This window comes from Watersipora subatra, chromosome 9 (genome assembly GCF_963576615.1).
Source record: "Watersipora subatra chromosome 9, tzWatSuba1.1, whole genome shotgun sequence".
In the NCBI taxonomy this organism is placed as follows: Eukaryota; Metazoa; Bryozoa; class Gymnolaemata; order Cheilostomatida; family Watersiporidae; genus Watersipora; species Watersipora subatra.
Window position 1 is genome coordinate 12,280,092 of NC_088716.1, and position 253,587 is coordinate 12,533,678.

At 36.2% G+C, this 253,587-nt stretch overlaps 8 protein-coding genes, 1 long non-coding RNA gene and 1 other non-coding gene across 11 annotated transcripts; 2 read left to right on the top strand and 8 right to left on the bottom strand.

Moving 5' to 3' along the window:
• Positions 1-14,695: 14,695 nt before the first annotated feature.
• LOC137404787 (oncoprotein-induced transcript 3 protein-like) lies at positions 14,696-18,776 on the bottom strand. Its single transcript, XM_068091018.1, has 3 exons — positions 18,449-18,776; positions 17,422-17,601; positions 14,696-14,949 (listed from the first exon to the last, which is right to left on the bottom strand). Exons 1-3 carry the CDS (start codon positions 18,774-18,776, stop codon positions 14,696-14,698), a joined length of 762 nt encoding a protein of 253 aa, XP_067947119.1.
• Positions 18,777-20,870: 2,094 nt separating this feature from the next.
• LOC137404333 (oncoprotein-induced transcript 3 protein-like) lies at positions 20,871-34,274 on the bottom strand. Its single transcript, XM_068090527.1, has 6 exons — positions 34,219-34,274; positions 31,237-31,393; positions 28,721-28,910; positions 24,056-24,377; positions 21,928-22,107; positions 20,871-21,134 (listed from the first exon to the last, which is right to left on the bottom strand). Exons 4-6 carry the CDS (start codon positions 24,333-24,335, stop codon positions 20,872-20,874), a joined length of 723 nt encoding a protein of 240 aa, XP_067946628.1. The 5' UTR covers positions 24,336-24,377; positions 28,721-28,910; positions 31,237-31,393; positions 34,219-34,274; the 3' UTR covers position 20,871.
• A 396-nt stretch (positions 34,275-34,670) lies between these two features.
• LOC137404666 (activated CDC42 kinase 1-like) lies at positions 34,671-83,837 on the top strand. The gene is made up of 20 exons (XM_068090889.1): positions 34,671-34,821; positions 38,016-38,091; positions 40,595-40,724; positions 42,402-42,534; positions 42,908-43,069; positions 47,165-47,314; positions 48,891-49,076; positions 49,774-49,865; positions 53,262-53,388; positions 54,951-55,071; positions 56,079-56,202; positions 58,996-59,181; positions 61,407-61,550; positions 64,824-65,014; positions 72,266-72,366; positions 73,282-73,469; positions 77,923-78,334; positions 79,727-79,913; positions 81,457-81,671; positions 83,152-83,837. The coding sequence occupies exons 3-20, from the start codon at positions 40,636-40,638 to the stop codon at positions 83,365-83,367; spliced, it is 3,024 nt and encodes a 1,007-aa protein (XP_067946990.1). The 5' UTR covers positions 34,671-34,821; positions 38,016-38,091; positions 40,595-40,635; the 3' UTR covers positions 83,368-83,837.
• Positions 64,908-79,831, bottom strand: LOC137404667 (uncharacterized). The gene is made up of 3 exons (XR_010979729.1): positions 79,696-79,831; positions 69,870-69,941; positions 64,908-65,003 (listed from the first exon to the last, which is right to left on the bottom strand). It is a non-coding gene; the product is annotated as an uncharacterized lncRNA (long non-coding RNA).
• On the bottom strand, positions 83,774-115,931 carry LOC137404665 (EF-hand calcium-binding domain-containing protein 6-like). Its single transcript, XM_068090888.1, has 26 exons — positions 115,774-115,931; positions 114,729-114,826; positions 113,217-113,440; positions 112,448-112,657; positions 111,660-111,772; positions 110,521-110,618; positions 109,876-110,024; positions 108,412-108,643; positions 107,240-107,400; positions 105,982-106,024; positions 105,456-105,613; positions 103,712-103,879; positions 102,006-102,177; positions 101,428-101,503; positions 100,534-100,715; positions 99,979-100,197; positions 99,339-99,574; positions 97,852-98,082; positions 97,077-97,232; positions 96,479-96,674; positions 90,293-90,487; positions 89,273-89,534; positions 88,728-88,846; positions 87,360-87,585; positions 86,531-86,712; positions 83,774-84,069 (listed from the first exon to the last, which is right to left on the bottom strand). Exons 1-26 carry the CDS (start codon positions 115,922-115,924, stop codon positions 83,788-83,790), a joined length of 4,539 nt encoding a protein of 1,512 aa, XP_067946989.1. The 5' UTR covers positions 115,925-115,931; the 3' UTR covers positions 83,774-83,787.
• Positions 115,932-118,123: 2,192 nt separating this feature from the next.
• Positions 118,124-155,392, bottom strand: LOC137404670 (GMP synthase [glutamine-hydrolyzing]-like). 2 transcript variants are annotated; one of them, XM_068090897.1, is made up of 17 exons: positions 155,373-155,392; positions 152,602-152,716; positions 151,151-151,242; positions 149,656-149,762; positions 146,792-147,004; positions 145,807-146,000; positions 141,324-141,489; positions 138,469-138,620; positions 136,204-136,377; positions 135,539-135,644; positions 133,652-133,767; positions 130,626-130,747; positions 126,827-126,964; positions 125,519-125,633; positions 122,047-122,235; positions 120,790-120,901; positions 118,124-119,017 (listed from the first exon to the last, which is right to left on the bottom strand). In XM_068090897.1, the coding sequence occupies exons 2-16, from the start codon at positions 152,698-152,700 to the stop codon at positions 120,800-120,802; spliced, it is 2,085 nt and encodes a 694-aa protein (XP_067946998.1). In that variant the 5' UTR covers positions 152,701-152,716; positions 155,373-155,392; the 3' UTR covers positions 118,124-119,017; positions 120,790-120,799. The 2 variants fall into 2 exon arrangements, with proteins under 2 accessions (XP_067946998.1, XP_067946997.1); XM_068090896.1 differs by having other exon boundaries at positions 120,761-120,901.
• Positions 155,393-159,117: 3,725 nt separating this feature from the next.
• LOC137404788 (lebercilin-like) lies at positions 159,118-184,315 on the bottom strand. The gene is made up of 12 exons (XM_068091020.1): positions 183,960-184,315; positions 182,767-182,882; positions 181,012-181,190; positions 179,105-179,297; positions 177,754-177,891; positions 175,262-175,561; positions 174,560-174,690; positions 172,344-172,407; positions 171,185-171,297; positions 168,374-168,480; positions 167,679-167,711; positions 159,118-159,462 (listed from the first exon to the last, which is right to left on the bottom strand). Exons 1-9 carry the CDS (start codon positions 184,264-184,266, stop codon positions 171,220-171,222), a joined length of 1,506 nt encoding a protein of 501 aa, XP_067947121.1. The 5' UTR covers positions 184,267-184,315; the 3' UTR covers positions 159,118-159,462; positions 167,679-167,711; positions 168,374-168,480; positions 171,185-171,219.
• On the top strand, positions 169,126-169,210 carry Trnai-uau (transfer RNA isoleucine (anticodon UAU)). The gene is given in 2 exon segments: positions 169,126-169,163; positions 169,175-169,210. It is a non-coding gene; the product is annotated as a tRNA-Ile (tRNA).
• A 31,452-nt stretch (positions 184,316-215,767) lies between the features above and the next one.
• On the bottom strand, positions 215,768-216,163 carry LOC137404790 (uncharacterized). Its single transcript, XM_068091021.1, has one exon. It carries the CDS (start codon positions 216,161-216,163, stop codon positions 215,768-215,770), a length of 396 nt encoding a protein of 131 aa, XP_067947122.1.
• Positions 216,164-244,876: 28,713 nt separating this feature from the next.
• LOC137404791 (E3 SUMO-protein ligase ZBED1-like) lies at positions 244,877-250,617 on the bottom strand. The gene is made up of 5 exons (XM_068091023.1): positions 250,570-250,617; positions 250,153-250,300; positions 249,711-249,868; positions 247,817-248,045; positions 244,877-245,160 (listed from the first exon to the last, which is right to left on the bottom strand). Exons 1-5 carry the CDS (start codon positions 250,615-250,617, stop codon positions 244,877-244,879), a joined length of 867 nt encoding a protein of 288 aa, XP_067947124.1.
• Positions 250,618-253,587: the final 2,970 nt, after the last annotated feature.

Sequence of the window (253,587 nt, forward strand, 5' to 3'; positions counted from 1 at the left end):
TATCTGTCTTTAACGTTAGAGAGAATATTCCGTTATTAATTTAGGTTTTCATTAAGCTTTTTACGCAATTTTATATAAGATTTGTTTCAATGTTATATGTAATAAAGTATTTGTCGTTAAGTTTTGAGCAATGAAACTAATTAAATACGTACAATGTGTTCTTATATTGGTTTTTAACATTTTTCGTAAAAATGCCCAAATGATGAAAGTCTAAGCAAAATAAATAAAAATAAAATGTAAAATTTCCTTTATTAATTCAATTTCTTACACGTAATTTAGGTTTTCATAAATTTTATATAAAATTTATTTAAATTCTATATGTAATTACTTGAAGGAACGAGCCTTTTGGAGCTATGGAACTAATTATATGGAGTGCAATATATTTTTATAAGAATATTTGCGTCAACATATGACGCTTTGACATACAAATAAAACTCTGAGATGGATCAACTTCTAACTTCGTATGTCAATGTTTAACTGTATTGCCTATGAAGCAGTCCTTGACTGTGACCTCTTACTCAATCGTCTTTAGTGAATGGAGGTAAGAAAGAATCTTATCAAGCACAAGTCTCCTTGGGTATAGATTTTTGGGTAGTTTTAGTATTAACACATTTCTTTGGCAGAAAACGTATATTTTTTAGGCCAGTGAAGCATATTATCATAATTCTCATGTCTGGCGCACAAACCTCCAACCCTGCTTTTTTATTTCATTTTTAATCAGTAAAACTACATGTTGATACGAATGCAAGGTGAGGGTATCTCGCGTGAGCGCTCGTGATCAAGGCGTGTGCAGTTATTCAAATATCAATCATTATTCTTTTGTATTTATTGACTAGCCTAGCTAGAGAGATGCGCATGTGATAGTTCCTTTCTGATGAAAGTTATCTCTTGGGAGAACATCTAACTTTCATTTAGTACGAGTGACTCAAAAAACTTTTAATATAACAAATAAGCTAATTGTTAGTACTGCGACTTATTCATGAGTTTTCAAAATGTCAAAAGAAAAAATTCTGCTTCAGGGCATTTCTTTTGCGTCTTGAAGAAAATGCCTCACAACAAACTTTGCACTTTTGACCCTTTGGCGAGCAAAACGCTTCTATTGCACGAGTTTTTAAAACATAGATGATTTTTTATATGTTGGCAAATGGTTTATTGTTCTTCAAGGCATTAATTTTGAGCGCCATGATAGACTTCCTCATGCAACAGAGGTTAGAAAACTCCCTAGTCAGAAATTTACTGACAACTCCAAATTTTGTCAGATAGCCCTATTTTGCTTTCCTAGAATGCATCAATCAGACTGGTATTTAAATGGTGTGCAATTGATTACTACTTCCTGTTACGATAAACGATTGGGGTGTACGCCACATGCCATAATCATACTAACAGAGCATGGTTCTATGTTAATGTTTGACCTTGCTCGTGTCAAACATGTATATAACATGTATATGGTTGCAAAGTACAAAAAGCCTGTGGCCTTCTCAAAAACACTTCAAACGCGTAGTTACAAAAATTTAAACTCAATTTTATAAAGAAAACTCAGGTGATGTATTAAAATGTATCAAATGACCCACATTTTATATCTGGTGGTATGCCATGCATATGCTTGCCTGTATTGTCAGACCATGCTCTGTGGGTGGTTTTGGTAGCTGAATTGATTGCTACGATCAAAGGCATAAAATTTGTAACATCTGTAGTCTCTAGTTTACCAGTTTAATTCTAGACTTCAAATGAACCACATGGGCTAACTTTAATCATATGAAGTCAGTTATAATGTACTTGCAATAGATGAACCAAAGGAGTCAAAAGATTGGCTTGTACATTTGAAATTATTTCTACTAGTACGCTAGCTGTTTCCTGCTATGAGAGATCATCCTATGTAATACGTATGCCCACAATCATTCCATGATCATGCAAGATGGTCCAGTAGCATAGTTGGTAGCACGCGCGGCAGCAGATCTTGATATCTGAGTTTAATTAAATTCTGTGAGAGGCAATTTTTTTTCTAAAGCTTCTAGAATTGCTTCGGACAGACAAACAGACAGACAAACAAACATGGCTCTTATTATAGTAAAAATGTATTCGATAGTTTTTGCATCAAGAAATATTGTCCTCAAACTGCTTTTACTATTTTTCTATATTTTTTGTATATTCATCTTATACTAGATGAATGCCCGCCTTTGTACAAATACTAGAATATTTACCTTAAATTTAAGTAACTTACCTAGAAAGCTAGATATTTACTATTTACTAAAAGCTAGATCTTTATTAAAATCTTTACTAAAACAATACCCGTGTTTGGACCAGCTTAACAATCGTTATGTATAACAGTCAACAGTGCCAGTTATTAACCCTAAGCAAGTGCGCTAAGCGTGAGTATTTTAACCAATGTAATAATTATTTGCTCAATTAATACATTGTATTCCGTGTAGCTTAATGGTTAAGTTTGCTGCCTCTATATTTCGAGGTTCTGAGGTCAAATCCAGTGCCGTGCAGATTTTTAATTGCTAGATTTTACTTGCCATAACTGGACACAGGGTTTAACAAAAAAACTAACGCTGAGATTTATAGATAAGCACTAGTACCATCGCACTCGCAGTCTCGTGTGTCATGAGAAATTGCCAGGCATGCTGATAAAGTGCAGAGAACGTGTCTCTGCACAACTACATTTGTATCGTTAAATACTGGAAGGCAGTTAAGTAGAGAGGGTATTAAAATTTTAGTCCATCAAGCCGAATATTATGAGTTCAAATCCTGTCGAAAGCAATGTTTTATCTTAAAGGTTGACTTGCAACAAAATTCACATTACAGTTATTTGATATGAAAAGATTCACCATGTCTTTCTCTGTTGTGTTGTAGGTGCAAAATATGTGGAAAGGTGATTACAAGCTCTTAAAAGCTAAAAAACGAACAGAAAATCGCAGCCACACGAGACCGCCGTAGTTTGGATTCTCTTTCCTAAACGGCTCAAATGTGACGTAGTTGTGAGAGATGGTTTCTGTTTACACTTTCATGCAACCTTATTCGTCGAAATATTTTCACAAATATATTTCACACATTCAATAAAACCATGTCTATTGTTCTTACGCCTCTGTTTTATCGTCATTGTAATGCTGTCACTTTTAGCAGTGATATCCTATAACTTACCGTAAAAATTCGTTTAATTTTTTAGCCTTAGCTTGAAGGAGTACATGTCATAGTCTGATAATCATGACAAGCCTGTTGGTCACTTGTTATAATCGAAAAGTACTGCAGAAATTATTTGCGAGGTATTGGGTCACATGATCAGATTACGACTTGCTGATTAGACCAGGCCGAAACAAAACTGTAAATTAGCGAGCATCTATATTTGATATGGGTCTTCGGTAAAACCCGAAGTGTTTGTCATAAACTAGTGCTACGATAAGTTTTACATTGAGCTTTTTATTGGCCTTTCAATTCACGTGAGAACATCACGTGACAAGACAATAACCAAATTTCATGGGTACGTCATCGAAATAAAGAGATTCCAATCTCTGGCGGCTTTTCGTTTTTGAGCTTTTAAGAGCGTGTAAACACATTTCCACATATTTGGCACCTACAACACAACAGAGTAAGACATGGTGAATCTTTTGATACCAAATAACTGTGATGTGAATTTTGTTGCAAGTAAACCTTTAAGATCTAATGCTGACTTAGGACACACAGACACACAGACAAACAGACGAACACGGCGCTTTTTACAGTAAAGATTGATGTCACTCTAGACCTCTTTTATAATCATCCAGCATGAGTTGGCAAAAACTCCCCAGCTACTTTCAGCCCCTGTCCATCTACTCTAAGAATATTTTGAATAACCTCTACAAATATGTAAAAGCATTAAAAAACTGCTTGTCATATTTCAAAATAATTTGAAATTTATAACAATAAAAGGAAGACAGTGCTGACATGTTTGTGTGTTTGTCCTTAATTTTGTTGTATGTCCTTAAAAATCAAGTTTTGTGACAGGCATGTCCTGCTGACCTCATTTTTCGACGATATTTTTTCTCTTGTAAATCATCACAAATGCCTAGACATTAATTAAACAGACCAAAACGTTAATATCTTACCAACTTGATGTAGAACTTTCCGAGTCACATGGTTCCTCACACGAATTCTTAAACTTCATGTATTTGTCTGGTAGTCCAAGAATTCTACCACACGTCACAATGATAAAGTCCTTCAGCCTCTCCATGTTCGTGCGACTGGCCGTCACATTCGACACGCAGTCCGCTTGTGCTCGGAAAACAGCTGCAAGCGCAGGTCTCAGTTGTCCTTTCATGCATTATTTACATGAAATAGTTCACGTCTTCTCACGACATCAAAAGTGGCAGCCGTTCGCTTTGTGTCAGCGAGCAGCTATGGGATTTGTCTTGTGAATAAGTAATAGGTAGTGTCTTTTATGCGCGGACTGTCTCGAGCTGGAATAATCAGGTTTGCTTAAATCTCACCATGGTTGAAGTTGATTCGTTATAGAATAACTACGGCTATTTAATACCCCCATGGTTTTAATCTCCTAGCAGTCAGATCTTTGAATAGGAAAGAGTTGACATGCCTTAACCTGTTCAGTTCAGAATAACTGAGGTGCTGATGGCTACAGGTGCTTATTCAATCGTATTTTATGCCTTGTTAGCCGCAAAGCGGCGTATGATTACTAGCTGTGAGAACTTTTCATTTTCATATTATTGTGACTATGGTTTGTGTCCTCTCTGTTATTTTTAGAATTTGTTATTTTTAATTTGTATTATTGTTGTTGCTAATTTTGTAAGCCATTATGTCCATGAGCTGAGAATGATAGGTCGAGTTCAATTCTCAGAAAAGCTACTATAACATTGATTCATTGTCGACTGTTAGTAGAGGAATAATGATGAGTATTATGGTCGTTATTTTAGCTCTTACAAAATCGTCGCATACTACGTATGCGATGATTTGGGTTTCAGGTTTAATGGTGAAAGTCAGTTTATCTTTTACAGGTGTTTTCATTTTTGCTATTATTTATAACTAGCTGTGCTACCCGGCGTTGCCCGAGTATTAAAAATCAGCTTATAAACAATGAGAGGTAATGAGAGTAGCCTGCCACTTGCTAATAACCTGGCACATTGCCAATGGATAATTTGAGTAAGCTTACTAATAAAAGCTACCAGCTTCTCGTGACTTTATGCTATCACCCTGCATAGTAACAGGAAGGTGTTGCATATTTGCTCCCAAAAAAAGACATATATTGCCTAAGAATCTATCAAACTTGTGTAGCTAGATTAGTAAGGCATCAGATTGACAAACCAGAGGGTCCGAGATCAAATCTTTTGCAATACAAATTCTTTATTCCAAGATTTTGATAGTATTAGCTGGAACGACACACCAACATTGAAATATATATATATATATATATATCTATATATATATATATATATATATATATATATATATATAGATAATAAAGCTGGGCTGCTTTTGGGCTGTTGGTATTAAAAGGGGAGCTTAACATTTTATAGAGTGTGAACTGACCCTCACAAAAATGGTTCGCTGTACAATGTAGACCTTTTCTGTCCGTGCCTCAAGAGGTACATACAGATGCTGATATTTCGCATTGACACGGGCGTTGGCAGCATGCGCCAACAAGTTTGGCATACGCTGCCAATAGAATAAAAACTAGGTCAAACATGTTTATGTTTGTTTGAAGCTTCGCTGACGTGTCTCAATGGCTATTTTTGGTAGCAATGAGGGCACGTTTTTTACACTTCTCAAAATTACCAAGGTAATAAGCCAAACATTCTGATGCTTTGTTTAACGACTAATACATTTAGAGAAAAGATGATTGTCAACGACCTTGAACTATTAATTTTATTGGCTAATAGACGACCATCGAATGCAGTGCTAAAATAGCACTTTAGTGTAGAGAATTGTAAATTCCAATTTGTTTAGCCATCAACACATCGCATGATGTCCTCTTGTTCAACATTCGTGTCCTTTTTAATCTTTTGCTGTATTTTGCACTCCAAGATCTTTAATCTTGGCAAAGATTAATTCTGTTTCAGTTTTTCACACCGAGTTTAATTTCAATGTCCGATCCTGACACTTCTTTGCTTTTGCCAGATTCTTGTTTTACTCTGGAATGTACTAGATATATATGAAATGATTCTGATTGGTCTTGTCAACCACACGTAATATCACACGCAGAGTTGCTTACTCCTTGCACACATTAATCCCTACGCAATGCCATTGTTCAGAGTTAGTTCTGCATAGCGGTTGCATCAGTCTACACTGCTTGCAAATTCATGACCACAGTTCGCAATAAATAATTGAGGTTTTCTGGTTTTCTAAACTTTCATTCACGAAATGCATCACGCCTAGGTAAGAAATTGTGTGTCTTCTGCCATACCACTGACAGCTCTAGCAATGTTTTATTTCATGGAAACAGTTTTATAGTCATTAGATGAGTATGTATGACCTTGATCTGTCAATGGTAACATTTCTGTCTCATTATTCAGTAATAATTCGATCTTAAGTAGCGACAAGTGTTTTATTTTCCATTTGAACTCTCCTAGGATATATCACAATTTGTGTCATTTCTCAAACTTTTCATTTGTGAAAGGGCTCAAACATACAGGTTTTGCTATATAATAACAGTAGTTGTGCCCGGGTATTAAAATTCAGCTTATAAACAATGAGAGGTAATGAGAGCTGTCTACCACTTGCTATTAGCCTGGCATATTGCCAACGGATAATTTGAGTAAGCTTACTAATAAGAGCTACTGCTTCTCATGATGTTACGCCTTTACTTTGTGTCGTGACCAATAGCGGTAGCATATTTGCTCCTATATAGTGAATCTGTCAAGCTCACATGGTTTAGTTACTACGCCGTCGGGCTGGTGAACGGGAGGTTTCGAGAACAAATCTTCTGCTTTACAGATTCTTTACTCTCAGATTTTAATGGCTATAGATAGACATATACAACGACGGACGACCGACATTAAAAAATATATAAAGAGATAATCATAGCAATGTCTTAACAGCAAAAGTCTTGTTGGACCTGTGAGAGAAAATCTAATTTAGGTCACGAAAATTGTAAGACACTTTCACTAAGTGAGCAAGTGATGGAGACCACCCAGTGTTCATTCTAAAAGTTAGAACAAAGAAGTGTGTGTTTTAAATTAGTTTGACAAAATCGCTTATATATACACACACACACGCATGGTAGCTGTCTTTAAAAGTAAAGTTGACTTTTCAAACCAAAGGACTCGATTAAAAAATAATTACTCCAACCTAAATAATTTAAAATAAAATATATAAAATGATAAAATATAATATAAACAAAATAACAAGATGCAAGTTTTTAAATCACACAATATTACCCATACTCTATTCTGCCACTATGTTTTCATGACACGCATGAAACACATCCTGCGGGTTTGGAGTTGTGCTCAAGTTGTGTTACCATGCGAATTAAGTGTTTATATTGGACATTCACATGGTGCGAATTGACTCCAGTGCCTTGTTAAAAAAAGGTAAGGAATTGTACGCTAAAAGTTAATAATTAGCGACACATGTATTAGTGGCGCAACTCGATCGAGAAATGATGACGGAAGTATTCAAAATGGTTAAAATTTGAACAGCTGGCGCGGTATGTTAATGTGCATCATTCACAAGTGTTGTTTTCTTTATTCGCAAGCATGATGGATTCAATAAAGTTTTGAATACTGCAAAACTTTATTAGCTTGCGGATTTATGCCGTTTCCATAATGTGGTTAACTTGCGAATTGGCTCAAATTTGCAAACCATGCGCATCATGGAAACATAGTGTGTGTGTGCGTGCGTGCGTGTGTGTGTGTGATATGTTCTCATTATAGAATTGCAATTTATTGTTTTTATTTTTATTGTTCATGTAAATTTCTAGTTAAAAGTACTTTTATAGCTACTAAGACCCTGGCAGTCTCCTGTGTCATGGGATATCCTCCGTCACACCAACATGATCCGTGTGCCAGTTGTATCGGTGTGCCGGTGTGCCATGTCGTATTTTCATATTCTATACACGAATGGCATGAATTTTACAAAGCAGAGAGAATAAGTGTATGCGCAACTATTCTGACATAAATGTACATGAAAGTGGATGATTAGTACAGCTGTTAGCAAGTCCCACAAAGCCGAATGCTGCAGGTTAGAATCTTACACGCTGCAATCTTTTTCCAACCTCAATCCGTGACTTCAGACAGATTGAAACAGATTGAGACAGACAGACAGACAGACTCTTACAATAGTAGCGATTCAAGCTCAACTTTAAAGATTCTTTTAGGTAATAAATGAACTAAGTAGTTTTCAGTTTTTTTTTGTATGAAAAAGTTTTTTTTACAGAAATTTGTAGACATGAGCAGGTTTTGAGAAGAGATTATTCTTGAATGCATAGACTACAGAGTATAGCCTATAGTGTAGGTATTCTTACCATTATGCTTGATACTACCACCTGTACCATTATGATGGCCATACATAAGATTTTAGTAGATTTTATCAGAAAGTATCAGTATTTTTTATGATTTGTGATTGTTTTTGGTGTTTGAGGTGGTCTGATTACCAGAATGCCTCAAGATTAAAATCGACAAAACCTAATCACGGCTAAAATGTTTTCAGTTAAAATACTTTTGGATAAAATGGTTAAAACATTTCGTTCAGGCATACTTTGGCTCGGTACATTTTGTTTTTGTGTGCCATAAGAGATTGTCATGTGTAATAACTATGTGCACAATTTTTCTATTATTATTTAATGCCAGTATCTTTTATTATGGCTATTACTCTGGAGTTCTGTGTGCCATGAGAGATTGTCATGTGTAATAACTATGTGCACAATTATTCTATTATTATTTAATGCCAGTATATTTTATTATGGCTAGTACTCTGGAGTTCTGTGTACCATGAGAGATTGTCATATGTAATAACTATGTGCACAATTATTCTATTATTATTTAATGCCAGTATCTTTTATTATTGCTAGTACTCTGGAGTTCTGTGTGTCATGAGAGACTGTCATGTGTAATAACTATGTGCACACTTATTCTATTATTATTTAATGCCAGTATATTTTATTATGGCTAGTACTCTGGAGTTCTGTGTATTTCAGATTGCGAGAACGCATAAAGTTTATGTGGGTTAGTTATTACTTCTGTTTGTCTCTTAACGAATTCTATTGTGCAACATCGGAAGTACAAAAGTTATTCATTGAATGACTTGCTGTGTGTATTAATTTTCTCAGGAGATTTGGCTAGAAAGGTCTCGTTTTATGCGTAGGCTAACCTTCATTCATAAATCAATGAACTTAACTCCGCCAACTTTTCTGTTTAATTGTAGCTAAAATGCGTTGAATGAATGAAAGAAATGTTTGCAAGCATTCAAAAAGCAGAGCCCACGGATTCAGAAGAACCTCGGCCATTGCCGTAGATTAGCACTGCAGCCTGGGTGCGAAATTTTTTCCCAAATAGGTTTACATACGGCAGTAAAAGTTTGGCTCCTGATTGGCTTTAGTAATTGAGTTTTAGTAATCAAAACCTACATTATTACATTAAAAGTCAATAGTCATAATTAGAGAGGAACACAAAATTCCAAAATTTCATTCCAAATGGTTTAAATTAATGAGTTTTAAATGAGCGCCTTTTACGTTTTAACAGCACTTTTTGAATGATAACATAGTTTTACTACGTCATTTAAAATTATGAGTTCCTTTCTAATTATAACTATTGATTTTCAATGTAATGATGTAGGTTTTGGTTACTAAAACTCAATTACTAAAACCAATCAGGAGCCAAGATTTTACTGCCGTATGTAAACCTGTTTGGGAAAAAAATTCGCAGCCTGGATATGAGATTATTTGGAGAGTTTTCTCATCCTACACCTGAGAAAACTCTGCCGTCTAGTACAATCGAATATAGAGTACCATCACAATGGAACAGTCTTCCAATAGACTTACGCAAAACCTCTGTATTTACTAGTTTTAGAGTTAATGTTAAAAGCCATTTGTTAAGCCTAAATTGATCCAGACTGGTTGTTTGAGTGTGCCAATTCCTGTGGGCCCAGCGCCTCGACTAGCTGCAGTGCTACTGCGTATGTGGGCCTCCTCATGCCTTGAAGGTTGACTCGCAACAAAATTCACATTACAGTTGTTTGATATCAAAGGTTCACCATGTCTTACTCTGCTGTGTTGTAGGTGCAAAATATGTGGAAATGTGATTAAAAGCTCTTAAAACTCAAAAACAAACAGTTAGTCGCAGCCAACACGAAAACGCCGTAGGCTGGAAGTGATGGTGTGGTGGTGTGTGTGATATGTTTTCAGAGTAATTTCAGAGTTACATGTCGATTCGACTGTTAATTTTTGAAATATTGCTAAAATAGTGAAGGCATTTCAAACTGCCCAAAAAATTGCTGCTGACAGGACATCAGCTTCTAATAACACACTTATTGAAATTCTTAGTAATGAAGGACTCAAAGCAGACAAAGGTTTTGGAAGGACAGTTCCAGATCTTATTATAGTAAAGATTGTATTACCTGCGCTTTTAATAAAAAGTTAATGGTATAAAATAATGTAAAGCTGTGTAATGCTTTAAAGCCTGGGTCCGAGGTAACTCAGTAAATTGTTTTCCCACCTGATCCCGAGTTTACGCAGATCCTAAACTCAACTAGGTAGTTTCACTTTTTGTTTCTGTATTTTTCATTTACGTAAGATTATGAAATTTTGGTCACTCTGTAGGTAATATGTTTTTAGTGTAATTGCCAAGTTTCAAATCAATTGTACTTCCGGTTTTTGAAATAGCACCAAAATACTGATGGCACTTTTAACCAACCGAGAAAGGAAAAATGGCTGCGGACATAATATTAGTTTCTAATGACATACTGATTAACATTCTTAATAATGAAATATCAAAATCAGACAAAGCTAGAAACCACGAGCACCAAGAGCTTTCCACTAAAACTAATCGTTTTCCATTCATCAGAAATGTACACTATCTATTGGATTTGGCGTCATACAATAATTCTTCAGTCACCTCTAAAACAATACTTTTTGAGAAAATGTGAAATAAGAACTATTCACTCTACTTGGTTTCAGCTTATTCTATTATTCTCTATAGCAGTGGTTCTTAACCTTTTTCAGTGTATTTCCCACTTTGACAAACCACACTTCGAGATTTCCCCCTCTCTAACAGCCAAAAATTGTGGTATTTTTGCCACTCTCAGATTGACAGAAGAGGCTTTTCAGATAGCATGTTGCCATACAGTCAAAATGAATCAATTATTATTTGAACTGTGATAGAAATTAGAAATCATATTTTATGGATAGTTTGTCATGATATACTTTTTATTTATGGAAAAATAAAGTTTAAGATAAACTCAACAATAGAGTAATTTAATGATCCAATAAGCTGCTTGATACATCACGATGCTTGGCTTCTGTATTAATACAGTTGCACCCACAATAAAAGCCTGTATCTGCACCATGTATGTGGTGAAAATACTGTACAACAGCTATATCCTTGAAATGTGTGTAATCAATACTCTCAATCTGAAGCTTGAGAATTTCCCACCTCAAATCTTCAAATTTCCCACTGGTGGGAAATTTCCCACTGGTTAAGAACCCCTGCTCTATAGGCTTAGTTCTTCAAAATGACATTCAGTTCAGAGTGCTTTCGCTTACGAAAACTTATTATGCGGTCTAGGATCAGGGTATCCGGTTGTACATATGTACCGAACTATGCTTGAAAGTGTTAAAAAAATATCAACATGGTTGCCAAAACAGCTAGTTGAACTAGTTGGCTTCAAGAACGTAACTTCGGTTCATAGCTCATGTAAATAATCATGAAAGAAGAATATGACAGTTAAAATAATATAATAGGCAGCATCTTTATTATTTCATAAAACTATTCATAGCAGCATCACAGATAGAAAGCCTCCACACTGAAATTACTGACTACATGCCGCAGAACGCGTGAAAGCAGGAATCTCTGATAGGACCACTGTACCGGTAGATGTAGTCTGCAGCCGATGAGCATCGAATGACCTTGTCATCGACCCTATGTTGCTTTCTACAAAACTCATAAACGTTGCATGTGTAGACAGATTGTTGTTTCTACGCCAACATTTGTCGGCATGCGATCTTCCGTCCAGTATGGAAAGTAAGTTCCACAACTGGTTGTGGGACAGCGGTTGAGCATTCGGGTACCTGTTTAATACATCAGACGGAGCTAAGACTATGTTGCACTGATTCTTAAAATAAGCAGGCATTTTAGTGGTACTACTCAACCAGCTTGCTAATGTAATTGGTTGTGTTTCCTTGAAATAAAGTGGCGTGGGAAATAAACTGGACCCTTTTGTTGAAAAACTAAAATTCTCATTTACAACATTATTACTCCTTGTAAGTTTAGTCAACAGCCATAAATTATATATTAAATTAATCCTCATTTTGTCCTGATTTCAAATATTTTAACCAAAAAGCTGTAAAATACCTTTGGATGATTTTTCTGCCTAAATTCTGAAGATTTCATTTTTTCAATAGATGGTTGAAAATAACAGTCTGTACAGATATGATCACATGACATGCGATAGGACAGATATCTGTACAGATATCAGCTAGCTAGCAATTTATTTTCAGTTTGAGCTGCCACTAAGAAAGGCTACATTGTTCAGTTCAGCCATATTTGATGTTGCATTAAAGATGCTAGTGGTCGAGTTAGTGGTGGGCCATGGGATTACTAGCTAATAAGCTGTTCAGTGTAGACTGTGTACAAACTGAAACTCAATATATGCAAACACTGCTAGCGCAGAGATTTGGCATCAACGTCTAGTACATGTAAATGACTCTACGCTGAAAAAACTGAGCAAAGGAAATATAGTCTGTGCTACAAGCTTACCTGCAATGAACATTTCTTTCTGTGAAGGCTGTGCTGAAGGGAGGATGACTCGTAAACCCTTCAAACCTGTGGGAGATATCAAGGCTACCCGCAAGCTAGAACTAGTACCTTTTGACGTTTGTAGTATGGAAACAGAATCAATTGGAGGTAGCAAATATTTTGTTACTTTTATAGACGATTTTTCTAGATGCTGTGCTGTGTATTTTCTTAGAAACAAATCTGAGGTACCTAAAAAGTTCAAAGAGTTTGAAGCATATACAGCCAACCAATCTGGAGAAACCATTCAAACACTGAGATCAGATAGAGGTGGTGAATACTTGTCTCAAGAATTTACTGACTACTTGAAATCTAAAGGTATTCATCATGAACTCACATCAGCTTACTCACCAGAACAAAATGGTGTTGCTGAGCAAATGAATAGAACTCTGTGTGAAGCAGCACGTTCAATGTTGTGCCATGCTAAATTGTCAAAGCGATACTGTGCTGAGGCCATTTCTACTGCTGCCTACGTTAGAAATCGGCTTCCCACTTCTTCACACAAGAATGATCTCACACCGTATGAGAAGTGGTATAAACGCAAACCCAACATAGACACTCTAAGGGTGTTTGGATGTATTGCTTATGCTCATGTTCCAGATCAACTGCGACAGAAACTTGACAAGAAGTGCCAGAAGCTCAGGTTTATAGGATACAGCAAACAGTCAAAGGCATACCGCCTGCTTGATGAATCGACTGGTAAAGTCACTACTAGGCGAGGCATGGTATCTGATGAAAAGAACTTTACAAACACCGTCAAACCATCATGTGACCAATATACAAAGCAGAAACCCATTGCTGTTGAACATTCAGTAAATGAACAGACAACTCCTAACTTCTCTGGGCAATGCATTGGTGAAGGGCAACAGCGACGCTTATCTGCTCACAAACGTAGAGCTCCGGTTCGCTATGGAGTTGATGAGTATGTAAGCCAGGCTCAACGTGTCAAAACTATGTGGGAGTGTTGAATATGTACGACCCTAGTTGTTGACATTGACCACAGTCATTATCTTGTATTCGTATATAGCCATTGTCAGACTCTTTGTTCATATTGACTCACTCATCTGTTATGTAATTCTTATGTAATAATCCTTTTACTCTCTTGTCTCACTTATGTAGTAAGTCAGTTGCTGTTTAGCTTTCAAATATACAAGAATAACATACATAGTTTCCAATGACACACTGATTGAAATTCCTGGTAATGAAGAATCAAAAACAGACAAAGCTAGAAAGATTCTTTTCAGCAACAAGAGCTTTCCACTAAAACTAATCGTTTTCTATTCATAAGAAATATACACTGTTTATCAGACTCAGTGTACTGCAATCATTATGTTTCTTCAGTTGCCTCTAAAACATTACTTTTTGAGAAAATGTGAAATAAGAACTATTCACTCTACTTGGTTTCAGCTTATTCTATTATTCTTTACAAGCTTAATTTTTTAAAATGACATTTATTCTAAGTGCTTTCACAGGTAAAGGAAAACTTATTATGCGGTCTAGGATCAGGGTACCTGCTTGTACGTATGTACAGGACTATGCTTGAAAGTGTTAAAAAGTATCAACATGTGTTGCAAGAACATGGTTGTCAACTAGTTGAACTAGTTGGCTTCAAGAACATAACTTCGGTTCATAGATTATGTAAAGAATTATGAAAGAAGAATGTGACAGTTAAAATAATATAATAGGCAGCATCTTTATTATTTCATAAAACTATTCATAGCAGCATCACAGATAGAAAGCCTCCATACTGAAATCACTGACTACATGCCACAGAAGGCGTGAAAGCAGGAATCTCTGATAGGACCACTGTACCGGTAGATGTAGTCTGCAGCCGATGAGCATCGAATGACCTTGACATCGACCCTGTGTTGCTTTCTACAAACTTCATAAACGTTGCGTGTGTAGGCAGAGATTGTTGTTTCTACTCCAACAGTTGTCGGCATGCGATCTTCCGTCCAGTATGGAAAGAAAGTTCCACAACTGGTTGTGGGACAGCGGTTGAGCATTTGGGTACCTGTTTAATACATTAGGAGGGGCTAAGGCTATGTAACACTGATTCGTAAAATATGCAGGCGTTGCAGTGGTACTATTCAACCAGCTTGCTAATGCAATTGGTTGTGTTTCACTGAAATAAAGTGGCGTGGGAAATAAACTGGACCTTTTTGTTAGAAAACTAAAATTCTCATTTACAACATTGTTGCTTCTTGTGAATTTAGTTAATAGCCATAAATTATATATTAAATTATTCATCATTTTATCTTGATTTCAAAAATGTTAGCCAAAAAGCTGTAAAATATTTTTATTAGTAGAAAATTTTTATTAGTAGAATAATTTTGTTGGCTAAATTCTGAAGATTTCATTTTTTTAATAGATGGTTGAAACTAACAGTCTGTACAGATATGATCACATGACATACGTTTTTATTTGCATGTTCTGATTCATATACATGTATATGGGAGCTTTAGTTTTCCAACAAAGCAGTATAGTTCAGAGATGGGAATTAGGTTTATACCTTGAAGATGAGGAGCTAAGGCTATGCTTGATCCTATTAAAGATGGCAGGCAGTATTACGTGCCTTAAAATCAAGGAGCTAAGGCTATGTTCAATGCTGTCAAAGATGACACATAGTATTTACTGGCTTGAAGATGAAGAGCTAAGGCTATGCTTACTGCTGTCAAAGATCGTAGGTATCATTATGTTTCTTAAAGACGAGGAGCTAAGGTTATATTTTTTTCATGCAAAAGACAATGGCTGTGTTCCTTTAAAAACCAAAATTGCAGCTATGCGAGTTATTAAAGAAGTTCAGGCTAAATGTGTCTCAACGTGATGAGCTAATGCTATATATTTTTGAGAACAAAGCTAAGGCTATCCATGCATCTCAAAACTCTGTGTAAGCATAATGAGTACTCCACTTGCCAAAACTGAACAAAAGTAAAGCTAAAGCAGAAAAAACAAGGCTATTTCCTTACAGGGCAAAGTTCATCTCTAATTATTTTCAATTCTCGTGTTGTCATTGTACAGCAAAACTAAGAAAAACAGAACAACAAATTGCATGTGAACACTTTTTAGCTGAGTTGTGCAAATGACTTGTTATAATAGTCATAGAAGATGAGTTCAACTATGCATTATATAAAATTACATGAAACAACTAATAGTAAAAATATAGACTGTGTGGGAAAAGTGAATTAATATGTAACAGATGAAAAGAAGATATATTATTACTTTTAAATTAACAGTATTTTCAGTCTTCTAAATTTTTGGGATTATATCTGAGAACGTATTTTACATATAATTTTCACCCATTGATCAATCTCTCTTAAATAGGATGTTATAAAGATCATTTGCGTGTGTATGGCAAGCACTGTGATCTTTGCTGCCATGTGTTGACAATTCCTTTTGGTCTCCCTAGTCGGTTAAAGCACTATATGAAATTATGTCAAAATAATTATATGTAAAAACCTAAATTATGTAGGAAAACAAAACTAATAAAGTAATAATTAGTAAAAAGAAGTTTTTAAAATCACTTGAGCTTAGAGACTCGTGTGCGGGAGGTAGAATAGTGTGGCAAAACAAGGCTCAGCAGTAGAGTGAATGGTGAAAATATGCAGTGTAACTTACTCCAAATTACACTAGACACATACTCTTACACAACCTACACTTGAACACGTTTCGTTTCATGTAATTATGTTTTTCAAATTATGTCATACAACAATAATAAAATAGGTATATATATACATTCACTATAAAATCTACATGGAGAGCTAGTAAGAAAAGAGTTTTTAAAAAATTCAGAGTTGCCTATACCATACACTAAACAAATATTGGACACAATTCTAATAGAGTTGCCTGCTTTTGCCTCCTCAGTACAATAAAAGGTGTATTATAGACGATATTCATAGATTTTTCTGCCTTACATAATACATTTCTATTTCATACAATAGAGTTGCCTGCCCTTTATAACAATGGAGTATTCTATGTACGTTATGTGACATTTGCTGATTTGGACACTTTTTATATTCAATAAATATTTTACACCATGCTTGCAGATTTGCTTGCTCGCCCCAATAAATAAGAATTCTCTCTAATAGACTTGGAGTTGCCTGCTCTTTATAATAAATGAGTACTTATTCCATATGACACTTTCAGAGTTTTATATTCTTTATAATAAGCATTCTATCGAATACATGTGAAATTGCTTACTCCTTATAATAATTACATATTCTATTCAATGCGTTTGGAGTTGCTTACTCTTGATAATAAATACATTAGATATGCTGTATTTGCTGATTCGCTCAAACAATATGCATCAACAATGTTTTCATATGATACTCACAAAGGTGTTTGCTCCAGACAGAAAATAAATATTCTATGCAATGAGCGTGTAGTTGCCTACTCTATTATACTATACATGCATTCACACACGCACGCACACACACACACAAACCTATATGGCAGAATTAAACAGCAACTGATTATCGAGACGTACCCGCTGCTCCCGTAAACCTGAACCATTTAAGAGCACTAGTCATGTCACAGGCATAGCCATTGTAGTTATAATCCTTTGGTAAATGGTTGTTGCCATCCTTTCTCCATGGTTGTGAAAAGTTAGTCGCATCTCTGCAGTTCTGGAGAGCTGGAGAAAGTGTTGTTGTAGGTGGTAGAATGGCTGCAATGAGAATAGTAATACCTTGAATGGTTTGGTTATAGTTCCTTTTGTGAAAACCTTTGGTGAAAGAGAGGTTTTGGTGAAGTCTGCGTAAACTTTTTGTACGTAATCATGAGATGACGAGCGTAAGATCATAAGATTGGATTTTCAGTCAGTGACATGAGTTTTATTTTCAATTTAAATTTTTTAAGGATATACGTATTACTATTTGTGTAACTTCTCAAATGTTAAATATGTAAAAACACTCAAACATGCAGGTCTTATTACATGTTTAACAAAATCATAACAATGTCTTAAGAGTAAAAACCTTAATGGAAATACACGTACATGTAATAAAAAATATGGAAATTTTGCTTAAGAGCTTCGATCCTACAATGAAAATATCTGTCATTCACACAAATAGCTTTAATAATACAGAATAATAAAAGATTTCATAGTAACTCCTTGTAAGATTTTACGAATTAGTGGCATGGCCAATTATCTGTCAGCTAGTGTGGCCTTCAGCACTATTTGTTACCACAGTAAACTGATTTGATTTATATAGGTCAGGTACCTAACTACAGATTATGCTGAAAACTTATTCCCAGGTTGTAAAAAATGCTTTTTCATTTAATATCTCAATGAAAATAAATAAATATTAACTTTATTTACACAGGTCAAGGCCATTTAAAGCAAAGTAGACTATGAGACAAATACTAAAATAAAAGTACAGTAAATTATGTGTATTGAAAGAAAGCTCTTTTTGCATAACTCTGATCTACATACCACGTGGGTGGTCAAAGAGTTGGCATGCTAGTAAACTTTTAAAGTAAGCATTTTCCGGATTATTCTGTAACTATCAACTTACTTGTGCTTGTCGTTGTTGGTGGAGTCTTACATCTAATGTAGTGTTTCTTTAGAGCATTGTAGCGCTTATCGAGCTGAGCAAGATCGCTTGTTTTCTTTTCTGCTGGCAGTGAAACTTTTGTACAGTTATATAACAGCTCTCTAAGGATCTGAATCTTTGTCTCTCTAATGTGTACTTCTTCTTTTTCACTTACAGGTGGTAAAGCTGCTGTCGCTGCCAAAAAGTAAACTATCAGCACACAATTAACCACGGTGCGCTCCATCATGGTGAGGATGAAATAAGACAACTTGGAAAGTTGCAGGGTCAAGAGGTCAAATAGGAGATGCATGGGAAATGACAACAGGCTGGCTTATCTCTGTTCAACTTATCTTACGAGAATGTATAGTTGACCAACTGTGGTTAGCTCTGAAAACTGACATGATTACCGGTAGCTATTACGGAGCTGTTTGCGCTGCTAGTTGGATCTTTCATTTCCTGTCTACTCTAAATGCACATCTACTCGCTTGTATTACAGCGCTGACTTTTTTTGCAATTATAGAGTTTAGCTCTAAAATAGACATTATCGTAGCCACTGAAACAACAAACCATGTATACAGTGATGATTGTTAGAATATACAACCATTTTAAACTCTGTTAAGCCAAAGTTTGCGAATACAACCAAGTTGGTTGTGTTCAGGTTCAAAACCAGGTGACTACAATATTGCAGTATTTCAAATAATTCTGAAAGTTTCCACAACCTATCGGTCTATATATTTTAAGAAAAATAATTAAATATTCCAAAAGTGTTAAAAATAAAAAATAAATTTTTAATTATGAACAAATGCTGGTTCTAAAAATTTATTGCAATGCGTGTATGAGCTTATATGAACTATTTCACAGTTGGCTGTAAATATACACACAGGCTATGGCTATGCTAATACCCCAAACCCGATGAATGAAAGCTAGTCTAAAATTAGTTACTAACCCAAAAACTTTTTTAATTCTGACATAATTTCTCCAAGCTGTGCTGACCATAAACATATATGGCAAAAACACCATAAAATGATATCTATACGAAGGAAATTTTTGTTACATATTATTTGTTTTGTATTGTTTGCTGATCTGCCCCTATACTATTGGTCACCCAGCTATACAGCAAGCTCTAAGTCGTATAACAGTAAGAAGAAAACTCCTGTTTACCTTTGCTGGTTTAGACTCTGACAAACATCAAACTTCAAATCAGTCAGAACATAATAAAGTTATGACTTGTTACTGAATTTTTAGAAATGTCATTACATAATTTATGATATATTATATTATATATATTATATAATATTTGAAACATTCAATTTATACATTCAATCAACTGTAATGTTATTGTATTATATTTTATATCATATTATATATATTTTATAATATAATATTATAATATATTATAGTATTTATTTAGCCCAAAATTTAACTTGCAGTAAGTGGCACTAACATTGATCTATGAGCTTAGAAGCAATCAGTTGAACTAGTACATGGGCTATCTACAATGGTCTTGTATTGATAAAATTGCCTTGACAAAATTGTGTTAATTGATATCTATTAAAGGTACATGTACATTATATACTCATTTCTTTAAAAAATTATGTTTATTATCAGTTTACATTAGAATGATAACCGGTTATGAGTTTGTTATGATTAACAAATGTCTCAGCTTTTAGGTGGGTCAGTTTAATTTAATTATAAAATACATGAAAATAAATTACACGAAAATATACCACTGTATGAAAAAATATAAAAATGCTTACTTCAAATGTTTACTAGCATGCCAACTCCTTGCCCACCCGCATGGTTTGTAGTGCTCAGCATTATGCAAAATAAGCTTCTTTTTCAATACACAAAATTTACTTTACATAAAACATTTGTTTTTGTCTCATGGTTTAATTTGCTCTGAATGGCCTTGACCTGAGTAAATAAAGTTACTACCTACAGTATATATAAGATTGTCATATATAATCATTTTGAAGATTTCAAATAAATGTTAAAGGCAAACCAGTACCCTAACTAAAAGGTTATCATTTAGAATCACAGCGACTTTTCAGCAACAGATCGACCGAAAGATGAGGAAACGTTATGGTCTCGTCCAGATACCAGAATAGCGTTTGGTCTGCATCTCTTGAAGTTGCGTGACTGTGCCTTATTTTATTATTAGTTTATTTTCAGTAATTTTTCTTATTTCAGAAAATTTTCAAAGCGTGTTTGCAGTTTAAAAACTGATTTGGTCAACTCAGAAGAAATTTGCTGAGTTATCTTTCATTCATCATAAAGCAGGGAAATAATGCTAAAAATAATGCTTCTTGTAGATTTTATTTCAGAATCTGAGGCAACATCTGCGTCAATCTATTAACAAGTAATCGTAGATATGAACTACCACAGAATCAGTGTTGGAGTTGTTATTACATGCCACAGAAAGTGTGAAAGCAATAATCTTTGTAAGGACCAATATACTTGTAGATGTAATCAGATCGTGAACATCGAATAACTTTAAGGTCAACTCGTTGCGTCTTCTGACAAAAATAAGCATTCAGCTCATGAGGATCATGTGTATAGGCGCTGATGGTTTTTTCAACTCCCACCATTCTCGGCATAGGATCTTCGGTCCAGTATGGAAAGTATGATCCACAACTCGTTGTCGGACATCGATTCAGCATTCGGCTTCCTGTCAATCCACAAAATCATAAATGTAATCATCTGCTGGTAACATGACGTTGTGCATAATTCATTACATATTTTCAAGTTACATGATAAACTGACCTCCCCTCATGTATGCATCTCAATATTTCCAAACATCAGACTTAGTAAAACTTAATAAACTTAGATATTATTAATAGCTTTGCTAAACGTCGACTTACAAATAATATTATGTTGACAAATGACGTAAACTTTGAGATTTTATTTGTCTTCATCTTTACTATAATAAGAGCAGTGTCAGTTTATCTGTCCAACGCCATGCTAAAAACGTTGAAAAAAATTGCATTGCGCAGGAATCAAACTCACAAAGCTCTGTTTATCATAGCACCACTCTAACCACTACACTACTCAACTACTATGCTGTTACATGGAATAATTGAGAAGATATTGATTACTCAAACTCTCACAATGCACGGGACTGCCAAGCTTACTACTATACATAGTAATTTCCAAAATGCAACATTTAAAATGTCTCAAAACATTGCATATAATAATTTAAAAAATTTGCAAAAATTGAAAATTAGCATTAATAAAAAAATATATAAATTATTTTAATATGAGATATTTCTAGCTTAAGTTAGAGCAATTAGCACTTGCAGATTGCAGTACTGCAAATCCATTCAATACGTTCATTCAATACAATGGCTGATCAAACCTCAACTACATAAAATAACTTGCGATAATGGATTGAGAAAATTACTTTAAACAAATGGCAATCAAGATCTTGGCAATATGAACCAGCGGAAATTACGAGAACGTACCAGCAGCGCCCGTAAATCTGAACCATTGAAGTTTGCTACTCAAGTCACAAGCATGGCCATTGTAGTTATCAATCTTGGGCTGACCGTTGTTACCATCCTTCCTCCAAGGTTGCTTTAGATTAGTAGCGGTCATGCAGTGACTCAGCGCAGCAGAGATGGTTGTTGTTGGTGGTAAAGTTGCTACAACGAACATAGTTAGAAAAGGAATGGTTTAGTTTTAGACACCATGTCACATATTGATGGATGCTAGCCCAAAACTGTATGTTATTGTATGTTTATATGCCATTATATTATCTTGCTTGCTGAGATCTAATAATAAGTTAATTTTACACAGTATATTTTTCAGTTACCAATCAATTGAGCAATGCAGAAAACTCCACAGAAATTATATTCCAGTTTTGCATGAGAACCTTGTAGGAAGGCAGGGCATCTGAACAGTTTGTCAAAACCGGTTGCTATATTTTCACAAATCCATGCTTTCACCAACCACATCATAAAATCTTTGAACATGTTGTGTTATTCCAAATTCGTTTGTTTTGCACTGTTACAAGTTTTAAAATGCTGTCCAAATCCAAGACTTTTATCTTTAAGGGAGAATCATTCTTGCAGCATAAACATACTCCACTTCTACACCAGTGGTATGAGAATTGTTATTAGCCATTGTTCGCCCGTTTGTTTGTCTGTTTGTTTCCGTTTGTTTGTCCGTTTGTTTGTCCGTTTGTTCGCCCATTTGTTCGTCGGTTTATTCAGTTCTCATTTATCTATTCTTTTTACTGAGATCTATACTAAGATTTGTGTATTACCACCATTTGTGTATTATCATGTTTTCCAGCTTACCACACTTTCACCCATCTCATCACAAAATCTTTGAACATAAATAAAATCATATTGTGTACTCATCAGTATGATCTCAAGTTACAAATAAACTACTACTGTTATTCAAACACTGGAAGGACTCAGTATTTTAATCTTTGAAATAACCACATTATAAACTTCAAGTTATTGAGAAACAACATTATTTGTCCATTCGTTCATCCGTTCGTTCATTCATTCGTTCGTCTGCTTGTTTGTCTATTCGTTCGTCTGCTTGTTTGTCTATTTGTTCGTCTGCTTGTTTGTCCATTTGTTCGTCTGCTTGTTTGTCCATTTGTTCGTCCGTTTGTTCATCTGTTTAATTGTCCGTCTGTCCATCAGTTTGTTTGTTCGTTTATTTAGTTCTCCTTCATCTATTCTTCTTACAGAAATCTATACTAAGATTTGTGTATTACCACCATTCATGTTTTCCAGCTGACTACACTTCTACTCATCTCATCACAAATTCCTTGAACATTTGCCCTGGAAAAAGCTGGCACATTTCATCATTTATGTTACAGGTTTCAAAATCCTGCATAAAGTATGAACAAAATATTAGTATATATCTTTCCACGCATGTGACAAACATCGTTTTATATTCCATGACATCTACATACTATATCCACCATCATATGTTTCAGTTTATAAACTTTCTGTTACTACCACCTACAATTCACTCTCTTGATTCCTCCGCAATACTATTAGATTACCAACTTTTAAAACAAGCTTGTTCTACTCACTCAACAATTCCTTATTTCCCTCTTCTCATTTTGGTTTTTGGCATGTAATGAAAAACATCATTTTTTTGATGATTTACCAATGCCAAGTAAAAGTTATACATAAGTACTAGGTAACATATGGTATCATAGTGTTGGTATCATCAGCTGTGTTCTACCTAGTCTAGTAGCAGAATATGATACATATGGTTGATGCCAGTAGTGATCTGTTTGGATCTTTGGATACAGTTCACATCAAAACCATGGTAAATACAATGCACCTGTTTTAGTTTAAGAATTTTCTCCCTTGACAAATCAATTCACCATACTTTTTATCACAAAAGCATTGCATGCTTTAGTTAACCCTGTTTTTTCCATGTTATTCCATTAACTCCAAATACACTTTACGGAAAATATTCTTTACTGTATCACACTCCGACCTCAGTAACAGGTAAAAAACATTACGGTAAATGGAGTCTAACTTTGCCATAAGGTGACATAATGCGACAAATCAGCAAAAGTTGAAAAAAATGCAAACTGGTGGACTTGTAAAATCTTACTAGGTTTTGGAGTCGTTCGAACATGGAATCTTCTACACTTGTTCAGTTCGCCAATGAGGTACTGTTTGTACTGCGCGAGGATGTCCAGTTGCGTTTCGAGTACACTTTCCCTTTTCACTTTTGTCTCATGGTCAGGGCATTGCGCGATGATCTGGATGTGCAGTTGTGCGACTTCGTTATTTAGTTTCGTGACCTGGTTTCGCGTTGCAGCACTGATTATAACTTCGCTAGAGACGGCTAACACCATTGTAACCAACGTGATTAACTGATGAACGGCCATGTTGTTAATGATGCCTTACTCTTTGGGAGGGTGAATATCAACCTACAGAAAGAAATGAAGATTACTGTTGTCTTTTTAGTCAAATAAATAAACGCTGTCAACACTTTTAGTCAAATAAATAAACGCTGTCAATTTTTCTCTTGTGGTACCACCCTTTTTGGTTACATGCTGTGTTAGGCTTGATGTTCTTTATAGGCATTAGTTTTGGAACATATTTGCATGGTTTTAAAACACACCTTCAGTAGGTGTTCCTTCCCAAAGAAAATGCTGCAATCTTCCATCTGCACAATCTCACACAAGGACTTGACACGATGGCGATGAGGCTAGATTGTAGCCCTGGTTATTTGATTAGCAATCACTATCTATCTATAAACTTAGAAGTTTTTTACTAAGTTGTAAAAAATCTTTGGACTATAGTCAAATATCAATGATGTGGGCAGTTTGATATATAGGTATTTTGATTTCCGGAGCATGGTTGGAGACCAGAATTTTTGTGTGACGTTTAATGAAGGATGCAATTATGTATATGACGTCCGCAACCAGCAAGACCTGGCCGCATCATGAGCTTGTACTACATCGGGTACAATTTTATTTTTATTCATATATTTATAATGTTAGTAAAACTAAAGAAATTGTAGCTAGAAAGGTGAAACCAAGTGATGATTAAAAATATTAAGGTAATGTTAACATGCCTTTGTTCTCGTCTGCAAGTATACACTAGTAAATCCTAAATCCTTTTGCTTGTGCATGAAATAATGAAGTTATCTCCACTATGTTTTTCATATGCTACGAGCACCAGCAAATTACTATCGCTGAATGATTCACATTGTACAGGCTTTCGCCGATGCTCGGCAAATATTGAGAAATGTAAGAACCCGTTAGTGTTATGTAAGATCTGTTAGCACAACCAAACAGCCTTTAAAGGTAACAGAAAAACATAATGATTGTTGGGTGTGTGCTCATTGTTGGTTGCTCATAAGTACAGATCAGAAAAAAGAAAGGGAACACGCAGCGAAAAGAAATGGAACTTTATTAAATTTGTAACTGGAAGGAGACAGGAAACTTTCAGTGTAATAATAACACGAATAGAAAATATTGCCGCATTACTTCTACGCAAATATAATATTGTAAACATAATATATTTTTGGATTGTTATTCAACAGATTGCTGTACACTGAGTCTGACAGAGTGTGTATGTTTGTTATGAATAGAAAAACAAATAGTTTTAGTGTGGAGCCCTCGTTGCTGAAAAGTTTTCAAGCTTTGTTTATTTCTGAGATTCCATTGGCATGATCTTCAATCAGTGTGTCAAATATTTTTGGCTTCGTTTGTTTTTGGATGCGTCCTGTGTAGAAACTAACTTTCTCGCATGAAAATTTGTATGTGGTTTTTTTTTATATTCCCCCAGGTTTTGGGCCCAAGAAATTTAGGGTCACTACCAGCAGGTGCATTAGGGATAAAAAAGACTTTTGTGTGGATGAACTAAATATGATTTCGTAATGAGATGACTAAAATGCTCACCAATATAATGCTTGAACTCAGAACACTCAGGACACTCTAACTAACTGAGATGATCAGTCACCTTTCAAAGCCTCCCACTAATTGTGCTAATCAGAGATAAAAATTGGTAATTTATATCTGTTTTATTTATTTGATTGTTGTATTTGCTTGAAAATTACTAGCAAAAAAGAACAAAAATTAGAAATTCAAGTTTCGTTTTTCACCTGGGCAACACTAGGTATGTCTGCTTGTATAGCTACATGTATATTCTATTTTACATATTACATGTATATGCTAAAAAATTTATTTTTAGTATTTCATAAACTGGCAGATATGACTCAATACACTTGAGCACAATGTGACTGCTTAACTTAAAGCACAACTCAACTTAAAGCACAACTTAACTTAAAGCACAACTCAACTTAAAGCACAACTTAACTTAAAGTACAACTTAACTTAAAGCACAACTCAACTTAAAGCACAACTCAACTTAAAGCGCAACTTAACTTAAGGCACAACTCAATTTAAAGCACAACTCAACTTGAAGCACAACTCAAATTAAAGCACAACTCAACTTAAAGCACAACTCAACTTAAAGCACAACTCAACTTAAAGCACAACTCAACTTAAAGCACAACTCAACTTAAAGCACAACTCAGCTTAAAGCACAACTCAAATTAAAGCACAACTCAACTTAAAGCACAACTCAAATTAAAGCACAACTCAACTTGAAGCACAACTCAACTTAAAGCACAACTTAACTTAAAGCACAACTCAACTTAAAGCACAACTCAAATTAAAGCACAACTCAACTTAAAGCACAACTTGAAAACTAATCAATCTTGATTCTAGTCAACATTAATGATAAATACATTTACCTCTTTTATCCCACCAAAACTGATGACCACTCATGGCTTGTTGGGGTCTTGTTAGATTTCTCATCATTAAACTAGCTCTGTGGCACATACTACAATCTCACTGATGTTAGTATTAACTAAATGGTTAATCTTCAAGTTTTGTAGGTTTTTGTGATTTTCCGATAAATTAAATTGAGCTACAGCACATTTAGGTGGCAATAATAGGTAATAATAATATTTAATAATAATTACGTATAGGTAAATGCAAATGCCTAATTGTGCACGAAAGCAATTCATGCTCAAGTGTGTAATGATTACGCACACAGGTCAAGTCTAATGGTTATGAATGATAATGCAAGTAGCAAAGGGTTAAAACTCTTAACATGTGTGATAATGCAAGTTGCAAGGGTTGACAACTCATAACATGAGTTTGAACCAGAGTACTCAAATGTACATCTCAGCTCATGTTAGACACAAATGCTTGATAAGTCTGGTACCAGCAGCATAATTACATTTCTGAAAACTCAGTTTCTATATTCATTTGAATTGCTTTTAACAAAGTTAATAGAAAAAAAGTTATATTTGCAAAGATACAGAATGACAATCATTCACACATGCACAATTATAACTGCCAAATAAGACTTATCCAGCTCTAGTTTTTCATATATTGCGTGTTCATTAACTTGGCATGTCTTTGAATAAATCGTTTTGTTTTACAAGATAATATTTATGAACTGGTGACTAGCAATGAAGGACTAGCATGAAAATCAAACCCAAGATTAGTTCCAGTGAAATAGTAATTTAAACTTGACCAGGTAACAAGTAGTAGTTTAGTTCCCGCAAAGTTTGCCTGTTTGTGTACACATGAACTTCAGTTCACCTTAGCTTGCTGAGCTGTTGATGAAATCATAAAAATGATTGCTCATCTTTCAATGTAGTGTATACTGTATACACATGTGGAGTCATTGGTTCATTATCATTTTTCATCTCATACATGTAAATTAATTTATTGGAGTTATCCTTTCCCTATTTGTAGGCACAACTCCAACCAATAAGTAACCTACTTCCATTACAATGGTAAGATAGAATTTGTAACTGTGTTTACTGAATGGTGACTGTTAAGACATTTAATGCACATATATGAATAGCAACTTGAGATTTTTTTACCACAACGTACAAAGCACCGGTTAAAAATGTTCACCGTAGATCTTACCTAAATGATTCATTTTGGATCATTTTAGCTATTTATTGTGAATAGAGATCACTCTTTTAATAAATATTATTTGGTAAAGTTTTCGAAAAGGTACTCACCACACAAAGATTGAGATCAAACACTTTATTGCTTGATTTGTAATCATGTTTACATCAAATTAATATTTTGAAAGAATCACTTTTCTGGATACACTTTTCGTATTAGTCTTAACTGGTAAGAGTGTGAGGGAAGCAGTGAAGTCTTTTAATTTCAAAATCACAAAATTTGTATTTCCCCAGATACTGTATGTATGCTGCATGCATTTGAGATTGGCAGATCAAACTGAATGGCACTTATTAAAAATAACAATCATTGTGCCATCAACTACATATTTACATAGAAACGTACTACAAATTGGTAAAGGGATACCAAAAGCAATACGTAATAAAAGGATACCTGCTTAGTCTACAGAAGTCGGAGGAAGGTAGTGAAAACACACATTAGTTCTTATTTATAATAGAGAAGTGATTACGAAGCCAAATGAATGTTTCAACAGGTAACTCAGAGAAGTTAGAAGAGAGATGTTCTCTCGATGCTTTATTTATGGTTCCAGTATTTGGGACTTGCTAAAAAAGAGCAGCACTTCATCCACCATCTGCTCTCCTTAGCGTAAAAACGAAACAAATACTACAATATGCTCACTCGCCGACTTTTTCACAGTTTAAGAGAAAGCGAGTGAGTGGTCTGAAAATCCTCAATTTTTTCAAACCATAGAATATGCGCAATATTATGCATGTAAGGCAACATTGTCACAAGATTACCGGCAAACAAATCACCAATTATGTTTGTCATTAACTGTGGTTCTCTTTCCTTTGCTCTGCTTGTTCCTAAACTGCCTGAAACTCCACCCTCTGTTGTGAGTCAGTAGATACAGACGAGCGAATCAGAATTTAAGAATCCAAAATATGTTTGAAAATGCTGCCAAGCATTGCCTTCGGTCTAGCAGCGATTCTCTCTGGATGATCCCTGAAGCAAAAATCAATTATTTGTTACCTGAGCTCAACATCTAATCTCTAGATGTGTGAGGAACCGCACGGACATATTCATCTCAATACAAACCAGACAAGTATTTTACATGTAATCTTCTAATTCTCTCTTTGCACCCAGCTGATTCAAGTGAAGACCATCATCTTAATTTTATGTTAGTAGGCTGGCGCCGAGGCCAGTCCCAAGCACCATGAGATATGATCATCATGTGTAATCATTATGTACACCATTATTCCATGATACTGCATCTAAATGGGATGATGCATTTAGTTCATGCACTACCTATGCATCTAGGTAGTGCGCAATAGATAGTGTATATTATACCCTACTTCTCTAGGTCTATGAGACCACGGATAGTGTCTCATAGTGTATACATCACCTTTCTAGGTTTATAAGACAATAAATAGCGTATATCATACACCAGCTTTCTAGGTCTATGAGCCAATAGATAGTTAATACCCTAGGACACTTATGCATTCGCGTCATCTAACTTTCACGGAGTCATCCTCTCGCGAAAATTTCATGAGCGAAACTAAACTATCATAACGAATGAGCGAAAACGCGAAATTAAATAGCTTTGTTCATTGATATCCACAATAAAATCGTCATATTAGAAATGCAGGTAACCTTTGTGTGTGGTTGGGCTCATTGGGCAATTTCTGCTAAACTTATAGCTAATACGCCGACTGAGCAGCGTGGCAAAGAAAATTGAGATAACAAGTTCTTTTAGAAAAGCAGGCCTGTATTCCCTGGTTGCAAATTGGGGCAGCTAATGTTAGGCGACTAGTTATGAGTATCTGGGGGCTTGGAGGGGCGGTATCAGTCCCCTCAACCGGTTTCTTTCATGTAGGGCCTCAACCGGGCATCTCACGTAGTTTTAAAAGATTTTATCGGAAAGTATATACATTTTTTCTATTATTTGAGATTCGTTTGTTTTAGGTGATGTGACTGCCAGGACGTTTTCAGATTAAAATAGGCTAAACTTGACCGCCATTGAAACGCTCAGAAAAAAGACATCTTTTTTCTTTTGAGCATTTCAACAAAGATCAATTTTGCCGATTTTATTTTAAGTTCATCCGAAGGTTTTTACGCTTTCGTTGGGCCATTGCCAAACGGATGTTTGGTAAACTTGACCTTTTGCAAACCTTTATAAAAGTCATTAACAAAAATATTTTGGCGATCATGATAATAATGACGCCCAAGAACTATTAAAAGTTAACGTTTATCTCTATGGCTTGGAATAAAGTGATATTCTACAGCGATAAAAACCGTTCCCGTAGCCGTTGGGCAAATAACTGTTTGAGCTAATGATGTTGAGATCGAGTTATCTAAAGCAGTTTATCATTGCGTGGGAACGGACCAAACAAATCCGTTCGAGTTAACCAAGTGTTCGTGATAAAATTTTACATTTTATCAGAGGGCGAATTCTCCGAGTTTGACTATACTTAGCCGCCAAAAACTCCTAAAAAGTTGGGGCGGCTCAGCCGGCCAGCCACCCCAGGGAATGCGGGCTTGTGGAAAAGCCAAGACGAATGAGGAAGATGATGATATTAGTTTAGTCACTGAATTTGTAACTGATGAGGATGAAGGTCTGGTAGGGAAAGTCATAAAATTGAATAATAATTATTGTAGCGATGAATTTTATTACCAACCATAAACAATAATAACCTTGAGCCATGGCCACCGCGTGCTATAAATACTTGAGATCTAATATTGATGCCACATCAGTCACGGCGGCAAGGACCTAGACGTCATTGATAGTCCAAGAAACAAATAGCAGCAAGCGATCAAGTTGCATTGTCAATCTTGCCCACACATTTCTTTCCGCGGTTCACAAATACAAACTAGTCCCAAATTGAAAAGATTTTTTACTAGTGAACTGGACCTGAGGAATCTAATTATGTTTGTTCTACTGCATTTATTTTCACATCACTATATTTTCGCACTCATCAGATCTGCCAAATTAAGTTGCAGCGAAATTTTACTTTGCATGCTACTCACAAAACTAAATACTAGCGTAATATAAGTGTCCTAGGGTAATTATACACGACTTCTCTAGGTCTAAAAGCCAACAAAATAATATTGAATAGAATTGGATAAAAATTTAATAGGTGTCCAGTAAATAGATCTTATTTCTTGAGACTAATTTCGGTGACAGGCAGAATGTCTACAAAACTTGCATCTTAAATATGTATGGTCTGTGATAATAAAGAAAATGAGTTTGTCATAAATGACAAAGAACACGAAAAGAACTAAGTACTAGGTGGTCCCACAACAACGATCACCACTGTATATTAAACAGCACCTCTTTAGGTCGATGAGCTGGTAGATATTGGATATTATACACTGCCTTTCCAGGTCTACAAGCCAGAGGTTCTTCCCTGTGCCAACATGACAGGAAGTCTTCCACTAAAGTTGCTGTTCCAGATGTACAATCGTCCAACTCGGTGAGAGAACAAAGGCTATACGAATCAATAAAAAGAGAAGATTACAAGGACTGATGAATATATGTTACGATTCACATAACATTATAGTTAGCGTGTAAATTAGATGTACCTAGATGCCATCATCTCATGTTCTAAACAGATATAATAGCGTCAACTACAGAATGATGCTTTTGGATTCCCATGATAAGAATGATCCAGGATCTTTACATACGATAAAACCTCTAATTGAACGCCACCTTTATATGACCACCACCTCTATTTGCACGCCACCTCTATTTGAACGCCACCTCTATTTGACCACCACTTCTATTTGACAGCCACTAGGAGAGAAGGGTTGAAAAATAAGGCGCCATGGCGGCGTTCAATGAGGTTTTACGATATATATATATATATATAGTTTTTTTAGTTTCAAAGTTTAGTATTTTGGCTTGGGGTACGTGAAAGTGTGCAATATACAAGTCACTATCAGTACTGATGAACCGTTAAAAACCTTAGATCTAGACTTTTAAGTAATTTACTGTTTGTAGGCTGTGTTACCTGAATGTATCCCTTTACAATAAACGCAGTCAGTGCAAGCTAACATGATTTTATTAGATTCGTTAATGAGACATCGATATGGCACTATTACATCAATCACACTACTAAGTGGCATGTAGGGGATAATTCTATGTTTATGGATATATTTTACATGCAATTTTTCTCAACATACAAAGTCACCTGCGAGGCAGCTAAATGTAAACAAGCCATTGTTGACAATCTTTCATCAGTGGATGAACTACCAACTATTACCCATAAATGTTCCAGCTAGCAAAAGATGGTGCTATATAGATTTACACAATGATTTTCCAATTGTCTGTCTTTAAAGGGTGGCTACGTCAGTATATGTTCAGCAAGAAGAATCCAGCTGAAGCTTTACTGGCTACTCGGGCAAAGAATGCAGTGCAGTACTGTTTTTTTATTATAAAAATAATTGTTATTGTGGGCTTTCAGAGTGCTCCACCTTCAGAAACGCAAAAGTGCAGTTGCAGTAAACAAAATTTACCTATGAGATCCAAGCTATGTAAATGTGTCCAACATCAACATACAGAAGACAAGACCCCGGCTATTAAAAGCATGTGCTCAAAAGAAAGAGTGAAACATCAGCTTGGAAATATACTAGACCCTTGCGCCATATAAGAATTTTTTAATTAGTGGCTCAGCCTGAAATCTGGCTGAGGAATCATGAATGAGCCAGGAAGTGGGATGGTCTCAAATGTGCGTCAAAGAAATGGTCAAGTGTGACACAACAGCACATGTAGCTCTTCCATTACTGATTATGATTTTATAATTGTGAACACCTGGCCCCTTGAAAAACAACATTGATGATCTCAATAGACAAGTTCTCCCCACAAATGTCACTGAATATCACATGTGTAAACATAACTTTACAATGTGAGCAAGACTCAACTACGGGAAAGAAGGTGACGAGGGTATTGGAATATGATAATAATTTAGTTAGTTTAACACACTTGAAAACCCCTAGAATAGTTAGTGACATATTAGCCAAACAACTTACCCATGACACCAGCATAGTACTGCCTGTGTGGCACTATTACGTGTATAGCAAAAATGGGTCACATATTTCAAACTACATTTTATAAACACCTACTGTATCAATTCTTGTGAACCACAGGTAGTGTAGAGCTTTGGATTAGTCTAATTACCTGCCGTAAACGTACCACTTGCGTTGGAAAGAAGTAAAATAAGTCCTGCTCATCATCTGAATGATCTGGCGATTAATCAAATTCTTCAGTGACCTGATTTCAACTTTTGAAGTATGGATGGGAAGAAAAAGCATTACATCCACCCAGACTGGCCAAAATGACCAGACCTTTAAATTCTGACTTATAATGCAAAACGAGCTATAACTGTCTACATCGTTTTTGATAACACCATATATTCGGAGTGTTAAAAAGAGGAGGAAAAATCAAACCTACAGAATTAAAGCTATATATGCTAAGACAACAGCAGTTGGGTTAGTGAAGATTTTTCAAATTATGTAATTAAGAATCCGATCAATCAAATCAACAGTCACGTGTAACTTCATTTTTTAATTTCTGTAAGCAAAACAACAAAGATGTTGTTAGCCAGTACCAAGCTGCAACGATCGCACATAAACCTCGCCTTGGCCACCAGCCTTCCCCACGACCAAACTATACGCAAGCCAATTCAGCAGCCTCGCTGCTACACGATGCCCTGACCGCCACACGCAAATTTCCTGTCAGCAAAGGCACAGCAACCCACTCAGGCCTGCCAGCTCTCACACAGGGAAAGGGCGTGAAACTCACGCAATCCTACCAAAGTAAAAATAAAAATGCGTAAGATTTTTGCCCAATTTTATATATACCAATATTTATATATTTTATATCCACAATTTTATATGTATCAATATCATTGATACATCAATTGCCCCAAAACCAAATCTCAAGCATTGCCCCACTCTTCAAGACCTCAAGAGTGGGGCAATGAGTGAGCTGAGCTAGTGGGTTCAGGCCGGCCAACCCAAGAGTCACTCTTGGGTTGGCAGGCCTGAACCCATTAGCTCAGTTCACCCAATCTTCGGACTGATTTACTCCCGCATATATATAGCGAGATCTATTAGATAGTCCTCTGGCTTTGCATGGCAGCCAGCAATTAAAAAGCCCCGGCATTCCACGAAAGCCATCTCTTGTGTCGCTGGCAAATGTCAGAAAAGTCACATAATATCAGATATTATATCCAACATAATACAGATATTCACACAATATCCTATAATTTCATCAATGTTAGGTGTACGTTTCAAGCATAAATACTGTGCTCACTTTAACTAGGAATGATGCAGCGCACTTGTAGTTCTCTGCAAAATAATTAACCAGCGAGCAATAGACCAGTTTTAAACGCCAACCGGCAAACATTGAGCTCTTCTGTCGGTAATTGATGGTGGTAATTCGATTCTGTCCTGTTGACGTAGGTATGACACATCAATGGCGATAGCCCTACTTTCACCGTTTGGATATTAGCCAATGTTTGAAGATATGCCAGAGCGTTTTTTAATGCGTATTTTAGAAGGCTAATTTTGCTAATTCTTTTTTAGTTTAAAGTTATTTATTACTAAAAAGTATTAACATAGCGTATTTTATTTAACTAAAACAATTTATAAGCAAAATTAAGTATTTCAAATCATAAAGTTCGAAACTAGAAAACTTTTGCTCTGCGCTTCAGCGCTCTAAAGCCCACCCACTACTTCAACTTATCTTAGAATTGTCTCCCTAATCTTCTTCAGAATCGTACAAAGGAAGTCGTCTTCTAGAATTGCCCTCATTGTTCTGAAAACAGTAGGATTTATTTAATTGCTAGTATTTTGAAATATAGCTGAATATATTATTTTAAGTGCTGCACCGGATACTACAAAGAAATGTTATACAGTAAGTGTCAGTGTATTACTTAGCTCGTTAAGTTAAGCTCGCACACACCAATCGCCTGTTAAAAGTTTCCTCAAATTGTTTTGTATATAGTTCATTTTGTTTTGTGTTAGCTTGTCAATGTTATCCACAAAATTCACATTTGTCAACCTAGTTTGACCCAAAACAGAATAGCGAGCTATGCCATCTTCAATGTAGAAGGCACACAAAATTGCAGAGCTTTTAGAGTTCAGACACACATGCTGTGGTCCTTTTTAGACGTAGTTTGCAAATAGTTTAGGATAAAAATCTGTTAGTGACAAACGGTCAGGGCAGCACATGCAATTTTTTAAACATGATTTATTTTTAAAGCCTTTACCAGGATATGAAAACGTTCAAGTCCTCAACTCAAACACATAGTTCGAATTACACTACAACAAAACATTTTACGGCTGTTTGTAGTTAGTAAAAATGATAAAAACATCTCATTGGCATAACCAGACTGCTTTTTTTTACTAAATATAGGGGAGTTTCTAGTCTGGCTTAAAAATGCACACTCGCCAATTATTGCATGTTGCATGCCTCACGCATGCATATAAGATCTACATGCGATTTGTAATATATGTATATATATGTAATTTATGTAATATATGTAATTTATATCAATGATATACAGCCCCAATTGGGCTGTATATCATTGTTTATATGTAGTATATATAATACATATTCAAATCTGGCCAATATGTCCTAAGGCATGCCATGGACAGAAAATTACAAACGTTTAAAATGAGTAACTAAAATTGCCTTATAGGTTAAAAGTAGTAGCAATATCTGGAAGTGTAATGTATGGTGCCGTTATATAATAAAATGCGTATTTGACTACTTTTATTGATCTAATTTAAAATGTTGGTTCAATATGCCAAGATGAGTCTGATAGGAGGGGTTAAAAGACATATAGTTGGAGAGATCTAAATATAGTTTAAAATAGAAATAAATAGTTTAGTCTATATCTAACGCATATGACTAAACTATTGTTTTTAAAAACTTTAAATCTAACTCATCCCTTCTCTCGATGTTATTTTTCTCTATACAATCCATAATACCATTCATGGCAGCTAGTTTGGACATACACCTGACATCCTCCTTTAAATGGTCTCTGACTTGTCTGTCAGGCCCTTAGTGTTGGGTGACCATGCCTGACTGGCATACTCGAGTAATGGTCAAACAATTGTACTGAAAGCAACTCTTTTGGTTGATGTATTGGCATTGAAAAGACATCTTTGGATTAGTCCCAGCACATTGTTGCTTTTCTTAGCAATTTTTAGAATATTTTGGTGCCATTTGAAATCACTGTATACAAACACCTAAGTATTTCAAACCATTAGCCTGAGGTATGTCAATTACATTCATAAAAAGTTTGAACTCTGGTATATGTTTGCTTACCTGTGGTCACATATATACTACACTATATGCACATATATATATATATATATATATATATATATATATATATATATATATATTAGACGTGGACAAACTTCTTTGTATTAAACATCATTTTCCACTGCGCAGTCTATTGCTGCAACATTAGTTCGTAGTGCCAGTTCTTTAGAATCACTAACGTCTATACCCAGTACGGTATTGTCTGCATGTAATTGACAGTTAGTGCCTCTTACACAGAGTGATAGGTCATTGATGTAAAGGATGAGCACAAGCCGGGCGTAAACTGTTTAAGGAGGTGACAGTTTTAGCAAATGAGACTTGAACTAGCAAAGGCATTGTTAACAAATACAAGCATGTTGGACCTAGTCTCAATGTGATCGAAAACATATGCCAAACAACTTATTGCGTAGACCTGCATGTGTGTTGTAAACAACAATAGAATAGTAATAGCATTATCTTATCCACGAGTTCATGATATGGCCTGGTTTGGCAACACTGATCAGCTAGCTATTCAAGATTTATAATATTGTTTCTTGGTTCAAAGTTGTATGCATAGTAGAGTGAAACATCTTCAATCAACCATTACAACATCAGCAATGATGACTGAAACAGATAACTGTATCGGAAGAATGGTTTATTACAACAGTTTACTAACTCAAACCTACATCATTGCTTTGTGGTAGAACGTAGCCACACTAGTAGCATAAAGTAATTATGATGTAGATATGTCTCAGCATTCTTGCGAGACTGATCTTTTTGCTGTAGTAAAATGTTGGTGGTAATAGATTTATTTTTTGATGATGATTAATTATAAATAATCTGACATAATGTGTTGGACATTCGAATGGGTGAACCGATTATTCTGGAATTATCATTATAGCATAGTTCACCACATTCCACAGTTCTCAATTAAATTTTAGGGAAGTTTTGCTTTGTTAGATGTTGACTTCACAATTCAACCATTATTTGTGTAAGAGGTTTATCGATATGTTACTGAAGTTCGTAGATGAACAATAACCAGTCTAATTCTAAGCCCTAGTTGGATTTTGAGGCAATCCAGTAATTTGTTAAGACGAAACATTGAATAAATTTTAGAACCTGGAAAATGCAGTTTTACGTAACAATTGGTTGTGAAAAACTGATCACTTTTGAAACGAAGACTTGGTGACTGATTAGCTCAACATAACAGCTAAGCTGGGCTTTTGTCAATTTTACTAGCTGCTAGGTGAATGCCTGGGGTAATAGAACAATTACCTACTGAATTTGAGTAATTTACTTGGAAAGCTAGATCTTTACTAACATCTTCACTAAAACAATGCTCGTGTTTTGGGCCAGTTTAACAATCGGTACACCTTAATGGTCAACTGCTAGTTATTAACCCCAAGCAAGCATTTTAAGCATGAGTATCTAAACCAATATAATGATTTTTCGCCCATGAATTCATTGTATTTCGTATAGTGTATTGGTTAAGTTTGCCACCTCTGAATCTGGAAGTCATGAAATCAAATCTAGTGCCATGTAGATTTTTCGTTGCTAAATTTTAATTGCTATAACTGGACACACGGATGGCTCAACAAAAAGACAAACATTGAGATTTATGCCATAAAGTCCGTTTTTTGAGCTGCTGTGTTCTCTTGATCGGTGTTTCCATTAGTCAACCAGCAAACAACAGTTATTCACAATATTAATAATACAGTAACAGCAGTCATAGTTACTATTGTTATGAAAGTAGTCTAACTTTGGTGTCGTCTCCTAATTTGAATCAGTCTTTGCAGGTATTTAACACGGGTCACGAAGAGTCTACATATAAGCCTGGGCATGATTACGTAAGGTCTCTTCTGCTGTTTTCAGGTGTGTTTGGTTTTTATTTCATAATGTTAAATTGTGAAAACTAGAGATTAAAAAGACGTAGAGGTTTTGGGCAATAATTATTTAATTCCTGCTAGATAATTTACAGTGAAATATGAATTAACTGTCCTTATTCAGCTTTAATATGTGTACAATAATAATATAATAACTTTAATAATAAACTTTAAACCATAACTGCCACGAACAACTTTTATCGTATTTACTAGGTAAATCAGACATGCTGATTCTGATTTTGTAATCAAAATAAAGATTAGGCCACTAACTTTCAGAGTAATAAAGGATTTTTTATAGCGTTTTAATATCGGTCTCGAAAACAACACGATCGGCATAACAAGCTCCGCCCATAAATACTTGACGTAACCTAGCTTTTTAGGAACAGAAGTTACGTAGAGATGTTTAGACCGATTTAGAATAATAGAGATGGGTGTTTTAAAATCTATTAATATCTGAATCCAGCTTTAAAAATAATATCAGTCTTTTCTGAAAGGTAGATAAGCTATTTAGCATTGCATATTTAAAAAGCGCGATAACAACGCTAGCTTGTGATAAAACCGCGCTTTTTGAGCTTATTTTTCTCGGCGTCCAGCCCATTTAAACGTCATGTAACAAGCTGCGAGCAATTTTAAATAGTTTATATCCCTTTCATAAAAAGCTGAAATTATTTTACAGGCTGGATTTAGATAATAATGGGTTTTAAGACACCCATCTCTATTATTTTAAATCGGACTAAACATTCCGAACTTCCGTTTCTGAAAAAGCTAGGTTTCGTCACATATTTATGGGCGGAGCTTGTAATGCCGATTGTGTTGTTTTCGAAACGGATATTGAAACGCTTTAAAAAAGCCTAAATGACTTTGAAGGTTAGTGGACTAATCTTTATTTTGAGTACAAAATCGGAATCAGCGTGTCTGATTTACTTAAAAAATTCAATAAAAGTTGTTCGTGACAGTAATGGTTTAATATAATACTGACAGGTGCATGTTTAGAGTATGTTGTAATCTGTACAACTGACTGTTGTTGACCGTAAAATACTTCTTCAATATCGAATGACATGGTTATATAAAGTATTTGAAAGAAAATTGGCAATTCAGGAAGTAGAAGCACTACATTAAGCGATATGTTGGCCTGCAAAGCTCATTAGGTCACTGAGATTCTGACCAATGACAGTGCTGAAATTTGACAACAAATGAGAAAGCAAGATATCTGTTTCCCTTACATATTAAGGTATAAGTAAATAGGATCTGGATAAATTTTGCTATGAGATTTATGTTCAAATGTTTTTTGTTGTGGTTACTCTCTTCCATTTATATATATATATATATATATATATATATATATAAAACATTTGAACATAAATCTCATAGCAAAATTTATCCATATCCTATTTACTTATACCTTAATATGTAAGGGAAACAGATATCTTGCTTTCTCATATATTCTTCATATTAACATTGAGTCAAATAACATAATAACGAGTGGCTAGGTAGTGATAAACACACACACATATATATATATATAAATATATATATATATGTATCTGTGTGTGTGTTTATCACTACCTAGCCACTCGTTATTATGTTATTTGACTCAATGTTAATATGAAGAATATATACATGATATATATATCCTTACATGCATCTATATATCTACATATGTCCTTGTATATACACAAGTATATATATACTGTCCGCATATGTAAACATATGGTTACATGTTTATACACATTATATATACATTTGTATATAAACATGTGTATGCATGTATAACTATATCTATACATGTGTACAAGTGTGTATACATGTATAAATATATCTATAGGCCTGCATGTATACATACATGTGTACATACATGTGCATATACATGTATGAATAAATCTATACATGCTTATATACATGTGTATATATATATATATATATGTGTGTGTATATATACACAACTATATTTATACACACACATATCCTTAATGTTTTTTCAATACATAATCCCTATATGTTTGTTATTGTTACTGCAATACGTGGCTTTGCGTCTGAGAATATCGATTCAAAACATTTCTAGTAAAGATATTTCTGTTTTAAATCATTTGTTGTGTCGATCAAAATAATTTCTCATTCGTCATTGAAAGATATTAATAATACAAGGATGTTACTAACAGTGCAGACTTGGTCCAAAGGAAATGCATGACTCATTTGGCTTCGCCCCGGATATAATCACATCAACTCAGGTTTGCATTGTGCAATCAGTAGTCCAAAGGAAACACACAATGCAATGAATGCATTGGCTAGCTGTATACCGTATTGTAAAGTTGAGTGAGTTACTGTGAAAGGCCTTGGGTATTGAAGTTATTGTTCAACTTATCTATTGTTCTTATCGATATATTGAATAAATTTAGGGCTTTGTTGTCTTGAGTCGCTTTTATGATTTCATACTTTGTGCAGCTCTATTCACTACAGCTACACATTCACTAGTTTTTCCGCTCGCTGCACAGATTAGTGTCGAACTGCCATAGCTAGTGCTGGATTTATCAACATGGCTGATGATGAGGTATTGGAGATGCTGACAGAGGTTCAGTTACAGCAGTTCTATGTGAAAATAAGAGATCAGCTACAGATAACCCAGTGAGTACACTGTATTTTTCATGTGTAGCTTTTTGTCTAGTAAAAGTGGTTGAGTGAGGTCGGATTTTTATATTTGTCACCTACGTTTGCTTATGCTATTGTCGATAACGTAGTCGATAACGTTCATGTCGTGTCAGAGAAGTCAGAGTAAATGACAGACAAATGGTAAACACGTTTTTGAGGACACTCAGATGCACACTGTTTGACCTATATGTTTGACCTATATGTTTGACCTATAGTTGTGCTATGCTATAACATCTGTTGCTTATTTACAACTGATTTCGACATTCAGCTTCGGTTTTTAATCAGCATACAGCTCTATCATCAGGAATGCGCTCCAAATCTTAGCTGGCAATATTTGTTCAGTCCGATAGTATACTCACCATCATACAGACAATGGCACTCATTCTATTTTGTTTATGGTTACAAAGTATATTAGTATATATGTCAGAGCATGACTGTTTTGTCTTTGGCTAAAAAGTATATTAGTATATATGTCAGAGCATGACTAGCCAAACTATTTTGTCTATGGCTAAAAAGTATATATTAGTATATATGTCAGAGCATGACTGTTTTGTCTTTGGCTAAAAAGTATATTAGTATATATGTCAGAGCATGACTAGCCAAACTATTTTGTATATGGCTAAAAAGTATATATCAGTATATATGTCAGAGCATGACTGTAGCCAAATTATTGCATTCTTTCATAGTTTTGGAAAGATAATCGGCCAGAAAAAATGAAATCGATTGGTTGAAGTTGTCATCACATGGTCAGGTACATGGCTGACCTTGATGTATGGCTGTACCTGGATATCACGTATATCAAGGTACAGCCATACCTCGATATACGAGAACCGTATACATATACATTCCAGGACTGAACTTACATGTCAATGTTCTCGTATCTCAATATAATATTTCCTATATAAAATAATTAAATACAAAATTATCTGGTCCCTACTACGAAAAACCACCTTAAAACAGGGTATTACGATGGAAAAACATGCTTTAGGTTGTTGTAATTCACTACCTACACTCACAAAGTAACAAATACCTATTTAGTGTCTATGATATGTTATAAATTGTAACATTACTATGTACTGTATGGAGCTCTTAATTTAATAAAGTTAATAATAAATTAATAATATAACTTAACTGTATAAAATTCTTAGAGACAGACGTACTGGCTAGACTTGACAGCAATGCGTTCGGAACACTAGACTTTTGTGACTCTATGTGACATAACATGAACTTTGAATTTAATTTCAATGAATTTACCTTACTAAACGCATCCTTAAGTAAGGTTTAGATCTTTTACAAAACTTAACCTTAATTCTGTCATCGTTTTAAGTTTTTTTTGTCATCTGTTTAACTGCCATCGCCTTTCAAACTCTGAATATTATAAGAACTGCAAAATCTTAAATTATAGCCAAAAAGGAACGCATCACATTTTCGTAATTGCAGAATACAAACCATAAAACTTGCAAATGCTTTAGATTTGAGATATTTAACTTTATCATACCTTACCTGGTTTCTTTGTTACATCTGTGGAGCTAACAACGCAACCTACTAGCGAGTAATATGTTACGTGTAGGTTGAATTTGAATCTATCATATGGAAGCACTGATTTCATAATGCAAGACTTAGTTCTACCTGGAGTCATATTTATTTCTACAGGCTCTCTCATTTCAACTATGTTAAATCAGAAGATTTGGAAAAGATTGGAATGGCCAAGCCAGCCATTAGACGTCTGCTTGATACAGTGAGAAGGAACAAAACTAAGCTAAAGAAAAAAGGCATTTTTCAGAAGGTGCTTAAACTATTTGTATTGCGTTCAGATGTGTCTATGTGTTAAATATCGGGTATTTAGAAAGTGCATAAATGGACTCTCTACTTCATCTATATATTGTCAATAAGGTCCATAGGTCCATACCTTCATTGTCATCAAGTGAAGACTGAAGATAAAATAATTTCAATAGACGATTCACAGGCATTACATCTATGTGTCATCTCTATTTAGGTACTCTCTACAAAGAAGTGCATGTCTATTTAGATACTCTCTACAGAGAAGTGTATGTCTATTTAGATACTCTCTACAGAGAAGTACATGTCTATTTAGATACTCTCTACAGAGAAGTGTGTCTATTTAGATACTCTCTACAGAGAAGTACATGTTTATTTAGATACTGTCGACTGATAAAGCTGTCAGCACCCTCAAGACTTCTGAGGCACCTGCTGTATCATGTCTCATTAATGAAAAAGACTTGATGCTCACTGACAAGCTTGGTGATGGATCCTTCGGAGTCGTACGAAAGGGTCAGTGGACATCTCCTGATGGTGCCAATGTAAGCCTTTCATTTTATTCAAAAAACTGCTTCCTTGCCTTCCCGACTGTCACTGGTTGATCATGTCACTGATGCATGTAAATTTAAAGGTACAGTGCACCCTCAGGATACAATTTTAATCTGTTCTAAGGTTGGCATTGTATGGTGAAAAAATTGAATGGAGGAGTATAGAAACCATAGCAATTATATAATGCGAACATCCCCTAGTAAAAATCATCAAGATTTTATACAAGTACTGTACATATTCAAAATTAGTAACAAAAGATTATGTTAGTCTTAGAAACTATAGTTACCTACAGTAACTTTAGTATATCTAGTGTATTTATTGGTTATGATCTGCATTAAAATGTAACATTGCAATTTGTTATGTGCAGTCCTTACCGTAAAGAGTTCTTACCATCAAGACAGACGTACGTATAACATAAACTTTGAATTCACTTTAAATAGGTTTAGCTTACTAAACACACACTTAAAGCGAAGTTTTAGTATGTATTTTTAACTATTTCACTGAATTTTAAGATTCTACCACAAAATTCTTATCCCTTATTAGTTTCTCATTAAAACCTTCTTCAACCTATTTCGGCAAGAAAGCCCGAATGATGCTGTTTTCGTATTGAAGTGGATTTTTATTAGCAGGTTAAGAGAAGTTGTTTGACCACTGACCTTCTGTTTGAAAAGATCTCTTTTGGCATGATGTCGATTCATGGCGATATTTTTATCGATATTTTAATGTATCCAGATTTTATCGATCAAATTTGCGTGATGGACAGTTGTAAATTGATACATAGGTGTTAGATTTCTGCCTACAGCTGTATTTATTTACACACAATACCTATAGGGTATATATCGCTCAGCCATTTTAATGCGTATTTCTTCCACTACATGTAGTTTGACAATGATGGCTAGATGATTTGTTGCTAGAAAATTATTTTTAGTATAAACTGTTCTAGCTAGTCGATTCCTTTAATCGGTGTTCAGAATAATTTACCATCATTTGTAACCATCTTGACTCGTTCAACATTCCACCATTATCTCCTGCCCCTTTATTTTTTAATATTATTATATATTTGTGCAGTTTTCTTCTCTCTCCTTCATCTCAGCTTACAGTTGGAACAAAATGAGGACAGGCTTACATTTTCAGAGTTGAACTCCTTCCCAGCGTTGTATAGCTTTGGCCATTTAAAAAAATCCCGACAGTTTGTTGAAAATAATATCTGAATCGCTTTTTGTAAAAAGTCTTGTAAAACAACTTTTCTATTTTCCTAATGCGTTTCCTTTGCAAAATGTCAATATCACTTCCATCTAATAGTCGCTATAGTTCTTTTGTGTTGACCTTGAAATTGCAGTAAATGCCACTTTCATAGGAGCATCTGCTGTGTGTCAAGATACTTTGATATGAATGCCCAAGTTTTAAACATGATGTTACTCTTCTAACGCTCTCAGTCTGAATTTTAACAATGGGAATTTCATACCGAAAATATTTGGATTACAATCTTGTTTACTCTACCAAAGAGTATACTTGCTGTGTTTAGCTATAGTCTTTGAAGGCCACATGGGTGTCATATTTTGATTTTATCAAACAGCATATCAAATGACAGCTAAAGTCTGTGTGATCTATGTGTATAATAGTCCTATTTCTTTTTGATTGAATTTTTACAATAAGAAATCTTTTGAATAACACAATCGCATCTACTTTCTTGGGAAGAATGAATTACCCCGAGGGAAAAAAGTTACTTTTTGAAAAAACCAATGCTTTAGATATTTTTGTTCAGGATCTGTATTTTTGAAGAAGACTGGCTCATAAAGCCACTGTTCATCACACAAATTTGATTGCTATTAGCTCAATATGTTAGGAAATCAGTAAATGATTATTGACATAGTTCTAGCACATTGATAAAGATTTATAAAGATTAGTTTGATGAAATTTGTGCGATATTTAGAAATTCGATCCTGTCATGAAAATATTATTCTACAAGGAAAGTCGACCATGAATGATCAATATGAAATTAATTGTGATGTCACAAAGCTATGAAAATGGTGATTAAAAAGTTCAGCTAATTGTTTTTTATAAATGCGAAAAAGCAACACGAAACACTTATTTTCTGAATATTCCAAGTCACACAATTTACCATAGCACAACTGGTGTTGTTATTATTATAACTATTATTGTAGTTATTATTATAGTTATTATTTCAGCATTCATCAGGGCTTATAGCTGATTAAAAAAAAGTCGGTCTTCTAAAAGAGTCGATCAAGCTAAAACGTAAAATTTTGATATTTGCTTGTTGGTCCATAGGATTTCATAAGATCGATTAATCTTCCAAAAATATGACCTTGCTTAATCTTCTAAAAAAGTCGCTCACGCTAAAATGTCAATTTTTGATGTTTATCTGTTGTTCCAAAGCATTTCATAAAATCGACCTTGCTTGACCATTTCAAAAGTTGCTAAACCATAAAATTCTAAAAAGGCTAAAACGTAACATCTCAAGATTTGTTTGGCGGTGCATAGATTTCATCAGATCGGTCGACCTCATCGATAAAAACAAGCTGGTTGAGTTGAATGAATGATTTAGCAATTTATTTGCACTATGCTATTTGTAAGAACTATGCTCAGAAGTACTGTTTCAATTGGCTGTTACCTGCGATCAGGGCTATTGACCTATTGCTGGATGATATATGAAAGTTTTTACACAAAAGGAGGTGACAGCTGAAAGTCAGCAAGTGTGTCTAGGGATTTCTAGTTGAAAGATGTATACCTATGTTCAGCTATCTACGTCATAACCAAATACCGTAGTTTGTTTTGCTACACTAATCGCTGGAGCAGCTAATGCATATACCAATGCCACTTAGGGTCATTTAATAGTCATCAGTTAGGTTTTTGAAGTCAGCCGAGTCACATTAGTTGGTGAAAGAAAATGGAATGTGTATTATGTAAAACAGTTCCTCTCGCAGTTGATGCGTCAGAGGAGATGTTATCAGCAACGAACTGGCTTTGACGATCAGATAGCTAATCAACAGCCTAGTATCATTTTAATCTATAATCTCTTAGAGCTCAAAAATGAAACTAATCTGTAACCATCTGTATATATAAATATCTCAGCGATGGTCTTATTGATAAGACCTGTGTCCAGCTATAGCGATTGAAGTCTAGCAATGAAAAATCCACAATCAGATTTGATCTCGGTACCTCCAGATCTAGAGGCAACGAACTTAACCATTGAGCTACACGGAATATAATGGTCTTATCGGCCAAATAGTCATTACGTTGGTTAAAATGCTCACTCAAGCTTTTGCTTGAGATAAATAACTAGCACTGTTGACTGTCACACGTAACGCTTGTTAAGCTGGCCCAAAATGCTGGTATTGGTTTAGTAAAGATCTAGCTTTTCAGGTAAATTACTCAAATTCATTATGTTATTATTTTATTACTTGTACAACGCTTTGCATTCGGCTAGTAATATTATAAAATCGTGCAGAAATTTTAATAATGAATTTACACTTTTGAGCACTTTACATGATATCCATTTTATATTAAAGTTTCACCAAAACAGACTAAATATAAATATCGTTTAGATCACACGTTTAATACTAGCTCTTAGGGAGCAGCAATAAAAGTACGTGGCAATAGAAATGCAAATCTTGCATTACTAGGTTGATTTACTGCACACCTCATATGCTCATAAACAAAGATTTCGTCTTTAGAAGTCTTAAACAAGTGTTTAAATCTACATACACCAGTTAATGTAAGACTAACCTGGTACGAAATGTCAAAAAATTAAAAACCTTGCAAACCGTGCAAAGGCAGTTTGAAAACACATAAAAAGAAGTTGACCACATCATTTTTTCATGATTATTGCATTCTAAAAATAATTTATGGTAATCTAATACGCATTAATCTAAAACAATGTAAGGGATGGGCCAAAAGTGTTGATCCCCAAAGTTTTTTTAAAGGTCTCGGTTATGTATATGCTATAAGTACTGGGAGTTTCTTCTACTATATCTGATTACTGTACTCTGGACTGGTAAGTGTCAGCATAACTGAGTTCATCTCGACTAGCATCATGTTTTAATTAGATCAACTTTGATTATTTGTAGCTGGAGGTAGCTGTGAAGGTTCTCAGACAGGATGTGGTTAGTGCGGGCGCTGTTGAGGACTTCCTCAGGGAGGTGAATCTCATGCACAGGTTGGAACACGGGCATTTGGTAAAACTCTATGGAGTTGTTATGGCTTCCCCAATGATGATGGTGAGCACTGTATTTAAATCTTAGGTGAAAAATGTGACAACGCTTTCATCAGGCAAAAAAGGTCCGCTGTAATAACATGGGTCTGTAAAGTCTTGGCAACACAAGTTGATGTTTAGTTCAGGTATATACACCAGCCGTCCTCACTTAATAATGGGCTCGCTTAATGATCTCTCGGAGTTATGACATCATGTTAAAATTGTCAAAAATATGCTTTTACTACGAGCGTGTCACAGCTTTATAAAAAATACTTATGGTAACATACAAATGCTAAATGAAAAGAGAAATACCAAGAAAGTAAATATAAAGAATAGGTAAAAATACGTAACATCTACCGTGATGTACTCTATAGTAGACGCAATGACTAAATAACTAGATAAGTTAAAATTTAGCGAACTTGACAAAAGTTCAGACTTATTATTAAGAGAGCCAATAGAAAGTAGAGAAAGAGAAAATGTAAAGAAGTACAGTGTGAATAGCCTGTACATATGCAAATGAAGACCGAAGAGGGTTCGCTTAACGACGGGGTCTTCAGAACATAATTCTGTTGTTATCCGACGACTGCTTATTTAGTTGGTCAATTGTAACTATAGTCACACATCTTTTTATGAAGTGGAGTCATTCTGAGATCTGCTTCTCATATTAAACCATGGTATGTTTGAACACATATTCTCATGTTAAACCATGGTATGTTGAAAATTTGAAATACATATTCTCATATTAAACCATGGTATGTTGGAACACATATTAAACCATGGTATGTTGGAACACATATTAGACCATGGTATGTTGGAACACCTATCTCCATGAGTAAACTGTAATTCATTCATTAAGATGTAGATTCAAACCTATTCTAACTCTTTAATATATACCGCAGGTACACAGTGAAACTTAAGGAATTATATCCCTTTTTGCTAAAAAGCTAAATATAACACAAATCAGTTAAACGAGGTCTTTATTATTGTTGCATTTTAGAGATACTGAATATTAGATATAAGATATTGCGGTGGGGATACGCAGCTTAGCCTACTCTGATTTAGAGGGAGAGGAGTTTCCACTAACTTGCTCGTGTATACTTTTATAATCATTATATCTGCCTACATTTTATGTTTAATGTTCACCAGCCTCTTGATTTTTTCTAATGAAACTAATGTTTTGAGAAAACCTCAAAGTCCAAACATCATATGTCGAAAATTACTTTGGGTGAAAAGTCAAATATTCGCACAAGTTTTACGTTGTACGATGGAGCAGTTGTATTCTAAACGATCATAAACAGAGGTTTGACTATGTAATATGTTAGTTGGAGCGTAGGTTGTTGGTTAGGTAGACGATTGTCATTTCTGCGAGCTAAATTTTGGCCGATAGTGTTTTAGTCAGCGTTAATGACAGACAGATAAGGTGCTCAGGTCCAGGTCAGGGTTGCTTGAACTATCAAACGAAATTTTTATGGAAACAAAGGTGATAGCAAGATACGTTATATCACTTTCACTGAGATCGTCTCTGGTATCTTTAGCCGACAAAACTAGGCGATGCATAACTTTTCTGAACGAAGATCAACATGAACATCATATGTGTTTAGGTTACAGAATTGGCGTCTGGTGGAGCTTTGCTTGATCGACTGAGAGATGATGGCCATAAGATTCTGGTCATGCGTCTGTGTGACTATGCTGCGCAGATAGCTTGTGGCATGGCCTACCTAGAGAGGAAGAGGTACATCCATAGAGATCTAGCTACGCGCAATGTTTTGTTGGCTGCTGGAGACAAGGTAGGTTGTTCACGTTGACATCATTCGGTTGAAAATTTTGTAGAATTCTATGGAAGTCTTATCAAGAGCGTTATATGGAAGTATTACACTTTCATAGAACATACATTCTTTACAAAGATATCCACATGCCATTATACTTATCAAAACTGGGTGGCTTCCGAAAAAAATGGCTGACTACCTTCATAGGAAGAAGCCATATATTAATTTTGTATGTTGCTGGAATTGTGTTACCTTGACCTGTGTGATTGACGCACTGATTTGATGAACGAGGTTTTCCAGTCAGGAAGAAGATAAGAGATCCACAAGTAGAATCACAATTGCACTTTGGCCAGATGTATAGTCATTAGATACGAGTGGCTCTCTAGATCAATTTTAAAAGGATATGCGTGCGGTGGCTGTGATCATGCAGTAGATTAAAAAGTATATGCATGTAACTGCCATAATCATGCAGTTAAATAAAAAAAACTGTACAATTCACCACCCAAGATTCACAACAAAAAATGATAAGGAAAGTTTCCCAGGCGTGGCCAATAATCCAATGGAAAAGCATGATTAATGGTTTTCTCTGTGGGTAATAGTGAATCATCTGGCTCAGTTGTGTTATCGCTGTGTGACTCAAGTAACCTTGCCTTCAGCTGGTAATATCTATGTTACACCCTCCGAGCATTCACTGTTAATCTTGATGCTTCTTTGTTAGGTGAAGATCTGTGATTTTGGTCTGATGAGAGCGTTACCGAGCCAGCAAGATCACTATGTGATGCCTGAACATAAAAAAGTTCCTTTTGCTTGGTAAGCTCTTGAGTTCGTACCGTAGGAGTTGTTTTCTATTAGAAGGAAGTTGCATATTTAGCATTCTCTTCCTCTGTGACTATTTGTTACATTTGAGGCTATGTCATGCAAGATTACATAAAATTTTATGGCTGTCATTATATGTCTAGTTGCAGTCAAGTTCATATTGTTGGAAAGAGCGAGTCATATTTGGTTACTTTTTACAGCTAGGTTTAGACATACACGTAAAGTTTTTGCTTTTTTTACTATGACATCTGAAAACTCCCTAACTCTTTTATCTTTTTGATATAATAGTTGATTTGCTGAGCTATTATGGGAACTGTAGTAATCGTGTGGTCTACATGAGTCAGAAATTTACTCTTTGTTTTTGTAGAACTTTCAATATCCAATAGATATCATGAGAAGTGTTCATGTGCGCATCCACCTTTGACATTTTTCCATGATTTTATAAGGTTTTGGTAGACAGTGTGAACTGATTTGATGCTAGTTCTTGCAATTGGTAGGTAAAAGGATTATTCTAGTTACGGTATGTGAGTGCCATTAGTCTTCATGTTGTTAATGTGGGATATTACGTGACTATTTGAGGCAAACCTATAATTAGCCAGTAATACTAAAGCTGGCTAGCATGGAAAGTCAGGAAACTGGCCAACAGAACTCGCTGTATAAAATCAGCAGTATGTCAGTTTAAATAGAGCTATTAATTACTATGTTTCTATGGGGCCATCATGCGGATTTGGAGTTGCATTACCGTGCAAATTAAGTGTTTATATGGACATTCGTATGATGTGGATTGACTCCAGCGCCTTGTTGAAAAAAGTAAGGAATTGTACACTATAAGTTGATAATTAGCAATAATTAGTCGATCGAGAAAGAACGACGGAAGTATTGAAAAATGTTTAAAATTGAGTAGTTGGCGCGGTAATTTAATGCGCATTATTCACAAGTGCTGTTTCCATTATTCACAAGTGCTGTTTCCATCATTCACAAGTGCTGTTTCCATCATTCACAAGTGCTGTTTCCATTATTCACAAGTGCTGTTTCCATTATTCACAAGTGCTGTTTCCATCATTCACAAGTGCTGTTTCCATCATTCACAAGTGCTGTTTCCATTATTCACAAGTGCTGTTTCCATTATTCACAAGTGCTGTTTCCATTATTCACAAGTGCTGTTTCCATTATTCACAAGTGCTGTTTCCATAATTCACATGTGCTGTTTCCATCATTCACATGTGCTGTTTCCATCATTCACAAGTGCTGTTTCCATCATTCACAAGGGCTGTTTCCATCATTCACAAGTGCTGTTTCCATCATTCACAAGTGCTGTTTCCATCATTCACAAGTGCTGTTTCCATCATTCACAAGTGCTGTTTCCATCATTCACAAGTGCTGTTTCCATCATTCACAAGGGCTGTTTCCATCATTCACAAGTGCTGTTTCCATCATTCACAAGCGCTGTTTCCATCATTCACAAGTGCTGTTTCCATTATTCGCAAGTGTGATAGATTCGATAAAGTATTGTGAATCACAAAAATCGTTTAGCTTGCAGATTTATACCGTTTCCATGATGCGGTTAACTTTTAATGCGGTTAACTTGCAGATTGGCTCAAATTTGCAAATCATGCTCGTCATGAAAACATAGTGAGTGTAAAGAGAGCTTTCAATATGTGAACTATGTTACTGAATGGCAGTGCCTTTCTCTTTTGGTGTCAAGAAATCTTCATCGTCTGATGGTTTGGGCATCATGCAGCAGCAGAGGCTGCTGAGCATTTATTGGCTTGCCCGCAGGTGTTGGCAGTAGGTACTGTTGTTTGCAGTAGGTACTGCCATATTTGTGTGAGGTTGGTTGTAGGTAATGTGCTACAGGCGTGTAACGCCGTGGTTGTAAGGGCTAGTGGCCAATGGGTGGTTGCTGTGCCATTGTTGTAGCTTGGTGCAGCGTAACAATTCTTTGTTGTTCTACTCACAATTAAGAGTCACTTTTCAAGATCGAACCAAAGCTATGTATAAACTAGAGTTTGTTCACTTCAACTGAAAGTACTTTTTTTAGGACAGCTTTGGAATTCCTATTCACAATGTTTAAACAAGTGACAGTTAATTGCACCATATTTTAAGATAATGCTATGCTGGCAAATAAAAATGATAAATTACAAGTCAGGTATTTTTCATTATACATGCATATTACTTGTTAATACTTGTCTTGCAGTTAAGCTTGTTACAAAAAGTTCAAAAACCTCTCCGAGTCTCTCTGTTGGTTTTTTATTGTTAGCTAAGAAGACGACATGTTACAAGAACGTGCTTATAATCCTTCCTGGGTTGTTTTTGGATTCCCTTCTGTGTTATACAATATAAAAGAATATCTATCTTTGAATGGGCTATGTCCTATGAATATTTATAAACTGGGAGTTATCTTCTTCATGCTGTTTTCAACAACTTTTGTCCGACATGGTAATTTCTTTATAGATAACCCACAAATGAATCAGATTAAAATACTTTGGCGCATTTTTAATGTACACATCTAGTAATCCTAGCCTACTAACATCAAGCTAGTTATGCTGATTTTAGGCTATGGCAACATCTGATTCATCACTATGCCTTGCTTGTTCTAAGGGGTGTATAATTGGAATCTGAACGCGTCATGTGAACCCAACTGCATAAACCTTTTGTGTAAGCGCGTGTAGTGTTTGCATACCGGTCACCTATTGTCTAAATGTAAGAAAGTACATGCGTGATAACCTGCTCTATGACAGAAATGTTATAGGAAGTGTGACAATGGGAGTCTGTACAATGTCCAGCGAAAACTATTACTAGATAGGCAACATTAGTTTAACCAAAGATTACAAAATAAACTTTGTTACAGACAATCATGGCTGCATAGCTTTCGAACCTATTTTTTCAAATAAGTATAAAGAATTTTTATGTATTATGTTTCACTATTTAATATTATGAGCAATATTATATCAGAGTTGATCTTTTGTCAAACTCCACAATTTTTACTGCCTCAGTTTGGTTTTATATTATGAAAACAGCATACACTGTATCTCTAATGTTTTGGTGCACTGAAATATAAAAACAGCAAATTTCTCACTATGATCTTTTACTCGAATGTTTACATACCTTATCATGTCAAGGGAGGCAACCCTGAATTTGCTTTCGGAAAACAGGACAAAAATTCAGAAAAGCGACAAATTTAATTCATAAGAATCTTACTACTATACAAAACTTAATAGTAGCAAAATAAACTGAAAGCTTATCATTTGTCTTATATCTTAGAACAATAGGTGCTGGCAATGGTTTTATGGTAAACTTTTGAGTTGCATAAGGCAATACTGATCAGCAATGGCTTTTTGGGAAATGGTCATGTTAATTTATGTGAGCAAATTTGACATGTATTGACAGGTGTGCTCCTGAGAGCTTGAAGAGGAGACAATTCTCACATGCGAGTGATGTGTGGATGTATGGAGTAACTCTATGGGAGATGTTCAGCTATGGAGGGGAACCATGGCTTGATTTGAATGGTTCACAGGTACTGTTGTCAGTTTTAATTAATTTTGAATACTATCAATGTTTGCAAAATCTCGGCTCATTCAAAATTTACAAGAACAACAGAACTATGAATAAAACACCACCCAAATGTCGCAGCAAAAACTTAAAATGACCAAAAAATTATCTAAAGTAATTATAATTGAATCACTCCTTAGCTGCCTGCTGTTTGGATCGTTTCTGAACGTTTCTAGTTTTTGTGTGGCGTAAACGTTCGATGCTCTAGTCCTACTACGACATGTTGTCTTTCTGATTTTGAAAAGTATATTTTCTTCTGCAGAATCATTCGATCTTTTAAGTTTCATTTGCATCGCGGCATTTAATAGCTTCTATTGAAGTTGCTCAGTTGACAGAGTTCAATCAAATACTATATACTGATATCTTGTATGATTGACTCTCTTGTTTAATTGTGCCAGACACAAAATGTACATTGTGTCTTAATGGATATGAAGAGATATCTTAGCTAGCGAGAACAGATTGGGCAAATGAAAAGAGGCTAGCAATGACATTAATAGTTCATTTTACGCAGACATGAATTGAAAAGGTAGACAAACAGATCAACGTAAAATGAAGCTTTTCGTCATCAATATCTAATTTTTTTATTAAATGATAATTTCATCTCTATCTTTTTTTGTAAAAAAATGACTAGAGCATAAATTGAACTTTTTATTAATTGCTTAGAATCCTTATTCACGACCAACTTGACCGTGCTACCATTATGTGAGAACGATTCCTTTGCTAGTTGCTGTATGAATATAACGAAAAGTCAACTGAAGATTGAATGAACAAGCTATAGCAAAAGTCGTGTCCATCTATTCGTCTGGAAAAAAATATTGCGTCATCCGGGATTTGAACTCACAACATTCGGCTTAGTAACCAACACTCTTGCACCTGGGCTAATCATTTGCCTCCAAGCTTAATTGAGTACACGTACTCATATCACGTGCACTTTATCGGCACACCTGATGCTTTCTCACGGCACATGAGACAGGCAGGGTGCTTGTAATAATCATATAGCAGATACCGTAAAATCTCTAATTGAACGCCACGTCTATTTGAATGCTACCTCTACTTGACCGCCACTATAGGAGAAGGGTTAAAAAATAGAGCGCCACTCTTTAATTGAACTTATAAATTCGCAGATTTATAGCATCCTTGCATTTATCTCAACTCGCTTACAATGGATCGACGCTCATAACTCCTCTTCTATTGCACAGCAAAAGACGGTTTTGGCTGCAAACTGTAGTAAACATATCAATGCTGAGCTGTTATGCAACAATGTTAAATATAGTTAAAAATGAAAATGTGCCTTAAAATTTAGAATGCAATAAAAAATTTACAACTCAAACGAATTGCGAAGCAGGGCACAGGCTGTAATATCATCACAGGTTAATTGAAAGCAGAGAGCTATTTTTCGGCTTCCCAAAACGTATTTAGATGGAAATCTTTGAAAAAGTTAGATGGAAGTTAGCAGATCTATTGCATCCAAAAGGGTTAAAGTCGCTCCGTCCATCGATTTTACAAGTATGTTGATTTGCTTGGTAGATTTTAGAGAAATTGGAGAAAAAAGAGAGGTTGGCAAGACCCGACAGGTGCCCATCAGAATTCTTTGAACTTATGATGCTGTGCTGGTCGGCTGATCCAGCTGATAGGCCAAGCTTTGCAGGTAGGGCAAATAGCAGAAGAAAACAAATTTTTCTTTTTAGAACGAAAGTGATACAGGCAGAGATTGTGACAGGTGGATTGTGATAGGTGGATTGTGATAGGTGGATTGTGACAGGTGGATTGTGATAGGTGGATTGTGACAGGTGGATTGAGACATGTCGATTGTGACAGATGGATTGACCTGATCTCCTTTGCTCAGTTTGCGTAACACTGCCTGTGACTGAGATAATTCAAGGAGTTGTTTCCCACCTGATCCTATGCCTTAGTAAACTTGACTGACTTTTTGACCTTTGTTCTTTTTGCACTTACGGTTTCCAGAAGTTTCCAGTCTAATTCCAAAGTTTCAGGTCGATTGGACTATTAGTTGTTGAGATGCTAAAATACTGAAGTACTTCTAGACAACTTAGAAATTAAAAATGGCTGCTGACAGGGCATTAGTTTCTAATGACATACTGGTTGAGATTCTTAGTAATAAAATATTTAAAATACCCAGCTAGAGTCAAGCTAGCGAGTGAAGCTGGAAGGCTTATTTTTGGCAATGAGGGCTCTACACTAAAACCATTTGTTTTTCTATTCATAATAAATATACACACTCTATCAGACTCGGTGTACATCAACCATTATATTTCTTCAGTTACCTCTATAAATCACTTTGAAAGATTATGAGAAAACTCTTTACTCTATTTGATTTCTGTTTGAGTTTTACAAGCTTAGAGCTTCAAAATGATATTCAGTTTAAAAAGAATTGTGCTATCGTAAGTACATTCACAGTCGATGGAATGGTTATTAATATGGTTCAGGATCAGGGGACATGCTTGTGTATACATGACTAGACTTAAAAGTGTTAAACCACTGGTACTGGATGTTCTTTTACCATTACTCTGTCCAGCTGTCAATCACAGGAATAGGACTAAATATGTTGCCTAGTAAGCATCTTAATTGAGTCATATTAGTGCTTTGTGAGGGTTAAAAACTTGAAGACTTCTATGTACTGACAATGCCTGGCAGGTCTCAAGCAAATGACTCATGAAGTTCGACCGAGAGAAATGAAAGTGAGTAAAGCTTACAGTGAGACGGAGGAAGGGAAGATTAGACTAGAATTGGGTGACATTATCACCATCATTGATGGGAGGTAAGGAAAGATAATTGCCACTTCGATACTAGTCAGTCAGGTAGTACAATTTTTTTTAGAAGTTCCTTTTCTAATATTTGCTGTAAATATTTTTTTTACTTTTCATGTCAAATTTGAACACTTATACTTGTCAAATGTTTGACTCAACATTCAAAGTAATTTTTGCCATGCAATACCGTAAGTCCTCATGCTCAAGCCGCGCGGCTTGTGCTCAAAACCAGATGATTCACGAAAGAAAAAATAATCCTCCAACAAGCCGCGTATGCCCACAGAGCGCGGCTAATGACCGAGGTTTTGTCGTCCTTGACCCCTTCAGGGGCGAGAGTGTTGAGAAGGGTTTCGTTATACCCAGTACTCTTGAATAAGAAAACAGGCTACATCAGTACGTGTGAAAAGAATTTTCTTTTACTTCCAAGTTCGAATTAAAATTTCTAAACCCTTGCATCAACAACTTTTAGTCATGTCTCAGCTAAAAATTTTTTGCGCTGTTAGAAGGCTTCACGTTTATGGAAATATGCGGTCAGGAATGAAACGGTTTTAATGACCTACGACTGAGGTGAGGTAAACATTAGCGATCAATTCTTCGTTAGCAGTCTAAAGTATTCCATAAACATGACCCTGAAAATAAACGAGTAGGTTGCCAAAATTCCGTACATAAAAGTGTATCATGACTGCAGTTCTATGGTTATAGCGTGGAACTGAGCAGAGACCGTATTTATCGAGAAGCCTCCCTAAGCCTTGCGTAAGTTTTAAAAACTTGGATTTAGCCGCTGCTTATTACCTTGAACCAGAAGCCGCGCTCAACGACAAGCCGTGCGGCTTGAGCATAAGGACTTACGGTACTCAAAGTTTCTTGAAGTGTCATAAATGAATGTAAAAAACAAAAACCGTAGTGTAATAAAAAATAAATTAATCACAGTACAGTCACACCTCAACATGCGAGCTTAATGCGTTTTTGGGACTGAGGTTGTATACCAATTTGCTTACATCTCCAGGCAATATTTCCTATATAAAATGTCTACGTACAAATTAATCCATTAGCATACTATGAACAAAAGCACCTAAACATAATGTTACGTTGGAAAAACGTATTTTTAATTGTAATCCAGTACATGCGCTAAAAAGTGACAAACACCTATGTAGTTGTTATGATCTGCAATAAAATGTAACATCACCATGTACGCTACCTTTTGGAGTTTTACCTTCGAGGCTGACGTTGTGGATAACCACTGTCTGAGAGAGACTAGAGCGATACACTAGATTTGGTACACTAAACTTTTATGACCCTACGTAACAGAAACTTTGAATTTAAATTGAATGAATTTAGCTTATAAACACACATTTGAAACTGAGTTTTAATATCTTACTAAACATTAATTTTGTCATCATGTTTTTAATATCTGTTTCCGGTTAGCCGCGTTTTGCTTCACGCTCGCTAGAATTTTTAGCCAACCTTTTAAAAAATTTTTCAAACTGATTCGAGAAGAATGTATACTTGGCCATTCTCACATACTTGACCATATGGTGTCCATTGACAACCGGCGCGTATGCTTGTATCTCAAAGATTACTCGTATCACAAGAAAGAAACTTGCTAGAAAATCAGCTCGTATCTTGAGTTTCTCGTATGTTGAGGCACTCGTATGTAGAGCTATGACTGTATTCATGTATTCTAATTAGAATACTTTATCACAATTGCTGCGATATAGAAAGTAAATTGCAGAACAAAGTAATTGTTTTCGTTCCACTGTAGCAATCAAGAGATCTGCGTCTAATCAACAGTACAAGTATTATAATTTGCTATGCGTTATGTCAGAAAGAAAATGCATGCAAGCTCTCAACTAGAAAGTGGTTATTCTGTAACACACATACATGTAGTATTTGATTTCCTTTATCAAAGTTAGCACAGCATTAACTGATAAGCATGATATCAAATATGTACATATCAGTGCCGACATCGATACCACGACCGGAAAATCTTTAGTTACAGCTAGCAATAGCCCCGCAATGCCCGGGATGTCGTTCATTTTCTATCAAAAAGCCTGCAGTTGGGAGTTTGAAAGGCTGGTTCTCAGGAATCAGATGGAATTTTAAATGTTTTAACGGCAGTTTTAAAACCAAATATTTTTAACAACCTGTTAAAATCGCAGAAGAAGGAAGGCACAGAGCATACGAATATGAAGTTTGCATGAAACTGACCAAAAGTGTGGAACTGCATAGCATTGACATAGAGTAACAGACACACCAAGTGGGATTTATTGATAGAGATTTAAGCTAATATAAATCGTTGTATGTCAGTTGCTTCTCTATTTAAGTCTTCTTGAACCTTCAAAAACAGCTGCAGTCTCTTTAATAAAATTAATATACTTTTCTTGTAGTGCCAAGTTTTAAGAGCTCTAAATTTAATTATTATAAAATCATTTTTAGTGGTTTTTTTGTCAGGGTTATGTTATAGTTTTGTAGTATGATGTCACATAGAAATTAAATCTCTAAATATTTCTTGTTAACAGCTGATGAGAGCTGATTGCGGCAGCACGATCTATTGTAAACAATAAGGTCATTCGCATAAATTTATTTTACCTGTTTGAATAAATTTCGAGTGTAGCATTTGTAATGAGGATAATTATTAATTGTAGATACTTACATGTTCACCTTTATAGGCTAATGGATGTTTACCTTTACAGGCTAATGGATGTTTATCTCTATAGGCTAATGAATGTTTACCTCTATAGGCTAATAAAATGACTAGTTGGTCTGGTACTATATCTGCCCATTGCCCCATTGCATTTTTTCAGTGCAGAGAAGTTTTACTGGCTAGGTCAAAATAGAAGCAATACAGAGGTAGGACAATTCCCGAGAGCCTGCCTTGATCGACCGAGCGAAGGAGGCGACATCAGCCATCCTATCAAGTACAGCTTTATTCATACTGGTCATGGCAGTGCTGATGGCCAATCATGGGGTGATGTCATGCATATAGATGAGTGAGTACCTGCTAGCACCTGCTGGCTAGTGTCATTGATTGACAAGTTAGCTGTTAAGCATACAACACTTGCAGTTTGATTGCGTGCATTGTAGGTTCAAATAGAGCTGATACTAACCACAAACCATAGAGCATTGTGACAACCAGTTAGACCACCAGATGTTTGGCAATGCAACTTATTTACTGCTAGCTCAAGGAGAGTTTGCTTTACCCCAGAGCTCATGCCAAACCTTACAGTAGTTAGTCGTAGTACTAGGCACTTGCTGTGCGGTGTTCCTTTGAAGTGTGAGCTCCGTAAATTTCTTGGAGTCGTCTTTTCTGCTCTAAAAGTAATTCCTCGATCAGTGATTGTATCTGCTAGGTTGATGGATATCTGGTCTGTTAGAGTTGGGAGCTGTTAAAGTAAAGGCATAAATACTTGTAAATATATAGACTGAAGTTTGTCTATACTGGCAATAAACCTGGAGGGGATGCTTACTGACTCGTCTCAATGTTAACATGTGCCTCCTGCATTGAGGCCACACTCTAATTAATTTGTTTCAAGATTTTAAGGGTAACAATTGTTTTTCATTTAGTTCATTCTTTAACTAAAAATTCATTTAAATTTTTTTATTTGAATATTTATTTATATTTAAATATGATAAATATTTTTAGTAATGGTATATAGCAATAAAAATACATGTATATTACGTAAAACAATGTAAAAAACTAAAAGTACAGTCTAGTGAAAAGATTATCTAGTCATTTTAAATATAAGAAACTAAACATCTCAAGCATTGTGAGGTTCATGCCATCATTCAAATGACTATGTTTAAAAAAATTTCTTTGAAAAATGTGCAGTTGTTTTCAGTTGACCACATTCTATTGTAATGGTTCTCAGATAGCATAGAATTATTAAAAACTTCATTCAGTCCAAAATATATTCGATCGCATTAATGACATGGTTTTTAAATTGAAAATATAATAAAAAGTCTTCTGCGAATATTTTTTATGGTTTTGTTGTATTGACCGATTTACGTAATCTCTCTGCTACAGAAATATTTATTCCGTTTACCATTTGAGATGATAGCAAACAGCTTTTCTGTTTGTTTCACACAAATGTCTTTATTTCCTTGCTGATGCATGCATGGTTAGATACTGTAATAGAGAGTTTGTTGTTATACAAGCACTCACCACGGTCTCCACTATATGGAAGAAAAAAAACCTTCTAAACCTCCTGGAATATATACTTGGGGCATTCGTAAGCCGAGAGGGCTAGAGAGTCCTATAGGCTCGTTTTAGAGGCGTAGCCTTCCAAAGCCATTCAGGCGTTTTTAGCGCAAGTTTTTAAAACATAGTCGGGCATGCGGGAGACGCCTGCATATACAACATTTGTCATAAAGAGTATATTTATGAGTGTTTACATCGTAAATATAATGACAATATAAATATACAATGAATATCTGTCAACATTACTATCACAGTTCTTTTAAATAATAAAACATTACGTAGGAATTTTTTTTTGCAGAACTAAGTAACAGTAAACTGCAGCTTACTGTTATTTTGTTTTTGACTAGTAACAATGGTATTAAATGTGTTATAAGGTAAGAAAGGTATTGAAAGGCAACAAAGATATTAAAGGGTGACAAAGGTATTGCATAGTAACAAATGTGTTGAATGATAACAATGGTATTGAATAGTAACAAATGTGTTGAATGTTAACAAAGGTATTAAAAGGCAACAAAGGTGTAAAAGGCTAGCAAAAGTATTGAAGAGTTACAAAAGTATTGCATGGTAACAAAAGTATTGCATGGTAACAAAAGTATTGCATGGTAACAAAAGTATTGCATGGTAACAAATACATAAAAGACATGCAATCAAATGTACTGCTAAAGGTTTTAAAAGATCCCAAATAACTTGTCCATCTGTTCTATAAGTTGGTTTATCTCCTCACTAACATATATGCTTAATCCTAGAAATTATAATCAATTAGAAATTTCAGCTGAAGAATTCATCATAAAACAACATTTTTTGAAGAAACCGAAATCTTATTTTGGTCTCACTTGTTTGCGCATCAACCATCCCAGTTATCATGACCATCTGTGGCATACCTTATAGAGACCTTGTCAGCATTGTGGCAGGTCAAGGGTTGCTTGCAAGACATCTTGCTGTCAATGTTTGTTTACGCATCGAACACATTAGGACGGAGAGTTTTTTCTCTACCTATATCCATTGACAACATTTTAGAGTTTATTTGGCAAATCCACAGCAGCCAGAAGATATGATTCATGCTGGTGCAACTGAGGAGTTGCCTCCCCACAGTTCTAGTCTACTTATGCCAGCTGAACCAATGCTTCCCCATAGACAAGTCGTTGCTACAGATGTATACAGGTAATACCTAATACTCGTTAGCAGGACTATAGCCTCAGAGATAAGATTTTAATGTTAGAAGGGGATAGGTAAAGAAGAACGAAGAAATTGCTCGTATATTTTTGTGGAGATAAATTAATTAGCATATAAGCAGAGGTGGAACGCTCCTCGACTGATATTGAATATAACTTCTCAATAAGTTTTCACATCATTCTTAAGGTGGTGTCGGCAATTACATATGAATATAGGCACACATAATTGTCTTTTGTTTCTATTTTATTTATTTACGGTTTCAATGTTATTTTTGGATGCAAATTAAATATAACCACATATTTCAAAAGATAATATGACCTTCAGATAAGACTAACCCGAGTTTTATCCTGAATATTTTGGTTCTAGCTTATGTCATTGCCAAATGGCTTGAGCCACCAAACATTCTGTGGCAAAATAAAATTCAGTACATGGTTATTTAATGATACAATAAAAAACATCTTAATGTATTACCAGTGAATGCTGTTATAAACATCGTATTCCATAAACACTGTCATAAAAGCATTATTTTCAATCCTCCAAAAATATTACTGTATAGCATATCATGTTATAGGTATATAAACCGGAACAAGTCTGTTCATGTGATTGTATGTCAGTGAGCTACGTATATTGAACAAATATTTGATGTATAGCATATCATGTTATAGATATATAAATTGGAACAAGTCTGTTCACGTCATTTTATGTCAGTGAGCTACGTATATTGAACAAATATTTGATGTATAGCATATCATGTTATAGATATATAAATTGGAACAAGTCTGTTCATGTGATTGTATGTCAGCGAGCTACGTATATTGAACAAATATTTGATGTATAGCATATCATGTTATAGATATATAAATTGGAACAAATCTGTTCATGTGATTGTATGTCAGTGAGCTACGTATATTGAACAAATATTTGATGACACTTGCTAGTCTGACATAATGAGCAGACGTATACTCCACCATTCTGATTTATACAGTCAGTCTGATGTCGCAGCGGTTTGCATAAAATTCTAAGCGGCAAGGCCTTCCATATTCGTTTTAACGAGAGAAAACCTGGTTAAGACAAGTTACAGCAACTTGTTTTTATGTCAATCTTCACTAAACCTTCCGCACCGTCTCTATAACATATGTTTTTGAGTTTTTAGAAGAATTTTCAAGAAACTTTGTATATTACTCAGAAGGCAACTCCGAGATTTCATTGTGCTTCTGATGATATGAATGCTTTCTTATCTACTGATATACACACTAGGTTTGTCTTAGGGAAGGATGGAGCAATCTTGATGAATTAAAACTTTTCAGAAGGGGAGGCCAAGTGCAGACAATCTTGCAAACATCGAATATGATGTCTCCTTAGCTTAATGTAAGGAGAGGCTGTGCATGTTTCTTGCACAAACATTGGCTCTGTGATTTTGGCTTGGCATGGTTGAAACCTCAGCGCCTGGAGGATTTAATGTTGGATGCCACTCCCGTTCCCAACAGTGACCTTTTGTGGGAATTGAACCCCCCTTGACCTTGTTTGCAGGTCAAACATTCTAGACCCCTTGGCCAGAGTGAGGCTCGGGGCCTAAAGCCTGGTTCCCATATCGATTGCGAGACTCCGGCAGTAACATGCGCAGCAAAACGCTTGCGACGCTATGCACGGCGGGATCTGTTCACATCAAATCGTTAATAATATCGTAAACATAATTGCGTAATCAAATAAAATGTTCGCTCGCCATACCGTTTCTATAATGGTGACCTTTACCCGTACAGTGCATTTCGGGAAGGTTTTGCCTGCGGCCGTTTGCGAAATTTGAACAGCGTTAAACTATTGCGATGCCGCCGGCAACTACTGGTGGTCCTCGGCTGTACCCGGCGCATACGTTCCCATTTCATCACTAATAGCCTGCGTGCTGTCGCCGGTGCTTTGCGACGTATATGGGAACCAGGCTTTAGCCTCACTCTCACTTTAGAGAGTGAGGCTAAGGCTGGTTTTTAGGGGCTGATTTATGCTAATCCATCTTCAGCCATATTTGATTTTTTATCTTTCTGCTTAAAAATGAAACAGAGTGAACAGAACAAGATGGTTAAAACAGAAGCCGGGACACACAAGGTGTTGGTTAGATCAAAAGTTTGTAGCAGTGCTTCAAATCTCTGTCTCATAAGTTTTTTCCGGAAGCTGCAAAGGGTTTTGGGAGGATGTCAGCTGATCAAAGAATTGGCGAATAATATCATAAAACAAGTTATGATAAAACCTTAACACATTTTGGGACCTTGACCTCAAATACAGCCCAATCATAAAGTTAGACATTGATTTAAATGGCGTTTCTTCCGATAGGGACAGAGGTTGGAGCAAAGAAAATCGCAGAAAAGAAAATTTACTTCCAACAATGAAGCATGACTCACTTACAATTAGTCATAAAAGTAACAAAAGTTTTGATAGTCAAAACTTGAATAGTATAATTATTCTGAGTTTAATGATAGCTTTGGCTGCCGTTTTACTTGCGTTTGCCAATTACTCTTTGTGAATTTAATGTGCATTTTGTTAGTAAAATTTGCAGAATTTTGCTCAATATAAAAATATTCAGTTTGTTTTGCTTGAGCTCAAATAACAGTTGCTTCCATTGAGATAACAGGATCTGTTATCAGTTTTTCTGTCATATGTAAATTACATACTGCTGTTGTAATGATTTGATAGCAGGAAGCTCAATCACATTCTTGCGTGCATATGTTCACTTTCTTATTTTTCCACCCACTAAGTGCTAGTCAAAGTTGCACATTTGGTTCAAGGTTTATCCTTAAAATTGCTGTCGAAGAATGTGGAATAGTAAACAAATGGAATCGGTAAAACGGTAAGCTTCATTACTTTTTGGAAAAGTAATGACGTTTTTCTTAGTGCAATCAATAAAAGTAGTTTATGTATTAGCGTTACTCAATATCGTTGTAATGAACCTGTAGATGTCTTATGGCTGAGGAGATGTTCACAAACCTGGTTTCATTTTATCTAAGCTGAAAGCACAATCTAGTAAGCCCTAACTGAATGATCGGCAAGAAAGCTGTTTATGTTCATTGTCTGTTCACCGATGTCAAGGAAATTGCCATTTATAAATTCAAAACAACAATATTTCATTGCTTAACCATTGAACATGATGATATAGGTTTTTTCGCACATAACTATCTGAAAATTACGTTTTAGTGGTAATTCATCGAGCAGACAACTCCATAACACGGGTGTCACCAGATGAGAGTTATGACAATGGGTTAATTTCTTTAGCAATCTCGGAGATCGACTGGCCGCAGTGAAGCTAGATTCTTATGCTGAGACAGATGTCGGTGTGCTGAGAAGACCATCCAAACGGTCTGATCAACGCCCTGTCTCTGTGGGAAGTATCCAATCAACTGACAGTTCTCAGTCTAACCGGAGAGTTCAGTCTACTGGTGAGGCTGGGGAAGGCTACAAACAGAGTATGTGTTACTCTCTGTTCTAGGTACTTTAGTTCTTTTACTGGTAACAGTTGATTGAGTATAGTTGATTATAGCAATATTTATTCACTATGTTTCCATGGTGCGCAGTACTGCGAAGCAGCCCCCCTCCGAAGTCGGGAGGATTGTACGTTTCCATGCTGGGCAGTGGTTTTCAGAATTTCAGCAAATTAGCCAGAGAAGAGAAATTGTATAAATCGAATCGCCTGATGGAGAAATAGAATCGATCACGGATACCGAACGTCATAAACGGTCTTTTTATGATTCTGTCATCATTATACTTTTATTTACAATACACATTCACAAGGTTTTACAAACCTTAACACACTTTTTACAAAGTAATATATTTTTAATAAGTATTTTTAAGTAATATATTATTTATCGTTAATTTAGGACTTGCCACCTATTTTTCGAAATGTGTTGGCATCGATAACAAAGGCCAGGAAAGTAATCACCTCATCATCCTCGTGAATGCAGACCATAATTAAATTTAAGTGAAAGAAGATCGGAAGAATAAAAAAAAACAAGATTAGCAGGACAACCTTTGTACTAGTTTATGGCCTTCGAAGAATATGTATCCACGGCATGAGAGCTATGCGCAGCCACTGCGCAGTCGCTGTTTCTTTGCTGCGAATTTGCACTGGCTTCGCACTGATCAGTGCGCAGTGATTTCAGTGCGAAGACGCCGTTTCCATGATTCGGAGATAGCGCAACTCCGAAGCACTGCGCATCATGGAAACATACACATTGTGGTAAGCAATAGTCATATTATACAATGTTTTCCACAAAGTACCACAGCAACTAATCTACATACCAATATACAAACTAAACAAACAAAGAAACCATCAAGTGGTCTGACTAATATAATAATGTTGGAATTAAAATCATGAAATATGTAAAAAGCAAGCTTTGAGGATTGACATGAGTTTAAACAAAAAGTTGTCAAGGATAAACTCTGGTGATATACTTATGCATATCTATTGCAACAGATTTCTAGTTATGGAATAGTTCTATGAGTTATTCTATAGTTTACAAATTCTAAAAATATTAGTGAGTGCAGAGTTTAAAGTAAGACTTTCATATGAGTATTGATGCATATGACTGATCATGGATTCCACAGAAGGACAGATGGTAGGAGATTAAGAGGGTGTATGTACTGATGTGAGGTAGAGGGAACCTGTAGCTTTTAGTGAATTTATAAAATAAATAATTTATTTTTTGGCAATGCAGTCCAACTGTTGTTTTCGAATATTTCACATCTTGAACAACTCAGAGTTCAAACAAAAAAATTCAAGATTTTAGCTTCAAATTCCAAACAAAAATTTTAAACTTGTACAACCTTGAGATAAGCCAAAACAGCCTGATGACATGGCTCGGTTGTCGCCTGATGCTTTCTCTTCTTATCTCTAGTATTCAACCATTGTATGTAGACATTTTCATTTTAGTCTATGAAATACTGACTGTATTTTGTGCTTTTGTGTAGTGTATCAGCCCCTCAGCATAAAAATCAAGGTCAAGTTATAAAGCTTTTTCACCTCTTTTTAATTTATACAAATGTCTGAGGAAATATGACTCAAAGTGCTACAGATACAGTAATACATTCTGTAGCTTAGCGTAATTTATGTTAGAAGGAAGGTGAAGTTCCGAGGTCGAGTAATGGTAACATTCTGCTTAGCATTTCAGAGTTTAATTATTACTCTAGCCTCTGGTCCAATGAATATTTACAGGAAATTTTTGAAGGCTTGATCATGCCATGAATATCAGCAATTGATATCACCAAAGCTATTTTTTCACGTGAGAGGGATGTCTCTTTAAGACCGGTTTACATTTGACATAGCTCAACCCTCACATATTACCATCTGCGTTTTCATCTAGATCCAGCCAGTCATAAGTCCGCACCGTCATAACTTGGACCATATACATTCAAAATGTGTATTCAAGGACATATGATGCGGAGTGTAAATCCTGCTCAAATGTTTTGCATTAGAAACCAAAAATACAAATTAATATTAAATATAAAAATTTGAAGATAGGCATGTGAAAAACAAAAAAATTAAAATCCACTATTTATTTGCACAACATCTACACTTTCTTTGTGTGCGATGTTTCCTGTTTCCTGTTCGTGTCTACATGTTGTCATGACGACATCTACTAACAACTGTGTGAGATTGAATCTGCTGTTCTAGACTGTTGTTGTAAGTACAAGTGGACATAAGTCAGGTCGTAACTCGGACAGTAACTGTATTTATGAGAATTTAGTGTACTTTAACCTTTATTGGACCACAGGCTAGAGTAATCTTTAACTTTTGAAATGCTAAGCAGCATATTACCATTGTTTTACCTTGCACCTTCACCTTGATTCTAACACCCTATATATTATTTTATTGACAATTTCATTTCAAACAAATATTTTCCAAATTATGCCATACAAGAATCGTAGAACAAAAAGGGCGACGGTCAGGCCTGTGTTCCCTGGTTGCAAGTTGAGGCGGCAAATGCTAGGCGACTAGTTATAAACACCTGGGGGTTTGGGGGCGGTGTAACCCCCTCCCCCCCAACGGGGTTGGGGGCAGCACTCCGAAGCTATGGACCTTTTAAGCATCAACAACTCTCAAAGTATGCATAAATGCAATCAATTGTAAGCATCAAAATCTATATAAATATATTGTTTGTGGTTCATGGAAGGCAAAACTTTTTCTTTATTCAACGAACGATAATAAAATTACGATATAAAACTCATGACACTTCAGATTTCTGTAAGGGCATTGACAGAACAAGAGCTATTACTTTTTTGTTTCAATAGCTCTTGTTCTGTCAACGTGGCCATGGCAGAAATCTTTCACAACTGATTCAGTATCTATTTCAACATCTTTATATATTTGTGTTGTTAGAAGATTATTTAGACGAGCCTGCCCCATAGCGCTCCTCATCAATGTTTTGATTTGGTTATGTTATGATAAGGAAAATTCAAGTTTGGGGGTCTTCTTCACACCCCCACTACAAGCTATAAAGTTCAGTTTCCAAATATTAACAAAATCTCACAGGATCACTCATTTGGCGAGAACACCACGGAGACAATATAGAACGCTAGTCGCAAGTAAATTAGTTGTTGGAAATTCCAAGTGAATGAGCTTAGACTGCAATTCTTAGCACTTAGCCGCCAAAAATCACTAAAGAGTTGGGGCTGCTCAGCCAGCCAGCCACCCCAGGGAATACGGGCCTGGCCGCCCGTTAGTCAATCATATAATATAAATGGTTTGACAAAAGTGTATTATTTGGTCCATTTGTCAGCAAAATTCTGCTAAAGCTCGTTAGCAATAAACTTGCTCTTAGACCTCACAAAAAAGCTAGAGTACCAGTATAAAGTATAAGGGGCAATTATAACTCATAATCAATATTTTTATTAGCAATATAAACGGTATTACCAGTGCACACGCAATGATTGAATGAGTTTGATGCCAAGTTAATGAGTTTTACATGTCCTATTGTGGCGGAGTTCAGAATCTTTGACAGACCAAGCCAAAACTATCAAACTTGCATATCTTTCACACGTTTGGTCATGAGTCATGCATAGCTTCAATTGTAGCCAAGCCCAAGTTATCAATCACCAATTATCAAAACAGAACTGACCTTCTTCAAAAACAGACGGTTTACAACCAAAGTTAACCGGAAACCAAAGCTATGTAACCTTAACTAATAGAACAATAATAAATAAATAAATAGGTGGATAATAAAGAAGGTCAATGCTTTTAAACAATACAGTCAAGTCAACCCGCAAAATAATTTTAAAATATTTGAATATGATTACGACCTCAATTTTCAACCAGTGTCCGTTTTAAAAAAGTGATTTGTACGAGAGGCGAAACGATTTCTCTCATTACAATTAATGTAGACAACTTTAACCATTCCAAATCTAGAAATTATCTTTTTTAGCATGTCTATGATATTTTACACTATAAAATGCTAATTAGAAAGTGTAATGTATGACTCATGACCAAACGTGTGAAAGATATGCAAGTTGGATAGTTTTGGCTTGGTCTGTCAAAGATTCTCCGCCACAATAGGACATATAAAACTCATTAACTTGGCATCAAACTCATTCAATCATTGCGTGTGCACTGGTAATACCGTTTATATTGCTAATAAAAATATTGATTATGAGTCATAATTGACCCTTAAACTTTATACTGGTACTCTAACTTTTTTGTGAGGTCGATGTTCAAGTTTCTTGCTAACTGGCTTTAGCAGAATTTTGCTGACAAATGGACAGAATATTACTTTGGTCAAACAACTTATTTTATTTGATCTATGACCCTTTTTGTTCCATGATTCTTGTATGGTATAATTTGAAAAGTTTGAAATGAAATTATTGTCAATAAAGTAATATATAATATATTGAGTGTTAGAATCTGGGTGAAACTTCAAGGTAAAACAATGGTAACATGCTGCTTAGCGTTTCGAAGGCTGTATAATTTGATCCTGTAGGGTATAACCCTACAGGATCAAATTATTCGATGGATTTAATAATTCGTGAGTTCGTGTACAGTCAACTCCGTGAATTATTGAAATCGCGAGTAATCAGTTTTATTTTTAACGCAAGGGATAATAACTACTACCTCAAATTGAAAACTAGCCGTTGGGCAAAGTTAGTAGATGTAGCTGAGTTTGCAAACTCTTTTAAGATCATCGCCGGGGCTTTGAGTTAAGCCCATTGCCAATGCATCACACTTCTTTACAAAATTATTCAAGGTTGTCACAAGTTATTCGGACTTCCGTACGGCATCATCATCAAAAGATTCTCCTGCAGTTCTTTAAGTCAAAAAAACTTATAACTTACCACAAGTTGTTGGTTCACCAAAGGCCTCCAAATCGATGAACATTCATGAAAACCTTTGGGTGCAGCCCGGAGCTAAATGAAAAAGAAAAAGTTGTAACATGTAATGTACTTGTTAAAAGCTTACACTTATTATTAAAAAAGTCAATAGAAATTAGAGAAAAGGAGAGGAAGTACAATACAGTGTAAATAGCCTCTATGTCTGCAACGAAGGCTCAAAGGGGAGGGGTTTGTTTAGCGATGGAATCGCTTAACGACTGAGCCTTCAGAACGTAACACCGTTTTCTCCGCAGAGGCCGACATGATTCAAGTAAGTCGCCTAGGGCTAGTGCTCTCATGTCTAATCGGTTTCCTGTTAGTTCTGCTGTACGCACCAATACTTAAACACTATGTTTCCATGATGTGCAGTACTTCGGAGTTGCACCCTCTCCGAATCATGGAAACGGCGTCTTCGCACTGAAATCACTGCGCACTGATCAGTGCGAAGCCAGGGCAAATTCGAAGCAAGAAAGCGGCATTGCGCAGTGGCTGCGCATAGCTCTCTTGCTGTGGAGGCCGATTCATCGAGGGCCGTGAACTAGTACAAAGGTTGTCCTGCTAATCTTGTTTTTTTCTATTCCGATCTTCTTTCACTTAAATTTAATATTGATCTTCACCCATGAGGATGATGAGGTGATTACTTTTTTAGACTTTGTTATCGATGCCAACACTTTTCAAAAAACAGGTGGCAAATCCTAAAGTAACATTTAAATAATATATTACTTAAAAATACTTAATAAAAATATATTACTTTGTAAAAATTGTGTTAAGGTTTGTAAAACCTTGTGAATGTGTATTGTAAATAAAAATATAATGGCGACAGAAGCATAAATAGACTACTTCTGATGTTCCGGTATCCATGATCGATTCTATTTCTCCATCAGGCGATTCGATTTCTACAATTTCTCTTTTCTGGCTAGTTTGCTGAAAACCACTGCGCAGTATGTAAACGTACAATCCCCTTCGACTTCGGAGAGGGCTGCATCGCAGTACTGCGCATTATGGAAACATAGTGATTGATAGTCACGAAGACCACAGGCTAACTTAATTCTTCATCCTTGTGAACTTGAAAGCGAACTGAGTCAACTAAGCATTTTTGCAGTCCCCACTTTTTTTCACTTTTCGATCTTGCGTAGGTGTTCATGCGACAGCTCGTATACTCGATTTATTGTACCTCTTGGAGGTTCATGATCGGGATGGATTGGACGGAACTGTAATCTAATTAGCGAGACCTCAATAGTTGAGGTCTGATTCATTGGAGAAGCGCTGGTCAATAGTTCATCATGGGTTACTGAATTGCTTTGTGTATTTATCATTCATAACATTATATTGTGTTTCCATAGTTCCAGTATTAACTATACTATCCAACACCTGGCTTTTAATTTACATCTCTGAGTGTTTCCATAGAAACTCCATTACCTGAATAGTATTAAAAGTGGAGTTGTCTGCACTGTCAAAGGACTGCTTTTGTTACATATACATGTGCATACAACAGTTAAACTAAATAGAATTTATTCTGAAATTTTTTTAATAAAATTGAATGAAACAGTTCTTGATGGGAAGCTCATATGTCATGGATTATATTGGCATGCAGTATCATATGATCTTCGATGATTGTATATCTAAGGCATTATTGAAAATGCCAAACCAGCAAACCAACTTTTAACTAACCTTATGTTGACCTGAAAGATATAAGTGCGCAGTATAATAACCCTGCAGGACTGAAAACAAAACCTGGCAAAGGGCGGAGGAGCTAATATGTGAGCCAGCAGCCGGCCAGCTAGAGATGGTGTCTCAATAAAAACACCTAACAGAAGGCAATGGTAAACTACTGTTGAAACCTGCTAAGAACAGTCATGGTTATAGGATGTGAGGGAGAGCCATGATTGCCTACGTCTTTACAGGACATGGTACTTAGAGAGAGAGGGGGGAAAGGGAGGGTGTCTAAATTTACAAATCTCTTCCAGTATTTTGATAAAACAGCTTACCTGTTAAGCATACCGTAAAACCTGTATTTGAATGCCACCTTTATGTGAATATCACCTCTAACAAAAATAGAGCGCCTTGTCGTTCGATAGAGGTTTTATGGTACATGTGAAATATGCTCGGTTTAGGTTATCCCCATGAATCCTGGTATAAATGAATAACTATTACAAAACAATTACTGAATTTATTAAGATAGAGGAAGTTATATAATATTTGGATATTCTTTGTCAGGGATTAATCACTGTTTCATGTTTATTGTGCAAGAATGTGCAGACGGGATATTGTTGCTGCTTGCTAATGGATGGTAATTATGCGTCTTCCACTGTTTATGTTTATGATGAATTCCTGAGGTGAATGGAAATGTCTGTTGCTAGGAAGCTATGGGCTGCCGTGGGATAGGAAGAAAGACTACAACAAACTAGTCAATGAGGACACTGGGAAAGAACAACTCCACAAGCCGTATCATGCTACCGAGGTGAGAATGATGTATGCCTTCATCTTTGTTGCGTTTTTTCTCTCCGCAATGCACTTATTACTTAACAAGACCGCTTTTGAGAAATCTAAACCATTCATTTCCTTCCTATTTGTGATTTTCTTACATTTTCTTTAACTGATGGCTTTGATGAACTCAACTAGGCGCATGCAATTCTTAAGATATCATTTTATATCAACAGATGGTGCTGTGACATAAAACAGACACGCAATAAAACTAACCTGAGCCGCTAACAAGACAGACGGTTTTGTTTGTTGCCCAGGTCAGTTTCATTGATTTTTGTGACATTAAAATAGATGAATGAGTCACTTTTAGACTTTGAAATGGCGTTTCTGATAAATTAATAACAAGTATAGAGGTCAAGGACGAAGTTAGTAACCACCTTCATTAAAAGTATGGCTAGCATGATCTCATTATGTTTTATATTTTTCAACTAGCCTTAATTGTAAACACGCTTTCCCGGTCAACAGGCCTGCCTCAACTTATGCCTCACACTTGACTTTAACACCAGCTGGTCTTATCAGCAGTGTCTGTCTTTCTAAGGGGGCGGAGCTAATAGCGCTAGGTCCGCCTTTTATCCCCGTTACTCATTCTAATAGCGTGACTGCATAATATCAGTTTACATTAGGTTCAAGCATAGGCTGTTAGCATTGCTCACAGATCACTTACTCGTAAGTAGAATTGAGGTGTGTCTGTTATCGATTCTCGCAACCTCCATTTTGGATATCACTTTTATCAGAGACTCGCTAGGTTTTGTTAAGGTTAATCTTTGTCAATATATACATGTAGATATAGGTAATATTTTATGATTAAAATCTTTTTAATTTTTTGCAAATTCTGTCAGTTTGAAATATAAAAAAACTGGATTTGGTTACTTTGAAAAGCTGTCTGTTGCAGCACGATTTTTTGGAGATTTCTAAGGCGTCAGTTAAACCGAAAAGGTCAGACGCTGTGAAAAGGTCGGGCGGCAGGAAGACAGAAGCAAATCTCATAGATTTCAGCAGTGACGGAAACTTGACAGTACCGACTGGGGTAATGCCAGGAACAACCTCCTCTGATCTACTCGGCAGTCTCAGCTCTCCACGGTACGTGTTGCGGGCAGGTGTCTCAGCCCAGTAAGTGTAGCGGAGCTATGGCCTGGGTGGGCTCTCAATATGCAGGCTTTAATGATACACTAGCTATGGCCTTTTTAGAGACATGGTTTGTCATTCGCATGTCTATGTTATGCACTACAAGAAATGATGTCACGTCTCATGCTTTGTGTGTTATAAGTATACTAGCATCTGTAAATGTAGTAACAAAATAATTTACATCTAACAAAAACTAAATAAATAAAAATACAAATGTACTCTTTTAACCACCAATTCCACTTTGCCTTTAAATTACTAATATATTTTATCCCATCTCTAATCCTGACAGTCTGGGGTGTCATGAGAGATCATTGGGTGTGCTGCCGGAAATTACCAATATATGGTCTTTTTTTAATTTTATTGATATAATTTCTGCTCGCTCTTTCTATGATAAAGCACAGAAAAGAAGTATACCATTATTCTAGAATGCTAGAAGCTGGATTGATCCGTGCAGTTCGATTAGAGCGGCAGTCTGGAGAGTACAGTCATGCGTTTGAATCCCATATAATGTAATTTTTTTCTCAACCCCAACCATAACTTCGTGCTGACGGACACAGCTCTTATTATAATAAAGATTGTGATTCGCTGTAATTTCCGTTATCTGCTGCCGACTGAAAAGGAAGTTCAAATTGTAAAGTACAAACCATAAGTTTGATTGGCTGATGGTATGAGGGTATTTTCACCTTCTTTTCCCGGATTTATTCCATATTACGTTCAAGCAATTTTTAGTATCTGCTAACATGCAAGACTAAGGCATAGCGATGACATGTACCTTATGACACTGTATATATAATTGTTATTCCTAGCAAACAGTTGAAATATGTAGTCCATGTTTTTTGGAATGTCTAAAAATATAAAGGCCTTGCTCATAGCTGGTGCTTATGTTTTTTTTAAATGAGTACAAAGTCATGATGTTGCTGAAAGGCTAGTGATTTATTTTGTGAAATGTTGCGGGTCAAAAGTCAAAATACGCTGCCAGCAAATGAAAAACAGGGCATTTGAATTTTAAAGGCTGAAGTTTAATTAAATTTCAAAAGATCTCTACGTAGTGCATTTTTTATGAACAAAACAGTACATCATTATGGCTTTATAGATATTTATTATAACTATTTTAATTATTATAAATCATTAAATTATTACAAATTATTTCCTTATTACAAATAGCTTCAAAATAAATTTGTAATATAAAATAAAAATAAATTTCCGACCATAAATTTGTTTTCAAAGAATGATGAGAAATTATTTGAGCCAGAAATTTCAGTCTTTTATTAATTTAAAAGCCAACCCATTGGAACACACCCATTAGAACACAGGCTATTTACAGCATTGGAACTGGTTGCGCTGCTTCGAAAGAAGCTGGTCTATTTACATTTGGAAATATTTGTGGTAAAATTCCTCAAATAATATTTAGGGGTTATTTCAATGTTTATGAGCTGATAGTGTACCTTGATGAGAGAGTTTTATTATATACATGCATCGGTCTCAATCTCAAATCTAACGCGAGGGGCTGTTCAGTAGTGTTTTAAATTGACTTGCCTTTCCTTAGAAATGGTATTGATTAAAAACCATAGAGCAACTTGGCGTAGTGGTCTAGATCACCTGACCTGCCAACAACAAGCTGGGGTTCAATGCCCAGAAAAGGCCACTTGTGACAGGAATGACCTCTAACCTCTCTTACATCCAACCACTCTTAAATTGCTCTCCGCAACTGGGCATGTCCCCGGGTGTCAAGGGTTTCTTGCCACTGGACTCTGGTGTGTCCAGTGGCAAGGAAATGGTCGTCCTTTGCCACTGGACATATCTCTCACTACTATAATCTACTTTTTGAGAACAACAAATTTCTTAAAAACACGCTCAGCCTCGGCTTGCAGTAATCTAAGCAGACACCATACTCGATATTTGAGGAATCGATCACATTATATCGTTAAATGTGTTGAAAAGTGAATCTGGCTGCCCGTATACGCATTACCTCAGTTTCTCCTATCGACCAAATTATAATTATGTATCATCTTTATTGCAGTTCATTCTTTTATAAAAGATATTGAGATCATTATGTTGCACTTTCATACAGAAATATCTAAATGTATATTAATTAATTGGTTAGTGTATTCATTAGCGTCTAACAATCTAGAATGAAAGTTATGAATGACTCTTTGATTGACATAAAGATGTGTAATATTTCAAAGTGCTTGTACAGGTTACAGGCACTAAATATAATTAGCTGTGAGAGAGGAGATGGCAGCCTCGTGCATATCTGTTGTAAGATGAGAGATTAATTAAGATGGTATCTACATCAGTTGATACCATCTATAGTGAAATTGACTTGTGGCTTCCCCACCCATTGTTTGCTCATTTCGCTCGTTTCTTCAGCTCAATCCAATCGTCAAATCTCAACTATACTAAAGGCTCTGTCTGTTCGAAGCCATAGTTGGAGGTTTGAAAAAAAAATCGCATCATGCAGGGTATGAACTCGTGACAACGGGCTCCATAGCCCGCCGCCGTACCACCTGCTCCAATTGACTGCCTTCTATGGTTCAAAATTATTGTGTGTATACTTATTCTCTGTGTGTTAATGGCGCCATTGATGATCTCTCACAGCACAGAGGGGGGGCGGGGCGGCCAGAGTATCACTACTAAAAAGCAATGAATAGTCATGACTAAGGTGCATCAATCATGTAAAAACATTTTTTCGATCAAAGATTTTGGGTTGGATAATTACGCTAAGGCGTAAAACATGTTTGTTGATTTATTTTAATGATATGGTGAGCTAAACACTCCATGATAATCAAAGCTTAGCAGAAGGTTATAACATATGTGGTAACATTGTAACGGAAAATCTTGTTGGCTTTTGTCAATGAGTAATTGTTTTGCTCCTTTTACATGGTTACCATTCAAGTTGAGAAGTCGGTTGCGCATTTGTTAGTCGAGTCTATAATGCAAAAGGTCGGGTTGTGCAGATAATGCTCCTTATTTAATCAGCTTTTAACTAGGAAATAGTTTATTTATGATGAATGGCAAGTGACACGGTGCTGTGACTTCCTGTTGCCCTCCCTCCTGGTTACACACTGACTCATGGGTAAACAAACTAGATTCTCCTTTAGTCGACACATCCTTATCTGGCATCTATTTATAGAGTGCCACATGCCGCTTGTTTATATCTCGGGAGATAATCTTGGCACTGTTGATCTGCCACTACTATTCCTGAGTCTATGCTGACAATAGCATAAATCCATAACATATCGTGAGGATAGCTGGAAACTACCTCAAGTCACAAGATGTCACGTAATGTGGGCAGGCGCATCAGCACAAGGGATTGGTGTTCATATTGTCAGAACATTCTAGAAGTTTTTCTTTACAAGATTTCCTTATGTTAGTTTAGGAGTAATAGAAGGATAACTGCGGGCAAGAATGAACATAATTGTACAAGTCCACACGCTAGAGGCTTTGGAAGGGAGAAATTTAGATCAACAAATTGAACTATATAAATATTTACAAACATTTTGATAATATTAACAGATTGAATAAGTGTTTAGGCAAATCTATCATTCATCTGTCAGTTTCTCTGAATGCTTTAAACAAGTTTGAAGATACAGTTGTTAGCCTGTGGGCATGAGACAGAATGTTGATTGATTGGTGCAGTCATATGTAAGCTTGCCTGTCTTGACAAACTGTTGTTTTGGCGGAGTTGTTCCCCCGTCGAGCGGGCGAGCAACGCAACAGCTTGTCACAAGACGTACTGCACCTGATGCATCAGCTGCACTGAAAGGAAGTTGTTCTCTTCTGTATATGCGGCTTGGCTGCGATGTTATGGCGGTCACTCCATTGGTAATCATAACGGATTTCGCGCAAAAATTTATGTAGAAAAAATAAGATTACAACGTTTAACCAAAGATCAGTGTCTGTTGTAAACGTTAGTAGAATTTAAGAAATAAATTGAAAATAAAATCTATAAGAACAAATAAAACTTACTGATACAAAAATAGAAATAAAACTGACTGAGCGCACAAATAACGCCATGTTTAGTCGCTGTTGTTGCCTAAGTTCTCAAGTCCTACTAAAGTTTACCGCAGAGACTGGTCGCTGATTAAACGTTATAATCTTATTTTTTCTACATAAATTTTTGCGCGAAATTCGTTATGATTACCAATGGAGCGACTGACAACATCGCAACCAAGTCGCATAGACGGAAGAGAACAACTCCCTATAAGTGCAGCTGATGCATCAGGTGCAGTACGTCTTGGGACAAGCTGTTGTGTTGCTCGCCCACTCGACAGGGGACAACTCCGCAAAAACAACAGTTTGCCTAGACAGGCTACATGTAAGCTGACTTATGCTTTTTTCGATTTCACTTGTAGTTTTACAGGAAGGACTTCAGGTAGTCATAGACACTCTTTATACATTCTTTCAGATACGCTTCTTTGCCAAAACCTCTCCTCGATGTCAACCATGATGATGATCCGTTCAACGTTGGAGCCCATATAAAGTCTTATGTTTACGACTCGCAGCGTAAAGACAACTCCCATTTAACAAACTCTAGTCCTAGCAAAGACTTTTCTAGTCAGCTCAAACAGAAATTGCAAGATATGGATGAAAGTCGTTCTACTCAGTCTGATGGTGAAAGCTCGTTCACCACTTGGGACTCGGTCTCACCCGAGAAAGTTATTTATGATCAGGTAGCATTAGAGGAGGCTCACAGCAGCAGGACTGGTCAGGCCACAGCTGCTCAAGTTGGTAGAGGCGTGTCAGCAAGAGCGAGATCAGACAGCACACCACCACCCTTACCTCCTCGAGATTATGGAGGTTCAGCCACTGTAGAACAGGTAAGTTGGATGTGTTTATGGTGGAGAATAGAAAATGTTCTTTATCGTGTTGAAGATACACACAATCAAACAGCGCTGATGCAAAGGTTAAGTGATTAAAAAATACTCAATGTTGCTGCAGTGGATCTTGTAGGAAGGGCATGTTCAAGAGTGGATATTTTGTCAGCAGTTCTGAAGTTGTTTCATAACAACTCCATGCATACATACAATTGTTTCAGACATTCCGTCTTGTAGATTTAGATATCACCAAGTTCTGGGATTCTGTGAAATTAGATTCATGTCTAAGCTTGTTGTTTCTTTTTTGCTGATTTCACCTGCGATTTGCCATAGCCTTATTCAAGGTCAGTAATAGCATTGCGGTTACTGTGAGATACTAAGTTTTTCTTGACATGCGTTTATGTCCGCTTTTGGGGAGGTACAAACATTCTTAGGATAAAACATGAAGTAATAACTCCACGAGAGTCTAAGACAACCATAAATGAGAGATGTAATTTAGGACATCGTACAATATGGTGCAGATGGTTGTTGATTCAATAAAAACCTGCAGTCACAGATTGAACAACCATAGAGGCTAAGTGCCGAACATCAATGAGTAGGTCTACAAAATAATATTGGAGCAGTCCTATGGGTAGTAGTTCAGTGATTATGTCAAAATATTCTTTCTATAAATGATGAGTAAGGTAACAATCGTGGGGTAGTGCTTAGTGCTTTGTAATGCAAAACAATAGGTCAGTTGTTCAATCCCTCCCACAGGCAGTCTTGAATAGCATTTGACAAATTCCCACTGTGCACAAAGATATCCATACTTTGTAACTGCAAAGAGCAGCTGGCTTCAACAAAGAAAATGCCGATAGTGAGATTTTTTATATTATAGCGAGCCATCATTTGATCATTTATTCATCCATATAAATCTCAGAGTTTGTCATCTGTCGTTCATGTGTCCAGTTGCAGCAATTAACATCTAGAAATAAAAACCTGCTTCACACTGGAACTCGAAAACTCCAGTTCTGCAGAGAGGTGTACTTACCACTACACAGCTTACTTGCAATACGATGGAAAATTGTGCACATACTTTGTACACTGGCCAATCTTTATTGCTGATTGGTTAAAATAGAGCACGCTTCAGCTGATTGCCCAATGCTTGCTTCAGAGGGACAGACACAGCTCATATTATAGTAACAATGTAGACTAGCTTAAGTTACTCAAATTCATTTCGTAAAAAAACTTAACTAATTAAAAATAAATTTTCCATGTAAAAATCTTTTTTTTATTACTTGTAATAAAAATACATTGTTTTTTCCACTAATAATCGGTTTAGAAAGAAGCGTTTAAAGGCTAAATGGGAAAGTGATTTATATTACCCGCGAGTTTACTGATGTCGACATTTTGCAGATGCAGATAGAGAGACAGAGGCAGATGATACGTCCAGTGGTGCAGGGAGGTCAGGTCGTGAGTAGCACCCACTACTTCCTACTCGCTCCTAAGCCATCCACCCCACCTCTAGCTTCTGTGAAGCCCTTTGACCCTCGGGCTGATAACGCTCACCTTTCTCATGAGGGAAGGTCAACCTTCTACGTCGGTAAGTAACTAGCTTACAGGTAAAGTGTTGTGCTATTTGTTATCTGTGTCAAATAGCAAGCAGAAGTTACCAAGTGCTAACCACTTGGATAGCCATTGCAGTATGTGGAATAACATCAACAAGCTTGAATAGCTGACACAAACATGTTGCAATACGTTAAACATCTCAGAATGTTTATTTTCTATTTTTAATATCTGTAAACAAGCAGCTGGGTTAATAGGTTGCCTTTTTTTGATTGTGTTTTTAACTGAGTTTACAGCAGGCTTCTACAATCAAGTTTTCTGATAAAATGAAATATTTCCACAAGACTTTATGATGAACGATTTGTTTTCTTTAGTGTTGATCAATCAATATTATCAATCAATTGATCATAAAACAGCCATTAATGATATTGAAACATATGTCTGTGCGTTATATTGAAATAAATCATCAAAATTAAAAATAATAATGTTAGCAAAAAAAACTGCCAGATAGTTTAAAATCAAAGACAAGGCAGCCCAGTAGCGTTTAAAATATTCGAAAAACACCATTATTTCCATTTATATAGGCCTACCCAATGTAACTCCATGCAAGCTATAACGTTCCCACAGACATCCGTTCAGTCTAATCTTCAAAGCACTTGCAGCCAAATTTGACAAATCTTTAAATTGCTGGGCAAATTCAAAGAATTGCAAAATTTGGCAAAGGTTTATCATATACTTGTATTGCATATAAATTAAGCTGACAAATAAGAATTGTGTAATTATTGAGTAACATTATATTGCTACCTGCTTATTAGCGCTCAAGGCTGGTGCTTTGGGATTCCTACATGTAGGGTTGGACGATTCCTACATGGAGGGTAGCGCAATTGCAGTGTTCACCTCGGTGCAGTTGTAGAAGAATGGCGATAGCTTTTGCCTTTTAATGGGTTGCACGGGTGGTACGATAACCCAGTTGGGTCAGGTCTTTTGATAAAGCAACAGTATGACGAATTGTCATTAAAATCCATGGCCAAAGATCTTTGATGTTCGTAGGCTATGATATGAATATTTGCCTTCTAACAAACGTTTCCTTTGTGCTTAAAATTTGTTTATTGAATTCATTGTAGATCATCGACAGTAATCTGTCTTCATGTAAAGGCCCTGTCCTAAATCTGCTAGGAATTAGTTATTAGTGATTCAAAATATTTGAGAACAAAGCTGCCAGGCAATAAATGATCGCCATGTAATAATTAAAAACAGTCCGTTTCTGTCATTTATCAGTTGGTTATGACAAATCTCTTCGACTTCGATGAATTTTTGGCTGTGATCACATATGCAACAGATTTGAAGTGATTTACCTTCCACGCTGGGTCAGCAGTTCTGTCGGAAGCGGTGTGAAATTTCAACGCTTTCCAGGAAACTACTTATTTTAAACACGCCATGATAATAAATAGGATTCATCTTGGGTGGCTTCTAAATTGCTGGCATAGAGGTAGGCATAGAGGTAGGCTCACCGGGGACTATCGTTATTCAATAAAGATACACAGTTTACGTTATTCGCACCATTTTCTGTTGTCTTTTAGAGCCTGACAAAAAAACATCTACGGATTATGTAAATAGCGAAGAAATAGACAAAGTCAGCACTTCCGTGTCAAGGTTAAGACAACAAAAGAGGCAGTCAGCGCCTGCAGCCTCAGAGCTTCGTATTCAGACCGGCACTGTGTCTCCTACTGTAATAGCTGAGAAGACAACTCCCACTTTGTCACCTCGAGCGCTCGTGCAGCAGGTCTATACACAGGTGGGTTGCTGTTTAAATTTCTACCTTATAGCATTTAATCTATTTCAAGTAAATACTCATTTTCATGCGCAGGTTCTTTTGGTTCATGCTATACACTTCTAGCCACTAATTCTAACAGTTTTGGCAGTTTGATCCGTTGATCTATATTGCACTCTGTATGGTACGCCGAAATCCGTTCTCTCCACTCATGAAAATTGCTATTAATGCTTTCTGATGGATGACGGAATTGAACAAGCTCAAGTTGAACACATGATTTAAGTGTCACATCAAGGTATAACTGCATGTTGATGTGGAGTTGTCTTCTTACTTGGTGCATGGTTTATTTCTGTACTTTGACGGAAGTTTTCTACATTATTTTGTATCATAGTCATTCAGAGAAGGTTGACTTTTTTTGTTTTCTATGTCTTCTCACTGGCGCTGCTTGATTTCAAAGCAAGATGTTTTGCTATAATTCACGCAGTGTTCATGATATTTGTTGGCTGTGTTCAGTTTTTACCTTCAATTGATCATTCTTTGTAGCCAAATGCTTTGCCTTGTTCTTTTTGTTCTGTTGTTTAATCTTTTCATGCATCTATTATACAGAAACGTGTCACTGATTTATAATCTAGGTAAATTTTGCGATCCTAGTTCTAAACAGACAATGGCTTCTCCCAACTAACAGGATGAGGGCGTCCATGACACCCCGTCACCTTAGTCACATTTAATAGTTAATCTAACTTTAAGATGTCTAAGGCTTCTACGCTTGCTTTGTATTGTATGCTTATTGACACGCTTCTCTGTCGAGCTCAATCTTTGCACTGGCACATAGAAACCGTCAGAGATAAACATCACAACTAATTTCTTTTATGCTACTTGGATCGCAGTAGGAATTGTCAGCACTATGTCATTTTTTCTCCAGCAGAACTCTATTGACATTCACAGGCAGCCCTCGTCAAGCAAACTTTGATACTACTAAGCATATAAAATATTTACAAATACGCGGAAGTTGGTATAAATTTAGAATTAAATTTTTTTCAATTAATAAACCAAAGTTTGAAGCCTCCCTTAGTTTTACTTCCAAGGTAGGCAGTCATTAAAATTAACTATTTCATCACTCGGCCATTCATGTGAATTGTGTTTTTGTCAGTTTTATTATAGACCAGTATAGACCATGTAGTATGTAATGATTGTGCTGTCTGCCTTCAGCCTGGTAGACACTCATGTTATCATCTTGTGCAGTAGCTTGGTTCATCACCTTGTATTTCATGCTATGTTATCCTCGGTGGTAGACCAGTTCACATCTCCTTGTATATCATGTTATGTTCCTCACCTTGTATCTTATGTCATGCTATCCTGGGGGTAGCTCGGTTTATTAACCTTGTATCTCTAGCTGTGTCATCGTCGGTGGTAGCCATGTTTATCACCATGCATTTTATCGGGATACAAAGCTAGAATAATGTGGTATCAGTTGGATGATATCATGTAGTGACATGCACTGCAGGTACCAGGGGCGAGTGAGGAAGAGGCGTATACGGCTCTACAAAGTTATCAGTGGAATACCCACAGAGCCATTCAATATCTGAAGATAGAGCAGCTTTTCAGACTGAGGCTGACAAGCCGAGAGAGGTGTAAGGAAGAACTGGCTGCCACAAATTGGAATATAGAAATGGCAGCGTCTAACATTATAGATAAGTGCCATATAGGGGTTGAAGTATGACCTCGCGTGTCCGCAATATCAATGACAATATTATTGGTGCTCCTTCGCTACTCATTGTGTAAATTTCCCTCTTTCAGAGGCTGCATGATCTCACCTTGACTCCGTACAATCGAGATGGGTAGCCAACTAAACTTCTGTAGCCAACTATTACATGCTTGTAAAATGATGTAATCTTGCTATGTATTTAATGTCATATGATACAGCTGAATTGCGTATTTTCTATTCATATCTCTATTTCACAAACCATTCTAGTCCAGACTGTGTCCCTTCTACACAAAACTGTGCATAATTTTATGAAACATCTCATATTTATTTCAAGTCAATTTGTATGATAGGCTAAGTTTTTTGCATGCAGAGACAATGCGACTATGGTAGAAAATATAAAATGTAACAGTCTGTTGCATCTATTGATGCATACGTCTATTGTTTTGCGGCTTTAAGAAAATGTCCAATAAAGTCATTGTAGCTGATGTTCCCAGTCATTCCTTTGTCAAAGTACGTCATCACATGATAAAACTCGTCTTCCGATAGATTCACGTTGTGCTGTCTCAGTACATTTCTGAAGTGGTATGGAGCGACAGCGCCGCTGCCGCTCGGGTCTTCCTTGCGCCAGTTCTTTCTCATCTCCTTCCAGTTGCTCAAAACGTTGTCTCGTATCCTCAGCATCGCCATGTAAAACTCGTCACCCGTCAATCCTGGAGTCTGCCAAAGAGAACAAATAAAAAGGCTACCAGAGCAGCGGGATGGAACGGGAGTTTTATAAGCATTATAATGAAGTTTAAAATGCCATTTTGTATACGCTTGAAAATTGAATTATCGCCGTATTAATGTTTCCATGATTAATCGCATTAATGCGGTTAATCTGCAATTAATCGTATTAATGCGATTAATCTGCAATTTTGTATCATCTGCAAGATGGAAAGAGCAAAAGTTCGCAATTCAAGCAAATTTTTACCTATTGATTCATGCCCGTGCAGGAAGCGGTGCTTGCGAATGATGCGCAAGAAAATGCCGTGCAAGCTATTCCATTTTAAACACTTTTTACGCTTTAGTCATTCCTATTTGGATTTAAGCAGTTCTAAATGTAACCTCTGGGCGTAAAAATCCTTATCCTTTTTCCAAAGCATCCGCAATAATCCATAACATGTGAATGTTCACTGAATCAGCGCACGGTAACTCAACGTGTGCACAACTCCAAATACGCATCATTCGTGTCGTGGAAACAGTCTGTAGTAGCATAAGTCTCTACAAAGGTCAGCAATTGTAGTACTACATTCAACGTGTGCACAACTCCAAATTTGTGTCATGGAAGCAGCATAATTCTTTACCAAGGTCAGCAATTGTAGTACCACATTCATAATTATTTTCTACCGCCTCGCTTCTGCCTACTTCAATAAAACCAATAACAAAACCTAGTCACGAAATTCCCTCACACCAAAATGAAAGACTCTTAGGTTTTCGTGGCAATCAAGCAGTGTTATGCTTCATGAAATCATTAGGGAAAGGATCAATATGATTGGGTAGCTACAGCTTTTGTTGCCTTCCTATTGGATGAAGCTAGCTGATGTTCAGATTCCTACAGAAATGGCCAGAGAAGTTTTGGTAAGGTGTAACTACCCATAAAGTAATCAGTATTTCATTTTTTAGATAGATTTATTCTTCTGTGAACTAGGAATTAGTCAGCATTGTTAGATGCAGAGTTTTAAAGCTCATGCAAATTGTACAAACTGTCTACTAGCTACATAGCCTAAGGGTTACTTGTGCACTGTAAAGGGACTAGCTGCTAGCAAAAGCATGTGCTAAAGCTAGATGATCAGGAAAGCTTGCATCAGTATTGATTATAGCTGTTAACAGATGAACTATACCTTGGGAGCTGTTTGTGTCTGAAATGATAAATGAGAAACTTCATTAACTGCAGGCCTATTATTTCAATGTTTTGTTGCCAATAGCTCGAAAATTTTTCTTCATTTGCTACACTGAGCTTTAAATAGATTTGGCAGCTTCTTGGATTACAGTGATCTCTCACGCACTAGCGCTGACCGCCAAAAGTGAAAAACCAATGTCAGTCTTCCCGAACTTTTTACATACGGCGTGTCAGCTGTACAATATGAGGTCGAGTCGGTCTGCCTAAAAATATACATTTACTGAACGTTCGATATACCCTGTTGCTTTGTCTGAAAACAGTGGTCTAAACTGGTCTATTTTTTTATGTTAAAAGTTGCTTCATGGCATGTGGCTGAATCAGTTTTTGCTCCAATTCTCAGCCATTTATTTGTTGAAAAAAACAAGATGTTTGGTCAACAAGGGGTCTAAAAACTACCAGCTCACATTTTATTTATTTGAACTTTGCCAAATTTATGTCAGCCTCATATCGTGCACAATCGAAATATGGCTACTGAATAATCTGCGATGAGCTGAGTGAGAGGTGAGTCGTAAAGTAGTGAGGGGTTGCTATAGTTCCATTTAACGTTCGCTCAATGATGCAGATTTAATATTATCATTGTGGTTGCATTATGTCACAACAGCAACGAACCAGCCAATCAACTATCAGCTTTCATGGCAATGCTTTCATTTAGTTTGGATGCCTGACGTAGTCATAACTGTTGTCTGAATCTTATAGCACTTTTCAAAAGTGAATAATTTCAAGAGATGTTTCCATGTGTTTATAGTGAGACTGAGAGTTTGTTCAAATCAATTCTGAACAAAATATTGGGAGTTGTTTATCTATGACCAGTGAGTACAATAACGTTTTAAAAATGAATGAGTTCAATTATTTATTAATTGTTTTAGTGAATCAAATTTTATGAAGCCTTTTAACCGCCATTAAGTTTTGTCGATTTTAATCTTGAAACATCCTGGCAATCAGATCACCTCAAACATCAAAAACAATCGCAAATGATGGAAAAATACCGACTTTCTGATAAAATCTATTGAAAATTTTTTAAGTTTATTTTTAAGGATTAGCACTAACAGCTAATAAAAACAATTACTTGCATAAACTCTAAAATATCAACAGTTACTTGCACTAATCTACCAATTGCCAGATTTCCATAGTTTTGTGCCACTTTAATATTTTTATGAATGTTATCCTGTCTTTGGTGGAACACCATGTTCAGTATTTTGACACCAGTGTTGAAAGACCAAAGATATAATCTATATTCACCATAGTTTTGGAATCACGGGTTAGCGGCCTTGGTGCTGAGCTCCTCCCACTCTGCAGGGCTAAGACAAAGTATTTGAGAAAATTTACATAAGAGAATCTGCCATTGTTGTTCACATCAAACTTGGTGCATAGTACGTGGAAATCTTCAGTGTTCAGGTTTAGTTGAACTCGAGCGCATATCTCTGCAAAACAATCAGTCAGAATATGAGGTGTGATAATAATAAACCTAGCCAATAAAATCAGACATTCCACTTTTGAAACTTCATAGCTAAATTTCGAATCCTCAAAGAATAAAAATGAACTTGCACAAAATTTTAGCAAATTTTATCAAAAAATATCTGTGTTTTTTTCATTTGCGATTGTTTTTGATGTTTGAGGTGATCTGAATGCCAGATGTTTTCATATTAAAATCAACAAAACTTGATTGCGGTTAAAACGTTCCAAAGAAAAATATGTGCGAAATGACATCACTGGCTGCGGTCATTGCTATAGCTGATATTGGCCATTGCGTTGAAGTTGCAACTTTTCAGTGTCAAGTGTCAGACTCTGCAACTATAGACATCATAATCACTTGATCTGAGCGTTTTAATCATGATCAAGTTTTGTTAAGTTCAATCTTAAAATCTCCTGACAGTCAGATCACCTCAACAACGAAAAAAGACCAAAGATAAAAAAATACCATAACTTTCTGATAAAATTTACTAATGTTTTGGCAAGTTCATATTTAAAGAAAAAAAGCAGGTTGTTTTACGATAAAAACGAAAAAGTCATGTTGCTTTTGCATCAATCAACTTCACTGGTATGTTTGCTCAATGATTGGCAGTCTAACCTTTGAACTGGCTGATTTCTACTTCACCGCTGCCATCAAGGTCACACTGCCGGCACAGTTCTTGTATTTTTTTCCAGTTTTTGCTTACAGCTGCCCTGATTCGTCCTTCAATATCCTGCGCATTGACCATCGGAGTCATGGCTCGCGGTTGCATGACACTTCCTGCACGACTCCTTCCACCACGCGACTGCGCGCGGGACATCAGCAATTCTCTATCATATCCGTTCTGGAAGCAGCTTCATAGTGTGATTGCAGGATCACACAACATCTCCTTATGTACTCTATAGCTATTGTTATGTTTATATGCTATTTTTAAATTATGTTTGCATATTACTTAAACCATAACTGCCACGAACAACTTTTATCATATTTACTAGGTAAATCAGACATGCTGATTCCGATTTTGTAATCAAAATAAAGATTAGGCCACTAACTTTCAGAGTAATGAAGAACTTTTTATAGCGTTTTAATATCGGTCTCGAAAACAACACGATCGGCATAACAAGCTCCGCCCATAAATACTTGACGTAACCTAGTTTTTTAGCAACAGAAGTTACGTAGGGATGTTTAAACCGATTTAGAATAATAGAGATGAGTGTTTTAAAATCCATTAATATCTAAATTCAGCCTTAAAAATAAGATCAGCCTTTTCTGAAAGGTAGATAAGCTATTTAGCATTGCATATTTAAAAAGCGCAATAACAAAGCTAGCTCGTGATAAAACCGCTTTTTGAGCTCATTTTTCTCGGCGTCCAGCCCATTTAAACGTCATGTAACAAGCTGCGAGCAATTTTAAATAGTTTATATCCCTTTCATAAAAAGCTGAAACTATTTTACAGGCTGGATTTAGATAATAATGGGTTTTAAGACACCCATCTCTATTATTCTAAATCGGACTAAACATTCCCAACTTCTGTTTCTGAAAAAGCTAGGTTTCGTCACATATTTATGGGCGGAGCTTGTAATGCCGATTGTGTTGTTTTTGAAACGGATATTGAAACGCTTTGAAAAAGCCTAAATGACTTTGAAGGTTAGTGGACTAATCTTTATTTTGAGTACAAAATCGGAATCAGCGTGTCTGATTTACCTAGAAAATACGATAACAGTTGTTCGTGACAGTTATGGTTTAACATATAAATATTTTGCACTCAGTATAATTTTGTTGTAAACATACCGACTTAATCAACTACATTCACAGTTTTCTGTTAACTTTATTCCATATTTAAATTGAATCTGAAAAGATTTATGATGCGAGTCCAAAGCATATTCCCTAAACCAAGTACTGTACACCAATTAATAAGCAGTTTATCCTATTCCATTTAAATACACAAAACTTTTCATTGTCATAAATTTAGGCATGTTAACTTACTTGAGATGCTGGACGTCTGTCAAACATGGCTGATTGGCGGCCATCTTGAGCTCGGGGTAGTTCTTTTAGGAACTGATTGGAGGAATAAGACTTAAGGAAATCCCTATAGTCAACATTTCCTGTAAAACCAGCAAAAAGTAGATAACTTCTGAAATTCTACTCATCATAGCCAATAGATAACTCTCTTTTACATGTCTCTTGCATTAAACTTGCTCAATTTGTTTAAAAAGTCAGAAGGAGGTTAATTTGGTTAATGTTTGCTTCATCTACCTTTGATATATTTATTATGCAATGGTTGTTTTTGGCAATAATATGTAAACTATAAACTTGTTATAAAGGTACATAAAAAAGTAAAAAAGTACATAAAATAGAAAAAAGTTATGCAAGCAGTATTTGACGTAAAACTAAATACATCATGTAATACAACAAGTACAAGCTAAATAATGCAACGTAATTATAACAGATATAATTTTAATTAAAATTTAATTAAGTGATGTAAACAAACTGTTTTGCTATTGTCGTAGATACGTAAAACAAGAACCTACCAAATTGATTGACCTTGAGTGTTGACCATAGGTTATCGAATTGTGTTTGAGTCATTCGGAAGCAGTGCTTCGCTATGACATCGTGGAAATCATCGCGTGCAACGACTCCAATCTTGGCGTAGTCTATTTCAGCAAAGTGTTTAGCGATGTGGTAGAACTTATTACTGACAGCCTCACGCAGTGTCTGGAGGAAAGACTCTCCAGAGAGGTTATCATTGGGGGTGCGAAGGTCACTCAGAAGTCTGTCATTGAAGTCTACATTCTGCAAAAATTATTATAGATCAACAAAATACTTATAGTTTAAAATTTTGTTGAAATTATATGTTCTAAAACTAACCATTTAAAAAGGGTAAAAAACTTTAGACTAATTTTAATTTATCATGTGTGTATCATTGTGCACAATACATCAATCCAAAATATGGCAAGTTTGGAAAAGCAAACCTGACGAGTTAAAACTTTGTAAAGATTCGCATATCAGCATCGCACTCGAAGTTCGAAAATCCAACTTCGTCAAAATATGAAGAATTTCTGACAGATTGACCAAAGTACAACTAAACAATTTTTCTGAATTTGCAAAAATAAAATATTTTTCAGTTTGCTATAAAATTGATAAAAAAGCCTTTTTTGTAAACAGCAACATGCAGTTCAGGTTTAATACATGTGAAAGAAAGGAAATTATTTGCTCAGGATTACCAAAATTTGATAGCCATGAACAGACAAGTCCTCTAGAGTTAAAAAAGTTGAAGCTGACATGAAACTTTGTATTTATCAATCCGAAATGGCTGTTTTAACTTTTATTGAAACATTTTGATAATTTTTGTTAAAATTGAAATTTTCAGTCACCATGGTAGAAATACATTCCTTTTCAGTGACATCAACACTGGTTGAGCATCTCTGCCCAAATTACTTTTCAATATCCGTCAGCACAGTGCCAAGCAGTTATTCAAGTTAGTTGCAGCCTTCTAACATCTTCAACTGAATGTTTCCAACAAACTTGAAGCAGCGTGTAGTATGTGCTACCTCTACTGTGGTTCCTAAGAGATACGCGTCCATGAAGGCTGGGTAGTTGATGTCCGACTCGCCGTTTGACCTGAGTTTGTGGATCACACTCTTAAACTGTGAATCAGTCATCTTGAAACAGAAGGAGTCGAGCACTCTTCTAAAATCTTCTACCTTAACTCGGCCAGTGTTGTCCTTGTCAATAGCTTGAAATATCTGTAAAGAGACGCAAGGTAACGTCTATGACTAAAGTCATTGTAAATGACATCTTTGGCAGGTGCTTGCTCTCTCTATGTTTGTACTATTATACTGATCCAAGTGTCGTAAAAGGTAACCTATACGTTTCTATACTACATTAGTAGCTTCAAGCTGGGCATTGTGGACGAATAAACCATAGAGTAGAGCTTGACTTGCGCGCACTTGATTAAAACTAGGAGTTCCATGCTCCTTGTTATGTCCAAACTAGATTAATGCCCCGCATAATACAAAAGTCTTTGCTCAGAAAATATATTTTTATTTAACATATGCAACATTTACCATCATAAATTTTAAACTTCATATCAGGAGTATAGTGTTTTGTGCAGTTCAAATAAATTACAGAGAAAAACTAAAATAACCGTAAAGGTGTTTAAATGTGAAATAAAGTATGATTTGTTACAATGAAAAGTGAATTGATAATGATAAAATTAAAACAAAATAAAAATCATGATTATGTTGAATTAATAATAACAAAGTGCACATAGAAGTGCGTCGATAAAAAAGGTTAACGTCGCTGCAGAAAGTATCCATCAAAATATTGAATATGACAATACTGGTACCTCTCGATGGCCGATACTGGCAAAAACGTAAACATGAGATATCGATATTAAATACATCAGTGAAGCGCACAAGGGTACTTTGACTGATCGAACCGAGAGAAAATGTAGAAGCAATTCTTACTCGAAAATGTCCATGCGAACATTTTTTAGTTTTACATTTTTTAGCGACAGCCCTTTGCAATAACCGGAAATTGAAGATTGAAATGACATCGGCGACAGAAAACAAAAGACAATCATTGAGGTTTATATACAAAAATGTAGATGCTGCAATTGTATCATATAAACCCAACAGGGTGAATGTTAAAGGTTGACTTGCAACAAAATTCACATTACAGTTATTTGGTATCACAAGATTGACCATGTCTTACTCTGTTGTGTTGTAAGTGCCAAATACGTGGAAATGTGATTACAAGCTTTTAAAAGCTCAAAAACGAAAAGCCGCCGTAGATTGGAATCTCTTTATTTCAATGACGTAACCATGAAATTTGGTTACCGTCTTGTCACGTTTATTCTCACGTGAATTGAAAGGCCAATACAAAGCTCAATATAAAACTTATCGTAGTACTAGTTTATGACAAAGATTTCGGGTTTTACCGAAGACCCCGTATCAAATATAGATGCTCGCTACTTTACAGTTTTGTTTCGGCATTATTCAATCGTCAAGTCGTAATCTGATCATGTAACCCAATACTTCGCAAATAATTTTTGCAGCACGTTTCGATTATCACGGGTGACCAACAGGCTCGTCATGATTATCAGACATTGATATGTACTCATTTGAGGTAAGGTTAAAAAGTTTAATGATTTTTTACGGTAAGTTATAAGATATCCGAGCTAAAAGTGACAGCATTACGATGACGATAAAACAGACGCGTAAGATCAATAGACATAGTTTCATTGAATGCGTGAAGTATATTTGTGAAAATATTTCAACGAATAAGGTTGCAAGAAAGTGTAAACAGAAACCATCTCTCACAACTACATCACATTTGAGCCGTTTTGGAAAGGGAATCCAAACTACGGCGGTCTCGTGTGGCTGCGATTTTTTGTTCGTTTTTGAGCTTTTAAGAGCTTGTAATCACCTTTCCACATATTTTGCACCTACAACACAACAGAGTAAGACATGGTGAATCTTTTCATACCAAATAACGGTAATGTGAATTTTGTTGCAAGTAAACCTTTAAAGTGTACTACTTTTCCAATACTCTAAAGTATACTCCAAAATGTATACTCCGACTTATGAGTATATTTTTCTCAATATTACTATGTTGAGAAATATTTCTCAATAATCAACATAATAATTATTGAAAATATAATATTCTTTCCAATACATAATATTCTTTAACTATTGGAAAGAATGGCATTCAATACTCAAAGAGAATCATGAGCTACTTCTAGCATGTTTAACTAAAACCACCACAAGGCATCTACTCTCCGGCGTCCAAAGGTCAAACCCGTGTCACTCATAGATGTCTTTGTAACTGGAATTAATTACTAGTTTAATTTGATACCATATATGTAGACATTTCTAGATGAAAGTCAAAACAAATCAACATAATAGTTTTCTGACACTAAGAAAGTCACTGAAATATTTTCTGACAGAAACTGTCTTATTTAGTCCAAAAAAACAGATCGACAGACAAACACTGAATAAAAAAGAGTACATATTGCTACCACAAGAATCCTTGTTAAGACTAGTACAAGACAATGCTAGTAAGTGGATAGTTTTTCATCATAAAGACAAACGTACTATAGTATATAGTCATCATGGTCTCCTGCAGTCAAGATTGAGACCAAGGTAACATAATTGTGGGTTTCTTAAGGGAAAACAGGAAGGACACTAACAATCCTACACAATTCTAAATTGACAATCGACGATCTCCTATCTACATGTACTTCTGCCAACTAAAAACTAGTCACTTACGACTTTGCAGTTGTTGAAGTTTAGGCTATTTGCTGAAGACGAAGTTTTCACTCTAGAGAAATGATTGGCACCTGGATGTACGACAGCAGCTCTTATATCCATAGACACCACAGTACTAGACCAGATGAGTTACTAAAAAGTGACTACTACAGCCAGTACACTTGCTGGGATGTGATATAGATTTTTAGCTCGTAGGGGCATGCAGAAATTGCATAGAGACGCGTAAACAAAGGGGGCTATCTATTAGCTCTCAGCGCAGTTGCTATGTACTTAGCGGCAAAGCAAACAAGTGCTCTATTAAGGTCGTGTAAGATAATGCAGCCTCTATTATGTAAGAAGGAACTGCGCAATATTCCGTACCATTTATCGAATATTCAATCATTCTCTAAGGACCGGTCTCAACTAGATGTAGTATGACAACTTGGGTAGATAGAAACAATATGCACAACCAAATTCTCAGTTACAGTTGATACACTTTTTAAATTTATTATATATACAGTGTAACTATATAGTATTAGCTGTTATAGCTATATACAGTACTAGATGTTATAGCTATATACAGTACTAGATGTTATAGCTATATACAGTACTACATGTTATAGCTATATACAGTACTAGATGTTGTAGCTGTATACAGTAGCAGATGCTATAGCTATATACAGTAGTATATATGTTATAGCTATATACAGTACTAGGTGTTATAGCTATATACAGTACTATTTGTTATAGCTATATACAGTGGTAAATGTTATAGCTATATACCGTACTAGGTGTTATAGCTCTATACCGTACTAGGTGTTATAGCTATATACAGTAGTAAATGTTATAGCTATATACAGTAGTAAATGTTATAGCTATATACAGTAGCAGATGCTATAGCTATATACAGTAGCAGATGTTATAGCTATATACAGTACTAGGTGTTGTAGCTTTATACAGTAGTAAATGGTATAACTATATATTATTGAATATTATAGCTATATATAGGATTGAATATTACAACTATATTTAGTAATAGGGAATATATCTATTTAAAGTATTATATAACATACAGTAGTTGTACATTGTATTGGATACCAGTGTAGCAGCTATCAATAGTATTAGGTATTATAGCTATATTCTAGCTGACATAACGATGATTGGGTAGTTGAATTTTCACACTTTGTCTGCTGTGTTAACATTTTTAGTATCATTAACATGCATGCATAGATAAATCCGTTGAAATAGTTTTGTTCTGATTTTGTTCATATAATAGCTTAACCACAACTTACAAAAACCACCACATTTCTGTGCTTTTCAAAAAGCTCACAACTTGAGGAATTAATTATATACACCGTGATATGATCAACTGTACATGTACACTTACAAAAGGAAAATCAGCAAAGAAGTTTTACCGTTTACAGTTTTAATTGTTTGGTGCAACAAGTCTGTGTTAATATTAAGGCAGCCCAATGCTAAAAAGTCAAAAAGCTTTTTGGCATTAATTACTGCTTGAAACCCATATTTGACCAGTTTGTGAAAGTTTAACAGTGAAAAATGATTTTTAGGTAAGAAAAATCAAAAGTACATTTTTTTTAACGTTTAATTTCCAGAATAACAAAATTTAAGTCATCAATAGTTTTTCTTTGTTATCCTTAGTCAAAATGAAAGTTTTTAGGTAAAAAGAGTCAAATCTATTTTTAACATCTAAATTACAAAATTTAAGTCATCTTTTGTACCCTCAGTTTATTAAAAAGTGATTTCCAATTATTTGGCTAATATGTTGTTTTACTTTTAGTTTGATTCACTCATCTTTTTTACCAATTTTACAATAATCACCAAAAACATGAATTTCTTAGATCGGAATGAATTCGTGTAAAAAAATAATGCAGTTATGCTATCTACCTATAATTTAGTGGCCTTTTAGGTCAAAAGATCGGTCAAAATTAGTTATTTTCAAGTCAATAGGTCAATTTTTTCAGGTAACAACAAGTTTTTAGGTAAAAATTTGGGTTGCCCCAGTTAACATATTTAGTATTTTCAACTACTGAAACACAAAGAACAATCGCTATAATAAGATGTATAGTGACAAAGATGAGCAAGTGTTTTATAAAGTGTTATGGTTTGCTAATTTTTAGCATCATAACAAATCACTTATCTTCTTTTACAATATCCAATCAGAATGAGATCAGATCAGTTGATATCTATGTAAAAATCCCTTACGGCTTACTTTTCTTCATTAGCCCGAAATCAATATAAATTTATCTCTATCAAGGGTTTAATCAGGGCTGTTGCATCCATAACGATAATGTAGCAAAAAAGTCAGTAGATCTGGTGAACTCTGATAGGGCAGCTGCTCCCAACTTAATGGCTTAAGGATGACACTATATTATAATAGCATGAATAGTAGAAATAAAAAATGAGCCAATAACAAAGGTTCTTTTAAAAACATCAGAGATAAATTAACAAAACTATGATGACACCTTGTCAGGCGCTTTTCTAAGGAATTGTTCATATATATTTCATATTCCTATGCAGAGGGTAAAATGTATTTCAGAACTGAGATAATATTCTAGGTTTTCACTTGTTTACAGTCTGAAGCACTGTTTTGTCTGTAATGCAGACCTTCCTTCAGCCAATGGCTATGAGAAGTTGTGTATGAGTAATTACATGGAGTTGTATTCTCTATGTACTTGAGCATGTGTTTAACTTTTACACAGCAGACTTTAGAGCAACTGAGTATATCTATAACACGATTACTGAACCAAACCAGCAAATCCTATAGACATGTTAGATATTTTCTCTTAGTTCCATTTTGCAATTACACTGAGATTGATAAGGTGGAAGGCAACTGGCAGCATTTCTACCTTCAGAGTTTCTGAGTTGCAATTGGTATTAGGCACTGCACATAATAACAATTGAAGATAAAATTAAAAACAATCAAATCAGATGGTTTGAACACGCAAGATGAAGACAACCAGATTCTCCCAGTGCAGTAGCTTATCATTACACAGTAGATGGTACAAGACCAACCGGGAGACCCAGGAAATGATGGTTCCAATATGTTAATGAATACCTCATAGAGAAAGGAACATATTTAGCTGAACTAAAAAACCAGAGGCTGTTTGAAGATAGAGCCAAATGGTCGAAGCTGACAACCTTTCCTGACTGACAGGCGACCGCCTAACTTGAGTTTGGTGAAAAGGTGAAAAGTGAGAAGAGTTCCAGATGTTTCTTAATGAAGAACTATGACCCAAACCATGTCTACTATTCATACAATAGGACTGACCTATATTCTTCCATTTTCTTTGTATAATACTAGCTCTAGATCCGTAGTTTCGAGAAAAAAAAGATAAATAATGCTCCCCAAAACAGATGGCATAGTTATAAGCATCATAGACAAGAAATAGCAATTGGCAGTGAGTCAATAAAGCCTAGATTTGCCCCACAATTATACGCTGACTTTACCAGCTCAGAAATACTTACAGCAGTAAGTGCTGCAGACTGCTCAGTTACGTATTTTTCAAGTTTTGCTGATGCTTTCTCCGGTGAGAGGTGATCAAGGTGTCGATAGTGAGCTACATCAGCCGGTGCGGGTTCGTACTGATCGGCCCTACCTTCTTCGAATGCTTGAAGGAACTTAGTATAGTCTAGTCTGCTAGTTGTATCAGTGAATCCAACCCTGTGAGAGATTGTGAATAGTTAGACTAGCTACAACCAGCTACACAACTCAGAATTGCTCGTTGCTTAGCAACAGTGAATAGCCATTTAATATTTTGTGTCTTTAACTATAGAACAACAACCAAACAATAGCTATGAATTTCATATTCAATTCTAATAAGATACATCCATGTTTTACATACATGAGTGAATTGTTGTAAGAAAGCAAGGCTAAAAAATGTACCGCCTCGCAAGTATTAGAGAGAGCTGAAGCTATACCTTGTTATCAATGGAACAGGCAATCATGTGGGCATTTATGCATAGCAAGTAATGCGCCATTATGTACATAGCTTGTGGTCCTAAACAGTGAGTCTGCATATTGCCGAAGACTACAGGGTTCTGTTCCAAACCTAACAACACCTACCTGGCCATCAGCTGGTCAAACTGGTCATCAGATATAAGATAGCTAAACTCATTGAGAACCTTTCTGAGATTTGACTTGCTGATGCGTCCCGTCATGTCAAGGTCATATTTTTTAAAGGCTTTGTACATGTCACCATAGCTGTCCCTGATTCTGTCTCTGCGTGAGAACAAGAAGAAACACTAAAAGGCTAAGTCTACAGGTAGCGAAAGATTCTTACCGGAAGATACAATATGCAAATAAAAAAATTTTTATAATAAAAATGATACAAAATTTTAAAATTAGCCTGTATATTCAATCAATTTATTAACAACAGCAAAGATTGTTTCATGATACCTATACGCTTAGTTTACCACTAAAGGCTGTCAACTTTTCCCAGTGTTATCGAGCTATGTATCAACTAACAAGTTTTACACGTTGGAATCATCTCCTCGTAAAATCGGCATCAACATGTGAAGAATGTAGCAAATTTTGTTAGTCATTTTAGAATTGTCTGTCATTTTGGAGTTGTTTGTCACTTTGGAGTGCCATAAACTGATTTTTAGTTCTAATACATTGAAGGCTTCACGATTATGGGCTCTGCACAATACCAACTTGCCTTATGAAAGAGCAAATGAAATGTGCCTTTTCGACTGGTCCATTTGACAGAAAATGAAAACTGTTCCCATACACAATAAGTCCCACAAAATAGAAAATGTTTTTTGAAGAATGAGCTTGAATTGGGAAAACATAGATAACTTTTTTATTTACAAGAGTACTTGAAGTGTTGCAGACTAACCGAAGCTGTACAAAGATAGTTTCGACTGGCATATTCCAGACGCTGGCTGCCTGGTTGTACGTCTGCAGCTCGTGCTTCATCATCAGATTAGCATGGTGCTCGTCCAAAGTCTTCACACTGTTATCGACTATAGCTTTAGAAGTGCCTGCATTGTCTCCAGGCGCAAATTGCACCCCAATCTTTCCTAGGAACTCGTCGTGAGTAATGTAACCTCTCTTCTCCTCATCATATCTGTTATAAAAGTGAAAATGTTAAATGAAGTTAATAAAAAGTGTTGCTGATATTTTTATTAAAACTAGTGAATTTATTAATGCCAGCAATGATATTACTAATATTAGTGAAGTTATAACCCATATATACAGTTACTAGTACAGCCATGCAATGCATTTACAGTAATTCCTACTAATTTTTGAAGGTTACAATTTAGACCTGCAGCAAAATGGGTATTTCTGTGAAATAAAAACTTCGTTTTTTTAGCCATACTTTTAACCCTTCAGAATATTTCTTTCTTTTTTTTAATTTTTCCAATCACTAGTACATGTTCTTTTAAGGACATGTACAGTATTTGTAAGCAAGTGTACACGTCCTTACCTGTATATATAAATCTCAAAGTTTATCCTCCGGTGCCTATCCAGCTATAGCTGATTTAAATCTAGCATTGAAAAATTCGTATTGCAGAAGATTTGATCTTGGAACCGCCCGTTCACAAGGCAACACACTAACCTATTAAGCTACGCGAGATGCAATGGATTCATTGAGCGTTATGAGTCGTTATTTAGGTTGAAATACGCATAGCGAGTCTGCGTCACATAGTCTGCGTCCCAGTGAGTCTGCGTCTGAGTCAACGTCACTAAAGCTTGCTCTCACGGCTCTTATTAGTAAGTTTAGCAATACAGATATTAGCTTACTTAAATTAGTCAATGGCAACTACATTACCTGCCACTGTTTATAAACTGTTTTTTAATACCCATGCAATGCCGGGCATTTGGCTATTATGTATATTGTTCATGTGATACTGAAATCCGTAAGAGTTTAGCGAGAACTGAACAGCAAAGCACGACTGCGGAGAGAATCAAAAAGGCAAAGTCAATGCTAAATATTTAAATATTCAGGGTAGCAAAATGATGAAAAGCACTTTTTCTATCAATGAAGACGGAGGGGTGATCAAATTTCATTAAATAGTTGAAAAGTGATCTTGAGCTATTGTCGGAAGAGATTCTATTTTTCTTGTGACATAAACCAGCTTGCTGCTAGGTAACTTTCATTACAATATACTGTAAACTCTGCATTCATACCTTAGTGATGAATTTAACAATGTACTGCTATATGTCCACAAATGAAGGTTACTGAAAACTCACGATACGACAAAGCAACGTTAGATACTCATCACTCACTGTAAGTACTTTTAAGTAGTACTATTATCATATAATAGTTGGTCACTAGTCATAGTATCATGGTACTAGCAACGATTCAAAAAGCAACAATACCTCCTCCAGAGCTTTGTAAACTCCTCTTCTGTCATAGGAATAATAAATGTTTGCAAAAGGGCGCGCAACTCCTTCTTACTGATTGTTCCATTTTTATTTGTGTCAAGTGCAATGAAAGCTTTAGAGAGGTCTTTCCATTGTCGATGCCCCTTTTCTTGAATGACAGCGTGAGCCTCATCCGCTGTCAGTTTGGGAGAATCTTTTACATAGTTGAACTTGTGGTCAGACACGAGCCACTAAAAATGATCACAATATTGATGTCTATGACCATGCTTGCTCTTTGTTAACACTCTCTGTGTATACTTGGTAGCTATCAAAGAGCTATACTGATGGTGTGACGAACTTCAGGTTTTCTGACAACAGCTAAAACACCAAGGTAATATAGAAACAACATCAGCCATATTGCAATACAGTTGCGCTATGCCAACCTCTCTTCTGAAATTATACTGCTTTCAATTCTGCAGAAATGATTTGCTTGAAACACAAACATTTCTTTTGAGAGAAATGATTTGTGTGGAATCAACAATTTTGCCAATTTTAGGAAAATAGCTTTTAGACTGTTGTTATTGCACCTTGCTTCTTGTGTTCTCTCATCCATAATCATTTGAATTGCATTACAAGATCACAGGGTGCATGTTACCTTGTGTCCATCAGCTGTGTCACGCGTCTCGAATCGCTGCAGGAAGTCATGATAGCTGATACGTGACTTTTTGTTCCCAAGACCGAATCGACTACACAGAATATCAAACTGCTCCGGAGACAGGATGATCATGAACGAGTCAAGCATTCGCTGAAAATCATTCTTTGAGACGAGACCATTATGATCTGCATCAAACTTGTAGAAGGCACCTCGGAGATCCTGCAAAGTTGGAACTGGCTAATGATGTCACACACAAAAGGCAATTCTAATCTGCCGGTTTATTATTGTTCTAGGAAGCCAAAACCAGGATTTATCAACGTTGACCAGTTTTTGTTGAGAACTGTGAGCTGCCACAAACAAACAAGAATAATGAATAAAGGTAAGTCAGACAGCTTGCGCTTCACCTGTGCTACATTCTTCCAAAAACAAGCAATAGTGGCTTCTGAACCCTAACGTGTTATTGGAAAACAAGCTATCTTGTCAAAAAGTAAAAAGACAGAAAGAATGGCTATAAATTTGAAAGATAAATTCCAATGTAAGTGATTTAGAACTCACACCAAAGTTCTCTCTCAGTTTCATTCGCAGCTTCTCTTCAGCCTGGTCAGCAGTCATACCAAACTCATCTCCCCGGTGCTTGTTCACCCGGTGGTTGCCCATCTGCTTTATACTGTTAACAAGTTCTCCCTCTTCCTTGGGGTTGTCAAATATGCTGATGAAAGCGTAGTAGTCTATTGATCCTACGAGTAATGGCAAATTAAGTTGAAGAGAGAGAGAGAGGGAAATAGGGGAAGAGAAGGACGGAAGAGGGGGACAGTAAGGGGAGAGAGGGAAAGAGTATGGAGAGAGAGGGGGGGGAAAGGTGGGGAAAGAAGAAAGAAGGAGAGAGGGAAAAGGAAAAGGAGAGGGAGAAAGGGAGAAACTAAGAAAGACGGGGAGGGGAGAGCGGGGGGGGGGGGGGGGGGAGGAGAGAGAAGGAGAGAAGGGAGTTGTAATGGTTCTACCAGTGGTTGTATGATAGTACGCTATGGATTATGAAAAAGTATTTTTCTAGATACAGTGCACCCTCGAGATACGATTACCCTGATATACGATTTTGTCACTATACTATGCCAACCTTGGAACGGATCAACATTGTATCTCGAGGGTGCACTGTATAATCTATAGTACTAACCATTATAACTATATATAACATTAGGTTTAATCACTATCTATAGTGCTATTTATTATAGCTCTATATAGCATAAGGTAAATTGCTATATATAGCATAAGGTATTACAGCTACCTACATGTATATATAGTGTAGGGTATTATATCTACATATAATGTTGGGTATTATAGCTACATATAGTGTTAGGTATTATAGCTACATATAGCTTTAAGTCTTATAGCTACACATAGTGTCAGGTATTGTAGCTACATATAGCTATTATAGCTCTATGTAAAACTCACCACTGTTGAACTTGAGCAGATTACAGATCTGAGAGAACATCTCATCATCCAAGAGCATACCTTGCTGAACCAGGACCTAGAGGGACACAACAGTTATGGTAATAAAGTACATTCACATGTGTCAGGGACATCATGGAGTCTAAACAAGGATAACTGGTATGGATGACAAAAGACTATTGGCTGCTGGATTTGATGACCTGATAATCAAAAAAGCAAAAGATGCTACAATAGTAGCCAAAACAGAAATTGATGACATCACAGCAGCCAAAATGACCAGAAATGACATTGTAAAAACAACAAAAACAGATGACATCACAGCAACAACATTGCAAAACAGATGACACCACAGCATCCCAGCAAAAACCGACTGACGCAAGCAGATGACATCATTGTACCCACAAACCGATTACATCAGTGTGTCCATAAATAGATGACATCACAGCATTCACAACTATCTGACATCACAGGGCCCACAAACAGACAAATTATAGCATCTCTAGCAAAAATAGATAAAATCGCAAAGATTTATGACATCATAAAGCGCCATAAAGTAAATCAGAGATGAGAGCTCATCTTACTTGTTTGAAGTTCTTCTTGGAAATTTTTCCAGTATTCTTTTTGTCAAACATGAGAAAAGCCTCGCGGATGCTTTTCTTGTGCTGAAGCATCCTGTCTCTCAGCCGTATGACGACTTCCTCAGGAGTCATAAAAGCCGTCCTCTCTAATACACTCTGGTCAGTTTCTGTCTGCCTGAAGAACCAAACTTGACCTTCCAGAAAGTGATCAAATTATTCCATCGATATCTATAGCACTTATCAGCAAGTTCTAGTAGTGAACATGAGATGGTCATTATAATTTCTACCGACTATTTCGAAAACATCATTACTAGCTCCATTAAAAATATTTCATCTAAATTCTATTCTTCTAACAGAGAAAGTTATTTTGAACACTATCAATTATATCAAACCATTTATTTGATTTTACTGACTAAATTTGGTCCTTTCTTGTTTTATGAAACTTGTATGGCAAAACTTGGAAAACATTTCTGTTTAACATGAAATTATCGTCAATAAAGTAATATACTGCATATACAATACACATGTGTATGTTGCAGTTTATATATACTGCATATATTGCATATATACATACATGTATATATGTTACTGTATATACCTATTGCCATATATATAGTATATACAGTATATGGTATATGCAATATATACAGTATGCATACATATTTATTTATATATATTTATTTATATATAAATATACATATATTTATAGATATATAGATATTTATGGTATACATATATATATAGATATTAATATCTATATATATATATAAATATTTATATCTATAAAAATACATATATTCATAGATATAAATATATATATATTTATATATAAATATATATATTTTGTATGTATAAATATATTTTAGATATATATTTTAGATATATTCTCTCATGCAACCATTATTTGGCTAGAGGTACGTATTTCATCTTCAATGCGGTTTCATCTAACCGACATATTAGTTGATGAACTAAATTAATTTTATAAACCTTCGCGTTTTGTTTAGAGAATTAACAACTATTGAACATTACTGGATATTTCTGTTTCAAATAGTTATGATAAAAAAATCAAAATGGTTTTTATCGAAAATTTACAAAATCACAAAGATCTTTTGAATCAGTTGATGATTTAAAATATTGAGATTAGTTGCTGTTACTTATGCCTTGTCGCTAATCTCACTTAGTAGATACAATCAGCTCAGTAATTCAGATCAATAAGCCAAGTTCTCTAACAGTTGTTAGGCGAGCGTTGGATAAGGTGACTTTATCATTGAAAGCTGCCAGTCTTAGAACCTAATGGTTGTTTGAGTGAATGTCAACAAAACTAGATGCATGTCAGGTATACTGCACAGCTGACACTGCGGCCCGACACTGCACCGTTCCAATAATACCCATATTGTTCACTTGGGCTATTTCAACACAATTCATTACATTTCGGTGTTCTACACTTGCCATATTTTTGTAGCAAAAGCCGTTAGAGAATTTAAACTAATGCACTGTAAACTATCTCAAAGTAAATATGTCGTTTACTAAATTCGTCCTAAAACAGAGACGCCCTTTTGAAATACTTTTACCGAAAAGCTATTTCAACAGCTATGAAACCAAAGATTCTACACAAAATAATTTAATTGTTTTCACAACAATGAAAGTGTTAATTTTTATTGGTCCCACTAAAAGCAATGATTCCAAATTGAAAATTTGGTCTCGCATACCTGGCCATTTGGTCTCCATAACGTCTGTTCATCTCTTCATTGTGGGCGTTGAATATTTGAGTACTGAGTCCAGTGAGATCTCCTGGCTGTACATCTACTCCTAGCTTGGCGAGCCATTCCACATAGTTGACCTTCTCACCTTTGACATCCTCTATCCTTGACATCATGCTACACACAGAGTCAGCGTATGTCAGAGTGTGTTGCAACTTTTACAGCCTGTGTTTTAATTTGAAAAGTTTAAATTTTTAAAAATTTCCATTTATTTTTACATCATTATAGATGTATGTATTATTATATATTTATTTCCTGTATAAATTTCAGCTGACGATCTGTTAGCTAGTTACAGTAATCAACTAAAAACTAATTAGCTAGCATTGTAAACAACAACAAAGTCATATATAGTTGGAATTTTCTTACTCTGCATATCTTAAATGTTTATTTTACATGAATTATAGGTTTCAAGATCTTTCACGGTTTGTGTCCTTATTTTTATGTGACAATTACAGATTTCAAACATATTTCAGCTAGTTTAGTATGAATAAATTGCATACAACCTTTAAAAATGATTTAGAAAATATTATTGCCAGCTCCTTTAACAATATTTCACCTAATATCCGTTCTCTTAACAGACAAAAGTATTTTAAATACTGTATGTCAAACCATTTATTCGATTTTATTGACTAAAAATAAAAAAGGTTGCCCTTTTTTTGTTCTTGTATAGAATAATTTAGAAAACGCTTCTGTTTGAAATTAAATTATCTCTAACAAAGTAATATATAAATATATATATTTCACTTCATCGGTGATAATTTTAATTAGAAAATTCATATATATAAATATATTATATAAATACAGTCAAACATGGATAACTCGCCCTCAGATAGCTCGAACACATGGTTAACTCGAACGGTTTCTTTGGTCCGTTCCCACGTAATGATAAATTGCTTTAGATAACTCGAACTCAACACTGTTAACTCGAACAGTTTAGTGCCCAATGGCTACCGAGACAGTTGTTATCGCTTTAGAAAAGCACTTTATTCCAAGCGATAGAGGTAAACCTCAACTTTTCGTATTTCATAGGCGTCGTTATTACCACCATCGTCAAAATATTTTTGTCAACGACTTTTCTAAAGGTTTGGTGAAATTTGATTTTTACCAAACATCCGCTTTGCGATCGCCCTTTCGAAGCAAGGTAAAATGAGGTAACCTTTGCATAAACTTCAAGAAAAATCGGCAAAATTGATCTTGGGTAAAACGCTCAAAAGAAAAATATGTCTTTTTTTCTGAGCATTTCAACAACGATCAAGTTTTGCCAATTTTAATCTAAAAAACGTCCTGGCAATAACATCACCTCAAACAACCAACCAATCTCAAGTGATAGAAAAATCCCTATACTTTATGATAAAAAAAGTTTTAAACTTTACATTAGAAACATTTAATTTGAAACAAGCCTTTTATGCTTTTGATTTATATTATAGTTTGTATATGTACATGTATCTACTAATAAATAAGTAAATACATGGACTTGTGATAGTGCTCTAATAACTTAAACGCTCTGATAACTCGAACACTTTCGAATAGATATTATACAAACTAAATTTTTAAATTTACAAAATTAGGTTAATCAAGCTTAGTTAAAATGTGGGCTATTTTAACAAAATCTTGAGTAAGTTAGTTGTACTATAGAGTACATTGAAGCTCGAATGGTTTAGACTAGTCAGAGACCTATGAAAAGACAACTCACTAGTTAAAATGGTCATCAGAGATTGGAATGCAGGAGGAGATGATCTTACGCAAGTGTGACTTATTGATTAGGGCCGAGTTGAGGGGATCATATGATTTCAACTTGGGTGATATTATGCTCCAGTTCTCTGTCAGCTTCTGCCTGAGAATCTCATCAATCTACACAAAGAGGATGTATCAAGGAGGTCACAACTCTTAAGAGAAAAGTGAAACTGAACAGGCTAGCTAATCGCTCTGATTTGATATAAAGAACTCTTGTGTGCTTTTTTAATATCACCGAATCTGTTGCATTTATTCTTTTGATTGCTTGCTTGATGAAACAAATGTAATAAAAGCCATTTCATTTTTGAAATATTGCCATTCTCTAATCATAAATTATGCCAACGAGAGTGGACTTTTCCTGATATCAAATTTTAAAATCTAGTAATTTTCAGAAATGATTTCCGAATGATCACAAGGCCCTGAAACCAAAAATTAGATGAAAAATTCTAATAAGAAAAAAAGGGAAGAACGGGTGGCTGACTCACAGTATCCCAGGCTAATACAACGGGTTTCTGTTCATCATTGTATCTGTGCTCAGAGTGTAGCCATTTGTGGCCCTCATTGCTCTCCCTACAAACAAAGTTGGCTGACTGACAGCAGAACACTATGGAACCAATAGTTCCAGCTGCTGCAAGCTCAAGTGGACAAAAACTTCTGTCGCCATTAAAAAAATTGCATGTTTTTCATAATATAAGATATCAGAACTATATTTGGGTGTTCGTTGGCTACAGGAAAACTTGTAAAGGTTGTTAATATTGTCAAACTAAAGGAACCGATGTCTAAATTTAAGGTGGTTGAAATTTGAGATTAATAGCTTCATTTCTATCTCTGGCCTAATCAAAGGTTTCATTCAACTCTTTTTAACTTATATGCCATTTGCTAGCTTATCATTAGTTTATATTCTACCACATAGTATAAGAAAAAATTAATATAAGAAAAATAATAATAAAATATGATACAAAAGAAATATAACAAAATATAAAGAAAATATACTATAACCCAAAAGAATAAAATAATAAAAATATATTATACTATACTATAATACAGTATAAAATAGTATAAATTAAATGTAACATACTATAATACAATATAAATTTAATATAATATGGTTTATAAAATAACCTAGTATATGACAACACTAAATTATAAATTACAATAAAACAAAGTAATAATAAAAATGCCACAATATAATACAGTATTACATCATACAAGCTAGCATTGAATTCTATGATAATATAATATAGTACAATATAAGCTAATATATACTGCAATTGTATCTAAAACATGATGCTTTGTTTTTTTTACATAAAACCTTAACAGTTGGCACAGTGAGTTACCATTTTTTTCTGCAGACTAAATATCAGCAAATAGATTCATCTATGGCACCAACACAAGCTCATGACAACTTCTTATACAGATATTAAAAACCTTCCAAAAATGTTTCAAGTTCAAGGTACAACCTGTAAAATTTAGCTTAAAACAATTTCCCTTCAAGACTTCATATCTGTATATCTGTTAGTAAGAGTTTGTCTGTATATCTGTATATCTGTATACCTGTAAATCTGTATATCTATATATCTGTATATCTGTATATCTGTATATCTGTATATCTGTATATCTGTATATCTGTATATCTGTATATCTGTATATCTGTATATCTATATATCTGTATATATGTATATCTGTATATCTGTATATCTGTATATCTGTATATCTGTAAGGGTAAGTCTACAGAAACTATACCTCGGTTCGAAAATGGACAAGAACGTCAGGTAGTCGATTGAATCACGATTCTCAGGGTCAAGGCGTTTCATAAGCTTGCTGAGCTGCTCCTTGCTCAATTTGACCTTGAAGTTCTGCAGGACTTTTTTAATGTCCCGCTTAGTGACCCTGCCAGTGCGTGCCTACAAGCATTGACTCTTGTTGTCACATTACCAAGATGACATGTAAAACAACATTAATGTGACACTCTTGAAACTGAACTTGGGCAGCACACAGACAAAAAACAGCCAATAAGGAGTTTAATGCTATAGTTATTATTAGCCTTTTAAAGATGAACCATAAACTTTGGTGGATTTTATCAGAAAATAGAAAATAAATGTTTTTGAAACATCAAAGATGGTCACAAATGATATTTTTCTATTATTTGTGACTATTTGTTTTTGATGTTTCAAATGATCTGTCTGTCAAGATGTTTCAAGATTGAAATCGACACAACTCGATCGCGGTTAAAACGCTCAGAAATTGCTACAGTTGATATCGGCTACTGCATTAAAATTGCAGCGTTATGCATCTCTACTCTGTCAAACTCTATGTAACCATAAATGTCATAATGGCACTTTTGTTTAATCTGAGCGTTTTAACTGCGATCAAGTTTTGTCGATTTTAATCTTGAAACATCCTGGCAGTCAGATCATCTCAAACATTAAAAGCAATCACAAATGATAAAAAAAATACTGTCACTTTCTGATAAAATCCACTAAATTTGTGTTCTGAAAAATTTTGTTTCGGAGTTAAAATGCAAACCGTTATAGTTGTTCTAAAGACCATGCTTTAGTTGTTCATTCTTGTCATTATTTCTGAAGAAATGAGTTGAGAGGACAGTTTGAGCTGATGAAATACTCTAACCACTTAAGGATTAAACATAATATTGGAGTCAATTTGGTGCTATAAGTTCATCACATTATACAATGATACAAGTAGTAAGGAAATTTTTCCAAATGCTTTTTTGACAAATTTAGGCAGTAGTATGCTGAAAAGGTCATGAACTTATATGACTGAAAACAAACCACTCTTCATTAACTGGGTAGCCACGTTTAATGAACATTGTATTTCCTTGCTGAACCTTACAGCATTGAGGGAAGTTGGCTTCAATCTAGAAACACAAACAAAAATAGAACTACTGCAACTCTCACCTCGTCCATCTGTAGAAATGCCAATTTGAAGGAGCCATACGCACTGGTCACATGTTTGTGCAGAAGGTTCCAGAGCTCATCTGAGGTTGCATCCTCGTTGTACTGTTTGACTGGGAAGTACTTGTGACTTGATTTAATGGGAATTGTCTGTCCATTGCCATGTGACTGAGGGTCTTGAAATTTTGAGAGGACGACTCCCCAACAAACTTGCCCACTTGCTTTAATTTCCGCCCTAAAAGTCATGCCAACAGAAGAATTTGTAGTAATTAACGAAGCACATGAAACAAAAAATGTATTTTTATAAAATTGTAACAAAGAAAATCATATGGATGCAAATAAATATTGAAACAGTGTTTCGGTTTGTCGGTACTAGGCCTGTCTGCATAGCTCATAGGCACAGCAGAAGCTAGGAATAAGTAAAAAAACCTTTAGATAGTTTTCATCATAGTGTTGACAACTCCAAAACAACCATAGTCTCAAGAATAGCACATGATGAGCCTAGCTAAGCTTTTGGTAATTTCTTACTTATGAAATCCATTAGAAAAAAATGACTTGAAATAATTTTAGGAAATTGATAATCTGGCATTGCTGTCTCATATTGCTCTGAAATCCTAATACTGCACTGTTTTTTTTACCAATTTAATCGGCAAACTTTAACGCAAGTCATCACCTGTAATTAGCTCAAAGGAAGTAAAAACTGCAGTTTAGAAAAAGAAACATCCAAACCAATTCATTGCTTCCAAAAACTAAATCCTGATATAAAAATGTTTAAAATAAAAGTAAGCAAATAAATAAATGGCACCTAATGGTCAGAGAATAGGATTGTAAAACATGATCATTTGATTGGCTTGTTGTTGTAATGACCAAACTAGTAGACTGATGGTTTAAATAACACATTAACTAATTGATACTTTCATTCTGCTGATTTGAATTCAGAAACATTTGATACACATCTAGGAATAATTTCTATTGTATAACTTTTTCAAAAAACTGTATCTGAATTTAATTTAGTTTTTAATAAATTTATCTGTATAAGATAAGGTCTTCAATAATAACAATAGCTAAAAGCTATATGAATATTTTTTATTAGCTAGTATCGTAAAAAAATTATTTTGTATGCATTCATGCGTCAAATATTTCAAGGGTGCCTAAAGGTCGCATGGTAATGATTCAGCCAGTGACTAGGATTGTTCCAAAGGGCTTGAAGGGATTAAAAAATCTCCTTTATTTCTTATGGAAAATAATAGTTTTGAAGACAAGTTTTATAGACTTTGAGCTCGGGTCTAGATTAGACTAAAATCGTATCTTGAGATACTACTGTACATTCATTAGTGCTTAGAAAAAATTCAACCTTAAATTTCACTTATATCAATCATACAGGACTGCATAGACAAGGCATAGGCTTCCGCACACGCCAGACTTTAACTGCCTTTCAGCTAGTAAAATAAAAGAGTCAGCACAGACCTTTCCATAAGCTGCTTGAAGAGCTGCTCTGACATAGGAATAGTAAAGGCAGACAATACTGCACGCAGGTCGACGAGGGAGACAAATCCATCATTGTTTCTGTCACATGCGTTTAACGCTCTTTTTACATTTGTATAGTTTGTTCTCATCTAAAAATTGAACACAGACTTATGAATGTATTTTAATGGTTGAAACAAAGAATGTTTGATGTCTATGTACATGTTTTCCTACTATTCTATTGATACTTAATAACAAAAATAATACGGAAAATCTAATTGAAACAATATAAATAAATTATACAAAATAAGAATAAAGAATATAAATCTACATTCTTTTTTATCAACAGCTTCATCCATTTTGTTATATTTTTAATTTATATACACACATAAGTTGCAAACATATATTTGCCCTTACATATCTAGCTGTTAATGGGTTGATTATGCAAAAGCAACTTACGATCAAGAATTAGCTGTTTTAGGCCATAATAAACTAGTGTTTAGAACAAAATTTGGGTTACTCTGTAAATCAAAACTATAAAAATTATGAAAACGTTGTTCAACCTGACCAGAGGCTAAAATAGTGGCATAAAAAGGACTGACATATATACTACAAGATGTTAGCCGTAGCGGAAGTAGTACGCCTCACCCGTCGTCTAAACTCTTTATCCAGCTGATCCATATTGAGATTCTTCAAAGGACTGATTGATTCGTCTACTCTCTCCTTTCTTGTGTTCACCCCCAGGGCTACAGTGAACACATACAGAAAAAGTCAGTAGGATGGTAGTATTTAGCATGAGTAAAAAATACAACTCATTATTGGAGGGGTGCTATGCAACCACCCACATTCTAGCTTTCTGCGAAACTTGATTGAGTCTGAAGGCAAAAATTTTACTAGAGAACTTTCTGGATACTCATATTCATACTATTTATAACTATGCTGAAAATCTATAGAAATTTGATAAGTGAAAATTTATCATTTTAAATAATTGTTTTACAACCTAGATTTTCTAACCTTAGATTTGTCTTACATAAAGGAAAGATAACTTAATTTGTGTAAATGAAATATTTTTTAGTTTTTTAAAAATCAAGCCAGCAAGAATTGTAATTTTAATGGTATGTCAGCAAAAAAATTGTGAATAGACTTAATTCCATTAGAGCGAGCAAAACTCCTTGTGAAAGAGTTGATACTTGCTATACAACCAGTCAAGAGACTGAGGTAATGCGTGGTTATTTTGATAGATTACCATATGCAAATATTTTGTAAGAATTGATTCTTCTTGAAGCTTTTGTCTATGTGGAGGAATTTAATTAAACTAATTTATTGAGGTTAGAATGGTTAAAGAATTGATAATTGAATGGTGGTGTTTTGCGCTTAAATACCAAATTGAATCGATTCAAAAAAATGGGAAATGAATTGTTAATTTCTTGATGAGAATTGAATTGAAACGCATCATTTTTAAAGCCTCATAAACATTTTTACTTAATACAATGCATTTGCACCACCAAAGACATGTAAACTAGAATCTTAAATGAAATATTTTTTCGAATTTTGATATTTTACTAGAGTATAGAGATTATACTAAAATAACAAAACTCTAAAAAAAAAACAAAAAAAAACAACATCATTGAAACTATAAAATTCTCACAAGTGAAATACGCTTTAAATAATATAACAAGACGACTACCTAAACTAAAATAGCCTTATGAATTCTCTAAATAGGGCAACTCCTTATAATATAGATTACTGACTTCGGAATAAGACAACTCCATAGTACTATAACTCACTCAAAGGTTTGTCTGTCTGTGGAAGCGGCTCCATGATCCGTACTCCAAGTCGCCTCAAGAAGTCCTTATAGTCCATGGTGCCGCTGTGGTGGAAATCGTACCTTGACCACAGCCTAACCAATCACAATACAGTATTATGAAACACTGATTGCTGTTGGACAATATTATCAACTAATAATAGAGCTTCCCGATTTAGTTGTCTGCTAGTGAATTTCATGGTGAACAATTTGAAAATCGCCGTTTAAAAAGATACCGTCAAATGCATAAAAAATATATGGTAATTGTGTAATGGTGATTTATTTCCTATCTGACGATTTTCAGGGTGAGCGATGTGAGCGAAGTGAGGAACTCAAATACACGGGCCTTCTAGTCTTATAATAAGCTCAATCCACGCACATGGGCATTCATGAAATAAACTTTTCTAGTTATCACGAACACAAAACCGATTTTTTAAGATAAAATATACAAAAAATATTTACAAAAAATTACAAGTTTTTTACATAATGATAATGTATGGCGAATGGTCTATTAGCAATATGGAATTGTCTGGTGATTTTTGGAAATCGTAAAGCTCTAACTAATAAACAGATGAAATTAGGTTTCGAAGAAGCCAGCCACGACATGTAACTCACAGCAACGCAAAGTTTATCATTTAGAAAATATAACCGTGGATGATGATAGCTGGTAACTTCTAACTTCTTGACCGCTATAATTAATTCTTGTGCATGTTTAATAACCTGTGTAAGAATAGCCAAAAAATCGCTAGCAAATATCCACTGGTGACATACTTTTCAAATTGAGATTCATTGAGTTTGAGCCCATTATTGTCAAGAACCTTCCGGAAGTCATGACGCTGTATTTTCCCATCTCGATTGTAGTCAAATAAATGGAAAGATTTGATGAAATCCTTGGCAGCTGATTTGATTTTGTCTTGTAGTTGCTTTTCTACCATGTCTATGTTTATCTCTGGTGGCTGCTTAACAGGTGTCTTCACATACCTGCAAAGAAGGTGCTGAGGCTAAAAACAGCTACTATAGAGCTAACCACTGCATGAACAGTGTAAGGTGTCAAACTGTTGCCCTAGATCCAAGATTTCATATTATTATAGTAGTTGAGCCATGACAAATTAGAATTAACCAAACAAATTACCTGTTTTAAAATGTTTCACCATATACGCAAAAAATTAAAGGACTTTGGTGGTTATTAGCTAACATCAAATATTCTTAAGAGTTCCTCAGTTGAAAAAAATTGTTGTTTATTGCATAGACTCACAATACTACAATTTTTAACAATGAACAATCTATGTTACCCACACACTGTGATATCATATCTAACACGATGTTGGTAACCAATGGCCTTTCACAAAACATCATAAAATAGAAGCATATCTATTACGGTGAGATGAAAAATATAGTACAGCACTCTGAAAAGGCTCGTTACTGGGATTTCTTTATCACATATGAGTAACCGGCAACGATTAACATACAGAGTTATAAAAAGGAATGTACTCTCTCTTGTATTTGAACAAAAAAGAAAATATTGTTGAAGTATCATTACCTGTATGATGCTGGTATATGCTCCTCTTTAGTAGGTTTTTCCTTTCCATAAAATCTATCGAGAAAATCAACATAGAGTAGCGCTCCGGATCGGTCTTTAGGAACTTTTGCTATCACTGTTTCAAATTGTTCTGAGGTCAAGGACATTGCAAAAGCTTCAAGTACTCTACGAAACTCGCCTTTGCTCACAGCATCTATCCTGTTGATGTCATATCCTCGAAAAGCCTGAGCAATATAAACAGAGGCAGATAATGATGAGGTTTCTTTTCGCAAAGGTATCTTTACATATTTTCTAAAAACTCGAAATCTTTTTATATTTTGTGCCATTAAGGAAAGGAAAAAGATCACTTTGTATCATCAAATAAGTATGACACATCCTATTTTTTACAAATCAAATGTATTTGCTTGTTAACAATGTTGCTGTTACAAAAAGTTGTTGAAAAAATTTGTCTATGATATACATTTTCAGTACAATATCATTTTTTTACAAATTATTATTACCCTATTTACACAGTTTTATCTGCTGTATACTATCTGGCACTTTAGGTAGTCAATAATCTAATACATTGTCCCTTAGTTTGTCGCTTTAAGAATGATCTTGTGTTAACTAACAACCAGCCAACCCAACAGGTATTGTATATATATGGTATGGTTTATATAACAATCTATACCATAACTGCGAACTGTAATTAGAGCTGCAGTGCATCTGTGAAGTGAGTAGATGATTTTTTGATTAGAGTGAATCTGTAGCGATTGACAATATATACGTGTAGTTCAAGCAATTTTTTCATTAGATTAAAAATTGTGTTGTTGCTTTAATACAGCTGTGATATGATACAAAAATCACATCACATCATACCAAAATGAACATCAAACTGACATGGCTTAAAATATTGACATTTCAAAATGTGAGGATGTTCAAGTGTCACATTGTCAAACTCCCAAGATGGCAAAATGTCAAGATGGCAAAATCTTAGTGTCAAAATGGCAAGTTATTAAAATTTCAGAATCCCAGAACGTCAAAATGTTAACATATCTACATGGCAAGATGTTAAAACAGCCAGTTGTCAAAATGGAAATTGGCAAGAATTTCAAAATGGCACTTCGTCAAACAGCAAAATCATAAAATGGCAATGTGGCAAAATCTCTAGATTAGATGCCAAAATATAAAGATATCAAAATGGCAAAATGTCAAACTGTCAAGATGTTTAAATGGCAAGATGTCACAACATGCATGTTATCAAAATGATATGTTCTAAAAATACCACAAAACCAAAATGTCAAACTGTCAAATTTTGCAAATTGTCAAAATAGCAATTTATCAAACAGCAAAACTTCAAAATAGCAAGATGTCTAAATGTCAAGATGAGAAAATAGCAAGTTTTCGAGTAGCAAAGTGACAAAGATGTCAAAATGACAGGGAGTCAAGGCGTCCTGCCAATTTGAGATATTGTAAACGGATAAAATCAGTGTCTATTATAATTAGAGATGTCATTTAGAGAACACATATTACCTGTAAAAGTTTGGCATAGTTACTTTTCACCTGACCTCTAAGCATCCGCTCTATTTCAATGCTAGAAAGCTCTGGATTAGCCACTGTCGGCAGTGGACCTGAAATATATTATGGCAACATAATGGAAATCAATTCCAAGCCAGCAAATCAAATATAATTAGACAGCATGTAGCAACAGGAATTCAATGTCATAAATCAATCATCCATCAACAAGACAATATACAATAGCTTGATGAAAGTTAAAATTATGCATTTACTTTGACAAATAGAGTGCTAATCAATAGTTACAGAAACTAACTTCAGTGGAAAGCATCACTTAAAGATTGAAATTTCAGTCAGCATCAAATTCTATTGGACTAGTCTCATATCAGCGCATGCAGGTTAGGACTCAACTAACTCTATAATTTGCACACATTTCCAAAGATAGGAAACATTTTCAGACTATATATGTTACATGCTAAATGGCTGTAAGTTGATAGTTTCTGTGTCTACGATTTGTAGAAGTTAGAAAGAACCTGTTGTGGTTGTCAATATATGAAGACAGAATATCACATGAGTTGAACAGGTTCTGCAAAATTTTAAAATTTCTACTAGAAGAAACTGTGTAGAAACCGATTAAAAATTGACAAAACTTTGAGGGGGTTTTGTTCCGCTATAAATGAAAACACCTAAAAGTGTGTGACTATGCAGCCTTGATCGACTAAAGTTTTTGTAGCCTGTGCACTGCTGACTAAAGAGATAACAATAAAACTGTACATTTTAACTCATATACCACGGCATGTGTCCAAAATTAAAATCTCAGGTTTTCCTCAGCGTTCATACAGTCTGTCAAGCTGTAGCTGCATGGTAGGTTATTGATGGATGCTGCACTTGTCCCCTAATTGAAATGCGCCGTAGATAGGAACACAGGCTTAAAAAACAGCTAAAAGCTATATCCTAGACTGCCCATTTAAATAATAAGTGTTCAAGTTTTAAAATGACCATAGCTATCTCTTCACAGCTTCAGATTTATAAAATCGAGCACCCTTACATATACCATACTCACTGGTGGGTTTTGTTTTGATAGGTCTGAGGCTACTCTGTGACCTTCTTGGACTCGGAGGTTGTGAAACTATTAGTTTAGACTGAGGTCTAAACATAAGTGAAGAAGCAGTTTCTGGGCGGTTAAGGCTAAGGGTTTCACCAACCACCGCCATTCTGTGAGCGGCAGAAGCTAACAACAATGAACCAGAAGTATCTAGACAGAATCTACTATAACATAGTATAAACAACAGATTGTCAATGAACTTTAATGATTGATATGCATTTACTGATTATTTCAAGGAACCAATGCTATGTAATTTTATATATATGTAAAAATAAATCTTGCACAATATCTTATTGATATTTTAAGTCGTGGAACAGATTATCTGTATAATGTCCATAATGAGACAAATGTGCAGACAACCCTAAAGTGTGTAATGTAATTCAGTTTTATATTATTACTGATATTAATACTATACATTATCCTATAGCAGGTTGAACCATATTTTACTCTCTCATGTATGCTGTATATGTACATTGTACCATATTGTAGCCTAAGAGTATGTGTGTGAGACAATATAGGTTGTTTGATGTACAGTACAGTGCTATATTATTAATGACCAGACATGCCCCAGTCTGTATTCATCCAAACAAATGAGGTTTGTCTGTATAATATCTTATGAATATAGACCATTACCGAGCGAGTATACGCATATCTCGTACATTATATCATAATAAATATTGTCTCATAGCACGATAAAGTTGTTTGTATAGTGAACAAAGCGAACTTTTTCATGATAAACTAAATTACCTCCACTTATGCCAAAATAGAAACTGCCTAAAAATTTTCAGACATCACTTTTTGCATTAACATCAACTCCAGTAACTATCCTCGAGCCTAGTAACTATCCTGAATTGAACAATCAAATGCAGCAAGAAAAATGTCCCATGACATCTGCTGAACAAGTATAGTAGGCTTTACTGCATGACAGCAGTCAACAGGTTAATATGTCACTCTTTATTGTGCCATAACACTACCTCACGAGTCATGACAGGTAATGTCTGGATTTAAAGTCATTCTCTTGACATCTATCAGCAGGTTACTGCAACACGCCACTGACAGCGTTAAGCAGGTGGTAAGAAACCCATAGGAATAGTAATTTGATACTAACCTTCTTGATGGCACTAGAAGAGGTTTTGACTGGCAATAACGAGTGGTGGACAATTTTGGCTACTTCAGTATATGTCTCGAGTAGTGCCCTAAGTAACCCGCATTGTACACTAGCGAGCCATTTGATTGTACGGAGTTGCTTAGTTACAACTAAACTATAAGCTGATCACATGGTTGCATACGATCTAACTTATGTTTGCATAGGCATTGAATTTCATTAGAGGCATAGAGAGAGTCAGAATAGCTGTTTGACGGAGAACTAAGGCAGAGCGGCTGAATGCCAGTACTTCAATTGTGATAACAATACAATGGAAAGGTGTGTAGCCTTAAACACATGCCTGTGGCTTAAAAAACCTGGCTGTGTAAACCCGTATGGACTGTGAAACCACTCTTGTTTATAAGCAAAAAGAAATGATCCCAGAATAATTTACTATGTTGAGCTTTTTTTAAAGCTAAACTTTTGTACACATTAAATTATATAGATATTTCTTGCAATTATATAGATATTATAATTATATAGGCTTTTTGCCAGTTGAAAATTATGGAATAACCCTGTACACTAACGTAAATAGGAACAGCATCTGGTTGATTGCATAAAAGAAAAACCTTCAAAATGAACTACATTTCTGATGTTTCTTAAATCTAAAACTTTGGTTTGTTTTTAACAAGAGATAATTGATGTCAAACAGCTGTTTGTTTAGCAAGCAAAATGCTGGACTTTTTCATAAACCATAAAAACTCAGCGAATAACGTAATAATTTTGGCCGATATTTTACAAAAGGTTTTAAGACAACTTTATCACCATAAACATTTCATTTACATACATACAGAGTACATATATTTATTTCATTGCTAGAGCTAAAATACTCTCTATTTAGGGTGGTTGACAACCCAACCCCATCTTGTCTGCGCAGATTCATGAAACAATGCTAGTCCCAGCAGCTTTCCACACAAACAGAAACAAGCCCAAATATTATTGTCTGATAACCATCACAAGCCTTCTAATGGTTGGACAGGCAAACATTCCTCAAAGATAAACATTACAATGAATCTTATCTACCCATATTTTGTCTTAGCATATGGAAGCCTAAGCACATAATCTGAATGTTTATCAGCAGTACCTGGTGTCAGTTTTACTAGAAAGTCTAATATTGCGTTTGACTATCAATAGAATTACTACCTCTAGGAAGCGAGAAACACACAAATAAGTGTATTTGAATAATCCAAATAACAAATTTTGTAAAAAACTCAGGCTAACACAGCTGACCAATACACTTGCTATAATGCTTATAAAAAAACAAATAATCCGAGGATAGCAATGGATCATTTTTGAAGATGTTAGCAACTTCTGCCGAAACGATTTTAAAAATTATGATAAAATTGTTTGTTAAGTGACTCGGATACAATATATGGATTGAAAATTATGCTATATTGTATAAAGTGTCATATATAGTATGATATAGGTTACACACACTATTTTATATTTATTTTGTATACTACACTAACCGTAGTGATAAAATATATAGATGCTGAAGTCTCTCTCAAAAACTTAACACTGAAAGAGACCAACTCTGCTTTTACTATCTGTATGCATAAGAACAAAAACTTCTAAACTGAAAATATTTCATAAACACATCTGCTGCCTAAGCTTGGCGAAGAAAGGGTGTTGACTTATATTTTTCCTGCATTGAAGAGTTTCTGGCTTCTGTCAGCAGCTGCTCTGCAAACACCTGCCAAATTTAACAACCTTTAACTTTTCTCAACCAAAAGCAAAAACAACCTTTAGACACATAGTATATGAGTGACATTTTAGATCACTTTGGAGTTGTCTTACTACAAAACTAGATAAGCTAAGTGTTCCTATGAAAACCAATGTCAAAATCCTCAACATTTGTACTATACTACAATGTACAAAGCTAAAAATAGACAAACGGTTAGATGGTGGAATCATAAAATATATTTACAGCTCTGCAGTGTACAGATATAACGATGGGTAGAAAAATGTGTAAGACAATGCCGATAGACTATATGGACTTAGATGAGATTACGAATTCAATTGCGGAAGAGGCTGAGAGCATGACTTCACGAACTCCCCCTGCAAACAAATTAGCAGGGGTTAACAGATCAGTAATATCGCTGTAATAATTTGCTAGTATTTGTAATCTGTAAAAAAATATGACCTTGAGGTAACTGAAAGCTGGCTTGCAATAAGAGTTTAAACAGCAAATTTTGAATTTCTGTTTTCATGTTTGTTTTTATCCTAAAATCGCTAATAACCATCTAACCACATTCTAGCTTTCTCTAGAGTGTCTACTCACACTATAGCTTTCTCTAGAGTGTCTACTCATACTATAGCTTTCTCTAGAGTGTCTACTCATACTATAGTTTTCTCTAGAGTGTCTACTCACACTATAGCTTTCTCTAAAGTGTCTACTCACACTATAGCTTTCTCTAGAGCGTCTACTCACACTATAGCTTTCTCTAGAGCGTCTACTCACACTATAGCTTTCTCTGAAGTGAACAGAAATAAATAAGATGACGCAACAGTCTCTGTAGACCCTGGCAAAATGGTCTATTTTTATCAGTTCTGTATTTTTTTCCTTTGTTCTGCGAATCTTTAGGGTTTGAATTTGCCAATGACTTTTGAGATAAAACTGACCAGCAAGCGCTATGTTTACAATGACATATAATATGCATCCAAACCACAGAGTCAAAAAAGTTGTTCTACCAGCTTTTCTCTTTTTGTTGAGTGATTGCATTCTAATGCCAAACTCTTGGAAAACAAAAAAAATGGTATGCTAAATCTCATCAACGAATGGCCATCAACGATGAAACCACCGGTGGGTGAAACCCTATGTAGCATTTGCAGGAAAGCAACACTCACTGGTGCTACAAATCCATCACGGTGTTTTCAGATTCTGTCTCAAAGTAAAAAATTTTTATATTTAGATAGGAACGATCAATAAGCAATATTTTGTGTCTACACATAACTATACTCGTATACTTTAAGCGATTCCATATATCATGATCACAGCCAAATATTATTGACAAGGAAATTATTTTACAGTAAATAGAAAGTGACCCAATAAACGATTCCAATTCTAATTTTAGCATTTATCAATCATCTTTGTGGTACAGCCAGAGTTACGATATCGTATCTATACAGATATTTATCATTATTAAGATTTGAGGCAACAGTTTTCATGGAGAATTTAAAGGCCTGCACACAGTCCACTCTTAATGATACCCACTGAGCTCAGTTACCATAACTAGAGCTTCGCTATTTTATGTAAAAAGACTTGTCAACTTTGTTAACATTTATTAGTATATTTTAACTTGAAAAGAAACTATTTCATGTTTGTGATAATTAGAAACATTTATTTCATGTATGCCCGTGTGTGTGAAAGGCCATGGAATGAACTTATTATATTATAAAGCTGAAAGTCCCGTTCCAAACTAAAAGTGCATTTTAGTTCCAGTATCACTCAATCTGAAAATCGTCAGATGGGAAATAAATTGCCATTGCACAATTATATCGTTTATACGATTGGCGATATCTCTCTAAATAGTGATGACTCTCAAATCGTCTACCTTCAAAACCGCCACCAAATAAATTGAATCACTGTACCATGAAAATCTACATATACCACCATGAAACCCTATCAAAGCACAGACTAGCAATTTTCCTAAAACTGGAAGGAGTTAGCGATCTGAACTCATCACATACCCCCCGAGTACTAAGCACAAAGAAGCTTTACTATCACTCTCTGTTTGACCTTCTCCCAACAGTTGAGGGTTTCCATGAAGCTAGTTATTGTAGATTATTGAATGTACTAACTTTGCAAATAATGAATAATTTGTATCTACCAAGAGAAGATTACTCCCATTCTGTAGTGCCTGGAGGTTTGGCAGTCATATCATAGAGGACTCTAGAGACACCAGCGACCGACTGCATTTTCTTTACCATAGAGCTGATAACCTTTAGAGGAAAGAGTACCTCTATGACAATGCAAGCTAGGGATTCTATAATCAACAATGGCAAGTGCTAAAATGTCAAAATTTAGTAGCAAAAATAACAAAATTAATGTACATGTAGGTACATGAAGAAGGAAAAAATGTGTCTTTTCAATTTTATCTATAAACTAAGGAGAATGAGCGTTTATCCAGCTTTAGATCTTTTTTGAAGGCCAATGTTTCTATTTACAATTTTGGCCATATTAAACCTTCCACAAAAGCATTCCCATTTGCTAACACAATGTTTAAAATGTATGTGCTATAAAGGTGCATACACGACACAATGTTGGACTAGGATTGGTCACATGTAATCTATATTAATAAATCCCACATTGTTGTCTGTCTGTTAGTCTGCATAAACTATGTGCTTCCATATTTTTAGCCGATTTTATCTAAACTTCACACCTATGCTCCATGCAAAAATGCATGTTCACACAAGTTAAAGAAAATTGTCTTCAAGAATCGTGTTCAATAAGTTTTTCGTGCAGAATTATTTTTTTAATATTTTGAAAAAATAATTTAAAATTATTTTTTTAAATTACTTTTACAAATTTTGTGTTTTTAAAAATAAAACTATTTTTTAATTTGTATTAAAAATCTACACACCTGTTGCAAACTATTTGATTAAAAATGAGAGAATTTATTGGCAACGTGTGCAATTCTGAGCTCAATGCATGAGACAACGAATCCAACTATTAACTAAATTGAATTACCTGACATGCCGATTTGCACTAGAAACTGTTCCTTTCAAAAGGACAAAAATATGACACTTAAAAAACATTAAAAATGTATGAAACAAAATCCAGGTTTAAGAACTCTCAAAAGATTGAACATTTTTCAAGAGCAAAACTTCAGTAGGCACTTCATAGATAACTAGATAAACTTCATTATATTGTTTATATGATTGGCGATATCTCTTTGAATGATGACAATTTTTCAAATCGTCTACCTTCAAAACCGCCACCAAACAAATTGAACTACCATATGGTGAAAAGCTCTACATATACCCTCATGTATCCCTATCAAAGCAAAGACCAGTAATTTTCTTAATACTGGGAGTAGTTCACGATTTGAACCCATCAAATCTACAAAATATAAATGGCCACCTACATCCAGAGCAAGCTGTTTGCCAGGCAAAGCAGGTACTCCTGTCATGAAATCAGAAGTGAGAAAAGTTCGAATGACTATGGAGCGTTGGCAAGAAGGCATGTGCTGATCAGGTGCCCTGTCAAAGTGGATAGGGATGGAGATTACAGGCATCTGACTCAAGCTCCTGATTGTACCTGTCTCCTTTAGCACCTGTCAAATAGTGACAAAAGCTATATGAGCCCCAAAAACTACATACTGGAGATTTAGGACCAATGTGAACACATAAATAATCTTTCGTTACAACACTATCAATGTGGGCTTACGAACATACAACACTGGTTTAGCAAAAGTGGCAACATTGATCTCATGAAATTAGGTCATTTATCTCCATTATGGTACCTAATCATCTGGGTACTGATAGAATTAAATATTTGAAAATCTATATACAGTCAAACATGGATAACTCGCCCACGGATAGCTCGAACACATGGTTAATTCAAACGGTTTCTTTGGTCCGTTCCCACGTAATGATAAATTGCTATAAATAACTCGAACTCAACACTGTTAACTCGGACTGTTTTTTTGCCCAACGGCTACCGAAACGGTTGTTATCGCTTTAGAAAATCACTTTATTCAAAGCCATAGAGGTGAACCTAATCTTTTTGTAATTCATAAGCGTCGTTATTACCCCCATCGGCAAAATATTTTTGTCAACGACTTTTCTAAAGGTTTGGTGAAATTTGATTTATACTGCTATACGATGAATAGCACGGGCTAGCCGGGTCACGCGCGCAAGGATTTTCGCCACGCACATACAAAACAAAAACAGCATGTTGTTTTTGTTTTGTATGTGCGTGGCGAAAATCCTTGAGTGCGTGACCCGGCTAGCCCGTGATGAATAGTTTTCCGACGTTGATTCCGTGTTGAATCAACGTCGGAATGATGAATGTTTAAAACGTCTTAAAAATTGTTGTAATTAAACGTATACGTTGTCTGAGCTACAAAAAACTATTCATCGTTTGACCTAAACACAGAATACGTGTGTACATTCAATAAGTATCCATTCAAAAAGCGTGAGTGATATACAATGTACCGTAAAACCTCGTAAAACTTCTAATTGAACTGCCTTGGAGTGTTGCTCGTAAAGTAAGGTAATCTTTGCATAAACTTCATAAAAAATCGACAAAATTGATCGTGGGTAAAACGCTCAAAAGAAAAAGATGTATTTTCTTTTGAGCATTTCAACAACGATCAAGTTTTGCCAATGTCAATCTAAAAAACGTCCTGGCAATAACATCACCTCAAACAACAAACCAATCTCAAGTGATAGAAAAATCTCTATACTTTTTGATAAAAACGTTTTAAACTTTACATTAGAAGCATTTAATTTGAAACAAGCCATTTGTGTTTTTGATTTATATTATAGTTTGTATATGTACATGTATCTACTAATAAATATGTAAATACATGGACTTGTGACAGTGCTCTGATAACTTGAACGCTCTGATAATTCGAACACTTTTGCTCGGTCCCGTGAAGTTCGAGTTATCCGTGTTTGACTGTATACATAAGTCTCAAAGTTTGTCGTCTGTTGTCATCATTCAGTCTGTCCAGCTATAGCTGATTAGTTAGTACCTAGCGATAAGGAATCCGTATCGCAGCAGATTTGATCTCAAAACCTCCCGTTCACCCGAGGCGATACTCTAATCCATTGAGCTACATGAGATGTAATGAATTCATTGGGTGATATGAGTCGATATTTAGATTAAAATATGCATAGCGACTCCGCGTTACACAACATCACTAAAGCTTGCTCTCAGGGCTCTTATTAGTAAGTTTAGCAATATGGATACAAGCTTAGTCAAATTAGCCAATGGCAATGTACCATGCTAAAGGCAGGCAATTACATTACCTGCCAATGTTTATAAGCTGTTTTTTAATACCCGTGCAACACTGGGTATTCGGCTAGTATGAAACATTGAAGATTCTAGAAAACTATATTAAAAAACTACATGCCATGGAAGACATCCACAGAAAGTCATGATTATCGTGAGAATTGAGACTTACACCCTGAAAGAATTGTTTCAATTGTGCTCAACAGAGAAATCTACTCAACTGTCATTTAGAGTTGTCAGCCCATGATCGGGAACACTAACGTCAATATTGGGTTCGCTGTGTTATTTTGCTTTTCAACCAAAGAACTAAAGTAAACCTATACAATTACTCTGAACTTAAATCCTCCGTCAACCAGAGTCAAACATAACAACAACCATGAGCCTCAATCACCAGAAATAACTAGACATTCATTAACCCTTTCGCTACTGCGCTAAATTCGTTACTCTGACCAAGTTAATTCGAACGGATTTTCGAAAAATTGATATACTGCTAGTATTTAAGCAATATCTCAAGAATCCAAACATATTGTATATTGTTTTACTGTAAATACATCTTATTCAGAACAAAATTTCTCTACAAGATAACTATAAAAGTGCTCAGTAAATTCCACTTGCAAAATTTCTGACGCTTTCTTTGCGTTGAACGAACACGTCGTGTTTCTGAAAACGATCAGGTTTTCCCGTTTTGAAAAATAATTGGAAATGGAATTGCTGAGCCAAAAGATTTTCTATTGGTTGCACGTGATTGGCAACAAGGTTGTTTCATTAGAGACAAAATATGATTGGTCTAGCTAATGTGTGGGCTTTGCGATGAAAAGAAAAGTGAAACCCTATTAATACGCCGATACATCGGCTTGCAGTCTGCACTTCTATTACCGCTGAAGCCGATACATCGGCTTGCGGTAGCGAAAGAGTTAAGAATATGACAGAATAAGAGGAAAGTACTGCAAAACCTCTATTTGAACGCCATGGAACTCTATTTTTCAACCATTCTTCTATAGTGGCGGTCAAATGGAGGTGGCGGTCAAATAAAGGTGGCGTTCAATTAGAGGTTATACGGTATGTGATATAATTGCCGAGAGACATTCCATAAGCAACAAGATATACCACAACTACTGTATAAATAACTTTGGATGTAAAGCAGGTCGATACTAGAGCTTCATTATATGGTGATTTGATTCTTTGGTGGCAATTTTTAAGGCACACGATTTGAAAACTTCCACCGTTTAAAACGATATCACCAATCGTACAAACGATCTAATCGTGTAATAGTGATTTATCTCACACCTGATGATTTTCAGATATGGCGATATTGAAACTAAAACACACATGCCTTCTAGTCCTATAATACGCTCATTCCATGGCCTTTCACGCACACACGGGCATTCATGAAATAAATGTCTCTAGTTATCACGAACGCAAAATAGTTTCTTTTCAAGTTGAAATATGCAAATATTTATAAGTTTTTACATAATATCGCGATATTATTATTATGTAAAAATTTGCGATATCGCGAATATTCTATTTGCATTATCGAATCGTCTGGTGTTTATGGAAATCGTGAAGCTCTAGCAGATATGAGACGTAGTATTTCTTACCTTGTAAGCAATGCTGTCAGCCTCTCTTAGCTGAGTCAGCACACCATTAGTTAAATAGGTTGGAGTTATATCAGTTACTGGGTACTCTACTCTTTTACCGAACACCCAGCACACCCTGTAAATATAGAAATACGGTTAAAGAACAAACAAATACCGACAACCTAGTGTCCCAGGATGAGCACGAACATTCAGATTATAAACATTCAAACACTGGGTGCAAGACTGGTTAAAATATGTTGACTATGGAATAAAAGATTCGCAAAACAGCAATTTAAAAACGGTTATCGTAAGTGTTACGTGTACCTCGGACAGATAAAGTACACTAACTTTACGAGATACGACCTAGATCAGTTCCGACCGACCGGTTGTAAGTCGACAAAGTCGTAACTCGAACTGTACACATTCAAATGTTTCGCATTAGAAATATAAAAAATATGCATGTGAAAAACAAACGAATTAAAATCCACTTTTTAGCGGTACACAATCTACACTTTCTTCGTGCATGCGATGTTTCCTACTTCCTGTTCATGCCTACAGGTTTTTGTGATGACATCTACTGAACATATGTGCGAGATTGAATCTGTGATAATCTGTTGATGTAAGTACGAGTGGATACAAGCAGACCATAACTCAGTTAGCATCTGTAGTATGCAAATACACTAATCCCAAGACAAATGAGCAAATGAGTCAATGTGCAGATACAGCGATGAGATGTAAAAGCCCTTCAGCAAATGTCTGGTAATTGTAACTACAACAGACTAGGTGCATTGTGGATTTGGTAGAAAAGAATACTTTTAGGATCAAATACTTTTTTTGGCCACTACAGGTGACTTGTCAGAGAATCAAATCACAAACTGTCATTTCCCGGTCAGGTAATTAAGGCCAATAAACACAGAGATGAAATAAATGCAAAAAAACGAAAAAAGGTTTGTAGCTAACAGCTTTCGGGTATATGAATTCTTTTATATTCTTTTATATGCTCTCCTATATTCTTTTAAACACCTTTAAAGATAAACTTACACAAAATTTTATCAGATGTTATCAGAAAGTGTCGGTATTTTCTACCATTTGCTGTTGTTTTTTTTATGTGTGAGGTGATCTGACAGTCAGGATTTTTTCAAGATTAAAATCGACAGAACTTGATCGCGGTTAAAACACTCCGTGTACCTCCATTATTACTATTATTACTATTATTCTTATACAAGAAAAAAGGCAATATACAATTATTTCTCAATTTACAACTTGAAACATTCAGTTGAACCTCATAAATAAATGGAATGCAGAAATTGGAGTACCTATAAATCTTACCTGTTGACAAGATGTGAGAGTCGAGGAATAAGCTTTGCCAAGAGGAAGAGGTCCTCCCAGTGGTTGTCTGGAGATGATGAGGAAGAGAGTGCGGCCACATAACTGTATGTACGCCCATCTCCTTGTACCCCGACACTCCTTGAAACATGCAGCAAGGGTAAAAGGGTCAGCACTTGGTCAGCCAAAAAATTTCATCACTTCAAGAACTTTTTCCATATCAGAGTGGCATGGCTTTTTAAAAATTGACAAGTAGTAATATTTTTAGTTAATTCAAATGCTAAAAATTGGAATTGAACTATTTTAGACACTAAACAGTTTTTCAGGCGATTGTGTAATATTACATCCATTATCAACGCACATACATGGATATAAATGCAGTGTATATCCATGTATACCCTCACTATACGACATTAATTCGAGTTGGTGTTGTCATCGTAAGGCGAAAATGTGCAAACCTTGACCTAGATCAAAAGAAATTATTTTTTTATCAATTTCTGTAATCTTACAGCTTTTTATATTTTTCTACATGTTATTTTATTGTTTTAGTTGCTTGTAAAATCCCTTAATATCAATAACCATGTGCTTCTCTACAACAAGCATCAGTATACCGTGGACCCTCGCCATATGATTTTAATTCGTTCCAGCCTTGGCATCGTTAAGTGAAAATGTCATATAGAGGGGATGGAAACCCATAGTAATTATCTAATACAAACACCGATAGGTAAAAAACATCAAAATTTCAAATAGATGACTATATATACTGTACATATTAAAGATTAATAACAAAACAGTATATTAGCCTTAGTAACTATGGTTACCTACGTTAGTGTATTTAGTGGTTATGATCTGCAATAAAATGTAATATTACTAAGTACACTACGTACCATATGAAGCACATACCCACGAGACAGATGTATGACATGAACTTTGAATTTAACTTAAATAAAAAGAGAGAGAATCATATCTTTTTCACGTGTTGTGGTAGGGACTTAAGTGAATAGCACTTAAGCATTTTCGTTATTCTGACGTATTCAGCCAGATGACCACCAAATTTGAATTTAGAGAGGCATTTTTGTTGATAATGCATGGCGAAAAAATGCCATATGGAGGAGACAAAAAACATCATGTTCCACATCGAAAGGCAAAAACCTTAAAACATGGATGTCGCAATCTGGCAGTGCACTGTAATTAAAAGATGCTAAAAGCTGAGTGGCAGTATCTAAAATCTTTTCTTTCCAGCTGATATCTCAATGCTACCAAAAGAGGAAAACTCCATCAACACAGACAAACTTTGACATGTGAAGTTAATTCGTTTTAATATACCGTAAAACCTTCAATTGAACGCCACCTCTATTTGACTGCCCCTATGGAAGAAGGATTGAAAAATAGAGCGTCACCCTTTAATTGAACGTCACTGCCACTTGACCGCCACTTTAACATTCTATGATCTTCACAAACCCATAATAGCAAGTGATCAGTGGAAAAGCATCCACAAAGTTGTATTAATAATGAATTGTTTACATCAATAACAGTTAATTCTCTCGTTGTCCAACTCCAAAGCTTTTCATTTTTCGATGCATATTTATTAAGAGATCTTTGAAAAGTTGAAGGTAAGTTAGCAGATTTATTGCATCCAAAATGTTCAATATCACTCCACGGGAAAAAGAGGGCGAAATATAGGCGACATTCGCTTCGCCCGTAATTGGGCTAAACTTATCTTCGAAAATTCTGAAGAGTCATTTGAAAAATACAACGTCAGCCTTTATTTGAACACCACCTCTATTTGAACGCCGCCATAGAGGAAAGCTTGAAAAATAGAGCATCATGACATTCAATTAGAGGTTTCACGGTATGTTTCTTATATCAAAACATGCATATTGAAGCAAATATTCTAATTACAGTACATTTCATTGTGTTAAATTTATTCCAGAGCAAATAAAACAACAATAAATACTTTAATTCATTACATATATAACATTAAAACAAATACATTACACATTAAATTTATGTAAAGTTTAAATATTAATTGGTAAAACGACATTTTTGTTGTTACAGTGCCCCAATACTTATGGATGGAATTGTGAACTTGTTAAGGCATAGGTTTGGTGGTGAAGTGATTGATAAAATACAAAGGGTAACTTACACTAATTTAACTATAAATTTTAAAATCAACTTTATTTATAAATCTTTTCATATTCTAATGCTTTATTTTAAATTTTTACCAGTTTCTTTACTTTACTTACAAAACTGAAATGTTTTGAGCAATTTTTGATGTCGGATGTCAGAAATTAATTTGTATGGTCAAAACAAATATTCATACACTTTCTACATCATAGGTAAAAAATAATGCTATACAGATGTTTGTTTGTATTAGCAGAGTAAGCAGCTGCAGCCAGTAACATTTGTCCTGCTAGACACAATCCTTAAACCATAACTGACACGAACAGCCTTCTTTGTTTTTTCTAAGTAAATCAGACACTGATTCCGATTTTGTACTCAAAATAAAGAATGGTCCACTAACTTTCAAAGTCATGAAGGCTTTTTCACAGCGTTTCAATATCAGTCTCACAAACGACACAATCGACACAACAAGCTCCGCTCATAAATATGTGACATATACTAGTTTTTTAGGAACAGAAGTTGGGGATGTTTAGTCCGATCTAGAATGATAGAGATGGGTGTCTTAAAACTCATTATTATCTAAATTCAGCCTTCAAAATAATCTCAGTATTTTATGAAAGGTAGATAAGCTGTTTATCATTGCTCGTAGCTTGTTACATGATTTTTAATAGGCTGAATGCTGAGAAAAAAGAGCTCAAAAAAGCGCAATAACAACACTAGCTTGTGATAAAATAACTTTAGCTTTTTTGAGCTCATTTTTCTCAGCTTTCAGCCTACTAAACATCCTGTAACAAGCTACAAGCAATTATAAATAGTTTATCTACCTTTCAGAAAAGACTGAGATTATTTTGAAAGCTGAATTTAGATAATAATAGGTTTTAAGACACCCATCTCTATCATTCTAAATCGGATTAAACACCCCCAACTTCCGTTCCTAAAAAGCTAGTATATGTCACATATTTATGGGCGGAGCTTGTTGTGTCGATTGTGTCGTTTGCGAGGCCGATATTGAAACGCTGTAAAAAAGCCTTCATGACTTTGAAAGTTAGTAGACTAATCTTTATTTTGAGTACAAAATCAGAATCAGCGTTTCTGATTTACCTAGAAAAGGTTAAAGCTGTTCGTGGCAGTTTTGGTTTAAAATTCACTGTTGCTTAGCAGAGCATTGCTCCATGCTCTGTTGATGGTTGCATTGAATAGAAGAGAATAATGATCTCAACAAAAATAAACATGGGAAACATTAACACAATAGAAAGAGTGATTAGGTTGATTAGGAAAGTTTCATTTCAAACCAATTTCATTATCAAAATATTCAGAGCTTACAGACAACATAGGTAGAGGCTAACCAATCAGATTACTAGAAGAAAGAAGCTAACCAATCAGATTACTAGAAGAAACAAGCTAACCTATCAGATTACTAGAAGAAACAAGCTAACCAATCAGATTACTAGAAGAAACAAGCTAACATATCAGATTAATAGAAGAAACGAGCTAACCAATCAGATTACTAGAAGAAAGAAGTTAACCAATCAGATTACTAGAAGCTAACCAATCGGATTACTAGAAGAAAGGGTTGAATACAAATCTTGAGTTTCTGAAATTGGATGGTAATTATTATGCTAATTATAATTACACTGCTAATTATTCAGACTAAATAAATGAACAAAGACAAACAGACCTGATTGGAAGAAGAGTGCACTGTAAGGATATAGACGAAGTTATTGACTTGAGTTTTTCTAGGTCAGATTCACTCAGCACCCTTTTTAGAAGCTCTAAATGTTTCTGTGAGACTCTGGCTTCCTATCACAGAGAAATGAATCACAAAAAGTCCAAAAAGCAAGGTAAATAATTTAATTCATCACAAGCAAGCACATAGTAATTATGACAAAGACCAGTGATAGCTAAAAGTTATTAAAGGTGAGTCAACAATACCAGCAGACAAAGTTACTGTCAACAGAGAGTAATATGAGCAGATGAATGTCAACAGAGTGTAATATCAGTAGATGAACGTCGACAGAGAGTAATATCAGTAGACGAACATCAACAGAGAGTAATATCAGCAGATGAATGTCAACATAGAGTAATATCAGTAGATGAACCTCCACAGAGAGTAGTATCAGCAGTCAACAGAGAGTAATATCAGTAGACAAATATTAACGGTGACTAATATCAGTAGACGAACGTCAGCAGAGAGTAATATCAGTAGACGAACGTCAGCAGAGAGTAATATCAGCAGACAAATATTAACGGTGAGTGATATCAGCAGATGAACGTCAACAGAGAGTAATATCAGCAGATGAACGTCAACAGAGAGTAATATCAGGAGATGAATATTAACGGTGAGTAATATCAGTAGACGAACGTCGGCAGAGAGTAATATGAGCAGATGAATGTCAGCAGAGAATAATATCAGCAGACGAATATTAACGGTGAGTAATATCACTAGACGAACGTCAACAGAGAGTAATATGAGCAGATGAACGTCAACAGAGAGTAATATCAGGAAATGAATATTAACGGTGAGTAATATCAGTAGATGAACGTCAGTAGTCAGTAATATGAGCAGATGAACGTCAACAGAGAGTAATATCAGCAGACGAATATTAACGGTGAGTAACATCAGTAGACGAACGTCAGCAGAGAGTAATATGAGCAGATGAACGTCAGCAGAGAATAATATCAGCAGACGAATATTAACGGTGAGTAATATCAGTAGACGAACGTCAGCAGAGAGTAATATGAACAGTCAACAGAGAGTAATATCAGGAGATGAATATTAACGGTGAGTAATATCAGTAGACGAACGTCGGCAGAGAGTAATATGAGCAGATGAATGTCAGCAGAGAATAATATCAGCAGACGAATATTAACGGTGAGTAATATCACTAGACGAACGTCAACAGAGAGTAATATGAGCAGATGAACGTCAACAGAGAGTAATATCAGGAAATGAATATTAACGGTGAGTAATATCAGTAGATGAACGTCAGTAGTCAGTAATATGAGCAGATGAACGTCAACAGAGAGTAATATCAGCAGACGAATATTAACGGTGAGTAACATCAGTAGACGAACGTCAGCAGAGAGTAATATGAGCAGATGAACGTCAGCAGAGAATAATATCAGCAGACGAATATTAACGGTGAGTAATATCAGTAGACGAACGTCAGCAGAGAGTAATATGAACAGTCAACAGAGAGTAATATCAGGAGATGAATACTAACGGTGAGTAATATCAGTAGATGAACGTCAGCAGTGAGTAATATGAGCAGATGAACGTCAACAAAGAGTAATATCAGCAGATGAACGTCAACAGAGAGTAATACCAGTAGACGAACATCAACAGAGAGTAATATGAGCAGATGAACGTCAACAGAGAGTGATATCAGTAGACGAACGTCAACAGAGAGTAATATCTTTTGACACCAAATAACTGTAATGTGAATTTTGTTGCAAGTCAACCTTTAAAGGTGAGTCAGCAATACCAGCAGACAAAGTTACTGTCAGCAGAGAGTAATATGAGCAAACAATTGTCAACAGTGAAGAAGATCTAAAGAGGATTGTCAACATAGTGTAACACTTCAGTAGGTGGAGTTAGTAGAGACCATGCTTCTCAGTTGACAGCAAACAATTCTACTTGGATGAGTCTATACATACATTTAGAAAAGTTGATAGCAAAAATCTCACCTCTGGTTCATCCTAAATAACAGCAACAGTTAGGTAAAGTGAATCTGATTAAGGTACCACAAATTCCTGCATAAGATTAAAAATTTAACACCAAATTGTAAACTTAAAAACCCTTCCTCGACTTATATGGCGATCACGTTTTTCATGGCATGAGTTCCAGTAAAATTCAACTTCAAAAACATCGCAAATCAAAACTATATGCAACAACATATAAAGATTTATCTATAAAATAGTATCTTACTAGTAATCCTATTCAACATGAGACGGATCAAACAAAAAGTACCATTCTGCCCCATTCAAATTATCATTGCTAGGATTCTCTTCTGGAATAACTTTTTTTTTAATGTAATCCTTTTTTGTAGTATTTGCTGACATGCTCACATTCGGTAATCCGTTTGACACATCCACTATCATCCAACCATCATTTTTCTTGTACATGAGATCCTGACAGAAATATGTTTTGCAGCATGGTTTTTTTGCTAGAATCATTCATATTATCAAAAATTGCCGTTTTGTTCTATTGGCGAGGCAGGCCAATACGATGAAGTATTGTTTTTTCTGCCTTGTGGTCTTCACTAGGATTGTCATTTTTCGTTCTTTGTTAATTATTGTTACCTTTTACTGACGGCGCCAAAAACCATGGAAATTTTTGTTGATGGAGTTTTTGAATGCTATTTTGTCAGCTACGCATCGCCCGCTTCTGATGCCGACTGAACTATTAGCGATCAGACGATTTGAGCCAGAGAAGGGTGTCGACTTATCAAGCAAGTACATGTCAAAACCAGGATTATTAAACCAAACTTTAGACCTCAACTTATACGCCGGGTCGACGTTTATGCCGGAATTTACGGTATTTGCCCCTTCAGAGGTGGGTGACAGGAAGTGTATGTAAAGCTATAGCTGGCTTTAGACTAACTGCAGGTTGACAATCTAACCACACCAGAGTAACAACGTGGCTATAGGAGAATTGTCAAAAGCAGAATATATGATAGAAATATTCCAACAACGGATGAGTACCTTATTGAGTGAGTTGGAATAGTCTGCAGCTACTTTAAGCAGAGATGAGATCTCAGAAAACATTTTCTCTTTGTATGGCTGCTCGGCACACAAAACACGAATGGCAAGGCCTGGTCCTGTAACGTAATCATTGAACATATCTAAGTGCTATCTGAGCCTAGCGACGCCGGAGTCATAGGTGAATCTGAATAGATACGGATAGAAAATCTGATGACATTGTAGACAGTCGTAACACTAGAAAATTACAACTCTAAAAGCACAAACAATATTGTACGAATAATATCGTACGAAAAATATCGTATGAAAAATATCGTACGAACAATATCGTATGGACAATATCGTACGAACGATATCGTACGGACGATATCGTACGGACGATATCGTACGAACGATATCATACGAACGATATTGTACGAACAATATCGTACGAACAATATCGTACAAACAATATCGTACGAATAATATCATATGAACAATTTCAAAAATCTACTTGTATTCGTCTAACACTGTTTGCCTCTAGTAATAATATTCTTAGTTTTTTTGCTAAGGCTTGCTTGCCTCCTCAACAAGTAACTACTGACTCAGATCACAACTGTCAGTTAGAGTTGTCTATCCCTACATATTCACAAAGTTGGCCATATCCCAACCATGCAAACTCCATTGAATAGCAATAGAACTGTTCATAACTTGCAAACCGAAACAAAAGACACAGTTTAAATCTTTTCCCAAACATAAATTATTTAGGAAGAGATACAAGTATCTATCCATCTTTAGGTCCTTTTTAAAGGCCAACCGTTTCTATTCACCACTTTGGTCATATTAAGCTTTTCACAAAGGCTTTTCCATTTGCTTGACAATTGGTTACAAAATGTTTTAAATGTATATGCCACAAAAGCGCATACATAACACAGTATTTGACTATGATTGGTCATATGCAATCTATATTCATAAATCCCACTTTGTTGTCTGTCTGTTTGTCTGCGTGAGAGATACGTACTTTTCCCAAAATTGAGTATCCCAGAAATTTTTCAAGTTGAAAAGTTCGAGCAAGCCATGCAACATCACCGTGACACTGGGCCGCTGATTGTAAATGAGATACCAGGCATCTAGCTATACTAGGTCTGAATTTTTATTTTCCAGTTTGAGTGTTTATGGGACAGACAGTTACGACATACTTTAAATTTAGCTCATCTTGAAAAAGTATTGCTCAAAGATCAAGGTTTTCAAAACCCTCTAGAAGCATCTATGACAAAGGTCTTTATTAAAAGGTTGGTATTATTTAATAGCATTATAATCTCAATAAAATACAGGCTAGAAATTCTCTTACTACAAGCTTGTTGCTAACCTTTTAAAATATTTTTGCCAAAATTATTGTTTCCCTGCAGAACAAAAACCTCAGCGAAGCCAGAAAAGAATAAGCCTTGCAATTGCTATTACATTGATGACTTTTATCGTAGTCTTACGTTGTCTGAAATAAATTTGAGACGAGTTTGAATGCGAGGATTTTTTATGATGTCTAGGACTCCTACACAGCTAGCACCAGTTTACGATAATGTGAGCCAGTTTTAGGTAGAAAGTAGCAAACAAAAGTGAATTTGCTTTCAAAATATTAAAAACTAGTATGGAAAATGCCAAAATACCTCGGATGTGTTACTGCAAATACAAGGCTGCTTCTATTGAGCTATTTCGGAATCTTTCATTATGTCACCTGTCTGTGGTTGACAAATTGTCAAGATGCCGAAATTCGCTGAATGCTTGACTGAAAACCTTTGATAGCCACCTGCGACAAAGGTTGTTCGCGAAAAGGTTCAATGAATATATTGGGTGCGCAACAATGAATGCTACAAAGTGTTTATAATAATGTTCTACAAACACACAACCACCCACCTGGGAATGGATGACGTTCAACGACATCTTCAGGTAGACCAAGACTTCTGCCAAGCTCTCGAACTTCATCCTTGTGAAATTCTGTGAGGGGTTCCACAACTCGTCCCTACCAACAATGATTTTAACTTTCGAAACTTACGAGTCTAATATTGCTAGAAAGGTTAGATAAAACAAGGGAGCTTTCAGATTTCTTACACCCAAAGACTATGTCTATGTGGTAGGCAAATAAAATTTTAATTGCTTATCCGAAAAAATTTAAGAACAATTATTGCAGTTTTTAAAATTATTGCGGCATGCGATGGCATATGATAACTGAGTTACAGAAAGTATGTCTCTCAAACTTTAGCCTGAGATCTTTGAAAACATGTATTGCTTGTAGGTTAACAGAAATTATTGAATAATGCTAACATTATTATCATTATTATTAAACTTATCCGTTGGTCTTCCACCAATAAATAGAGTAACTACTGTCTCGATTGCTTACCATTGAAAGTGACATGGAAGACAACTACAGGTTTATGACCATGGCAATTACTCATTGCACACTCAAATTCAACGATATACTTTTTAAAGAATCTGTAAGCACCTTGACCTTCTGGTCAACCAATCAACACAATGAAATCTAACAAAAGTTGCCAATAGCAGCATAGAGTAAGGTAATCCACCTGGTTTCGAAGCTCTCGCACCAGCTCCGTATCATTATGGTGAGTCTTGATAGCATCGGCAGCTTTACTAGCGAGAGATGAAGCACTTTCAATGAGGTCGGGTCGTAGAGTACCCTGCCCAAGAATCACCTCCTTAGGAGATAGCTCCAGTTCCTCAATGACATCATTGGCTATCTGTCAATCAGTAAACTGAAAGATGCAAGTGACGACAACTTCCTAGTGGCATTGAATTAAGGACAACAGCTATAAAACTTTCAATAAGACTGGGGCGTAGAGTACCCTGCCCAAGAATCACCCCCTTAGGGGAGAGCTTAAGTTCCTCAATGACATCATTGGCTACCTGTCAATCAGTAAATTGAAAGGTGCAAGAAACAACAACTTTCTAGTTGAATTGAACTGAGGATAACAGCTATCAAACTTTCAATAAATTCGGGGCGTAGAGTACCCTGCCCAAGAATCAACTCCTTGGGGAGAGCCCGTGCTTCAATGGCATCATTGGCTATCTGTCAATCAGTAAACTAAAAGGTGCAAGAGACAACAACTTTCTAGTTGCATTGAAATAAGGACAACAGCTATAAAACTTTCAGAGGTCAGCGCGGGCGTAAAGTGCCATGCCCAAGAATCAACTCCTTAGGGGAGAGCCTAAGTTCCTCAATGGCATCATTGGCTACCTGTCAATCAGCAAACTAAAAGGTGCAAAGCGACAACAACTTTGTAGTTGCATTGAACTAAGGACAACAGATATCAAACTTTCAAAGAAGTCAGGGCGGGGTGTAAAGTGCCATGCCCAAGAATCAACTCATTAGGAGAGAGCTCATGTTCCTCAATGACATCATTGGCTATCTGTCAATCATTAAACTAAAAGGTGCAAGAGAGAACAACTTTCTAGTTGCATTGAACTATGCCAGCATCTATATAATAAAGCGGGTTATTTGAAAAGGCAGCTAAACTGGGCTAATTTACTTCAATGTTGGTTCGAAAATATTACCAACAACTTGCTGGAAAAAAAAATTTGTTTGTAGAAGATAATCACCTTTTTCTGTCGAGGCAGAAAATAATTTTTTGGGATTTATTTTCATCAACAAAAGTAGTTGAACAAAAAAGATCTGGAGGAGTGATGAAGCCCATAATACGCAATAGCATAGCTAGTCGTGGCGTTGGGCTTGTCGTCATCGTGTAACCTGCGCCAATTTTTTTGACATCCACGTTTAATAAACAAGGACTTCAGGGGAGTAAAAGCTTTTTTAAATGTCAGCAACCAAGGTGGCCTTTAATAAGCATACAAAATATATTGTTAATATATTAATGCTATTGTAAACCCACAGTTGTGTCATATCTTGATAACAGACTTTTTTTATGAAACTTCATCTAAATATGCAAAATATAGGTAAGCTAATATCTATCCCTGTTGATCAAAGTCATGGAGCTCTGCTGCGAGTTGAACTTTATTTACCTATTATGAAAACAACTTATCAATTTACAGGCTTATATTGAATATTGCATGAACAGCATAGCTTAAGATTGATCAGATCGTAGTTTTTGTAATTTAATGTTTCTCGGTTTTATGCGAACAACAATGTGAGCCCCGCAATATACTGTACAGACTATAACAGACTATCCCATACACCCCACCAACTACCCACTTCATAGATACACTTTACACACAAAAACCCCTGAACATACCAGACATGAACATCTTGCCCGCCCCATATCTGGAACATCCTTATATCATAACAATTTATTTTTTAAATTATATCAAACTCCCATGTTATTATTTTATGTATTTATGTTAATTCTTTTTCTACACAACCTGATCTGCTTTTGTTGGCATTAGTTAGGATCAACTAAAAGATGTAAAATGTAAACTCCTTCGAATTTGTCAATTTTCCTTACACAAAGCACATAAGTAAAACATAGTTGTCAACATGCCTCCTCAGAACATTCCTACAAACCACAATCAGTTTCAGCATAAACTAGAAAATAAAACAGTTCAAGGACTTTACATAGGACTTTTTTAAACGTATAAATTGTTATATTTTTGTTTCAATTCGTTATATTTCCAAGTAAGCATCGAAAAATTCCTACGAAAATCACTCGCTCAACAAAAACAATATAATAAAAACAATAGCGCAGCCACACCACAGCATTTCAACAATTATATTATTAGAAATGTTGAATATGCTGTGTTGGAATTATCTTCATATGTCGAAATAAAAATTAGCACAAATTTTCTGTCATATTGTATCAACAATAGATATGACGTACCATCATGAATGTATCTCCAATGATTCTTCGCTTTTCCTCAGGGTCAGTAATAGAGTTTAGCATTTGAGTCTTTCGTTTGAGTTTGTTTGGGTGGTCTCCGTTGACTGGCACACACGTTGTGGCCGTGTAGAACTGCTGTGCAGCGGATATGGCTAAAGCACAAACCAAAAATTCTAAGGTAAATGTGAGAATTTTCATAGGCCAGATAAACAGCCATGAGTCATAATTTACCAACAAATGGTAGTTAATGCAAGTGATGCACTACTAGTAGTGCTCTACTACTAGTAGTAGAGCACTACTAGTAGTGCACTACTAGTAGTGCACTACTAGTAGTGCTCTACTAGTAGTAGAGCACTACTAGTAGTGCACTACTAGTAGAGCACTACTAGTAGTAGAGCACTACTAGTAGTGCACTACTACTAGTAGAGCACTACTAGTAGTGCACTACTAGTAGTAGAGCACTACTAGTAGTGCACTACTAGTAGAGCACTACTAGTAGTGCACTACTAGTAGAGCACTACTACTAGTAGAGCACTACTAGTAGTGCACTACTAGTAGTAGTGCACTACTAGTAGTGCTCTACTAGTAGTAGTGCACTACTAGTAGTAGAGCACTACTAGTAGTAGTGCTCTACTACTAGTAGTGCACTACTGTGTATGTGTACACGAATAACTCAACTCCAAACTATGATCTTATACATATTCTGTGGGCCAGTTGGAATCCTGCCAATGATCTGGAAGGTTCTGTCCTAGTTAAAGGATCTACAATATCTAACTCTGAAACATACTCAGTTGCCTTTCTAATAAAATTGCTATGAAATAGCTCCAGCAAAAAGTTGCCTGTGATACATGAACTACCCTACTTGTATTAGGATAATGTATGGAAGTAATTGACAATGTTGCCTGCAATAGCATCATTCAAGGACGTAAATAAATTCAATATGTAAATAAAACATGTAAAAAAATATATGTGATATTTAACTATTATAAATAAATATATGTGATATTTAAATATTATTAATAAATATATGTGATATTTAAATCTTATAAATAAATATATGTGATATTTAAATATTATAAATAAATATATGTGATATTTAAATATGATAGATACATATATGTGATACTTGAATCTTATATATAAATATATGTGATATTTAAATATTATAAATACATATATGTGACATTTAAATATTATAAATAAATATATGTGATATTTAAATATTATAAATACATATATGTGATAATTAAATATTATAAATACATATATGTGATATTTAAATCTTATATATAAATATATGTGACATTTAAATATTATATATAAATATATGTGACATTTAAATATTATAAATAAATATATGTGATATTTAAATATTATAAATACATATATGTGATATTTAAATATTATAAATAAATATATGTGATATTTAAATATTATAAATACATATATGTGATATTTAAATCTTATATATAAATATATGTGATATTTAAATATTATAAATACATATATGTGATATTTAAATATTATATATAAATATATGTGATATTTAAATATTATAAATAAATATATGTGATATTTAAATATTATAAATACATATATGTGACATTTAAATATTATATATAAATATATGTGATATTTAAATATTATAAATAAATATATGTGATATTTAAATATTATAAATAAATATATGTGATATTTAAATATTATAAATAAATATATGTGATATTTAAATATTATAAATACATATATGTGATAATTAAATATTATAAATACATATATGTGATATTTAAATCTTATATATAAATATATGTGACATTTAAATATTATATATAAATATATGTGACATTTAAATATTATAAATAAATATATGTGATATTTAAATATTATAAATAAATATATGTGATATTTAAATATTATAAATACATATATGTGATAATTAAATATTATAAATACATATATTTGATATTTAAATCTTATATATAAATATATGTGACATTTAAATATTATATATAAATATATGTGACATTTAAATATTATAAATAAATATATGTGATATTTAAATATTATAAATACATATATGTGATATTTAAATATTATAAATAAATATATGTGATATTTAAATATTATAAATACATATATGTGATATTTAAATACTATAAATAAATATATGTGATATTTAAATATTATAAATAAATATATGTGATATTTAAAACATATAAATAAGTGTATGTAAACAAGAGATAAATACAATAGAATGATCAGTAATAATATTGTTCACATTCTAACATGCCAAAGTGTGCTTTGGACTGTATGAAGTACATTTGCACATCGACATATAATAACATTACTTTATTTTCCAGTGAGTGTTATAAAAGAAGTTTTGGAGTTACTTACCAATGGAACCCCTAGACTTACTAACGCAAACAACTAATTTTAACTTGTTTATTAACTACAACAAGTTCAAGGTCAAACTATAGTCTCCTTGCAAAAGAAATTAATTGAATTGCTTTTAAATTCTCTACGCATACACCTCTGACGATTCATGATAAGCAATCGTTAGGAACTGCACATATGGAAATAATTGGAGTTATCCCCTCCTTTCATTGATATACGATCAATAAAGTAGTTGTTGCTATATTAATTAGGAGGTCATTCGTGAATGATTCTAATCGAACAATTTTAAAATTCATTGAACCCTCAAGTTATGCAGCGAGAATTTGCTTCTTATTTTAACCCTAGTTACTTTTAGCCCTAGTTACCTTTAGCCCTAGTTACCTTTAGCCCTAGTTAACTTTAGCCCTAATTAACTTTAGCCCTAGTTACCTTTAGCCCTAGTTACCTTTAGCCCTAGTTACCTTTAACTTTGAGGCCAAGGTCATTGAGATGCTTCTCTACATTCATGCTTTCTTGCTTTCGCATAAATCCGTTGTCAATGTGAATAGCTATAACCTGGTCATCAGGCAGCGCCTTATGAAGAAGGGCAGCACACACCGTTGAGTCGACCCCTCCGGATAAAAGCATCTGCAAGGTTATTAAAAATGACTTTGTAGATACGTCCGCATGTTGTAATGCAAGCATTGTTAAATTGTGGTATGAGAAAGCAAATCACAGACAATCTGTGTGCCATATGGAAGATGAATACCAGTATCGTTTAAAAGCACTATAATAAACAGACCAGAAACTACATCCACGGAAGTAAGACTTTGGTCAGAAGGAGGGAACCTGTTTTGGAAAGAAAGCTTGGCGACCTTCCAAAATTGACTGAGAATCAAGCTGTGTATACATTAGCCGGTGTTAAAGATGTGGTTGCATCAAAAAATTCAATTTAATGAAATTAAAACCCATGAAAGGCTAAAACATCAGCTACAATTTGATGCCATTTTTGTCTTTGTAGACCAACCCTGTCCAGAGATATATTCGTTTGAATGAGGCCCTCTTTTAAAAAGCTCACATTCCAGCGGGTGCTTTTTTCGTGACGTCACAAGCAAGGTATCTGAAACGAAACCACGAGCGATAAATATGAGGTCGCTTCGTTAGCCAATCATGAGCGCGAAATTTTTATATAGGCCGTAATAAATGTTATCACTCGTAAAACGTTTCAACAATTACTAAGTTATACATAGTTTTAAAATGGCTTCAAGTTCGAGCGACTGCGACTCAGAGTTATCTGAGCAACTTTTAATAAAAGATTGGAGTAGACAGCCTATGGTCAAAGCTGACAGGCGTCAGCAGCGTTTTGCTGCAGAGGAAGACAGAATGGAGGTAAATTAACTTAGAGTCTTCTATACTTAAGTAAATGTAATATTTTTATAGTCATAAATACATATACTAATAAATAAAATGATAATTCTTTACTATCTCCAATCATCGTTTCATAGCTTATCTGCCGTTTTACCTAGCTATAATATTTTTTTCGAATTTTCTTTGGTAAATTAGAGTCATGATTACAAGTTATTTTTATTCGTAGGAAGTGGGTAAAATCGATTGATCATTGCAAATCTTCAATTTCCAGAACCAAAGCTTCGAATAGTTGGCTTGGTGTACTTGTGCCTTTATTAAATGTTTATTCATTTTTAAAATTACACTCGCGATCTATTTAACTCCCAATTTGGAAGCTGTCAATAGATACGCTTTAGAATGACATATCTATGAATGACATATATTTATTGCATTTGTTTTACTGATTACAGAATGTTTATGTCGTCCCACCAGCCGAAGAAGCTTTGTCAGTGTGGAAACTGCCATAAAGGGGAAAGAGAGACTTGAATGCGTGCTGCATAAGCCATGATGTTTTGTTTGAGTTTGTTGCAGTAGATGAATTTGTCTTATTGCATCAGCTAATACTATGTGAGTGGCCACGACTTGATGAATATTTTTAATAAAAGCTTTATGCCGAGATGAAAATATTTTTGCTTGTAAAAATTATATAATAAAATAATATTGTTGAAGATAATGCAAAACATGATTTGCAGAATATTGTAGTGAATTGGATATGGTATATGGATGTCCGCAGAACTGGAGAAGGTGAGTTCAAATCCAGTTTGCAGCAGACTTCTCATCCTTAAAACTCTATCCCTGTCTATATTATTTTCAAAGACGTGGATTGCTTATTTCACTTCGGTAGTATTCGGTAATACTACTAGTAAGAAACTAGTATGTAGACGGTGTAGGCAATGATATACAGCCCCGCCCCAAGGATAGGCGACATAATGTGGGCGGGGCTTATGGAAGGCTGTATATCGTTAGTATGTGTAGCTGCAGAACTGAGCTGATACAAAGACCGCGTTTTACATAGTTGACTTGACAGAATTACCGTAGACCGGTAGAATTGGTAGTCGGTACCCAAATGTTTTCACAACATTTGGAGAAAGTGAGTAGAACAAATTTTCAATTTTCGTTATTTGAGGCCTTTGAAACATTCATAATAATGCATCTGTAGCAGGATTTAAAATTTTATTCTAGCCAACATGAGCAAATACAAAATAAGATATACGCCAATAGAGCCGCGTAAGACTAGACTCTTATCGCAAATAGCCGATGTGAATACGAGAGATAGAGACAGGTTGCCTAACGCGTGACATCATTTTGGGCAAGTCTGGGCACGTTTTTGTGGCCTGAGCGTTTTTACGACGATCAGATTTTTTCGGTTTTAATCTTCAAATATCTTGGCAATGCGATCGCGTAACACAACAAACAACATATCAACTGATAGAGAAAAAAAATGCTTTCTTTTAAGATCAACTTAAATTTGACGCAACCACATCTTTAAGGCAGAATTTGCCAAAATCTCAATCAGGCAAAGATTTTCGAAGAGTTTCTATATTAACCCAACTTGAAATGTGCTGAAAAATTTGATCGAGTCTAACTTGCAGATGATTGTCCAGTTGTCCTAACCAATCATGGTAGATCAAAAGCACGGTCAAACTTTCTCAAGCAAAAATAAATTTTACTCTTACAAAACAGGTCATGACTAACTTATAAACTGCAAGCTGTAGGTTATGTATTATTGTGTCGCAAATCACGTATCAGATGCTTTTGTAAACAGTTGTTCAAGGTAGACTGCTATTAGTAACAACAAATACTTCCACCAGTATAACTTGAGTATGTTGTTTAGCCAAAATAACTTCTTCAGATATTCACTGCTAAGAAACTTAACAATTCCCATGGCCATAGTCTATTCTCATGACTTGTTATTGAATTAGTTGGTAAGAAAATGGTCATAACTAGTTGAGTTTTAATTTAGATTTTAATTTAGATTATAAACAAAAATCTCCCATTTTTATCCACAAAACCAAAAAAAAACATTAAAGCGAGTAGTACAAAAGAAAAGAGACTGTCTTGTATATATTCACCTCACATTAGCCTTCCAGTGTTAGCCAAAACATTACACAGGATTCGGGATAAAGCCCTGTCTAACACAAATTGAACATTTAAAAACTGTCAACAAAAACCCAACTACATGTATTTTCGGTAGGCATTTTTTAGAAGCAAATCAGTGTATGCTCTGCTTCCATAAATATGGCTTTTGATTAGGCAATCTTTAGATATAAAGCTATTATAATACAACTATAGAGTGAACCAACTGTTTTTGTAATTATTTCTAAAACGTTCATTGTTGAGACTTTGAAATGTTGCTACAGCGTAAAATTGAGCCGAAATAATACAAAAACTTTATTGAAACCACAGTTCGTGCAATTTTAATAACTTATAGTGCATATATTTGTGAGCTGTTGGTTAGGCTTAAATGAATGACGCATTTGTTCATGAGCTCATAAGCACCTGCCACCAGTGTCACATCGCAAGAGATAGTGAGTGTGACAGAGCAAGGCTTAACATTTTCCAGCCTGGGACCGAGATAATTCGGAAAAATGTTTTCCCACCCCGATTTCTATTCCAATCCCCGAATAGATTTTTGGCTTTGTTTTTTTTACGTTTCCGGTTTATGTAGGATTATGAAATTTTGGTCGTTTTGTTGGTAATACATTTCCAGTGAAACTCTGCAGTTTCAAATCGATTGGACGATTAGTTCCTGAGTTATCGCTAAAATACGGATGACACTTCTGATCGACCAAAAATGAGAAATGGCTGCAAACAGAACACTAGTTTCTAATGACACACTGATTAAAAAAACTATTTACTCTATTTGATTTCTGTTTGAGTTCTACGGACGAGTATAACTGGAGTGGCTCAGAACCTGGTCACGTGACGGGGGAATTTTCTGTTTTTGTCTAATATTTAATATCTCATGCCAAATCTTACCAATTTTTTCGAGATTTATATTTTTTTTATACATTTCTCTGTTTTTCTATACATTTTCCAAATACCTCTCTGTGTACAATAATCTTATGCAAGATTCTGCAACTATTTATGCACATTTTTGCATAATATCTTATCTTATATTTCTTAACAGTATTGGGCTATTAGTAATGGGTTATTGCAATATTGCTGTGATAGAGTATAGCATTGTGGCCAGTGTCTAATATTAATCATGATACATGATTAAATGCAACTGGACATGTGCAAGACATGTGACAAAAACAGAAAATTGCCCCGTCAAGTGACCAGGTTCTGAGCCACCCCAGTTATACTCGTCCGATTTCTACAAGCATAGAGCTTCAAAATGATATTCATTTTAAAATTGTTTGTCTTATCCCGAGTACTTTCACAGTCGATGGAAGGTTAATACAGTTTAGAATCATGGGACCTGCTTCTATATACAAGATTGGGCTTCAATGAAGTGTTGTAATTGGCCTACAGAACTTGAACAACATGATGACATAAAATCATGTGAAAATCTTTTTAGAAACACTTGAAAACAATTTTTTTTATAAAACTTACTAGAACTTTGCTGTTTTTAACTGTCTCTTTTATATATTTGATGCACTGTTCTTCCCTAGATTTGAGCTTGTATGTTCCTTTCAGACCAGTTATAGTGTACAGAAAATTGCGTAATATTGTCATCCCATTCACAGTTAAGTCTACTTCGGGGTGGAACTGCACACCGAAGAGCTTCTTGCCACTGTGCTCTATGGCTGAAAGAGACAAAGACACTTGTATGACAGTGCACACAGAGATGTCATTTTATTTCAAGGCAAGGATTTACAATTTACTAGGTGAATGGCCGGCATTGCACAGGTATTAAAACAGCTTATAAACAGTGGCAGGTAATGTATTTGCCATTGGCTAATTTGAGTAAGCTAGTACACGTATTGCTAAACTTACTAACAAGAGCCGTGAGAGCAAGCTTTAGTGACGTTGCGCGTAACACAGAGTCGCTATGCATATTTTAATTCAGATAATGACTATCTACCCAATAAATCCATTGTATTCCATGTAGCTTAATGGATGAGCTTGTTGCTTTGCAAACTGGAAGTTCTGAGATCATATTCGATCATATTTGTCATCGCTAGATTTTAATCACTATAATTGGACATAGGGTGCACAAAATGACAAAAATACAAACACTGAGATTTATATATCCAGAATAGATAAGAAAGTTTCAGAATGGTGAATGTACTTTTTCAAAGAAACCTCACAAGTGCTCTATCTGCATGTCTATTGTTCTAGAATTAAAGCTGTATGCATTGACTGTAGGGTAAAAGGGTTGGTTACATTTATTGCTAGCGAATTCTTCATTAAATAAGACCACTTTTCAAGAAACCTTTTTAGTCCCTCACATTGATGGGAAAACCGACTATGAGTGAACAGCTCTGAAATTGGAAACTGTATTTTAAGCTAAAAGGCTCAAGCTTTACTTCAGCATGTTGCTATTAAGAGATATCCACTATTTTTGTTTTTGCCATAACTAGAGCTGTCAACATACCGGCAATAGTTGAACCTGAATGGGCAGTAGCCTTAAATCCTTCAGGTATGCGAATGACCGAGTCACCGTGTGTAAGCAAAACTTCTTCCTTGTCGGAGAGACCTTTGAAGAGTTCACTGCTCGTGTCCATATCGATAGAAAATTGACCATCCTCCCTATCAGCCACTCCACATTTTACTTCCCCTCCAAACTTCACGTTCATCATCTGCATACCTGTTCAAAATACAAAACTCTTGACCTGAAAGCTACTATGAACAAAATTTGTCCGTAGAAAGGAGAGCCGTTTTGGAAAGAGAATCCAAACTACGGCGGTCTCGTGTAGCTGCACAGGAGACCGCCATTAACTGTTCATTTTTTAGCTTGTAAGAGCTTGTAATCACATTCCCACATATTTGGCACCTACAACACAACAGAGTAAGACATGGTGAATCTTTTGATACCAAATAACTATAATGTGAATTTTGTTGCAAATCAACCTTTAAGCCTTTGACCAGGTATAAGCCCCCCAAAAACAACCGAAACTCGTGTAATTTATTTTCGAAAATTCAATAAAATCGATATTTTATGAACATGCATAGCTCAAATCTGAAATTTATTTCTATGAGCAAAACTTTTTGTACATAAACATTCATTAACATATTTACTACTAAAAAAAAACATACAACCATGTGCAATTGTCCCTGTATGAAATGCTTGGAAGCATTTTTTTTCGGTAGAGTCAAACGCTATAACGTAGCCGTGCGAGCCACCATAACGATCGTTTTCTCTGTATATTCCAAGTATATTAAAAGTCCAAAAAGTTTACATCACTTCTATCATTTGAATTATTTTTTATTCTGATCAGACAAAAAATCACTAACGATCGCAGGATCAAATAATCTTTTATTTTACCGTTTTGAAAGTCGAGCCGATGTTGACTGGTTTTTCCAACTTTTATTCTTTTCCAAGGAGGCGCGATTTATTTAGCTTTTAGCACAAAGCCACGCCTCTCAGATAATCGTTTCATATTGTAAATCATCGACCGATATCTTGTTGATGATATTTAAAACTTACTAGTGTTCATATCCTTTGTAACGTTACTAGGCGACAGCTTTATAAACGTCTACCGAAATCGACATAAATGTCGTTTCCCCACGCAACCAGTAAACGACATTTTGGTCGTTTCCACTGCTAAAGGGTTAAGATTAGCACTCAACAGAGAGCGGACAACTCAAAAACCACCAGCTGATTCAACATTGCAAATAGACGCTTTGCGATATACCGTGATATTATTACGTAAAAAACTTTTAAAATTTTTGTTAATAATCTTTTCATATTTTAGCTTAAAAGGAAACTGTTGTGTCTATGATAATTAAAAACATTTATTTCATGGAATGAGCTTATTATAAGACTAAAAGGCCAATGCTGTTTTAGTTCCAGTATCGCTCACTCTGAAAACCATCAGATGGGAAATAAATCGCCAGCACTTGATTATGTCGTTTATATAATTGGCGGTAGCTCTTTAAATAGTGGCGATTTACAAATCAATCACCCGTAAAATCATTACTGAACAATAAAATCGCCATATTGTAAAGATTTAGTTGAAGGTATAACAGGAGTTGATAAACTTAGTTAAAACTATAAATTTTCAACAAATGGTAGAAATTTGACGTACTTATGTACTTATGAAATGGAAATTAGCAAATACTGGACTAATTCTCACATTTTCGTATTTCTGATGGTTCAACTAGCTACTATCAAGGTCAGTACTGTTAGATAAAAAGAACAGAGAAATAAACCAACACTGAACCCAAAATTGCCTGCGCTATTCCTCAGATATTGATAGTCATGCTGATAGCAAACAGTATTCAGCATCAGCACATATAGTGTTTTTCTAACGACTGTCTATACAGAACAACAAAATACATTGTTGATGCACTAAGACCTGAACCAATACCTACTTGTAGGTTTTGGTTCAAGAGAGAAGCAAATATATCTGTGGTTATCAATAAAAATGATTGATAGCAACTCCATTTTATTTATTTTCAACAGTAAACCAATTTAATGTGAGATTCAATTTTGAATGCCAACAACCGTACTTAATACAGCCAATTATTTAAACAAACAAACAAACAAGTAACAGATACGTGATGGTAACTGGTGTAAACTGGAAATATCCACGAAACCTTTTAAATTATTCTTGAGGTAATTGAAAGCATTGAAAAACGAAGTTGTTTTTTTAGGTTCACTCCATTTTATGAACTCAAAACTATTTTTGTATTTGCATAAATTTCAGATTTGGCCTATAGCATTTTTAATTAAAAATATAGTGATATTAATAGCTACACAACAAGCCTTACTGTAATCTTAAAATAATGATCACAATATGATATAATTAATTGCCAACATAACTTCAATACTGGTAACGAAAATCCAGCAATGATATGATGGCTTTCACACGATCAATTCTAATTGGACTATATTTGGCATTGTGACGTGTCATATGAAACACTGGCAAGTGTAGCCACAACAAATATTTATAATTCGTGTCGGCTACGCATTTCATCCTTGCGCCCAGCCAGGGCTTCACATGTTCAGATATGAGTTAATCGACAAGTGTGAAACAATTTAAAACAACAAGAAACACAAAAACTTTTATTATAAATTTTTACATTTCTAATTCAAAATGTTTGAAATTAGTTTGCTTTTATTTGGAGTTACCCTCTCTATATTCATTTTCACATCGCTTTTTAGATGGAGAAAACAATTAACCATGCTACAACGTTAAACATTCTATTCTTGACAAGACTAATTACTGCAAGAGAACACAACTACAACCTTCTGACATTGATCCTTGTACACAACGATTAAATAAATGGTGTTACCATAGCAAATTCCGAGGACAGGAAGGCCAATGTTGAACATTTCTCCATCATAAGCGGGGGCGTTATCATCATGCACTGAACTCGGTCCACCAGATATGATTATACAGCTAGAAAGAAACCAATTAAAGGGTTCCAGATAGCTTGAGAGACAAAACACCAGTGCAAAACAGACTAACGCGGATGAGCGCAAAATAGGAAGTGAAATTAGAAGTAACTGGCATTAATCATTGCATATTACAACTTTGATGACCTTAGATGACCTTATTCAGTTCTAGAAACCAACATTTTTCACTGCTTTGATGTGCTAAATTGCGAACAATGGAAAATATAGATCTAAAACTCTGAAAGCTGAAATTCAAATAAAAAAGTTCATAACCTATAATTTCAGCAAAACATTCAACTGACCACATATTGAGATGCCTGAAATCACAGTCATTGAAGATTAAGGCATCGCTTGATGACCAAGGCAGCTAGCCTGAGCTCAAATATACTTCAATAACAAGCCAGATAAAATATATATATAGTACATATAAAATCAGTAAAATGGACTATTACTTTAGATGACACAGTTTATTACTAATAGTTTCATGCTTGCTAAAAGCAATCTTCACATAAAGTGTTAATACCAGTTTTAGTTATTTCATAGATAACACCTTTAAAACTTCGAAGCTGGATAATCATCTAGCTAGAAAGTCGGATGATCTATCAGATTATCTGGATTATCTATCTATCTATCAGATCTAAAATAGCCAATTGAGCCCGGCATTGCTTGCCTCCTTTTTCAAATTAGATAAGCCATAGATAACATAGGTATAGAGCTTTGGCAGTCAACTTTTATAGCTTCTCTTTTATTAACTTCCCTGTCCTTATAACTCTTCCCTCACGCAAGAATTCTTTTACATTACGGAACACTGTTCTTATTATAGTAAAGATTATTTGAGGAGTTGAGAAGGTAGTTCTTTATTGCAAGTGTTAGAATGTTGGCATTGTAAGCTGAGTGTCCCAGGTTCAAGACCCACACACTGCAATATTTTATAAAGCACTTTAATTACCGCATATATATAAGTATGAATTATAACTCCCAGAAAATTTTCTAAAATCTTCAAAAACTATGAACAACAAAGACAGCCGTATTACTTTGGAATTTATAAATTAAAACAATGGTTAATTATTTTTAATTGGAATCGGCATTTCATCACAACTACTTACAAAAAACCAATTTTACTGCAACTAAGAAAATTCTGACTAGCAGTATTACAGACTGTTAGTCAGTATTACACACTACTGCAGTGCTACAGCTAGTCGCTTCCATATTTTCTAAAGCAGAAATGGACAGGCAGTGCAGTTGGTTCTGAGCCTTTAGCACTTCAACACATAGACATCTAGCTATCATATTATACAATGAGGTTGAATCCTATTCATGATCCTACACTAAAGTATGTGTAGCAATTGACCAACAGGGTGTTTATTTAGTCCAAAGGTAAGTCTGACAAACCTGAAGCCTCGGTCTTTGATGTCAGAGGCTGGAGTATTCAGCGGAAGAATCTCTGAGTGAATATTGAGCTCCCTTACCTTCCTGTCTATCACCTGTTTACAAAATCAAAAAATACAGGATTTCTTTGTACGAGTACAAAATATAAAGTACATATGATATTGTGCATAACAGATAGTATAATAAATAGTACTGTGTATGCAAAGTGAAACTTACTACAGAGAGTATTTTACACACTGTTTGCCCAAGTTTCACTTTACAGTTGCAGTTTGTCCTTCACATATTATTTTTAATTTCATCATTTTTACACTCACTTGCAAAACTGCGATGCTTCAAAAGTGCTGTGTTTGAATTCCTTGTTTCTTCTAATTTTACAAAAAAATAATAAAAATTTTTACTTAAAAATTATTTTTATAAAAAAAACAATAAGTAGAGGTTAGACTACATATTACTAAGCACCTCAGACTGCAATGTGAAATACTATCAGATAATGCATAGAGCAACCTTTGCATAGAGTACAATTAATTGCTTACAGTAACTAAAAGCTATAAAACAACAGGATTTGGAGATTCGCAAATGTTAACTATAACAGCATAATGATATGCCAACCTGTAAATGTAGATACTGAAGCCAATGTGTTTAGTGGATGCTTTCAAATGGCATCTTGTTGTTTGATTAGAGAATGATTGGGAGTTGGTATTTCATTGGATAACTCTGTTAGCCAATGAAATGCGAGTATTCTTGCAGCACTTGCATTTCAGTCGCTAACTCTGTTCACAAATAGGTATTTTTTCATTTTAAGATAGTTAAATCTCTGACAAGCAAAAGAAATGTCATTGAACAGATATTCTGATTGACCAATGGTCAACCAGCGCAGACATTATCAAAAAAAGCGAGTTCATAAGAATATTGGCATTCGTGGCGTGCATAAGATTGCTCTATATAGGGAATTATCCTCTCGGCGATTATTTATTAACTAGGTGCACTTGATGGCATTGCCGAAGCTCCGCTGATATGTTGAAAAACATTGCAGTTGTCAAACTTTCCCAATATTTGCTCGCGCATCCACAACAGTCGACGCAATGGGCACCACTTCGGCGTTAGCCATTGACTATCTTAAATTGCTTGATCTATATTTTCCTTCATGATAGTTGCTGTGAGACTAGTATTTCATTATTTCATAAACCGCATTGTGTAATGAGAACACGATTAGCTGATATAAACCCATATGGGTTTGTGATTGTGTTAACAATGTTATCAATCACCAATGTATTGTGGGATTAACACCGACATAATGAGATATAGTGTGTACCAGCTTTAACCTATCATTGTTAGACATGGAGTACTCAAACATTTGACTTGCACAAACATCCTTCAGGATGGCTGAACCTTATCACTGAACACAAAGCCCTGATGCTGCTATAGTACATCTATACTTAATATTGAACTCTGACCTTGCCGTATTGAGATCCTGCATCTAGTATAACTATGCGCTCATGTTCCTCTGAATTGTTCGTCTCTCCCACACCATTGGGAGGAACATGACCCTCCATCTATCCACAAACCTCACTGTTGATAAAAGCAGACAAAACAGGTTAAAATTCACATACATATACAAAAGTTAGTTCCCAGTTAAATCTTTTTTTTAATGACAAAACAGACTTGTGCATTTACTTGTATCTCTTCATCTGTGCAGCAGACATGATCAGTTAGTAGTGAGCTTATCTTAGTTGCACTCAAAGCATGTCTCAACAATTTCTTTAACATATCAACCTAGCTAAACTATCATCAGGTTATGGATATTTTGCAGTGCGGATTGAATTTTTTTATATCTAAGTAAATAAAAATGCTATTAGCTACATGAACCACTAGTTTTAACTAAAGTTATGATAACATGAAAAACATCAGGCAACTAAACATTGTTTAGTTGAGCCTAAATAAACATGCTATGATTACATGATTATCGAAGTTGTTGACCTAATGACTTCAACCTAACTAAAAAACAGTCACAAATATGCCAACAGATTTTCTTCATTCATTATATGAAAAATCATCATATAGCGCCACTCCTCCAAATAACATTTCTAATCATGTATACAAAATCCAAAATTTGTAATGATTAGTTTTATGTATGGCGCCTTACAGTGCCTCGCGTTGCGCGTTCACAACTCGAGTTGTACAACTCGAGTTGCCGTGTTGTCCAACTCGAGTTGCCGAATTGTACAACTCGGCCTGGGTTTATGATTAACTCGCGTTGTGTTATACGCAAAGCTAACACGGGTTTGTAAAAAAAGCAAAGTGAGTAATTGGGGTGTTTCATTTACAGAACATTTACAGAAATTTAACACTCTTAATTTAAATATATATACACATTTAAATTATATAATTATATTGGCAATATTTATTTCTATAAATATAACGAGACAAAAACAATTGTAGAATGTAAAAAGCAAACTAAAAAACAATCTATGTGGGAGGTAGGCCACTTCATTTTCAAATTGAAAAAGAGTTATTTCTCTAGAACCTGACAAGAAACTGAATGAACACCGAAAATGAACATAGAAATTATTTCAACGGCGTTTAAAGATGCACCAAAATAAATTCCATATATAAAAAATATAGCTAGAGAAAATGAAATGATGAGATATTCTCAAGCCGAGTTGTTGAACTCGAGTTGCTGTTAAAAGAACTCGGCCTGGATTTTTGATGAACTCGAGTTGTGTAACTCGAGTTGTACAACTCGAGTTATTTTTACAAACTCGAGTTGGTAAATATAACTCGAGTTGTACAACTCGAGTTGTACAACTCGGCGCAGTATAATTCGCTATTAGCTCTAGTTTTACAGTACATACATAGTTTAATTTTTATTAGCTAATGGGTGCCTACTGATATACCATTGTTAACATAACCAGATCTACGGTTACGCTACTGTAATACCAATATATTGCACCTTACTTTTGAAAAGTCGTGTTGCGTGTTCACAACTCGAGTTGTGCAACTCGAGTTGTGAACGGGCAATGCGAGGCACTGTAAGGCGCCATATTTAGGAGTATATCTGAATAAAATTCATTGAATGAGTCTTGAACCACCCTATTTTCAATTGGAAAAAGGCAAGTGCACAAAGCCATAGCAGAGGCTGGTTAGTCGGAAGTGATTAAAAATGACAGTATTATGCCAAAAAGGGTTTGTAATTTTCAGCGCCATGGATGACGGTTTTTCAAATAAACTTAATTATACTGTGACTACAATATGTTTAGCCAGATACAAATTTGGTCAGATGGCTTATTGGCCTCTACAAGTTTACATTAGAGTATAAGACAAACTGATCTGAACTGAAATTATCTTGCTAGCTTATTTAGTTGAGGAGATATTTGTATTTGAATAAATAGTCGCAATATGCTGGTAACTACTATGCCAAATTGTGATTATTATTGAAACCAAGAACATTACACAAAGTTTGCAGTATGTGTTCAAAACAACAAAAATGAAACTTTAATGTTTTTAGTTTATGGCAGATCTGTTCAGAATGGTTTGGTATGAAGCAGATGTTCACAACACAGTGTGGTACGGTCCAAAGCAGTCCTTCAGGTGCAGGTAGCAGTGCTTGCATTTGAAATGGTTCAACATCGCTTAACCGGAGCGCTACACACTTTGCAGCTTTTATACTCTGCAGAGTAGACAATGATATGCTGCTGAGTTGAAAAGCATTTAATGACTGGGGGTCAGAGATGGCCTTCCACGTTTCGTTCCAAGGTTCACCACTAGCGGCTGTTCCTAAGAACAGCTGATCTATCAGAATGCATTTTAAGCTCAGAAATAGCATTCCATCTAGATGGCTTGATTATTTGCTTGACTGCTGTTACGAGATGTGCAAGAGTCTTTATTTACTCAGAACGACTACTAAAAAATCTAGTTGAATATTTCTTTTGAGTGCTCTGTTTGGGTTTTGTTTTTTTTTTTTTTTTTGTAATTTTGAAATAATATATACAGATTTAGCACAAGCGGAAGACAGCAAGCTAAAAATAGAAAAGCTTAACTGGCCTTATGTCACGAATATTATTACTATGCCTGTATTATTAATGCGAAACGTTTGATCTTCCTAACTTTAAAAGAAAACTGTTTCGATCAATGTAATTTTTAGACACGATGGCACCCGGTACAAAATAACAACACTGAACACAATTGATATTGCAAGTTCTAGAAATTGAAATATTTATATAGATACCGACTGTAAAAAATATGTAAATACACAATGTAGCTTAAAACGCTAAACAAATGACAGCGATGAATACCACGACGGACGCAGCCACCAGATAAATAAAGTAACGAGTTGCACATGTTAAAATGTAGCTTGCAGTTCTTTAATGACCTGTTTAACGGGGACAAAACTTCTATTATTAGGCGGTGGTTTTTTTGCAAGAGGAAGTAACTCCTTTAACAAGTTAAACTCGCTATTATATTAAACAAATTAAACTCGTAATGAGTTCAACATAAAAATGTGCTGTTATTGTTGGCTTTTGAGCTTGCTATCAAAATCAGTATTTAAAAGAACTCTTTGGTTTTATAGAAGCACCATGTTTGTCCATAAGTAATCAATCTGAAAAAATTTCAACTTGAGAAATGTTCGGACAAAGCAAGAGAGCACATTGTTAGATGAGGTTGTGGAGAAATTATGTTATGCATAACTAATCCGAATCCATACACAACATCAGTGTTGGAATTGCTTGTCACATTATTTTATTTTATTTTGACTTTGTTTAGTTTGTGCACTTTGCTTAGCTAGTGAGAATTAATTTGATTATTATTGGTTCAGGTACAAGTGAAGGTGTTAAGCTGTTGTAAGCAATACTGATATTTGCCAGTAAACATTAATTCTTTATTCTATAAGTCTAACAATTAAAATACACAACTAACAAAATTCTAAACAATAATATTAATAACAAGAGGTTAAAATAGCTAATAAAAGTTACACCCTTACTCAAACGGTCATCCGTGTTTGCTTGGCTCGGTCCATGCGGCTGCGAGTTTCGATAGTCAGATGAGAGTCATGGCTGTCCTTATATGTAGAGAGATAGGTAGTTGAGATAGTGGTGTAGAAGAGGCTCAGCTGATAAAGGAGAGAGAGGCTCCTCAGCAAGCAGAGGGGAGAGGAGGAGGTCCTCAGGAAAAGAGAAAGATGGAGTTAAAGATGGGGATAGAGATGCTGATTCATTGGAGCTGTTCTCTTTTATAGATGTCTGGCATGTGGGATGGTTAGCCTTTGGGTGTAGGTTGAGTGTTAAAGTTCAATGCTTTCTGTCAGGCGTTTGAAGATATCTTGTTTGCGTAAGTCTTCAGCTGGTGCACGTGATGTTGACATGTAGGGTGGAGCTCGTGACTTACTCCTGGTATCTAGGTCATGTTTGACAGAAGTGGCAGATCTGTATGTGACTCATTTGACTTGGCTCTAATGTTTCTCTGGTGACTTTTTGATGATGGTGGTTGGTAGGTTTAATTGCTTCAACTTTCCCATGTTCTCCTTTTGATGTTGACGCCCTTTGGCATGTTCTCCTTTTGGTGTTGAGGCAGTTTTTATGAATGATTTCTCCCAATTCTGAAGTTTCTAATTTGCTTTTGACATTTTATAATTATTGGATCTTTTGATGTCTTTGGGCATCTTGCTGCTTGTACGTATTATATGCTTATCCTGTGGTTTGGCTTCATTACCTATATGTATGTTGTTTTTGCAGTATTTCCATACGACAGTAGCAAAGTTGTTTCCCTTGTGTGGGAGATAAACCTCTATAACCATGTATATTTTAACAATATTTATTCTAAAAGTACATTGATTTAGCTAAGTTGATAGCTGTACTTAACCTCAAGTAAACAATGTCTTTGTGCAGAAAAGCGTAAGCCATAAACCATAGAATTAACCCATAGAATTATTGGATCTTTTGATGTCTTTGGGTATTTTGCTGCTTGTACATATTATATGCTTATCCTACGGCCTGGCTGCATTCCCTATTGGTATGCTGTTTTCGCAGTATTTCCATACAACAGCATTCACTGTGGGCAACAAGGAAATAAAGACCCGTATTAACTATTAATCTTAAAGTAGGAATCAGTATTCATGGTCACTTACACGGTTACACCTATATTGCGCTGTACATAGTAGCATTACCAGTATAAATGATAATGTAACAGTAATGATAATGTTATTTGCAGGCCATACATGAACTCAAAATCTGCTATTGCATTTTATTATCAGTTTATATTTTGCCATATTATTTATGGTATCTACATTTATTATAATCTAGCTCCAAGATATGTCACTAAGGATTTATTTTTGTTGCAAAAAAAAGCATTTCGACTCATTGCAAATTTACATCATATGCCTGCATATATTATTCCAACAAATGATCTTTCCAAATCTCTGCGTCTTCTTACTCTGCCTATGCTAAATATTTATTTTACTTCAATTCAATGTTTCAAGATTTTTCATGGTTTGTGTCCTCGTTTTTTACATGACAATTACAGGTTCTTAACTCATTTCAACTTACGTGATATGAACAAATTGCATACAACCACTAACAATCATTTTGAAAATGTCATTGCCAGCTGCTTTAACAATCTTCCACTAAATATCCGTTCTCTTAGCAGAGAAAGGCATTTCAAATTTATTTATTATTTATTCAGACTATTTATTCAATTTTAATGGCTAACTGTTGCTTTTTTCCCTTTTTTTTGTTTTACTATTGATGTATGGCCTAATTTGAAAAACATTTCTATTTGTGAAATGAAATTATTGCCAATAAAGTACTATATATATTTAACAGTTACCACTTACTAAACTTCAAGAGTATAATATGTTCTAACACTATATTGAATCGGACTGGTACAAACAATAAACTATACATATCCTTAATTATTTCTTTTTGTGAGCATAATCATTATACATGTGTATGTTTATTAGGAGCAGCCATTATGTAATCATGTGTTGAAGGTAAGGCCTGTTTTCATTGTAATTCCTATATACCGGTAACTAGCAAACCTCTTTACCCTCTTGAACTTGGTAAGGCCCACCCTCTAAGATATAAATACCTCTACATGTATGGTTATGTTTATTCTTGCACACAATACAAGACATACTACAACCTTTGCTGAATCTTTCTACAAGCATCAACTAGCTACCCTAAAAACGTATGCATGGCACCAGCATTACAGTGAACTATCAAACATGATCTTCAATAAGCAACTAGGCTGGCCATTTCCTAAATTGCACCAGCATCACAGAGCACTAGCAGAATGGTTGTATCTTCCTGGTCATTTTCACTTGTCAGGACCCACAGGGAGTGGTATTTTTCTTTCAAAAACAGTAGCAAGTTTGGAGTTGCAATCCTTGAGAACAGAGGGTCTGGGACCAGACAACTTCCCTTAGAATATAATCGATTGGAAAACAAACAGGTCCTCTCATTGTTGCTTCTCAGTAGTCGTGTAATAAAATAAACAGCATATGTATTGTATAGCAGTATAAACCAACTTTTATTTACAAATAAGATTAAAAACTGCAAACTTAAAAAATTATATCTTCTACCTAGTAAAAATGACTAAAAATGATAGTTTATTTGTGCCATGTAAAAGGGAATAAAATATCAGTGGTAGCATCAGTAGTTGTATATTGACAGATAAATTACAGAAAATGCTGAGTTGAGTGATAACAATAAAAATGTGTTGTGTAAAATGATGTAAAAAACATGCAAAATAAAATTATTGCAATGACTGTGCATTAAGATTTGTAAAAAAGGCAGCAACCCTCACTTGAGACCTAATTGCGTTGAACCACGAAGTTTTATCCGACATCAAAAGTCGACTCAATTACAAGTAAATCACCAGCTGACTAACAGCATCAAAGAGATAACACAACTCCTTAGTTTGCAAATAAAGTATATAATGAAAATAAGACAAATTAAATGTTATCCAGACGGATTTAAACAAATAAAGAAAAAAATTGGCGGCAAAAGTTTTCAAAAGCAACAAAGCTTACGTTTCAGAGTAAAGTGCATAGATATCTTTATCTATAAGAGAGGTGCACCCAACGACCCTTTATGTGAGAATTACTTAGCATTTCAGTCTATAAATCCAAAGAGTCACCAAATATGTTAACATTTGCATCTCTACTAATTATAGTAGTTTCCCTTTTTCTTGAAAGAGATTTGACACCCGCTCCATATAGTAAACTTGGAGGTGACCCAGCATTTTGATCTACTGGAGACCTGTGATTGAAACTTGGGGTCTGTGAAAGAGTGTCAAATGTTGAGTCTCTTGGCGAAGCTGGCCTGCAAAAATAGAAGAATCTGTCACTCATTTTTAGCCAACCCAATATAGAAGTTTAGCTTGTGCTCTTATTAATTCTAGTTTATGTTCAGATTCTGCCAGCCAAAGTATTACATGATTATACTGTGTTTATAGCGAACTAATCTTAGTATGCTCAGCAGAACTGTGTGCAGAAAAGCTATTAACAAGTTATACAAATTAGTCAAAAGATTTAGTTTTTAGAAAACTAGCAATTTGATTGGTCAATACCAAAAATATATAATCATTCTAAGGAATCATTTAAAAATAATTCTCAAACAACCTTTTATTATCGAGCCAAGACTGTTATACATGTATTATTGTTTGTGAAAAAGAGACATAGTACATATACAGTCAAAAATCATACTCAACTCGCAGAGTTCAGAGTTTTCTTTTCAACTTAACTTCTTTGAAACAACATATATATCTTTATGTAATCTTTATATATCTATAAACCTCAGTTGTCCATTAAAGTGATGGAAACAATCTCTACAAAACTTTCGGATAATTGTAGTTTTAGGAACGAAAAAACCACTTCGAGTTGAATTTGAACTCTGCACCTCCCATTCTGCACAAAGGTATGCTACGCATTAGACTATAAGTCCCACTGCATTTTCATGGAATAATTGTGCACATACTTAAGCATGTACCAATCTTTAATAATGATTGATTAAAATAGCACGCTTCATCTAGCACTTGAAGATCATGATTGCGTGAGAGATCATATATTTTTTTCCTATTGCTAGCTTCAGAAGGATGCACGGCTTTTACTACTTTAAAGATTCAGACTAGCTTAAGTTACTCAAATTCATTGGGTAAAGAAACAGCCAACTGAACATAAATTCTGCAAAAACTGTTTTATTACCTGTGCAACCCCTGGCATTCTCTAGTATTGATATATGTATACTAGCTATACATATATTATATTCTATATATAGCTAGTATATATACTAGCTATATAGCTAGTATATATACTAGCTATATAGCTAGTATATACATGTGTATACTAGCTATAGCTAGTATATACATACTAGCTATATACGTGTAGCTAGTATATATATATATATATATATATGTATATAGCTAACATCTATAAATACATAAACAGATAGTACATATATATAGCTAGTATATATAAACATTAGCTATATATCTATAAATCTCAGTGTTTGCCTTTTTGTTAAACTCTGTGTCCAGTTACAGTCATTAAAGTCTAGCAATGAAAAATATGTTTGGCACTGAATTTGCTCTCTTTACCACCAGATCTAAAGGTAGCGGAACTTAACATGGAATACAATGGATTCATTGAACAAATACATGTAGTCACTACATTGGTTAAGATACTCATGCTTAAAGTGCTTGCTTGGGGTTAATAACTAACACTGTTGACCATTATGCGTAACAATAGTTAAGCTGGCCAAAACATGGTTGTTGTTTTAGTAAAGATTTTCCCACGACCAAACGAGCGGAGCGAAGTTTGAGAGTTTTTATGATAAATGCATGTGCACACAACTTACGAAAATTATTCATCAACAACGTCGGAAACTCTTGTATCGAAATCTCATCAACAAATTTAACCATTTTTAGCAGAGTCGTTAAAGTATAATAACAATACAAAACACATATAAACCTATTTAAATATGTTACAAGTCATTGAAAGGTTACCGCAATATCTTAAAACTTAACCCATCTGATCGCATTATACATAAATAGACAGATTAATTTGGCCAAAATTCGCCACAAAACGCTTGAAAAGCTTGGTTTAATAATAGTTAAGGCTGGCCTACGATACGCCAATAAAGCCGTGCGACAGATAGTAGAACTATTTAGCAATGCGCATTTCCCGAGAAAGCCGTGCTCATTTCACCAGTCTATGGCATTGTTTAATTGCCGAAGGTTTGAGTAATTAACATAGACTGTTTGAGGCGTAGACCGATTTACAGGTATGAAAATGTGATACACAGTTTATCAGCCTATGTTTTTGTCCAATTCCCGAGGGTTTTTTAAATTATCTAAAGAACATTAGCCAGATTTCTTTACATCTTATCTACAAGCTAGGGCGGAACTACAATGCCCCTTTATGACAAGAATATTTCTTTATTTCACTCCAGTTTGCATAAAACATCTAGACGCACAAATGCCAATGCTTGCTTTCCGTTACATATCGTTGTCAAAACCATTCTACATTCAACACAACCAACTTTCAAACTGTATATTACACGGCAGCTTGCCGTTTTACTTTTAATATTGCATTTCAGAGATATAATAAATATATTTCTTTATTGTTGTTGTTAGTTAAATTACGTACAGTAGGTTAGGTTGTACAGCAATGCCACTTTTAGCCGTGCAGGCATTCCTCTCGATCTAGCATGGGGTTTGACAATACACAAGAGTCAAGGTCTTGCCATGGCTAAAACTGTCATTGATATAGGCCACCACGAAATGACCGCTGGAATATCGTTTGTTGCTCTCTCTCAGTTCGAAACATCCATTACTTACTTGTTAACAACTTCATTAGAGAGCACATCACTCGATTAGCTATCAATGACCAAATCTTACACCACAAAAGAGAGGAGACTAGACTGCGCGACCTTTAACAGATACTGTATACTTATAACAGATATTGTAATATCAACAATTAACCAATTACTCATATACCTGGTTTCAACCCAACTTTACCTCCAAAATAAATTGTTAGTTGCACCTTTTTAGAGTCATGCTCCCTCAAATTTATTTTATATCATCTCAAACAAGTCTCATTTACACTATACTCTGTCAATTCCTGTTGAGAACTACTTTTTCAACAACCAACAGTACCCTTTCTTTTTTCCAATAGCACTTTGGTCGTGGGCTGTATGACAGTGGAATTTCTAGTAGTAAAAATCTAAGTTTCCAGGTAAGGTACTCAAATTCATTAGATAATTATTCTATTACTTGTCCCACGCTAGGCATTCGGCTAGTATATATATTAAAACCTGTGTTTGTCATCCATGTGTCCAGTTGTAGTGATAGTTTTAGGAATGAAAAATCTGCTTGGCATTGCATTTGAACTCGGAAATTCCAGTTTTCCAGACCGATGCTCTACCCACTACACTACGCATAGGCAAAGATAATCTGCCTGCCATTGTTTCAAATCATCAAATGCATATATTTGAATTCAACGCTTAGTGTTCTTGACCTTTATTAGGCATGTTGTATTGGTCGGTAGGCTTATATGCTTAAAGGTTGACTTACAGCAAAAATCACATAACATGTATTTGGCATCAAAAGATTCACCATGTCTTACTCTGCTGTGTTGTAGGTGCAAAATATATGGAAACGTGATTACAGGCTCTTGAAAGCTCAAAAACGAACAGTTAATCAATCGCAGCCATCACGAAAACGCTGTAGTTTGAAATCCCTTTATTTCGACGACGTACTCAACATGACTTGGTTATTGTTTTGCCACGTGCTGTTATCACGTGAAATTAAAGGCCAATAAAAGGCTCAATATAAAACGTTTCGTAGCACTAGTTTATGATAAACACTTCGGGTTTACCGGAAAGCCCTCATCAAATATAGATGCTCGCTACTTTACAGTTTCGTTTCAGTTTGGTCTAATAATTGTAAGTTGCAATCTAATCATGTGATCCATACTTCCGGCCAAATGGGGCGAACAGTTTCTACAGCATTTTTCAACTATCACAAGCGACCAACAGGCTCGTCATGTTTATCAGAGGATGATAAGCACTCCTTCGAGCTAAGGTTAAAAAATTAAACAAATTTTTACGGTAGGTTTTGAGATATCAGTGCTCAATGTGACAGCATTACAATGATGATGAAATAGATGCGTAAGGACAATAGACACTGTTTTATTGCATGCGTGAAGAACATTTGTAAAAATATTTCAATGAATGAGATTGCATGAAAGTGGAAACAAAAGCCATCGTGTTCAACTACGTCCCATTTGAGCCGTTTTGGAAAGGGATTACAACCTACGGCGTTTTTGTGATGGCTGCGATTAACTGTTCATTTTTGAGCTTTTAAGATCTTGTAATTGCATTTCCCCATATTTTGCGCTTACAACACAGCAGATTAAGACATGGTGAATCTTTTGATACCAAATAACCGTACCCCCTAATATGAATTTTGTTGCAAGTCAACCTTTAACTCATTCGCACCCAACGCGAGTTAACTCGCATATTTATAACATAGCTATGCACCCAACGCGAGTTAACTCGCGTCTGAAATTTACCAACTCCTTGCGTCGTTATTTTTAAATTATAAAAGAATATTTTTGATTAGTTAGAAAGAAAAATCTCTGGCCAATCAGACAAAATTTAAAATATGCCTCTATTAAGTCTCCGGCGAAAGTTATAACCAAATTGGTACACCCATCTCAGTTTCTATCAAAACCGGAAATCGTCATGCCGACTTGAAATTTTATCGTTCGTGATAATTTTTTTCAACTCCAAAAGTAAATACGCAGATTCAGAAGTGGTAAGACATTCAAAGACTGCATAAATCAAATCAAAACATTATTTTTAGTGTTTCAAAGTTTTTATTAACTTTTAATTTTGTTAATTTTGCCAATTTGTATCGTTATGCTCGAATAAAAATGCACTCTTCACGCTGCCAGCCGTAGTCGGACTAACGTTATCTTTCAGTTTCGATAGGATCATATTGATTCTTAGAGCTGTCTATGGAGTCTGAAAAGTCAAAAACAGAGTTATTGAACATATTTTTATTATTTGAAACATTTTCATAATGTTTTATTCGAGTTATATTGGTATATAGATTTGCTATGATTTTGTTTGAAGGATGATGCTCGTGAGGAAAAGTTCGAAGTTAGAGTTTCATGATTTTCATGTTCATCACTAATTGCATATGTATAAATAATAATCATAAATATGTATTGTCTGTAATAAATGAGTAATTTCAGTCAAACTTTGTATATTTTGTCATTTTTATGGTGCAAATCTAACTTTGTTTCAGCAAATGATAATTTTTTCAAAATTCGAAATTTCCTGAAACTACCTTCTTTGAGGCACGGATCTACATAAAAGGGATACAAGGTGTCTATATGAATGTAATATATTTTGAAAGAAGAAACTTGGTTGGTTCTTTTGAAGTTTGATTGAATAAATTATCTCAAGTCTGTCTCCTGTAGTAGTAATTTGAATTACGACAACTTTCTGAAAAATTAACGGTATCTGGGGCTGATCGTCTAGAAATTCGTCGGTGCGAATGAGTTAAGAAGTTTGTGAGGGTGAACATCTGGGACATTTTATTGTTCGGAGTTGATCGCTACACAATAGAATATAATGTGACTGTTGTTAGGCGACGCTTCCTATACATGCATTCTGGCTGTGCCGCTGTGCCGTTTGACCCATTTATTATTATTACATATAGGTCAAATGGTACAGAGGCACAGGAAAAATGTACCTCAATAGGAGAGTAAGCGTAGCTTATCCTTAAGCACGCTTTGTGTGTGCACGTCTTATTGGTTAATCATCTCAACATTCGGACAAGTCTAGACAAGTCTAGACAAGTCTAGACAAATCACACAAGTCAGACATGGGCTCAGGAATAAAATATAGGCAAGAAGTAATATTATGAAATGGAAGATGATATGGATATAAAATGTACAGAATTAGTAGATTATGACAAAGTAGATTAATTTAAATTTATTTGTAGGTAATGGCAGCTATTGCAGTTGAAGCGCTTGTCGCTGGTTATATTGCAGCGGTGGAAGTTACAGCAGGTACTGGTGTGGCAGCAGCCACAGGTAGTCCACTTGCAGCTAAAGGAGCAGTGGAAAAAGTTATTGCAGGGAGGAAGCAGCAGGAACTGCAACAGCAGCATTTGCAGCTGCAGGGATTGATATAGCAGGGACAACAACTGCTTCAACAATTACAGCTGTTTAACAATTTAACTTTGTAACTATATGTACAGTATACATGTATATATATCAAAAAAAAAAAATATATATATATTGTATACATGTATATATATGCATGTATATTGTATATATATACATCTTTCACTAATAGCACTACTATCTCTTTAATGTAAACTTCTGTATCTCTAACAACCATAGCAAGTGATTAGCCAAACCACATGCTGTTACAATGTAAATGCCGTACATATAATTATGTTAATATTTTAAATTTGATGAACAAAACACAATAAAGTGAAAAACTACCAAAATGTTTAAAGAAATTAATAATTTACTACTTGAATTTTTGTTAGTTTTTTTATGTTGGAGTTGTCTTCTAATGACAGTTAAAAGTGCATCAAGTCTGAAGATATGTTAGAATAAAATTATTTTATGAGTTGGCAGTATTAAACAAAAAAATATGTTTATTCTGATATAAATCAATCATATGAAATAAACAAAGGCGACCAAGTTTTTGAAAATGGTAACTTCTTCATAACTTGCTTAAAGTTATTGTCACATTTTCTTTGTTTAAATTATGTTTTTAATGGCACATTAAGAAAATATTTTTTTGGAGATGATATTGATGACAAATAAAAAAAATGATAGCAAGCCTAAGTCAAAAACATAAATACATCTACCTTCTTGTTATATAAAAGTCAATCCCCTACCTGGTACATATTTTTTATTACTTTATTGACAAATTCAAATCATACAAAAAATTTTCAAATCATGCCAAAAAAATCACAAAAAGGGCAACAGCTAGTCAATCAAATCAAACAAATGATTTGACATATAAAATACCTGTTTCTGCTAATCAAACAGATATTAGGTAGAACGTTGTTTAAGTAGCTAACAATAATACAATAACAATAATACATGTATTTTCAAAACAATTGTTTGCAGGCGTACGCAATTGGTGTATATGAAGCAAGTTAAAATTAATTGGAAACCTGTAACTGTCATGTGAAAAACAAAGACACAGACCATGAAAGATCTTGAAACGTATAACTGACATAAAATAAACATTTAGGATAGGCAGAGTGAGAAGAGGCAAATATTTGGAAAGATCCTTTGTTGGAATAAGATACCGTAAAACTTCTAATTGAACGCCACCTCTATTTGACCGCCACTATAGAGGAAGGGTTGAAAAATTGAGCGTTACGCCATTCAATTAGAAGTTATACGGTATGTTAGAAATTAGAATATGATTTATACTGATTAAAAATATTGAACTCAATTGTGAGCAGACAACCCCTTGGTGACGGAGATTTAAAGTGAACCTAAGGCTGGTACACTCAATATGGCAGCATACATTGGTGATCGTCTGTGATAATATTGTTCACACTATCAGCTTTTAAATCAGCAAATTCTGTATGAGATTCTCATTATACTAGTCCGGCAGCGTCATCAAGAGAAATATAGATCAAGCAATCTGCGACAGCGAATCACCATTGTCGATGTGTTTAGAGTTTAGCCTAGACTGTCATGGATGCACAGCAAAATATCGGGAATGTTTGACAGCTTCAATGTTTACCGACATCAGCGAGTTCATCAGTCTATGGTGCACATAGTCGACAAATGATCATCGAGAAGACAACCCCGACAATTGTGAACCAGCCTTTAGGGCTTTGTAATCAACGTGAGCATGATGATATACTGAACAACCCTTAGGTACTGTAAACAGGAAGACTTAATTTTAAATATGCATTTTCTCCCACTTCTTTCCATCCTGGGTCCAACCTTGTTCCTAATATATATTAATGATCTTGTGTCATCTACTAATCATTTAAAACCTATGCTATATGCTGACGATGCAAATTTATTTTTTGAGTCTAACAATTGGAATAATGACATTGATATAGTTAATAATGAACTTAGAAAAATTGAGCAATAGTGTAAACAAATAAATTAATTGTTACCATGGACAAAACAATGTACATTGTAATGAAAAATAATCAAAAAAAAATTAAAAAAATCAATTTATTATTAAAAATAGAAAATATGTATTGTCTCTACTAGCTGCAGTGCTACTGCGCATGTAGGCCTCATCATGCCTTAACGACTAGGAACTAAGCTTAACTTAATCAATATTATAACGATATCTTCATTTTGCTTAATGTTATAGTTCTACTAATTGATGAAATAAAATACACACACAGTTATAGTTTGTGTGTTGGTGATAGGATACTATAAAGATGTTTTCGTAGATCACACAGGTAGTGGAAACATGACCTATGACCCCGCAATGACAGCTTATCTCATGTTTAAGTAAAAACTTACCCAGTCGATTTGGCTACAGCAAATGTCTGCTCTCTACAATTATAATAGCAACAAACTCTTACATATAATCGTAATATTCACAATATGTGACAAGTTACATTATTTTCAATACAAATGAGGTTAGATCAAAATTTGGATCCATAAATAACAAAATCGTTATTTAGCCCTATGTAATAGAGAAATTTCTCAACTCTTCAAAACGATTTGCGGAATTAAAATTGAAGCAATATAACTTGAGATACAACTTTTTATCAAAGGTGGTGTTGGTAAATATGGTTATCACAAAGAAACTGAGAAATTTCTCTTCAGGGATGATGGATTGAATTTTAAACAGTATTATTTGTTGACGTTTAGGAAGGTCATAGCAACTGCACGCTACAAACATTACATTTTCATGAATGCTGGAAATGACTTGGCTTTACAAAAACCACACGGATAAGTTTCACTTTGGGAGCCTATTGTACACTATATAAAATACCTCGATTGTATTGAAAATGATACCACCTGTCACGTATACAGATGATAGAAATGATAGCAACTATCTCCCCTCATGCATAGCAATATACATAGACACCATAGAGTAATGTAAAGCTAGGGAATTCAATCTTATAAACACTTGTATGGTAGGGTTGCATTTGAAATCAAAAAAACCAAATATACAATGACACCACTATTTTGAAAAGAAGAATAATGACCTTTTATTATAGAATGAGTTGTCTCTGGTGTACTGCTGACCAATAGGAGGAACTCCAGCTGTGTGCTCATCCAAGGCTACCTTGTCAATAGACTTATCAGCAGGTGCCTATAAACGTAGCACAATGGCTTAAAAAGACCTGTAAACAGTTTAGATCCAACCTTGTCTAAACCATGAAGAAGTGTTCTCAATTTCAATCAAATTACTGCTGAAACATGCAGAATGACTCTTTGTAGCCTGGTGGTTGAAAACCATAGCACATGGGAAACAAAACTTTCAAATTGCAACAAAAAGAAAATAAATTAATAGCTGGAGCTGATTTAGAGAATTTGAAACTGAATGGTGTGAAACAAATGTTTAATTAATATGGAGTTGTCTATTCTCTGCGCGTAGGCTTGCACTTGATATAGTATATTCATGCAGAGGTTTTTGTCATTTTTAAAATGGTGAAATGACATGATAAGTAACAATGATAAAGAATAAAAACTGTAATCATGATATTGCTGGCTGTTATCAATAGAGGCTTCTAGATTAAGTTAGGGTGGTCACCAAGCTAGCTTATGAATTATGTATTTAATACATGTTTAAGAATGCTTTCTTACAATGGACTGGGAAGTCGGTATGCGCGAAAATACAATTTCTTATCAAAAGGTTTGCAATAAGAACAAAAGCTCCAGCGCCACAATGGATCAAATCTCTTCCGGAATGACCCATGTCAAAAATATTTGCAATGTCAAATAGAATGAATCGGGAGCTCCAGTGGTGCAATCGGTTAGCGCGCTGTACTTATAATCAGTATGAGATGCAGAGGCTGTGAGTTCGAGCCTCACCTGGAGCACATATTTTTGCAGTATAACAATAACTATCAATAGTATTTGATACTACTACATACCAGACCCAAATAACTAAACCTGTGAATCTTTGCTTATTCTCAGCTAAGATGCTAGTATTAAATATGTATGATTTTCCATTACATACATGTAAATATGGCACTAATATAAACCACCTCTTCTGCATGTATGACATCAAGCCGAATGCAAAAAAGAAAGGTATATTGATACACCTTACTTATGTCTAAAGCAAGGACATTGATCCGACCTTTGCTAATAAACAATGTGGAAAGCAAATCTTCGAGAAAGGCCATGATGGGCAAACAGATGGCCTGGAAATACCAGCTGATACCATCAAAGATATAGAAGAAAGGTACAAATACTTGAGAATAATGCAAAGCAACAGTGACCATGGTACCGACTTGCGCCACAAGGTTATCACATAACACAAGAAATGCAAGTCATTCAAAGCCTCAGGTACTTCAAAGCCTCAAGTCCTTCAAAGCCTCAAGTCCTTCAAAGCCTCAAGTCCCTCAAGTCCTTCAAAGCCTCAAGTCCCTCAAAGCCTCAAGTCCTTCAAAGCCTCAGGTCCTTCAAAGCCTCAAGTCCTTCAAAGCCTCAGGTCCTTCAAAGCCTCAGGTCCTTCAAAGCCTCGGGTCCTTCAAAGTCGACCAAGCCGCGGCATTAAAAATAAATACCTATACACTGCCAGAGGCAAAATAAAGTCGACCGGAAATGCCATAAAAAACAGACAAGCAACCTGCAAGCATGGCACCACCAAAAAGCCAATACTGTTAGGTTACAGCTTAATAGGAAAGATGGAGATAGAGGGGCTAAAAAATGTGCACAGACAGTGAATGAAAAACAAGAGCATGAAAGCCTATGCAGCCTCCATGACCAACATAGATAAGTTACTAGATGAATTTCACTTGGTTGCTGTGACAATGGAACCGCACACTGCCAATGGGATACCTGACTGACACACCAAACCTCTTTATAGTGCCCATCGCAAGTATCTGAGGTTGCCGACTTCCACCAAGCATACAAGTGGCTGAGCAAAGGTGATCTAATGGTGGATACAGAGTTGCTAATCGTTGCAGCAAAGGAGCATGAGCTCCCAACTGGGCAACTCTAAAACATAGATCCATCATACTAGAAATGTTCCTAGACTGTGCAAGGATGCCCCAGAGACCATCCAACACATCATCAGTGGATACAGGCGGCTAACTGGACACACTGAGCGGGTGTGATCATGTCGCAAGTGTAGTGTATAGAAGTCTATGTGACGAGTATGGCCTTAATAAACCACAACACTGGTGGGAGACTCCAGAGAAGGTAAATGAGAATGATCGTGCGAAGCTTTTCTAGGACTTCTACGTCCAGACTGACAAGCATGTCTTGGCAAACCAGCAAGATATTGTAGTGTTAGACAAGGAGAACAGAAGGGCTTCTATTATAGATATAACAAGACCCAATGACTACAACATAGCCAGCAAAGAAAAGGAAAAAGTGGAGAAATATCTCCCACACAGAGAGGAGGCAAGTGCTGGCAAGTAAAAGCAAGTGTAATTTCAGTAGTTACTGAAGCACTGGGTGCAATAACACGTGCACATGGCATTATGACATGGCAAAATACCGGAAATAGCCAAAAAAGTGAGTTGCAGAAAAGAGTGCTAATGAGAATAGCTAAGATCTTACAGCGAGTGCTCAAACTCTCGGGTCTCTGGGAGGAGACCCAAGCTTGAGTAGACATTACCACCCACTTAGGCTAACAGGAGTGAAAAAATAATTTATATTTGTGTACATGTATATCTAATTTTGGATTATCATTTATTGGTGTTTCAAACTACACTATCCTTATTTTATTGACATTATTGCCATAAGTTCAAACAATAAATTTAGAAATGAAACCAAACAGCAAACATGTGTGGAAAATAGACAAACAAGCTAGTTGTGAATAAACAATATGTGAGAGTTCATACCTTCATGGACAGACTCAGAGCCATGTTGGTACGAATCAGCTGCAAGCAGTCATCAAAATTCTATTGCTACACATATTGATGTTAGATGGAGAAACTGTGATATCGTATGGCAGCTGCAATTACAAAATCATATCATATGAACAGATTTTTATGGTCAAACAGAACATAAAAGTGAAATATTGATAAAAATGTGGTCAACATGCGTGTCTAGGTAAACCTTTAGCTCACTACTCTGTAATTGGTTATTCTTTACTGTGGATGATTGTTAGGTCTAAAAGTTGTAGAGAATTTTTATATACTTCAATGAAAACCTCAAAAGAAATGTTGATATATATAATATGAACAGTAAAAAATATAAAAAATTCATTTTGGTATTATATAAAAATATTTGATTTTTACATTATGTTAAATTTTTTTATACAAATTTATAATAATCAATTTTGATATAAAAATACATATAATATTACATGCATTTTTTATAATACATACAATATTATATATATGTGCTATAAAAAACTATTTACAAAATGTATTTTTATATATTATACATATGTATAATATATAAAAAAAACTGTAAGTAGCAAATGACAGGCTATATTCGCCTAACAGGAATCAACAGTATAGTGAATCATTATGATTACAGCAAGAGCCCTAACAGTATAGCAATCCTTTTGATTGAAGGTGGCTTTTGACTCCAGCATATTGAGTATTTATAAGTACAGTGGACCCCTAAACAATAATGCTACAATACTCTATTGAACGCTCACACTATGTAATAAGTGACACACTGTCATAATCTATGAAAAATCGATGACATAATGAATCCTTATCATTACAGCGGTCTCCTTAACAATACGATAGCACACAATCATGCCTAAAGAGGGTTCGACAGTTGGAAAATAAATCTCAGTTATGTAGGAAGGAGACGATTCCATAAGATTCTCTCCATAGTTCATATGATGATCTTTTTTTTCAATCATTAATAAATTCTAATTATTATGTTATACATAAGGGAATAAAGTATATTTTGAATAAAAAAAAAATTAAAGGATAAAAATATTTAAATATTTAGAAAACAAAATTTTCCAAAATTTTGTATTCTAAATATAAAATTAAAAATAAATTAATTAAATTAAAAATAAATCAAAAATGTGCCTACCTCAGCTTTCTTTTCCTCTTCACCCACTTTGCTGTTCTTATCATAGCCTATCGAAGGTGTCACACTACAATAACACATAAACAGGATTGTGTTACGTGACAATCACGGACCTACAGAGTTTAACATATCGACTTACAACTTTAGATGTAAATAAGCATGTGTACAGTTATGAAATAAGAGTGTCAACATTTTTTTAATAAAGTTGCTGTGTCTACTGTAGATGCCACTGTTTTCACTTCTCTCACCATTTGCAAAGTTTAATAAAAACAACAAAAATTTGGATGCAAATATACTTTACTAACTTTTAAGCTATTATAATCACATTGACAGACAGTGGCATTTAAAAAAAATCATTAAATTTGAAAAAAATTGAATGATTTAAAAAAAAAAAATTTATTCAATTAAAAAGAGAATAATTTTTTTATAATTGTAAATGATAAAAACCTAACTATAATTAACTTTGAAGTAGAATTTATTTTCATGACAAAAATAAGCCATCTTAAAAAAGTTATACACAGGCCTCAGACAAAAAACTTTGCCCACAGTATTTGAATGTTTTAATTAGACGAGTTCATAGTCAGCTATAAAACCATAGCAACAATACTTAGCGTTTGTCATTGACCTGTGCTCCTGCTTGCACACAAACATGAAGATTATAAAATTCTCCATGAAGAAATCACTTATGATTAAAGTGAAGTTGTCTGCCTCGTGAGTTTTTCAATAATGCCGCTGTTCCATTAACATTTGTAGCTGATGCCTATTTTATAGCGAATCCTAAGCTTTGTTTTACATAACAAGATAAGCGATAAGCAAAAAGGATTATATTCATAGCACAAAGCTGCACCTAACATAACAACTTATTGTATCGTGAAAAATTTGTATGTAGAAGTTTGACTGTATATATACTATATAGATGATGACACAATGTCATCATCTATAAAGGGTCGACGGCATAATGCATCATTATAGTTACAGCGATCACCTTAATAGTATGGTAGCACACTATCATGCCGAAAGAGTTTGTATGTAGAATCAATCAGACTACAATCTGATTCTATCTGAGTCTGATAATAGAATCTGACTCCAACTTTCTCTTGAAATCATTATTGCTAGCAGCTAACAATACCATGACTAAAACTGCTGCCATTTAAGATACCGTACAACCTCTAATTGACCACCTCCCTGAGAGAAGGGTTGAACAATATAGCGCTACCCTCTTTTTGAATGCCACCTCCATTTGACCGCCACATTGACTATCTTTGATCTTTATGAACCCAAAATATTAAGTGGTCAGTAGAAAAGTGTCCACAAAATCGTATTAATGATGAATCATTTACATTAATAACAATCAATTCTCTTGTTGCCTTCTCCAACTCCAAAGCTTTTTGCTTTTTTTCATTAAAACGTTGAATTGACTGCTGAGAGAAGGGTTGAAAAATATAGCGCCACCCTTTTTTTGAATGACACCTCCATTTGGCCACATTGACTATCTTTGATCTTTATGAATCCATAATATTAAATGATCAGTAGAAAAGTGTCCACAGAATCATACTACTGATGACTCGTTTATATTAATAACAATCAATTCTCTCGTTGTCCAATTGTAAAGCTTCTCGTTTTTGCAACAAACGAAAAGTTTTGGAACAAAAACCCTCTCCTATCGCATATAAAAGGCTAGTTTTGGCTGAAAACTGTATCAAACATATTAATGAATGCAATGAGCTTTTATTCAACATTGTTAAGTATAGCTATGAAATAAAATCATGCCTTAAAATTTAGAAGGAAATAAAATTTTGAAAACTCTAACAAATTGCAAAGCAAGGCTATTATAATATATATGGCTATATATAATATATATTAAGGCTATATAATATCATCGCAGGTTAATTGCAAGCAATAGATATCAACTGGTAGATATATTTCTCCTCTTGCCAATACACATTTTATTTAGAGATCTTTGACAAGTTAGAAGTAAGTTAGCAAATTTATTGCATTTAAAAGGTTTAATATCGGTCCACCAAAAAGACAGGGCAAAATATAGGCGACATTCGCTTCGCCAAAGTTCTGGCGAGTCATTTGAAAAACACAACGCCAGTCTCTATTTGAACGCTGCCTCCAATTGACCGCCACTGAAGAAGAAGGGTTGAAAAATAGAGTGCCATGGCGTTTAATTAGAGGTTTTACGGTAACTTGAAAATACTTCATTTTAAACTTACCTCCCACTGACCTTTCCACCCGCTGTCATAGTCAAGTGTTTCACCATCGAATCCTTAGCTCTGTTAGACCGCTGACTGTTTGGGTTGGGGTGAGAAGTTGCGGGAGGGCTTGGAGTTACCTTCACTCGATTCTGCAAAATACTACTGCTAACAGAAAGAGTATTGGCAACTGTACATTGCCTGGAAAAACAGAAAACTCTATAAAAATTGGTTACACTCATTGACTTTTTGAACCCAAACCTCTGATGGCATCACTTCTTAGTTTTGCAAATTGCAGTTTATCTGCTAACTCTACCAGTAGAAATTTTACAGTTTGAAAATTTACAAAAACTATTCTAGTGTTCAAATATAGAAAAATATCATTGAAAAACTTACAGAATTATTGATAAGGAATTATTGATGAAATCATAATGAAACATCGGCTTTTTATTGAACATCTGTGCCATTAAACACCAACATGTTTAGCCATCAATTAAAGACAATTTCAACCAATCAACACAAAAGCTCAAATAAATAAAAACAGATCTGTATTAGCTAAAGCTCCATCCTCTGCACTGAGAGCAATTACATTTTAATTCTATGATTATTATGATAAATTTAAATTCCTTTTTATAAATTTTGTTAACAAAATTTTATATTGTCATGCGATCATTCTATTCTCACTATCCACTGTTTACAGCAACAACTTGCTAGCACTCTTACTTGTTTATTGTTAACCCTGAATCGATCTTTGGCATTTTTGACCTCCTTTGAAGCTTTGGCAGGTGTCACTTGTTGACTTCCTCTGGCAGGTGTCAGCTCGTGATGTTCATTGGCAGGTGTCATCTCCAGGGTTTCCTTTGTAGGTGGTGCTGGCAAAGCTTTAAGGTGACCGACATATGTATCAGATCTTGATTCGCAAATAGCTGAAAGCTGTCCAGACATGCCAGTGTTTAAAGCTCTTGACATAGTCAAACGATTCGTTCGTTGGAGCTTGAACCTTTCCAACTCTGTCTCTTTTGCCTACAGCATGATAAAGGACTTGACTTTAGAGAGAGTGAGCTGAGAGATAGACAAGTCCAAAGAACTCAAATTTTGAGCTATGGTTCTTCCTCCAGCTTATACTGACTGGCTTCCCACACTGTAGCTTGAACCAGCAACAACAAAATGTGGTAAAATCTAAAACATTACTGAATGCAAAGAGAACAAAAATTCATCAAATATAGCTCAGCTTAAAAACTTCACCCTCTAGAGAGATTCAAAGTTTCTTATTATTTTTATCTACAACCAAAACGTCTAGTCATGCTCTGAACATTCTGGATGATGTAATCTATAACAATGAAACAGCAAATATTAACAAGAAATGTATACTTTGTAAAAAGCACGGGCTAGCCGGGTCACGAACTCAAGGATTTTCGCCACGCTCATACAAAACAAAAACAACTTGTTTTTGTTTTGTATGAGCGTGGCGAAAATCCTTGAGTTCGTGACCCGGCTAGCCCGTGGTAAAAAGTAAAATTAGTTTGATGAGGAAATGATCACATTCTGCGCAAATGAATTTACCAGTGTAACAATAGAAAAGGTTGGGACGATAACTTCAGCTCCCCGATAACTTCTTAAGCTCCCAATTCCCAAAGATCAAATATTCAGATTTTATTCTGCCCAAATGAATTATTGGTAACCATAGCCTAATGATACAAAATATTGGGAAGATAATTCTATGTCTTAAGATTGAACTCTTTTGTACAAAAGAATTTGAACATTTATTGTTGATGAATACACAGAATGGTGACAGAACCTAGCCTTAGTGTTCACACCTAATTCTATAGATTATGGACAGCTAATAGACAGACATACTAAATCAGATGTCATAACATACCCACTCAATGTAACAGCAGTCTTAACCAACTGCCAAGGTTGAATTTTGAGATGACAAAATAAAGCTAAAATTTATGCATTTGCCTCTCTGTTTTTCTCTGACAAAGGTAGTTGGCAAACTAACTAAATTTTATACAAAATACATTTATAACTCTATTTTTATTTGTGCTTTTATAGTTTTTATTTAAAAACTATCAGTAAGCCTGGTGATACCCTGAATTTATTTAATTTTCAATCAGGTAATCAACAGGGTGTTTAAAAGGCTTACACCCCCTTTTTTGACCACAAATTTGACTTTTTGGTCAAAACAAACCAATTTTTTTTGACCTGGCGGAAGGCATGGAGCATATGTGTGTGAAGCTTGGATGAAATCAGCAAAAACATGTGGAAATGCTTAGTGTTTACACAGACTAACAGACAGACAGACACAATGACAATGTAGTATTTATAAGTACAGATCTTTTCGCAAACTGACATTTTTCGATCATATGAATGAAGTGATTTGAATGAGCATTTTTTAAGAACATCGCTTCTTATTCTCAGTGCATACTCTAAACTATGCCCTACACAAAAAACAATCTTCTCCCTTTACGGACATTTTAAACAATACCTCCATTAAATAACTCTTTTGAGTTACAAGCAAAACCCTTCCTTATCTGGCAAGCCTCTAAAAATGACATTTTTTCTGCGGTCGATACAGTAACAACACTAGACCAGCCCTAGAACTACACCTGGCATATCATAGAGTTACACAGTGCATGCTATAAAGTTATTTCTCTATGAAGTATGCTAATCAACAACACAATTATAAGCTAAAGAAATTTCTATGATTTTGCTTAAAAATTTGGTGAAAGGGACATCACGTCTGTATTAACATACCAATAATTCAAGTTAGACATGCCTGAACAGTTGATGCATTCTATATTCTTTTTCTTCTCACCATAAACTAAATAACTAGGAATTTTCAAGTTATGGTCATATGGGTAGACAAAAATCGAAAACATTCAAATCAACAATTAAATTTAATGACCACTTTTCCTGGTCTCCTATATGTGACAACTTAGCTAACTGTAGGGTCTGTCAAAATGAAAACACAGTTGCGATGGGGTATTGATCCTAATTTACAGGTATACAATAATATTACCACAAAGTTACTCTGACCACCTACAAAAACCTAATAAATATTTCAGAAATCATAACTGCCTAAATGTTTTGCAGCTATTTATAGTGTGCTGACTTTAGATGTAGCTACAAATAAAACGAAATTGGTGCTGGCCAGGTTGGCTATACGTAGCCAACAACATAGACTTTTCTACCTTCAATAACAAAGAACTCACCTGGATGCTCTGTTTGGCCATTTGCGTCTCTTCAAGGAGTCTTTCTATAATCGCTTGCGTTTCTTTTCGCTTCTCCTCCTCCGCTGACAACTCCGCCTCATGACATCTGTCGAGGTGTTCTACGTACTTCTCCAGTTGCTATCAAATATACAGTGAGATACGTACTTCCCCAGTTGCTACTAGATATACAGTGAGATACGTACTTCTCCAGTTGCTACCAGATATACAGTGAGATACAGACTTCTCCAGTTGCTACCAGATATACAGTGACATACGTACTTCTCCAGTTGCTACCAGATATACAGTGACATACGTACTTCTCCAGTTGCTACTAGATATACATAAGAGATACGTACTTCTCCAGTTGCTACCAGATACACAGTGAGATCCATGACTAAAGACCAAAGATGCAAGAAAAAGAAACTTGCGACTTCAGCTGAAGTTCAAAGCACATAAAAAATTTTTCTTATTTTTAAACAAGTTTTGTGGTCAGAGGCAACTCTCAGCTCAGCTCAAATGGCCAGACTTTCGAGAAGATGACCGAATGGCTCGGAAGGGGACAGAGCCGAGAGTATAAAAGGAAGAGTGCGACAGAGAGAAAGGCAGAGCAACCTCACACCTTGCTTATATATGTACAGCCATATTTTCATGAACACAAATATACATATATTGATCTCGAACAATCTTGTTATTGATCAAGATTTGGTGTGACACATTGTGAAGGAGTCCTTCCGGCTTCATTTATAGTTTGATAGTAATGTTAGCTAACTATGGAGTAGATTATCACACTCACAAAAACACATATGTAATATGTAAAATTTTAAAAAACTTCAAAAAATTTATGTGAAAAACTGTCGGAGATAATTACTATAGTTTACAACTTTCTTTCAATTTTTTGTTAGCATTTACATGCAAAAATTGAAATTATGACCAAAAATAATCCGAAATATATATTTTTATTTTTATTGTTGGTTTCCTTTCCTATTAGCAAGATGTTTATTACATTGGTGAATCGAGTAACTTTAAAGCTTACTCTTTTACTGGCTAAACGCTTGAAAAATAAAAAAAATGAACTCACACTCCACTGAAAGACTTTCAGCATGAAAATGGATAAATCACAAATTTAAAGCGAACACATAAAAACCATTGATAATGGAGAGCTTTGGAGTTAGTTATTCAAGTCAGGGCATCACTGCCAACTTATTGTAAAAAATTCATATAGTTTCTAGGAAAGTATCTCACCAACTACTGGAAATATCTGTTTTTACAGTTACTAATTTCTTCCATCCTCAAAACCTGCAATAAACTCTGCACACTTCAGCCATATGAAGCAAAACTACATATAGCATACCCGTATCTTTTCATCACAAAGCTGGTTTTCTTGTTCAATTTTTTCCAAATGTTTTCGTAGACGACTTCGTTCTTTCAGTTCACATTCCGCAGCGACTCTCTCCAGCTCTGCTTCCTCTTTCTGTGACGTAGCCAAGTTCTTCTCCGTACGACGTAGTCGGTAGTGCACCTTGTCATACCTCTCTTGCTGTCTCCTGCGCACAAGAGACTGCATCAAACACAAATGACTGGCAGTTCCCATGCTTTTTGAACAATGTTGTCGCAAGCTATGTCAAAAGTTTGAGCAATGTTATTTAACTAAATTAACATTTTTCAACCAAATGGTAAACAGTCATGAAGTGAGTTGAAAAATACGCTCATACTGTATGTAATACTTGAACTTCATGAACAACATCATATTTTCTACATGAGTGGCACAAATACAATTTTAGAATTGTTATAATTACGATATGCATGTACTCAGCGTTGATATTAACCAAACTTCATAATAAATTTATCACAAAGTTATATACAGTAAGTCGCATTCCGACCTACGCGACATACGTCCACCCGACTTTACGACCACGTCCATGAGAAGGTCAGGCAGCTCAGTGCAAGGCTTAGCGTAAGCCATTTTTGATCGTTGGAAAAACCAAAACTATCCAAAAATGTACAAGAAATGCCAAAAAAGTTTTCAAAAAGTATCCAAAAATTGAACAAATAATGTACTGTACAACAAAATACTGTAGCTAAAATGAATGGCAAGTAAAATGTTAATAATCTACACCAAAAGAATAAAAAACGAAATAATGTAGATAATAAAACTTTATTATACATCATGCAGAACACATGGCAATTTCTGGCCTCATATACTGTATGGAATCGACTTATGTCCAAATCGTTTTACGACCAGAACCAAACGTGGCCGTAAGTCGAGGACAACCTGTTCTTTTTTGAGCATCTGGTTTGTGGACGAATGGCAATATGTGACCTTATATTATCCAATCAAAAAACATAATCTCTGCAATTTGCATTTTAATTGGTCAGATCTACTTTTTGATAATATATCAGTACAATCTTGTAATATAAAAGTTTTCAAGGTTAATAAGTGCAGGGGTAGTAATACATCTTTTTGCTACCGTACATTACCACAACTAAAGGCCTCTTTACTTCCAGTTTCTTTTCAGCTTAAATTTGATTTAAACTCTCGAGTTTTAATAAATTGAAACACAAATTCTTGAAACACTTAATCCAGAAATTCAATCTGATAAAGCTTACAGAGTATAAGTAGCCGGTACACCATACGACAGGAAGAAGACAAGAGATTGTCCCCTGATCCTTGGCCGCCTCATTACTTTTAACATTATTTTTAATTATTTATTTTTTATTTATTTTATTGTTCCCTGATCCTCATTATTTTTAACTCGACACGTGATACTTTTACCAAAGTTGAATCTTAGGTCAATCTAACTTTGGGTTAAATACATGCAACTTGTACATAAGTAAACAGCCAGGATTTCACTGAATAGTATTCATGACAAGGAACAGCAACTTCTGATGACTACAAAGGTCAATGTCCATGAAAGTTCATATAGCTAGAAATATTAGATACCAAGTTGAAAGTATCCAGCAGGAGCATGAGGTGGTATATTAAATACATGTACATGTATGTAGTATGACTGTGAGAGGGCACATTCCATAGAGCAAGTGTGAAATGATACATTCCATAGAACAAATGTGAGAAATCACATTCCATAGAACGAGTATGAGAGAGCATATTCCATAGAACAAATGTGAGAAATTACATTCCATAGAACAAGTATGAGAGAGCACATTCCATTGAACAAGTATAAGGAAAAGTACATTATATAGAACAAGCATGACAGGGTACACCAGGGAGAGGGTCAACACCTGATTTCGGATTTTCACCTTAGCTGGTCTTTAAGAGCTCGAACTTCCTTGACGTGTCGATCATATACATTAGGGACTTCCTGCTCCTCCTTTTCTCTCTTGTCTAGTTGGTGTGTGAGAAGTACATTGTTCCTCTTAAGTGATTTGTTTTCAAGCTTGAGGGCTTCAATCTCTTCTCCTATGACTCTCATCTCATGCTAACAAAAACACAGTTGGGTTACATTCACAAATCAACTGTTGTGTTAATCCATGAAACAAGCAGCATAATGTTGGTCAGCGCATGTGTCTAGTAGGTAAAGGCTTGACTGTATTAGTAAATAGAGGTTTGACTGTATTAGTAAATACAAGGTTTACTGTATTAGTAGGTAGAGGCTTGACTATATTAGTAGGTAGAGGCTTGACTGTATTATTAGGTAGAGGCTTGACTGTATTAGTAGATAGAGGCTTGACTGTATTAGTAGGTGTAGGTAGATGCTTGACTGTACTGGCCAATCATCACCCTGATAGATCAATGTTGTATTAAGTCAAGTACATGTATTTTATAAATTGCTAATATTGCTAAATATTAACAATACATTTTGCTACATATATATTGCTAAATAGTATTGCTAAATAAATCAAGTATATTTTACATTTTGCAAGCATTAAACAATTCATTATTATTTTTTTAACACTTCAAATTTCACCAATACTTTAGGACACTTATATTTCGCTAATATTTAGTTTCGTGAAGGGCATGCAGAGCAAAATTTGGCTGCAACTTAATTTCGCAGCTCTGATGAGTGCGAAAATATAGTGATGTGAAAATAAATGCAGTGGAACAAACATAATTAGATTCATCAGTTCCAGTTCACTGTTACAGAATTGTTTTCAATTTGCGGCTAGTTTGTATTTGTAAACTGCAGGTAGAAATGTGTTGACGAGATCGATAATGCAATTTGATCGCTTGCTGTCATTTGTTTCTTGGACTATCAATGACGTCAAGGTCTCTCCTGGCGTGACTGATGCGGTACCAACATGAAATCTCAAGTATTTATAGCACGCTGTGGCCATGGCTCCGGGTTGTTATTGTTTTTGGTTGGTAATAAAATTCATCACTACAATAATTGCTATTAAATTTTATGACTTTCCCTATCAGACTTTCATCCTCATCAGTTACAAATTCAGTTACTAAACTAATATCATCATCTTCCTCATTTGTCTTGGTTTTCCAAAAAAACCTGTTATTGTAATTTGCTTTGCCATGCTGCTCAATCGGTGTATTAGCTATAATGAGTTTAGCAGAAATTGCCCAATGAGCCAACCACACACGAAAAATGCCTGCATTTCTAGTACGTATGACAATTTTATTGTGAATATTAATGACCAAAGCTATTTATTTTTGCTCGTTCGTTATGATAGTTTAGTTTCGCTCATGAAATTTTCGTGAAAGGATGACTCCGCAAAAATGAAAAAGTTAGATGAGGCGAATACGTAAGTGTCCTAGGGTAGTTATTACTACTGAGCTTCAAAATATTAAAAAAAATATTAAACTGTAGTCATTTGCTCAACATAGTATACACATACTTTTTTCCTTCCCCCAACTTATAAAACCGCAACCAGTTAAAATTAATGTTACACTACCATTCATGTAATTATGGTAATAATGAATTCTAAATACATGTATGAAAGTCCAAAATCTTTTACGAAGAAAAATCTCTCATCGCAACTTCAACCTATAAAGGTAATGAGCAACACTTACAAATTGTCCCACTAAACCCGTTTAGAACCCACCCTCAAATCACCAATGTCGAGCTGCCGTGTGGTTGTTGACATTCTTGAGAAACCATTTCGAGTTGACCGAACTGAGCGCCTGTGGGAATACGGTAGTTTCCGACTTGTCTTTCCGACTACAATAGAGGAGATAATTCCTGAGTTTGTACTCATCCTATGACATAAATCTATGGCTGTATTGGATATGAATTCCAGTAGCAAAGGCTGTATATATATATATATATATATATATATAGCCTTTGCTATATATACATATATAGCAAAGGCTGTACATACAAAATTGCATATACCAGCAAAATTGCATATATGCAATTTTATCTGGTCAACAACGTTAAAATACCCACAGCTCAGCATGATTTTCATTATTCAAAATTGAGAAAAATCTGAATTTTTAAGAAGTAGAGTAATATGGAGAACAAGTGCCATTAAAAACTTAAAACTGCTCATGTAGCAGGATAAAGTTGGTTGACCAAGCTGACCACTAAATTGATAAATATTTTGAAAAGAGCAAAAAATTTATTGCAAATAAAAAATAAACAAAAACTTATAAAGAATTTCATATCGCAAAATGCTAGATAAAAATTGCACTCATATTTCATTGAGAGATATATTTGACCAATTAGAATGCGCAATCACACCAACTATGGCTTTTGATTGGACAGTGAAGGGTTATATGTAGACAATTGTCCAAACACTAAGATTACAATGAATTACAGATTACATAAGAAAAGTGCCTCAGCACTCTCTATTACAGTTCCTTTTAGTCAGCTATCTTGAAAAAAGGAATGATGTTTGCTTTCTTCAAAATTTCTAAGACAATTATTTTTGCCTGTGTTCCCATTGCAACCCCATCTTAAAACACAATATATAAAATAAAAGTAAAGAGTTGAATTTTGAAAAATGCATAGAACTAAAAACAAAGATTAGTGTCAACTTTGGCAGCGCTAGTATAGAGGTGATGTTTTATAGTGTTTTCATTTTTCTTCCAACATTTGTATCAGTTATTGGAAATAAAAGTTATGAACAATAATATAAAGCATATCATATAATAGCAAAGTTATCATTAGATGTAGCACCTCAAAACCCATACACGTATATAAGTATTAACCGTATTAACCATTTAATTCACGTCAATGACGAATTTCAAAGCTTACAGAATGGTAAGTAAGTTTGTTTGAAGAAACAATACTTACTAGAGCTTGGGGCTTGGCTATTTCTACCTTGGTGCCTTGAAGAAATACCTTCATTACCAGTACTTTTTGTTTCCTTGCCTTCCCTCGTTACAGTTTTAGCTGACCCTTGTGGAGACATGTTTGGAACATCCACTAACTTTTGGGACCTCTCATTCAGTTCATCATAAGAATTCGATTCCAGAAAATTGTGCCTCGCCTCAGTATTACTACTAGGTGAAGGTTGTCTATCTGGTGTGTTAGATTTCTCACTACCAAAATCTTCATCGTCAAAATCATCATCGTAGCCAGCATCCGCTGTGTAAGTCATCTGAGAAACTCGACTACCATTTCGAGTGACAAACGTCTGCTGACGAGAAAATGAGTGTCGATACAAACTTTCTCCGGAAGAAAGACGAGGAGAATGAGAAGCTGGAGTAATTATATTTAAATACGAATGGTCGTGCGCTGAAGGCTGTGGGTTCTGTTGTGGTGTTTGCTGCAAGCTGTCACTTTCGTGTTCCGATGGTTCAAAGTCATCGGAGTAAGGTGTGAGAGGCAGAGAAGGAGGTCGAACACCTCCGGAGTCACTTGCTGCTGGTGAGTTGAAATCATCCTCATATGGATCTGATGATGGACTCTGTCTCTTCATACTGCATCTATGCGTCAGTGGTAAAAAAGAATGCCTCTCTTTTCATAAGTCGATTCCTGAAAACAACAAGTGTCATTACATGTGTAGCTAATTTAGTGATTGTGGTTTATTGTTATTTTGATATACAGTATTGCCATAAATCAATTTTTGGTAAGAGTTGATAGAGAATTGATTTGGTCTATTTGGGAGAATTGAATGAATAGCTAGACAATTGAGAAATGAATTGTGGTGTTTCGCAGCGAATTGTATCAATGCTCACATGACCTATGATTCAGAAGGATCTGGAATTGAATTGTTGATCTTTTGATGAGAATTGAACTGAGTCGAGTAATTTTTAAAGCCTCAAAAACATATCTAGTAATGACACTCACTACAATGTATCCAAACGTTGAGTAATCATAGGAGAATCTTAAAAGGCTCTAAAGGGCTGTATCTTGCAAAGTATTTTAGGTTACATAGCTGACTTCAGTAAACCACAAAAGTCGACGTCAAATCGCACCTCGCATTACGCTAAACCGTTTATCTGTAGATAACTTATACTATATACTTATACTTTTTAGATACTTCTAACATCAAATTCAAGCAAATACTTGTTTCGACATACAAAGTAATGTTTATTATTATATTATTATATAGAGTATTGCTGTTCTGTTAAAAATGTGGAAAAGCTGATAAAGATGAAAAGTAAAATATAGATAATAATTAAAAACATGTTAAGTTAATTTAAACTGGAGCCGTTAAAGGAAGTCACTCCATCTATTTTTATTTCTCACTTTACCACTGAACCTACCCATTGCCTAAGCTACACATCTGCTCACACGTTTTTAATGTAGAGTAACAATAAAACATCTTTTTATTGACTATTACTTTCTTAATTCAGTTTTTACACACCATCGTGAGTTTTATTTTTGGTTTTTATAAGGCTTGAAATAATGCCTGTTATAAGGCTATATGAAACTATTTGAAATATTTATCTTTTTGAGCTCAGCAACCAATTAAGCAAAATAAAATTTATTGTTATAAAAATGTATGCTCCAATATATAACTCGTTCATCATACGAAGGAAATAGTGTTATATTGAGGTTTGACTGTATAAAGATAGAAAATTATTTATTAGTATTCACCTTTAGAAAAACACTTCCACGTGTCTTCTCTCTGTAATTATGCATCCCCAACAGAATTGTGAAACAATCCATAGTTCATATAACTTAGCAAACTAAACTTTCTATTATATAACCTAACCCCTGACTGTCATTCCCTGCATAGCTGACCCGTGTCCACAACACTACACCGAATGGTAAAAAAATTAAAGAAAAGAAATAATGACTGTTTAGTTAAAATTAATTAAAAACCACCGAAAGCCATTTTTATATCCTCAGCTTTTGGACGAAACACTATGTCTTGAGAACATAAAAGCGAGTGATTTGACAAGTTTTATGAATGTTTAAAAGAAGTGAGCTAACATGTTGTGTTGAAGATTAAAGCAAGAAAAGTGTAACTATCCCATAAACATTTAAAAATGATCTAGCTTTTGGGTCAGTAATCAGTTATTCTTGTTGACCAATAAATCTTTCTTTTTAGCGATAGTCTCTAGTCGGTCGACTTCCATTGTCTCAAGAATCTTTATTAAATTTTAGTAAATCCTTACATTTCCCTAACAGACCACTTTTAAATTCTCGTTTAATTTTATGCGCTCATTTGTACTGTCTAGAGGCATAGATTGCCTGTTAAACCAACTTGGTTCACTTTATCTATATGTATTAATTTCAGTGTCTGTCTGTCGTTCATGTGTCAAGTTACAGCGATAACATTATAGGAATGAAAAATTTACTCCGCACCGGATTTGAACTTTGAATGACCCAGTTATTTTGAGAGGCGAGCTATCCATTACGCCACTACATAGCTGTACAATAGAATAACTGATGTCATACTCATTACACCTGCTAATCATTACTGGCTTCACACTTCAGCTTGAATATAATGATTGCATGAGAGATCTAATTTCTAAGAGTCTAAGATCTAATGACTAGAGTTATAATAACGGCTTGTATTATAGTAAAAATTTAGACTAATTCAAGTTACTCAATTTCATTGGGTAAAGAAACAGCCAATGACAACTACATTTAGCAGCTAAGGCTAGATTTTTTGTGCAAAAACTTTTATTACTCAGGCAACACTGGGAATTCATCTAGTTCTTTATATACTATTCTATGGTAGTTGGCTTATAGAAGCATGACTGATTCTAATAGCTCACCAGCAATCGTCCATGACAACCTTGTTTGAAGTTTTTCACTGAATGCTCTTTATTTTGTTTAAACAGAAATTCAACTAAATCTAAATCCAATCGAAAACCATCTTAACTACGTTTATTATCGGTTAGGTTCAACTTTCTTACAGCAGTAAAAGAGATCAGAGTCAATTTTCTAATTTAATTTTTTGTAATTATGCATTAGAGTTGAACAACTTGTAAGCAAAAAAATGTGTTCTATTAAAACTGACATGTTTAAAGGAAAGATGACAAAAGTTATAGTACTAATGGCAGTTGCACAAATCAATAAACCAAGGAAGATTCGATTAGTAATGGATTCTAGCAAGAAGCTGACTCACTATATGATTAGCCATCCTGGAACTGATATTGGCATATGCCAAAAGAAAATTTGTGAGTGGTGAATGCTAGATGTAAAGATGCTAGCATATTGGATCTCAAGAAGGCCTACTTGCAGCTGCCTGTGAAGCAAGGCTTGGAGCAGTTGAAATTTAAAGCAGGTAGGTACAATGGTGTGTTGTATGTCATGACACAAATGGCATTCAGATTAAACATTGCACCAAAAGTCATGTGGAGAGTACTGGCTCGAGTTTTGTCGCTTGATGAGCTTGTTGATCGTGGAACCAGGCCTGTTAACTCTAACACATTGGGCGTGAGACTCACGCAATCACCCCGAAGAAAAAATAAAAATGCGTGAGATTTTTGCCCCATTTCCACAATTTTATATATACTATCATTAATACATCAATTGCCCCAAAACCAAATCTCAAGCATTGCCCCACTTTTGGATTGGCAGGCCTGCATGGAACTAACCACTACATTGATGACATGCTGGTCAATGAAAGTGTTGTGCCGGCTGTACGATTGCAGAATCAACTGTTAAAGTATGGGTTAGTTACAAATGAACCACTCAAGCTAAATGATGTGCGAGTGTTGGGGCTTAGAGTCACATAAACAAATGGCATGTAGAATAGAGACGGAACCGTTACCAAGTTTAAGTAATGATGTAACCAATGATATACAGCCCCCCATCAATGATATACAGCCCCCAATGGGGGCTGTATATCATTGATGTAACCAAAAGGGAGCTATTTTCATTAGGTGACAAGCTAGTAGGCTACTATTCAATTGTTACTTGACAGCGTGTTGCTTGAATTTACATGAAGAGACTGGCAAGTGACATTGACTGAAATAGCAGTTTGGCTGGTAAGTTATGAAGATGTTTTGTGAAACTTTAAGCAAGCTAGCATAGCATGACTCAATTAGCAGGCCTTGGGGTGTAGAGTGAACAGACGAGGGAAGTTTATAGTGTGATACTAGTAGTATTGCTCTTAAGGTGTGCTTTGGAATTGGAAACCAGATAGTAGAAGATGAAACATGGCTAAGGAAGGAAGGAGATGGGTCACATATCAATAGGGCAAAACTAGAAGCAGTGCTAAAAGGCAATAATTTGGCACTCAAGTAGAACTTGAGAAACCTACATGTTTTTAAAGACATTGCAACAGGATGACATTAACTTAGTGTGAGCGAGATCTGGAATTATGAACACTCGTAGGCCTAGTGACCGGACGTGAATAGGGCTTGCTCAGACCTTTCAGTGCAGTAGAATTTCATTAGTCAATTACGCTAGACTCTTTGAATGATTTTGCGCATATCGTGTTGTCCTTGCATTCAAGTTAAATAAACTACAATGAGTGTGTGATCTTTTTACAGTTACTCTCTTATCCTAACCCATAAAACTACGGAAAATTTGATTTTCGTGTTTAGAGACAATTTCGAGGTTATGCATTTAATTACAAATTTTTGCTTCAGCCAACACAGCATGGACATTTAGCCAAAGTACATATCTATGTAAAAGAACTATTACCTTGCAGACATTTGGTTGAATACGTTGGCAACTGATAATCTTTCAGCGGATGTTTCTGGAATATAGCGCTAGGCAACAATTTGTCTTTGTTTAGTTCATTTCGGCATATTTTGACAATAGAGTTATCATTTTTCATCTCCGCTGAGATGAAAAGATCCGCTAGATCCGCTAGAATGGAATTTGTTTTGGGCGGTTAATTAGAAAATTTCCGACGGTACGATAGATCTTTAGCGTGAGATTTTTTAACATTCGCTCCGCCAGACCGCCAGCCGTTGTTGTATAGCCATTCTCACCTTGTATAGGTACGAGGTTATTCTAATGTCAACTTCTGTATGTATCTCGAGTGGAACGGGGCTGGCCAGCCTGAAGAATTATCAGAGTTAATCTGTAAAGCACTTTTTTTTTATCTACAGCGTGTTGTCCCGTTCTTTAGATTCGTGTGGTCCTGTTATTGGCGATTTCAAATGTTGCGATGTTAATAATCAAAACAATATTAATAATTAAAACACAACCTCCTTTTCTATAGAAGAATAATATTGTGTAGTGTAATGTATCTTTATAACAAACTAGTGAACGAAAGTTAGTACAAACATATACAATTCGATGTATTGTCAATTTACATCTCGTAGTCCTAGAAGCGGACGGGTAGAGTACCTCTAGACCAGGGGTGTCAAACTCATTTTCACCGAGGGCCACATCAGCTTAATGGCTGTCCTCAAAGGGCCAGATGTAACTTATAATTGTAACGAAATGTAATCTAATAATGTAAAATAACTTTAACTAGTCTTTGGTATTAAATAACTCTGCCTTTATTACTTGAAGTTGCAAACAGAACAGTTGGACAGCAAAACATGCAGAACACTTGTTTTCGAAAAAAAATCAGAAAAATTACACAATATCCATTAACATAGGCATACTTTCAGTAAAATCAAAAATAATGTGCTGCCTAGAACATGAATTTGTTTGCATACACACATTAAACCTGCAAACACTACATAATTGCAACAGCAGCAACACAAAATCAATATGTAAGCAGCAAAAAACAAAAAAGTTATTTGCTGAAACAAAGTTAGACTTGCACAAAGAACATGCAAAGTATAGTGTTTGACTAAAATTACTTTTTATTACATACAATACAAAGTTATGAATATTATTTATACATATACAGTTAGTCATGAACACAAAAATCATGAAACTCTAATTTCGAATTTTTCTTTGCGAGTGTTATCTTTTAAAGCATAGCAAATCTACATCTCAATATAACTCAAATAAACTGTCATAAACATGTTTCAAATAATAAAAATATGTTCAGTAACTCTGTTCTTGACTTTTCAGACTTCAGGAGCAGTTCTAAGAATCAATATGATCCTATCGAGATTGAATGATAACTATAGTCTGGCTACGGCTGACAGCCTAAAAAGGGCATTTTTATTTGAGCATAACGATTCAAATTGACAAAATTAAAAGTTAGTAAAAATTTAAAACATTGAAAATAATGTTTCAATTTGATTACTGTCTTACCCCTTTTGAATCTGCATATTTACTTCTGGAGTTGAAAAAAATGATCGCAATGATAAATTTTATAGTGACTGCGAAGATTTTTGGTTTTGCTAAATGTCGAAATGGGTGTAGTATTTTAGTTATAACTTTTGCCAGAGACATTATTGAGGCATATTTGTACATTTGTTTGATTAGCCAGAAAATTTTATTTTTGACTAATCAAAATTATTCTTGTAATTTAAAAATAATGATACAAGGAATAAATAAATTTCAGAGGCAAGATAACTCACGTTTGGTGCGTAGCAGCGATATAAATATGGGAGTTACAACTCCGTCGCGTGCGAATGAGTAATTAAGCTCTCGCGGGCCACAAAATGACGTGGAGGGCCATTTGTTTGGCACCTGTTCTCTAGACTGTTGAACAGCCCTAATTGTAGCTGTCCTGGATAGTGTAGTGAGCGGCAGTTGACGTTGAGGTGTCGATGGGTTTTTCAGGTGGTTCCATGAGCGAGCTGTTGGTAGTACAGTTTTCAGTAGATGGAGACGGCTCTGTGTTGTGGTAGCTAGATGTCAAATCAATTAATCGCATTTGCCCCATAATGGGGCATTATAGCGATATCTTTATTAAGTAACATGAGTAGATTACTCTTAGTTAGGGTTTGTTTTATGGTGATTTTAAATTTGGTTGGGGCAATGTTGTTAGTAAGGTTGAGGATAGGGATAGGGTTCTTAGTGGGGGTGTGTTTTCACGCACCCCCAGTAAGAACTTTCAATAATTATTTAAAGTTCTTAGTGGGGGTGCGTGAAGAAAAAGATTAGCTGTTAAAGGTCAGCACAAAAAAGGAGTGTTTTTTCACATTGGTGTTGATTGCATATTTAGTGCTTTTGTGGCGTGTATTGTGTTGGTGGGAATTGGAGAAAAATGGGTTGGTATTGCAATTTCTTCATTTATTATTTTGTTTTTTAGATTTTAGTCGGCCGTCCTTCGGCGCTCTGCAAGGGCGGTCCATGACCACTCAGACTTAAGTTCAGAAATCCTCTCCTTTTATCTAAGTTTAAACACCCACCTAAAAGTTTTTTTGTTCACAGACTCGAGGGAGTATATGTGCTTGGATAAAAATGGAGACCAGATATTTGATGAATATTCAAGAACTGGGTGGCAGATAGTTTTAAAAGAAAGGTTTTTTGGGGAGCTACTTCTGAGGGACGTCATGAGCGTGTATAGTGTTGATATGGATTTGGTTATATTCTTTTCTATGTGAAAGTTAAAGTTGATTTTATTGTCTATAATGACTCCGAGTTATTTAAAGTGATTGACATAAGTTAGTTGATGGCCTTTCATAAGATGTTTGTGAAAAAAGGGCTCTCATGAAACCTAAAAAAAGAAGCCTCACATTTTGTGATGTTAAATTCCATCTGCCATTTATCAGCCCAGTCTATGAGCAAATCAAGATCTGCTTGAAGATTTGCAGTCACTGGCTGACTCAATCTAGGAATATAGAAGAGCATCATCAGCAAAAAGTCTGAGTCTAGAGGTCTTAATAGCTGCTGGCATATCATTTATAAAAATCAAAAGAAGGAGGGGCCTAAGACAGATCCCTGGGTCACTCCAGAGAAAATTGGACATGGTTTGGAGTATGTTTCATTTATAAAAATGGTCTGTGTGCGATCCTTCAGCCAATCCTCGACCCAGGCAATAATTGTTCTGTCTAGATTAATTTGGGTAAGTTTGAATAAAAGTTTGCTGTGGCACACGTTGTCAAAGGCCTTAGAAAAATCAAGAATAACTGCATCGGATTCCAGTATCAAATAATGCAATGAGTTCATGAGTTGTAAAGATTAGCTGACTTTCACAGCTTCTCCTCGAGCGAAAACCATGTTGGCATTCATGGAAAAATCAATGGAGTCTAAAAGTTGTGGATGGAGTGTGTGACTATGTGTTCTGTGGTTTTTGACAGTACACATGTCAGAGAGATTGGATTATAGTTAGTTGGCAGGAGCCTGCTACTTTTATTTTTAAAAATAGGTATGACAGTAGCTGTTTTCCAATCCTTAGGGACAGTATGGTTTAATAAAGAGTGTTGAATTATCTTGGTAAAAGTGGGTGCAATATAGGAGGCTAGGTGTTTCAGCAACGAGGTGCTCAGTTCATCTGGGCCAGCAGCCTTAGAAGGGTTAAGTTGTTTTAAGACACCATGGTTGGAAACAGTTATTGCCTTAGTCTTTTGTTTAGTGGAGTTTGCTACAGTTTCATTTGTTGGGGGAATGGGATAAGCACTATTATCAACTGTGAAAATGGAGGAGAAAATGTCAGAAAAGGTGTTGGCTGTATTATCAGATGGTTTGCCAGTGTAATTGTTGTGCAAGGTTTTGACCGTTTTACGGGATCTTTTTGAAGATATTAATTTAAAAAGAGGTTTATTGTTGCCTTCCGTCAATTCATGACAGATATTGATATTTAGAAAATTATTATGGTCTTGTCTAGTTAGTTTTTTACATTTTTTAATCTGAAGACGGAGAATCTGTTTATTTTCGGCGATCGGGTACTTCTTAAATGTTTTAAACAATCTATTCCTTCTATGAATCTTTTTAATGCTGGTGCATTTAATCCCAAATTTCTGTTTACATTTTTTAGGAGGAAAATGAGGGATAGAGGCCTTGGCTGATGCCATAGTTGCAGTTTTAAAGGATTACCAAATGTCATTGATATTGGTTTGATCAATATGAGATTAGTTATTTGTCTGTCAAGGGTTTGGGATTGGATTGTTAGTTCAGTGTTATTAGTTTGGTTAAATTTAAATTTAAAAATGGGCAATAGTTTGGTGAGGCTTGCCTGTTTGGGCTATCAGGTATGCTCACCTCAAAGTGCACTTAAAAATGGTCAGATGTGACTGGGTCTTCATGGGCATTCTTAATTTCCATGGAGGATAACACAAGATCTAGGGTGTTGCATTTAATGTGTTGGAGATTCAACAGGTTAGGAGAAACCATGTGTTTGAAGGTGAAAAAAATTGGTATGCATTTTCCTATCTTGACTGGATTTCAGGGTTTTACCAGGCCACTGTATCTCAGGTAAGTTAAAGTCACCGGTAATGGCAAAAAATGGGCTGGCAAGGGATTCAACCCTGTTGAGTAGGCCATCAATGTTTTTTACACAAGGTTGATGGTAAAAACAAGAAAAATGGAAGGTGAAATTATGTATATTTATTTTGAGAATAAAATTTTTTTGAATCTATAAGTTCATCTAAACATAATACATTTATAGTGAAGCTGTCTTTGATGGCTATAAGGGCACCACCGCCTAAGCCTGGGCCTTTAGTCTGGTTTAGGCGGTAGATTGTATAAAAGTTTGTTAATTTACCATCTTGCACACTGGTATCAGATTTGGTTTCTGTTATAGCTATGATGTCAGGGGAGCTAGTGTGGATTAATAGATTCCGTTTGTGTGTTCTATTTCTTAGACCATTGGCATTCCAGGTAATGCATTTAATAGATTTTAACATTAAATTAATTCCTCCCCTGAGACGTTATATATTTTATTATTTTTAATCTTATATTTGATTTCTGAATTAGATTCCTATAGCTGTCTTCTCTTTTGGCGCAGAGCGAATGCTTCTGCGCGCTCTGCCTTGGTCATATTATTGGTAGCAAAAACGTTGGGGTTAGGTTTGTTAGAGTTTAGCCTTCTTAAAAAGTTATATTTATTAATTTCAGATTTAAATCTGTTCTGACAGGGTGGGTTTTATTCTCGTGCTGCTTACCAACACGGCTGATGTGGACAATGTTGGACTCTGGAATGCCCAGTTCTGAAACTAAATCAAAAATGATCTTTTCAAGGGGTTCTCCTTCAACTTCAATAATATTGTGGGCGATTGCAAAGGGTTTCAGGCTCTTTGTCTTTGATTTTATTCTGTTCTAGAAGTGTATTAGTTATGGCTTCAAGTTCTTTTTTAGTTGCTTCGCTGGCAACTGTTGTAGTGGCAGAGACACTGCCCACAGCTTTAGCATAAGATATTGAGGTTTTAACAGTTTTTTAGACCATTGTTTTAATAGTTTCTACCTTAGAATCCAGGCTAGACCGCATGTCTTTCATGGAAGGGGCATGGACATATTCTTTTAGTTTGAGGAGACAATCAGGGCAATCAAATATTATTCTAGGCAAGGCAAGAAAGGTTTGGGTAACATTTTCCCAGTCTGGGAGACGGGGGATATGGGCATGGTAGGTGCATGTTGCGCGAGTAACACCAGGTTTTTTCTTGGTTGTTTTTGTGCTGCATATTATGAAGCTGCTACCTTGGGCATAACTTGTTGTTAGTTGTTGCATAACGTGTTGACGTGGTTGTTGGTTGCTCCAGGTCCTGCATTAATATAGCTGGTGTTTTGTTGGTCTTCTGTTTCTCCTCACCAAACTTCTGCCAGTATCAACAATATAAAACCTTGGTGTGGAATGAGTGAACACTTTTTCTCTTGATCAGTTCTCACAAGCACTGGAGGTTTAGGTTGTTTGTCAGGCAATGCTTAAGCATGCGGGTTGTACTGATCCTTAGCTAGCTCCAGCCGTTTGCGCAGCATCTCAAATAGAGCAACTAATGTTTCAGCGACTGTAGTTATAGGTAATCCAGTTCTCAATGTTCCACTAAATAGCATTTCAGCACAACTGTACAGGCATCCAGACAGCGGAGCTTCATGATAAGCTAGAAGTGAGTGATAGATGTCCTCTGCAGAGTTGTCACACTTCTCAATGAACTGCTTTTTAGTCTATAACTGGGGTTCAGCCAGTCATCACTGGTAGTGATGTGAACTAGAAGTTACAATAGAGAACCCCCAATCTCTAGCAAACTTCTTCATATCATAGCTTGCAAAGGGCATGTTATCAGCCATAATTGACTTGGGTATGCCATGCACAGCAAATATTGATTTGAAAGCTAATATCACCTGGTCTGCAGTCTTTCGCCTAAACATTCTGAGTTCGGGAAAATTAGACATACAATCAACAACCACTAAGTAGTTGTTTCCTTTAAACTCTAGGATATTCATGTTTGCTGTTAACCAGGGTAGTTCTGAAACTTCATGTGGCATCAGCGGCTCTCTTGTTTGCCTGTTGGCGAATACAGCACAATCCCGACATGAACTTACTTTTGACTCAATATCTTTATTCATTCCTGGTCAGTAAACTGTTCTTCTAGCCCTGTCTTTGCATTCCTAGGTGGCTTTGGTGAATCATTTCTAACACTTCTCTGCGTGCAGATGCTGGTATGACAAGACATTCACCTAGATACAGGAAACCATCTGATTCATATAGCTCATCTCTAATGGGCCAGTATGGATGGAGATTGCAGGGTGTACGCCTTTTGTGAGGCCAGTTCCATCCCTCTTGACACAGCAGCTTCAGCTCAACCATGGTCTAGTCATCAGCATAAGCTCTGGAAAGCCAGTGACATATCATCATCTATTTCAACTGAGTGCACAATCACTCCCTCATCCTCAATATCTACGTGTCCAGATGGGATGTCTTTCATAAAAGCTCTAGATAAAGTGTCAGCTAAATAGAGATACTTTTAGGCACATAAGTAACCTTGGCAATACGGTATCGCTGCAGTCTGATCAGTAGTCTTTGTAGCCGTGACAACGCCTTTTGATGTGGCTTCTTTATGATTGGTACTTAGGGGCTGTGGTCTGTTAGAATGGATATGGGACAACTATACAAATAGCTGTGAAATTACTAACATACAAATACCATAGCCAGAAACTCTTTGTTGATTTGTGGGTAATTTATTTCAGCTGGTGTGAGAGCCTTTGATCCATAGGCCACAGGTCTTCCTTCTTGAAGCAATTGAAGCAATACAACACCTAAGCCATACTGTGATGCATGATGAAGTGAGCCTTCAAACCTAGCCAGAGGTTCGAAGGCTCAAGCCTACCATCTTGACATACGCTGACAGATGAAGGCAGCTCATATGGGCTATTTTACTAATCACAGATATTATTGATGTAGCTTTCTTATGGCTCAGCTTGCCTTTTTTGTTAATGCTGTTGTCAGAATGAATGGAGTGCTGGTGTTCTGAAATGAAAATCAAAATAACAATAACATTTGCATCACAATTTATGTATGGCTTGCATCAGCAATGCATATGAGGCCTTGCATGTTGTTGGTTGTAGGAAGCAATGGTTGACACTGATTGACCTCTCTTTATGCTCACTTATACCTTTATACCTATACAGCAAGCGACACATGACTCCCAAGCAACGAATGGACTGATATTGTTTATAAAGTCTTACTTTAACTTAAACTCAACGTTCATATGCGCTATACCTATAGTGTCCAGTTTGGTGTTCGATGTACGAAGTATAGAGGGTTTTTTTGTACTGGCAAGCAACTGTAACTCTTCTTTGATTTGTTTATAACAATGAACATTCAAATCTTCAACATAAATTCACATAGATACATATAAAAATGAATGTGATTTTCCCTTGGTTGACCTTAAACCATAACTGTCACGAACAACTTTTATCGTATTTTTTAGGTAAATCAGACACGCTGATTCCGATTTTGTACTCAAAATAAAGATTAGTCCACTAACCTTCAAAGTCATTTAAGCTTTTTTAAAGCGTTTCAATATCCGTTTCAAAAACAACACAATCGGCATTACAAGCTCCGCCCATAAATATGTGACGAAACCTAGCTTTTTCAGAAACGGAAGTTGGGAATGTTTAGTCCGATTTAGAATAATAGAGATGGGTGTCTTAAAACCCATTATTATCTAAATCCAGCCTGTAAAATAATTTCAGTTTTTTATGAAACGGACATAAACTATTTAAAATTGCTCGCAGCTTGTTACATGACGTTTAAATGGGCTGGACGCCGAGAAAAATGAGCTCAAAAAGCGCGGTTTTATCACGAGCTAGCGTTATCATTGCGCTTTTTAAATATGCAATGCTAAATAGCTTATCTACCTTTCAGAAAGACTGATATTATTTTTAAGGCTGAATTTAGACATTAATGGATTTTAAAACACCCATCTCTATTATTCTAAATCGGTCTAAACATCCCTACGTAACTTCTGTTCCTAAAAAGCTAGGTTACGTCAAGTATTTATGGGCGGAGCTTGTTATGCCGATCGTGTTGTTTTCGAGACCAATATTAAAACGCTATAAAAAGTTCTTCATTACTCTGAAAGTTAGTGGCCTAATCTTTATTTTGATTACAAAATCGGAATCAGCATGTCTGATTTACCTAGTAAATATGATAAAAGTTGTTCGTGGCAGTTATGGTTTAAAGTTTGCTTTAACATAACAGCTATAGTAGCAGAATACACCCAAATCTTCTGAAGTACAATTGCGATAGCTTATATCAAAATATAGGCCCACCTCATATCATATTCCACAAATTATCAGAACAGGTCATTCAAATGTTTTTTCTGTATTAAAAGGCATCAGGTAAGGAGACCTTGATTTGTGCAACAGAAACTTAGCTGTGTTGGTCAGTGTTGGTTAGCTAACTGGTCTCATCATCATCATTCTGCTTCTGATCAAGAAGTAACTCTGGTTCTATCAACACAATACCATCATCATTCTAAGAAGTTGTGACTAGGCAAGAGAGCTGATTCATTATCAGGATATTCAAGTCTTCTTTGAGTAGTGAGCTTGGCTTGTTTTAGCTGTATGGCCATAAGATATCTACAAAACAACCATATTAATGAACATTCAATGTATAAATGAAGACCTTAATAAATAAAAATGAATTGAATGACTGCAGTTGAACTGATGATTGTGCCGCCAAACGCAAGCCTGCACAATTTTGTCGACTGTTTCTATGGCTGCCCTGATTGGCCTGCGGAAAATCCTCCAGCGAGCAGACATAATGTCAAAAGAGTTTTCGATAGTGCGTCTCGAGGCCGATAGACGGTAATTATACGCCTTCTGCTCTTGTGTGAGAATTCGACCTGGATATGGCTTCATCAGCCACGGTTTCAGTGGAAAGATGTCATCACCTACTAGTGTGTATGGTAGCAATGTCCCATTCACCGATTTTGCTGAAGGAAAGTCATGTTTCGCATCATTGAAGTCGTTAAAAAATAATGACTGGCTAAAAATGGCGGCGTCGTTATTGTTGAGTTCTGAGCAGATGCCATTATGATGGATGGATAACTTTAGTATCTTACAAAATACGTTTTAGCCGTTTTTATTATTAAACAAGAAGAAGAAGGAACATAGACATAGCTATTATAAGCTTTAGTAATATAGCATAGACATCGATACACACTTAGTACCCACTAGTAATGTAAAAATGTTTCGTGGTGAGAAGACAACTACGAAGTGTAAACAAAACAAAAAAGGAGAAGATAACTGAAAATTGTAGAACAGTAATGCTAATTAGTAAACATGAGTCAGTCTAATCGTATGCAGATTGTATTATCTCAACAGCCCCTCTCAATCTGCAATACCCAAGCGTGTTACAACACTGGTAAATTGTGGTTTCGCCAGCGCTTTAGTCATACAGTCTGCAGGGTTATCACAACTCGGGATGTATTGATATTTGATGTTAGACTGCTCTCTGAGAAAGTGATAGCGAATGTCTGTATGCTTTGTACGATTGTGTTTAACTGGATCACCTTTAGCAAGTGATAGAGTACCCTGATTGTCGGAGAAGATTGTGTTGTCGTTTGTTCAATGCCAAGACTGGAGCAGAATGAGCGAAGATAGATCATTTCTTTGACAGCTTTTGATAGTGCCATATACTCTGCCTCACAGGATGATAAAGCCACGGTTTGCTGTTTCTGTGTCTTCCAGCTAATAGGTGCACTTGACTGCCCGAGTGTGAATACATAGCCTGTAGTAGACTTTCTGTCTTCGGTGTCCCCAGCCCAATCTGAATCAGTATAACCAATAAGCTGATTATCTGTTGGTTTGAAAGTCAGTGAATAGTTTTTGGTGGCTTTGAGATATCTCAGTACGCGTTTGGCTGCAGTGACATGTTGCGGTCCTGGTTTCTCCAGAAATTGTGACAGTTTGGAGACTATCCAGCTGATATCTGGACATGTTGCAGTCATGAGATAGATCAAACTGCCGACCACTTGACGGTAAGGATAATTTGATTTAAGAACCTTGTTGTGTTCGTCCTCAGTAGCTTTTTCTAAAACAACATGTTTATCAGCAGGTGTTTGAGTAGGATTACATTCAGTCATGTTGAATCTTTTTAGAATACCATCAACATAGCGTTCTTGTGACATTGAATAGTTGCCATTGTCAAGACGTGAAAAGTCAATGCCAAGAAACCATCTCAACTCACCCCTGTCATCCATGCTGAACTTTTGACTTGGTTTCTGTTTGGTTCTATTGATTGATGTGAGTGTGTTGCTGGCCACTATAATGTCGTCAACCCAGAACAGTATGTATATTAGCTCATCGTCTGCAGTTCTGTTCTTGTAAACACATGGATCGTTCTGAACAGCCTGAAAACCTTCCGTCTTTAGAAACTCAATTAGTGTTTGGTGCCAGTTACGTCCACTTTGTTTTAGGCCATAGATCGACTTCTTTAGGTGGCAGGTGAGCTTTGTATTTCTTTCATCGGTTTGAAGATAACCAGCTGGTTGCTCAAGGTAGATATCTGTATCTATTGGAGCGTTAAGGTAGGCCCCCTTAACATCTAGTTGGTGAAGTATAAGGTCGCTGTTGGTTGCCATTTGCAGTATGGATCTAATTGAGGAGAATCTAGTTGTGGGAGAGTAATTGTCAAAGTAGTCTACCCCATATGTTTGTGAGTAGCCTTTTGCGACGTATCGTGCCTTGTACTCAACTTGATTCTTTTCTTTTCCTTGCTTCAACGTATATACCCACCGACCTTTGGTCTCAGATCGATCGCTGGGTAATGTCTTGATCTCCCACGTTTCGTTAGCATTCAGCAAATCCAATTCTCTGTCCATTGCTGCCTTCCAGCATTCAGCATCTTTAGAACGAATAGCTTCTTCGTATGTATTTGGGATATCCATCAGTACTTTGTAAGCATAATCAGTGGTGGTTAGGTAGTAGTCAGATAAGTACCTTGGAGGTCTACGTTTTCGTGTTGGTCTGTCCTTTGGTACAGCTATATCAGATGTACCATCTGTTTCATTTTGCTCTTCGGCTGATATGTGTGCATCGTCATTCTGTTCTGGATGAGACACCCGGGTAGCTGGACCAGATGACAGATCACCATCCCCAGCAGGCTCTGTGCGTTTACCTTGATTAGCACTGAGCGGAACCATGAGGGCTTCCTGTTCACAAATGGCTAGCGGAGAAGTTGAATTTACAGTTACATTCCTTGAGGTGACCACTTGTTGATTTGTTTTGAGAACATAATAACTTTGACTACTTGTATTGATACCGAGGTATCAATACAAGTAGTCACCTTCAAGTAGTAGATACCTTCATAACCTCTGGCATCCAGTTTTAATTTATGTCCTTCATTGTAGTATGTACATGGTGCACCAAAAGTATAAATGAGTCTCATATCTGGTTTGTGATTCGTGAGGAGTTTATATGCTGTCTTGTTAGTGCGCCTTTGGTAGCTTCTGTTGCGTAAGTATTGAGCGTGACGCACGGCATATGTCCACAAATTCTTGCTTAGATTGGCATCAGATAGCAGGCATCTGGACATTTCTAGCAGACTTCTCCAATTACGCTCCGCTTTCCCGTTTTGATATGGGAAATATGGTTCTGTAGACGTGAACTTGATTTTGTTATCTAGTAAGACATTCTGAAATTCTGTACCAGTGTATTCTCCGCCATTATCGGAGTGTATCTCTTGAACATTTCCGATAGGTGTCACATCACTTAGGAATCTTTTTAGTGCCCGGTGTGATTCCTCTTTACTGCGTAGAAAGTAGAGGAAAAGCATGCTTGAATATTCATCGATGAAGCTGATGATGTACTTCTGTCCATCCTTTGATGTGGGATTGATCGGTCCAGCTATATCAGTGTGGACTCTTTGCAAAGGTTTTGTGGCATGTGTTGGTGTGTCATCTTGAGACTTTGATTGCACCGTTATTTTGTTTTGACTGCAGGTTTTACAGCTTTTTGGTTTTAGTGTTGGTTTGTCAACTTTCATACCTTTGGTGGCAGATTGTAGTTTGACGATATCGTCGTAGTTCATGTGGCCAAGGTCTTTGTGCCACTGGTCAAGAGTTTTTGTAATGTATGCTGATTCATATTGAGTTTGCAGAAAGTAGAGTTGCCCTTCCTTTATAATGTTGAAATCTGTTTGATTTGATGATAAAGTACTTCTGTTCTGCGTAAATGTGACTTGAGCACCAGTTCCAACACCAGCGCTAACAGAAAATAAGTTTGTAGGGAAACTTGGTGCCAGAAGAGAATTTTTGAGAGTAATCTGCTTTGTCTCCCCCTTTGAGTCAAATATGTTGAATACTGCACTGCCTTTGGCTGTAACTAGCTTATTGCTACGCCGTCCATCTGCCAATTCTATGTAATGTCTTTCTGGGACAAATTTATTGTCATATGTAATGAAACGATCAGGATTGTTGACTATGTGTGCCATGGCCCCACAGTCCACTAGAAGTTTGTCATGCATCATTGGTTTTGGCTGTGAAATGTTGTCAGCATATGTAGTAGTATTCGTCAGAAAAGTAAATGTTAGGTTTGTTGAATTCTGTGAGGTCACAGGTTTTACACCTCTTTTCTTTAGAAAGCATACAGCTTCAACATGTCGTGGTTTATTACAATAGGAGCACGTAAGACTTTCTTTCACAGAGCAATTGAGGGACCGATGGCCATATTTAGCACATGCCTTACATTGTGTTTTAGAGGATGTTTGAGCTGTCATAGCAGTTGAACACTCACGTTGGTTGCGGATGGCCTCGGTACTGGCATAATTTGTTAACGATGCCTTGATTTCAGATAAAGTTTTGGCCTTGTCTAGTTGTGTGTGAATCACTACAAAGGGCTTAAAGGACTCCGGCAATCCTTTTAGAAGCATGGCGATTATTAAATTGTCAGTAATTTGCTCACCTGCCGTTCGCAAGCCTGTGGATGCTCGTTCTGCTCTTATAATGTAGTCGGTTATATCTTCGAGGTCCTGCATCCGAAGGGTTGTGAGTTCTTCATAGAGAGTTAATACTCTGGCTTTTTCGGTACTGGCAAAATGTTGTCTCAAAATAGACAGAGCTTTCCTACCATCATTTGCAGCGTCAGTCATAACCAGCAATAGGGATTTCTCATCCAGTACTTGCACAAGTTCCGCATATGCCATCCTGTTTTTCTCCTCAAAGTTAGTTGGGTCTTCCCCATCAGTAGGTTTAGGAATAATAGATTTGTGAACATCTTTATCCTGTGTATACAGATAGTTCAGGAATCTAGTTTCCCATATTGAAAATGAAGTTGGGTTACCATCAAAGTATGGTCTCGTCCTGGGCCCATAACCTGTTGAATTCTCAGCAGATGCCATTATGATGAATAGATAACTTTAGTATCTTACAAAATACGTTTTAGCCGTTTTTATTATTAAACAGGAAGAAGAAGGAACATAGACGTAGCTATTATAAGCTTTAGTAATATAGCATAGACATCGATACACACTTAGTACCCACTAGTAATGTAAAAATGTTTCGTGGTGAGAAGACAACTACGAAGTGTAAACAAAACAAAAAAGGAGAAGATAACTGAAAATTGTAGAACAGTAATGCTAATTAGTAAACATGAGTCAGTCTAATCGTATGCAGATTGTATTATCTCAACAGTTATCTCGCCTAAAACTGCTAATGCTCACATATGTGAAAAGATAATTGGCATCACACATTGCCAGCAAAACAGTACTATGAAAATGTTTGTAATTGTAATACAACGATCCACTAAATTTATGGCAATCTATCATAATGTGTTTTCCATCTATCGCCCCACCACATTAAGGAAGTGCCACTTTTCTGTGGAATGTTCACCGATGGTGGCCCATTCTTCCTTGGTCTTTGGTGTACAGAGGTATGTTGAATAAAGACCATCCCGTATGGCTTGGCAAACCTCTTTAATTGTTTTGCACACGGTGCTACATCCAATTCGAAAATTGAATGACTGCGACTGTTGGGAATCACCTGCAAGAGAATTTGCAGCAGTAAGTTTTATGTTGACGACCCAACTGATATACATGATATATTATCAATGGTACCGATTGCTTTGGTGATAAAATCTTTTCACATAAGAAACAAAGCAATACATAAAATAAACCACCTTAATAGGAACTGGTTGAAAAAAAAGGTAAATATGTCTACCTGTAGCTAGATTCTGGATGGTAAGTGCAAGTCGCTCCTTGTGCGAGATCACCTCTTGACTTCGGCATCGCCTTTCTTCCATATGTGGTGATACCAAACTGAGCAAATGCTCAAACCATTCTGGTGACATCCGCATAAATCTACAAGTACGGCGGATATAAGTGCAGTTCAAGTTAAAATAGAGTCCCTAGAACACACGTAGGTGGAAGTGGAGACCATCGGACTCGTACAAGCATCTATTAAAATATTCGCATATCTCTGGTTGTTTTTAGTATTAAACTGTTAAAATACGCATTTCGGTTAGATGAAATGGCTCTTGGCTGGCCCAGAGTCAAGAAGCTAAATATTTATCTAGTGTCGCATAGTCGGGGGCTTTGATGATACGAACGACCATATAAAGGTGAATAATACACAATTAATTGCCATCAAAAATCTAGTTGCACGAATAACAAAGCGACCAAACATTTTTTTTTATAAATACATCTACGTCCTACATACCTGAAGAAATATTCTCTGTCGCCACTTGCCAGTTCTCTAAACTAAATGAAACTGTCCGTGTGTTTTTCGGCATTTAAATATACTTTGGTACCCAAAAGCTCCGCAATTGTGGCTGTCTTCTTCTTGCTTTTCGTCTCAAATGAAGTAGTACGAGCAATTTTAACCTTCCCTTGAGAGCGGCCATTTTTAAGAAGACCTTGACATTCCGAGGCTGCCTGGCCATGCGGTCACCTGCGACGCAGTTTTATGTGAACATAAAACCGCGCCTAGCACCGCAAGTGTTGCTGCGCAGTATTACCGCCCGAGTATTGCAATCGATTTGGGAACCAGACTTTAATGGCTCAAAGTTTTATTCAATCTGATTGATTGAATCAGTAAATTTAAACTTATTTCAACCAAAAATCACAAGATAAAGATTTATGATTCTAGCTTACGATTTTCTTATAGGCTTTTTGTAGTCATTTATTTAGCATTATTAAACAACAAACCCAATAAAAGGTTTGTGATTTATTATTTAGATTAAATTCTAAAATTGTTGGTTGGAGATTTTATTATTGTATAAAATATAAATTTAGTAACTTTTTGTGAACAATACTATCTGCCATGAATTTAAGCTGTTGATCCCTGAATGAGAAAGTACTCAATTTAGATTCAAGGCTGTGCTAAACCCAGTACCCAGCTCGAAGAAAACTTGGTCTTGATATGATGATGATTAATTGAACAACTTGGACCTACCACTGCAAAATGGTGCCATCTGATAGCAAATACCCTTTCCCAAGCCAGTAGGAAGAACTATAAATTGGTCAAAACCTGCGCTAATATGTTGTAAAGCTTGAGACTGTTCTGGTCTCAGTGTTACTATGCCTAGCTTTGATAGATGATTTTTGAATTGCTCCATTTTTTTATCCGATAAATGAAACTGTAAACTTGAAAACACGGGAGAATAGTAACCTATGGTTCTTACCGTTTTGTTATCAAACCGGGTATTATGTAACCACCCAGCCTACCAAAAACATAGGGCCTTTTACTAGATCAAGTCACATGACCGTGATGATAGACTTTTAAACGTTTCACATCTAATACATCGTGAGATCTGAATTTACCGATGCGCTTCCATTAGTATCAGACTAACCGTCATTTGTAACATATGTCACTCATTTTGCAGAAGTCATCTTACCTTTTTTTCGCTATGTGTCCCAGGCTTTTTCTCCCCCACCCCCCAAGAGAGCTATGCCCAGGCTACATTCTATCTAGCTCTTCTTTGACACGATCCATTATGCTTATAGGTACTCGTCTTGGCGGGTGAATTACAGGCTTCACTGATTCATTTACAGAGATTGTGTACTCCCCATCTAGCCGACCAATGCCTTTGAAAACATCAGGGAACTCATCCAACATATCACCAGAGGTTATCTCATCTAGACGGTTAATCTACCCTAGTGACTCACAAGCTTCCAAACCAAGAATTGGTGTCAGATTGCCTTTAACCACTTCAAATCTCAGCTGTTGTGAGGCAGAAGTACTGTTTGATTGATGAACTGGCAGCGAAACATAGCCCAAGTTCTCAATTACAGTCTTGTGGTATCCTAACAACATCACTTTTGATGGTTTTACCTCGGTACTAAGTTTCTTGGTAGTCTTTTCAGTGAATGTATTTGCCTCAGCACCGGTGTCCGTCTTGAATGATACATTTGCTTCAGAACCAATATCCATGTCTACAAACCAAGACCTTTCGCTGATATCCGAGTCTGCAGTGCTAATAAATAGGCTAGACACTGGCCGATCAACATGCTCCCCTCCTGCTTCAACCACTTGAACCTCTTTCTTGGAGCACATTTTTGCAAAGTGATTTCCATTTCACTTACACTTTCAATTTCGTTACACTTTTTACATGTCTTTCCATTGGCAGGACATTTGACATAGACATGTTCATATAAACAAAACCTACATTTAATCTTCTTTGGTTCATCACTTGCTGGTTTATGATCAACAGCAGCTATCTGTCGCCAGCTATGAGTGGTCTTGTCTCTATCAGCTATTATATTCAACTGAGCAGCAGTGATTTCTGTAGCCCTAATATCTGCTATGGCCCGCTCAAGATTCGTAGTGTTGTCTCTCAACAGCCTTTCCTTCAGCTTGACAGAAAATAATCCAAATACTGTACGGCACAATAATGTTTTAAACTTAACATCTTGAGGGAAATCACATTTGACAGCCTGCGACTTCAAACGTTTCAAGTAAACATCGATGGGCTCACTCTAATTTTGTGACTAGGATCAGAATAAATACCACTCATATAGCTCATTTTTTCTAGGGTTACAGTAGTCATCAAACATCTTCCGTACATCTTTCAAAACTGCTTTGTTCGTACCTGTTGGGGCTTCCAACTGAGCAAGCGCAATCCAGCCTTCACTTTCAGAACGAAATTTACTGCTAAGAGGTAATTCTCTAAACTTCTTCGGAATATCTTCCAGTTGTCTGAAACATTGCCTTCAAGCGACATCTCAGCAGACTGCTTCAATCCTTCCATCTTAGCAACAAACTAATACATGTATAGTTGACAGAACAAACAATGTTACTACAGCAAGAATAATATTAGTTAATATTAGTAAACAAAGTAGGTCCGCGATCTCGATTTTGTTATGTATGCAGCTGTTGTCCGTGAGTCTTGAGAACCCTTGACATCAGATGCTGTTGTCATAATCATCTATAACTGAGATCGTGCTGCCACCATGTTGTTATTCCACTAAAATAACATCATACTTTGTATAGGTATGTTATTCCAGTGTCAACTTCTGTATGTATCTCGAGTTGAATGGACTGGCCAGCTTGAAGAATTATCAGAGTTAATTTGTAACGCACATCTATTTTTAGCTACAGCGTGTCGTCCCGTTCTCTAGATCGTGCGGTCCTGTTATTGGTGATTCCAAATGTTGCGATATTAATAATAATCTTTATAGGCTCAAAGCAAAACACAACAGACGTGCACAAATAGGATCTGATATTGTAAAACTCTGGTAAACTTGTGTTCGAGAACTTTTTCTCTCTCTGTTTATTACAGTATTACTATACTAGTTGAATCGCAAATTTCGATTATAATGCATCCAGCATCTCTCTTATATTTGTCCAGCCAATGTATTGTTCAACAGCACGATTTCGCACTTTGAAGACAATTTGTTAAGGAGAAGCTTATACCTACATGTATGATTTTCTATAAGTCACGACATAGGTTATCTATAGGCCATCTATAGGAAAATAGGTCACTCTGAATCACTAGGCTCAAAAAAAGTGCATAAGATAAAATAAGATAAAAAGATTTCGCGAAAGGCCCTCCTGTGGGGGTTAAAAAGTGATGTTCTACCCAGAAAAAACAAGCTAGCTACTCAATGTGTCATTCTGATCTCTTCATCTTCTGATTCTACATTTTTGAAGCCTAAAAAACTCCCATTTAAATCAGGCCACATTGTGTGTATGTTGGAAACAACGCATGAAGGAATAACTTTTCAGTTTTTTTTCCAAGGTACCCGTAGACGAAATCTATATAGTTTCTATAAGCATGGTGTCTGTAATTTAAATCAGTCATGTTAGTAAACAAAGAGCATCCCCCTGAAACCAAGATACCTTTGATTTTTGAGCCATTAGAGTTGTATCGCAACTTTCCCTAATATCTGATTTATTAGTCAATTAGACTTCAGGATGCAGCTATTTATACCAGGAATATACTAATCATCCTGAAAGTTTCTATTAGCCAGATTTTCAGTATAGCAACATATTTTTTCAATAGCTGTCAGCAAGTCTGAACAATTGTCACACTTGCAAAATTTATCTTGAGTTGGTAAGACGTCAGTTGAGGTAGTTGTAGGCGAAGCAATTGTAATCGAAGTAGTGCCATTAGTAGTAATAGTAGTACTCGTGGTCGTTGCTATACTAAACATTGTTGAGTATGATGAGGGTGAATCTGACTGTGGCTCTTTTTCGCTTGTACTCATTGAATAGTTGACCACTTATATATTTATACCTTTGCCCATCTTCAATTTCGTCATCAATTGGGTAGCTGCTATAAGGAGTAGTTGGTTTAGCTGTGAGTATTTTAGCCATTGTATTGTGAATGTAATAGAACAACGATAGAAATAAATTATAGTTGAAATACTTTAGCGATTTCAGCAATGACGATCATAGACATGTGTTCTTCTTGTTTCCAGATTGTCACAATTGTGGGGGTCGTGCGGTCTCCCTCACATAAGATAATCACGAATTGAGTCAAACGCTACATGTCTTGGTTGATACGCTATGTGATTGGATGATCGATTGAGAATCAGTGTTCCCAGTGGCGAGTCTGTTTCAAACTCATTTTTTGCAATGGCATTAGCTATACGATTTTTGCAAAAGATGCAGTTGGCCAAAGGTTTCAAACACAGTTACAGTTATATGTGGATGAACAGCGTTTTACGTTAAAAGAATATATTTTGACCATTTATCTGTTGTAAAAAATTGTTAGTTTTTGTTAAACGTAAATTGCACCAAACAAATAGGATAGTTTGGTCTGCATCAGTAAATTCTGTTCTGTATACCTTTAAAGGTAGCATGGGACAGGAACTGAGAGTACCTTGAGACAATGATGTGTTAGTGGGAAGGTTGAGACAATTGTAATGCACACGGGAAGGTTGAAACATCAAAGAAATTAATTAGTTTCATGCCATGAAAATTTATTTTATTCGAACTAAATACAGTGAATATGCATAAAGAAGCATTATATGAACATAGCATAACATGTATGTTCGTAGCACAAAATAACATGTATGTTCATCACGTAATGTACAATAACGTGTAGCCTAGGCCTAATTAAACACACACACACACACATCTACTCTTGATGTTCATGTTCATTGACTATTTACTTTTGCAATACTTACAATAAATGTTTATAATTGATATTCAGCATCTGAGTCTATCTTATGTCTATGTTAGTTGAGAAAAAACGGTCAAAGTTATAAAAATCTATTTTCTGGCACTGTGTTCCACCGTGACTCGCCAGTTTTGGTAGTTTGTGGCGTAGCTGGTTGAGATTTACTTCATTTACATTTGGAACGTTTGGCATTATAAATTTATAGTTGTCTGTGCTTGACATCACTTTACGTAGACAGCTAATGCTGAGCAGCTAATTAGCACGGATATCTAGAATTTTATCAATGTAGTACAGTGTTGCATCTGAAGCAGTTTTGTTCTCAACAAGAACATTATCACCCTCTGCTGCCTCTTTGATATTGCCTAACTCAACTATGTTCAAATCACGTACCACACCATCAATCCCTTCAGTATATTTGTGATCCGAATCATCCAACCTGTCGACAGCTATTGCAATATTTTCATCACTTGATCTGTTGTCATCTGAATCATCATGTTTAGTTTGTCGGTTTGATTTTTTCTTTTTGGTTTATTGCCCGGTGTGGTTTCAGCAACCACATTCTGTGTAGAAGACTGTTTTATGTTATTAAGCATATCAGTAGCAATAGTGCTTCTTTTAATCTTTCGTTTACCTTGAAGCTTTTGCTTACATCAGCAGCCATATTTGGAAAGCATCTTAACATTTCAGGAAAAATATTTGTCAGATGTTTCTGAGATATAGTAACATGTGGGTTGCTAGCAACGTTGTGATTGACTGGAGTTCTCCGCTGTTGGTCGAAGGTAACTGATCTGGCCTAGCATCATGAAATATTCCGGTAGATGTACTCGGTTGAGATGTTGCGGAAATTTCTAGTATGATTAGATCAATAGCCAGACTTGCAATATTGTTATAAATATAAAATTATCGATAAAATTATCACAACATACTAAAGGGTACATTGAGAAACATGGCCAGGTACAGTGAGACAGGAGGTATGATACCTTAGGATGCTGTCTCAAGCTTTCCTTGATGGGGCACATGGAGACAAATCAATGTCATAATATATATGAGGGTACTAATATACTAATAATACTAATATGTCATAATATTTATGACAAAGTGCCTACGTTATGGCACTTTGTCGCAAGCTACCCACAGGCCACAGTGGTCAAAAAATAGAAAAAATGAAAAGAGTTTGGCTAAATATGAGAATGAGGGTAGCTTTTAATCTGAAATTGTTGCAAAAAAATAAAGCATAGAGTTGCACATTTGACTATTGTAAATCCAAGCATTTGGGAATTACGTTCCACTAAACATATGCATGTATCACAGGCTTTTTTTAATAGAATATGAAGAAAACTATCTTAGCTCTTACATACCTGCAGTTCTCTTGAAGTCATATTGCAAAAGAGAAATTGAACAATTTTTTCACCTTTTAATGTAAAGAACTCTGGGGATTCCCCTAAAGATTTCCCTCTGCAAGTCTTTTCTCACAGTACCCTTATCTCATGTAACCCAACCTTCCCATACTGCTTGAAAGGGCCAAATACACTAACATCAAGAGGTTGCAGTTTATGGCTGCAGTTAGGTGGAAAGCTCAGCAGACAGAGGCCTTGTTGTTTAGCCATCTGCACAGTCTCAAAAGATATGTGGCTAGCATGATGCTCAAGGAGTAAAAGTTTTGGCTTATCTGTTGAACCGTTCATGTGGCAGATAAACTTTTCATTTCTGGAAACAATTCATTAATCATCCACCCACTAGGATTTGCATAGCCTCTTGAACCTGAAGGTGCGCCATGCATCGTTTGTTGCTTGAAATGAACTCTTGGAAATATGAAAGCAGGGTGGAAGACTTTTCTCTGTAGCACTGACACAAGAAACCATTGAGATGGTAATTCTTTGCTCTGCACTGGCAATCTGCCCTAGCTGCTTAACCCGAGTACCGACCATAAAAATTTCTTAAATGACCGTCTATTTCACCGGTAATCGAGGCATGTGGGTAATCCCAATAATTCTAAAAGTTGTCAATTAAACTTGGACGATGAATACATTTTCCCAAAGCTAACAAAGTAAAGAATCCAACTAGACCATAATCTGGGTTGTAAATGTTCATTAGATATACTATTTTTGACCATATATTATGGGGAGATGATTTCGTAAAATTTTTCATGTGTTTCAGGAGTTGTAGGCAAAGGCAGTACCCTTCTGTTGAAAGTCCTTTTGCAGAATCATGTGAGACTAAGTGTGAAGAACATCTGCACAAAATTTCTAAGGATTATCTTAATTATTTTTCATTTTATTGCAATTCTCTTCTAAACCGATGAAAGTAAAAATAAGGAGAGAAAATAAACTAGGTAGTAATATTCGAGTATACAGACTGAACTAGATAAACGCAAACAGAGAATTACAATTAAATTGAGAGAATTAAATTTATATTACTATTAGTTAAAACAATATTAATATAATTAATAATAATTAAAGTAATTAGAGCTTATGATTGAAGTTCTCATAGCAGCCTAAATGGCAGCCCATTTTGCTTGCTGCACACCAGGTCCGGGAACGCTTGCGAATTTTGGCAGACCGGTCGGAACACACAACGCAATCACGTTCTCGTTTTCCAGGAACCCGAGTTAGTTGATGGCCATCAGCAGTTGCCTGTTCTTCTTCACTATCAACTATTGGGCCCACTAACTGCATTACTATTTCGGACACAAAGTCGGTGATGTCCATTTTAGTGTCCGGATTTTTTAGCTTAAAAAGTTCATGGCAATTACGAAGCGTTATATCTATTAAGTTCCAGGCGACCTTCACCCAATATCTGTGTGTTGCACGCTCAGCTGCTATATGATAAACCTTCTTATCACTCAGGTCTACCCCACCCATACCTTTATTGTAAAGCAAAACCAGGCAGGTTTGTTCTGCTCATGAGCCCTGCGAGAAGTACGATGGGTGACGGGTTTTGTGCCAGTAGAAAGCAGCAACACAGGCTTGCGCTGGGATGGCTTATCACGATAAGCACAAGCTAAGATAATGCCAGAGCCCTTCTTCATATACTTTGAGTCTTGGACTTGTGGGCAGGCATTACCTAATGATTTTGGGTAGCCTCGAGAGTTTAGTCGAGCAGTGCCAGTGAGCATAGTACCTTGGGCAAACAGATCTTCTGCGAGGGAAGGCTTTGTGTAATAATTATTGGTTACCAGATGATAGCCTTTATTATACATGTTACAACTAGACATTAGGGGTTTGACAACTGTGATTGCTTGCCCCTCTTCAGATCGAATGTCAAAGTCCTGGCCGGAATAAAGTTCTACGTGCATCACATAACCTGTCTTACTATCTCACAGCTGGAATTTCTTTATGCCGAATCTTGAGTGGCGCTTATTTGGCAAATACTGGATATAAATGTTTCTGTTGCCCACCATGCTGTCATCAATAGAAACAAGCTGATAGGGACGGAATTATTGCTTGAAGCAGCGATTCAGTGGGTCGAGTAGATTTTGCACCTTGTACCAGGGATCGAAGCCTTGCTCTCCTCGCCGAGGTTACCGTTCGTTGTTGCATAAATGAAAGAATCTATGAATTAGGACAAATCGGCCATAGCTCATCGTATCCCTTCAAGACATACCATGAGCATACAGGACCATGATGTGTATGTTTGCATGCAGCTATAGATAAAACTTGAATTTCTAATTCAAAGTTGACAGTAAACTGCGTGCAAGGTTAATGTTCAAAATTTGAAGTATTACATGCGCATGCTAGAAAGACTAAATCCATGTCCACACGAGCACCTAAGCAATTTCCTAACCTACACCAATAATGATTTTATTTTTATTGGCAACTTGCCATGTGTCTAATATCAATTCAGATAGCACAGTTTTTCTAAATTTTACAGGTTTACTGTTTGCAATTTTGTGTCAAGTTTCACTCAGCTTTTACACAAAATTGATCATGTATTTGAAAAGAACTGCACTGTGCAGATATACATGTAAATACCACAACTACCTGTAGTCACCTGGTCACATTCAATTCATGACATGTGTTATAAATATCTACTTTTATAAATATCTGCATAATTTCATAGCGTAACTAAAGTACAAATGTAAATTTGATGTGAGGTTGCATACCAAAAGAATGGTGTGTCCATGTTAGGGAACTTTTTTTCCATGTTACTCCCATGTTTATTCTGAGAGCCATGTGCCTTCTCATCTCCTCAGCAGTGAAGTATTTCCAGCGACGAAACCGGGAGTCAGGTTTCAGTGAGCTTAGTGAAGCTATATACCCTGCTGCATACCTACAAGATAAAAAATATGTAGCTCAAGTATATGCTAATTAAAAAGAAATAAAGGTAAATTCGATTCATGTCATGATTGAGCCAAAAGTGAAATTTACTGAATCACAACTCCAAAAACCTACGCTATTCAAGTCATTATCAATAAAATGACAAAAAATTTTTAACTGAAGATGCATAAAATTTGTAACAACTTTATCATAGTTCAGTACCTGTTTGTCTCTCAAACCATTGTTGAAATCAACGCGGTTGTGATAAATGATTCGAAGAACTGGAGAGGGGTAGCGCGATCATCAGGTATGTTTGTGAGACTAGGCTGCCGCACTGTGAAATCTGGCACACCATCAGCAAGCTCATAGCTCTCACCCTCAACCACGTCAGCGATAACCTCACTCCAGCCAGCATCAGGGTTAGATTGTACAGCTGCCCGCCAGCAACGTACAGCTCGTCTCCCTCTGCTGGATCTCTGGCCTCGAGCTTTTTCCCTGGCACTTTGTAGAGCACCAACAACTGGGGATACAGCTGAAAAAAGAACAGCATTTCAACATTGATTGAAACAACCGGTGGACTAGGAATTTGTTGATAAAACAATCACAAGAACAATAGAATATTGACGCTATATACCAACTGCTTCAATATTTGTTCATTCATCCATACTGGATACAAGCACTATTATTACTAGTTGTGACAATGACATGTATAAATATAAAAAATAATATAAATATAATAAAACAATAAATTTATTTTTACAGGCTGACACCTAAACGTGATTTAATCTAACCCTATCACAGTAATAAAAACTTGTTTTGCTCAGAAATATCAAATCTAGATCAACTTTCGTGTGACTGACTACAGGTTGAAACTTCAGTTTGGTATCTAATTTCGAGTGTTACAGCGACTAACACGCTAATGAAATACGAACACCAACAAATAAAAAGCCAAATGATTTAACTTACATTCTCGATCATCTGATTCAGAAGAGCTTTCTGAGTAATCATCATCACTCTGATCGGCTTCAAAATCACTGCCATCAGAATCGAAATGGCCTAAAACGTCTTCCTCATCCATATTCCGGGTAGCAGTAACGATCGTTTTCAAGAAAATATTTTTCAAGTGCAAAACGTATAAAACGGAAATTATCACGACTACAGTTGAAAACGTATTTATGTTTTGTTTCCTTAAATATTATTGGGTGAAGTAATAATAATGAGCGAATCTGAGAAATTATAGAGCAATATTGTAACAGCCGATCTGATCGGCCCGGTCAAAATAAAATCAGGCTGAAAAGCCGATTAGATCGGCTTGGTCAGAACTTGGGTTAATTCCTTTTTTAATAAGCACCTTGTAGAAGTGCCTGTCTCTTCAAGATTGTAAATGCAATCAGGTGTGAAGTTGTATTCCGATGGACACATTCCAGGTTGTCAAAAGATTCCTTGACGGTAGCCCTATTAAAAGCAGTTGCGCATCCAAGGCTTGTTGCCTCAGGCGATCTCAATGCTATACTGCTTTTCTGCTTGCGGAAACTTTGTAGCCAATCTCTACCAGCCATCTTCTCACTATGCTATTTTGTTGGTATGTCTATTTTCAAGTTCACTGCATACTTGTAAGCAAGCTCTCTCGTTTAGGTAAGAGTGAGCCCATGGAACATCTTTGAACAAGAAAGGATATTTAAGTCAGATTACGAGATAAGATAAGTAGACAAGCACTCAAGCACACCACAATTATAACTGGGTTTCTTTACTGTTAAAACTGTATCAATTGTCTTGCTGATTATTTAAAGCAAAGAGTGTATGTTGCCAATCAGCACAAATCTCTTCGTTATCTGCACTCGGAAACAGTGTTCTGACATAGCCATAAATGCAGGCAGGTAGTGGCTTTTTCTCACCTCATCTCAAGCCTAGGTATGCCCAGAATACCAAAGACCTGTAGGCGCACAATCTTTTCTGCTTATTAATCGGCCTGTTGGTATCTTCTTGCGTGAGATTGGACCCACTTGAAGTGATTCCGCATCTTGAATTTGTCGTACTGTGATAAAAAGAACAAAAGTGGCGTATGTTTTCACTGCTAGCGGCGCTGGGCCGACTTATGCGCCTGCTAGATACATTTGAGGTCCTGGGGTATGAAAAATAGAATAATCATATCTCATCATCCTCATTTTAAATCGTTGTGCCCGCAAAGGTAGCTTAGACAGATCCTTGTCACCAAGAATGGCTACTAAAAGTTTGTGTTCCGCCTCTACCTCAAAATATGAACCTAGTAGGTAATAATCAACTTTTTCACAGGCCCAGGTAACTGCCAGCACTTCTTTTTCGAACATTGCTCACCTAGTTTCAACATCAATCAGTTTGCGTGAAGCATATTTGACTGGTTGCCAAATATTTGGCTCGGTCTGCTGTAATAGTACAGCCTCGATAGCAGACTTGTTCATGTTGAATGCACAAAAAACAGGAGCTTGTGACGGTTCTCGTTTGATCTGTTCAAAAGTTGACTGTTGACTATTGCCCCATAACCACATACAGCTCGATCCCATCACGGCATAAATAGGTGTAGTTAAGTTGGCCAAATTCTTGGAAAACTTGTTGAAACAGTTAACCATGCCAATGAAGCGCGTAGCATCTGTCTTATCTTCTGGGGGATTTAGCTGGCAAATTGATTTTACTTTGTCCGGGTCTGGCCACACCTTCAGCTCTGACAAGATGTCTGAGGAATTTGGCTGAAGTACAGCCAAACTCACACTTGTGTTTGCGAAGTGTCTCTTGAAGTGTCGGGAAGCAACGTCTCTTGTTGGTGTGCCTGCTACCCTGAGAGTTAGCTGGGCCACCATGCCAGTCTTCTATGCCCACTCCAGCAGCTTCGATCTTCGATAGGACCATATTCAACCTCTTCCAGTGAATGGTCTCACCCTGACTGACGATTAAGACATCATCCATTAGACAGATAACTCTGTCCATCCGACCCAATATCATTTCCATGCTCTTCTGATAATACTCAGAGGCTGACAAAATGCTGAAAAGCATTCCTTCAAAGCAATACCTCCCTCATGGAGAGATGAAGGTTGTCAGTAACTTACTTTTATGGTCGAGCTTAACTTGCCGGAGTCCTGAATTTACATCGACCTTGGAAAATATACGACCCTCAACCAGTCTTGACAATATGTCACTGAATCTTGGCAGTGGAATATGTCTCTGTTTTCATCCTTTTATTGAGGCAGCCAAGGTCCACACACATCCTTTTTTTTACGCCATTTGTTCATGGTCTCGCATTTTTCTTCCGGTCAAGGGAAGAGTTATAGCGAGCCAATAATATCACAGTACTGAAAAGTTCCTTTGGAGGAATTACTCCAAAGAGTTATTTCATATTTACGCTGTTAGTCCCAAGGATTTCAGATTGCAGGCAACAGTTCGGGAGACAACTTCTCTTGTTGGTGTGGGTGCTACCTTGAGAGTTAGCTGGACACCACACCAGTCTTCTATGCCCACTCTGCTGCGGCCTTGGAGAAGCCACTCTCTTTTCCTTTTGTTTGCTGTTGCTCCTTGGCCTTGTGGGCGATGTCTGCATGGTCACAGACCGCCGATGAACCTCTTCAATGTGCTGATTCAGCATCGCTTTCACAAAAAAGGCACTTCAGCTTTTTGACGTGGCACCTCTCGTGTTGCAAAGCGCTTCGGGCATTCGACAATAAACAATTTTCAACTCACTTACAACTGACTAATTTACTGGCGATTCACCCCAAATACCGCTTATTTTTCAGAAAATTGCTTTAGTTCAAGTTACTACTTCAAGAGACAGATTTGAGATCATATACTCATTCAACTTTCACAACAACCAGCCAAGTCTCCTTGTGGAGACCTTTGTCCCGCTTATAAAACTTGGGGTTGTTTCAAGAAAATGTGAGTTCACTGCTAATCTTTATTGTACCAAAACTACCGTAAAGTCTGTAAAACAAACTTCACATAAGCAAAAATATTATATAACACTAGTTAGAATTATTTGGTAGGACATGAGATGTACTGGCATAGCAAAAGAGGCATAATATTATCATAATAACATGAATATAGTAACGCATATCACTTCATATATAACACTGTATATGTAACATGTAGTCATAAAAATAATGTTTGTTGCTGTATAGTTTCTGTTAATTATTACTAGATTAGACTGAGTTGTTATTGAAACATCTTTCCAATAGTTAAAAATATTACATAAAACAGACAAATTAAATTAGTTGACTCTGTGTCTCCTTATTACGACCTACATTGATAATATGAATGAACAATCATGTTCTGTGTAAAAGTTCTATTTGTTGTTGCCAGTACCAAGTTGCCAGTAACAATGTTTCTAACTGGCTGTTTATGCAGGTGGCTGGCTTATTAGGCTTTTTAACATGATAAATAGATGACCAGTAAGGTCCCAGGATTGGTCAAACACTCCATGATGCAACCTGACATTCCAATGCAGACCAAGACACGCAGCTGACTGCATCAAAAATGTGAGATTTCACACTGACTGACTCAGAAAAACTAACAAAGAAGGTTTTCCTTATTCAAGTGCTTGTAGCTGGTTAAGCAATTATCAGACACGATATTTCGTTTAAAAACATTTCACGCACATAGTATACATGGGGTGTATGCATATAATTTGTGAAGTTTCTACACTCTTCTCTCAAATAACATTAAATTCACATAGACAACTCATACTCACATGTAGGCTGTCTCAAAGAAGATAGTTTCAAAAGATTTTTGAATATCAAAAATCATTATTTGCTGAAACAAATTTAGATTTGTTCAATAAAAATGGCAAAATATATAGTCTGACTAGAGTTACTGATTTATTCTATACAATACAAAGTTATGAATATTATTTATAGATATACAGTTAGTCGCGAACATGAAAACATGGCGTGACATAGGGCTTTCCGGCAGGTCATGCACCAATAACAAGACTCGCAGTACATCCTTCCCATTGCAAACTACTCATTGTTTGGTAGGGTTACATTTCGACAAAGTTTGTGGAATGAACTCTGAGCGAGTATTATAAACTGCCTTTATAATGCCCCACTTATCCGGTTTATTTGCATTATATTGTCGAAAAGAGAGCTGTCCTCAAAACGGACACATAGCCTCATCAAGGGAAAGTTTACAACCAGAGGCATATGAGTTGATGAATTATTTACTAATGCCGTTTTAAAAAGGCTTCACTTGTGAAGACTCTCATTACTGCGTGGCACAATGTTTCAGAACCTCTAAAATGCATCATAGAGTTGATTTCAAGCCACTTGTTCCTAGACATGCTACTAGCAAAATTAGAATGCATGTCCGAGTTGGTTGACCAATAATTAGTGATCTCTAATTTCTTTACTAATCCCAGATGAATGACATTGGCAAAAAAACTTTTTTTCTTTTGTATTGTCACTGTCTTTCAATTATTAAGATTATCATGAGGCTTCACCAAATTTGTATCGAGGTCTATTTAAATGTTGTCTTGCTTACAAGCTAATTTGCTCTTTCCCGTGAGGCCAAAAGTTGTCAGGCACTAGAGCTTCGACAACTTCTTATGGAGCCACCTTAGACCAGTCGGCAAACTGAATTAGGACAGACGATTCTGCATCTGATATTGCATGTCCACCTGGTAGCACACGTGTTTCATCTATTCATTGAGATATACCACCACCAATAGATCCATCAATAGTGCATACAAGGTTGAACTTTAAAAAAATAGTAGAAGTCATTAGCTTGGCAGTATGGGAGTTGAGTTTAAAGTTCTGAGCAAGCAAATAGCGTGTTGGTGTTTTTTTTGCGCACCTTGAACTGATATGGACAGCACTTGACCTGGTCACCCGCTTCTGCCTGTACTACTTCCTCTAGTGTGATCATTGCGAGCTAACAAAAATTCAAAAGTTATAATGCAAGAGTAAACAGGAGCAACATTGTTTGAACAGAAACCAGAATTTTATTTATACTCACAAATAAGTGATTAGCTACTCGGTAGTCTGCCATCTTCACTACTCAAAACTTCATCACCAAAAACTCTCATCAATTCTGTCATCCTACAATACCAATATGCGCATACTATTTATAAAATTGCAGGATTACATATACAGAACAGTTAAGATGTAGAAGTCTAGACAGCAAGACATGCATGCATAGTTCATGTCAATTTGAGCATGTTCACAGTCACACATATTTGAAAATACAGTATGCATGTTAATGTAATTATATACACAATCACATCAAAATTGTACAAGTACATAAGAACATGCATTTGTAGAATTTCATATGTGGAAAGACAATGTATGATGTATACTGGTCAGAAATGATGTACTCAATATGTGGTTTACAACTGACTGAACATACTCCTGCTGCTGGCTGATCCAAAACTTCTTCGCTAATCTCGAACTCTTCCTTGCTAGTATCATCCGTCAAACAAAAACAGCAAATCCACGTGCCGGTATGTCTCAAATAAACTGATAAACATGGTTTAACTAACAACGACATGTTCAATAACTCTGTTCTTGAGTTTTGCAGCCTATAAAAAGCAAATAGTATAGTAAAAGTATGAAATCTATTGCAAAAATTTACCTCATTTGTATTTTATAATTACAATAGTATAAATAAAATTATTTATCAAAGTTATTTGAATTTATTTTGATAATTTTGTATTGCATAAAAGTAGTAAAATTACAGATGGGTTTTGTTGACATTCAATTAAAAAAATTATATGTTAAATTACTCGAACTAAATGGTTGACTGAAAAGAATTGACTTTTATAGGGCTAGAAATAAAAAATATAATTTCATATTTACATAAAAATTGAAAATGGCAAGTTTTGTAAAAAAAAATTAATTTGATACAGTTTCAGGGTTTATAAACAGCTTACAGAGTCAATAAAATCCTATTAAAGATAAATAATAACTTTCGAATAATTATGACTGACTCAATGGAAAGTGCATTTTCTACTCGAACCTAACAGTTCAAATCGTTAGAATGAAAGATATTAACTTTAAAACATAAATTATTTTTTCATTTTGATTTATGCTATTCTTTACTGGCTTATCACTTCTGTCTCTGCATATTTGCTTCCCGAACTGAAGGAAAGTTCATCGCAATCGTAAAATTTTGAGGCTACCATGATTCATAACGATTGGCCCCGCAGTGCCCCGGCTGTAAATTAAATATTTTATTTGAATAATTTTACTATTTTCTGACACTTTGGGCATTAAACGATATCACATCGGTCGGTGATGTAGATATTGTACTTTATTGATTTATTGCTTACAAATTATACATAAAGAATAATAAAAAACTAAAATGTGTCATATTATGGAAGCAGAGTGATCACGGATCAAATTACATTTCAGTTAGTAAAGTTCATGAAACAATTTTTATCATCCACAAAACATAAGCGAATACTATATTTGCTAAATACTCTAAAACCATGAAATTTACACTGGCAACAACCCATTTTTGGTTAGATTCAACAGTTTGTGGTCTTTTCTGTGTGTTAGCCATGCATTTACAAGACCAACGGAAAGCATGTGCCAAAACAAGTAGATCTACCACATTGATTTCATGCGAAACCTGTATTTTGCCAAGAGTGAATCTACCAAGTCTACGTGGCCCAGGTGTTTGAATCTCTAATTACAGCTGGCATAACTACATCCAGCGTCTGCTCCTGTCCCATCTCTTAGTTGTTTGTATAGGATGCAAGCAAGTGTTGGTTGGCAACATTGTCACAGCTCAGTTGTCATACCATTTAACTGCAGCAATATTACTTTCTTTTTCTACTCTGTACATACGAACCACGACCCTTCTTTCTTAGATCTGAATCATCAGCCGTGTTGATTTTTGGAAGCCCGTTCTGCCTGACAGTACCAGTGTAACATATTCCATCATCTGCAAGTTTTTTAGTAAAGGTATACTAGTGAAGAGATTATCTACATACACCTTATAACTTTGATGTTTTGGTAGAGTTGATGTAAGCTTAGCAACGACATCACTTACCTGACCTAATTTTGTCCGAGTTCCATCAAAACCTTGCTAAACATCAAAATCACGCAGCAGTCCACTACTGTTACCCCTTGCCCGTATTTTGAACCCCCATGGATGGGGCTTGCTTTTTATATACTGTCGTATAGGACTTCCAAGTCCTCTATACTGAGACATTGTTGCATCAATTGAATATTCTTCTGGGACAATTGCTAGACATTGAATCCTCATAGCGTTTAGCCAAAGCCAAATTTTCCACAATTTGTCTTCTCGCTTTGCTTCATCTATTGATGCATTATCTATGATGTGAATCATGGTACAGAGTAGTTCAAACCTATTCCTTGACACGACACCACTTACTGGCTCATATGAACTTTCAGCTTCTCAGTATTGCCGCTAGCTAGCTGTTCTCACTAGTCCCATTCGAAAAAACATTCCTATCATCTGTTCAAGTTCTTTCACTATAGTATTGGCACACTTTCCAGTTTTCTGAACAGTATACAAGTTTGTATTTTCTGCGAGGTTACTTATCATGTCAGGTGTTACAAACTTCTGAAATTGCTCATAAGGTGTGAGCAGACGTTGATTTTCATCAGGCTGCAGTGGTGAACTTTGAAGTCTGCTGAAGGTCGACAAAATGTTTTTTTCCCAGCACTAAGTTGGCTTACTATTTCTGGATGTACGAGGTCTGATCAACAAGTTCCAGGAATGGCTGTATTGTTGCAATATAGATAGTTTTACAAACAAACTAAATTAGTCTCCTTCAAAATACATTCCTTGAGAGTCTATACATTTAGTCCAACGCTGCTTCCATTGCTCAAAGCAGTGACAAAAGTCTGCTTTCTTCAGGGCCCGCAACTCCAAAGTTGTATTTCTTTTAATTGATTCGATGTCTTCAAATCGTTCACCTTTAAGGGAAAATTTTAACTTTGGAAACAACCAGAAGTCACAGGGAGCAAGGTCTGGTGAGTACGGGGGATGAGGCACAATAGAGATGGAGTGTTTGGCACAGAATTCATTCACAGTCAAAGATGTGTGTGCTGGGGAGTTATCATGATGTAACCTGCAACCACCTGGCTTCGCTAAAGCTGGTCTTTTGCGCCTGATACTTTCTTTCAAGCGCCTTAAGATATCTCTGTAAACATACTGATTAACAGTAGTTCCTGGAGGTAAGAATTCTTTGTGTACTATTCCATCAATGTCAAAGAAAACAACCAGAAGCGTTTTGATCGCTGACCGTGACATCCTCGCCTTCTTTGGTCTAGGAGACTCAGGTGACTTCCACTGTGAACTCTGCATATTGGTTTCAGGGTCGTACCCATACACCCAGCTTTCATCAGCTGTTATAACAGTTTTTAGGAAGTCGGGATCATGCAGTACTGTTGTCTTAAGTTCGCTACAAATGTCAATTCTTCTCTGCTTTTGATCATCATTCAGCAAACATGGAACAAACTTTGCAGCTACCCTATGCATGTTAAGATCATCTTTTAATATTTTATGAATGGTATCAAAGGAAAGCCCAGTTTGTTGGCTTACTTCCCGTATAGTAACACGGCGATCAGCGTTGACTATAGCCTTTACAGTGTCAATGGCAGTGACAGTCCTTCGTGATGTTGGAGCTCCAAAGCGTTTATCATCTTCAACCTCTTCTCTTCCTTCTCTAAACCGTTTGTGCCATTCATAGACTTGTGTTTTCTTTAGAGACTCATCCCCGAAGGCTGTATGCAACATTTGAAGGGTATCTGATAGTGATTTACCGAGTTTGGCACAAAATTTTATACAGACGCGTTGTTCGTTTTGATCGGCCATTTTGAAAAATTCGCCGAAAGATCCAAACTAGTCCGTGATTTTATTAATATTGCTTGGCAACGACTACGAATTTTGGCCTAAAACTCTCTGTACTAACTAATTAGGAGTTGTTTTTTCGTTTGCAACCATGAAAAAGTAACTCCGACATAGACTACTAGTCATGATAACACAATTCCGGGAACTTATTGATCAGACCTCGTATAAGCCAACTGTTGAACCAATTGTATATGGGGTTCATCATCGCTGCTGCTGTCACTCTCACTATTGTATTGAACATCATTCTACAATTTCAATATATAATCCAAGTACATTTATATCTTTCTTGCACCAAGTATTGCAAGGTTTGTAGTTTACCAAGTGCCTGAGGCAAAAAATAAACTCAGAAATATGTATTTTATATTACAACTTGTCGGCTTGTATTCACCTGTGAATTTGGAGTTCAGTCTTCATACGAATTGCTATCATTCTCAAATGTTTCTAAATCGCTGTCATCTGCATCGATCATATCGAGTATGTTTTCCACTTGAGCATGTTTCTTATGAGAAGCCATAATTGTCAAGTTGTTGCTTTTTTACAGTAGTATATCTACAAGAATAAACTTAGACATGTGAAAGTATCTACTTCTAATACATATATGTATTAATGCATGTTTTGGCTCGAAATTATTAGCAGCAAACTTTCTCTGTCATCGAAAAACCTGATTTTTTGATAAATGATGTGCGATTAAAGTAGACTGTTTGTTGACCAGACAGGTATAAAGGTATCTTACTCAAACAAGTGATTAAAGAGAGACATGAAAGCCTAATATAGGCCTAACATACAAACATCCCAGTAACTGATTGAGCCAATCAGATTTCATGGTGCTGAATAATAAATGACACCAAAAGCCCAATGTGACACATGTGTCACATGAAAAAGTTTCTCTCTGAATTTGTTCACATTGAAAAAGTAAAAAAATAGTGGCTGCAATTAAAGAACAGACATGCTTGAACACAATTATGACAGGTAATAGGTTGCAAACTTACCAGTTATAATGTTTTTCTTTGATGTTTCAGCAGTATTGAATTAGACTTCACAAAATGGGTAGCAACAAATCCAAAATGGCTACTAATCCAATTTGAATTCTGAAAAGTTATGTAAACAAGCACAAACCCAAATTGATGACTGCATCTCTAATTATATATTGCTACTTTCGATTGCAGAAAGATATTATTTCCCTTATCCAGATTGTCATTAAACAACAATTTTAGGCAGGCTCTTTTTTTCTCTAGGTAGTAGGCAGTGAAAGTATCTTGAGTATGTCATCTTCACTGACTATATTTATGTCTTCAAGGTCTGGGTGGACAATGTACGCTCCATTTCTTTTCAAAAAGATTACAGTTACCAAATCTTGTGACCTATCAATAGATGTTACGTCACCTGCGTACATTTTGGTCAACTTATTTCAGCCGTATTTCACCAAAACAAATGCTTTTTTTCCAAATTTAGGTCTTCACTTAGTGACTTGTCAGTCTCATCTGAGTCTGATGCAAGATTTCCATCCTCTTCAGAAGCGTGGGATTCTTCATTCTTTTTTCTCCGTTGCAGCATTTTTTTTGTCTTTTTTGTTTGGCTTCTGCTTCAAAAACTTTTTTTACTGGAGTGTTGGTTAGAGGTAGCGCTTTACCTCACATCATATTGGTCAGTTTTTGGGTTGGGTTTGAGGTGATAAATGGAGTTTTTCTACGCTGGTAGAGTGCTGTTTTTGAATTTGACTGCTAACTACAATACTAGTTGATGATGCTTGATTGTTACACCGAGATGGCTGGTTCATGCAGTCTGCTGGTTGCTTTGCTGGGAGATCTGTGACTGCTGAAGGAATAAATGGGGAGTCACTGAGCAAGTGGTCTTCTAGTGGAAATATACCAGTTGCTGCAAATCCTAACATATTTGGGAGTGATTGCTCTGATTATGGACCTCCCAGCTTGCTCTCCCAAATCATATAAGGTAACTGTTTTACCCAGATTTTGTCACCAAAGTTGCTGGCTCCATCATATGATTTAAAAAAGTCCATATACGGACACACGCAGAGGCTGAAGCTTATTCATTGTGTGGGGTGAGAATGTGGTCAGGACTATACCATATCTTTCAATTTGTTCTTTACTTTGTCTACTCAGTTGTCAGAGATGTGTGAGAAAAGGAGCAGATCATCCATTTTAAGAAACTGTTTGAGGTCATCCATCCAAAATTGCTGACCAGATAAGGGATTCAGGAGGTGTTCCTCTCATGTATTGACCAACAATATGTATTGTCTTTTGTGACCAAACAAATGCTTGGGGAATTCTGATGCCAGGTGCACTTGCATAGCATACTGTTTTTATGAGAGTTCCCATTTTGTCGGAAGGTACTTGACCCACTTGTTTGACATTTTTTTCCAGCAACAACTTTTGAAGGAACACAAACTGTTGTTAAGCAACTTTTTTGTTAAGAGTAGCCATTTTTAAAATGGTGTTGACATTCTGTAGCAGCCTGGTCATGCGATCATCGGCTATGCGACTTAAAGTGAACATAAACTTTTGAGCCTTCTACCGCAAGCGTTATGCTGCCTGAGATTGCTGGAGAGGTCTCAAGACATATGGGAATCACGCTTTTTTATCGCACCGCGGGATTTCTTTGGACCACGACTGAATATAGATGTTTCTGTTACACATGCCTACCATGCGCTCATTGATATGTAAAGGTTTTGTGCGCTACCTTCACTACTCCACCAACACAAGATTCAGTGCAGAGTATATACATATATTTCTGCTTTGTTCTTAAGTAGTTACAGTCAAAAGCATGCAGCAAGCAATGAAACGTGCGCAGAACATCTCTACTCGCCAATCGTGATATGGTCTCCTATATAGTAGGAAACCCCGCCTCCCTGTTCCGCTTGGCTCTGCTTGGCTCGGCTTGGTCCTGACTAAGTCTGACCTAGTGCGACTCAAACATTCCATCACACACTCTCCTCCATTGGCTCAGGTTTCCAATCAACTTGTTGGGGAAAAGTCACCTAGGCCATAGCTTGTGCTGGCGAATGCCCCAGTCGAGGGGGTTTATCTCCTTTCGAAGGAGTTGTCATTCTGTCTTCCAGCTTTTCATTACGCAGCACGGCTGCCCGCATATCCTCGCCCGCCCCTCCTAGTCCTTGGCATCCTGTGCTAGCAATCGTGCTCAGCTGTGCTGTCTCTGCTGCAGTATCTGGCTGGCTGGTATGTGTGCCATCGCTTTGACCAAAATACCGGGCACCAGGCTGGTTTGTGGAAACTTGGTTTTCTGTGGGTATAAGGCGCGTTCTTGCGGTTGGCTTGCCGACACCTTGGCGTGGAGTGAGGCGCGTCCTCTCGTTGGCTGCGCTGTAACTTCCCCCTAGTAGTAGAGGTCCAATGAATCGTCTGTAGAGAATCCTGTTCCTGGAAAAGTGGTCCCAACCTTTATCTGTCTACCAAATACACCATAGGGTCGACTTCTGTTCAGTAGGTAGCAGCACCTGGTCCCGGAAGGCGTGCTGCCAATCACAGGGGCAAGCAAACACAGCGTGGTGTAGCACGTGGAATTTAATTCACCGATGGCTGGTCGCAAACTGGCAAACCTGACAGCTCCCTCCTTTAGCTTGTTCTTCTACTTGTGCTGTGGTCAGTGCTGACAGGTATTTGATAGTCTTGACAATCGGCCTACTTGAGGGGTAGCTATCCGGCTGGCGTGTCTCTCTGAGAAGAGTACTTGATCGGTGTGCCTTGGCAGGAGGGGGTGAAAACAGTCTCGGAGATGGTGGCTCTATGCGTTTTCGGGCAGCGCCTATAGCAGCCACTCGGCAGACATCTTATACTTTTTTGGTTAGTGTCATCTAATAGTGCCTTTGCACCATCGTCGTTGATTTCCAAAGCAGTTGGCTCATGCTTGTTTTGTTAGTGGCCTCCTCCCATCTTCTATCTTCTTTATACGCTACCACATTTGCCGGCTTTGGTTCACACAATGTTCTCTCAGCTTCTTCCAAGCCTTTTGTGACTGAAATCAGTAACTCTTGCAGAGAAGTTTCGCAGGCGCTGTCCATGTTTTCTAATAAACTGACAGCGTCCGGAGTGAGCGAGTGCTTTAATAAGAAGGCCTTAGTAGCGACTGGTAGAGCTATTTTGCCGTTTTCTTTTTCAGCTTGTGGACTGTCTTTTGGTGATTCTATTGAGTACCAGATCCCATCCCCGTACCGATCTGGCCTCCTAAAGGCCGGTTCACACTATATCGCCGTATCTTGGCGTTTCCCTTTCAACGTTCATCGTCGATTATGTGAACCGTGAATTGATGGCATCGACGAAGCATCGCGGACACGTCGGGAAAGTTTGCAGCTGTCAAACTTTCCCGATAGTTCGCGGAGCATCGATAGTTTTAATTTTCTATCGATCTTCAACAAAAGCAATCACTCGATGCGCGTGGTACTAGCTTTTGCTACTAAACCGAAACACGATTGTTTATGTGCGTCTCAATGGTCTGTTATTAATTAGGCCACGCCCATCGCTGACGCTCCAGTGACTGCGTTATATATGAGAACGTAATGTCGACGACGGTTACCTGATACAGACGTGAATGGCTTTGTGCTAGTGTGAACATGTTAATCATCGACAATCGCCGAAGTATTGTTGCATCAACGCCGAGATACGGCAACATAGTGTGAACCAGCCTTTAAGGCTCGGGTTGGCCCAGGATTATGCCAGACCGGTTTCGAGGCTGTTTTAGTCGGAGCCCTTTCAGGTTTGGCCGGAGATGTACCTGCTGGAGCCTATTTGGGTCCGGCAATATCGTCTGCTGAGACCGGCTCTTGATCGTTTTGTTTACCCGGTCCGGCTGGATTTTCTGTAAGAGTTGTCTCCTGCTCATGGTTCCTTGCAGCTTCTATGAGCAGCTTCTCCTAGCTACTCTCCTTTCAGTTCGGGGAGATGTAAAATAAAGTGTATACCTTTCCTGACAATTGTTTTTAAAAAATTTATAAAATCTTCTATTAAATTTGATAATATTCAAAATCCAACTGGTGTATGCATGGTTTGCTAATCTCACCACTTTTGAGCACCCACTGGGTTTGTCTGCTAATGGCTCTGGCGACGAGTTCATCTCCTATTTCCCCTATCATACCTAAAAGGCATCTTTTGTGAGAAAACAAAAGTAATAACTTCAATCAACAAATGGTGATGTGATACATATTTATTAAGTACTTCCCAAGCGTTTGGGCATGACTGCGTTCAAGATGAATTAGGTTCACACATTTTGAGACAACTAATGATCTCTTGTCTTTAGTCTTGCTCATTACATCTATTTAATGAAGCTAGATGTGGCCGGTATATGATGTAAAACTTTTCTTTTGGACATAAGACACAGTTTACAGTTTTTAGAGCTTCTACTAAGTGGGATGGACTTCTTTAGTGTTCTTCAATTGATAGAATAGTTGGAGTTAGAGTCTTTCAGCTGAGCTCATTGATAGCTCATTGAGCGACTTTTGTTAAACGGTTTTGCTTTCTGACAAGCATAACCTCTCATGTCAGGCCAGAACCAACCTTGATGAATTATTTTCAGGATTTTATTGAAACCGAGATGTGCAGGTCGATGTGCCATCCATGTTAGTTCTTGCTTTACACATGGGCATATTGCTCATTGGGCATATTGCTTATTGGTGATTCGGTACCCTAAAACATATTGTTGCTCAAAATAGATATAGAGAGCTAAAACTTTGCACTGTTTGGAAGCTAGGTACTTATTAACCGCCTGAAAAATCATTGTATTTGATGCAGTAGTTTTTTAAATATGTCCATCAACACAATTTTTTAGAAGTTCACCCATTCAGATTTTTGAACCAGCTGCTACACCAAAAGGCTTGTTCTTAGTGTCAAATTGAAGCTCAGAATGTGCTTCTAAAAGTGATAGAAACAGAATTTTGATATCAATTACAAAACAAATTTTTAAGCAAAAAAAGATACCGATCGATATGACAACACTGTGACCGATGAATTACAGAATAAGACGGGTAAGGTTTTTATCCAAAATCTGTTATTATTAGTTTTTTGTATACAAAATTCTGAATACACAAGCAAAATCTCATGACAATATATCGTATCTTCTTTTTATAGTCTTGTGTAGCACCTGGAATCCCAGAAAAAAGCCGTTCTGAGAAAAACGACTTTGAAAGTCGGTCATCTAGTCTAAAACTTCTTTTGGCTCAAAATGGACATAGAGAGTTGAAATTTTGCACACTGTTTAGAAGATAGGTACTTAGTAATCACTCAAAGAATTATAGTGTTTGATGCAGCAGTTTTTTAAATATGGTCATCAATAAAAATTTTTAGAGCTCCACCCATTTAAATTTTGTGTATCAGCTGCTACACCAAAAAGCTTGTTCTTGGTGTCAAATTGAAGCTCAGAATGTGCTTCTAAAAGTGATAGAAACAGAATCTTGATATCGATTACAAAACAAATTTTTAAACAAAAAAAATTATACCGATCGATATGACAACGAACCGATGACTGACCGTGAACCATGACCGATGAATTACAGAATAACAAAACGGGCAATGGTTTTAGCCAAAATCTGTTACTATCACTTTTTTTACACAAAATTCTGAATATACAAGCTAAATCTCATGACACTTCATCTGTTGACTTCAGCAGTTGGTCAGTTCATTACTCAACCTTTTCAAGAGTATGAGACTGAGCAACTGCGAAAGAAAGTAAACCTTACCGATTCCCTTTTCAACTTCTGCTCTATATGCTGCAGTCTCTGTTGCTCAGTAGTTCTGCGACATGCTGTTGATCTACTTCAGCCGATGGATCAAGCATGGATTCAGCACTCTTTCAAGAGATTGTTCCCAACCAACTGCAAAAGAAAGTCAACCTTACCGGTGCTATCTTAAACTTCTGCTTTTTATGTCGCGGTCTCGGTTGCTCAGTAGTTCTGCGACGTGCTGTTGACTTACTGCTACAGACAATTGGCCTTTTTCTCAAATCTTTCAAAAGAAAAAAGCCAATGACCTGCAGGAGGAAGTAAACCTTTCCATGGTGTTGACTTATTCTGGCTTTACTGATGCTCCTTCTCTTCAATCTCTGCTCATCTTGCATGCAACTATTTCTTCTTACCTACAACCAAACCAAAATACGTTTGCACTCTAAATACTTCAGTATTACTACTATTGAATACTACTATGTATAATAGTCTAACTAGCTTTTCACTATACTTCTGAATTGGGCACCAAATCTTCCGGCCGCATAGGTTACCTCTTTTTTATGTCGCTGTCTTTGTTGTTCAGTAGTTCTGCGACGTACTTTCTACTTCCTCTGGCTGCCACTGACAATCTTCCTCTTAAATCTGTGCTCATCTTAGGCTTTTGCATGCAGTAATGACTTCTCGCCTACAAGCAAACCAAAATGCTTTTGTACCCTAAATACTTCAGTTCTACCACTATTGAAGATCATCACAGCCATCGTCGCACTAACTGTCACTGCACGCCTACCATACCACTAGGTCTTCGGGCAACGTCACCAGATTTCCCCATTCAAGCAATCATTCGCATTCTGCGTACCCACATTCGCACACCGCTCCAACAATCTCTCGTACACAGGCAAGATCATACTCAACATCGCATTCGGTAAGTCAGGTTTCAAAGGCAACTTGCTGGGATTCTTATACCAGCACCAGCTATCACAAGGGCAATAATCATGCTGCGGGTGCAAGTCATCAGACGTGATGTGATACGGCGCAGCCAAAATTGCTTTTTTCATTCCATCAATGTCGCCCGGATTCTGAGTGATGGCGTTGCAATAATAAGACTGCAAATCTTGCATCGATTGGTCTGTAAGCTTGCCTTTACCGGAAATAGGCGTCGACGTCTTACTATATGAAACTTTGAGATTTTTCAAGTGAGTCGTCAAACGCTTAGCAACATGATTTATACACTCTTCCTTCTTGACACTGACATCACCATACACATTCAGACTACACACCGCATCATACGTTGCACTGTCACCATCACCAAGAAGAACAGTTTATCGTAAAGGCCCTGTTGTAGATCTTTTCCAGATGATCTTTGCTGCTTCTCTTTCCATAGCATTGTTCGAGCCGTCATTTTCCATCTTACAAGCATCTTGGTGTTTTTTCCAGAACTCGTTGTAATCGCTGTCCTCTTTCTTTGGTCCTCTCTCAAACACCTGGCAGAAGTTTGACATCACTTCAAAGTTTACAACATATCTAGTAAGAACATCTATAGCAACAAATACACCATTGTGTGAACTATGTTCACGCTTCTGCCATGTACCGTCATAACTTACAGATATATCTACAGTATCTACATCAACATCAGTCCGACGTTCCTCAAGCTTTAGGTGCTCTTCCTTTACAATATTCCTAATTATTCTAAAATGCTCCTCTAAAGCTGTAGTGCATGCAGTAGCTAACTTATCTAACGTAGTGTAGTATGCGCGAGAAGTAATAGGCTGAGGTAAATTTAGATCTGAAATAAAGCTACACGCCTGTTCGTATCCTACCCCGTTACTCTTACAGGAATAAACAAACCCATCATTGATATCATAAGCCCTACCATTTACCACACTAGGGGATGTGTGCTGCGACATAATTGTGGTCTCACAATCACGACAAACTACTTCAAATAAACTAGACATACCGCAGACCTTAGCATTCTCAGCTAACCTTACATTCCTACTAGAAGAGGCGGAACAAACTATATAAGCTACTAGGCTATTTAAAAATTCCAAACTTACTACCCTATAGCTGCCTGCACAGACACTGCTAGCGGCAGCATCACCAGAAAGAATATCGGCACCAGCAGAAATAGGGTCGCTAGCAGAATACTTCCTGAATGTCTCCAGCTTGCGCTTGGACGCAGAAACTGGAACAGCAGCAGAAACTGGAACAGCAGCAGAATCTGTAGCAGCAGCAGAATCTGAAGCAGCAGCAGAATCTGGATCAGCACAAACTGGAGCATAAGATATTGATGGTGCTGATAAGGGAAGAGATGTGATCGGCGGTATCGTGGCAGCGTCAATTTTCTACAAATAAAAAATAATTTTTGATGTTTAGGAGTTATTGATTCCGGATAATTAATTTTTTGCTGAGACTTCATGTTTATCTATCCGATGTATACAACATAAACAGCATACTGAAGCACAGTAGCTAACTTTACCACTGATAAAAGGGCTAGTAGGAAATCTCCAATACGAATGTTTTTTAGCGAATAGCATAACACCAACATCATCGATACATCATCGGTATCATCGATACATAACCAACGTTTTATAATTGATACTGTTGAATTTTTTGGTTTAGCCTATTGAAATAGATAGAAGCTGAAAAGATTTTTAGTAACTAATTAAAACAAGTCATAGCGACTAAAAATTGATTCAAAATAAATAAAAAATAGCAAGACGATAATACTAACATTATCATCAGTCCTTTTAGATGGAAAGACTTTTCCTTTTCTTCTTGCCGTATGAACTGGGTATATATGTCTTCACCATGTTGTAATTCGAAATGGCAACTTTCAATAATGTTTGAGAGTTTTAGAAACGCGTACGTTTGGGTCTTCGGTCAGAGACAAAAGGAATGAGCTTACCAATGGCTTCGCATTGTTTACAATTGCTACCTACGTCACCGCGGTATTTCATTGGTCAATTTCAATTATGCGTTGATTTCATTTATTAGGAAAAAAGCAGCTCCGACGCAAATCAAATCAGCAGGTTTCATTTACCTCAAGGTTATCCTTTTGGCGGGTATAAAAAGGCTCGCACTCTTTATTGGTTGATTGAAAGGTAATATTATCAGTACGATTGAAAAGATCACGTGTTGCGCTTTCGCTGGGTATATAGATTTCATTTGATATCGGTCGATAAGGAGTCATTTATTATGCAAGTAAAAAGTTTATTACAGGCTCGCAATAAAAGGCTTATTTGTATAGTTTGCATTAGTTTCTGTCATCAATAAAATGCATACCTGTTGAGAGTGCACGTTCTACTGTGCTTCATAAATCTGCAATTTTAGAAAATTTGACAAAAATTCAAAAATTTAGTACAAATTGGCCTCGTACTACGACTTGTCTACCTTAATAGAGCAACTCTATTTGCAGTTCACCAGGTTTATTTAATTTTAGGTAATTCGCAATTTCACCAGCTTTTCTTCTTGCCATTTTAGGTATTGGTCTGAAGGACATTTCTGGTCCCAGACTCTTTGATACACATCCCCAACGTGTTCTTCCAGTTCCTGGGCATTAGCCAAATCACTTTGGCGTCCCACTAGAAATGTGAATGCCGCATCTATGCGAACTGGCTGGTCTGGAGATTTTTCCGGGGCAAGGAAGCGATGGCTTTGCTTGCAATCTTAGTAGATCTGCTGGCTTTTTCCATCTGCCTTATGTTTTAGTGCTTTGCGGTGCTTCAGAGTAAATTCATTGTAATTCATTGTAAATTCAAATTCGGAGAGTATTTCGAACTGTCGAGATAGCTGGCCCGTCAGAGTTAATGCTCGGAGTAACCATGGTAAGCTGGCATGGTCGGTGCATATCTCAAACGTCTGTTCATATAGTTTTGGATGGAAATGTTTAGGGCCTTTACAGTAGCCAGTAGCTCCAGCCGTGTCTCGTAATAGTTAGCTTCTTCTGGTGAGTGCATCTTAGAGTAGTATGCAATTACTCTTTCTTGACCATTTTGCTCTTGTGATAAGACCGCTTCTGAAGCCACTTGGCTAATGTCAGTATCTAGAACGAATGGCTTTGAGTAGTCTGGGTATATCAGCACAGGTGCTGACATCAGATGCTTTTTAAGAGTCTGAAAGGCGTCCTGACACTCGTCGTCACAGCAGAATCCTACTCGGGTAGAGCACAACTGGGTAAGAGGCCGCGATAGTTCAGCATAATTTGCAATGAGCATGCGGTAATACTCACAAGTGCCCAGGAAGGCTCTGGCATCAGCCCTGTGGTTGAGTAAGGGTCATTCACTCACAGCTTTAATTTTGGCAGCATAAAAATTGTTGTTTTAAATGTTGTTTCTGTAAGGCCGATGTAGTTTCCTCCATCATCAGGAGTTGGCAGTAGCTTGGTAAGTTACGGCAGACTGCAAACATTTTCCCTGTAGTATGCAGTTGGCATTTAAACGGCAGTTACAGGATTTGGCTGGTTTTTCTTTTTCCATAGCTTGATTTTTTTGCCATTCAAGAGTTTCTGATTTTGTAAGTCGATGTATTTCACATTTTTCATGCAACTGTAGCTGACTTATTTAAAGTGTTTTTGTTGACTATAGTGTATTTTGGTTCACCATTTCTTGCTACAACTTTTTCAGTTTTTGCAACTGTTGGCTCATCAGCTGCAGTAAGGGCACTCCTTTGCTGCACATTCATTATCATCACTGGGATCAGTAGTTTCTCTGGTCTGACAGAATAACAATAGCAATCGTAGCAAGTAACTGATAACAATCATCGACACCGTAAGCAACAATCAAGTTACCAGATTTAACAGTAAGAATTAAAACTAAGTAACAAAGGCAAATCTGAGATAAGATCAAGGTACCATGACTCCCCCTACTCTTGTCTTTTTACACATGTCGTGTTTATAATAACACTTTGACTGTTTAATTAATGAACCATTATTGTCTATAAGTGATTGCATTAAATCTGTTCAAAACGAATTTTCTAGGATTCATTCATTGCTGAGTGAAAATGTATTTTGACTCTTCTACAGAGTCTCAGATTCACCACCGCTGTATAGTCTAATATTTTGTTTAAGCAGCGACCTAATTTACTGTAACATATATGTTTGGTAGGTATGTTTTTATATTGGTTGGCTTGATTTTGTGATTAGTTAGGTACCCTGACGATACAATAAAATTACAATATAAAGGAAAATTTAATCAAGCAGAACTTACCATTGTCATGAATTAATGTTGGAACTTCCACATCATTGAGCTCAGTAGCCTTATTTTGTTTGTGCAACTCTCCAATTTGAACAGCAAGTATTATTTTTGCCATCTTCACTTTCTCTACATCACTAGCTTGTAGAGAGTATGTGTTGACAGGTCCGTGTAAATCTGTCTGCATGTTAAGCACCTATGAAACAAATTTCACCATCCGAATGGTCAACTACAGCCAATGGAATACAATCAAAGTCAGTGATTTCAAGTCCAATTCTGCCTGTTGATCGAACCCACTCGTAATTTCTCTGAAAACCACAAGTACCGCCTCAGCGCATTTAGACTTCCCTGGATTCTAATTTTTTGAACAAGGAGATTTGTAGCAGCTATTAACACCTATTCGATTACAGAAGCTTAAAATGACTGCAATATTAGCACATTTAAACAAATTAAAAAATATGCAGACCTTCACCTGCATCTAAAAGCCACTGTGCAGGCATATATTGTGAGAAAACAAAAGTAATAATTCCAACGAACAAACGGTTACGTGATACATAGTTGTTAAGTACTGCTCCAGTGTTTGGCATGAATAAGTTCAGGATGAATTAAAATTGCACATTTTGAGTCAACCTCTTTTATCACTTCAGTGCCGCAGTGTGGTTGTGAAGAATTCAATCTGACTCGCAATTTTACTATCATTCTTTTCGGGGTATCTTGCTGCTGTGTAATCCTCTGCAAAGTTGAGAGCAGACAATTAAAATCCCCTGCTAAAACATTTCCATGATCTAAAGAGAAGTGATATCCTACTTCTAGAAAGAAAGATTTTCTGTCAGGTGGGCTGCTAGGAGCATAAACATTTATAATCTTTAGTTAAGATTTTCTATAGGAAACAAGAGCAGTAATGATTCTACCGTCTGTGTCAGAGAGATAATTTGACATAAGAAAACTTCCCTTCAACTAGTGTGGCAACATCTCTACTAATACGTGAGCCTGCGCTGAAAACGGCATTGTGTCTGCACTAGTGTTGGGCCGGTATCTAATTTAGTGCCCGATTAGATATCCTTGCACTTTTTTATCGGTTTTCCCGGTTTCCTAGGTATTTACCATCTTCGGTATCCTTTGCCAACTAAGAAAGTTTGGTATTGTTGTTCGGTATATGGTTTTCAGTGTGTGTTTAAACTTTAAATGGTTTAAAGTTTAATGGTTCAAACATTAAACCATAACTGTCACGAACAACTTTTATTGTTGTTGTTAGGTAAATTAGACACGCTGATTCCGATTTTGTACTCAATAAAGATTGGTCTACTAACTTTCAAATTCATAAGAGCATTTTTGCAGCGTTCAATTTCCGTCTCAAAAACAACATGGTCGGCACAACAAGCTCCGCCCATAGATTTGTGACGTGTCCTAGCTTTTGTAGAAACGGAAGTTGGGAATGTTTAGTCCGATTTAGAACGATAGTGATGGGTGTCTTAAAACCCATTATTTTCTAAATCTAGCCTGAAATTAATTTCAGTATTTTTTTAAAGGATAACCTGTTTAACTCATTCGCACCCGACTAATTTATAGGCGATTTGTTGTATAAATGTGCGTACTCACATGTGGTTGAAGCAAAGAAGAACTCCCTCCAAATCCCTCGACGCCTTTATACTCGCCTTGACTTCTCGTACCCTCCCATAACCTCTCGTACCTTCCCGTAACCTTTCGTAACTACCTGTAACTACCATGACCTCGGGCATTAGTGTAGCCCGCGGCCCACCAGCTCGATTATACAACATGCCCTTTTTCTTTTGTATGGGCCACTAACCTTCCAGAAATACATTAGAACTCATTCAGCGACTCACCTTGCTAGTGAAGTTTACCTTACGCTTTAACCCAGGTCTTCGTGCATCAACACATCCTTCGTACCATCGCTCTCGAGCAACCCGGGGCTGCTGTCGTACTCGGCCGCACTACTCTTCTGATCTCCTCCACCTCCTTTACCACCACCGTGACCTCCGTCATCCCCACCGTGACCTCCGTCACCACCACTGTGACCTCTGTCACCACCACTGTGACCTCTGTCACCACCACCGTGACCTCTGTCACCAACAACACTGCCTCCACTAATACCACCACTACTCTCAACTGGCTCGGAAACTGGTAGTTGGGCCGGTAACGACTCCTCAACCTCAGATTCCGCCCCTTCCGTCTTGACCACGCTCTCCCCAGTGGAGATGGGCCTAACAGGCATCCTGTGGGAAGTCTCCCCCTGGGCTGTAATCGGCTGCTCAGGTGGTGGCGCCACAGAGCTGGGAATTGGTATAGGCCCAGCCCTATTTACCTCGGCCTGACCCTCCTTCGGTGCAAGCCTACTACCCGCAATCTTCCTCTGAACCTCGGCCAACTGCTCAATGGCCGCCCTGAATGCCTCTGCATTTTCAAACTCACTGACTGTTGCCCTGCGCTCGGCAGCCTGTCTGACCAACTCTGCCTCGAACCTCCTACGTACCTCCGCCTCCTCTTCCTCAAAACTAGCGATCCTCTTCCGGCAACCTTCCATGTCCATCATCCCACCACTGGTCACGTCTGCTAAAAAAGAGCTCACCTTCCCCATAATGGGTACTGGTGCAGCAGCTTGCCTAGCACCGCCACTCACCTCAGCATAACTCCTCACCTTCCTCTGAGGCGCTGGTACATCCTCACTGCCCTTCCTTTTCCCTGCCTCCGTGCTCACTGGACCACCTGTACCTCGGCGGGGGCATCCACTATCCGCATGCCCGGTCTCGCCACACCACTGGCAGATGGGTACCTTGCAGTCCTTCTGCCAGTGTCCACTTCTCCCGCACCTCCTGCAAGCATTACCAGAGTAATTCACCGCCAAGTGATCTCGCTTAACTCTGCAGATCATGCACCAAATCTTACCACTACTGCCATATACCACAGGCTTCTTAGCCTCACTACCGTCCTTCCTCTCCCCCACTCTCTCCTCGCTGCTCTTCCCCGGTCGTCCGTCATCACCGGCATCGCCACCTGAACTGCTTTCCATTGAGATTGTAGTTTTGATGAAATTTCTTTACAACAATCTGCAACATGGCAACCATCTTTTAACAACGGTTAATAGTAAAAACTATCTTTATCTAGCCGGGGTTTACTGACCCGACCACTCCTTGTAACTGTGCTTTTGGCTATTGCCCCTTCTCTAGTACCCTGCGAGGTTCGGGTATCTCGACTACTCACTTCGGGATCCCCACTGGCTAGGCCACTTCCAACCGTGGCACCGGGTGGTTCCTCCGATTCATCATTTAAACCACCTATTCTCTCCCCGCCTACACCAGGCCTAGGCTGGTTGTCTACCCAGTACTGCGTTTCACCTTCCTCACTATCCTCAAACAACTCACAGAAATCATTAGGAATGTTATGGTTAGCACCCTGACTACCGGTGTTAGTATCGTTAGAGGAACCCCAGGAGAGATTGTTCTTAAGAGGAAAAAGATGTTTCCTATTTCTCCTGATCTCACCCGAACCAACCCGTATCCAATAACTCTCTGGTGTACTGTCCCTCCTTACCACCGTACCTGCTGCTCCTGTGTCAGTAGGCGCTTTCACGTAGACGACCTGTCCTGGCTCTAATTCCGGCAATTTTGATACCCTATGCTGGATATCCCAACTACTTTTCAATTTCAACTTCCTTTCCCTTTCTCTACTTTCGAACTCCTCGTAATTTACTTCCCCTTTACAGCTCCCACCCAAATTCGATTTAACCACTCTGCCAAACATTAGTTCCCCGGGCGAGTACCCAGTTGACAAAGGGGTTTTTCTATACACTAACAATGCCATATCCTTATCCCGCTCTTTTTTCCACAAACTTTTCACTGTTTTAACTGCACTTTCTGCCAAACCATTACTCTGCGGATATCGAGGGCTACTAGTAATTACCCTGATACCGTACAAATCTGCTTACTTTCTAAACTCTTGACTATCATAACAAGGCCCGTTATCTGACCGCAGAATGCTAGGGATGCCGAATCTAGCAAACACTTTCTTCATAACCGCTATTACCTCCCTAGATGTTGGAGCGTTGATGTGCAGTGCCTCAATCCACCTGGAATAGTAATCAACTATCAACAAATATAACTTGCCATCTAATACAAACACATCACTACCGAGTGCTTCCCAAGGCTTTATTGGCAACTCATATTCAACCATGGGTTGGTGCTTGACTGTCCCATGGATGACACAGGTATCGCATTGCCCTATGAACTCATAGATATCTACGCTAACTCCTAGCCACCAGAAGTGGCACCTAGCTCTCCGACGACATTTATCAATTCCCTGGTGCCCAACATGACACTTCTCTAGATACAACTTTCTCATAGACCTAGGTATGTATACCCTGTCTCTAAAGAAAAGTAAACCATCCCGTACAGTAAGCCATTCCCTTGCACTATAAAGCTTTAGAAGCTCACTGCCCAACCTTTTGCCACCTCTCGGCCAACCTTCCGTAACAAATTTCAAACATTCAGCAGCCTCATCATCTTTCAACATTTCCGACCTTAATTCCATCGTTAAACTGTCCGTAAAATTGTCAGTAGTCACACTGCTAACTACAGCAGTATTTACATCCTCACTCCTACCCATTTCATTTTCGCGGTCCAACTTGCCCTTAGGTCGGCTCAAAGAGTCGGCCAAATACATTTGCTTTCCGGGTGTATGAAATATTGTGTAGTCATACCTCATTAACCTCATTTTAAACCTCTGAACCCTGACTGGTAAGGCTGACAAGTCCTCACCTAACAGTGAAATAAGTGGCTTATGGTCAGTCTCAACCTCAAACTTTCTGCCTACTAAATAGTAGTCAAACTTCTCACATGCCCATGTAATTGCCAATGCCTCCTTCTCTATCATCGCATACCTTTCCTGTGCCTCAGACATTTTTCTCGACACATATTCCACTGGCTGCCACACATTACCCTCCGTCAATTGTAGCAATACTGCCCCTACTGCGTTTCTACTGGCATCTGCAGACACCCTATGCCTCCTACTCAAATCGAAGGCACACAAAATGGGTGCTTTAGACAAAGCTATCTTAACCTTCTCGAAAGCCTGTTCCTGATCTGGACCCCAATACCACTGTGATCTACTCCTTGACACCTTATATATAGGCGTGCACAACTCTGCCAACTCGCTACTGAACTTGCTCAAATAATTTACCATCCCTGTAAACCTCCTAGCCTCAGTTTTATTAACCGGCGATTTCAAGCCTAGAACTGCCTCTACTTTACATGGGTCTGGCTTAATGCCAGCCGCACTAACCAAATGGCCCAGAAACTTAATTTCTCTTTTTCCAAACTCGCACTTATCCTTCCTTAACGTCATGCCTGAACGCCTGATTTTTCCTAGCACCTCCCTCAACCTTGACCAATGTTCATCTGCATCCCTTCCATATTTTAGGACATCGTCCATTAAGCATACTACTTCATGCTCCCAATAGCTTTTTCCACTGCTCTCTGGAGAAATTCAGGAGCTGAGGAGATACCAAACGGCATCCGATTGAACCTATATCTACCCCAAGGGGTGATAAAGGTTGTCAATGACTTTGGTCTCTCCTCCACCTGAACTTGCCAAAACCCTGAATTCGCATCTAACTTCGAAAACATCGTTCCCTTAGACAATTCACTGAGCAGATCTGAAATCTTAGGCAAAGGGTAAACCTCTCGCTTGACAGATCTGTTCAGTCCAGTTAAATCAACACACATCGCCTTAAGCGCTATAGTTAGCCCTGAGCACCACTCAGTAGGTTCTTCAACCTGCTCAATCACTTTATTTTCCAACATGTTATCTAACTCCTGCTTAGCCTGCTCTCTTAAACCTGCTGCTATAGGTCGAGGGGAGTACAGCCTCACTGGCTCTATACCTTCCTTCAACTTAATCTTAAAGATACCTGGCATAGTGCCTAGACCTTTAAAAACTTCCCCGAACTCCTTTACTGGGTCAAACTCGCTGTTGCTCACCGCGTTGACTACAGCCAACAAATTCAGCTGCCTCAACTCGGTTATTCCCAACAAGTTTGTCCTAGATCCCTTCATCACGTATACCTCTGTCTCCATAAATCTATATTTACTTTCCAACTGAACACCTGCTTTACCGACTACTCTTAGCTTACGACCATCTATTCCCGCCAAAACAGTAGATGGCTCCTCTAGCCGTAGGTTCGGCCTTTCGGCCGTCTCCTCGGTTACAGTCGACACCTCTGCCCCAGTATCAAACGTAAATTCAACGTTCTTCCCATTGACCTTCAAAACCTGTACAATTCTCCTTTCTAGTCAACTGTCATCCTCATACTTATCCCTAGAACCAGAGAACCTAACACTTCTGCCCTTACTACTATCTTGGTACCCTTCATACTGGCTCGTCGCGCGCCTCTCCTTATACGTCTCTCCCTCAAACCTATCCATACTGTTGTCCTTGTACCTGCTAAATTTGTCTCTAATCTCGCGGGGGCTTTCTCGGCCCCTGTACCGCTCCCTACTACTGTCCTTGCTACCATATTGCTCATAGCTATTATCTCGGCTACCTCCTGACCTCCTGCTACTACCTCGCCTGTCATAACCTACATCTCTCCTATCCCTACAATAACGGGATACATGTCCTCGCTGTCCACAACAAAAACATTTAATGGAGGGACAACTCTTCATCTCATGGCCACTACGTTTGCAATTGTAGCACACTCTATCCTCACTGCCTTCTCTACTGCTTGCTCTATATCTAGAGACATGCCTCTCCCTGCTATTATCTCTATACTGCCTGCTGTCACTGTCCTTGTTATACTCCCGGCCTCTTGTCCCATATCTACTAGTATCGTGCTCTTCACTACCATAATACTCTCTACTACTCCTAGAGCTACCCCTAGGGCAAGATCTACCTGCTGAATCGTAACTTCTATCTCTATCATTACTCCTGTACTGCGCTCGACTATCAAACTCTGATACCTTTGCTACTTCTTGCTTAACCTCACTCTTTAAATCGGTACTTCTACCCTCATTTCTCAAAAATCTATCAGAGTGTTGGCCATTTCACGAGCCCTCAATGCCTCCTGCAATAATGCCCAAGTAAGATTGGCATTTTTCATTAACTCTCTGCTTACTTCTCTATCTCTCAACCCGTTAACCGCCACAATAAGGGCAAACCTTACCCTATCATTATTGTTAGTCACCTCTGCATATCTGCTCAAACTTTCTACCCGTTGTAAATATTCTCTATCACTTTCTCCAAGTGCCTGCCTAGCCGTAAGGAACTTATGCCCCTTTACGAACATACTCTCTTGTCTACCATAATAATCCTCTAAAACCTCCACTGCCCCTTCATAAGTAGAATTTATACCATCTACGTTGAACCCTGCACTCCTCAATACCTCTCTACCACTGTGCCCAATAGCTCTCAATAGTGGCACTAACCTACCTCTACCTCTCATAATAAGGCGTCTATTGTCACCTTCACCTTCGTAACCTCTTCTCTCAACAGCACTCTCAATACATAAATTCATCTCCTCTATGAATCTCTCCCACGACCCATCACCGTGCTCTCCAAACACCAGCTTCGGAAACCCACTCTCCATCTCTACCCAGCACAATATCTCCTTCACCACGAATTCACTCTACCCCACTCGTATAAAGTTAGTGTAATTGCCACCTCCGAGCACGTAATAAATTTTTACACCTCAACAACACTGCTACTTCACCGCTACAACACCTCACAACACCACCCTACCTCACGTCATCTCGCCTGCACGCCCGTGAAAGGGTCTAATCAACCGTTTAAACTTACCCCGTAACCAGAAAAATTATCGCTAACGTTAACACACAAAGAAAAAAAAATCAGAATTTTGTCAACTGCGCCATGTTGTATAAATGTGCGTACTCACATGTGGTTGAAGCAAAGAAGAACTCTCTCCAAATCCCCCGACGCCTTTATACTCGCCTTGACTTCTCGTACCTTCCCGTAACCTCTCGTACCTTCCCGTAACCTCTCATAACTACCTGTAACTACCATGACCTCGGGCATTAGTGTAGCTCGCGGCCCACCAGCTCGATTATACAACATTATAATTAACAACAATGATTAACCCCCGATACCGCTATTTTTTCAGAAAATTGCAGTAATACATTTTACTACTACAGGGGACAGACTTGAAATAGTTTCTTCAATCAAATTTCAGAAGAATCAACCAAGTCTCCTCTTTCAAACTATCTTATATTCATATATACAACCCGTATCCCTTTTATGTAGATCCGTGCCTCAAAGAAGGTAGTTTCAGGAAATTTCCAATTTTGAAAAAGTTGTTATTTGCTGAAACAAAGTTAGATTTGCACCATAAAATTACAAAATATACAAAGTTTGACTGAAATTCCTCATTTATTACAGACAATACATATTTATGAATATTATTTATACATTTGCAGTTAGTCATGAACATGAAAATTATGAAATTCGAACTTCGAACTTTTCCTCACGAGCATCATCCTTCAAACAAAAGCATAGCAAATCTGTATGCCAACATAACTCAAATAAAACATCATGAAAATGTTTCAAATAATAAAAATATGTTCAATAATTCTGTTCATGACTTTTCAGACTTCATAGACAGCTCTAAGAATCAATATGATCCTATTGAAATTGAAAGATAACATTAGTCTGACTACGGCTGGCAGCGTGAAGAGTGAATTTTTATTCGAGCAAAACGGTTCAAATTGGCAAAATTAAAAGTTAATAAAAATTTTAAACATTAAAAATAATGTTTTAATTTGATTTATGCAGTCTTTCAATGTCTTACCACTTCTGAATCTGCATATTTACTTTTGGAGTTGAAAAAAATTATCACGAACGATAAAATTTCAGGTCGGCACAATGATTTCCGGTTTTGGTAGAAATTGAGATGGGTGTACTAACTTTTGCCAGAGACGTCATAGAGGCATATTTTAAAGTTTGTCTGATTGGCCAAAAATTTTTCTTTCTAATTAAAAATATTGTTTTATAATTTAAAAATAACAATGCAAGGAGTGGGTAAATTTCAGACGCGAGTTAACTCGAGTTGGGTGCCTATAACAACGTTATAAATATGCGAGTTAACTCGCGTCTGGGTGCGAATGAGTTAAAATGGCTCATAGCTTGTTACAGCCTGTTTAATGGGCGGAACTCTGAAAAAAATGAGCTCAAAAAGCGGGATAACAACGCTAGCCTGTGATAAAATTGCGCTTTTTTGAGCTTTTGAATTGTTTTAATATTTTATCTACCTTTCACAAAGACTGAAGAGATTTTGAAGGCTGAACTTGGACAAAAATGCGTTTTGAGACACTCATCTCTATTATTCTAAATCGGACTAAATATCTCCAACTTTTGTTACTAAAAAGCTAGGTTACGGCATCAACCCACCATGTTTGAGTACACTGATTATAGAATCCACCCGTTTCTGCAATCTGGCTCCAGAAATACTCTTAACACATATCTATGCTTGGAGGTTGATTGAGACCATGTCCTACCTGTGAGGAATACTTCAGACAGAAACTATAAGCTTTTTACTCACTCAATGACTGTACCGAATATTTTAACTAGAGAACTAACCAGAAACCTAATCGAAAGGTTGGAATATCATTTAGTAGCTTGTGCAAAAAACATTTTTTAGCCAGCAGTATATTGTTACGGCAAGGAGACTCCTTGTTTTAGCAAGCTAAAAAAGAAAAGAAAGATTGAAATATAAGTTTCATGGTAGATGTCTTTATTGTTTATTCTATTAAAAAGTATAGTTTTTGATACAAACGTTATGTATAATAGAGAACAGATAGATAATGGCAAGGGCTCTTTTTGTTAAATATACTGAAACAGTTTACACTTATCTTACTATCACATATTGTAATCCGGTAATGTAATCACATAATTATACGTAGTCCAATTCAGAGGTTAGCTGCCAAGAAACGGCATGTTCACCTTGCAAGGTTTTAACAGATTTCTTTTGCTGGTTACAATATTTCCATCAGCACTAAAAACACGCTCTCATGCTACAGATGTTGCTTGTATGGTGAGATATTTTTGCGCCAACTTGGCCAGATATGGGAAGGTAACCTTATGCTCCCTCCACCAGATCAAAGGATCACTCTTCAGGGAAATCCTTGGTAAAGAGGCATGTAATGATATCTCCTCTGTGTTGGATGACTGTTGTGTTGGAGCTATGTCGCTCATGTCCTCTTTCATCAGCTCACCTAGCATATCAGCTAGCGTAGCCTGGCCTTTTGTTACATTCTGTGTGTATGGAGAATCTTTTGGTTCACCTGTCATTTCTAAATCAAAAAATAACATTTTATATCACTGAAATGCGAATGAATGTTATTTAGATGAATCGGGCATGTCTTCTGTACTCTAGTAAACAATTAATATCTACATAACGTGTTACATGGCAGATATTATGTAAGTATATCAAAGCAAGAGCACCCATTAAGCAAGTCATTTCATACTATAATTTGCGTTAAACCGTCCAAATGCACAATGGCGATGTTATTTGTAGTTTTGACACACTTCAAGTCTAGTAACACAGTTGATGGCCACAAACCAAGCCTCTATCATGCTGACAGTCATTAATAACAAACCTTGTTCAATAGTGGACTTAGCCTAATCTTTTAGAACTTGTTCGATGCCTCATGAGAATATACCTTTATACCTATGATCTAAGGTCACCTTCTGTAACAGCTGTTAAACATCATGTGGTTTCTATTTGTTATCCAGATAGTCCCACATAGCTTTTTTCATATTGGTTGTGAGCGTTGCTTCATCAGGCAAGGGTAACATCCTGCTCTTAATGAGCTTCAAGATGGGCAGCGCATTACTGATTGTGACACTCTTTTCTCCCCTAATATGATAGAAACATTAGTATAACATGACATCAACCAATTCCATAGATATAGTAAACCCTAGATGTGTGAATAATCAAAACAAGTGAGGCCTATAATTAGCCTGAGGCAACGTCATGGTGATGTGTAAAGTGAATCAGCTGATCAATGAACTCCTATTGACTCGACACTAAAAACTGCTCAATTTTTCCAGTTTGTGCATGTGAGACTGCATATTTTATTGACAATATATAAAACTGACTTTGGATGAAAAAGGCAAGAATCTTAGACACATGGTAATGGATAATACGGATGATTTAGAAGCTTCTATATCATTGATAGTACAAAGAGTGACAAAATAGAAATTAAACTAATAACTCTCTGCTGTAGAGTTTTGATTCTTCTTTTTAATATTGAGATACGTGTGACAGCAGGCTGTTTAGGTCTACCACCACGTCGGCAGCTCATTGTCGAGGCTGTAGGTGTGTCCTGATTGTCAGAAGCTGTGGGCTGCTCATCATGGATAGTAATATCATCAGGTGTAGTATTTTCAAGGTCAGGTATTTTGGTGCTGGCTGCTGTCTGAGATGTTCTTCCATGTTTTGGCAGGCTTTCTGTTCTTATGGTTGGTGTCCGTCTTTTCAAAGATTTTGGATGGTGGTAGGTTGACTAAGCTGTAAATAATGTAGGTGTTGCGCCAGATTGTAGCATTGGTTTTCTTCCAATACCTGGTGGAACCTTGTAGCAGTCTTTCTTAAATTGTCCACTGCATAATACAGAACTTGATGTTGGGAGTACAATCCTGTCTTGGCACCACCTTTACCCAAACATTATCGATTACAGCTCATTTCTCATTCGGAAAGCAGTGAAATGCCAGATCTGGGCATTTCTCATGATTGCTTGAACATCCTTAGGCACGGCACCAGCTGGGGCTTGATTTTTTCTTAGCATAAACATTAACAATACATACGTGTAGTAGAATAAATATCATTACATTACTTGGAATGAGACAAAAAAGGTATTTGATCAATCATGCCAAGCTAGATTACAACCCTATCAGCTGAGAGACAAGTTTGTAATATGTGTTGTGATCAGTCTGGACCCTCTTTCTTTTGATAGTCCCAAGCATTCATTCACTTCACTTTCAATTCAGAATAATCGTAGATAGGTATATTCATTGTTAGGAGACCATGATAAGACAAGTAAGTTCAGTTGAGTTGGTAGTTAGTTTGTTTCCAGTAGTTTCTCACAACGCAAACCATTGGTATAGTACATGTGCAAAAGTTAGGTTTACCAATGATATACAGCCCCCCAAGGATAGCGGGGCTGTATAGGATGGGGGCTGTATATCTTTGGGTTTACCAAGTAGGCTATTTAAAATTTTTATTGTTGGTTCGCATACTTTGGGTGTTGTGTTGTAGTCTCCTCTGATGACATTTCACCACGAATTTGGTCTTAGTGTAATGTTTATGACTTACAAACTAGTAGGAAAAGCATTCTTTTAATACTAAACTCATATTGCTCAGCTGAAGGCTCTGTTGCCGTGATGCACATCACTGCGACGTAACGTCGTGAGAACAACGACCAGTTATAGGCCTCACTTTTGCTTCATTTTAATGATAGCTATTTGCTAATTTAGGGTTTACTATATCTATGACCAATCCTATAATAGTCTTAGCAGTGAGACTTCAAACGTGAAGAGTTGATGGCGCTCTACCCGCTGTGAATTGTGGGCGACAACAATTCCCAAACTTTCGTACGTCTGAGGGTTAAGCCTGTTATGGCATTAATAATGTAATATGTGCAATTTGCATAGCTGATATTTGAACTGCGACTCAACAACTAAACTACAACTCCATCATAAGGAATTTCTGTTACCCATCTAGTATAGTCTAAGCCCTCAAACTTCAAACTTGTGGAGTTGCTGGCACCCACTGTCCAACTCTCCTAGATAGTGGATACCAGCAACCCCACACGTTTGAAGTCTGAGGGCATAGAGTTGAATTCTCTACATCTAGTAGAGAATTCAACATGTACCTGTTACCCTGCTTCAATAAAACACATTGAAAGAATGCAAACTCAACACTACAGGACAACTAAATTAGCTGACCTGATAGCATATCTTTGAGTTGTGATATGGGCATCAAGGCATCACGTATAGCAGTCAATGTGTCTAGCTGAACATTGGATAGAAGTAGATAGGCGGCTGAATAATCAGCTGAGCGTACCACCCTTACTGCCCTCTCCTGCACCAACATCCTCTGTATGGCGAGGAAGGTGCTACCCCATCTAGTCCGACATTCGTTTAATAGGCAGTGATTCTTCATGTTCAGGCGATCCTGAATGTAAGAATTGAAAGGTTATAAAAGAATGTTCTATATATAGCTTTTTCGCTGCAACTGACAAATCTACATGTTTGTAGATCTGGCAGCTGCAGCGTGAAAGACCGCTATCTCAAATAGCTTTTGAGTTGGACAGGCTACATTTTTACTTGCAAACAGTCTGATGTAAACACTCCAATGTCAATGATATGATAAAGAGTGTAACAGCATCCCAGGGGATTCTTAAAGCTATATCTATGATGAATAGAATAGGACTTGCCCTGTGTGTTTCTGATCTACCCTAGGACACTTATATTTCGCTAGTATTTAGTTTCGTGAGTAGCATACAGAGTAAAATTTCGCTGCAACTTAATTTCGCAGCTCTGATGAGTGCGAAAATATAGTAATGTGAAAATAAATGCAGTGGAACAAACATCATTAGATTCCTCAGGTCCAGGTCACTGGTACGAAATATTTTTTCAATTTGGGACTACAGTACTTTTCAGACTATAAAACGCACCTCTATATAAGCTGCATTTGCTTTATTTTTCAATAAACGATGATAAAACAATACATAAGCCGCACCTTTGAATAGGCTGCAGAACTAAAGACTATGCTTTTTAACGTGGCAGCAACTTTCCTGTATAAAACGGAACAGTGGAGAACGGCACCGTTTCGTATTATCCGACGCTTTTTAACTTAGTGCCTAACGGGACAGTACCGTGAGGCATTGTTTCGTATTTTCTTTCACCGCTAGAAGCCACTAATTGGAGATTCCCGTTAGTGCGCCCTAGCGGTTAAAGAAGAAGCCACAGATTAGCCGCACCCTTATATAAGCCGCATAGCTCAAATCATCAGAAAAAATTAGCCGCTAATAGTCCGAAAAGTACGGTAGTTTTTATTTGTGAACCACAGGTAGAAGTGTGTAGGCGATATCAATAATACAATTTGATCGCTTGCTGCCATATGTTTCCTGGACTATCAATGACATCAAGGTCCCTGCCGTAGTGACCTATGTGGTACCGATATTAGGATTCAAGTATTTATAGCACGCGGTGGCCATGGCTCCGGGTTGTTATTGCTTTTGGCTGGTAATAAAATTCATCACCGCAATAATTATTATTCAATTTTATGACTTTCCCTATTAGACTGTCATCCTCATCAGTTACAAATGACTAAACTAATATCATCATCTTCCTAATTTGTCTAGGCTTTTCCAAAAAAACTTATTATCTTAATTTGTTTTGCCACGCTGCTCAGTCGGTGTATTAGCTATAATGAGTTTAGCAAAAATTACCCAATGAGCCAACCACACACGAAACTTGCCTGCATTTCTAATATGACGATTTTATTGTGAATATCAATCAATGAACAAAGTCATTTAATTTTGTGTTTTCGCTCGTTCGTTATGATAGTTTAGTTTCGCTCACGAAATCTTCGCGAGAGTATGTTGCCGCGAAAATGCGAAAGTTAGATGCCGCGAATACATAAGTGTCCTAGGGTATTAGGCGAACTGCTATTAGCCATCACTGTATTCTAATACAAATACTTGTCATTATGATATACATTTGCAGATAAATATTATTCATCTGCAAATGTATATCATTATTATTTATTAAATAATAACTTGTTCTGGGATGTCCAGTCTTGTGAAAATGGCAAGCAAAGTTTTTTCAAACATACCTGTGCATCTTTCAACAATCGCTTCTTCTTGTGAGAGTGGGCAAAGTGGCCCACAATCTTCTTGATGGCAGCTAACGAAGCTAACTCATCGTACTTCCTGAGTGCAGAAGTAACTGCCAAGTTCAAACGGTGGCCAAAACATTGTACTCGTAACCAGCCTGAAAAGGATAAATTTGTTTGGATAGTTTAATACATAGTGGGAAATCACTGCTCTCACAGAAGTAACTGCTAGGCTAGGTTCAAACGGTGGCTAAAACATTGTACTCGTAACCAGTCTGGAAATGATAAAACTATTTGGATAGTTTGATACTTGAAGGAAGTTCACTTTGACCATTAATTTCAATACAAATTACAAACTCTACAAGCTTAAGTTCCATGAAATAAGATCAGAATTGGTTATCAGACCAAGTAGGCCAAAGGCACAAAATGACCTATAATTTACCTTGATTTCTGACAGCATTGGGAATATTTGAAGCATTATCTGTTGTAACGGCTACTTGCTTCTCAGCATCCAACTCCCAATCTAGAAACACTTGGTCCAACATCAACTGAATGTTAGCTGCAGTGTGGTTTTCTGGACAGTGGCTGACCTTTAAACATACAGGAAATAATCAAACAGTGAATAGGACTTCCTCTCTAAGGAACAGTTTATAAACCAACGATTTTGACATGTTGATTTCAATGTCATTATGGTAAAAGGATTGGTTTGGGAATGGAATATGGAAGAAACATAGGCTATGAAATGAAATCCAATGCAATGGAATGTCTATAACTGTTTTTGGTGTTCTATTTTTGAATGAAGAAAGCAGTTGTGTAATTGTGTACTCGTGTAGGGAGGGTTGAGGGTTCCCACGCCTACCCGAGTAGGCGTGGGAACGGACCAAACAAATTCTTTCGAGTTAACCATGTGTTCAAGCTATTCGAGGGCGAGTTATCTGAGTTTGACTGTATTTGGAAAAACTTTTTTATTTGTTTATGGCGCTAGATAAATCCTCCACAGCAAGAAAGCCATGATTCGGAGAGAGCGCAACTCCAAAGTAAGGGGAATCATGGAAACAGTGATTATGTTCTCATATACAACGCGTCAGTGACAGATGTGGCCTAATTAATAGCAGACCATTGAGACAAACGGAAACATTTGTGTTTCCATTTAATAATTAGTAGATGGATAAAAAAGTGAAAGTGAGGCAAGTACTTGTCCTAGGATTGCTCAGACGAAGAAATCGACTTAGACAGCAGCAAGTAGCAGAGCTTTACACACGAAGGAGGAATAAAAGAAGATGGTGGGTGCATCCAGCTCGGAAGAAAAAAGATCAAAAAGGACAGTTTCACACAATCTATCATATATTGCGCTATAAAGACCATAAAATTTTCTTTCGGTCAGTAAATATACCTAACAAAATTAGCATAAACTAACAAAGCGAGTCTGTATAAAAAGTTCTTGTCATGTGTCTGGTTCCTGCTAGTCCAAAGAGTGAAGTATGGCAAGAAATTGAGCAAAAAATTTCAGGCATGATTTATAATCAAATTCTTTATGGCAAAAATTGCCATCGCCCATTATCGCTAGGTTTGTTGAATCAAACTTTCAGCCCACTTATGATATGAGCCAATAATGGTAGTGTCATCTCCAATTATATGACAAATTTGACGAGCTTGAAACAGTTTCTTTTCATCCTTGATTGCTTAAAATCAGAGTAAAGGTCCACACACACTAGGCGATTTTATTGCGAGCGTCATGAGGGCAGAGATATCGCTCACGTGTGCATAAACACACTTGAGCGATTCACTAGCAAACGAAGTAGTGGGCACGGCTCACAAACTGCCGATGAAATGCCGTATCATTAAGTTTCTTCGGAGTTGTTAAAGGTTGACTTGCAACAAAATTTACATTACAGTTATTTGGTATCAAAATATTCACCATGTCTTACTCTGTTGTGTTGTAGGTGCAAAGTATGTGGAAATGTGATTACAAGCTCTTGAAAGCTCAAAAATGAATAGCTGCCATAGATTGGAATCTGTTTATTTCTCTGACGAAGTCATTACATTTGGTTAATGTCTTGTCACATGATGTTCTCACGTGAATTGAAAGGCCAATAAAAAGCTCAATATAAACTTATCGTAGTACTAGTTTATGACAAACACTTCGGGTTTTACCGAAGACCTCGTATCAAATATAGATGCTCGCTCCTTAACAGTTTTGTTTCGGCTTGATCTAATCATCAAGTCGTAATTTGATTATGTGACCTATTACTTCGCAAATAATTTCGGCAGCACTTTTCGATTATCACAAGTGACCAACAGGCTCGTCATGATTTTCAGACAATGATATGTGCTCCTTCGAGCTAAGATTGAAAAATTAAACAAATTTTTATGGTAAGTTATAAGATATCAGTGCTAAAAGTGACAGCATTACAATGACAATAAAATAGACGCGTAAGAACAATAGACATGGTTTTATTGAATGAGTGAAGTATATTTGTGAAAATATTTCGATGAATGAGGTTGCATGAAAGTGTAAACAGAAACCATCTTGTAACAACTACGTCCCATTTGAGCCGTTTTGGAAAGAGAATCCAAACTACGGCGGTCTCGTGTGGCTGCAATTAACTGTTCGTTTTTTAGCTTTTAAGAGCTTGTAATCACATTCCCACATAATTTACACCTACAACACAACAGAGTAAGACATGGTGAATCTTTTTGATACCAAATAACTGTAATGTGAACTTTGTTGCAAGTCAACCTTTAATAAATTTAGGTAAGTCAATATGGCGCTGTCTAGGCAACGATGTAAACAATTTCCGCTTTTGTTATTAAAACGCTTATTCTCGCTTACACGAATTGTACACTACAAGAAGACATAGGAAAAAACGATTATTGTATTTATAACTGTAATATTTTACGGTTTTTATATATATTCTATTTTGTGGTAGTTTTTTGTATTTAAAATGTTAAATATTTACCATTCTCAAGATGGTCAACCTGCGCAACGATCGACTCCAACTGTCGGTTTTCAACTCGAATTTTTTGTAGTTTATGTTTGTTATGGTTTACAAGACTGGGAGTGTTGTTATGAAATATAGGAACAACTCAGTGTTTGTTCTGATGATGTTTCAATCGTAACAAAATAGCAAAGTGTTGTTGCTGTACATGTATGTTGATGAATATTGATAAGAAATAATTACCCACCATAAAATTGCGTTCGGGGAAACACTAACCAATCGAAATGCATCTTGCTAGCGATAAAGTTGTGATGAGAATGTCTAGCGTTATCACTTTGTAGGAGCTCGCTGAGCAAGTTCTAGTGCAGATTAGCGCCACGCAGCGCAATATCGCGCTAAATAGCGCCTAGTGTGTTTTCACCTTAACCAGTACTCCATGTTTTAATGTAGATATACTTGCAGGTCACCTGAACGATTTGATCATCTGCTCACCTTAGTGAGAGAAGGTATTCAACTTAAGTACTGTGAGTTTTGAAAAGGTATTTCTGCTGAGGAAAAACTTATGGTCACGCTGCATTACCTGGTTACTGGCGATTCACAGCACAGCCACTTTTTCAATTTTCAGCTGGGCTACTCTACTGTCTCCAAGAACATCAAGGAAACGTGTGAGTCCATATGGAGAAGACTTGGAGCGACTTATCTAAAGTTTCCTTCCTGTCTGAAGGAGTGTAGTCAGATTTCTATCGAATATGAAGCAACATGGAACTTTCCTCATGTGATTGGTGCCCTAGACGGTAAACATAAGTTCTTCTCAAATAGCTTTTTAAAGTCCTGATTTACAGCAATGGCGGAATGAATGAACAAGCCTCGTTACTATCCATACTAGTATCTTGAGTGTCAAAAGTTATATAATCAAATTGTTTTTAAAAGTGCTGTTT

What these genes read in the sequence shown, in the direction of transcription:
- LOC137404787 (XM_068091018.1), bottom strand. Translation starts at nt 18,776, where the DNA reads ATGCATCTCCTATTTGACCTCTTGACCCTGCAACTTTCCAAGTTGTCT. An exon ending in ACCAACAACGACAAGCACAA is followed by an intron (nt 17,602 to 18,448) that starts GTAAGTTGATAG and finishes TTCTCATTGCAG; the next exon opens with CCATTCTACCACCTACAACA. An exon ending in CAGGTTTACGGGAGCAGCGG is followed by an intron (nt 14,950 to 17,421) that starts GTACGTCTCGAT and finishes TGTATTAAACAG; the next exon opens with GTACCCAAATGCTCAACCGC.
- LOC137404333 (XM_068090527.1), bottom strand. Translation starts at nt 24,335, where the DNA reads ATGGCCGTTCATCAGTTAATCACGTTGGTTACAATGGTGTTAGCCGTC. An exon ending in TCGAACGACTCCAAAACCTA is followed by an intron (nt 22,108 to 24,055) that starts GTAAGATTTTAC and finishes TGTTCGTTGTAG; the next exon opens with CAACTTTACCACCAACAACA. An exon ending in CAGATTTACGGGCGCTGCTG is followed by an intron (nt 21,135 to 21,927) that starts GTACGTTCTCGT and finishes GTGGATTGACAG; the next exon opens with GAAGCCGAATGCTGAATCGA.
- LOC137404666 (XM_068090889.1), top strand. Translation starts at nt 40,636, where the DNA reads ATGGCTGATGATGAGGTATTGGAGATGCTGACAGAGGTTCAGTTACAG. An exon ending in TTGATTTGAATGGTTCACAG is followed by an intron (nt 53,389 to 54,950) that starts GTACTGTTGTCA and finishes TTTGCTTGGTAG; the next exon opens with ATTTTAGAGAAATTGGAGAA. An exon ending in GATGTCATGCATATAGATGA is followed by an intron (nt 59,182 to 61,406) that starts GTGAGTACCTGC and finishes ACAACATTTTAG; the next exon opens with AGTTTATTTGGCAAATCCAC.
- LOC137404665 (XM_068090888.1), bottom strand. Translation starts at nt 115,924, where the DNA reads ATGGCGGTGGTTGGTGAAACCCTTAGCCTTAACCGCCCAGAAACTGCT. An exon ending in ACTCAAGGTCAATCAATTTG is followed by an intron (nt 88,847 to 89,272) that starts GTAGGTTCTTGT and finishes CTGGTTTTACAG; the next exon opens with GAAATGTTGACTATAGGGAT. An exon ending in ACAGACGTCCAGCATCTCAA is followed by an intron (nt 87,586 to 88,727) that starts GTAAGTTAACAT and finishes AGCTGCTTCCAG; the next exon opens with AACGGATATGATAGAGAATT.
- LOC137404670 (XM_068090897.1), bottom strand. Translation starts at nt 152,700, where the DNA reads ATGGAGGGTCATGTTCCTCCCAATGGTGTGGGAGAGACGAACAATTCA. An exon ending in ATTCCAACTCACTCAATAAG is followed by an intron (nt 130,748 to 133,651) that starts GTACTCATCCGT and finishes TCTCTGTGATAG; the next exon opens with GAAGCCAGAGTCTCACAGAA. An exon ending in GCAAACAGCTTGCTCTGGAT is followed by an intron (nt 120,902 to 122,046) that starts GTAGGTGGCCAT and finishes TTTCCTCTAAAG; the next exon opens with GTTATCAGCTCTATGGTAAA.
- LOC137404788 (XM_068091020.1), bottom strand. Translation starts at nt 184,266, where the DNA reads ATGACTTACACAGCGGATGCTGGCTACGATGATGATTTTGACGATGAA. An exon ending in TCGACATTGGTGATTTGAGG is followed by an intron (nt 181,191 to 182,766) that starts GTGGGTTCTAAA and finishes TGTTTTTGTTAG; the next exon opens with CATGAGATGAGAGTCATAGG. An exon ending in GGTGGAAAGGTCAGTGGGAG is followed by an intron (nt 172,408 to 174,559) that starts GTAAGTTTAAAA and finishes GTGTTATTGTAG; the next exon opens with TGTGACACCTTCGATAGGCT.
- LOC137404790 (XM_068091021.1), bottom strand. Translation starts at nt 216,163, where the DNA reads ATGCTTTTCAGCATTTTGTCAGCCTCTGAGTATTATCAGAAGAGCATG.
- LOC137404791 (XM_068091023.1), bottom strand. Translation starts at nt 250,617, where the DNA reads ATGGTTAACTCGAAAGAATTTGTTTGGTCCGTTCCCACGCCTACTCGG. An exon ending in CCGTTCCCACGCCTACTCGG is followed by an intron (nt 250,301 to 250,569) that starts GTAGGCGTGGGA and finishes GTATGTTTAAAG; the next exon opens with GTCAGCCACTGTCCAGAAAA. An exon ending in GATTGTTGAAAGATGCACAG is followed by an intron (nt 248,046 to 249,710) that starts GTATGTTTGAAA and finishes TCTTACATTCAG; the next exon opens with GATCGCCTGAACATGAAGAA.